Source organism: Odontesthes bonariensis, chromosome 24, assembly GCF_027942865.1.
Source record: "Odontesthes bonariensis isolate fOdoBon6 chromosome 24, fOdoBon6.hap1, whole genome shotgun sequence".
Lineage (NCBI taxonomy): Eukaryota > Metazoa > Chordata > Actinopteri > Atheriniformes > Atherinopsidae > Odontesthes > Odontesthes bonariensis.
Window position 1 is genome coordinate 7,151,486 of NC_134529.1, and position 288,358 is coordinate 7,439,843.

At 40.3% G+C, this 288,358-nt stretch overlaps 13 protein-coding genes and 2 non-coding genes across 35 annotated transcripts in view; 2 read left to right on the plus strand and 13 right to left on the minus strand.

The window, feature by feature from the left end:
- The window catches only part of LOC142375620 (protein NLRC3-like), an 18,708-nt gene extending 11,448 nt beyond the window's left edge, over positions 1-7,260 (minus strand). Inside the window, exons 1-4 of one of the 2 annotated variants that reach the window (XM_075459761.1) lie at positions 7,148-7,254; positions 4,610-4,705; positions 4,400-4,510; positions 3,825-3,935 (exon numbers count right to left, since the gene is read on the minus strand). In XM_075459761.1, coding sequence (XP_075315876.1) covers positions 3,825-3,935; positions 4,400-4,510; positions 4,610-4,698 — 311 coding nt within the window. In that variant the 5' untranslated portion in view covers positions 4,699-4,705; positions 7,148-7,254. Of the gene's footprint in view, positions 1-3,824; positions 3,936-4,399; positions 4,511-4,609; positions 4,706-7,147 lie in introns of both variants that reach the window. The other variant, XM_075459762.1, reaches the window with a different exon arrangement.
- Positions 7,261-19,533: 12,273 nt separating this feature from the next.
- Positions 19,534-19,606, minus strand: trnaa-agc (transfer RNA alanine (anticodon AGC)). The gene has a single exon. It is a non-coding gene; the product is annotated as a tRNA-Ala (tRNA).
- A 933-nt stretch (positions 19,607-20,539) lies between these two features.
- trnay-gua (transfer RNA tyrosine (anticodon GUA)) lies at positions 20,540-20,627 on the minus strand. The gene is given in 2 exon segments: positions 20,540-20,575; positions 20,591-20,627. It is a non-coding gene; the product is annotated as a tRNA-Tyr (tRNA).
- Positions 20,628-21,100: 473 nt separating this feature from the next.
- tmem214 (transmembrane protein 214) lies at positions 21,101-33,653 on the minus strand. The gene is made up of 17 exons (XM_075458979.1): positions 33,352-33,653; positions 28,898-29,091; positions 28,526-28,676; positions 28,278-28,412; positions 27,348-27,430; positions 27,118-27,223; positions 26,347-26,428; positions 26,087-26,188; positions 25,507-25,648; positions 25,186-25,277; positions 25,056-25,104; positions 24,460-24,567; positions 24,260-24,377; positions 24,090-24,186; positions 23,214-23,382; positions 22,923-23,074; positions 21,101-22,007 (listed from the first exon to the last, which is right to left on the minus strand). The coding sequence occupies exons 1-17, from the start codon at positions 33,503-33,505 to the stop codon at positions 21,878-21,880; spliced, it is 2,064 nt and encodes a 687-aa protein (XP_075315094.1). The 5' UTR covers positions 33,506-33,653; the 3' UTR covers positions 21,101-21,877.
- Positions 33,654-35,759: 2,106 nt separating this feature from the next.
- Positions 35,760-46,878, minus strand: LOC142375356 (microtubule-associated protein RP/EB family member 3-like). Of its 3 annotated transcripts, none has more exons than XM_075459355.1 (8): positions 46,776-46,878; positions 41,508-41,563; positions 40,900-41,024; positions 40,666-40,811; positions 40,379-40,538; positions 38,377-38,513; positions 37,958-38,110; positions 35,760-35,913 (listed from the first exon to the last, which is right to left on the minus strand). In XM_075459355.1, the coding sequence occupies exons 3-8, from the start codon at positions 41,018-41,020 to the stop codon at positions 35,845-35,847; spliced, it is 786 nt and encodes a 261-aa protein (XP_075315470.1). In that variant the 5' UTR covers positions 41,021-41,024; positions 41,508-41,563; positions 46,776-46,878; the 3' UTR covers positions 35,760-35,844. The 3 variants fall into 3 exon arrangements, with proteins under 3 accessions (XP_075315470.1, XP_075315469.1, XP_075315471.1); XM_075459354.1 differs by having other exon boundaries at positions 40,900-41,027; XM_075459356.1 differs by lacking the exon at positions 41,508-41,563 and having other exon boundaries at positions 40,900-41,027; positions 46,776-46,875.
- A 1,165-nt stretch (positions 46,879-48,043) lies between these two features.
- Positions 48,044-68,145, minus strand: LOC142375256 (dihydropyrimidinase-related protein 5-like). The gene is made up of 14 exons (XM_075459228.1): positions 68,044-68,145; positions 60,626-60,740; positions 59,892-60,041; positions 55,225-55,383; positions 53,817-53,996; positions 53,588-53,656; positions 53,311-53,355; positions 53,137-53,212; positions 52,882-53,038; positions 52,617-52,758; positions 52,067-52,209; positions 51,772-51,979; positions 50,471-50,648; positions 48,044-50,378 (listed from the first exon to the last, which is right to left on the minus strand). The coding sequence occupies exons 2-14, from the start codon at positions 60,722-60,724 to the stop codon at positions 50,293-50,295; spliced, it is 1,692 nt and encodes a 563-aa protein (XP_075315343.1). The 5' UTR covers positions 60,725-60,740; positions 68,044-68,145; the 3' UTR covers positions 48,044-50,292.
- Positions 68,146-72,202: 4,057 nt separating this feature from the next.
- Positions 72,203-132,355, minus strand: dnmt3aa (DNA (cytosine-5-)-methyltransferase 3 alpha a). Of its 11 annotated transcripts, none has more exons than XM_075459277.1 (24): positions 132,180-132,355; positions 128,082-128,284; positions 118,181-118,288; positions 107,093-107,216; positions 106,766-106,803; positions 106,556-106,672; positions 88,697-88,900; positions 86,542-86,700; positions 86,184-86,291; positions 85,591-85,738; positions 84,223-84,366; positions 84,035-84,079; positions 83,586-83,665; positions 82,924-83,036; positions 79,937-80,120; positions 79,352-79,436; positions 79,044-79,189; positions 78,839-78,929; positions 78,600-78,748; positions 76,889-76,974; positions 76,707-76,776; positions 76,174-76,292; positions 74,545-74,577; positions 72,203-74,333 (listed from the first exon to the last, which is right to left on the minus strand). In XM_075459277.1, exons 2-24 carry the CDS (start codon positions 128,148-128,150, stop codon positions 74,192-74,194), a joined length of 2,562 nt encoding a protein of 853 aa, XP_075315392.1. In that variant the 5' UTR covers positions 128,151-128,284; positions 132,180-132,355; the 3' UTR covers positions 72,203-74,191. The 11 variants fall into 11 exon arrangements, with proteins under 11 accessions (XP_075315392.1, XP_075315396.1, XP_075315394.1 ...); XM_075459281.1 differs by having other exon boundaries at positions 76,174-76,244; positions 106,541-106,672; XM_075459279.1 differs by having other exon boundaries at positions 76,174-76,247; positions 106,541-106,672.
- A 6,235-nt stretch (positions 132,356-138,590) lies between these two features.
- Positions 138,591-173,604, minus strand: dtnba (dystrobrevin, beta a). Of its 5 annotated transcripts, none has more exons than XM_075459754.1 (23): positions 173,342-173,604; positions 168,811-168,900; positions 166,759-166,810; positions 160,708-160,799; positions 160,432-160,512; positions 159,973-160,186; positions 159,774-159,859; positions 157,217-157,371; positions 156,912-157,011; positions 155,493-155,659; positions 153,697-153,821; positions 151,987-152,058; positions 151,083-151,160; positions 149,460-149,547; positions 149,205-149,284; positions 147,840-147,953; positions 145,209-145,305; positions 144,962-144,982; positions 144,611-144,764; positions 143,858-143,947; positions 143,695-143,742; positions 142,462-142,495; positions 138,591-140,860 (listed from the first exon to the last, which is right to left on the minus strand). In XM_075459754.1, exons 4-22 carry the CDS (start codon positions 160,796-160,798, stop codon positions 142,488-142,490), a joined length of 1,869 nt encoding a protein of 622 aa, XP_075315869.1. In that variant the 5' UTR covers position 160,799; positions 166,759-166,810; positions 168,811-168,900; positions 173,342-173,604; the 3' UTR covers positions 138,591-140,860; positions 142,462-142,487. The 5 variants fall into 5 exon arrangements, with proteins under 5 accessions (XP_075315869.1, XP_075315871.1, XP_075315868.1 ...); XM_075459756.1 differs by having other exon boundaries at positions 142,462-142,492; positions 168,721-168,900; XM_075459753.1 differs by having other exon boundaries at positions 168,721-168,900.
- Positions 173,605-178,695: 5,091 nt separating this feature from the next.
- Positions 178,696-206,456, minus strand: kif3ca (kinesin family member 3Ca). Its single transcript, XM_075459194.1, has 8 exons — positions 204,470-206,456; positions 188,070-188,171; positions 187,829-187,951; positions 185,989-186,107; positions 185,478-185,594; positions 185,160-185,268; positions 183,720-183,865; positions 178,696-182,844 (listed from the first exon to the last, which is right to left on the minus strand). The coding sequence occupies exons 1-8, from the start codon at positions 205,874-205,876 to the stop codon at positions 182,763-182,765; spliced, it is 2,205 nt and encodes a 734-aa protein (XP_075315309.1). The 5' UTR covers positions 205,877-206,456; the 3' UTR covers positions 178,696-182,762.
- Positions 206,457-210,782: 4,326 nt separating this feature from the next.
- On the plus strand, positions 210,783-225,382 carry rab10 (RAB10, member RAS oncogene family). The gene is made up of 6 exons (XM_075459863.1): positions 210,783-211,522; positions 216,603-216,663; positions 218,643-218,781; positions 221,117-221,206; positions 221,939-222,040; positions 224,263-225,382. Exons 1-6 carry the CDS (start codon positions 211,396-211,398, stop codon positions 224,347-224,349), a joined length of 606 nt encoding a protein of 201 aa, XP_075315978.1. The 5' UTR covers positions 210,783-211,395; the 3' UTR covers positions 224,350-225,382.
- A 1,691-nt stretch (positions 225,383-227,073) lies between these two features.
- lats1 (large tumor suppressor kinase 1) lies at positions 227,074-235,559 on the minus strand. Of its 2 annotated transcripts, none has more exons than XM_075458781.1 (8): positions 235,367-235,559; positions 234,343-234,787; positions 233,750-233,870; positions 232,184-233,631; positions 231,020-231,602; positions 229,967-230,149; positions 229,301-229,407; positions 227,074-229,220 (listed from the first exon to the last, which is right to left on the minus strand). In XM_075458781.1, exons 2-8 carry the CDS (start codon positions 234,697-234,699, stop codon positions 228,726-228,728), a joined length of 3,294 nt encoding a protein of 1,097 aa, XP_075314896.1. In that variant the 5' UTR covers positions 234,700-234,787; positions 235,367-235,559; the 3' UTR covers positions 227,074-228,725. The 2 variants fall into 2 exon arrangements, with proteins under 2 accessions (XP_075314896.1, XP_075314895.1); XM_075458780.1 differs by having other exon boundaries at positions 234,343-234,790.
- Positions 235,560-236,035: 476 nt separating this feature from the next.
- nup43 (nucleoporin 43) lies at positions 236,036-240,370 on the minus strand. Its single transcript, XM_075458646.1, has 8 exons — positions 239,774-240,370; positions 239,285-239,407; positions 238,576-238,653; positions 237,746-237,908; positions 237,517-237,652; positions 237,259-237,410; positions 237,034-237,150; positions 236,036-236,559 (listed from the first exon to the last, which is right to left on the minus strand). Exons 1-8 carry the CDS (start codon positions 239,891-239,893, stop codon positions 236,342-236,344), a joined length of 1,107 nt encoding a protein of 368 aa, XP_075314761.1. The 5' UTR covers positions 239,894-240,370; the 3' UTR covers positions 236,036-236,341.
- Positions 240,293-246,110, plus strand: pcmt (protein-L-isoaspartate (D-aspartate) O-methyltransferase). Of its 3 annotated transcripts, none has more exons than XM_075458649.1 (8): positions 240,293-240,434; positions 242,902-243,006; positions 243,097-243,128; positions 243,394-243,498; positions 243,678-243,798; positions 244,346-244,431; positions 244,566-244,691; positions 245,292-246,110. In XM_075458649.1, the coding sequence occupies exons 1-8, from the start codon at positions 240,380-240,382 to the stop codon at positions 245,295-245,297; spliced, it is 636 nt and encodes a 211-aa protein (XP_075314764.1). In that variant the 5' UTR covers positions 240,293-240,379; the 3' UTR covers positions 245,298-246,110. The 3 variants fall into 3 exon arrangements, with proteins under 3 accessions (XP_075314764.1, XP_075314763.1, XP_075314762.1); XM_075458648.1 differs by having other exon boundaries at positions 240,295-240,434; positions 244,566-244,792; XM_075458647.1 differs by having other exon boundaries at positions 240,296-240,434; positions 244,566-244,735.
- A 447-nt stretch (positions 246,111-246,557) lies between these two features.
- On the minus strand, positions 246,558-255,716 carry lrp11 (low density lipoprotein receptor-related protein 11). Its single transcript, XM_075458645.1, has 9 exons — positions 254,907-255,716; positions 252,914-253,071; positions 250,610-250,751; positions 250,351-250,476; positions 250,025-250,219; positions 247,832-247,999; positions 247,679-247,735; positions 247,496-247,585; positions 246,558-247,390 (listed from the first exon to the last, which is right to left on the minus strand). The coding sequence occupies exons 1-9, from the start codon at positions 255,469-255,471 to the stop codon at positions 247,236-247,238; spliced, it is 1,656 nt and encodes a 551-aa protein (XP_075314760.1). The 5' UTR covers positions 255,472-255,716; the 3' UTR covers positions 246,558-247,235.
- A 503-nt stretch (positions 255,717-256,219) lies between these two features.
- map3k5 (mitogen-activated protein kinase kinase kinase 5) overlaps positions 256,220-288,358 on the minus strand; it is a 66,043-nt gene continuing 33,904 nt past the window's right edge. Inside the window, exons 7-30 of the mRNA XM_075458644.1 lie at positions 287,050-287,220; positions 286,262-286,374; positions 283,567-283,726; positions 282,896-283,049; positions 282,693-282,800; positions 281,409-281,461; positions 279,811-279,906; positions 277,294-277,375; positions 275,408-275,541; positions 272,809-272,936; positions 272,381-272,517; positions 271,222-271,327; positions 269,841-269,998; positions 266,936-267,113; positions 266,146-266,163; positions 265,641-265,818; positions 263,969-264,137; positions 263,674-263,859; positions 262,743-262,848; positions 261,027-261,273; positions 260,765-260,877; positions 259,239-259,360; positions 258,951-259,027; positions 256,220-257,811 (exon numbers count right to left, since the gene is read on the minus strand). Coding sequence (XP_075314759.1) covers positions 257,751-257,811; positions 258,951-259,027; positions 259,239-259,360; positions 260,765-260,877; positions 261,027-261,273; positions 262,743-262,848; positions 263,674-263,859; positions 263,969-264,137; positions 265,641-265,818; positions 266,146-266,163; positions 266,936-267,113; positions 269,841-269,998; positions 271,222-271,327; positions 272,381-272,517; positions 272,809-272,936; positions 275,408-275,541; positions 277,294-277,375; positions 279,811-279,906; positions 281,409-281,461; positions 282,693-282,800; positions 282,896-283,049; positions 283,567-283,726; positions 286,262-286,374; positions 287,050-287,220 — 3,055 coding nt within the window. The 3' untranslated portion in view covers positions 256,220-257,750. The remainder of the gene's footprint in view (positions 257,812-258,950; positions 259,028-259,238; positions 259,361-260,764; positions 260,878-261,026; positions 261,274-262,742; positions 262,849-263,673; positions 263,860-263,968; positions 264,138-265,640; positions 265,819-266,145; positions 266,164-266,935; positions 267,114-269,840; positions 269,999-271,221; positions 271,328-272,380; positions 272,518-272,808; positions 272,937-275,407; positions 275,542-277,293; positions 277,376-279,810; positions 279,907-281,408; positions 281,462-282,692; positions 282,801-282,895; positions 283,050-283,566; positions 283,727-286,261; positions 286,375-287,049; positions 287,221-288,358) is intronic.

Genomic DNA, 288,358 nt, shown 5'->3' on the forward strand with positions numbered 1-288,358 from the left:
TGACCCTGCATCTGCGTGGTTGCCGAGACCGAGAGGAAAGAACGGGAATGAAGCAAATGGTTAGTCGAAAGATGGCACTCCACACTTACAGGTGCCGTCCAGACAAAGTTCGTCCTTTAAGAAGTCGGACTTGAAAAAGTTGAGTGCCTTTGTTCAACAGCCAGAGATTAACATGCAAATTGGCCACTTTTGGCTGAAAATAGTTTCAATGGGGGCTGTTATCACACAGTGAAACTAAAGGCTCGTGTATACTTCGCAGCAGTGTGTCGCAGTGAGCTTGTCGCAGACACGACGCAGTTATTTTTGATTTATGCCTTGAAGCGCTGTCTGCGCTATGTTAATCCCACGCCACAACGCAAGAGGGACAATCACGAACAAGCTAGGATTGTGGGTGTTACGGTTACGGAGGTCATTCAACAACAATGGCGACTGGACGAATGCGCACTTTGATTGAGATGCAGCTGATCGATCTAAAAATAGAAGAAATATTGCTACTACTGGAGCTGGCAGAGAGGGAAAGAATCGTCACGGTTAGCACGGTTAGCGTCAGCCTGTTAGCAAACCGGAAATACGCATAGTGTAGAGCGGATGTAGAGTTGACCAATCAGAGGCCTCCTTTCTCTCCTCCCTGCGGCGATGTCTGCGGCACTGTCTGCGGTGAGTTACAATTTTGAGGAGGTGCACCAGAGTATCTGCGTAGTGTCTGCGTAGGGGGGGGAGCATGTCTGCGTTAACTGCGACACACACGCAGACGACCTGGTTTCCAAGTATAAATCAGGCTTAAACCAGCAGTAAGCCTACTTAGCAGTAAAAGTATAGCAAAAAGCAAGAAAATGTACAAGAAAAAATTACTTACTTTTCTGGATGAATCAAGGAGTTCACAGTCCCTCCAGATGTTAAAACACACTACCTGGGCTGACTAAGGCTACGGCTACACGAAAACGAAACAAGGTTTTTTTTTAGAACGGGTACGAAAATTCCTGCGACCACACGGCAACGCTGCTGTAAAGACTCAGGTCCAGACGAAAACGGATGAAACGATGCAGTACACACGCCACTGTGTCACGCCACGCTGTGAGACAATAGAGAAGTCTCACAGCGTCAACGTTTGTCTGACGCAAAAACGTTTTCGCTGTAACAATGGAAACGAAACGACCTCGTTTTCAAATCTTCCCACTCTGGAACCCGTTCTCAAAAACTATCGTTTTGGGGTAGTGGGAACGCCGGCTCCGTGTGGCCGCGACAGCGAAACAACAAGAAAAAGTATCGTTTACAGTGAAAAACGTTTTCGTGTAGCCGCAGCCTAAAAAGAACTTGGGTCATGCAGACTACACAAGAAAAATGTACTTACTTATTCTGGATGAATCAAGGATTTCACAGTCCCACCAAAAGTTCTGGATCTATACCCTGAAAGCTACAAGCCACCCCGGTCTTAATGAGGACTTTGACCTGTTTCCTTTCTTATAAATGTTTTGGATTTTATATTGGATACCTGTTTGCCTCTGTAACACACACCCTGATGAAGGCCTTAGAGCCGATACGCGTTGGTTATTTTTAATGTACTAGCCCACTGAATAAAGATTGTTTTGGACTTTTTCAAATCAACTGAAGTGCCTGGACCAAGGATTTTTTTCCTCTCTTTTTGTTGAACATTGCACCCTCCAAGAGCACCAGTTGATTTTGAGGGATACCAGCAGCGCTCTACCTACATACTTAAGGATTAACTGGGTCATCCTTGGTAAGAGCTCCGTTCCTACACTTTTTGAACGTTTAGTACCCATCACAAAATGAGTGTTACAAGAAACAAATCTTTTTCTTACACCACGGATATGGGCAAAAGCATTATAGTGGAAGACACCCTTTTGGATTTAAACATGGATCAAGAACCTGGACAACAGACTGATTCACGTAAGCTACTCTTTGATCTTCAGAAACTTTCTGAAAAAGAACTGAAGCTAAATCTACATATGATTACTTTGTCTGACTACTGGAGGAAGGATATGATACCAAGAGGTCTGAGATTGAACAAATTTCCTTCATTTGGATATGATAATGATGACTTCAAGGATAAATGGGAAGCTATTCTCAATAAATGTTCTTTAGATTTGATTCTCTTGCTGATTGAGGAGGCTAGAAAGCAGAAAGCAGCCTTAGAATTGCAGATTGAGAAATTGAAATCAGAGTTTGCAGAGATAGAACCAGAAGACAAAAGACTGCCATTTGAGAAGAAACTGAAAGAAGATCTTGAAAGACTTAAAACATCACAATGTACACAGTGCAGCTGTCCATCCCACCTCAATGGCTAACTCTCAATTCCGCCCTAAATCTATTTTTATGCCTTGTGTCACAAACCCCACACTGGCAACATTCACTAAAAAGGTGACTTATGAGGTGGAAAAGATTTACAGCAAACAAACAAAGACAAGGCAGTACAATCTCAATCGAAAGGAATCTGAAGCCCTAAAATGGCTTTCAAATAGAGAAGACATAATAATAAAGAGTGCTGATAAAGGTGGTGCTGTCTGTGTGTGGGATAAGAAGAAATACATTAGTGAAGCATTGCGCCAATTACAGAATACTCATTACTCTACACCTTTGTTTAACCCAATGGAGACCATGAAAAGAGAACTGGAACAATTACTGAATATGGCAAAAGGACAAGATTGGATTACTAAAAATGAATATGATTTTTTGCTCTGCAAACATCCACGTTTCCCTTCTTTCTACATGTTGCCTAAAGTGCACAAGAATTTAGAAAATCCACCTGGTAATAATTAATGGGAATGAGTCTATCACAGAGCCGGCCTCTAAATTTGTTGATTATTTCCTCAAACCATTTGTGTCAACTTTGCCATCTTATATCCAGGACACTACACAAGTACTGAACAAGATTGATCAAATAAAGAATATTGGTTCCTGTGTTATGGCTACAATGGATGTTGAATCACTTTACAACAACATTGTACACGAGGAAGGTCTGGAGGCCCTAAAACACTATCTTGGAACCAGACCAGATGACCTTATGCCCCCTACTGACTTTATCGTGCAGCTGACTGAGTGGACTTTAAAGAACAATATCTTCCTCTTTCAAGACAAATTGTATGAACAAGAAAAAGGGACAGCCATGGGTGCATGTTTTGCTCCCAATTATGCAAACTTGTTTTTGGGCTTATGGGAGGAACAACACATCTTCTCAAATCAAAATGCTTTTAAAGCAAACATAGTGTGGTGGGGCCGATTTATTGATGATGTAATAAGGCTGATTTATGCTTCAGACACAAAGCCTCTGACGCTCGGACGCATAGCCTCTGCGAGCGTCAAAATCTTGACCACTCCCCCACTCAGAGGCTCTGCGCGCGTTCTCGTGAACCTCAGAAAAATCCTGACTACGCGACAGACAGGTCGCGTAGCCAGGACGAAGGAGTCTCCTGCAGGAGCACTCTCCAGTGCCTCCTCCAAGGACTCCAAAAAGGGTGGGTACTCTGAACTGCTGTTTGTGCATAAGCACAAACAACAGTCAGGACCCGTCCCCCCACGCGGAGGGAGGCTACACTCGTCCACTGGGGTAAACCCGACTGAACAGGCGCACAGCCAGGGGGCAATAAGTATGCCCACACCTTCTCTGCGCCTCTCACCACGGGCAATTTCAGAGTGAAAGAGAGTCCAACCCCTCTCAAGTAGACTGGTTCTTGAGTCCAAGCCATGCGTCGTGATTAGTCCGATCTCTCTACTCTTGTTTTCCTCGCTTCACTTCGGCATCAGAATGCCTTAACATGAGGGAACTTTCAAGACATGAATTTTGCTTCCAAATTATGTTGACTTACTCTGTTTCTGAGGGGTTTTGTCCTTTTAAATCAGGTGGTTTGAGCATGGACAGATCACTCCTCATGGACACACAGCTGGGTACAGGAGAGTCTGGCCTCTGCTTCTCTGGGCTTCAACACAACACACACAGAGAATTAATTTTATGATGATGAAAGAATTAACTGAATTTCTGAAGTCTAACATGAAGAACAGTTGCACATAATGGACAAAAAACTGTTGTAACCTCTTCAGTGCACCCAAAATAAAAGATTATTTGCAACGTGAATGATGAGGGGGAGGTGTCTAATGACAGTTGAATCATCAGCTTCACAGTAGTTCTAACTAAAGTTCACCAGTATGTTTACATCCCAACAAGAGGAAGAAATACTTTGGCTATAAATCCCTCTCACATTCCCCACTTTGGTTTGTCTGACCATTTTCCTGCTTTTACAACCAACTTCCTGTCTGTTTCTGTTTAAATACCTTCTCATGTTGACGAGGGGGTCCACATCTACTTTTTTCTAATGTAATCTTATGTTATGATGAATGAAACTTGGTGTAACAAGTTTACAAGAATAAAATTATGTTGACTTACTCTGTTTCTGAGGGGTTTTGTCCTTTTAAATCAGGTGGTTTGAACATGGACCAATCACTCATCATGGACACACAGCTGGGTACAGGAGAGTCTGGCCTCTGCTTCTCTGGGCTTCAACACATACAGAGCATTCATTGTTATGATGATAAAGTGATCTGAGTTTTGAAGTCTTTAATGAAGATCAGTCATGGACTGAGATAAAATCCTTACCTCTGAATTTTGTTCTTTCTTTTATGTTTACCACTCAGAGTTGTGTCAGAGGGAGGGAGTCCTCCTTCTGTTTCCTCAAAGCGATTCATAACAGAACTGGTAACAAAAGAAAGTAAAATAAGTTGTTAAATACCAGTAAATAAAAATCCAATCAGAAAACTATAACTGGAACTTAACCAAACAATCATCAAACTATAATATATTAAAGCTGACTTGCTACTTTTGGATGCCTTAGCGTGTCAGGCTCTTGGAAGAGAGCGTGTGTTCAGAGACAAAGGTAGATATCCTTGCGGACACAGACAAATGGCTGACATCGCGATTTAGATTGCCAAGAACTGTGCTGCTGCAAATATGCAGCTTGCTAGAGCCACAACTCCAGAGAGAAACACGCCGATCAAACCCAATTCCACCACACGTCCAGGTCCTCACCCCCCTTGGATTTTTGGCCACGGAAACGTTTCAGAGGGAGATTGGAGAAAGATCGGGCAAACATTCTGCGTTTTGCACAATATGAGTGTCTCCCACTACCTGAACCAGCCCATCAAAGAGCCATCATGATGAAGCAACAACTGATTGCACGGCTTTAGTTGCAGCCATCGAACGCCTGGCCATGGCGAGACGTTTTTTTGAGCCATATCATATCATTTCTTCAGGGCTCTCAAGTCTCATGCATTGTCACGCACTCCCGCTCACACAATGTATTTCTCACGCTGAAAAAAAAGTGATGATATAAATTTCTCAGGCGCGCCGCTATCGCTGGCAGGAAACAAGCATGTCTCCCATGAGTCTGAGCAGAGCGGTTAATAATAACAACAACACTATCCTCGTGCATGTGAACTTAAATACGCACGAATGCTTTGAATGCTTCAAAGTTTAGAAAAGTAATACGAAAATGCTCTTGAATTAGGCCCAATAACTTTACCCTCGGCTCGTATCTCCTTTGCTGCTGTTCTAATCACCCTGACTTCTATCATTGTAAGAAAACTTTCATAAACAACATATCTGCTGGGAAGAAAGGCATAAAAAACTGCACCAACAGGATATACGTGAAAGAGTATATCTGGGATCTCATCGAACACGTCAGTCAGAAGTCTGCAAAAACAACACGTGAATATAAATTATTCACATTCCTCTGAGCTGCTCCCAACACTGAGCAGCATGAAGCTGTAACAACTCAGTTTTACTAGTTATCTCCACAGCGCAGTTACAAAGTAGTCCCTCATTATTTTCATAATGAATTAATAAACATTGACATTTACGTGATTTTCAATCAGATCAGAAATGTAAACACCTTGGAAACCTTCAATAAACTAAAGTTGTACAATTCCTAAAGCTATGTATGTGCATATGTATTCACCCCGCTGTGCTCTGAAAGCCTAAAGGAAGCTCAAATCCAGCATCTTCTCACAGCTAAGCATGGTGGTGGGAGCATCATCCTCTGAGGATGTTTTCATAGTATCAAGTATATTAAATGTCAGCATACTTGAGTGTACTTGCAGTCTGACTAGTCTTTAGTAAACCTTAAGTGTGGTAATGGTTAGTTAACTTGAATTTTACTGTTTTGGAACAACTAGCTGGTATCATGGTGAGTACATTTTAGTTGTGATTAAAATGTAGAAAAAGCAGAATTTTAAGTGTATTTTTGTACTTTTGTGTGCTAACGTGGAACAACTTAAAGTATAATTATTACCCTTTTAAGTACATGGCTGTGTGTGTACTGACTTACATGCTTTATCAGTAAAATAAAGTTTACCTGCTTTGTTTTCTGAAAAGACTGAAACAAGTGCAACTAATATTGTATTTCAACCCATAAAGTAATAACAAATTATATTTGTAACTTACTATAATGGCACTATTTACTATTAGTGGCATTTTGTAAAAAGTGTACTTAAATTTGTGCTAAAATTGTATTAAAATATACTATAACTTTGGGGTATTGACATAAATATGCCTTCAGTTCACCGTTACAATCCAGATTATCTGTGATCTACGTGTTTACCGACACAGCGTCCCTAAATACTCATTAACACCGCACCACCCCTCACCGGGACAGTGGGCTGAATACTTATATTTAATATTTCGAGTTTGTTTCTCGGTTGCTCATGTTCGGCATGTTGAATTGATCAAAGCATACAAACCGCATGAAACTCCATTTTAATTACGTGTCAGAAAACCAAATGGGGAAAAAAATGCCTGAGTGGATCGATCCGTTTTTCCAACGTCCCAATTTCCTTATTAAGATAATTTACTCAACACGTTCTGGATCCTGTTTGAGAACAATTGTGAACTTTAGGAGAGAGATTTTCAAGTATTTCAGAAGTGGAAATTTACCAGCGTCCAGCTTTTGAATGTAAATTAAAGTGAAAGCAATGAAGCAGAATTTATATAAAGTTACAGAGGGCAACTTAAAAATAAAGTTTTTAAAAGTTTCTGTACCCAAAAACACAAACTGCATCTTGTTCCTCAGACTGACACATTTAGCAGACTTGGTAATAACATCATTTCAATATTAAACGACTTAAAATTGTACAAACTCACCTTGTGTTCGACAAACTTCTCTTTGCCGTCAACCTCACAGCTAGATCAGGTGCTCTGGTTTAACCTGCTTACCCAGTTGAACAGGATGAGAAATTACAACAACTTAAAGGAGAAGTCCGTAGCTTTTAAGAGGAAAAGGTCGTTAAGTAAAGTTAAAGATCACTGCTTCTGGTTTTAGATGAAGATGTGGAAATAATCCTGGAAGTCCTAAAAGCTAGAAAAAGAACATGCAAATTCTGTCAGCTGTCAGTCAAAGGCTCATTAAAAGATTAAAGGGGAAAGTGTGCTGTGTATAATGTAAATAAAAAGTAAATGCTGGGATTTATTTTTATTCACAAGAGAACACAGAAAGCATGTCAAAGGTTGAAATGTGTTGAAAATATCAGCTCATCTTGAATCCGACAGCAGCAGCACGATGTAGAATCTGGAACAGGTTTCCCACCGTTCAGCATCTCCTCTTCTTTTACAACAGCATCTGTAAACATCTGGAACTGAGGAGACCAGCTGCTGGACCTCTGGGAGAGGAATGCTGTCCCACTCCTGTCTGATAGAGGACTCTGGTTGCTCAGCAGTCCTGGGTCTTCTACTACGAAGCTCTGCTGCTGGAACAGATGCAGGATGTGGTTTAACATCGTCCTGCTGAAATATGCAAGGCCTTCCCTGAAGAAGACGTCGTCTGGATGGGAGCAGATGTTGCTCTAAAATCTGTATATACCCTTCAGCACTGATGGAGCCAGATGTGCAGGTTTCCAGTTCCATAGATTCTCCCACACGGAGGATCATTATCCTGTAAATGCTCCAAAATTTCTGGTTATTTGCAGATTGTTGTGCTTCTGAGAGACTCTGGTTCTTTAAGGTGCTATTTTTCTTTATTCCCAACCATGTTACTGACCCGTTACCACATAACCTGATCAGTTGCAAGGCGTTCCTCCAGGTGTTTCTTTACAGTTCACAACACCACAGAAATCACCACAGAAACACAAGAAGGAACGATGACTGTAACTCTGAAATGTTGCGTGTTCACTGACTCAAATGGACCGATTTATATCTACACACCATCATAATGTGCAGAGCTGTACCTTGAAAATTGGTAAGTTTTTATATCTACTTGTTTGTACCTTTAAAAGCAGCCCGAGTGACACAAATTTACCTTTAAGTTTTGGTACAGAAGTGTGTAAACTGTACAGCCATTTTAAAAACAGGTGGACCTGCATGTAAACGTGTGTTTAACAGGTAACAAGATTCACGTGCACTGTTGGCCGTCCAACTGACTGCTCAACATAGTGCTGATTTGTTTGCAGCTATACTGAGTTTTCTTTGTCTGACACGACAGAACAGCCAGAAATACTAAATACTAAATCACAATACTAACAAGTTTAAAAGGGGCGTATCAGAGTCAGACATATAAATTCATAAATTGTGGCCACACTATAACTGTAGCTCCTCTTTGCTGCGCACGTGAACGCTGGGACTGTGTCCAGAGAGAGCCTGTAACTTTTTTAGTTCCCAACCTTCACCTGCTCCTTTCAGAGCATTTAAAACAGCCAGCAGATCCCATGATGAGGAAATCTGTTGAGGCAGCCACTGCAGTTATATGAGCCAAATGGGATCTCATAATATTTACTCGTTTTAAACTATTCAACACAGAAATTAAAATGCAGTTACTCAGCATCTTACAGGGAGGTTCAGCTTTGTAAATTGAAGCCAATAAGGAGTAAGTTAGAGTGAATAAATGTGAACTGTTATTGTATTGAATTAATTAATGTGTACATAAAGTTCCTGAAATGAGTTTCTTTGGGAAGTGGCTGCAGGGATTACACATCCTCTCTGGCCTGGGAACGCCTCGGGACCCCCCAGGAGGAGCTGGAGAGTGTCTCTGGGGAGAGGGATGTCTGGTGCCCCCCCCCCCCCCCGGATGAATGGATGGATCATTTGTAGATAAGTCAAAGTTTATTTCCAATAAGCAGAAAACAATAGAAGGATGGATTTTAAATGTAAAATTAAATCTTGGACAAAGAAAATACAACGATGATCTTATAAATGCAAAATAGAACCACAAAATAACAAACCAAACTTTTCGAAGACAATCTAAAATACACATTTTTTAGAAGTATTTGGTGGCAGAGCCTGATATCTTTTGAGTGGTCCATCCATCCATCATCTTCCGCTGGTCCGGGGATCGGGTCGCGGGGGCAGCAGCTTGAGCAAAGAGACCCAGACGTCCCTGTCCCCGGCCACTTCCTCCAGCTCTTCTGGGGGGACCCCGAGGCGTTCCCAGGCCAGCCGAGAGACATAGTCTCTCCAACGTGTCCTGGGTCTTCCCCGGGGCCTCCTCCTCTTTTGAGTGGTAAACATTCAAAAAGTCCAGAAATTACTTCAACATTCATTTAACAACTTTAACAGACATTTAAACCCCCCGTAGCAACCCACCCCCACCCACCTCTACTTTCCCAGTCTCTCCTACCCTTAAGTGATACTCCGGACTAGATTCAACCTGGGGTCATTTGAACCGTGATATCCAGCCAAGTAGCCCACCTGCAGTTTTTTCGATATTGGCTGAACATCAGCTGAGTTACTGAGTTATCCCACAGCCCTTTTACAGACAGCCGTTCCACTTCCTATTCGCCCCATTATAAAAAATTTGGCTGCAGTTCAGTTGATTTTCTCTGGGGGCGCTGGCGAGCGAGTGCAGAATGACCATTTTCCATAGGGCTGGCGCTAATAACTCAAAAAATGTCCCCGCTAGCGACTGAAACCTGAAAATATTACTGTGATTTCTGACAGCGGGATGTAGATTTATATCAAAAGTACAATAACCTGGGAGTTATATCTTTCTGTTTTCTTACAGGTCTGGCATTTGCGAGTCAGTCTCCGCTAGCATCTAGCTAACGGAATCTGAAGAACGCACGGCAGATTACGACCGGCTGCTTTACGGCACTCGTCCACTGTGCCAGAGTGCTAACCTGGTGCCGCTAACAACAACCAAAGCTAAACCAGAGGCTAGTCAGAGAGTATGTAAAAGGGCTGTGCTGAAGTCTGTAACTATTTGAGCTAACACCTCTCTGCTAGCTCAGCGCTAGGACTGACCATGCCGTATTGTGATGCCACATGCGTGACGTCACTCGTGAGGCAATACTGACAATAAATGTGTATTTTAAAAAGATCTAGTGAGTCTAAAAAAATCAAACCAAGTGCCGTTTGAAAGGATAATTTATCCTTCCTTTAGGAAAATGAAAATAAAAAAATATAAAAAATTCTATCCAAAGCAATGGCTGGATCTAAGGTGGATTTCATAGTACCACCATAGAGTTCGGCGTGCTCTGCACTGCTTCGTTGGCGCCCCTAGAGTGCAGTACCACCCGGAAATAGCCGCCAGTTTTCCCTCTCCTCATAATAGAGACTCTCTGGTTATCCCGAATAGCTTCGTACAAGGGTTAATGGATCCTGGCAGTATCTCCAAAATTACCACACTAAAATCACATGCCATGACACCAAACTAGTACAAATATGGTCTGTACTCACAAAATGATGCATTTGGAAGTTTGAAAATAGTCCAGGAGTTTATTATTATCAACACAAGCCTGATAGCTTCTCTGCTGCTAAAGCTGCGTCGACGTCACTTCAGAGAGCTGGGAGCTTCAAAGTAAGATGAGGGTTGATCTACTACTGTAGACAACAAAGCAAGGCTGCTCAGTTTCTCCATTGATAAAATAACTTCACAACTCTACAACATAAAAATTCATAAAAAAAAACATGTAGAATATAGCATATACTTAGTTGTCTACAGTAGTAGATCAACCCTCATCTTACTTTGAAGCTCCCAGCTCCCAGAAGTGACGTCGACGCAGCTTTAGCTGCAGAGAAGCTATCAGGCTTGTGTTGATAATAATAAACTCCTGGACTATTTTCAAACTTCAAAATGCTTCGTTTGGTGAGTACTGCGGGCGGGCTACTTGGCTGGATATCACGGTTCAAATGACCCCAGGTTGAATCTACTCCGGAGTATCACTTTAAATGACGGGAATTCAAGAAATATTCAATTACTCAACAAACATTTTATTTCAACATTTTAACATCTTTCAACTTTTTTATTTAGGTGCGAAATGCCATGCGCCGGACTTTTGTGGTGGCAAAGTCATCAACAATGTCATTGAAGTCCAGCTTCTTTGTCAGTTTGCGCTCTATAGAAAGCATTGCCAGCCCATTGAGCCTCTCCTGCGACATGTTTGAGCGCAAGTAGTTTTTTATAAGCTTCATTTTACTGAAGGCCCGCTCACCTCCAGCCACAGTCACAGGCAGGGACAGGAAGATCCTGAGCAAGATGCAGAGGTCCCCATAAATGCTCTGTAGCCCCATTTTGTAATGGCATTAAGAAGATCCAGGAGGCCAAGATTTCCTTGGAATGTATATTTTTTAATGTGCAGGATTTGGTCCTGAAGGGACTCTGTTAGGTCACTCTTGTACTTTTCAGTGAGTTTTTTGCACGCTTCCATGATGCTCTCCTCTGACATCTCCCTGAATTGCCAGATGACACAGAACTCACTGCAGATCTGCTGCATGGATTTAAATCTTGTTTCTAAGTGGGACATTATACTGTCCATTGCAGCATTAAACACTTTGTCCCGAAATAGGTCCTCTGGGCTTTGCACCTCTGTCTCTGTCTCTTGCTCATCAAAAAAGCGCTTCCTCTTTCGGGACTTCACTTCAATCTTGGCACTGATGCCCATGTCGGTGGCAACAGCAGTGCCTCTTTCAAAAAATTGTTCCAAGAGGAACGCATGAATGCAATCTCCCCCTCCAACTCTTTAATATTAGCTGCTTGGACATCGAGGGAGATTGTTGAGGACTGACTTATAATGTTCCTGTCCTCGATGCATTGTAGCACCTTTGTCCAAAATGTGAGGAGCAAGAGCGCATTAAAGGATTGGAAGTAGGCTTTGAGACCATGTGCCTCAGCTTTTCTGTCGTTGCTCAGGTTTCGTTCTGAAATTAGTGTGTCCAGTGCCTGTATCACGCCAGGCAAATGTTTTGCCACTGGGCGCACAGCTTCAATCCGGGCACTCCATCGCGTGTCTGATAAGATGTGAAGAGAACATCCCAAAACCTTTTGGAGGATTTCCCACCGTTGAGGACTGCCACTGAACAGTTTGTACAGCTGATTTACAAAGCCAAAGAAAAGATCAACTTCTGGGCAAGCTCTGGCAGCATGGACACCAACCAAGTTTAAGGTGTGAGATGCAGATGGTGAGAATTTGGCCAAGGGGTTTTTACTTAGTATGCGTGCTTGCACCCCTTTCACTTTTCCAGCCATGTTTGCACCATTATCGTAGCACTGACCCCTGCAATCAGCTATGTCTATCCCATGTTGGCCAAGTGCTTCTTCCATCATTGTGGCTATTTCCTCCCCTGTCTTCTTTGAGAAATCTTTGAATTCAATGAACCGTTCATTTATTTCCCATTCATTTTCAGTGGAGGTTTGACTGACATACCTCAGTAACAATACATTTTGCTCCACATTTGAGATATCTGGGGTTGCATCACACATAACTGAATAAAATGATGTCTCTTGCCTTTCCTTCAAAATAGTCTTAAAGTGATACTCCGGAGTAGATTCACCCTGGGGTCATTTGAACCGTGATATCCAGCCAAGTAGCCCACCCGCAGTTTTTTCGATATTGGCTGAACATCAGCTGAGTTACTGAGTTATCCCGAATAGCTTAGTACAAGGGTTAATGGATCCTGGCAGTATCTCCAAAATTACCACACTAAAATCACATGCCATGACACCAAACTAGTACAAATATGGTCTGTACTCACAAAACGATGCATTTGGAAGTTTGAAAATAGTCCAGGAGTTTATTATTATCATCAACACAAGCCTAATAGCTTCTCTGCTGCTAAAGCTGCGTCGACGTCACTTCAGGGAGCTTCAAAGTAAGATGAGGGTTGATCTACTACTGTAGACAACAAAGCAGTGCTGCTCAATTTCTCCATTGATAAAATAATTTCACAACTCTACAACATAAAAAAAACATGTAGAATATAGCATATACTTTGTTGTGTACAGTAGTAGGGCCCAGGCCCTCATTAAGTAGCTGCTGAGAGCAGATGCCCGGCCCAACACCAACATGGCCTCGTTCAAGGCATATGTCTTGAAGAGACAGACACCTGCCTCCACTTCCTCTGCACCTCCACCTGCAGAGAAATTACTCATCATTGCAATCTAATGACATTTTATTTCATATATATTACTATTAATTTATTAGGGAGCAGTCTTCGGACCAGATGGGGTCGCTGGGTGGGACAAGGTCCAGGATCTGGCGAGTTACCTGGTGGGTCTCTGAGGTTTCTTACCTCACTGAGCTGCAGGTGACCCGGGTCATCCAGCTGTGGACAGCTCTCCCTGAAGGAGACAAAGAGCGGGTCAACTATCCGCCTCGTCATCAGCCCAGACTGACAAGTGGCCGTTTTAAGGCTCCTAAGCGGTCTGGAGCCACGCCGGGTGTGAAGCTTGTCAAGCGCTGCTTGATTGGACATCCTGGGGGGCCAGCACAGTGGCCCAGCACCAGCTGCTTGGTGGAGGCAATGTGCACACGGCTGTGAACTTTGCACAAGAACACGACCAAGAAGGCTGGAGTTTCCACCCCCGGATGGACCAAGATACTCAGCTACTACCACCACATCCGGGACCTTGTGCTCAACAGTCCGCGGGTTCTGGCTGAGACGATGATCCAGCTCTTTGAGCTAAATCAGGACACTCATTCAATGGTAGGTCAGGCACATTATTCACCTCAAATTGACTGAAGAGCTCTCTAATGAATACAACAAAAATGGTTCTCTCAGGTTTCAACAGCAGCTGGAGAGCCAGGAGACAAGTGTCCTTTCTCAGGGAATGACTGCAACAAACCCGATTCCTCTGGCACACAAACCAGCTTCCACCACCAAAGGAGAAACTGAGGCTCCTTCCCTCCACATCTGGCCCCAGGCATGAATTGGTCTTCCCTCCAAATCTGGAAGGACAGGCTCCTGTTCTGCTGCCACCGCCAGGGTGCAATCCATTTTACCTACCCCCACGGCACCAGACACTTCACAGCCCACATCACCACAGTTAAGGACTTTCATCATTAACCCAGTCAGAACTGTCACTGGTACTGACGCGCCTGGTGCCTCAGCATCCAGTGTAGGCCCCGCTCCACTTATTCTGCCCCCTGCTGCTCCTGTGTCCCGGTACACAGAGAGGAACAGGTGCCGGCGGGCTCTCCAGGAGGAGAGTGGAGTACAGAAGAGGAAGTATGTCAGAGGAGTCAGCTACAACAGCTGCAGCCAGCGTGGGAACCCCAAAACAAAAGAGTTCGGGCACATTCGTCACGGCAATAAGACATTTTGCTCTCGTGCCTCGAACGGTAAAACTCTGGAAGAGTGGCTGGCAGAACAGAGACCAGCAAAATAAATTGTAACTGTTTTGCTTGTATATAGTTTTTCTGTAATGTGTACATTTTAAATATTTGTTTGTTTTACATGTATGTTCATATACATTAAATCTGATTGTACCAACATTTAAGATTGAGCCTGTACATCCAAAAAGCTCAGTCGTCACCCCACCACCCGAGGAACACTGCCAGAATCCAAGTACACTTCAAAATGCTGCAAAGCCCAGATGAGCACAAGTGTCTCTTTTTCAATAGCAGAGTAGTTCAACTGAAACTGGTTCAACTTTTTGGAGTAGAAACTCACAGGTCGATCACCACCACAATCACTCTGAAATAACACCTGCATCACTCGCATCTACATGCAGTTGGAAAGGTCGGTCCATGAAGCTGCAAGAACAGATTTAACATTGTCAAAAGCTTGCTGACAAGAAGGTGACCAAGTGTCCTTAAGCTTTTTCCTTTAGCAAATCTGTTAGGGGAGCTACTACAGCAGGAGAGTCACACTGCTCCATGAAAGGGCCGTGTGGGTGCAGGTTTTTGTTCCAACCCTGCAGCAGCACAGCTGACTCGTTTCCTTCAAACTGAACTGGTGAGACCGTCAGTGCAGACAGTTCAGCTGATTGAATGAAACAAGTCAGCTGTCAAACAGCTTTTTAATGTTCTTTCAATGCATTACTGTAGATCACAACGTCATCAAGGTAGACGGCGCAACCCTGCAAACAGGTTGGCTCAGCTCACCTGATCGAAGCAACTCATCTTCTGTTCAAAAGTCAAACTAGAATCACAAGACAGAAACTTCCTGTAATTTACCAGGTTTGATAACCCCCGGCTCAGTCAGATTAGCCTTGATAATAGCTTCAACACTTTCCTTAGACCGGTTATCACTGATCTACAATTCAAAATGATCAGCAATCCTCAGATACTGAGGATGAGATGAGGTGCAGCGCTCCAGCCCCTCCTGGGACAGATCACACAAAAAGAAATGCTCCAAATAACTCCCATTACCTGTCCAAAAACACAGACTCCACCAACCAATGCAACCAAACCAGATGCACACCGAGCAGCCACAACGTCACAGTAGAACCGTCCCTCTAACTGCCTCACCAACATCTAGCTAAGCCCCCCCCCCCGGTCTTCGGATGTTACTTGTGGTGGGTTTTTATGCACCAACGCCCGCGAGCCCGGTAAAGCAACCAAAATATGGCGACTCACCTGCAGCTCCGGATGTGCTCCCGAGACAACTGCTCTGACCACGTTCACATCACTAAAAAATAAAGATGAAAAACCCGCCCAACGAACTCCAAAAGGGAGCTCGCTGTAAAGCCTAACAGGGACAGAACCACAGTGACTTCCTACGGCCGCGCACGGGACAAAACACACAACCTCCAAACAGACTTACAGCAGCTGCTTCACTGACCAAAACAACCAACAACAACAATCTGGCCTCCCATTAACAACAGGAGACACACCAATTGGCAAGAGAGGAGCTTTTAAACACAAGCCCCAGGTGTGGCTCAATCAGCCTGATGAGCCCTCCGCCTTTCTCCCTGCAAAAGGGAATCAAATCAAATCAAATCAAATTTATTTATATTGCACATTTCATGTACAAACAATTCAAAGTGCTTTACATAAAATAAAAGCATTGCAGCAGGGAGTGTAAGAAGCATTAAAAATACATAAAAGAATATAAAGAGAAGCAAATCAAATCATTTAAATGAATTCAAAAAACAAGCAACAGTCCAGATAAGTTAAAAGATATTTCATGCGTAGACACATGAGAACAGAAATGTTTTTAACCTGGATTTAAAAATGTCTCCATTTGGTGAAGAAACAACAACTAAAGACAGGAACATCTAGTGGAGTGGAGGGGTCGTCACAGAAGACACACTTTATTGGTATCATCATTATGCAGAAACAGAAATAAACATTACAAGTCATTTGGGGGGCATGTGATCATAAAGCCAAAGTAATGTTTTTTATAATAAACACCAAATTATATGTATGAATCAATACAATGACGTGACATTGCTATAGCAACAGTTTTTGAGGCCATACTTATTATTATTATTGCTATTGATATTATTGTTATATTATAATAACAATAAAACAGCATTACTTGTCATTGGGGGCATATAATCCTAGAGATAAAGCCTTGTTCTTGGACGATGCGGGCATCGATCCCGCTACCTCTCGCATGCACAGATACTGTGTCCCGTCAACTTCGCCAAAGTAAACCCAAAGTAAGCCCACATTAATCAATCACGTTTCCCTGTGGCTTACTGTTGACCAATCACGGTTCCTCCCTCCTCTCTGGCACACTTTTGGGCATTTTGTTGTCCGTTCCCATCTATCCACGCTAAATAAGTCGTTTTATTCTGTTATTGAACGTAAACTTGTAAGAAAGTTTTAGTATAAAATGCAAAATATAAAAAGTTAAAAATATCGCCTGATGATTATGTGTGAGCTAATCCCGCATGTTGCACCTTATCGTCACCTGGTGAGTGAGTTACTCGTTATGAAGAAATCTGCCTCAAATGAAAACATGTTGGTTGCTTTTGGAAAGAGATGATGTATGCCAGGATATTTCGACAACATAGACCAACAAGCTAATAAGTTAGCCAACTTTGGTGGTAAAATTAAAGAAGCTGTCTGACACATGATGGAGTGGTTCAAACTTTTTTATAAATTACTACCAGGCAGACACACCGCATGTTACTTTACTTCCCTTTTCCAATTTTGGACAACCGGTGGGGTCCTCTCGTCCAAATCCCATATATATATATATATATTTTTTTAATTGACATAAATTCAGTGTCTTACCTTTAAGGTATGGGCAAATTCATATCAGGCCGAACACAAACATGGAAACGTGGAGACGCAGCGTTTTTATAGCGTGTTAGTACAAATACAATGAACATCAGATATATAACCACAACAGAATCCTGTCAATATTCCTCCATGTGAAAGAGAAGAAAAGTTGCATTGGCGGAGTCGGGCATCGATCCCGCTACTTCTCGTATGCTACTGTGTCCCGTCAACTTCGCCAAACTAAGCCCAAAGTAAGCCCACATTAGCCAATCAGGTTTCCCTGTGGCTTACTGTTGACCAATCACGTTTCCCGCTGTGGGCTTACTTTGGGCTTACTTTTGACCAATCACGGTTCCTCCCTCCTCTCTGGCACACTTTCGGCATTCTGTTGTCCGTTCTCATCTTCCCATCTATCCGCGCCATCAGTCGTGTTTTATTCTGTTCAAATCAAATCAAATCAAATTTATTTGTATAGCACATTTCATGTACAAACAGTTCAAAGTGCTTTACATAAAATAAAAGCATTGCAGCAGGGAGTGCAAAAAGCATTAAAAATACATAAAAGAATATACAAAGAAACAAATAAAATCATTTAAATGAATTTAAAAACAGGCAACAGTCTAGATAAGTTAAAAGATATTTCATGCATAGACACATGAGAACAGAAATGTTTTTAACCTGGATTTAAAAATGTCTACATTTGGTGAAAGTTTAATCTCCACAGGCAGTTTGTTCCACTTGTTTGCAGCATAACAGCTAAATGCTGCTTCTCCATGTTTAGTCTGGACTCTGGACTGGACCAGCTGACCTGAGTCCTTGGATCTAAGAGCTCTGCTGGGTTTATATTCTCTGAACATATCACAGATGTATTTTGGGCCTAAATCGTCTGGGATTTGTAAACCATCAGCAGGCTTTTAAAATCTATTCTGTGACTGACTGGAAGCCAGAGTAAAGATTTTAAAACTGGTGTGATGTGTTCAGATCTCTTAGTCCGGGTTAAAACTCCAGCAGCAGCGTTCTGGATGAGCTGCAGATGTTTAATGCTCTTTTTGGGAAGTCCAGTTAAAAGAGCGTTACAGTGATGGAGTCTACTGGAGATGAATGCATGGATGAGTTTCTCCTGGTCTTTTTGGGAGAGGAAACCTTTAATTCTGTTGATATTTCTGAGGTGGTAAAAAGCTGCCTTGGTGACAGCTTTGATGTGGCTGCTGAAAGTCAGATCTGAGTCTATCAACACTCCGAGGTTACCAACTTGGTCAGTGATTATAAGGTCCCGAGTCTCAAGATATTTACCAACGCTGACCCTCTTCTCTTTGCTGCCAAACAGAATGAGGCCAGAGCCGTCTCTTTTTCCTGAGACGGCTCAGGTCCTTCAATGTCTGCAGTGATATGATGTGCATGTTTTATCACACTATCATTGAGAGTGCACTGTTCTATGCTGCTGTCTGCTGGGGGAGTTGCACTACAGACAGAAACTGTAGGCGCCTGGACAAACTGGTGAAAAAGGCTGGTTCTGTTGTAGGCAGAAGGCTGGACCCTCTCGGTGCTGTGGTGGAGCAACGGATGAGGAGGACGTTAGATTCAGTGATGGAGAATAATAAACATCCTCTCCACAGCATCCTGACAGGACAGAGGAGCAGCTGCAGTGAGAGGCTGCAGGACTGAGAGGTTCAGGAGGTCCTTTGTTCCCACAGCCATAAGACTTTATAACAGTGACTGCTGAGTTCTTCTCAAATGGATCGATTGATTTTTATTTATTTGTTTATTTTGCCATTTGGGTTAGGGTTAGGGTGCCTCTGCCAGCCACTCTTCAAGAGTTTTTCCATTTGAGGCATGAGCAGAATGTAGCATTGCCATGACGAATCTTCTTTCACCATCTCCTCCCTTCTCCACAAAATTTGACCGTCTTTATCCACAGAAAACAGTCTCTGACTAGGCAATAATGATCTTAGAGGAGGTAAAAGGAGGGCATCTCTCACAAGATGGCGCTAACGTCACAAGTTATGATCTGGCGTGACGTATCTTTGCATTACCTACGATACATATTACAAGTATAAACATTATTATTTAACAAGAAGAATATGTATATAATATATAATATGTATCAGGATGAAGTTAAAATTTATAGAAATTAAAAAAAAAGAAAATTGGAGGATGCGGGCATCGATCCCGCTACCTCTCGCATGCTAAGCGAGCGCTCTACCATCTGAGCTAATCCCCCGTAATGTACCTTTAAACTTAGTCAAGTTAAAGAATCTTTCTGAGACATGGATGTTACTTTACTTTCTTTTTCCAATTTTAGACAACCAGTGGGGTCCTCTCGTCGAAACTCCATGTTTTTAAAAATGGACATAAATTAAGTTTCCTACCTTTAAGGTACGAGGGCTCGTTCATATATTAGTTTTATAGCGTTTTAGTACAAATACAATGAACACGAGACAGATAATCGTAACAAAATCCCGTTAATATTGCTCCCTGTGAAAAGAGAAGAAAAGTTACATTGGAGGATGCCGCTTTTACTGTGTCCCGTCAATTTCGCCAAAGTAAGCCCAAAGTAAGCCCATATTAGCCAATCACGTTTCCCTGTAGCTTACTTTTGACCAATCACGGTTCCCCCTGTGGGCTTACTTTGGGCTTACTTTTGACCAATCACGGTTGCTTCCTCCGCTCTACCGTTTGAGCTAACCCACCGGTAACCATAGACACTATATTATGTCTATGCCGGTAACAGTTAGGTTTTTAACGGTCATACGATAAAATTGAACACATTCATACTAAATATAAGTTTATACTGAAAGTTATCAGGTGAACTTTTGTTTGAAAGAGTGTAAACTGTGTCACTATGATTTATGATGTCTGCCTTGTATTAAGTGTTAATTTAAGTTAAATGCAACCGCTGCGCTGAACTATTGAGTTTGAGAGAAACGTCATTTCAAGCCTGTATATGTCTGACAATAAAGCTGAGTTTGACTTTGACTTTGATGATATATTATTATGATGCGAGACCTATACGGGCGATATGCAGGTGTTCGATTAAACCAATAATATAGGTTTGTTTGTCAACTTTGAGTCAGTAAACGACCGTTTCAATTTATTTCACGATAAGGATGATAACTTTGCTGTCACTCTGTCTCACATTTGAAAAAATATTACCTCCTTCGAGCCGGATTTGAACCAGCGACCTAAGGATTACCACATAGTCTCTCTACAGTCCTCCGCTCTACCAACTGAGCTATCGAAGGGGCTAGTCGCAGATAGCTATACATCCGAACAGAATACTGCGATTGTCGATAGTGCATCTCAAATAGAATAAGAAACACTTCGTTTATTAGAGTCTGCTTTGCTCAATGGGGCAATTTAATAGATTTTGTTGTTTTATTAGATCCAACAATTAACAACACGCATGTTTTTGGACAGTGGGAGGAACCCGGAGAGAACCCACGCATACACGGGAGAACATGCAAACAGCTGTGAGGCGACGGTGCTTGGTGTTAGAACTAAATAACACGTTTTACTAAAATGTTTAAGAAAAAGCTTTAGCATATATGTCAACAAAAGTGAATGAGAAGTAAAAATAAATTCATTTTTGTTGCTTTTTTTTTTTTGAGAATAAATGAAGAAAAACATCTGTGACAACTGGATGAAATTCACGTGACATGATAAAAATCTTATAGCCAAAAGGAGACAAACTATTTAAAATAAAGAAAAGAGTAAATACGGTTGAAGTCTTTATTATAAATGATTTACATTACAAAGTAAGACATTAGTTGCGGCCATATCCGTTCGATCTCATGTACAAGAAGCGGTTAGTGAATCAGCTGGTCAGAAGAGAGGTTTTCTCATGTTTCAGTGGAAAATACACACAGACGTTGGCACAGATTTGATCATGATCCCGTTAAAGAGAATAAGTTTGCTGAGCCACACAGATCAACATCGATCAAATGAAGCGTAACGAACAGGACAAAATGAAGCGGCGGAGACGGCAGATGACCCCCGCCGTCCCTTCACTGAGAAAGAAACAGAAGAAGGCTGAGAAAGAGAGATGAAGAAAATGTGGTTTATGGTCCTTTTCCCTGCTCTTTACCAAGTTTTCTTAGAATGCTTATTTAATTATTCTTAAATAAAAATGGCTTATAAATCTACAAACCTACATTTTCTATAAATTATTTATTCTCTTTATTCAGGAGGTCAAAGCAACAGCTGAAACCTGCAGTAGAAAACTCAGGGAGAGGAAAAACACGACCTCCACATCCAGCAGTGACAAAAAAGATTGGTAGAAAAAAAACAACAACATCTATACAACAGAAAACTGATTGAATACATTTTTTGAGGGAGATTGTTTTTCCATCTGACCCCACGATGTCCAATCACGTCTTCAGAGGAGCCGACGCCCTGAAAGGCAGCCGTCGCACTGGGTGTGCGTGCACAGTGCGCCGCTGCACACACACACTGTGCGTGTATACTGTGTGTAAATCAGTCAGCATCTGATGTGTTATCCCGCTCGTGTCAGCAGCTCCTGAGCCCACGTCTTGATGGCCGAGGTGGTGTGTTGGAGCAGCTGCCATGTTGAGTTTGTGAGGGACAAAGCGTGGCCCTGCAGACACGACACCGACACCTCCCCGCTGCAACAAACGAACCAAACGTCACTCTTATGTGGAAGCGAGGACTGCGATGCAGCAACAAAGACAGCTACTTAAAGAGTTAACACAGCTGATCAGCAGCAGCATTAGACAGCAACACGGACTGTGACATTTTTAAGCTTTGACTTGTGTTAAATCGTAAAAACTGTCCCTGCTCTCAGTAGCTGTTAGCTTTGCTCCCCCATGAGGAATCCTCCCTGCTTCCTTAAACAAACGGCACCCTCTACTGCAGGAAAGGTACCAACTACTCATCAGTCCTGATGCTACTGATGCTGTGAAGTATTAATGTTGCTACTCGGATCCATTTCCAGTCAAACAAACCCGCCGATCACTCTCTTAATATATCTGTTAATCAAATTAATGACAATCTAAATATTTAGAAGATAAAAAAAATGTAGCTTGTTTTGTTCTAACAAACAACCAAATCCTAAAAAAATACAAAAATCCCTGTTAAAATACAATTAAGGGATCAAATTTATCCCAAATATATAAACATATATAGATCAATGTTTTTCAGTGTCTGTAGCTTTTAGATTATTAAGTTTAAATGATTGCATTTTGTTATTTGAGGACTTTTTTGGGATCCAGTTTCGAATAATCCCATTTTATGTAATTAAACAGTTTTGTTGATGCCTTTTTTTCCTTTCTTCAAAAAAATAAGAAAGTAACCTCAAAATGATGTCCAGCTGTTAAATAAAAGTGTTGTGCGTTACATCTGTGTTTTATTTTGTTTTTACTACATTAAATAGTTGAATTAACATCCTTCAAATGTGCCGACAAGCTTTCAACAAGGCTTTGTGGAGTTTTTATGTAGTGGATTTAAGAACATCTGGCTGTAAATGTGAATCTAATCCAGCAGAAAAAGAGGAATAACTAAAAGCTGCTTTAAATACTGACTTGCAGGAGTCCTGCAGGTTGGTCCATGCTCGTTGGAGCAGGTCAGACAAGTACGCCATCGCTGGCAGGATGTAATTCTGATGGATGAAGATGAGGAACTCCTTTATGTAGGCCAACACCTGGAATACACTGTCTGGGGTGTTTGTGTTCACCTGAACAAAGAGAGGGAGAAGAAAGCAAAGGTAAGTGTCAGTTTGCTGCTGCTGCTGCTAATAAAATGTTCACTGATTACATTAAAAATAAGACAACGGGTGAAAACTGATCACGAAGAAGAAACATGGCCCGTCTTACCCATTCTATGACCAGCGGCGTGCTTTCTTTGACCCAGTGGATAAACCGTGTGGTGTTTTCAGAGATGGAGATGGCCGCTGCTTTTGCCTTTTCTAAACCTTGCTCCATTACTGGCCCCAAAACTCGCGCACACTCAGAGTAATAATAAGGAGTGTTTTTCTCCAACCAGCTACAGAGGAAGAAGAGGAAAAAGAAGCACACGTTAAATAATTTGCTCGCATGACGAGGCCAAAGATTTTGCTTCGGGAACAGACATCTACAGCCGTTTTTTTTATGTTAATCAGTGAACACCATCTACTCCAATCAGAGTTTTCCCTGCATCTGTCTGTTAATCAGAAGAAACTTTGTTTTTTGTTTGTTTCCATAGATCAGGTTGCTTGTTTTTGTCACAAGATCTGGCAACACAGGCCACAGCAGAGGAGTATCACGTTAATCTGATTTATACTTTATTTTGTTAACCATCTATCCGCAAAAGTAGCATATCTTTAATAAGAATTAAAGGAGTAGCAGCACAACAATTTATGCAAATTCAGGCATTTTTTCCACTTCTAATGTAAAAATAATCAGTTAAAATGTTAAAAAAGTACCCAGAATTAATTTGATTCTTGTCATTAAATATTTGGGACGTGTGGTGTTGAGTTAAAGCTGAAAATTTTGCCCAACTCATACACGTACATCGCCTTTCCGCCTATAAAAACAGTTTTTTTGGCTCTTTGTTGCTGTGTATGTGCACATAGCCAGAGTCAGTGAATCAGAAGCAGCTTTCTGCTCAACATCACAAACAGGAAGTGAATCAGTCGATCGAACCGCGTCTCGACCACACAGGATGTTCGAAGCCAACAGGGTAACAAGTGAGAGGAAAAACTGAGGTGGCACCTGAAGCTCTGCTTCGAGTAGACTGTTATTTTGCTCCAAGCCTGCTGGGACACAGCTGTGACTCCTGAGGTGTGCAGATACTTGGCCGTGTTGGACTCTGAAACATAACAGCCGTTACTTAAAACCCACGAACAGCAGAGCTCCTCGTAAAGTTGAAGACTCGGTCTGACCTGCGAATGAACCGTGAGATCTGACGTCGTGGGCGATGAAGCCGGCTGCGAACACGAGCAGAACCATGAGCAGTTTGGACCAGGGGAAACCGTGACCGCGCATCTTTACCTGAAGATTCTGGACACACAAGAGAACGTTTAGCATAACATTACGCAACTTCTCTGTTGGACATAAAAAGACTTGAGGGATTTTATCTTACCTGGCAAAGGTTATTACACTCCTGCAGGTCTTGAGTCTCAATTGCGTCTCTCATCTCTTCATTGGTCACTCTGAAAGACTGGATTGTTTCTTCGAGGTTCTTCCTCAGCTATCAGTTAAAAGTAGAGCACAACAATCACGCTTGTGTAAAAATGCCTTAAAGGGATAGTTCGCCTCTTTTGACATGAAGCTGTATGACATCCTATATTAGCAATTAAAAAGCCACTTAGCGATAGCTGCACCTGTTACGGTGTTTGCTGCTCGGTCCGTTCTTCAGTTTTACATTGGACGCATTGATATCAAGGGAGGCAGAAATAGCGCCAAGCGAAGTGAGGTCTGACTTTTTCATGCAAAACGATTTTGTGATGTAAATGTATTACTCTTTTGAACGCAGCCGGACTAGCTTTGTGGAAGCCAAAACTCAGCTGGGACTCGGCTCACAGGACGCAGCGGGGGGTAAGAAAATGTTTATAAATGATGTTGCTGATATGGGATGTCATACAGCTTCATGTCAAAAGAGGCGAACTATCCCTTTAATGCTTCAATACAAACGTCTCCAGGGAGGTCCGTTTGGTTTCCGACCAACAGAAGTCGTACCTTTGGTGGGAGAATGTTCCAAGCCTTCAATAAGTGGTTCAAAAGCAGGCTGGAGAGGAAAAGGGAAGATTAAGGGTCGGTGCTATCAAAGGGGAGTATTTGTTTCTAATTGTCACACAAGTATATTTACCCGGACTGGGGCAAGTGTTTGGTGTAGAGCTGCCTCCACACTCCCAGACTCTGAACATCCACACACAAACACTCCGTCATACTGTTGAGCAGCTGGAAAAAAAAAAAAAACACAAGCAGCACAAACTGTTTTTATGTATTCATCTAGAGAAATTGCATTAGCTGAGTGATAATGATTGAAAGACTAACACGAAAGAAAGCATCGCATTTAATTACTGAGGGACACAAACGTTGAAATTTAGATACGTTTCTTAAAATTCGATTGCAGTAAAGTACAGCAGGAAATGCTGCCAGTTATCAGCAACATGAAACGGGTCCTCACCTCCCTCTTCATGTCGTCCGGACAGTGCGGCGTGGCTCTGGACAGGAACGACGGCAGGTACGTGTGCAACGTGCTCTCAGGCTTGGCTCCAAATGCGAGGACCTTCAGGCGAGGATACAAACGCCTCAACTGCTCCTGCAAACTGTGTGCGAACAATAACAAGTTTGTTATAAAAACACGAAGCACGCAGTCACTGGAAGATAAGGAAAGAGAATATACGGAGCCTGGTACTTATTCATCCGTTCATATTTTTCTTAATAGTGGTAATTTGTGAGTGATTAAACTGTTGTGGCTTAAAAAAAAATGGATGTAGGGGGAAAAGGAAAAGATAATCTTCTTAAATTCCTTCCAAAGACTTAAGAAAATCAACTGCACCCACTCTACTTCTCTGCTCTCAAAGTCACAACTTGTGGGTGTTTAATTAGATATAATTTGGAGTTAAGGATCTGGGCAAAATGCCCTCACATCTATGTTCAAAGGCAGCTCTACTTCCTGTCGTCGTGCTGTGCATAACTGTACATACAGCGAGATTATTCAGCCATAAATCTGAGTATCAGTGTTTGCATTAGTGTACGTTTACCTCGGTGACAGAGCATTCTTAGGCATGAAGGCAAAATCAAGCAGAGGAAAGAACTCCTTGGGGCCCATGATGCCAAATCCCTTTGTCAGGTTTGCATGAAGTCTGAGGAAAGAAGACGTAATCCAGTAAACTAAACAACTCAAATCCCATGTTTGAAAAGAAGCATAAAAGACGGGAAGCAAATATTTTGTAGTCACTGATAGTTTACCAAGACTTTACCAAAGATATGAAAAGGCAACATATTTCTAAGGCAGACTTACAGGAGAAGTCTCTCCAGATAGGCGATGGCATACGAGGACAACGACTTCATCCCCAGCACAGGAAGCATGATGCCCAGCCACACTGCAGCACAAATATAAAACAACACTTACTACAGTTTCTGAAATTAAACGTATCGTCGTCTCAAGCGCAGTTAAACCTAAAGCTGCATCGACAGCGACTGAATTTAAAATGAAAACAAACATCTGGCCAGTAAACCGTTATGACATCGCATAAAGACATAATGTAATTTTGTCGTTACGTTATAATTTCCACCACTTCGGTTAAATATCAGTCTGCAAATACATCAGCAAATAAGACTTGTACACGTGCCAAGTATAATCAAATCAAACTGAGGGTCAGACAGGACATTGGTGGGATTTAAGTCCACCCTGCTGAATTACTCTGAGGGTTATTTATTTATTTTTTTTTACACGTAGAGCTTTGCAGAGCGCCTCAGTTCTGACTTTCTTTGCCTTCAGGGAGCCAAAACGGTCTTCAATGACCTTATTCTGCAGATGAAGGTTGTTACATAATTTTCCAGGAATATTCATCCTCCCATACCCACACACTGCAGACTCACTGTCTCACCAAAGCCCTGGAGCAGAAGTGTGCCGTCAGTGGATGTGTTACGGCTCTAATGTGCACTGTTGCTTCACTGAACCTCAACCCAGAATTTCTGTCTGCACACATTGGGAAACTGGGAGAAAGGCTAGACCAACACGGAGCAGGCCTAACACAGTCCAGATGAAGAGTTAAAGTTTGGCTGTTACCTCTTAGTCCTTGGCTGAGATCATAAAATCCAGCTTGACCCAGAGCCCACATGATGGTCAAACATTTCACTGGACGATTCTGAACTGAGCGCAGCAACTCCAAATACTGCAGAGGAAGGAGAGAGGCTGGATTACAACATTTTACTGCAAGATTGCGGCAAAAGACAAATCCTGCTCTACATTTAATTTGGGAGCATAAAGGGGCAGCGCGGCAGGTCACACACACTCACCTCCGGTAGGTTCTGGGTGGCCATCCTGGGTTTGTCCTGCAGGATTGCCTGAATGCAAACTCTGTAGCCGTGCAGAGGTTCTCCTAAAAACAAGAAAATAATTTATATAATTATTATATAAAACCTGCTTTTTAACCCACAAACTGTGACAAGGTAAAAAAAAAAAAAAGTCTCGGTCCCACTTCTGTCTGGACTTTAAACCAACACTTTAAATATGACAGAATAACCACTTTGTTTCAGGTTCAAGTTGACAGATCAGCTTTGGAGGACGGAGACCATTTTCCTATATTTCCATTATAAATTTTAAGATCTGGCCATGTCACCAAGTGCTCTGTGACACAATCTGAAAAATAAGCTCAACATCAACAAACCTCCTTTAGATGAACAGAATGTGAAATAAGACCGAGTCTCACTTTCATCCAACCACCCACAGTCCATGACTGCTTCTCTTCATCCCACTGTGACCTTGTTTTCTTCGCTTTAGGTGTTTAAATCTCATTTCCTTCAGCCTGTTTCTTCCAGTTTGATCACAAACATTAACTCCTGTTCCTGTTTTTCCACTGCTTATGTTTCATTTCACATTTTACATTCGGCTGACGGGGAACAACCAACATCTCGTGCCCCAGAGTTGAATTTTCTTATGAAGAAGTTTCATAATCCTTTCCATCGTTTCCACTGACAGCTCTCTCGTTGGGGCCACGTTTCCTGCCAATCAGCCTGCTGCAACCGCTCATTGGGTCCTGAAAACACTCGTTTAACTGCAGACCCATTTGTATATTTAGATTTGTGCAGGTTTTTGTCGTAATTTTTTACTCTACGAGTGTGGTGATTCCATAATTTCTGACAGATTTGTGGCTCTATAGGAGTCACAAGACACAAGTGACAGCAGGAGGATCTTTTTCACCCCTCTATGTGAACTCTCGGGTTTACCTGACTGCCGGTCCAGCTCCCTGAGCATAGTGTAAACACAGTGGTCGAAGAAATCCGGCAGAATGTTGTTACAACGTCCGATGAGGCCCTTAATAACGCCCTTCAGCTCTTTTCCTGCAAGGCAGTATGGGTAGTCTGGGACAAAGACGACCAACAGAAACATTAAATCCTGAAGTCAAAGAATGTTACAGAGCACAAACACCTGGTATATTTAGAGTAAATTCAAATAAAAAGCTGCGGTAACTAACCGTGAGGATAGCTGCTGAGTGTGGGCTCATTCTCGGGTGCAGTCAGGTGGAGGTTGAGGTATCCTGCCAGGTCTTTGACCCAGACTGAAGGGTTTTCTGGGAAGAGGGTCTGACTGCGAACCAACTGCTGCTTCAGGTCCCCAACATCCAACTAAAGACAGACCAGGACAGTGAAAATATCAGAGCTGTGTTCCCAGAAACAAGACTTCTGTTTGTAAGAAGACATTTATTATGGCTACGAGAGAGTTCAAAACGATCCGCAAATAAAAAAGGAAGATAATGTGACTTTTGATCCAAAGATGATTTGGACAAAAAGCACAACAGAATCTTTTAATTTCAGTGCTTTACCCAACCTAAACTTTGATTACTTACAGTTTTGAAGGCTTCCTCCAGAGTCTTGTGAGTTGCAGGTGTGGCTATATTGCTGGGCTGAGATTTCTTGGATGGTTTACTTGAGGAGGACTTCTTGTTTTGGGGCTCAGGTGGCGGTGGAACCTGCTCCTTGTTCTGCTTCTTTCCCATTTTCTCAAAGCTGTCGTACAGAGTCTCTGACATCATAAGGGGCGCTGAGGGTAAAAAACAAGGCAGCCGCGGTTAGATAGACGCACCGTCTGCTCGGATTTCTTTGGCTTTCTGCAACACCGTCTTCTATCCACCCTTTGCCCTGAAAATCAAGTCACTGCCCTCACATTACGCCCATTTCATCTCCCTCAACCCTCCCTTCGTGGCTTGTGTAACGGGCTGTTATTATGCAAAAGAAAAGTCATGAAACCCTCCAAAGGGAGTTCACAAAACACCAACATTTTTACAAGTATTCCCCTTTGTTACGCCACTCTGCAGCTAAAATAAGTTTTTAAGTTTTGATGGCCGACACAAATACTTTTTAAGGTCTCAATTTCAGCTATTGTTGGGGTCAAATCTTTAAATGTGTTATTATCTGGTATAGTCCAGATTATACTTGTTGGATATCATGGCCTGTGAAAGGGGAGGGTTAGAGACTGCTTTAAATCTTATTATTAATGTTATTTGCAACTATATTGTGCACAGTGGTGATCGATCAAACCAATGAGAAGCTGGAGGGTGTTCCAGTCTGAAAACACACATTCGACTCCTGTCAGAAGCTCATTCTTTTACAGCTACACGCTGGACTCTTACCCCGTTTCCTGCAGCTGAGACAAAGGTATTTAACTGTGGGTCAATGCGACTGCACACAAGAATCCCAGTCAGACCAACCCACAAAGGTCACCAGTTGTTCACTGATCATTCAGCTGTACTTGTTGCTGAGATATATCTGGTGTGTGTGTCGGCTGTGACGCAAATAAAAGACTCGTTGCATCAATCACACTCCTACTTCTGCATCACCAGCTGGTCAGGACTTATTTACATATTCCTCATTTTTAATTGGTCTGCCACAATATGGAAGGAGGAACTAATGAGAGAAGTGTTCATTTCTTTCTTGCTTTAACATATTTTGTGACAAAGTGAACTCCAGTTGTGGTCTGTGAATGTCTGACAGGCATCAACACCAGACGTGCAGCAACAAAAAGGTAAGAAGGTATAAGATCCGTAGAAAGCAGAGCAGGGCTGAAGCTGATATTTCAGTAAAAATGACCAAGTGTTCATATCTTTACGGACAAAACAACACACACAAGTGTAACTTTGTTCTCCAGTATAGATATTACCCCCACAATATCTTAACTATATATGACAAGTGGTTACAGCCATAAAAATGTTCACATTTTATGCAGAAACTATAGGAATGAACTAAATATAGATGTGAAATCTAATAAGAAGGCTCACAAAATCCTCCTTAATGCTTCACATTTAAGAAGATGCAGCAAACCCTCTTTTCAGATAACTAACGAGGTTTTGAAAGCATCCATGTATGATCCAGTAATCAGTAAATAATGTCTGATTTTTGTTCAAATGAGGAAACCGTCACTTCTGCAGGAGTGAGACATAAGGAAGTGAAGACAGTATTTCCAATAAACTACCCGACAACAGTCGTGTGTTGCAGAAATGTCACCACGAGTCCTCAAACAAAAGGCAAAGAAATTAGTGTTTTAGGTCTCAGTAAGGAGGAATAGATCTAACAAATGTTGACTTACAGAATGGATTACAGGATTGTTATCGCATAAAAGAGACAGCAGTGGCTCTTAAATGTCAGAAAGTCTATTATTTTTTAAATTTTTTTGGTGGTGGTACAACTTTTGGTTAAAACTCCACCGTCTGTAACTACTTATTGCAACAGGATAACCTGCATCTTCTAGAACCGTCTTCAAACCTTTCCGAGCCCAAATAAAGCTAAAATGTCCAAGAGCAAAGCTAAAAAGAAAACTCAAAAGACAGAAAGCCACTCGAAACACCATGGTCACTTTAAGTGTTGGAGTATATGGAATAAAATTACTTAAAACTACTTGCACGATACAGATATCCAATATGTTTTTGCTTCATTTGTTGATCAAAAGGCCAGAGCTGCCATGATGTTTGGAATCCACTTTCGTCAGAGCCTCTGTCAACAGGGTATTGATGGTGTGTAATCTGAGGAGGTGCACGGTGCCCATTATGGCTCTAGGATTCTCACTGGACACTTCACAACTTTCCTCCTCTACTGTGACTGACATGAGCTTTCTGGTGTTTGACATTATTTAAGACGCAGGAGCTGTTTCATAAACAGACATTTAAGTTGTTTTACACGACATAAACAACAGAGAACTTGATGCTTTTTCACATCAGCGATTACAAAGGCAACCAAAAATGTGCAAACAGCAGTAAAAAAAAGATATTTTCCCCTCCGTTATAAGTGATTTAAGAAGGAGAAGGTTGAATAAAAGACATGTGATGAGTTTAGTTATATAACATCTGCTTTCGCAGCCACACTCCAAGACTTTTCTGACTGTCACGGATACAAAAGCCTCTGGCTGAACTAGAGGGTGGAAGATTACTTCAAAACATGCAAAAACCACAACTCAACAGTAACCGTCTCATGATCAAGAGCTTAAAGTCTCCGAATGGCACTCTAAATATGTGGATATAGCGATTATCTGACCTAAGATATGTTACCCAGGCGATAACAATCGTATTCGGTGGGATATTTATATATTCACGCTGCTTTCCAACCAACATAGCAGCGGTCAGATAGACCGTTATCAGACAGACAGACTTTGGACGGGATGATTCAGTGATAAAAGTGGTGCATAAACAAATCTCAGTCGCAGAATGAGATCATTCTTTAAGTAGCAGCAATATCCTGAGTTCCAGTATTTGAGTGTAGCTGCTTCCAGGTTTAGTGAGAGAAAAATAAGCTTAATCGATCCCAATGTAAGCTGCCAGAATAATTAAAGATAGAGCAGAAGAGTTGACCAGGCCACATCATGCACTATAAACCGCTGCAGGATTGCGGTACAGTAATTAAATAAAACCAAAATTAATTCAGGGACTTAACTTGGAAGAACTAAACAGACATAATTAAACGAGATATTAACAAAGCACTTTTCAGAAGGGCTTCTTATTCAGTTAATAAACCATATCAAACCTTTAGGCCATTTCTGTATCAGCTGATATTCCTTAGTTATGTGGTAAATCGACTTAAACCGACTGCCCCTAAAGTATTTGGGCTCTGGAATATCAGACAAGTATTATCTACAGTGTTGTGTAGCTTCCCTTTTTGTGTCCTTTCTAATAGGTGAAAAACAAACTATGAGTGGGTGAAAATCCTGTAAATTATTGGGCATTTCTTCATCTATCCAATGTTTAAATACTGCACAACTTAAAACACAATCTGAGGATAAATAGTATATTATCCCACTCTTTCACCATAAAAGATACTTTTTTACTACAGTCAAAACCTGCGAACCATCTTTCCATTTCTTAGTTCTCACAATATACAGATATTTAAAGACACTTTTTCAAGTTGAACGTAATAACAGCCTATGTTGTCGATGCATCCTCAGTTGTTTTCATCAGAAAACAAGGGGAACATGTTACATCAATCTGTGGTTACACAAGCACGCTACAAGTAACTGATCATTTAAGCTAAAATGCGTTTTTTACTTGGTCTCAAAATGTAACACAGACTAAAATAAGGCAAAAGTCGTGATGAAAGAGGATGGATGGGTAGTAATTCAAGGTGTTTACAGATCAGAATTAATCGCTGTTACTTTAAAATGCCACATAAATGTTGACACTGGGAAAGATGGGCTGAAACGTGGGATTTAAGTCGCCACGTCGTGATCACCTACACCAGTGACAGCTGACTGTAGGCTCGATGGAGATAAGCTACCGTTGCCCATTTATGTTCAACTAAAATATCCCAAAACACCTTTAAGATGCAATTCGAAGTGTAGGCGAAGCCACAAAGGTACTTCAGAGATGGGGCCGACTGTCGATGACGTTAACTTTGTTGACACATTAAACAAAAGTTGCTAATGTGCTAGCTGCACATGCTCGCCTATTAGCTTCTTAATGTCCGCGGCAGGTGAGCACGGCGGTGAGTGGGCAGTTAGTTATCGGTTTGAAATAAACGTGTGAGTAAATATACTTAAGTTTGGCCCCTTCGGAGGACTTCTAATAAAACCGCAAACAGGACAGCAGAATATTAAAACAGAAACCAAAGCGCGAATGCTAGCTATAAGAGCTAGCTTGTCATGTCAGGTGACAGTTGTGAGGAGGCGTCTTCTTTAGAGGCATTGTCAGGGAAAACTTTGTTCAAAATCGGGTACTGTACATGTACACGTGGGTCCCTCTTCATCTTTTGGTTTCAACTTTAGAGGCCAAGTAAGAGGGGACCGGGGAGAGGCAGCTAGCCGCAGGCCGTTTACACTTACGTCTGGACGGCTGCTGGTTAGATTCGCCCAAAGCTTTCCTTCCCCCGTTGCCGGATTTCTTATCAGTCGGGTTCTTCCCTCCTCCCGAGCTGCTATTTTTCTTCCCCTTCTTCACTACCTCCCACTTCCCCACGGAGCCGTTATTCGATGCCATGTCTCGAGTCCAGTTGGGCTGTTCTTAGCTGGGGGTACCGTTACTTCCTGGCTCCTTGCTGCTGTGAAACGCGACGACGGAACGTTCAGCAGCAACGGCTCCTGGTCATTTAACCGTCCGCGTGCCACGTCTCGTTGTCGGCCTGACGTCACAGTGATGCGTTCGGAGCGGTAACGTTCACATGTCTGGAGAACGTTGTTTTTTTTTAAAACCATTTAAAATCCCACCGAAGGTTTTTATGTCCGTGTATATATCAGCATGTTATTAATTAAATTAAAACCACACATTTTAACTGTATAAACCAAACGAGTCAATTATTGGTGTAAATGATCAATAGATGAATCGATCATTATTAGTTGTAGCCCTAGTTTGATCCTTGGTTCACTGAGCTATGGACATACAAGCCATCTACTCGTCAGTTTTATGGTAAAATATTCAATTTTACTGTTTTGAATATGCAAATTACACCCGAGCAATATCAAGAGGAAGGTAACGATTGAGTTTCCATTGAAATTTTTATTTATCTCATCTCTGAGAGCTCTCCATTACTGTCACCCTCACAGATAAGTGATGAAATGTGCCAGCAATAGTTTTCTGGCTTCTGACTGTGGAGCAGACGGTGAGTATTGGCTTGAAATTTGCCCAAATGGCTCATTCAGTATTTGGCACAACCCTGGATTCCCCAAGATATTTTCTATTCAACAGCAGATGAGGCTTAACCACTGACCACAGTGGATATATTGTTCCCCTCTGGGTAAATTTGCTAATCTTGCTCATTGCGATTCACAAATACAAATCATGCTTTTGCCGGCTTAACGCAGCTTTTTTTTTTTTTTTTGGTGTCTGTTTGGTTGAGTTACAGCCTGTTAGGGTGTATATGTGCGATATGAACAGTCCCTGTTATAAACTATATGCTAATAAACAACACAGCTACTAATAACATCAGCAAAGAGTGAAAACAGCATGGACTTCTGTTCATTTTCTTCAAACCTCAGAGCTTTATTTCATTCCGGCAGAAACTCCAAATGATGCAATCTTAATCACATGGCTGCCATGGCAACAATCTGATGTTTTTTTTTTCCATCTCTCAGACCGGTCCAACTAATGTCAGCCACAATAAAAACCAAACATTTATTTCTGCGGCAGCCGTGTGAAACGTGTGAAAACTCAAAAACGGCAAAGGAGAAGTAGTGATAGCAGCTAAAATGTTTCACCCAGTTAACACAGTCAAACATTAGTATTTAGTGTCCGTCTGTCGTGTTTATTTGCTTCAACATTTGTTCATTCGTAGAGTTTGTGGCCTGATATTTGTGTAATAAATAAGTTTTACACGGACGCCTTTGATTTGGCCATCGAGGAATTCAATGTAAACTTTGTACATCTTTCAAAACAAATCTATAAAATATAAAATAGCATCTTTCTATATCTTCCTGGCAGCAGCCAGTCACTGCATGTTGGCATTTTGGATCATTTCAGTCGGTTTTGTTTCGCTACATTTAGTGCAAGACCTTCAATCTCCCCAAATCCAAACTGCACGTGGAGCAGATTTAAAAAAAAGATAAATAAATAAAAACATAAATACACCAAGCTGTCGGGACACAAGTAAACCCTCTCAGGTGGAATAATTTGATGAGTGAAAACACATCTGTGATGTTTTGGCCACAGAACAATGTTTCCCTTTTTAGCAGTAACTGTACATGTGAGCAGTTTAAAGTCTGTGATATGTCTGCTGGCTAAATGTTCACATGCGTTACCGTGTGCAATACGATCAAAATATATCCATGTGCAGGCCTCTCTCCTGTAGGGCTAAACGCTTTATAATCTCACATTGTGAAATTTACAGCCAAAATATCAAAACAGCTGATTCCACTGTGTGTACAACATTGCACAGCTTCATATATATATATATATATATATATATATATATATAAAAACTCTGGAGAGAAGCCTGATGCGTGTCTGTGTCTCTGTGGGCTCAGACGGACAGATTCATGGCATCTCTGTTATCCCGCTGTTGTTACCTTCAAACCTCTGACAGACTGGCGAGCTGAACTAGTCCTGCAGTGCAGCTGTCCAGTCTGATAACAGGTTAGGATTAATCGATTAAAGCCGAGCCGGGACGCCGGGCCCTAGTCAAGACAGGTCTGAGTTAAGCGTCCTTTTGGGAGTAAAAGTTTGGGAAGCCAGGCTGTACAACAATGTCGTCATGGATACAGCCGTGGACAAGGTGGGAGAAGTCGGGGGAGGTTGTAAAAAGCAACTTAAGAGGGTGAAAACAATGACATAATGGTCTGATTAAAGGATGACAGGTGAGGGAGGGTGACGACGGGCAAGAGATTTTAAAACTCCTCCTGGTCTCCTCTTGTTCCTTCGTCAATTTCCTCATCTTCTGGTGGTGCGAATCCATCCTGCAAAAGACACTTCGTGTCAGTGTTGAAGCTGTAGGTCGTGCTGCCGTCGGGCCAATAAAAATCTCCCCTAAATCATTTCTATGACGGCCTACTTCGATGTTCCTTTCTTATATTTCTTTGTATTCAGATTTTTTTGCCACATTACATCATTCTGCAGAGTCGGGGACTAAAAAGATGAGAGACAACCAGAGGTCCGTTTCACAAAGCAGGTTTAGTGAAAACTCTGAGTTTTCCCTTTTCACAAAGGGAGGTAACTTAACCTCTTGGTCAGTTACCATAGTAACAGACTCTCTGAACCTAACCTGGTTGGGACCAGGTTTTACTCAATGAGTTTCTCTCTGTCTCCGCCCTCTTTCAGCCACACACGCCATTTGATTTCCTCATTCATTCAGTCAGCAGAGCGAGTTCTTCTACTTCTAGAAGTCCATTAGGCACAGTTGGAGATGACTTTTTTTCACCAACATGTCCTTTTGACAACGATCCCGTGGATGAAGGTGCAGCATTATTGCGCAGAGAAATATTTAAATATTTAATCGGGAGTCATAGATGTTTTAGCATTTACAGACATGTATCTTTTTGAGTGGCACCATCAGAATTTTGTTGGGACAAAAGAAAAAAAGACATAAAAGACAAATAAATATTTGTATGAATAGGCTTAAAAAAGATATATATAGGCCTATTATATGTTATAAAGACACTCGTGTCTTGGGGGTGGACTCAGAGGACGAGTCCCCTGCAGGGATTCCCTCAGCCACTGGCCTTCCAATATTGTGGTTTAGGGCCAGCTCCTCTGCCTCCGTTAGCGGTGGCGGTGCTGGGAACCAACCGATTTACGGGCATCTGCCTTCTTTCTGTTGGCTGAGTAAAAGTCTTTGTTAGTGTAAATAGGCTTAATTATTTAACAGAACATGATATAGATGAGAAGACATAGTTTATGTGTGTGAAAACAGCATTATGTTGGGGATAAAACAACAGCACAGTGAAATAGCCACTTAATATTTATTTTACAGTGTAAAACATGATCAAAATGAGCCTCCATACCGAGGTCTCACCTGTTTGAACAATGTTTTTATATTTCATATTAAACTGCTGCCAAGTGCGCTTCTCCCCTGCGGGATTGCACCTAAATGAAATAAATGAATTGGTTACCATTCAAGCAGTTTCCCTGTAATATTATTGTGATTGCAAAGGACTACATTTAAACTTACACTTTTGCTGCTGCAACAGTGTTGCACTTATTTCTAAAAACGTGTTGAAACTCGCCGTATGAGCGCATTAAGATTTCCAATTCGAGGTTGGTGAAAAACGTAGCCCCTCCCCTTTCCCATTGCCATGGTGACTCGTCGAATCGGGGCTCCATTGATGCTGGCTTGTTGCGCACACGCTAAACTCAAGGTGAAACTACTCAGAGTCGACTAAACTCCCTCAAATCAGCGTTTCTGGAACCGAAAACTCAGTTTTCTATCTCAGAGTAGATCAACTCAGAGTTCAGAGTTTGTTGAACCTGCTTTGTGAAACGGACCCCTGGTCTCTTTGTGCCTCAGAGGAGATTGAAGCTGACTTCAAAATGTTAAAAATGTTACTTATGTTAAGATAAGATGTAACAGAGTACTCTGATAAAACCTCAATATGATCACAGTGCTCAATTAACACCTCTGATGACTTCCTATAGTCACTTGATTCATCCCTAATAAACGATACGCTGTTTATAAAACTAGCTGCAGCTCTAATTGGCTTAAGTGCAAACCAACATTTTGTCTCTGGGCTAAATGCCACAAAATTAAAATTGTGCTTTTAAAATAAAACATCCGATGACACAAGTTTTTAGTAGAGCTGTGAACAGATGATAATTAGCATTATTTCCTGCATTACACAGTTTCTCTGTCAAATTACAGGTGTAGTTACAACTAATCTTCAAGCCAAACTATAAAGAAACTATGAAATAATACAATAAATAGGTAATTTCTTTCAATCTTTGATGTCATTACATCATATGAGCCAACACTGAAATGTACCCATATGTGTGGTGGACTGTATTTACCTCTGTAGCGTACAGTACGTTCAAAATTTTGCTGAGAACTGGGCTGGTATCGTTTTCACCCTCCTGGCAGATCAGCTCAATGTCTCTAAGCTTTCCGAAGTAGAAGTCCCTCTCCTTCTCCAGTCCGTCTATGGTCAGTTTCATATCCATGATCTATGACCAGTTACAGGGGAGAAAAATGACAGAAACACAGGAGAAAATAAACAATATTAATGATAGTATTTAAAGAATAAAATGAACTGGAGATCTGATTAATACTATGCCGACAGAAAGTGCAAATCTTGAGCACACACAAAAGCAGATTTCTCTTTAAATAATTGCCTGAATGAACCCACAGACTGTAACAATGTCAGAATTTGTCGGGTCGGGTCACTAAACCCTGAAGGAGTCTCTTGATCATCATAAAAAGTTAGCTTTACCTGCTGGTTGAGCTCGAGGAGCTCAGCGTCTCCTCCATTTCGGGTCACGGGGGTGGTCCTCCGAGCTGCTGGCACATTGATCGGCCTTTGTGGCGCCGGGACGATCTTCGGTGCTGTGGGAGACATTCTCATGGGGCCTATAAGACAGATGCACATGTGTTTATATATGGAAAACAGTTTGGATTGTGATTGATGCCTTTAGCCCATCAGTCTAACCTCAGATGCTGCAGCCTTTTCAGTCTTCCAGTGGTTGTCTGTGTGGGTTGTAGTTTAAATCAATGCAGCTGTCTCGTGCCTTTCCTGCATTACATGTGTATAAATGTGACCCAAGGCAAGATTTTATGCTTAACATCTTAACGTACGTGATTGTTGTGAGTTCTGTTAATTGTTTGTGAGTTCACGAAAGCACCCTGGTTGAACAGTGACCGTGCACATACTGAAAACAGACTAAAACCCACAGCTGCTGTGCTCCCGATCAGCTGATTTTGCTGTTTGGACACAAAACCTGAGTTCAAGAGAAACCAGCTAAGCCTAATTCTAACATCAACATCACCCTTCAGCCTCACGCTGAAAGAAACATTTATCTAACGAAAGCTGTTTTTAAACACCAGCAGCAGGGACTTTCTGGAGAATTAGATGCTGACTTTGTCTTGCACTTGACAGCAGGAGATTCTCTGCATGAGATGCATTTTCACAGATGGAAATATTCCCAAATGGTTCCTGTGTAGAGCACACAGGAGGCAGAGCATCTATTCTGCCACTGTCAGTGGGGTTACATGGCTGTAAAAATCAGATGAAGGGCTAAATTACAATGACACTGAGTTATTAAGTTCATTTATACACCTTAATCTGACAAGAAATTGAATCGGATCGGGTTACTGCGGTCAGATTAAGACCCCGAGATAACTCGGTTGAAAGTCAAATTAAACCTGCTTGTAGACGGTAATGCATGCTGTGAATCAGACTTTGCGTTCTGCGCATGCTCCAGATTTTTTCCCGGGGTCGTGAACCGGAAGTCAAACGAGACGATATTACTGTTGTTGTCGCCGTCAGAAAGAAAGAAACAACGCGATGGAGAATGCTCCGTTGTGCATCGTGTTTGTGCAACAAGCAGCTCATCACAGACCAAATGTAGAGGGACCTAGCTTCATCTTGCTCTGCGTTCTCCATCTTTCTCCAATGCCTGAGTTTGTTGTTGTTGTTGGTGGTGGTGAAGAGGTCAACAGGAAGTGGCTCTATTAGCAACAGTTGAAATGGGTACAGCGCCACCTATCGTATCGGAGTATGACATGCTTTGTGCCAATGATTCGATTCATTCACCGCCATATATCCAAGGACAATTACCCTTTCTCAAATAAGGAGCAAAATCCAACTATAGCTATAATCGAATTAATCTCATCATGTAACCCCACTGAGTATTCTCTTCACTGCTCACGGAGGACCTACAATTGTTGTTGTTTTTGTGTTTACATCTACATGATCTGAGTGGAAAACAACATGCAAGTCAGGAGAAAAAAGTATGGACATTTCCTTTGAGAAAACAGATGAAACCAGTAGAGCAAACACACACACAAGGTCATCCTCAATCAGATGCCTTTGTAGCGTGTCTGGAGAAGAATGCTGATATTTGGAGGGTATGACATTTAATGTAAAGGTTGTATACTTTTCATTTCTTGTAATTTTAACAAATAGCCCCCAGTTTGTGTTGCTAAGCAACTTCCTAAAGCTTTTTTTTTTAGTCTGTGTCTGCAAACAGAGGTTGACAAAGAGAAGCCAGGATAGACCAATAAACCGAGTAACTAAGTAAACACTCACACACACACACACACACACACACACACACACACATGCTAAATGCATGTTACCTGAGCGAGAGGGTGTTTTAGGTTTATGATGAATGGGTTCACCTGAGTTAGAGGTCAGGATGTGGGTTCATGAACAGGTGAGAGCAATGAAATAAAGCATTTAACTTCACACACACTCACACTTGTGTGCTTCGTACCTGGGTTAGGCGGAGGTGGCGTTCCCTCCTGGCCCTGCCTCATCAGCACGGGGTCGTATTCTTTCCCGTCATAGTTGGCGTCGAAAAACTTCTTAAACCACTGAAGGAACTCAAAGTTGTCCTGGAACTTCCCTTTCACCAACCTTTCCACAGGGATGATCTGAGGAGGACAAAGAGGAACAGGAGGACTGAAGTTATCTCTATAAGAAACCAGATCAATGACTGCTTCACCTGAATAAATACCCTGGAATAATTCCAACAAACACCACCTGTTAGCGTGCTCTCACCTTGTCAACATTCATTCTCTTGAACGAAGCCTGTAAGACCTTGAAGTTGTGGATGTACTCATGCTCCAGTTTTGCATTAAACTTGATTTTCTTCATCAATATGCACCCAGGAAATAGCATGTCCATGAAATGGCAGTAAGCGCCGCCTACATCAAAAACAGGGGACACACTTTTAAGAGCTTAACATTAATTTTTAATTAATTGGAAAGAACTGACATCAAAGTGTGTGTTTACCTGTGCAGAGCTGCTCTATCTTTGTGTAGTTGAGTTGTAGAGAGTCGTTGACCCACGCCAGCATGTCATGACGACTCAGATTCTCTACAGTCATCGAGGTGGAGTAGACATTCACCGCCATCCTCCTGCTTCACAAACACAGACACATACAGTGTGTTTTAACACTGCAATTACACCTTAACCTTGAGATTAAATGAAAACAACCACAGAATACACAAAAAAATCTGCTCTTTCCTTTTTTTTTTTTAATCTTTTAGTTTTTATCTTTAACATGTTGCATTTAGGCAAATTTGCTCAATAGTATAGAAACCAGGATACTGTGGCATACAAAATAAATGTCATCATCATAAATCTCATTCTGGATCATTAAACGACTATAAACAAACGTAATATATGAATAACTAGGTTTGAATAAAACAATGAATGTGTATGTAAACATACTCAACTTCACCTAAATATTACAGGTCATCTTTTAGTAATAAATCTTCCCATGAGGATGGTGATGTGTAGTTTAATAAACAGGATATAATATACCAACTTCTCTCTTTGTGACAGCATTTCAAATGTAATGTGCTGCCTAATACTACACACACACACACTTTACCCACCTGTGCTGGGTGTGTGTTGGTGCGTACTGTTGTGCTTTACCACTTTAGAGAAATACCTGGTGGACAGAAACCAGAACTGTGTGAGATATCAGGACCGCTAACATTCATACATCATGTCAATGTGCCACCTTGGCAGCGGTGAGGGTTCTTCTTCTGTTGTTTTATGTCCGCTAGCAAACAGTTAGGTGGATTACTGCCACTTTGTTGTGGTAGCAGCTACTTCTTCTTAGAACTGATCAAACTACTGACCATTTTACCCACTGATTATTTGGTCTATAAACTTTTAACTATAAACGTATACAAAACCCAGGCATAAAACAGATATACGACAGACAGGGAGCAACCAAATTGTTTTAAATGAGGGCTACATAATATTAGGAAAATAAGCAGTATGTCATACAACAGCTGACGAGTGCGGTAACTATGTGAGGTGAATTTATTTATGGTGCTAATCTCAGGTGTATTAATGAGGGCTGCGTTCCACTTCTGCACCTGTGCATGCTGGTTAGCTGTAAGACGGGCAGAGCTAAATGGAATGCACCCCTCATTAACACACCGGTGCTCGTCCTATTTCAGGTCAAAAATGTCTTTAGATATCAACATGGTTGATTTTACATTTTAGATGTATTAAGCGGCCCTACATGAGATGATTAATCTCTATTTAATCAATTCAAAAATACAAATTCTCTGTCAGATTACTGATCGCTCACTTGTGTGAACCTCTTGCAGATAAACCAGCAGCTTCTAGTTTACACACCAGGCCACTAATCTCTGGCTCAGTTAATCCCTTTAACTCGGGTGTTTAACACGCTCTATAACAGCTCAGCTCACATCACTAGTAGCCTCGTACAGTGGGAATAAAAACCAGTGCAGCAGCGAAATATCACACTGAAAGATGACCGAGACAAGGAAAAGTCCAACAATACTGAAGCATTTCCCGAGCTGACGCTCTCCAAAGTAAACACCGTACAGGACGTTACGCTGAACAATCACTTCCTGACCGCAGGTCCTCACAGAGATAAGCTGTGGGCGGTGAATCTGCCAATTATTCAAGTTTATTTCTAACAGTTTCACACTGTTAATAGTAACAACTACATTCTCGTCTGTGTGACCTGTTCAACAAGTTAAGACTTTTGTTTACGATCAATAATCTACTCAATTTGTCATATAGTAATTAATTCAATACATTTGGGGTTTGAACTGCAAGACAAAAAAAGGCGTTTGAGGCCATCATTTTGAAGTCTGGAAATGTGACTGATAAATTGACTTGGAGATTGAATTGCTATGATAAAATGAGCCCTAACTTTAAGAGCAGAGTCTTTACAGAAAAACAGCAGTTGTTTGCTTTGTTTTAAGCAATTTATCAGTGATCAGTCATCCACGAACAGGTGAGTCTGCTCGTTTTACATTTCTACTCCAGAGCTGAAATTTATCCACTTGATTAATCTTCTCACGGTTTAAAATCCAGACTTTAATTTGTGAGATTTCCTCCTTTTCTTTGCCTTTATTTGACAGTAAATGTTGAACATCCGATCTGAAAAAAACACCTTTAAGAGATGTTAAAATTGATAAAAAAAAAAAAACTCATTGTTTAATCTATCTCATTAAATTAATGAGATAAAAATGAATAATCTCATTAACCGATAATTTATTAATAATAAAAACATAGAAAACACACGTTTTACTATTTCTTTCAAAAATATCAGCTCTTCTAGAATTGATAGCAACAATATATTTCAAAAGAGTTGGGACAGGTTTCATGTTTCCCACTCTGAAGCATCCCCTCTTCTTTTAACAACAGTCTGTAAACATCTGGGAACTGAGGAGACCAGATGTTGGACCTTTCGGAGAGGGATTTTGTCCCATTCCAGCTGCTTAACTTTCAAGGGTCTTGGTTGGTATGGTTGAAGCCATGTTGTTGTAAAAGATTCAGGATGTGGTTTAACATTGTCCTGCTGAAATATGAAAGGCCTCCCCTGAAAAAGACCTCATCTGGATGGGAGCGTTAATGCTTAATGATTTCCAGGACAGAGTCATGTCTGTTTTTAATGCTTTGCTGCCTGAGGACCTGAAGGTCAGATTTTAGTCCAGGCAGTCAGAGGAGTCTTTTTATGATATCATGTACTGTAGATGATGAAATATTCAAAGCTTTCACAATTTTATGCTGACAAACATTATCATGAAATTGCTCCTCAATTTGTAAAAAGTTTTTGCAGTCTCAGAGAGACTCTTCCTCTCTAGTGTGCTCTTTTTTTTTTATAACAGATTGTGTTACTGACCTTTTGTTAATTAACTTAATTAGTTACAACCAATTACTTTTCCAGCCTTTTCTTGCCCATGTCCCAGCTTTTTAAATTCAAGATGAGCTCATATTTTTCATTAAAATGGTAAAATTTCTCACTTTGTTATATTTTCAAAGTTTTATTGTGAATAAACTACTGGTTTATGATATTTGCAAATCACTGTATTCTGTTTTATTTACATTTTACATAGTTTCCCAGCTTTTTTGGGAATTGACTTACAGAGATACCATATTTTAAAAACTTTATCTTTGTTCTGTGCAGAACTTAAAGGTGTTGAATTTAGAGCAGCAGCAATATTATGTTTAATCGGATTATACAATTAAATAATCACTTAGGTATCTACACATTTCTTGAGAAAAATAGCAGATGTCTCATTTTTTACTGCAGAGCTACCTCTGAAATACATATAAAAATCTGTATTTGAGTGTAATATATATAATTATAGCCGTAATTAGTTACTGTGGGAGCAACCTAACAAACAGGGGTGCTTTGCATAGTTATCAATCAGTTATTTGCACAAACAGATAGAGCAAAATGATCATTTTAAGGATAAGAAATGCATGTTACTGAGAGGACAGTAGTTTTAAAATATATTTTATATGGATTTTATTTAGTTTAGAAGCTTTTATACATGTTGATTACAAGCTGATAAATGATATAACAATGCCAGCAAACAATAATGGCAAAACCAATTAGATCGAAGTCAGAAATCACCCGTAAAATAAAATAAATTTTACAATTACCGCAGTTAAAAATAGATGAGCAACAATTAGTATAGGGTAAGCATACCTATTAAGCCCATGCAACATATAAGCCCACTTGTGACTTCTGAGTCAATTAAAAAAAAACTACATCACCATTTTTTTCATGGTTCTTCCAATGAAGCTGCTTGTTACATAAATTATACTTTTGATTGAAAGCCAATCAGATTTGTCGATCTTGAGTTACTTGACATTACTTGAGTGACGTGCCTGCTGCTCCCAGAAGAAGTTGCTGTTATCAAAATCTAAGAGATTAGTGCTTTAAATAAAACATACATCAGAATTTTACTAGAATTAGAAATATTTTTTACTTTGATGTCAAAATGTGTGTTTTAGCAAGCTAGCCAACAGCCCACATGCTGCATCAATACAGTCACTGCATAGCATTGTTCATTGCAATGACATAAAGCATGATAAGCATGTGTAGTTTACATTTTTGTAGGCAGAATATCCTATTATACTGTTAAATAGATAATACATGTGTATATTTAGCTTTATTTATTTTTTCATTAACATTTTTACCAAGTGGGCTTAAAAGGGACTCTAGCAAAAAAAAAAAAAAACATAATTTAGGGTGGATGTAAATGAGTATAGCTAATTACTTAAATGCATGATCAATTGATACTTTTCATGTTATGTTAGTGCAGAACATATAGATTCATGTCATGTAGTTGTTTTTAATGTCATGTGTCTAGAATGAAATATTCTGACTTTTAACCAGAAATTCACCGATGTTCCCTTTAAGCCCACCTTTAAATATCAATTAAAGTTATTTTTTTTTAATTGTAAATACTGAAATTGACTAATTTATTATCCTTAAAATATTAGTATTGAACCAGGAAACTGCCTTTCTTTCAGTCATTAGGTCTTCAGAAATCTAGATGAAAACATCTGCACTCTCAACCAGCTGGCTGGACCAGAAATTTTGGCCAATTGTAAATGCGAACAGTACAATGTAGGATAGAGATACAGACAAAATGACAACACATTTTGAAAGATGAAGTATTGAAGAGTAATTTCCATTCTAATTTTGATGTAGTTAATTAATAGTTTTTTGGCTACATTCCAAAGAAGACATGTTGTAAGACATGTCAGTAAGGCTGATTACGCCTATTTCAAATACCATTTACAGGCCAGAGGAAAGGAGTGGATACAAAATGAAAATAGCTATCGAGAGCTAAGACATTACATATTTTAATAGAACAACTTTGGATTGTTGAGATTCTTAATATATATGTATTTATCAACAAATCATGAAGTGGGCTTATTTGGAACAAATTAAACAATAAAAAAATAAATAAATTATTGACATTTCAAATGAGATATAGACTATCATTTTAACTAAAATGTTCTCACTTCAATTGGGACGGTATATATTAAAAATGTCTGAAAAGCAGATTTGGTGGGCTTAATAGGTACGCGTGCCCTATATGTAATATAGTCTAATTCATTTAAAGCGTTATTATGAAAAATAGTGACATTACCGTATTTCTCTTTCATATTTATAGATAGTACAATTTTTTTTGTTAGTATATATTAACAATATAGTAAATAAAATATGAATATATTTGAAATATAATAAATTATATATGGAAAATTTCTAGGATAATCTTTCCAAACTTGTGTTTTTTGACAAATCAGATCAAATAAATATGTCACTCGATGTAATTCTAACATAAACTCAGAGCTTAACGTGCCATAAAGTGTGTTAAGATAAATCGTGTAAAACCCTTGAGAGTTGCACATTAACGGGCTGAACTTTGGTACCGGCACAGGACGGTTTAACGGCTCGGACTGGCCGTTTTAACAAGTTTGACGTTACAGCCGTTGAAACGGTGCGCGAGGCACCGCTGTCACTGTGTCTAACCAGCTAGCTACCAGCTAACTACTTACACTGCAAACGCAGGTTGATCTCCGTGAACAATTGACCGACGTCGTAGAATTGAAAGGATTTCCGGCTAATTTAATTTCACTAAGGCGGGATCAGCAACTCCAAATATATCCATGTGTAACTGAAAAGGAGACTTTTTCTAGTCTAACCATAACCCCCTCTGGAGGCCTTTTCGATAATACACAAGCACATTACCAATGTAAGAATGTCAGTCTCTTACGGGACGGTTTCAGTATTTACCCGACACGTGAATCAAATCTACTTCCCCACCAAAGAGGTGCATTTTAAGTAAAGTTAAGTTGATTTTACTCACCGTGGTAAACACTGTCCCTCTCACCGACGTCCCGTTTATACTGTTGATGGGCTTTCCGTTGCTATAACCCCGACTGTCGTATCAGTAAATTGCGCGAGACTGCTTCCACCTAAGCTGCTGGTAATGCGCATGCGCAAAACAGTGGATGATTTTTACAGTAGTTTTGGTGAAACTGGTCCTGGGGAACAGCCATTATGGAGACTTTTTCCAGCATTTTCCCAGTTTTTCTTAAAAAAATTCAACAGTATCACATGATTTTAAAGGTAAATGCAGGCTAAAATGTGAACAACTCTGGGGAAATTATTTTTGAATTGATGCCATATTTCAAAAAGGTTCAACAACACTGCAAATACATATATGAAGGAGCATCTATCAGCTAATTATTACTTAATAATTTAATCATTTTAGTGGTAACAGGTCAGTAATGGATATAAAAAGCAAATACTAGAGGCTTTTTATTCCCTAATTGTGTCAGAGACAGTGTTAAGGAATAATTAGAATAATGTTTATCAGTCACAACAAAATTACCAAACAAAGCTAGCTGCTGTATGCACAAATTAAACTCCAAGATGCAAAGATAAATATATAAACTATCTTCTCTGCACCAGGGATCCTTTCATATGGACTGAGGCAAAAAATGACAAACGATAGTTTAAGATTTGGTTCAGAAATGTCTTCCAAACTATATAAAGGCCAGCATCTTGTGACGGTTTGCAGCTGGATTTCTGCCAGGCGCAGGATTATTTGCACTTCTGTGGAGGGTCAATTAGTGCCAAACAATACCCTATATACAGTAATATATTGTACGGGATTAAGAGCAACATATGCTGCAGTTTAATGGTGTCTTTTTGCAGCGAGACAATCCCAAACAGCACAATTTGCATGTATTTTGCACTGTTTCTGTAGCCAAGGTACTAAACTGGCCTGTTCAGACCTGTCAGAGAAGTCTGGAACAAAATGACACAACAATATAACAACAGGAGCCTCTGAAAACATTTAACTTTCAAAAGTACATCAACTACTCTCCTATGAGTGGTATTAAAAAATGAACATCTGTTTTGTAATATCTATTTGTAATATATGTAGTTTCATATGCAGTTTTTATGATGCATTGGACGTTTTGGATGCATATTCATTATGAAATCATAAAAATCCTTTATTGTCCATGCAGAATCTTGAGTGTCTCAGACATATCTTTCCTCCTTGAAGAAATGTAACCTGTTTTTTTCTGATCATGACCACATATATGCAAAAAAAAACGTGACAAGTCAAATCAAGAGGGTTTTTTTCCCCGTCTTTATTCATTTGCTGTTATACTTGTGGTAAGAAACAAGCAGCCACGTACAGATTCAACAGGGTTCACTGTCCAATACAACAACAATCTACAAACACACAGCCACTGAGGAATCACAGCGCCTTCAGCGAAACAGCAAAACTCGTCCAACAATAAAATAAGTAATCCTAGAAAAACAGCACCAGTTTTTATGAACCTGCGGCCTTCAGGGGAGACTCGGCTCCTCCGTCTCCATGCGGTGCTCTTCATGCATTGGTGACAGTGTGGCACAGGTGAGTCCCATTGGCACATTTATTTAAGGGAAAACAAACATCCTAGATATATAGAGTACCCGGACACGAATATGTGATCATGTATAAATATAATACTGATAGGCAGGAGTGAGACATCATCAGGAGGTGAGAGGATCTGTGGTTTTTCGTGTGCAGCTCAATCTTCCTGCAGAGAAACACGGCTCTAATAACAGTCCCGTTTCATTTTCCTACTAATATGCAGAAACATACTCTGACCTTTTCTCAGTTACTTTCTGGTCGCTGTGCACAATCTGAGGCCTCATTTATTAAATGTAAAGGCAGTTAACACTTTTATTTCTACACGCAGTCAAATTATTCAGTGAAAAAGCTGCCAGTGGTGGAAAAGTGTTGACTAAAGGTGGACTTTTTCCACCCAGAAAGAGACACAACGAGCCTTAAACATTAAACAGTCCTGTATTTCTGTATCATTTCAATTCAAATCTAGGAAATTATTTTCCTTTTCCTAAAGTTTGTTGTTTTTCTACAATAAATTCCCTAAAAAGACCAAAAACACACAGCAAATGGATTCCGTTAGGGACACAGCTCATTGCTTTGAGCATTAAAGTCACACTGCACTGTTGGACAATAACTAATATAAAGACGAATGAGTCACACATGCTCATCACACTGTAGTTTGGCACCACAGACACCTTCCTGCTGCAGGAAGGGAGCATCAAACGTGTGTCGGCCCTTGCTGAATGTAAAACAAGCTGTTTTTATTTGATCTTTTTTAAATGTACGAGCAATGAAAGCCACAGACAGAGAGACACATCAGCAAGCTGTTTGGGTCTTTTTGTGGGATTTTTGTTGTTTCTTTGACAAAAATCCTTGTTTGTATGTTTCAGGCTGCTCAGCCTGCTACAGGAAACATAACTTTAGGGATGTTTCCTTGCGATAAAAAGCCTGTTTGAGCAAAACTCAATGTTGAAAAGGCAGAATTAAATGCACGTCTGGTTTTTGTCTTTTTTTAGATTTTGATAAATGAGGCCCCAGAGTTTTCTTGTTTTAACGCAGGTGGCTCTGAGTGATCTCTCTGGCATGGAAAGACAGCATTTGTCTGCAGTTCATGGGTAGCAAATCACAGAAACTCTTACTGTCGTGTTCCGTGTGAGCAGAAAGGCAGGGATGGAAAGATATTCCTACCCCTAAAGTGTTTTTTCACTCATTTGCTACGTGTCAGGTGAGGCAGAGTGTTTCTGAGATATGTGTCTGTTTCAGTCAGAGGCAGTGAAACTACAACGATGGAAAGGGTCAAGCTGGACTCTGTTTACAGAGCGTTGCTGTAAGATCGCAGTTGGATTTCATCACCACACAGCACAGTTCGTCCATTGGAAAACAAAACAACCCCCTGTCAGTGGAACCCACGGTGCAGCAGGAAGCCGAGCGGAGTGGGCGGTTTAATCACAAAAAGAATTCACACACATCTTCATATGAGACTAAAGCTATCGTGTCTACAATGTACTGCATGTTCGCATGTGACAGGTTTGAGAGATATTTAGTTGAATCCAGTTTTACTATTTTTTTGATAATTCGGTCGACGTCACTTCAGTTCAAACCATCAAAAACTGTACTGGTTTTGATCTTTCACAGGTTAGTTTGTTTTTCTTCACAAGGTGCAAGCGGGGTGATAATGAGCTTTATCAACGTTAGGATGATTAGCTGGAATTTGATAAAACATTATTAAATTCACAGATAGCCCTTGATCAGATCACTCCAATTAAACCACAAATTAGATGTGTAACAGCTACTTTGGCTCTGATTTGCCATTGATCATCAGAGTCAGGTCATCACCAATCACAGACTCATGCTTGAATTTATATTCCCCTCTTGACTATAAATCCTGTGGCTGAAAATCAGTGCAGTTTTCCTGGTTGTTCAGAAATACACAAAACACCGAGGCTCGGACGGTTGAAGCTCCAGCACCCAGTGATTACCAGATACCACTGGAGCGGCCGCCGGGAGGGGCCAGGATCCGAGCCGAGGACCTCTTCGGGATGTGGTCATCAACCTGAGACCCTGAGAGGAAAATACGTTCGTAAACATTCTTACACTTGGAAAATTGCGACGTAAAAATCACCAAAATGTCATGTTAGTTTACTGCAGGCTACCTGAGAGGCTAAAGGAGGACTCGTGGAGGTCTCGGACTCCCTGGTGCCCCCGAGGAGAGGACTGGTTGGGTGACTCTCCATCTATGGGGCCCAAACCGAGCTCTTTCTTCATGGTGTTTGCAACCTTCGCCACATCACCAGAGTAGGGATCCCTATCAACCCCTTTATAAGCCTGAGTCTGACACAGACAGAAGAGAGATGGAGAGTAAATAACCAACTCTGCAGACATAAACACAGATCAGGGTTGATAACAGCTTTTAAATCGATTTCTTCCTAATTTTTGCGATTCTTTTAGTGAGCTGAATCCAAGAGAATCCACTAGAATACCAGAAAAAGAGTCCGCTGCCATAAAAAAAAAGCAAAACAAATGAGCAATCTGGAAATGTTTTTGATAAGTTTGGTCAATGCAATATTGTTTTGCTTCTGTAAAGGATGTTAGTCTTCTCTTTTAGATACAGTCTGGTTTATAACCCTGAGCATGAGTTGTAAATGTAGACAGCAACATATATACATGACAAGACAATTAAGGTTCTACTTTTAAAGGCAGCCTTCAGCTTCACTTACACTTAACTGTTTTGGGTTATTCTTTGCTGTCACCTGCTTCTTATTCTTCTGTGTGCTGGACAGAAACTGTAAAGTAAGTCTAATTGAGAGTTCACATGCTGGAGTAATTCAGCCCATACCTGAGTCTGGCTTTGGGAAGTTCGATTTTGTACAATTTCAGTCGGACCAACATGTTGACATGCATTTTGAAAGTCCAAATTAGGTTGGACTGAGACAATAATGTTGTCTCTAGTTTCGTGTAAATGTTGTGACTGACTTGCACTGCATTCTGTTTTTATCCTCAGAGACATTTCCTGCAGCACAGCAATGTGACTATCTTAAGCAGAGTAAACTGACAATTTTATTTGAACACGTGTTCTTGAATTATAGGTATTTAAATGGTGATTTGTGCCCTCTGAGATTTAAGTAGGTATTAGGACAGAAAAGCAAGCAAACAACACAAATTAAATGTGACTAATTCTAAATCTAGTTTTCATTAACTAGAGCAGAACCGTGCAGAGGCTGGGACGTAGGACGGTTTGCAGACAGCAGCAGCAGAAAAACAGTGTCAGAGTACAAAGAGAGCATTAGCATTAAATCCTTCATATAGACTGTCAGATCAGTGGAGCCAGACACAACGTGATGAGTGTGTTTGCAGGGTTCACAGCCAGCTGACGCAGCAGCGGGCCACATGAGCCCGGCTGGCCTGCCAGAACTACTTCTGCATGATTTGATGTAAAAAGTGAACAGTGAGTCACCTTTTCTCGCTGGACCATCTTCTTGTAGAGGTAGTCGGGGAAAGTGCGCTGCGGGTAGAACTTTCCGGACCCCTCAGCGCACATGAACACACCGTTCTCACACACCAAACGTCCCCGGCTGATGGTGACCAGAGGAACGCCGTGACAGCGCAGGCCCTCGTACAGGTTGAAGTCGCCTCCCTGCACCTGAGTGCTCACAGAGATCGTCCTGCACACGAAAACATAAAATGCATTCAGAGCAGGCTGTGCACTGAACCTCATGTCATTAATCTTTAAATGTGACTTTAAATTGAACCTTGTTGCGTCTGGGTCCCAGACCACCACGTCGGCGTCAGCTCCCGGGATGATGCGACCTTTGCGTGGGTACAGATTGTAGATCTTCGCCGCATTAGAGCTGGTCACAGCCACAAAGCGGTTCTCATCCATTTTTCCTGTAACCTGTAGATTTCATGTAAGATGAAAGCAATAAAAAAATATTTTGATACCGAAATAAAGGGAAATTTGGGCTGTGTGATTCAGGAAATATAATTCAAATGAATTATATAATAAATTGGACTCTTTTGATTCTGTGACAGAATAAAAGTAATCAGAATCAGAATCAGAATCAGACCAAGGTTTTATTTCCAAGTAATTTTTACATCACAAATAATTTGGCCTGGTCTGTTTGGTGCCATAAAAACAAAAAATATAATAATAATAAAATAAAGTAATAAATGTAAAAAATTTAAAAAATATATGTACAAAGTATTTGTAAGCTGAGGGCATATGCGTTAACATATGAACATAGTCCCTCATATTACCGTCACTGTAGTTCATGTTGAATAATTCATAATGTGTGCACGTACCACGCCCCTCTCCCAAATGACACTCATCCGGTCCTGGACTCCGGCCACTCCATGAGGGATCTTAGTGAAGTCCTCTTTGCCCAGAGCTCTCTGCTTGGTGCTGAACGGACGATGCTCTGATGCCACAACGCTCACAGTGTCACTGAAAATGGAGTAATCAGGTTCCACAACATCTGCTTAGGCCTTTACCTGCTGTGTGAATCCGTTTTAGGAGTACCGTTTGGAAACAGAAGCGGCGGTGAATAGGTCTGTACGGCACACTTACTTTCCCAGCAGGCCCATGAGGTAGCTGGGCGTGTTCGGGTCGAGGCGGAGAGGAGGGACGATGACGTGAGCGGCAGCATGAGCCCAGTCCTGGTGGTAATACTGCATCCCATTCAGCACAGCGTGAGCCACTGTGGTCTCAGCGTGGAGCACCTTACCTGGACACACAAAAATTGGTGAGAGAAGACAGTTCATCAACCTTTTAGTGATCATAACCATTGTCTTTGGCTTATTTTTCACTGGACAAGTAACCCACCCTGCATCTTAGCAGTAGCAACCATGTCTCCAGCGGACATACTGGACACATTCACAAGGTAGATGGGGCAGTGGGCCTGCGATCACAAATACATTCAGGAACTCATCCAGTTTTGTAGTTATTCATCAACAACAACAACACAAGGACAAAGTGTTAAAACAAGGTCATTTTTACCCTGTTGGCAATGGTGATGGCCCTGTGAGTCGCTTCAGACTCGAGCTGCGGTCAACAAGACAAAATGACAAGTTTAATAAGAGAAGTTTATGGTCATGTTAATTAATAGTTAGGCATCATGTGTAGAAAAAGCTCCATTTAATTTAACATAGCTGAGTTCTTACAGTATTATACATATTAATAAGATAATATGCATGCATGCATGATATGCCAGAGATTTATATTCTGTCCCTTTTTAACAGGCTAACATCTAAATAAAAATAAACTGTAAAATCACCTCCTCTGGTCGACTGATCTCTATTCCCTCCGGTCCACTGATGCCCAAATCTAGAGCCTCTTTGGCACCCTGAAAAACAGATACAAACACAGTAAAGTGTCACATACAGTAATAAAATCATCTTCAGGAGGGACTTTATATCTGCTGTATGCTGAGCATCTGCCATTAAAGAAAGGAGAGGATGGATGACGTGATTGTGCGCGCTGGTGTTTTAGAGTGTGCTGTTCACCTCGGCCACCAGCTCTCCGTTTTCAGCGTGGACTCGTGCGATGGCTCCGATATCCTTACAAGTCTGCAGCGTCTGATACAGCTCGGAATCCCGGAGCATCATCAAGTCTTTGTACGCCATGAACATCTGGAAGGAGTTCACCCCGTGCTCCCTCACAAGGGTCTCCATCTCGTTACGTACCTGTCCAAAGATCAGAGGTCAGAGGTCATGGATCGGCATGATCGTTCAAACCCAAACAGCCAAGTGCTGAAAACTTAGTTTTGGGTAAAGGAGGCTGATGGAGTGCAATAGGTCGTATGAGAGAGAAGCTTTGTGTGTGTGTGGGAGGGGGGTAGGTTTGCATATGTTAGTTATACGGAGCATGAAACGATCTTGATGAGCAGCCAGGATGAGATCACATTAACACATTCCCACATAAGACTCAGTGTCTCCACAGAGCAAGAAAAACAGAGCCCTCGCATCCTGGTTACAAAGCGTTCACCCTGCTGCCCTCTGGAAGACAGACTAACAAACAGACTCAATAACATTTTCTTTCCCTGGGTCACCAGTGACCTAAACTCCATGACATGATGCATCTCATCACTGCAAAGCTCTGCAGAGGTTGCATAAGAATTTAAAAAATTCTAGATTGACATCAAAAGTTGCTCCATTTCTGGTCAAAGTTTTTAAATACTGCAACAAACAGACTAAAGAACTTAATCTTAAGCATAACAATCAAGATAACATTCATGAAATATGTACTTTTAACTGTATTAATTCATTATCCATCTGACAGAAAATGAATATCTTACAATTTTGATTATTGATTCAACATTTCAGCTCCTCCAACATAAAGATTTGAGAGTTTTCGGTCTTTTATCACTGTAAAAAGGAATATCTTTGAATTTGGGATACTGTATTAGAAAATATCACTTTGTGTTCTAACAATGTAGAAAATAAAGACTAATAAAACTCATACAGACTGAATGATTGTTATGTAGTAACTACCAGGATTGAATTAAAGATAAGCTCCAACTACAATGTATCATGGTATTGTATAATAAAATGTATAATAAGGATATTAAGACCTGCTACATTATAGATAATCAAGCGTTATTATTACCATTAAATGTTCTACTGTGTGTGATGCGATGTGGCACATGCACACAGCCAGCAGATGATATAGTGCAGACGTTAAAGCTGAAGGCTGAATAAGACACACTGACTCATAGAATCTGCCTTTTGTGCCCACTGAGCGTGTATATTAACCCAGTTCCTGTGAGTTTAATCTAGGTCAAAACACCCTGAACTCATGAGAAGATTTGTTCTGTTTATGTTTTATTTGGCAAGAATAATACAGTGATAAGTAGAAAGTGAGAGATGAGCTTATGAGAGATAATATTCTCCTGTTCTCCTGTGTTTATGGTACCTTTGGTCCCCACCAGGTCACCCCGACATGCAGAGCGTAGTCGCAGCACGCCTTGGCGTCTGCGAGAGCTCGGCAGTTCTCATACGCGTCCAGCAGGGAGCAGTGTTGTTCAGGCAGGACCAGAGCCATCACCATGGTGGTACCACCCATCAGAGCCGCCTAGGTGAGGTGAGAGGGTGACAAGGGGCGAGGAAGGGGGAGGAAAAGCAGAATAAAGAGACACTGATTAGAAAAGAGGACAATGATTCCACTGTAAAGCAAACAGACTCCGTTTGTCTGGTGACAATGGACCTTCCTTACGAGTTCATGTCTCATCATCAAATGATCCTTTATTTACTGAATGTACAAACTGATCAGAGCCACGGTGGAGACACAATATCTGCCATTTATGTGACCATAACAATGGATATTAGCTATGTTGTAAACATCCAAGCTGGCTGTGTTCTCCATGTTTAAGCTTGTTGAACAGTCGGTGTTAAACAGAGAAACACTGTTAGAAGAGCACCTGAACCTCGGACAGATACGTTACATTGTGTTAGACAAACCAGAGGATGGAAATGCTGATATATGGTCAAGTTTCGTCTTGTTCGTTTGACTCAGGAAAAAATTACACAAAACCACGGGGGAGGAGGAATCGGACCGTGCTGTCGTTTATTGATTTAATAATGCGATCTGATGGATTTCTCCAAACAGCTGAGCATGTGTCAGATTAACCCACCGCTGGTGCGTGTATCTGTCCGTTGATGTTGGCTGCAGCCGTTCAGACTTGCGCTGCCCTGAAAGTGATTTATGTTAACACAACTGACCTGGTCAGGCGTCACACCCACATGTCACACATGACACCAGCATGTGTGAAAAGAGCTTTAGGCTTTCTAAACTTTACGCCTGTTTGTCAGAGATTCTCTGTAGAGGCAACGAATCGGAGACGGAAAAAAAATGGGAGACTAAATCAACAATGAAGTGGTGGAGAGTAAGGAAGATTAGAGAGAAGAAGAGGGAAAGAGAAGGATGGAGAGTGGTGTGTACGACTTGCCTGATGGATGACAAGTGCACTTTTTGTGTAACCATGACAACAGATATTGCTCAACCATGCCTGCCACTTGCACCCACCCTTTTCTTCCTCCTCCTCATCTCTCCATCCACAACTGCGGCAACGGACACCCTCTCAATACGCTCTACTAAGATCTAGCAGGGATATTAAAGTGAGGACCGATTGGAATAAAAGATCATTTCTAAAAGATGAAAAGAACAGATAGAGGTGGGAAAACTATTGTTCTCTTCCATCACAGACTCCAACTCATTGTCACAACAAAAGAGCATAAAAATAAAAAGAGTCACCATCACTTCTACAACCCGAAACTGAAATATTTCTGTGTCAGAGACGGGGGCGGGGCCATCTGTTTTTAAGTGAAAGCTCCACTTGCCAATGAGCTATCAGGTTTCTCATTACCATAGAAACCAGTCTGCACAACTTGCAGTGTCAGCACTGAAGATAGAGGTGTCATTGATCACTGTCAGTGTATGCAAATGTGAAAGATAGGGGGCGGTGGGATTTGGGCTGTCTGTCTGCGTGGCCTAAATTACAATCTATCGCCACTTTAGTCTCTTTCAACCGAGAACAAAGAATGTCTGATAAATGTTGACATGTCTTTATGCTCCCCGTTTGCTCTTTGTAGAAAATATCTACAAAGTCACTGGAGAAACATCCAAATTTAGACTGTTTTAGAGGAAAAATCTGCCTCAGAGATGCAAGAAATACCAAGTCATCAGGAGCTGGACATAATAGTGAGCAGAATTAAACTATCAAAAGACATCTTGGAGGATCAGGAGCAATGAGAAGCGTCTGTTCACTTTTCCGAATTTAAATCATTCAGCCAAGCTCCGTTATAACATAGTCTCTGTAAAGACATGATAAAATATCTCCGTCCAGACGAGGCTCTAACAAAAAAACATTGTTTTTGTGTGGATGAGAGGAGCAAATGCAGAAAAAAAAGTTGGTTTTGCACAATATTTGCCTTAAAATGGACAAGGCCGAGATTCCAGGTGAGACCCAGGACTAAAGTACAGAAAAGAATGGGTCATTTTGTATTCTCAGTAATGTTACAATGATTGAAAAGGTCTCAGGTTTTAATATCATGTTTTGGTGAATAATTGTAGCAGATGCAGAATTTAAAGAAAAGAACCAAAAGCAAAAGCTTTCCTGGGTAAATGACTCCTGTTTCTTTGTCGTGGGATATTGTGATTAAGGACAACAGTCATAATATTCCTCATATTCCTGGTGTATTTGCGGACTTAGACAGGAACAATTTAAATTAGGAGGACTGTATTATAACAAAACACCCTCGAGCATCTGAACCACAGACCCCCGAACCCTACTGTGAAAATAATCCCCCAAAAAGGGGAGCAGGGGGGTTGGATAAAGGAGACACACACAGCAGGAAATTACTAGGTGAGAAAAATCTTTCATACATACAGTGAATGTACTAAATGGGGAGAAGACTCAGTGTGTGGGTGAGCCATGATGTGAGGGGATGGGAAGGTCTCTGTGTGTTAAGCATGTGAAAGGCCACCGGTGTCAGACAGATTACCTCAGCAGCTCTCTGATCAGCCTCTATATCAGCACCACCGATACCTCAGCTCACCTCCTTCCATCCCCTCCTCCCTTCGTCTCTACAGCCAGCAGAGACATTAAAACCATCCCGGCAGTGTTTGCTCTGTCCCAGCAGTATCTATTTATCTATTCATGTATGAAAAGAATTGACTGAATTCTAATTCGATGGATGTTACTGATCACTGGTGCGTTGTAAAGACTGATTGTGGATAACAATGACAACAGATCAAGCTATGGTTTCATGTATTGTATCAATATTTGATTAATTTAAGGGACATAACCAGCCCTGACGTAATCTTAATATCACATTTATATGGGTGTAGTTTGTAAATGACATCCTAACTGGTAAACTGTGTAAAGCTGAGAGTATACACGCGTTCTAAACAGTTAAAAGTGTGTGGGTATTCATCTACCCGTCTGTTTAGTAAACAACTATTGGCTAATTTTTCAAAAGAAACAAGGATTCCGACCTGTGCCGCCACAGTCCTTTAGTGACGATGAGGCGTGGAATCAGTTGGCAGTTTATTCAGTAAAAATACTGCAAAGAAAGGAATGCTGTGTATTACACGGGGCGCTCTCAGGCGCCTGATCAATGGTGCAAATGCAGCTACGGCATTCCCTATTATTCAAAGAGCGGTGCAAACGCTCGCCCCGTATCTTTACACCCTGGTGTTTAAAAAACTAAAACTATAATCGTAGACTAACGTCCCAAAGAGAAGAGGAAGGAAGGAGAAAAGGAGAAAAAGAGAAAAGGGGGTCACAGTGTTGCAAAACAGTGGGGGGAAGGATGCTGTGGGAAATAGTTTTGGGGTTCATCAAGACTGCATGTGAGCTGTTCCCATGGAAACATGGTCAGCATTGGGACAACACAATGCCACTGTTAGCACATAGCCTCAGACAGGCAGACATTTCCACACTGAGAGTGGGGGTTAGTTGCCATAGCAGCGAGGGAGGTTGGTAAAGGATGGTGACCGGGGGGGGGTGGGGGTTGCTGGCACACAGATGATTCAATCTTCCTCAAATTCCTCTCTACACACATCAGCCGGCGATGAATTAAACTCAGGCTTCATTTCACTAAGCTGCCGTGCAGTTAATACAATTTGCAACAAAATGTTCCAAATGTTCTGTCAGTGTGAAGAGGATGAAAGATACTAAACACGCTTTGGTTCTTCGAAAGATAATCCATCAGCTCTTACTGAGCAGACAGAAATGCAACATCTCAGAAATAAATATGAGAAGTAGAACATTCGGGTTAAATGGTGCAGCTGATCACACTGGAGTGGATGAATATATAAGCTACTAATATTCTACTCAAGGGATTCAGTTTGTCATGGCAGTTTGAAACAAATGTGCAGTCAAAACACTTGTAAGGAAACTCCCTCACCCATCCACAAGGTGTTCAGTGTGGTGACCACACAGCAAATCATTAGATCGGTTACCAAGCAACAACCAGCAATATTGAACACTGAATAATAATGAATACTTAACTGATATGTATAAAGAGATCAAAGAGGTGACTTTGAAATGGTTGAAAAGATGGCGTCAAAAATATGGTGTCAAATTCACTGCAACGAACACCCAACTAAGCCTCCTGGGATAAAAAACGATGCCAGGCGAGATCAACACACACATACCACTGCAGGCAACAACTACAGCACCGCTTTGGGAATTTGAAAGTCTCCTAATTATTAAATCCTCTCTCTTCTGAGTCTCAGGGGTTTAGTGAAAAACGTGGAGATCGGCGATGGAAAACGATCTAACGAAGCAGATAAAATGAAATCTGAACAGCTGTGTGTGTGTGGAAAGAGAAGTCTTGCTTTCAACCATAAGCCACCAGCAGCTGTTTTCTTTCTGAAGGACCAGTGTGAAAACGTGTGTGGTCATTAGCTTCGATGAATGAAGGAATGAACTGAAAGCAGGGGTGAACATTTGACTTGAGAGAAGACAGAGAGAGTAAGAGGGAAAGTATGTCCGAGTATTACAGCTGTCTTTAATCAGTGAGTTTAATCACAGGCATGCTGACGAGCCATGCGGGTGTGTGGGCGCTGGAGCGTACCTTGGTCCCGCTGTAGAAGTCTTCCTGGATGCTGGCGTTCATGAACGTCTGCTGCAGATGCACGCTGGTGTCGATTCCGCCCGGCAACACCAGCTTCCCTGAGGCATCGATCACCTTAGCCCCGCCGGGGATCATCAGCTCCTTTCCAACCTGCAGAACAACACGAACAAACAACTTTACCAACATGTGCCACAACACATATGAGATGAACATCGGCGGGTGGGTCAGTGTTCTTTTAACGCATTAACACTTACTGAGTGGATCTAAAGCTATAGGACTGGTGTTGATGGCAAAAATATTCATTTATTCTATCAGGCAGATTTTGGGTTTCCAAGTTTCATAATTAATAAACGAAATAAATGTTTTTTGTTTTTTTTATGTTGGAATGAAGCATCTTTATAAATGATACTGTTGCTGTGATCTAAATGAATGCTGGCCAAATGTACGAGTCGGAGCACAGCTGAGCTTTCCAGGTTTCTGAGTATACATCCTCTTCAAATAAAGTGATACTTATCTCCATGGCAACACTCTGTGAGCTAATTATAGCGTTGCCTATCCTTGCCACAGAGTTCGCAGAGTGGTTAAATCCCTTCGTAATGTAGTATTGTGCAATGTGAGTCACACCAGCAGCTAAAGACGCACTGGACGGTGAATGTGTGCTACAAAAACCAAACTAAATATAGCTTGAAAATGTGCTCCTGATGTGTAAGAGTGTGCATGTAAATGTGGCGTACCTGCTGAATGATGCCGTTCTCTATGTACACATCTGCTTCCTGGGTGAAGTCATCATTGACCACCTTCCCTCCCTTGATGAGGATACGCATGGACCCCATGTTAGCAGCCACAGTCCTACGAGAGAAGAAAAATGCAAAAACGTAAGACATGAAAGATGATTTTTTTTTCACCACTTTCTTTAAACAAATGCATTTTGTTGTGATGTACGTCCCAGATAGTTAGCCAGAAAACTGTTGTTATGGGCTCAAAATCATTTGAAGATAAACAAACATAACCAAACAGTAGTTGGACAAAGAAAAGCTAAATAAAGATCGACGTAAACCAAACACCAAGTCAGTTTTCTGATCTGAAACGATTCACAGGTCACTGGTACGATGCTGCCTCTGACCGCTCGGTGGTAAAGGGGACAGATAATCCATAATTAGACATAACCAATGATCTGTGTAACGTGCACTTGTGCTGCGTCATGCATTACAGCCTCGCACACATTTTCTCTTCGTGTCAAGAGAGAAAACGTCCTCCAAGCTTTTACTGTGTGAGTTCTGTCTTATGAAATATTAAGTGGAGAATCCATAATTTACTAATCTATTTCAACTATCAGCAGGACTAAAACAGAGTCTGCACGCACTGAAGGAGAACTCAGCGTACAGCTTACATACAAACCACTCCACCTGCCGACATTATCGAATTAAAACAGAAAGAAGAACAAACAGATCGGCAGGATCGTCAATAACATCAGACGTGTGACTGAGAGCCTGTTTTCTGAAGCACGGTGAACTTTAATGACTCCACCAGCCGCTAATTAACATAAATTCAGACGTTTCTGCTGTATGAGCACACACATCATGATTAAGGTTGCATTACAATACACATACAGTACTGCATAGTTTGTGTTTTTTTGATAAACTAAAAGATTAAGATCATCGGTTCCTTTTTTAGTCGTGTGATTCTGCAAAACGTTCCAAAAAATGCAAACAAATATCCTGCTGTAGGCTTAAAAGTATCCATGTAGCTTCACCTGCACCATTAGCCTAAACCGAATGGGATCAACAAACTAAGAAGTTCCTCTACAAACATGTCTCTGTGTGTATGTGTGGATTCTGCATGGATGGCTGTGTGCAATGTGTCTGATGGCGGGAGACAATGGCCTCCCAGTCACACAGAATCAACTCAATGAGATGGTGGAGAATAGAAAGAGGAAGGAGAGGAGAGGAGAGGAGAGAAGAGGGGAGCGACAGGGGGAGGAACAGGACAGCGAACAGAATAATGAGCGGAGAAAATATCTGGAGCCTGAAATTTGTAACCAAACCAGATAAGAGATGAATAAGAGGTGGCCGTGAACACCAAGATGTTAAGCAGTGTGTCGCTTTGATTCCTGAAATACATTATCAAAGATACTAATACGCTGTGTGTTTGCTCCTAGCCATATGCTCAGCCTATTAGCAGAGCATTGAATGGAAATAATTTCAAATGAGGTCAGAATCTGACTGAGCTTCAAGAAGACTCCAGGGTTGAAAATATTAGTAAAGAATTCAAACAGCTGGAGGCAAAAGGATCGAGTGTAGCCAAGAAAGAAATGAATCTACAGTTTCTTCTAGAAGAAGAGGGCAGATGATTGTGCAGAGATGAAGCCTAAAGTGCTTCTGATAAACATGATGGTGTGCGGTATGGAAAGCAGTGCCCTAAGGGCCTGGCAGCCGCAATAAAAGACTTGGTTTCCCCGGAGATGTGAACTGGAGTGCTTTCAGTGGAGAAACACCCACCCTCACACAAACAACTTCATACAATAAAGCTTCGAGTCTAATTTGCAATCTCAACTTTGGTGGTTTCAAAAGTCATTTTCACACATGCACAGTCGTCCTTCGTGATGTTCTGGAGGGGTGGCAATGCCGCAGCCCGGATTCCTGATATTTTGCAGCATGCTAGCTCGTAAAATCTCTAGAAAACTGAAAGTATGAATGTAGCAGTTAATCCTCCGCAGCATTTACTGAGAGCGAGTAAGTAAAAGCTGCTGTTTCAAACTCTTTTCTGCTGACCTGCATGCTGCTTTCCATTCGTTTGCTATACACTCAAATACATGCTCGTCCGGCATTCCCAACATGCTGTAACGGAAACACAGATTTCCACCATCTACCTTTGCATCATGCTCACTAAACAGAAGCTAAACCTGCCAACTCGCTGCTGTTTGCGTCTGTTTTTGAGCTACCATCTCAGTGTGAGTCCATTTATCAATTAGCCACTCAACAGGGAAATAATACAAAAGCCGGAAGTAAAACAACAAGCTTCTTCAATGTTTTGGAAAATGACATACATTAGGTAAAAAACTAATATAAACAGCTGCTCATAAAGTATATTTCAGAGAAAAAAAGATCTGTCTTAACTTACTGATCGGTCACTTCCATGAGTGGCTCATAACCCACACCGGGTTCTGCTCATTATGTCCTGTTTTCATGTCCACATGTGCAAAGAAAAACCTCAAAAATATCCGTTTGCAATCTTTCCTTTTATTCATCTTGTGCAGGCTGAAGGAAATATGAGAAAATGAGTGAGCAGGAGCGTTCAAAAAGAGAGTGAACGGGACAGTGAGAGAGCGATGTCTACATCAAAGTCTGGCCTCTACAACTTATATTTAAAGGCTGAGGCTGCTGTTGTCACCATTTTCCAGTCAGCTCGGTCCAAACCCACGCTGATGATTGACTGTGCGAGTGGGAACTAAACACACTGCTGTCAGTGAACACTGCAGGCTTTGTGCGTTGGTGAGGACGGTGAAGCCAAAGGAAAATAAAGTTGACTTATATAATTGACACTTTGGGCGGTGACAGCCTTAAAACTGACACACACACACACACACACACACCGGAGCTGTCACAGAGAGCGCTAACCGGGTATCCTTCGACAATTTCAAGCAACCGTTTGACTCATTCTTATCGCTTATAGCTGCAGTCCATGCATCTGCAGCAACGTGTGGTTTTGGCACATGTGATTGTCTATAAACGAGGGTTCACACAGCCTCTTGTTAAATTTAGCCTCTATTCGGATTTCCCAGCATTTGCACAGTTGGCGCCCAGTGGCAGTCACAACAAACCGGGGGCGCACAGATGTCCACACAGCGCCTCACATACATCATCCGATGATGAAATTTACATCACCCTGACCTCGGTGCACCCTCGCATTCTCACAGACGCAGACGGTATATCAAGCAGAGGATTCCTCAATGCTGCCTTTCTGCAAGCGGCGTGCATTCCTGAACTTCAGTAAATTTAATCCACAGGGACAGAATTTCATCTCTGAATTTGAAATATATATATATATTTATACATATATATACATATATATATATATTTTTTTTTTGGGTGTTGCTGTATCAGCCTGAAAAGATCTGACAGCAGAGATGTGATGAGACAAAGCGCCACGAGGAGCTGTGATGTGACATGAAAGGTACGAGCTCACTCGCCTGTATTACCACTTTTACTTGAAGGTCGACCCGTTAACTAAGTATCTATATAATAATTTACGAAAATGGGTGTTTGAAAGGTTGTATGAGTAGTGGCACATGTTGTATGAGTAGTGGCACATGTGCAGAAACCCAAAGGCAGCCGGGACACCAGACCACAGAACCAACAGTGAGATGCAGCCAGACCGAAGTCTTGTTCTCTAAATGAATACTTTGCCTTTCATGTCCTCCTTGCTCCACCCTCCCTCTGTCGCTCCAACACCTCTGGGACAGTGAACACAGTTTCATTTTGTTATACAGTTTGTATAACAAAGAGGAAAGAGCACCATCTCGTGTGGCATCACTCTCTGTATTCGCACATTAAAATCCTCAAAGACCACCAGGTTAAAAAGAACCAGCCTACACAGAGGATATAACAGACAGAAACACACACACCAGGCAGCATTTCTCACCACCCTAACACCAGCTGCTTCAGCAAACACACACACATGGGCAAATGCCCCCTTTAGCACACACAAGTTCACTAACACACAAATACCTTATAAACACACACAATTTAACAGACACGCACACAGCGAGACACACCCTGATCATGCAGTTTGTTAATGGGGAAATGATCAATTATAAACGAGGGGCAGAAGGCAGAATTGATTCAGACTCACTATGTCACGTCATCATAATGACACACACACATTCACAACATGATCAAAGACGACAAGAATTCATTTCCAAAAAAATGCAGAAATCAGTTCCATCTTAAACGGTCCGAACGTCAGAAACAGACAATGTGGTCGGAAAACTAAAAGAAAGGAAAAAGACAGAGTGGCTGCGGACATCCTTACGTGTCTGATTCTGGGTGTGTGCAGGCTACATGTGTGCTATGGAAATAAAAGTGTGTGTGTCTGTGTGTGTGTGTGTGTGTGTGTGCGACGATAGGAGTGGACAGCTGCTGACTCCTGCTTGATCTGGACAGTAATCGCCATGGGGATGGACGGTGTGCTGTGTACGCTCATGTGTGAGAGTCAATATGTATATATATATATATATATATATATATATGTATGTATGTGTGTGTGTGTGTGTGTGTGTGTGTGTGTACAGAGGAGCTATTTTAAAAGCCAGACCAAATGTGCATCACACAAATTTACAGCCGTTGGCTGATAAGAATAGACATTAAACGCACACTCACACACACAGAGTGATGTTTTATTTGGGAGCTGCTGGAGGTTCATGGATGAAGAAGCCATCAGCGGATCACACGTGAATAAACAACGTACATTAACATGAGCAACTGCACAAACTGGGGCATCACTCTGAGGATCAGCTGCATGAATTACTACAGCTGGGTGTTTTTGTTTAGCGCAGGCAAGCTTTCATTCTGATGAACTACATTTTTTTCTGTTTTCCCAGCATTTCTTCCTCAGACTAACCTTCACCTTTCGCCTGCCGCACCCTTTGACCTGAAATCTCACGATAAATATCAACTTCTCGTGAAACGAGAGGATATCCCTGACCTTTACAAAGCGCCTCCACGATCCTCAGTGGATGAAACCTTCTGATCTTATTCACATCACGATATCTGTAAGCATGTAGTAAATATGCACAGTATACAAATGCAGCCTGTGCACCATGGGCATTTTTTCATATTGGAATATAAATTTCAAACCACCAATATTCTCTAGATTGTAAGATAATTAGACATTCAGGCTCTCACAGCTGTGGTTTGATAAGTAACAGAAGTTGTAATGGAATCTGAAGCTTCCTGTAAATTCAGACATTTACTTCTAGACACATTGTACTTAAAATTCAGTAAATGTTAAAAAACATGAGAAAAACTGAACTGTGCATTGCTTAAAAAGGGTTTTTTATGCAGTGATGTACTGCATTTCTGATCAATATGACCCCGCCCACAAAACTATGGTGCATTAGTACCCAACTAGCTATGCACCTTACATATAGTTAGCTAACTTTGCTGAGTTCTTCCCCCAAATGCATTCACCCTGGATGCTAGAGTTTGCAGAGCAACTCAGGCTCCTAAATGATATTTCCTGGGATGAGGTAGAGGAGGATTTATTTTGTGTAGGGCCAAGCTGAAGCTTGTCCTGCACAGCTTGAGGATGCACGCACAAAACTGCAGTTACTGGATTTTAAAGTCCCCCCTTTTCCCATCCTTCAACTTTCTGCTCCTTCCGCATCTGGAGCCACGTTATCAGCAAAGCACGATGAGTTTAAGCTGCACCGTGTGCTTCCTTTATGAAACCTTGTGTGGGATTTATTCTACATCTGCATGGCAACAAAACAAATGTTTTTGGTTCAGTTAAAAGAAACTTTACATTTGGGTAGTTAGTGTGAAACACGGGCACACCGCCAGCGACTCAGAGGAGAGAAAAGTGCTCATCATGACCGCTCCCATCTTTCGTTTGAATAAAACATCATGGATGGCTTTGAGAAAAGCTGACGTTTACTCCCCCTGTCAATTGTGTTCATTCGGACCAGATATAAAACACTATTTCTGAGCATTTCCAAGCCTTAATATATCCAGTCTGTTATCAGTCCACCAGGTAATAACAATTGTTGACATAATGATCAAATTCTCTTTGCTTTTCCCCCACGTCTGACTCCTGGCCAAGCTAACCTACTTCATTCTTTGTTCATTTTTCATGAAAATTAAAGCAGTCTTTCTCTGTTGCAGCTTCTTAAAACAAAAGTGTGTGGATTTGCTCCTTTAAATTCTTGGATTTAGGTCTAAAGGCGTCACCTTGAGCTTTTGGATGTTCCAACAGATATTTTATTTGCCTGAAATCGTCCATCATCAGTCAAGACAACAAATGGTACATTAATCCAATCGATACTGTAAATAATAACTCTGATCTGATTAACAGAGTTGAGACATTTACTAAAACAATGTACCTACTGTCACAATCAAATCACCTACCGCACATGTGAGGAACAACTACAGACACAAATAACCTCCCTGCTTGTTTTTGAATTGGTGCTACCAGGAGAAGAACATGCACACTCCCGTGCACACAGAAAGGGTTGCATTGTGCAAACCACTGCACCCCAAAATAACTGCCATGATGTAATTAAGTATTTTAACACTTTACAGTCAAAGATATCTTTAAAATCCTGTCTGCATCTTTAATTAAAGACACACTGTGCATGCCAACTGGTCCACGGTCTAATTAGGATTATTTCTAATGTATTCAGCTCATTATGCTACACTCCAAGGATCCCCTAAAGCTCAGATCTACATGCAAACCCCCCTAAAACAGAGATCTACAATCACCTGCTCCCATTTTGTACCCAGACAGATAAGACTATGGACTTCACACACACACTAACACACACACACACACACACACACACACACAGAGAGACCAGCCTCGTTTGTATGCATGACGGCTAGACCCTCACCATCATCACCTTGTCTCAATATATTTGGCAGAAATGAGAATAACCTACAAACATGACCAACTTACATAACAGCCGACGCACTCTGCTACAACAAACACTGCATTATTGCACTAATGGCACGCCAAATACACACACAATCACTCTTGACACACACTCACATCTCACCCATATTTCGTCGCCAACAGGCACACAATCTTGTTTCAACGAGTATTTTTTTGGCCAGATTTATGTGAAATTCATTCATATATTTCTAATTTGAATTAATTAATTCCCAATTGAATGTACATTTTAAAAAAACATAATAATATGAATGGACATTTAGAATTTAAAGTAAGCAAGAGAAATCTCACTAGCATAAACGTATTATACAGCACTAAAGGCAAATTTAACGGTTACAATCCGATCGTTATTTTTATTAAACGACGTTAAATACCTAATCTAATTCATCTTAAACCGTACACTGGAGGTTAATTCCCTATATTTGCATAACAGCTTCTAAATGGAAAAGCAAAACACAACCTGTCATCCTGATTTCTGTCTTCTTACCCTTTCTTTGCAGATTCCAACACCCTCCTCGGCAGGAGCTTCTCTCCGTTGCCCAGCACTAGCTGAGTGCGTGAGGACAGCTGGCACTGCGCTAGCAGCAGATGCTTCTTCGCCAACGGTCCGGCGGCAGCCAATCAGGAGCCGTCCGACCCAGAGCAACAGAAAAATGGACCAATGGGAGAGCAGATGCGTTTGTAGAAAGGGGTCGCCTTCACTCAGAAGACAGGGGCGTGTCTGTTGCCTCGAGAGACATGCTGCAGACAGCTGATATTCCAACAGAGGGAGTGTAATTACGGTGTATATACCATTCATTCATTAATAACGCAACAATATTTATTCATTAAATAATTGCAATGAATTAGCATATGTGTATTTTGTATGTTCAATCACAATCATGTAAACTGACTTCAAAACATAAAGTCATCAATATATCTTGTGGAAAATATTTTCAACAAATCAGAATTAGTCTGAAGCCAAAGTTCCGGTTAAATATTGTTTCTGAACCAAATCTTAAATCTCCAGTTAAAAGAGCTTGTATTAAAACCGAATTGGACCACATTCCATTTGAAAATGAACATTTATGCCATTTATGATTTAATCTATCATTAGGCTTGTATGTGTCACTGAAACCTACAGTACTGTTCAAACTCTTGAGCCACCTCTCATTTATTCATATTGTCAGGAAAACAGGTGCAGTAAAGGACACACTGCACACCATGCTGATATATGCCAAATTTTCAGGTAATAGCTCTTTGGGAATCACCTTGTTGCTGCAGAAATACTGTTTTCCGTCTGTCAAACCGGGTTACTTTTGGTGTTTTTATAGATTAAACTAAAGAAATTAGAACAAATGACGTGTCTTTGTGACAGGCTGCTAGTAACAAAGTGCTTAAAGATACAATTTTAAATGAGTTCTTTGCTAGTTGTCTGTTATGTGTTGACACAACACTGGTTCATCCCTTGAGCTAGGAGCCTTTTTTATGCCTGAATGATTCATAGGTCAGTGTTAAGTGGTTTGAACAACAAAAACAAAGTAGCATGTGATTAGGTAGAAGGACTTAACTGAAAATGAGTGAAAAAGCAGCCAATGTCAGAAGAAAAAACTTTTATAGACCTTCAGAAAGCCTGGAGAACTGTTGCTCAAGACCACTTTAAAGGGCTATTGCAAATTTTGGCTTCTTGGAAGCAAAATATAAAGAAATGAGGGGTTGCTCAGGACTTATTCACAGTTCTTTGACAGTCTTTAAAGGGAACTGGCATCAAAAACAATTAAAAAAGAGATGGGTAGATAACGCATAATCACAAGAAACAGTCCTTTTTTTTTATTCACGATTCATTTCTTACATTGTTCAAGTACAAAGTTAAAATGCCTTTTTAATTAGTTCATATTCATACAAGAGTAAAATAATAATAGTGCCTTTCATTACTACGACAAACTTAAATACAGTCATTGTAAAGACAAACTTGATTTATAGTCCTAATAATATATTTTTCTTATTTTCAGATAAAATTTTAGCACCTTTTGAAACACCACCAGGTCCCCCTTTTCCTAAGAGCTCATCTTTCATTTAATCCATGAGATGAGTGTCTGCATGCGCCACAGCATTGTATTTGTAGGTGTTGCATGTGTGTCTGCGTGTGTTCGCTCTGTGTTTCAATAACAGTGTTTTGAGCGTGTTTGTCTGAACGTGTATCAGTGTTTAAAACAGCGCATCACTCAGCCTAAAAGCTGTCGATAGGCCAACACAAACATCATCACCGTGTCGCCCGTCGTTTAGAAATGTCGACTCTTTTCCTCGTGCTTTAGTCTCTCTGCACTCTCAGGCTGATTATGTGTTGAAATAACACAGCTGGAAATAAAATAAGGTGGAAATCGCATCTTTTAGGCTGAACCTTCCTCTTGTTTGGTTCAAATCAAACCTTAAAACCCCACAGTCAATATAAAACACTAATTTTTGTTTAACAAACTTTCCTTTTTGCTCATTTTCTACGTAATAGCATTCGTATTTACTTAATTGACATGGTTTTATGTTAATAATCATTGTACCTTTAATTCATTTTTCCCAGCAGTAACACCTACTGTTTGAGGAGGAGACTGCAGTCAGTCCAATCAATCAATTTAGATTTAAATAACTCTTAAAAGGAGTGTTATTATTGTCTGAAATTAAAAAACAGTGGGAGCTTAGGCCAGTCCAGTCTTCAAGATATTTAAAAGAAGTTCAAATGTGTTGAACAATTCATTTGCAGACGCTGGAGAACAAAATGAGTACAATCAAACTATTTATCAATCAAATTTGACATTTGCCAGCTCATGACTCAGAGTTTATGCCCCCAATGTGTGATAATGGACACTTTAGAGCCGTGAAAAAACTCTGATATCCTCCTGTTCTGCCCGAGCGCAGATTTTATGGCACTACATGGCTTTATATTTCAAAAACTGATTAAATTGATCACATTTCGGTCATGTGACTAAGCTGATCTGACAGCTCAACTTCTGCTGTTTGTTAAACCTTTGTGCGTGATACTGTTTTAATTTTAAGGTTATTATGTTATTATGAGCAATTTATTCTCATTGGGCTTCATTTATTAATTAATGTGGTTGTTATGGTCTGTCATAAAGTCTATCCAATAAAGCTATAATCATTTATAAGGTTGTTTTCATAAATGCTTGTTATAAAAACCCTGATCCAGGCTGGATAAAGATCTCTCCTCCTCACTGAACTGAACTTATAGATGAAGCGGCGCCACTCCACCTCCTCCAGCCTCATCTGCACCTCCTCGCCTTAGAAAAAAAACGTTTTAATATCCTCAACACAACCAATCGCCTCTCTTTCTCCTCTTCTCTATAGAAAGGCTACAGCTCCTGGTTGTGAGAAGCAGACGCTATAAAATAAAGACAAAATCAACCATTAGCCTGCTTTTTGAGCAAATATTTCACATGATCGTAATATCATTTGTGGGTGTTTTATACATGACTGTAATATTCTAATCTTTTACATTTAGTTTTATTCCATGTTTGTGTATTTTTAGGCTTTTTAAGCTTTCTAAGTTTTAATTTTTACTCTGTAAAGTACTTGAGTTGCTCCTGTTCTCCGTTATTATTATGTTGACTTTACTATTTTTTGTGAAAGTTTATATCAAGGCAGCTCCACTAATGCATTGATTTTCAATCTTAGACAGCAAAAGAGGTTTGTTAAATCCTTTGGCCACCTCATGTAAACCTTTCTAGATCCACCCCTGCCTACATGTGCGCTTCATCATGATGTTCAATGATGAATATCAGGACCAGACCTCATGGTGGTCCAGTGGTTGCTGAGATATTTAAGTCGCTGTCTGAGAAACATCAGAAAATATGAAGCTAAACAGATTTCTTCTTTGGGGTTTCCTGCCTTTTAAAGCATCTTAAATCCCTCTGATTTACCCGTGAGTCTGAATTGGAAACCATCAGGGTCGTAAACTCCAAAAGAAATGTTGGATTTTGCTTCAGCTATGTGTTATTTCCACTCATCTCCGGTCTGAGAAGATCGTGCAGCTCATCGTTTCTACAGTTTCCTCTGGCATTCTTGGGTACAATAGAACAAGTCACTATACTAACTGTAATATATGCTTTCTCTAGCCTCTTTCTCTCCCCTCTATAGGCTGAGACTGAACTGAACTGAGCACCAACCTGAAACAGTACACACACACAATAACAGATTATTATTGTAATTATTATTACCATATTATTATTATAATTACTCCCTAATCTAACATGGAATCAGAGATTACACTGACTGACTGACATGCAGCACCTGGGGGTGGTGGTGGATGTTTGGAGGGGATTCAGCGGGGGCAAGGGGTGACAGAAGCGGGGGGGTGGGGGGGTGGGGGGGTCGGGGAGCACCAAGCGACGCAGGGTGATGATGTCACACCCAGCAGCGCCGTGGGAAGCCTGATGGCAACAGGCAGCCGGCAAAGAACACAGTGTGTATGCATGTGTGCGCCGATGGCGTGTTTCCGAAGCGGAGTAACGAGAAGCGTCAAATTCGGCACCGTGTTTCCAGCAAATGAGCGTGTGTCTGTGTGTTTGACCTGCGAGAGCGCTGTAAAAAAGAGCAGAGTGTAAAAAGCACCTGAAGGTTGGTTGTATAAACTGAGAGTAAACATGGGGGGGGGGGGGGGGGGGGGGGGACTCTGAACCTGGTGGTTTACTGTTGGCTTGAGAGAGAGTTTGTGCTGTGTGTGTTTGAGACGAAGTGTGTCAGCATAGACTGCATGTGTCCAGTTGACAGCTGGTATCTGAGGAAGGTCAGGGGGTCGGAAGGCTTCCTGGAAAGGATGGTCGTCTGAGGACCACAAGCACCAGACTGAAATGTTTTCCCAGAAGACAGCCCTGCGTAAATAAACCTATTATCAGTACATGGAATTCTCTCATAGTGTCTGAGTGTGTGATTTAAGAAAAACCGCCTCATCTGATGAGAAGCCGCTTTCTTTGCTCACTTATTGTTACTCCAAGTCAAGCAGCGGCTGAGTTTATCTCAGCACGCAGCGGGCAAAAGGCAGAAGAAACACCTGAGACAGGTTGTCAAGTTGCCCCAGTGTCACATAAGGAAGTATGTGTTATTTAAACAGGGTTATCTGTTTCAGTCGCAGGAAGTAGAAAACCAGCATAGTGTGTAGAGCACAGGTTTGCCTCTGGTTTCAGTGCACATCGCTGCAGTGTTGTAACTGAAGCATATTGCGGATCCCCAATGAAGCAAAGTGGGAGAATGACTCCAACAGGACTGGTGAGCACAACACCGGAGCTGAGGCACAAGAGAAGCTGCACCATAAGAGGAGGGGACATAAAATGCTGCTGCTGCGAGGAAGATACTGAATCCTACAAAGTCCTTCCATGTTTAAGTTGAATGTTTCTCACAAGGCGGCGCCGCCCTGCAGGCAGAAATAATCTCGCAAGATGAGATAAACCTCATAGTTTGGAGCTGAAGACCGAACTCTTTTGTTTCTGAACACTCTGTGAGGTCACGTTCTTCCAAAAGCAGGCACTGTATTTGCAGTAGATTGAAATTTACAGCTAATTGTCCTCATTTTTGCATATTAATACAGTTTAATTATAAAACTGATGTCTCATCGCCATGTTTTGAGTGGCTAAAAGATACTAATAATATACTTTTGGAGTGAATTATGTGACCCTAAAACTGCAGTGTCAGTCCCAAAGATTCACTCTATTATTTCAGATGAAGAGGTTCAAATTCTCAAAACCTTTTGTAACGACTTGGTTTAAACTCACATCCCAAGATTATTTGTAGAACCAGAGCAGCTCCTCCTTGAAGAAACATGAGATATTACAATCTGACATTGTTACACTCACTCTAAAAACACTTTTATATGAATCTATCCGAGCACTATTACCTTCACTTCTCCTTTTAGGCGTTCGCCTACACAATCAAGCGCACTGAAAACTCTGCTAGCTTGAAGAATTCACCTATTTTGGCTGTTTTCTTTTGCCTCTACCTGCTTTTAAATGTCTGGTTTAACTTAGAAAGGGAAACAATTCTGTAGTGACTGAAACAGCCATTCATTCTCAAAGAGCACCAAAACTGTAGAAGTCTCGTTGTTTAAGTGGCACCATGTGGACTCTATCACAACCTGATCAGCACCAAAAGCATTAACTGGTAGGTGTTTTGTGGTTATTCTTTTTGGATATATTTGTGTTCATTGCACTGTAGTCCGCCAGTAGCACTGTCACTAAACATGAATACGGTTAAGTGTTACGGTTCAGAAGGATTCATTGGTGTGTTGATGTATTCAGAAAGATATTAAAAACAGAAAGTCCGGGCATCTCTGTTAAGTCTTGCGCACCCTGGAGGTCTGAACTCCAGCTGTCACGACACAGTAAAGCCAGAAGACATCAATTTCAAGGTTGGACAGGAAGTGTGTGTATGAAACAGTACAGAAACCCCTGCACTTGCATGTGTGTATATACCAGCAAGGTAGCACCAAGGGACCAAGGTCAGCCAGTGGTCTACATGGGATCTAGGGAAGCAGTCTTTTACATTGTGTGTGTGTGTGTGTTTGTGTGTGCAAGTCCGGTCTATGTCCTCTTGCATCAGCCAACCTTCATGTACTAGCTGTATACTGTTTGTATTTATCAGTGTGTGGTGTGTGACTAGTTGCAGGCGAAGTACTCCTTGAGCGGGGCGAAGAGGTGCCTGATGACGGGGACGCTCCAGGAACGCCCCAGCAGCCTTTGCCTGGCCAGACGACTCATGTTGGACACATCGGTGTAGTGGACGGGGAAACCAAACACCCTGGAAAACACCAGAAAGGTCTTTAAAACATCTGCTGATTGTGGCTCTGAAAACATAGAAATCTGCTGCTTTTTGCCTTCTTTCTTCATAAAATAAAACATTTTGGTTTTTGAGCTGTTGTCAGAATTTGTGACTCTTGGGAACAATTTTAGATGATTGACTTATTGAAGACAACAATCTTCATTTTGAGTGATAATGATAATGAACAGACCTGTGCAAAGGTCCTGGGCCACTCATCATCTTTCTTTATACATGGTTAGGAAAGCAGAAAACAGTTTCAGTGAAACATGCAAACCTGAACATAAATACAATTTAAAAGTCAAAAACTGAGTTTGTACAGTTCTAAGAAGCTTTAAGGTCAATATTTGGTCTGAGCTCCTTTCTCCTCCAACTCAGCCTGAACCCTCTCAGACGAGCTTTCTGTCCTTTCTTTAAGGAGTCTTCAGGAATAGTTCTCCAGGCTTCTTGAAGGACATCCCAAAGCTCTTCTTTGGATGTGGGCTGCCTTTTGTTCCGTTCTCTGCCAACATGATCCCACACTGCTTCAGTAATGTTGAGCTCCGGGCTCTGGGGAGGATTCATCCCTCCATCAGACCTGCTGCCACTGATTTTCAGCCCACTTCTTGTGTCCTTTGGCACAGCTCAGCTCCCTGTTTCCCTTCCTTAAGAACGGCTTCTTGACAGCCACCCTTCCATGGAGCCCATTTCTGATGAGGCTTGGGCCAACAGCAGATGGATCAGCTGAAGGTCCAGATGCATCTCTCAGCTCCTGTTTCAGGTCTTTGCTGGAGTTTTTCCTCTTTCTTAAGGACATCACTTTCAGATCCTGTTCATCTGCTGGAGATAGTTCTTTAGGCCTGACACTTCTTCTTCTGTCCTCCACTTGTCCAGTTTCCTCAAATGTTTTAAGGACACACTGCACACCATGCTGAGATATGCCAAGTTTTCAGCTAACAGCTCTTTGGGAATCACCTTGTCGCTGCAGAAATCCTATTTTCTGTCTGTCAGACTGTGTTATCTTTGCTGTTTTTCATAGAAAAAACTAAAGAAATGTGAACAAATGATGTCTTTGGTAAATCTTGGCAGTAACAAAGTGCTCCAAACTAAATGAATCCTGACAGCGAGGCACTGAAGATTTATAAATACCTAATAAAGACCTATTTAACTGTTATCATGTCATTTTGCTCATGTATAAGCTGTGTTTTGGTGCAGAGAAGACACACATGTATCTATTCTGTCTCAACCCGAGCTGCTTGTCTCATACTGAGTTCTTCTCTCCTTCTTTAGGAAACAATTATCCATCATAAATATCCTCACAAACAGGATAAGACTCCATCTTTACTTACCTTTTATCACTCTAAAGGACACAGTCTTTGTGTTGTGATCAAATAATCAATTACAGTTACATTAAATGTGAGGGGTTTGGAAAAATAACCACAAAAAAACTACCCTGAAAATAAAACATCACTCACACTAAAGCTGGGGTAGACCGTGGCAAAAACTCCATAATCATCCCCCAAAATGTATGTCCAATCGCTTCTATATTCTGAGCTAAACTAACTTTATTTTCCTGTAACATCTCCATGAATTTCAGGGGTAGATTTTTATCATGAAAGCAAGTTAGAAGTAGCTCTGATTTGCGGTGAATAGCTTATCTTCTGCTGTAGCTAATTCAGCTTCCTGTTTATATAGCACTGGGAGCATGTGCACGAACAGTTCCACTATTGTCTGGTGGAAGGGGTTTAGGATGAGATTGTTTTTTCCATTCAAACAAAAGTCGATAAGTTAAAAGCAAAACAACAACACAAAATAATCTTGAAACACAGAAACACCACTGTACCTTTCCATCTCGGTACACCAGAGGATGTCCTCCTTGTTGTCCATGTAGACGGGGAAATGCTCATCTTTCCCCTGCTTCACAGAGTTGGAGCGTGTTGTTATCGTACGCAACTTCTCAAACTGGAATTAGCATCCAAAGCCAAACACACACAAACACAAACAGATACAAACAAACACAAACATCCTCTTTTTAATCCTACAGCTATTCTCCTTTGGCACAGCAGCTTCCTACACCACATTAAGTGTTAAAAGTTTACATTTTAAAGGACAGACTTAAGATACTTCTGGCCGTTAGGGTAAAAAAAGAAGGCAGGAGGCGCAGCAACGTGGCAACACTTTTGCAAATTAAGCCCACAGCAGCTACATATCAGTATATGACATGGTGCCTGCATCATTTACACAATAGTCTAACGTAAAAAAGGTAAAAAAATCCCCAAAAAGTTTTCAAGTGAAATCCAATTAGACACCACATAAAAATACACAACATTCATGCAGTCAAACACACACATGCACACACTTCAGACAGGTGCATACCTTAGCCGTGCGGCCATGCTCGAGGCACTCTTGTAGGTCCAGCTTGTCATTCACCATCGCTGACAGCGGCCTGCAGTAAAAAACCGAAGGTGGAGAGAGGAGAGTGCAGTCTCGCTTTAAAGTTCTATTTCTAAACAAATCAAGTGTGTGAAATAATCCCTGCATGTTTTTGTATATATCACCTGGACATGCCAGGCAGGTTGCCCCAGAAATAGCGAGCGCGGTGGGCAGCAGAGACCTCCTTGGCATCGATCATCACTGGGTTACACTGAGGAGGAGCAGTAGGGTTACCTCCTGTTTTACTCAGTGTGAGCATATTCAAATCTTTATGGTGTCCTTCATGATTTTTTTCTGCCTAAATTAGCTAAAAATGCCTTTTTGGGATGGGCCTGAGCAGAATTTACCACGCATTTAATTCCAATAAGCAAAAGACGACCTTTTCACTTCCATACCTTTAAGCATTAACAAAAACTGCCTTCAAAAGCCACTGAAATACGCAGCAGAATCAAACGAATCACAAATATGACTCAAGTGGCATCTTTGCTAAATGTGACACCCTCTATCTTTGGATGAAAACCTTTGGCACCGACAAAATGGGAACAACGCAGGAAGTTTACTCTTTCAGACAGTAACCAGATGCCATGCCTAGACAATAGAACTTAGGATAACAACAACATGTCTCACAAACTTCTGGCACAAAAACAGCCAGATTATTGTGTTTCCTCTCAATATGGTGACTAACTTTGCACTGTTGCACCTCCACTGTAAGAAAACACAGAGTCATACCGCAGCACAAGCTGCCTGCAGCTGGAAAATGTGACATTTAAAATGCATTATGTGTCATAAAACATGAACAAAATAACAAAACTTAGAATACACTCAAATACACAAAGACAAAGAGCTCAAACACTCATCACTCAACCCACACTCATGTGCCCCAAGAAAACAACAGACTGGAGACGAAATACACACAATCAATTCAACAAATAACTCAGTAAGTCAACAAATCAATATAGGTTGTTTTAAGATATGAATATAAAGTAAAACAACAATGGAAAGAGGTAATAAATATCAAAAACTGTCTTCTCTCCCATCAGCTGAAAACTGAAATGATAAATATTCCTTTAAAAGAATTAAGGATATCGCATGTGCCCGAGCAAATGTGATTATGTGTATATGATCAGTTAATGTTTCAAAATGAACCCAGTGAAAATGCCAGTTAAATTAAACAAAGGTGGGACACGACAAAGATGATCTCAAAACAATATTCGGTGTTTTAATGGAATCTATCTAACCTGTTTCTATCTTTAAAGGTAAACAATTAACCAACCTATACAGTGAGCTTAAACAACTATGTTGTTTTATTAATATTAATCAGCGTGGCGGTTAAAGGAAGGTTCATGGTAAAACCATCTTAGGTTGTGTGAGGTGTTCTGGATTTAACTGTGTCATCTGTATAAAGATTAATTGAACATTTTGTGAATGTATTTGGCAAATCGTCTATAAAACTGGGAAAAAGATGAGGTCCAAGAGTGGTTCACCCTTTCTAACAAGCAGAAAATTAGACTGAAAACCCTGAGAAACAAAACACTGATGTTTGCTGTGAACATACCACAGTCAGGCGTTTTGATTTAAACCACCAGCTTTTAAAGAGAAATGATCAACCTTATCGAAAGCCGGGTCAAAGAACATAGCAACCGTGAGTTGGCTTTTATAAAACGCTGCGATGGTAGAAAAACTTGGACTAAAACTAGTTTTGAAAGGAGGTCAAATATTAGAAATGTTCAGAAAATGAGGTAAAGGGGTTGAACACAGGTATTAATAGAATAAATGAATTGAACAGAAATGATTGATTTCAGCGTGAGCTTTGGTGTGTTGGCGAGCTTCTTCTACCTCTAAAAAGCGGGAGATGTCCCGTTTGTCGCTGACTCCCATGGCGACCACATTCTCAAACAGCCAGAAAAACGGCCGCCCGTCTCCTGGTTTTGGTCGAGCCTCGTGGAGCAGGCGGTAAAATTCGAAAAACAACCGGCCGGTTCCCTCTGCGGAAGGGAAGGACGGGATTGGGTTGAACCTCCATCCTATCAGATAAATCTTATCATCTCAGAAGGCGTTTGCGCCTCTCTTCTTACCGAAAAGGCCTTTCCTTGCAGGGTTCACTATTGAGAGGTCATTGCAGGGGCTTCCTCCTATCACCAGGTCAAATGGTCCCCAGTCTTCAATCTGAGGGAGATGGATTCAAAACAGAACAAGAAGATTAACACTAAACAATTCATTTGACATGTAGTAAATGCACAGAAATGACTTCTTCTGCCACGATGTGAACACTTCACTTACATGCTTGCGGGTTACATTGCGTACGTCTCCCACGTACATGATGCGGCCCTGGTGTCGAACCATGCCAACAGTGATGGAGTCTTCACACACTTCAGATGCGATGTACTTGTCGACCTGGATGCCCAGATCTTTCAGCACCAGCAGACCTGGACAGAGCCCGAACAATTACATCGTTTTAATTCCTGAAATATGATGTTCAGAACTCTTTTCTTCTGGTTTGAAGATGAGAAACGCTTTCTTTTAACTTTCCGACGAGCCCGATCCTGAGTCGATCACTACAAGCTTCATCTGTACATAAATATGTGCACCTGTGGCAATGCCGTCAAATAGGGAGAGGACTCTGATTGGTTGCCTCTTCTCTGCAGCAACTGGAGGATACAACTTGGCAGGCTCCTGAGAGACGGGAAAGAGAAAGAAGAGACACAGATGATGATAATCTGCTTTTATCTAAGAAAAAATACATATGTTGAAGTAGAAAAACATCAATAACTGATATGGATAACTACTATTCAGCAACAGGCATAAGAGAAGCTGCAGCTGGTGCAAAGTAGCAGGGATTACTGCATGTGTAGAGGACTGGGATTTCTCTAAATATCAGAGGATTCTGGATGCAAACGAACCATAAAGTACAAGAAAAACAACCTGGACGATCTGAGAGGAGATTGTATGTCAAAATAAACTCCAAATTGGCTGCAAATATTATTAGAAAACGTCAACTCAACTGTGATTCCTGACAAAAAGGAGGATTTATTCTGTATTATGTATTTATCAACTATGAAATTCCTGATGGCAGCTCCTCACCTGCCTCATAATACCTCAGTTAGAGCATAAAGTCCAATATTGATTATTATCAACGTCCTAATCTGACGTGCGCCATACTAATGCAGACTCACGAATTCCTGTTCGTGGTTGTTGGCGAAAAAGTGCTGTAGTCGGCAGGGCCAGTCGTCCCGTCGCCGCAATAATCCGTAGGTGTTCCGGGGTCCGCACATGTAGCAGTTCCAGGGGTCTTCTTTGATGGCGGTCGCTGCTGAGCCAGCTCCCACTAACAAGTCCACGCACTCCACACAGAAACACCTACACACAGGAAAATGGTTTTCACTTAAAGTTAAGTCAACAGTAATATGGAGAAGTGACAGAAATCATCAATCATTCTTTATTCATATAGCGCATTTCAGACCACAGGCAACTCAATGTGCTTTACATAAAGACATAAAAAATACAACACAGCCAAAGACACAGAAATAAAAACATTAATTGTAGCTAACAGTAAGATTGGTATGACTATAACAGGTAATTTGAGTAAACTAACAAAAGCTAACAAACATGGATAAACTTTCCTCTAAGAGGAAGCATTTAAAAAATATAGCTAATAACAGAACGGTTGGTATAATGAATGATAACAGATCTTCAATATATGAATATGACTAAGTTTGCTTCCTAGTGAAGTATTAATAAGATCTTTCCTCTAAGAGGAAGCATTTAAGAAGCTGTTCAATGGTCCATAAATTAAAGGGGACTTAAGGCTGAGTTATACTTCTTTTAACTGCCCTTGCGCTTGCGTCTTGCGCGTATGTTAATGGCTCGAGACGTTTATACTTCATTTTGCTTTGTCGGCGCTTGCGTGTGCTGCGTGGCGATTCACCGCCAGGACAGTAGGTGGAGTAGCGGGTTTTTTCAATGACAAGCCTACTGTGATGAAAGCAAATTCACCACCAGGACCTCTTCGAGTGGATTCATGCTTCTTCTTCTTGTAAATAGCCGGTATTTTGTCAGATTTTCAACACCTTGGGGGTCTAAACGACTACTTTCTCGCCTGAAAATGTTTCAAATGTTGCTAAAGTTATATATTTACAGAGTTTATAGCTTAAGGGAAATCAGCTTTTCAGGCCGGCTGATTTCGGCTCGGGCAGGAGTGAAGTGCACTGTGTGTAAACGCTCTGCATACTGTCAGATCGATGAGTATGCCGTTTTCAAGTAGTAGGCGGTTTTGACCACAGCCAGTGGCTTGTGCTTGCGTCTTGCGTAAAGTTTAGAAAATTGAGGTGACACACGCAAGCACGCAAGGGGGGGCTTGCAACCGCGCAAGGGCTTGCGTTGCGTCTTGCGTTGCGTCTTGCGTTACTGACTATAAACCAGGCTTTAGGTAACAGGTAATTTGAGTAAACTAACAAAAGCTAACAAACATGGATAAACTTTCCTCTAAGAGGAAATAGGTTTGTGTTTGAGCTGTAGTTTTTAAGAGGTGTTAAACAGTTCTGACAGTCTAATACACACTCTGAAGTTGGATTAACTACTCTCCAGGTCCTGACGGGACACTTTACAGAGAGCATAGTTTAAAAATCTTTCTTATTTAAGTGTAGCAGCCTTTTGTTTTTGCTTGTTGCAGCTCTCTAACAGGTACGAAAGCCCCTTCACTTTGAGCTGGTGTCCAAGAAGCCTGAGTCCAGGTCTTACTGGTAATTCAGAGGAACCACACTGAGGCAGAGGCGCTAGAGATGCTGGGGACGGAGATTAGAGAAATGAAGACCTCCTAAATTAAAGAAGGGTTCAGAACGAGGTCTTCGGTAATGTGTGCGGTATTCTTAGAGCAACACTATATATTTATCGGTCATGTTTTTGCTCTTTGGCTCCCCCTACAGTTGGGTTTAGTTGTCACGTTGAAGAGGCCACAAAAATGTCCAGCGACCATAAAGCAAAACATCATGTTTAGGGGCCGGAAACCAAAGTCATGAAATGCGGTGTCTCAGCCCTCAGGCACTCCAGGGCAGTTTCAGTTGTGAAAAATGTGCACAGCAAAAGTCAGTGTACCTCAAAATGAGTGAGAAGCACATAGTTTTACGGTTCACAAACTTCTCTTGTGTTGCTTTAGGATTTTGAAAAGTATAAAATCTAAAGCAACACTTGTGTTTATGTGTATTTGGAAGACTTAAATACACATAAACTCCTCCTATCACAGCGGTAATAGGAGAAAGGGTTGATATTAAAACCCTCTTCTCATACAGCCTTTGCTATTCAGACCTTTACAGAGACACATTTTACACATTTATTACAAATGAACTACCTTTTTAAAAAAAGGTTTTGTGTTATTTCGTCTCACCCAATGACAAATTGGTGAAAAAGGGTGAACGTGACTGCTTCATCAAACAAAGATTTTTCATGAATATTTACAATACAGCACAGGAAGAGTTGGATTAACTTGAAGTTATTTGCTTAAATGATGGAGTTATCAAACCGAGTCCTTACCAATAGATGAGATTTAGTAGGATTTATGGTATTGATGAGTAAAATGGGTCTTACTCAGCTGTGAATACATTACAAGGCCGCAATGCGGGTTCACATTGTGAAAGAGTGGTTCAAGGAGTTATCAAGGAGACATTTTTTTCAAACATGAAATCCAGACCTCAACAACACGCTCCACTGAGAAACTTTGGGATGTGCTGGAGACGATGTCAATACAAGATTCTGGTGAAAAAAAATGTTAATTAATTAAGCTTTTCTACTTTTTTTATGCTTCACATGTTAGCATTTCGGGGCATGAACACACCTGAATAAATAAAATGCCAACATCAGCTCCTGGTATTGGTCATCCTTTAATTCCTGCTGCTGCATGTCATGTGTTTCTGTTTTAGGCTGAAGTTTATTACTCCCACTGTTGATCTCTGCTGTGTTTGCAGTCAGTAAGATGAGAGCCCAGATGCCAAAATCAACTGTGTAGTCTGTATTCAGATAAATAAATCGGTTACAAGTGAGCCGACTGACTCAGTTCACCATAAAGAGAACCACTCATCATATTTTGAGATTTCCTGGTAAACTGTTTGTGGAGAAATACAAAACCTCGTCCTGGCCAACAGAGGAAGCTGCTGCATGCGATACTGACCTACAGCAGTTGTTGTTGCCACACATGAGCACTTCCCTGCCTCCACAGCAGATGGTGCAGTAGGACTGGTAGCCGTCGTCATCATATTGGTAGGCGCACTCCAGGAACGAGTTCTGCAAAGGAACATACACATCTGCTTTACCATGAGCAAGAATTCACCCACAGGGGAAAACCAACAATGTGATATTTGTTGGAAGAGAGCTTTTCAAATGCATGAAACTGACTCTTAGGTCCTCTTAAAGGCAAAAACTGTCTTTTTAGGTAAAAACTGCACCCATTCCTTCACTTTAACTATAACAGATTCTTTCACACATCAGTTTATTCTGTAGGATAAGTGATTAACAGCTACGTTTAGGTAGAAGAAGAACAAGAAGCTCTGAATTCAACACCACAGAGCCAGTTTCACATGAAGCAACAGAAGATACCGACTGAGACTGAACCCACAGCTGTGGTAAGCTCTCCAAGATGCTCGGAAATGGCGGTTTCAAATGCTGCTCGCAGCAAATTTCGAGGTGATACTGAATGAGTAATTAACACACAAGCATTCGCTTTGAAAGCATCCCATTTCACAGTGTAGAAAGACGACATTATACTGGACCCTTGTTACGAAAGAATGAATCCATTATCACAATGCAGGTCAATAATTAGAGTGGTTTTCTTACTTTGCAGCCCTGGCACATTGCTCCTACGAAAAGAGGATGCTCCAGAGAGACGTTGAGGCTTCCACAGGAGATGCAGATATCTGAGCAGAGACAGACAGTGAATTACTCTGCCACAAATGAAAATAACCCTTTAAGCTCCACGAATTAAACTGAAATAAGCTCAGTTCCCATTTAGATTTAAAGCAGAGATGAGCTTGACTGAGCAGCTACTGCCAGACATTGGCCCTGAGTCACTCTACTAGTCACGCTCACGTGGTAATAGACAGATTATGGTACAATAATGTCATAATGAAATAAAAATTTAAACATTTATTGGAGGAGGAAACAAACCATGCAGGGAGATTATTGCTTCACGGCGGGTAATTCATTTTAAATGAGGGTGTAAATCTCCTACTTTACACTCTGAGTCAGAGTTAATGAAGCATATTCCATATTTCAGATGTTTTTACCTTCTATATTCCTGGTTTTCTTTTTGATTTCTTGTATAAGTCTCTCTGAAAAACAGAAAAACGTTATAAAATGTATTAGTCAACACGCCGTGGGAATTTTGGGTGTAGTCTGTGAACACAGTGACAAATATCTGGCACTGAAAAAGAAGATATTATTAGATTCTGCTGAAATCTGTCTGTGTGTTTACCTCTGGTCCCCTCATCGATCACCTCTCTGATCTTTGCTTTCTCTGCCGAGTTCTTTCGCGGTTTCTTCGCAGGCGGAGGTGTGTACGCTGCCTCTGGCTCCGCCCACATCTCTGGATACACCTCCTTATATGGATTTTGTTCCTCTGTGGAGATAAAGACATAACATTTGGAAATGTTTTTTAGTTTTAAACCCTCCAAACAAAGCTTTGAGCACCCTTATGACTGCTAAATTATTTTACAATAGCTTTTGAGCACCACTTTCTCTTCTTATGATTTCAGCGACTTATTTTCCATTTTTAAAATCTTTTCAATCTGCACCAAAGCTTTGAACTAGATCGATAATGACTGGACCCAGACCTTTCAGCTTCTTCTCTCATGCTTACACTTCAGGTACAGCTGACATTTTCATCCGCCAGGACAGCTTTCAGAGCTATCAAGTCAAATATTAAACACCTTTAAGTGTTTTTTATGTATTGCTAAAATTAGCATGCTTGAAAAACAGGCTCCTAACTACATTATAAACCAATTAGTATCCTTTAGCAAAGATCTGTATTGTTAAAGTGATTGAATCTGGTTAAATCTGTTCAGACGTGTGTAATTTGTCAGTCTGGTATCACCAGAATATTTGCGAATGCAAATGAAGCTGGAACCTCAAAGATTTTGTTTGGGTGTCTTTGGAGACTCTTTGATGCAAGCGCAGAGCATCACAAAATGATCCCTTAATTTGTTGAACTGCCTGTACTATGTAAAAAGCAGCATGGAAACACTTTACAGGCCATTTCAATGAGAATCAAAGCCTTTTTTGAGAAGAAATGCAAATACACAAACCAGTATAAAACCTGACAGGGTTTCGACTTGTGCAACTAATAATCTGTGCTGATAAGAAATGTAAGGAGGAGTGCTTTCCCTGTTCTGTTTCCATCACGGGCTGCAGCAGTAGGATGAGCACCAAAAAAAGTTAAGGATTTATGTGTTTTGGTGTTCCCGCCTTGAGCGCCTTCCAATTCTTTATCCCTCAACTTTTTGCAGCTCCCTTTATGTTTTATACTGTGCTTTTTAGCCATGCTTGTGTAGGTATCTGAACGTATCTGACTGAAAGAGGCTGTCCTGGGACAGCTAAGGTAGGGATAACTAACCGTAAGACCATAGCCATGCCAAACGAAACAAGACAAGCAGCTACGCAGCATAACTCAGGCTCTATACAGTCACATCATATCAAACATATTAGATTAGAAAACCCCTGGAAGGGCCGGTTGGAAATCTGTTTGGATTGTGCTCTGAGAATCATCTGATTCTCATGATCTGACTAAATCATGCAGTTGGAGTGTGCATGAGTCATTGTGTGATTTTAAGCAGCGACCGTTTACCCTCTGGAGGGTCCAGTGATTGTGGACCAGTGGGCAGGAAGCCGGTCATAGCCCACTCTATCATCTGCCTGGTCTGAAGATCCACCCCCTCCGCATCATCACTCGCATCACAGGAAGGAACTGGCCTTCCCGCCCTCACGCTGGCCACCTCAAAACAAGATAAACAAACACGGAGGTTCAATCTTCTGTCGCGCTGATCAGAGACTTAAACTTAACCGTCCACATCAGATGTAAAACATGTCAAATAAATCCAAATTTACAAAAAGATTTGTTACTTTAGGTGAATCAATACACTCGCAACGTAGAAATAAAGCTTATTTTCACAGAAAAATACAACCCACAAATTATAGATTGCATGGAAAGACTCATATGTTACCACTAACAAAGTGTGGGCAGAGCTGGGGGAGAACACACCTCCACATATGAAAAATACCAGCCGTAATAAACTTAAATTGGCAGATCATGTTGCATAAGGTAACAACCTCTACCCTGAACATTTATATTTTGGGTTTTCTTGAGTGAATCAACAGGAAGAAAAAAGCCTCAAACCACAAACTGTCCAACGTTGAGCAGTTAAATAGTGGTTTTGTTACCTGCAGAGCCTCAAAGATGGCTTTACGGTACATGGACTGTTTGTTGTATGTTGGCTGGTGGAAGGCAGATGAGAAAGAGCTCAGAAGCATCAGCTTCTCCACACAAACCTGCGAAGGGAAACAGAGAAGCCACAAATCATCTGAGGAAAGAACAGGATTTGAAATCCTTCCTTAAGGTGACTCTTGGTGCCATAGTCTAAAAATGTCTTTGTGCAATGCATGTTTTATTCAAACAAAGTCATAAAACAAAGGAAAAAGCTCATCTTTAATCAAATCCAAGTAAAGGAACTCATTGAATCTGGCCTGCGTGCAGTTTTTACAAACTGAATAAAGCTGAGTAAGATGTTGAGATACTCACCACTGAGAACTTTCCATCACCAAACCACATCACCCAGCGAGTGCCGTCCGCAGCTCGACTCCGGCCGCTCATCCTCCAGGAGACGATCCGGCCGGGCCACCAGGAAAACCCTCGCAGCTTCCCAAACACCAGCGTCCCGATGCCAAAGCCCCGGCCATCCTGTTAGCAGGCACAGAAAACAAGGTGCCACTCAAGCCAGCGGTCCAGTCATTTCATTTAATCACAGTAACATTTATTAAAATGTTGATTTATTGAGGAATAAATCAAGTTTTTCATACAACTCAACATGAAAACAGATTGTTGCTTCTACTTTCTTACTTCTTACCTGTTATTGATTTTTGACTTCCAGTCAATCATCACCTCAGACCTCTGAGGTATTTTCCTACTCTGACCCTTCAACTTAAAACATGCTACAACAGGATCTGCAGCTGTCTAGTTTATCTCTAAACTTATCTTTAGGGTAATGGAATAAACATCCTATCTATTTCCAGTACTTCCTTCAGCTTTCTCTTGTTTAACTTTAATCAAACGTCGTACTGCAATAATAATTATGTCTATCTGCATCGAAACAGGCCTCTCTAATGAGATTACCTGTATAAATAAAGGTTAAATAAATACTATAAATACAAATTTTGTAGCTTCTTTCACACCTAAAAAGTCACTAATTTTGCACTGAATGTCTGTGTCTAAAGTTAAGTATAATTGAGTAAAAAAGGCAACAGTTGACACTTCTTCTTCTTCTTACCTATTCTTAGTATTTATTTATCAATCTTATTTCAATACGTGCTACTTTTAATGTACCTAAGGACAATGGCTTCTGATCATGACACTTTTCAGTGTCTAAATGCTAAAAAGAAATCTCTAAATTAGTAGAAGCAATCATTAACTTAGCTAATAAAGTTTTAGCAGGGTTTCCATCACTATATAATTAGATTTACGCTAATTTACACTTATTTTTAAATCATTACACATGTTAAAGAATGATAGAAAACAAACGGGTACTTAAATATTATAGAAATGTCTTGTTAATAATTCCTAATTCCTACTGAATAAGGCCATGTAATCACTTAGACTTCCATCTTAGATACAAAGAGGGCAGAAACTAACACTTCACTCATCAATACATTTATCAGCTCCTTGCTGGCCTGCAGCGACAGTGTCCAGAGGAGTCCTGGATACGTCCAAAAATGTGCTCCCAGGGTTCTCACCCACATGAAAACCTGGCAACACACAACTCATCCACCTAAACTGGCTCCCTGTAAAGACCGTCCTCCTCACCTACAAGTCCCTTCATGCTCTTGACCTTCTCTGACCTCCTTCATCTCTTCATCTCAACCTGAAACTTTCTGCCTTCAAGCTGCAGGCTGATGCAGACCGAGGCCCCTCAGGATCCGAACATGAAACTCTCCCACAGTCCACTGAAACTGCCCTCTTATACTGACATTTGTTTTGTTTTTGTGCTGTGTCTTTAGCTGCCTTGAAAGACACTTTTATGAACTCAGGTTGCCGCTATCATTTGTCCCAGAGTCAGCTTTAGTAGTGACATTGCTGCATTCACGTTTCGGATTCAGGTCGACTCTCCTCAGACTTACTAATGATTGCGATGGCTTTCACTTAAAGTCTGACTCCAAGTGTGCCAGACTTTATAAATGACTTTCAGAGTCAGACTGTCTCCAGTTTTTACTGTGTTCAGTTCCAAGAAGCATGAAAGTGACCACTCTCATTGGTGATTAGCTATGTTTTAAAGTTTGAAAAGTTTTAAAGTTTAAACTTAGAGGGACAAATCAGGTCTTCCCCAAATAATCTTCCTAAAACTAAGGATTATAGTAGTCTTTGGAGACTGAAACCTGGTTGAATAATATTAAACCTCCTGCAACAGCTGCTATTCTCTGCTCTCAAAGTCAACTTAAAAGTCTAATAACTTAAATAAAATGTCAAGAATTTGGATAACTGACAGTAAGTGATGGTAAGTGGAAGAAAAACAATTAAACAACATTAAAAATCTCATTATCAACAGGTTTATTTACTTTTTTTTGATAGAAGTTAATGATTAACTGGTCACTAATGGGACTACTCAGATAGCCTGAGCTATAAAACGTAGAGGGAACTGCTCACTTCCCCTATTTCAGCAGACCTTTGCAGCACAGTCTCTCACCTGGTACTCAATATCACCGGGCTTGGACTGGTCTCCCCTGGCAACCGGCTCCGGCGTCACAGCAACTGTCGGAGAGGCGGGGTCTGTGTGTTGTTGTAAAGGGGGAGGAGCTGGGCTGGCGGGCTGCTCCTCTTTTTGAAAGTCGGCCTCTGATAGGTCGTCCATCATGTTTATCTCGGCCTCTCTGTACGCACGTCGCTCAGCCTGCGGTGGAAGAGCAAATCATGAGCATCAATTGTTGATACTAAACTCCTTATTTCACAAACTTCTGCATCGTGTTGTAACAGAGTTCCAGCTCTGCAGGATTCATGACCTTTGGGCAAAAAACCTCCATAAACCCACACACACTGAGGCTTCCTACACCAGTGCTCATGTGATTAGATAATGAATTACTCATTCCAATCTCTTACAGCGTAGAAATAGACATTTTTTAACTGTGTAGCTTGGGAGAAATTACCTGTTTTTGTTTGCTGTTTGAATACTGATGAACACTATCAGTATTCTAATGATAATTTTACAATTTTAAAGTAAAAATGACATGAAATTATGAGAATAAACAAATAAGAGATCAAAAAAGCATTTTTTTCCCTTTCATCACAGCAAATAAATGAACCAGCACTGAAGAAGAAATGTAGACTTAGAAGAAAAACAACACCATAACAGTCAGCTGTTTGTGAAGTAATAATAATAATAATAATAATAATAATAATCAATTTAATTTGTACCGCACTTTTCATAGCAAGTAATGATATATTATTAGTAGAAAATGTACTTTAATCAGAACTTATGATTTCCATTTAGTAGAAAATGAAGATATAGACAAGAGATTTTGGTTTGTTAAGATGACACCCCAATTCTTCACAATACAGATAAGAAATGATACAATAAAGGTCTAAATCATCATCAGTCTAACTTTATTTTAGGTTAAGCAGATATCTGTCCAGTCATCTATCATATCAGCTCCTCTCTGCTCGGTATACTGCTGCCTGTGATCATGTTTGATTCGTCCTCTCCTCATCTTTCGTAACTTTATTGTCTTACTCCTGCTGGTCTACATGCAAACAGTCTGCTCATAAATGATGCTTTATGTGCGTCTTTCCAGCTGATCCGGTGCCTGCTCCAGACCAAGCCCTTAGTGATCCGTGCAGTAGGAACAATCCTTTAATTGTTCCTCTAAACAGGAAGTGACTGTGGCAGGGAGGCAGTTCAACGGGTTCATGTCAGGAAGGAGAGACAGGGAAGGAAGACACGTGAATAGGATTAAAATATAAGCCTGGATAATAAACCACAGGCAGCAGAGCAGCATCAGAAGGGGACAGCACGCTAGAAGATACCTGGACTCAGATATTTAAGTTAAAGTCAGCTTCTGTACTTCATTAAAACACAATATTTTTAAATACAATACCATGAAAACACATTATTACCAGAGGGAGCGGTTAAACACCTTGGGCGTGTAGAGAGTTTCATGAAAACATAAAACTTAAGAAGCTGATGTCCCGTTACTGCTTTATTATTGCTGCTTAAATGTATATAAATCAAGAATTTTAAAGTTAATTAAAGAGGTTGTCTTGGACTTAATCTAATATATTCAGTCTAATTTATTCTATATACAGCACAATACAGCAGTGGTGCATATTAGCCTGTAATATCTGAAAAGCTACAGCAAAAGGGGCATCACCGTCCTTTTAATGGTAAAATAAAACTATATGGTCATTATTTATATGCAGCTTTCCAAGTTTGTAGTCTGCACAATGTTAAAGGCTACACAATTACACACATATTTCAGTTCAATTCAAATCCTAAATCAAAATTCATTGACATTTTCGGGTCATATGACACACAAATGGACACATCTGAGCCAAGGATACTTCGACATGTGGTCTGGGGAAGCCATGAATCATCCCACCAACAGTCCGATTGGGAAAACCGCTCTTTCTCCTGAACTATGAGTTGAACAAGTCATATTAGCAACAAGCTCTCAGACTGAGTCAATTTCTCCCTAATCTACAGTGTCACGCAATGCATTTGTTGCATGTTCATCAGCAACATATTGGTGAAATAAGCATTAGAAATGCCCTCGCTGCAAGTCGGATTTCTGACTCCAAAAGTGTCTGGAGCCTCTCCAGCCAGCTGAATAACCAACATAGCTGCCTCAAATATATAAGAAGTGGAGCAATAAACAGCTTAATAGCACTTCTGTCAACTTGTTACACTTCATTAAGCAAGGTTTTGTCCTAAGTTTATCGGCAAAATACAGCGCAATGTGTTGTCGCCAACTGGAATTGCTGATTTTAGCAACAAATCAGAGATCAGACACAAGCAGCAACATGTATCAACATGTCTGCTGAGGATCAAAAATGTGTAAAAGAGCAAGAATTAAGACCTGATGTGATATGATAAAGAAAAGTAGCTCCTATGGACCAAAGTGTGTTCTGACAAGGGTTCATGACCTTTCTTGTGTTATAACATCAAACACTTAAGAAAATAAGTCTCCATTAATATTTTTCACCATTTATAAGTGAGGGAAAAGGACAAAACAAAAAAGAAAACCTTGAAAAATGACTCATGAACACCTTCTTTTTCTCTCAGAGCATTTAAAGAAACGTACCTGCACGAGCACATTAAACCTCTTGGCTCAAGGGTATAACTGGACATTTATGACTACTTTTGATTTTATCTTTACATTTCACCCCTAAAATGAGATTAAAAACTTAAAACTTTGCCTTGTTTGGTGTAATGTTTTTCAGCACAACCTCACATGTGTGTGTATTTTTTCATTTTTATATACTGTATGAACACATTGGACCTAAAATCACATAAAAAACATGAAATCTGAGGAGGAAAAGAGGAAAAAAACCACAGCGAGCACCGTTTTTACCGTTTCTTCCTGCTCCAAACGTGACTACAATATTCAGGAAAAAGCATGACTTATTTATCATAAGTCTGGTTTTACTTGGCCTGTCAACACAATTTAAAAACTGCTATTTAGTTTGACGTCCGCACTTTCAACACAAGTTGAAACGGAGACTCAGCGAGGCTGCGTCTTGCTGCTACCTCATCGTAAATCGGTCATGTGATCCATCAACTCCAGAGGGTTAACGGCTTGGTGATAGCCACCCACAGAAGATCAAAACTTGTCAATGGATCAAACTCAAAAGATGAAAGAGTAACAAAGCAGGAAGTGTAGCTCTCGCATTTGAAATAAGGAGCCGGCATTAAACACAATCATGAACTCATTAGTTACTACACCGCAAGAATCCCACTGCAGCCCAGATGTAAGACCCCACGACTCAACTGGAGCATTTCAGGGACCTAAAGATGTTCTTTATGTCACTGAAGAAAGACACGTGGATTTTATTCCAGCTGAGCGGGAAGTTTTAATGTAAGAGCAAATGTGTGAAACAAGGTAACGGACTAAGAGGAGGAGGTCTGATGGTACGAATTCGACTGGAAGAAACCGTAAAAGTGAGAGTTTGGGGTCACGACAGGGCTCTCCTCAGTTTGACTCCGAGGTGAGAAGGTCACTCCTCTTCACTCCTGTTGATCCCTGACCTCATAAAATCCTGATCGCCTGTTACATGGATCGTAGACAACCCTCCCACGTACACACATACACTTCCACGCTGTGAAGGAGTCTCCATATGTGGTCACTATGTGCTGAAAGCTCTGTTTTCATTCTGATGGAGGACTTTCTACGAAAGATTAAAGCACTAATTGTCTTGGTTTTTAAAGCTTTAAACTGCTTCTTGGTGGATTTAATCTGAATTAGTTACAAGCAGCTGAGTCAAGCTACGGTTACAAGAAAGGAGATCGAGTTACAGACCGAACTTGAAATCTAGTCAATTGGGAATTCAGCTGTATCAATATACTCTTAAACCTTTTACAAAAATATGAAAAAGATTAAACTTCATGGAGCAGCCAAGCCCATTCGAGTCCAGCTGATTCAAACTCTAACTGCATTATGTTGCTGTGTTAACCCGGTTCAGTTTCGTATCATTTCAGTCAGACTAACAGGTTTACATGTATCTCAAAAGTCAGGTTTCTGTCGTGTAAACATACTTTGTGTCTTTACGTAAGCCGAGACTGACTGGGATCTGTGGGTGTCTCACCATCTGTTGCAGGACCTCGTGTTCTTTGTGTGGCTGAAGTTTTTTACAACTCTAGCTGAGTGTTTTGAGTCTTTGCCAGAGTGAGGACAAAATCAGATGCCTCCCTGATGGTATTTATGATAGTTCATAGAGTGCTTACAACTCCTGCACTGGCTGTATACATTTATACTACATGCTCTGTGTTTTGGCTTTTATTAAATACTTGCTTCTTGCAAATATTTACATTTTCAGAGCATTCTTGTCATTTTATCCTGATAGTGTGATGTTTATGGCTTCAGGGACAGATGTGTTAAATAAGTGGTTCTGAAATGTTATCCAGATATCCTTCTAGAGTTTGGGTCTTCCCTTTTCTTTGCAGTGCACGCAGCTTTTTGTGCACGTTAAAGGTCTGCAAAGTCCAAATCAGAGGGAGTTACTCTCTCCCACACCAAACTCTGCTTCCAAACTGCCTGAAAAGTCCAGGTTTTTCCTCCTCGGTGTACAACATTACACAATGTGCTGCAGCAATGTGTAGCATGAGGACAATATTTATGTCTTTTTAACAATACAGCATATAAACCTGTTATTTAGTCATTAAGAATACTCTGTTAAAAGGAGTAATGAACATGATAGAAGTGATTAAAAACATCATACATGCTATAAATCTGCATGTTAATGGGGTGATTGCAAATAAGCTGGTGTTAATAGACTGTTTCATCAATTTAGTGGATGTTTAGGCAACAGAAATGCTGACAAATTTGTCTTTTTGAGCCTTAATAAGTTGTATATTTTATGTTTTTAAACTATTTTGAGTGTTATTTTGATGTAATAAGTGATATATTTGGGTAGTTTCTATAAAGAATGTGTCACCCATTCAACAAGAAGTTCTTAAGCTCGCAGGTTTTTAGTAATTCTTAAAATAAAGACCCATTACTACACTTTGACACCTTTTTTTTCCATAACTTTTTGCGGTCTTTTGAGTTTCATCTCACCCTAAACTTTTTTTCTTGAGAAACAAACTTGATCATTTCAATCAGCTTTCAGAGCAACAGGACCTGACTTTTGTTGCGTTAAAAAAAAAAAAGGGTCCTGCTTTCTGGATGAAACGGTGTTGCCTGGCAACGTCAGCTGGATGAACGCTCCGCCGGGAAGTTGTTTTCTGCTTTCAGGGATGAAGATGAGTCACAGGTGACAGATGGACGTGCACTCAGCAGCTTCGCTTTCTGTGAGCGAGTCTCATTCAATGAAAAGTCCCCGAAAAGAGACACATGGACGTATGAGCGAGTATATTAATACGGAGGTGACAAATGCACAAAATGTTTTTTTTACTGAGCATTCAAAGCCATAAACTATGACCATTTCTCCCCATCTTGTTTTTATGAGGGTTTTCTTTGACAATGTCATGAAAAGAAAGCTGAGTACTTATATGCTTTTCTGTTTAAAGACCTTTAAAATCATTGATAATCACATCTGTGCAAATTTGTACCAACAGGATAATATGACAGGCGTTCATGGACCTTCAAATCAGGCTTCGAAACACTGGATTTTCATTGGAAATACTATTAAGTGCAATTAAGATGTTCAACATCTAAGGTACAGATGCTTCAAGGAGTAAAAGTGAGTAATTTGGCCAATTTAAAAGGCATTTTTCACTTTGATGGGCCTTGTTCAAGGCTTCTGCTGTCAGGTTACGCAGCTTTCTTTACAATTTCTTGAGATTTTCTGTAAAAAAGTCATATTTTTGAGGGATTTTCCTATGTTGTTAAAGCATTATTGAACTGAAATGAATCATCTTTTCTAAATCAGTCAGAGAGTTCAAACTACAGCCATGTACCCAAAAGAATCCCTCAAATCCATTCACTACATATGACGACAATGAGAAAAAGTAAGGAATATTAACTACAGAAACACTGAGAATCTACAAACACTGAGACTCGACACAAGTTGAACGCATTAAAAACTTTTTATGATTCACAGGTTCGAGAAAAAGAGTCAAGGGGCAGAAATGAGAGGAAACACTGGAAGATGTTGGAGAAAGAAACAAGATGGAGAGACTTTTCTCACACTTTAAAGTTTTAAATCTGTTTGTATTTTACTTCCACTTTATTTCCTGTCCAAATCTTACGTATTTGTGTGTCTTTGGGTGGCAGCAGCTGCTTGGGTTTCTTATTTCTGTATAAAAATGTGACTGAACATCAGAGTGAATAGATGCATGTTGATGTCTCACTGGGTTATAAAAGCAGCTATAATGAATCACCAACTATAAGTTGATTTTAACACCGTGGCTCAGTGTGAGATCTTCACCCAACCCATTTAATACTAAATGAAGCTTCAAATTTTTTCACAATATGTCGCGTTTGATGCGTTTAAATTAGGATTTTACAGAGAAAATTTATTTCAGTCGTCCTTCAGCCCACAAAACATGACATTCATTGATAATTCATGACTTTAAATGATACATTTTGGCAAAAAATGTTCTCACTGAAAGTATTTAAAGACTTTTTGAAAATCACAGCAGCAAAAAGTGGTAAAATTGAAAAGAAACGTCTCATCTCACTTCCTCAATTCAGCTAAAACCTTCTTATTTAATTAATAAAACATCTGCCTGTTTGTTTCAATATTAAATTAGTTTTTATCTAATTTATTTCTGAGACAGACAAAATATGAAGCTCAAATCAAGGATGAATGTGAAAAATTCAGTGATGGAATAAAACAAAATGATTAAATGATTAAATTAATATCACTTTTAACCTTGAACACAGAAGGAGGGTCCAAACGCAGGACAAACAGGGTGTCCGAACTAAAACAGTTTATTCTAAACAGTGTGAAAGTGCCACTATGGTAGGAAACCGAACAAATTTAATCATAAAAACAAGAACCAGCTCTCAGAGGAACCCACAGGAGTGGTTGATGGGAGGCGTCACAACACGGATCAGGGAGAAAACAATGCAAAGGAGCAAAGTAGATGAGTAGATGCAGGTGAGTTACAAGTACAGGATACAGGTGGAAATATGGACAAAGGAAACTGAGGACGTCTCAGTATAATGACCAGAACCAGAGACGAAGAACTAAACACAATCAACATGAACTTTACATGAACAGTAAATGCACAACAGGAGCTGAACGAAGGCAAAGAACAACAGCAAACAAAGAAAAACTAAAACCCAAGAAAGACCCGATTATTGATGACATCCTGATTTTTTCGATCAGTGGAAAGCTAGAATCCATCTTTGATTTTACCAGAAAGAACCAGAAAATTCAACATTTGACCGTAAAATTGGTTCAACAGTTAAATTTCTCAGGTTTTTTGTGCCTTAAACTTTGATCTATGATGTTTTATGGTAAATCTACACGTATGTATTATTTAGTGTTCAGTGTTTGTGTATCAGTGCGTTTAAAGCCGGGACACTCTTTGAAAAAGAGATTTAAAATTTCCAGAGTTTTCATTTCAATAAGTGAAAGTCCAAGGATGGATTTGGACATTAGTTGACAGTATACCTGCTCCCATTTACAGAAGGCGCCTCGTGTATTAAAACACATGAAAACGTCGCTGTAAAGAGCTGTTTTGTGTATTTAGATCCAAAGTAATCGTACTCTATAATCGGTCAGTGGGTATACTGTGCCGTTATGTTAAAAAGGTGATTTATGGTTATTTCTCTGCATCCTAAACACAAATAAAGGCGTACAGATGCTATTGGGGGATGGCTGCTTCAATCTGGGGGACAAATAAAAGCAGGAAGGGACAGAAAGAGGGAGAGTGGCCGTAATGTTGTGAGTTACAACTTTAAACTCTGACAAACCCCTTGGCCTGGTCAGCGCTTTCACTCTCAGTGCCAACCCCTTGACCTCTGACCCCTCCCCCTGTGACCTAACCAATGAGCCATCTCTTTAACCCCGCCCCCTTTATGAGCGTGACTGACCCTGACCGCGAGATGAACCCGACATTGCCCAAGAAAACACACAGAGCCACACACTACAATCTAAGGAGCGCCGATGACCCTTTCTCACGTTGTCAATAGGCCGCACACCGAGCCGTCCGCCGTTTATTGGCATCGATTGCAGCCGTTGGACATGTTAAAGAAAAGCAACCTCTTCTGAGGTCTCTTATAATGAAACAGACAAAACATGCGGTGCAATTACTTGGTGACTTGGTTCTACTTATCAATCATTTGCTCGCCTTTCTGGCCAACTTGATATAAATTTAACTGTTAATTCAACAAGAAATCAATCAAATTAACAGCATTTATGATACTCTATGTTTTGTACTCGCTCCTCATTGGCAGAAAGGAGTAAATAAAACATTTATTTAAATATTAAGCTGCAGAGTTGACTTCTTTCTTGCTTTGGAAGACTCTGACTTGCCTTCTTACCTGAACACACGTGTGAACATAAACCACGTGGTGTTGTTTTCTAGTGTTAAGAGTATGCGTAACTATTTGAATAAAACAAAATAAGCAGAAAAATAACTTCTTCTAACTTGGTGTTACTGAGTCATTTGAGTTTTCTGAGCGTCAGCTGGTAGAATAAACTTGTAATTTTCTCCACGCAGCAAAACAAACAAATGAAATTGAACAAAAACATCTGTCTGCTGCTGTTAGGCCTAACCCAAAGTGCAAAACCCTGAAATCTCTGCAGAGATACTTTCGTATCAGACCCAAAAAAACTATGCAAAACAGTTACAGAAGAGATGGAAGTCTATGTGACGTCCAACCAGATATCAGTTTTCTGATTTTACCTCTGTATTTTACATCAGTTGTTTGCAACTGAGGGTCTAGACCCCAGAGAGGTCTAAAAAGTAGACACTAAAGAGAAGGAGGAGACTAAAACTGTGTTCTGCTTAGATGGATTGTCCACAAAATGAAATAACCATAAACGTACCCTTCACAGGTTCAACATGAAACAAATTTAGAAACACCAAAGGCCTAGTAGTGGAGGGTTAACATAGTAGGGAGACATTTAAATATCATTCAAGCCAGTAAAAAACTGCTTTTTTTTAACTGTTCACAAGACAAAGATATGAATAAAACATCTTTAAATATTTTACTTCCTCAGTTTCCCATTTGCTCAAACATCTGACATAATGCAGTGAAAAGTGATCTGAAATGATGAGTTAGCATCATTTTACTTGAGGCAGCAGGTATGAAAACAAACTCATGCTACATTTCTCTACACACTCTATAACACGTGCACGTATGGAAAAGAAAGAAAGATGAAACCACTTACAGGCCGGACATGGCAGCTCTGCAGCTGTAACCCTTCCTCCCTGGCTCTCTTCCTCTCTGTCATTTTCTTCATCTCTGTCTCACCTCCTCCTCTTCCTCCTACTCTTTCCTTTCTGCGAGTCTCCTCGGCTACACTCGCCCTCAAGCCTTCGTTACTCTCTCTGCTGATTGGCCAGCAGTCAAGTGTGTGATTTACTGGCTCCTTCACCTAACAGATGTTTACGTGAACGACGCACACATGCACATAGGGTTGTGTCTGGTAGCCCCGAGGCTTTAAGGGTGTCGACACGCACACACAAATACAGGTTAGTGTTTATGTGAGTGCTTAAAGTCAAAGGTTAGGTAATCTTTAGAGGTGACAGGGCGGTGGGACATGTTTGGGCAGGACATGAACACACACTTATGACCACATGAATGTGAAATGCAAAAATAAAGTGAAACATGGACCAATTTAGAGTTACAGAAGGACAGTGAAGTTAAGCTGACACAATGTCTACAAACTCAAAGTTGGGACTCGATGCGATAATGTCACATGTTAAACAGCTCTAAGCTTCTTTCTTCGCCTCTAAGGGGCAGAAACACTCTGCAACAAGCATACAAATGTGTTTTTCTGACATATAATACACTAAAGTGATTAAAATTAAGCAACACCAGAGAAGTTTTGAAGCCTACAGCTACTTATTTTCAAGCAAACTTTGTGATGTACATTCCCGGGCTCGAAACTGCTCCAGGAAACTTCAGAAATGTGGTTTTCTGCCCGGCGTGACACACATTTCGCTTCACGCTACGATGTCACTCAGCAGCAACTAGATAAAAACACACTGTTGCCATTACAAATAAAGTCGGGGGCAAAACAAGGACACTCGTTGTAACAAATGAAAAAGAAACCTCCGTGGCCGATGCAGCAATGAGACAACGCAACAAGAGGAAGTGAGAAAGAAGAGATAAAGTCTGCGAGCACGACGCGGGACAAGAACAAAGATCAGATTTTACTGCCGGAGAGAGCTCAGAGAAACGAACAGGGCGACAGACGGATGCAGAGTTAGCTTCATTGTTGCTATCAGTCAGTATTTATTTTAGTTCTTTAAAAAAGGTATTACAGATAAACTAGAACATTACATTATAAATCTTGTTAAATCCTGTAACTTCACCCCACTTTGTCTAATTTTTTTGGGTCTCCTTTCACAACAAAATGAACGTGTATGGCTGTACACGTACAGGGTTCAGATGGAGTTTACGGTCACGACAGCGGCGTTACGTCCCGCAACTGTAGGGGGAGCCAAAGAGAAAAATTGGCTTAACTCTCCTGTGATGCTTTAACATTAATATTTAATATTTGTATTTATTTAATATTTTATCTATTCATATTAGCAAGCGTGTGTGCATAAATTCATCCGCTTGTTTATAAAGATTAAAAGTTTGAAAGCGAAAGAAGCATAAGAAACTACTAATGCTCTTTCTGGCTATCTGATGATATAAATGGCACTATAGAGGCTAATACTTATTCGCACCTCTTTTGAAAATTCACAAAGCTAAATTAGAGGTCCACAATCCCGAGCAGGTTCAATCTAATGGTTTTTATCTTCTCCAAGCTTTTGTAATCATGTTATCAGTGAGCAGTTCAATGTTTGGGGGTTTTCTTAAGGGGCATTTCAAGCAAAATCGCCAACTACTTAAAAAGCTCAGGCTTTTTAAGGGTCATTTTGTGTCATTTTTGTGTGGTGAGATTAGAAGATTAAGTCAGCTGAAGTGTTTCGCTTCTCCTGGACAATCCTTGGTCGAATGTCGCATCAGTCAGAGTCGAACAAGTGCACTTTCTGTGTTTTTTTAATTTTTTATTTCTGCCTCAGAGCATAACCATTGTGAAAGGACCAGAGACTAATGTTTCATTGCTCTGATTTCACACCTGTGCTACATTTCCTCAATCATTCAGCTGATTGAAGCTACGCGAACGGCCAGCCTTGAATTTCGTGTTTCCAAGCAGCAACAGCTAGTGCTGTGGTACAACTTAAAGTTTAAGTTAGGTTATGGTGGAGATTAAAGCTGGGATGAATGTAGCAGAAAGGTGGAAATAATACTCAACCAATCAGATATGTTTGTTGAACAAACCCCACACAGAGGGTCAAGGTTAAAAGCTACCACCTCCCTGCCAGGGGCTTTTCTGTCAGTTATTACTGAAGAGGAATGTACCCCCTAAACAAAAGACCCCCTGATTACCGCCCGCAGTGGAGATGCAGTTTTAAGTGCTAAATGTGAATTAAATGAGCAAAGCGTGAGGTTAAAGGACTGTCTACGAAAACTGTCTACTGTCTAAGAAAAAGTAGACACGCTCCAGTATACATCTAAAGTTACTATTCATCCAAAAAATGGAGACAACTTTGCAGAGTTACCAAGAGTTCCTTCACACAGCAGAGAGTTTGGATACTGATGGAGTTTTTACCAGCTGGCTGCAGTTCAACTGACTGACAGAGCAATTTCACACACTCACACACATGCAAGCAGAAACCTGGAATAGGTTAACCTCTGTCTCCGTCACTGATTTCACCCCCTTTCTCTTGATCTGTTAAACACACACATTCGGTCTGTCTTTCTCTTGTCTTTCACCCCCAGACTTTGTCAATAAGGCTTTCTTTGCTTTTACTTCTTAGTTCAGGGTCTGGCATGATCTCCGTCTCTTTTCTCTCATTCAGTACCTTTTATTTCTTCCTCTACTTCTTTTCTTCTCCTACTACTTCTGCTTCCCTTCTCTTTTATTTCTTCTTTATGCTCTTCCTTCAAATTTCATTCATAAACATTACATCACACACAAAAGTAGAGGCAGATTTAAATCAGAGGAAACACAAAAAACAGACATATCTGACATTTTTTGGGGTACTTTGATGTTATTTTATGATTCATCTTCTGCTCACTGCTACATTTATCTTAATTGTAATAAATACTTTTTACATTCACATACAAACTCACAATGAGCTTATAATCACATGTACAAAAAGAGTAATTTCACCTCAACACACATTAGAATATAATCAAAGTTAAACCCTCCAACCCTCCAAAGTTGAGACAGAATTTCTCTTAGATAAAGATTGTGACCTTTTGACAAAGTCCAAGCTAGAACCAGGCAAAGAAAAATATATTTTGGTGCTTTAGATAGAATAGCAATGCATGATATAATGTATATTTAAGTTTTTTCTACATTTATTTACTCTGAAGTCATCATTTCAAGCTTTGATATGTGACGCCTTTGTGAGTTAAAGAAGAAGACAGAAATGAGAAAGACTAAATCTGTATTTCTTTTAAATCTATAATCAAGTCTTTCAATAGGACGTCTGGTTCGTGTGTCCTGCAGGTTCTGTGTGTTCAGCTGAAGGAGAGGGGCTTATTTCAGGGCCACGTTTACTACAAGACATCGGCTTAAATGCCTAACTATAAGCACCAAGGCCAGTTTGCCATTCGTAAGGACGAAACATTAGTGGTCAGGACAGGACTCGATCAGTAGCTGAGTGTGTAGCACCATCCTCTAAACCCCTCTGGCCCTCAATTGTGGACTTTGTTGCCTAATCAACGTGATGGAGCAGTCAATAAGTGACTATTTCACAAAATGCTGTGATGCTGCGTTAAGTTAAGTTTCTGGGGTTATTTTGGTGTTCAAAAGCACAAATCAACAGATTAAATTGATGTGACTGGTTTTCAGTTATAGTTACACTAACAAAAGTGTTATGTAGACTCATAAGAAGGGCAAGGTTTATATGTGGCAACAGCTTAACTGTGTCACTTGACGATTTTGGAAGTGTTTGCATGCAAAATAACCAAGAAAGTTAGTTTCAACGTGCAGCTCAGAGCGCCGGTAGCAGAATATATGAGGAAGGAAAGGGAGTGCTTGCACAGTTCTGGAGACCTGCTCTTAAAAGAAAGGTAACTACTGGTTTCCAGCTGCTGTTAGCTGACACGGAAACTAAACTGTAAGCGAGTCTCTAATTCATGGTGTTGCTCACAAACAAAGGAGGAAAGAGAAGGTGTTGCTGTGTAGTCAGACTACATGCACTGACACAACTTTACAGGAGAAACAGGTTGCTTAGTACAAATATAAAATGCTTTGGTTTGATTTTATAGAGAATGTGAATGTATGCTGTATGCTGACCTCTGTTTTTTGGCTAATCAATGAAATTAAACCAATGAAAATACTACCAAACAGATTCAGAAAGTGTTTATTGTATGAAGTCATGCATAGTGGATTTCACGAGTCACTATGTTGATAATAAAAACGTGTTTAAATGCTCAGATGGATTAGAAATGAGTGGAGACATGATTTTAGAGCCTGATCCAACAGTCTTAGCGTAAAAACACTATCCTGAACTCTCTGTATATACAATCGTAAGCCTCAGAGTAGGCAAAGATACAATATTGTGTATTAGCTAATCAAGGCGGGATGTCAAATTCGCATCTCTATTCCATATTTTAAAGATATAGCTTAACTGTAAATTAAAATGTTAGTACATATGTTGTGGTTTTACCTCTACAGATTTACTAATATTTTCACATCAGTACATTTCTATGGTTCATAGCTGTGGACCATTGCTCCTTTTGTTGTTTCTGTCCATTTTCCTTTCTTTTGAACTCTTATTCTATTCTATAAATGAACTGAAGCTAAGAGGAGATCCTACCTTTCATCTCAATTTGCAAAGCACCCGAAAGTTGGTGACGCGTGAGACCACAGTGTAGACAGGAAGTCACACGTGTCCCACCTTTCTATAACTTTCTTTCTCCCCCTCCAACAATCACACATACACGCAACACTCTGCAATCTGGGGACCAGCTGGTATCAGTCCGACCAACTAAACTGAAAGTGTGTGTACTTACATATGCTTTAATTAAGTTTCAGCCGTCAACTTTGTTCTTTATTTACAATTTTAACAACATATTCAAAGCTTTCTGTTATCTTACGTCTCAGATTTTTAGGTGTGATGCAGAACAACTTGCAACCAGAGACAGAGGAAACAGCAGCCACTTGTGGTTTCTGCCTGAGCTGTCAGTCAATCAGCCTTTTGTTCCTCTCACACACTCTTGTTTTTCTTTCTAACGTGCTCCAACATCTGTATATCAGTCGAGCTGAATGGCTTTCTCTGTACCCCTCATGACCACTTCCTCTTTCAGTCGTTTTCTCTTTCTGGTTTGAAGTCGTCCTGATATACAGCCACACAACCTCTTTCAATTCTAAGGGTTTCCATAATCAGAGTGTCATTATTCGTTTAACAAAAACTAAGCCAATAAGCAGAAGTAGTGTGTGAAAAACTAAGTCCACCCACACTGCTTCCATGGAAATTAAGTCTAAATTAAGTTAAGGAGAACCCTAATGCCACCAATTAAAATGTACTTCATTAACTGATAATCAGTGAGTGTGAGCACCTCTATAAAAGCAGAAGTTTTGTCAGTTTGCTGGTCTGGAGCATTCAGACATCAGCAATGATCTCAGAGAAGCAATTGTTGCTGCATCAATCTGGGAAGGGTTATAAGGCCATTTCCAAACTATCTGGAGTCCATCGTTCTACAGAGAGAAAGCTTATTCACAAGTGGAAAACATTCAGGACAGCTGTCAATCTTCCCAGGAGTGGACGTCCCAGCAAGGTCACCCCAAGGTCAGAAACCCAAAGAGCTACATCTCAGACTCTGCAGGCCTCAGTTAGCATGATAAAGGTTAAAGTTCATGACAGCACAGTTAGAAACAGACTGAACAGGTATGGCTTGTGTGGAAGGGCTGCAGGAGAAAGCCTCTTCTCTCTAAAAAGAACATGGCAGCACAGCTTAGGTTTGCAAAGCTGCATCTGAACAAACCACAAGACTTCTGGAACAATGTCCTTTGGACAGACCAGACCAAAGTGGAGAGGTTTGCTCATAATGCACAGCAGCACGTTTGGAGGAAACCAAACACAGCATATCAGCACAAACACCTCACACCAGCTGTCAAGCACGGTGGTGGAGGACTGATGATCTGGGCTGGTTCTGCAGCCACAGGACCTGGGCACCTTGCAGTCACTGAGTCCACCATGAACTCCTCTGGATACCAAAGTGTTCTAGAGTTCAGATGTGAGGCCGTCTGTCCGACAGCTGAAGCTGGGCTGAAACTGGCTCATCAACAGGACAAAGATCCCAAACACAGCAGCAGATCTACAGCAGAATGTGTGAAGAAGAGAAGAATCAAGGTGTTCAACGGTCCAGTCAGTCTTATATCTACCCACACAGACTACATCTCTTATAACACAGCAGCACTGTGTTTCCTCTAATTATAAATCATGTCCTGAACACAGTGGTGACACATTCGGACACTCCTTTTGTGGCTTCATTGGTGGCTATGACCACGTTTGACACATCAGCAGAAAAGCTGGAACATGTAACTAAAAGTAATGACCAAATGCTTCTTCCACTCCATGTGAAATGTGTTAACTTCACCAAAACTACAACAATAAAACTGCACACTCGAAGATTTCCCAGACAGTATGTCTACAACTTCAGATTTTCACGAGTTTGCAGCTATTTTATTTATTTTCTCCAGTAGAAAGATGTCAAACTTTTTCATGACAGGCTGTCAGACAAGATTCAACCAGGTAAAATCTCTCTGATGAGCAAATAGTGCAGCAGAAACATTTGCAGCTAGAGAAAGGGAGAGCACGGCTTTGACTTACGATGTGAGTGCAGAATAAATGTCACAACAGAAAAGCTAATAAACTGAGAGAATACAGTTCATCCAACACAAGCACATTTGTGAAGGGGAAGTCCACTCCCCTCCAGTGTAAACAAACAAACTATTCAGTGTAAAGAAGGGCAGGGCAGGAAGACTCAAAACAAAGTGTGTGTGATGATGGCTGGACACAAATTAAAGTTAAATTCAGAGTTAAATTACACAGACACAGGCTTAACATTACCAAATAATTTCACCCTAAACAGAGATTTGTTAATACAACCTTAAGGATGGTGTCCAACAAATACCAGAGAAATGAACAAGAAAAGGCTCTGAAGCAAAGTTCTGCCATTTCAGTTAGTTACTGAATAAATTCACCATTTTAATACTGCTCAGGTGGCAATTAAGAACCAATTCCACATCAGAGAGTGGACAATTATTTGTTAATATACTCCTTATCGTGTTTATTATTTACATTTCCACAACATGGAGGAAAAAGATTGATGTTTTCCTGAAGTTAACATAAAATATATTAACACAATGAGCTTCTTAGGTCTGGGAGACCTCTGCAACCTGGTCCCAGATAAGCAACAGAACATGCATGTTTGGATGGGTTTTTAATATCTAGTAGAAACGTCTTTCTCATTAAGAAGAAAGTTTAGAAAGTTTTACATTATAAGTAGGACTAAAGATGAGTTAACACACGTAATCTTTCTGTGAACATAACTCCTTCTAAGAAGATTGTTGTTATTTTATTACCTTTGTGTTTTATTGTGATATTAGTTATAATATAGTTATATTTAGTTTATTTAGTTTCTAGCCCCATACATACAGTATTTACCTGCAAGTATATTAATATAAAGAGACCTGTCAAATGATTCTGTAAGCACTGCCAAGCTGTTTAATAAACTGTTGAACCTTGAGACATCTCTGGGTTACTGACCCTGACCCCCTCAGATGTCTTGGTCAGAGGCTTGAAATTAGTTTAAACATTAACTAAAAAGTAGAAGAATATATATAGGTCCTCTATAAGAGCAGACAGGCTCATTATCTCACCTTTCACTTATCAGGCAGGAGGAAATACTTACATTTCAGCGAAAATGTCAAACTTTTCAATACATATAAAGAAAAAAAAAGGCTTTAAATGACTTCATGACCCTCGGATACACTGAGTGTTTTTTTATATCTCTGGTTATACAGGGAACACACATGGAATAGATTATGTGTAAGCAGAATTTGTGCATCATTTATGTTTTGAATCCTTGTTGCTCCGCAGGGAGAGATGGGAGTGATGATAATAATTTCCCTCGTGGGAAAACAAAGGTGGAGCTGTTTAACTGCTGTAAGAACGGCAACAGCAAGTGATGGCGTGCTTTCAGACGGGTGGAGCGGGAAAGTAAGTGATGCAATGGGGCCCAAGACAGTCGCATCAATTTTTATAAAGCACAAAAAAAATAAATCGTAGGATTTTAGGACGGTTCTCTTATTTTATTTGAGTAAAATAAACATTAAACACAAACAGCAGATATCTGAGATAATATCCCCGACATATGAAGTGAAACTGTGAATCGTGATAACAATCATTGTGACTACCCAGCATGCAGTTCAGCGCCTTGCTGAGGGGTTTCCCCCTCACTCGACTGCTCGGCACTGCACACAGCAAACCACAGCTAATTTCTACTGTAACTTTGCAGCTTTAGAAGGCAAATAATCCATCTATAAAACAGCTCAAAGCCAGTTAAAGCTTTTACAAGACATTTCAACTTGAGGGAATTTCTTTCCTAAATAGTCAATTTTAGCCTGATAGGTCACCTAAATGAGGTAAATTGTCCTGTAGAAATATATCAACACAGACAGAGACCTGTTTGTCTCCCACCTCCATCTTCCAGCGGCTGAGCCATTCTTCTTTCTGCCTCCTGCTGATGTAGTATGGATCTCCAGCCTGGAAAGTCACTCTGGGGACCGGCCTCCGCCGCAGCCTCCCAGTCTCGCCCTGCACACAAAACAAACACAAACGTTACGGCGGTTAGCTTCATTTCTAGACGTACAAAGCACGCAGAAATGTCACACGCAGCCGTTTTCTCACCTCTCTGGGAGAGTCGCAATTTCTGTCGTCTGGCTCGTCTGCAGGAGAGGAAAAGTTATGGGAAATGGGTCATTTGTACAGATTTAACAAGACGTTTAATGAGGAGGGAAAGTCATGGTTTTCATCACTCTGCCCCAGCCTCCATATTTGACGTTAAAATGCCCTCAAACACAGCAATCTGGAAGTTATTTGGCTGTTAAAATTGCAGATAACTTAGCGCTCACAGTGAAATAAATGTGTGATGAAGTTAATAGTTAAACAGCATTATATCAAAATCACACAAGCACTGTATACATGAGCTTGGATGACTCTGCTTTAGATTCATACCTTTATTTTTCTCGGTTTGCTCCAGTTTCCTGCGCCCACGTTTCTTGCGAGGGGAAGGTGAGGGCTCCGGCTCCTCGGGTGGAGTTGGTGGGGCGTTTGCACAGGGATCAGAGGTCACCATCTCCTGAGAAACAGACAGAGCAAAGTCTAGGTCTGAGAAAATTGCTGCTCGCCTTCGTCTAGACCATTCAAAGTAATCATACACACACATGTGTGCGGTTTATATACACACATAAAACGCTTGCAGTCAAAGAGCTGCTGCAGTACCTGCACATGCCTATTAGTCTACCCTTGTTAGTGCAATACACAGCTGGTGTGTCCAGTAGAGTGTGTCTGCATAGGATCAGTGTAATAAACACCCCCAGCTCCCATTAACACACACAAAAACACACACACACACCTATATGATAAGAAGTGGGGGGGTAGCACTGAAGTCATTAACAGCATTAATGATTAACAAGCACATGTGATGGGGAACTTGAGTTAAATGATGTTAACTGCTCATATCTTTACATCTAAATGTTTTTTTACGTGATGTAAAATAAGCTCAGAATTAGTTGCATCAGACACCACAGCTTGTTCAATTTCGTTTATCTGTTAGCAGACCAGCACCAGTGATGCTAAATGCTCTCTGCTGTCAAAGACCGGCAGGTTTCATATACGTGCAGCTAACAGATTTTATAGATGGGTAGTTAAAAAGTGAAGCGCGGGGCTGAATGTCAAGCTCAAAGGCTACACTAACACTAGCTTGCGCTAACAAGCCCACAAAGGCTGTAATGAGCAGCTGAGGAGGCCTATAAAAGGCCAAGGACAGAAAAGGAGACTAAAAGGGCCTGAGGACAGACTGAGCACTTTTCACACTGATAGACAGACACACAATTTAATATTAAGGCGCATTTGTGGTGGTTTAAAGCCTTATAGTGCCAAAACATCCCACATTAAGGCAAAAATATTTAGCTTTACTGTATGCTGTCTCCATTTAGTGAATAATTCCAAACATGGACATAGTAGGTTATACGAGGCCACTTGTATCCTGATGCATCAACCAGGCTTTGAAAGTTAATGCAGGATCGAGTAGCACTAAAAGCCAGCTGCTTTTTTATGTCTTCAGTCTGTATGTATATGATAATAAAGAGCTCAGAGCCCTGGCTTTGATAACGCTGAAACGACTTGTTTTTAAGTGAAAAGAATAATAGCTTTGCATCCACTCAAATTAAAATGACCTCGTTAGAAGCAGCAAGAAAGCTGCTGTTGTAAAAAACATAAGGAGATAAACTAACAAAAGGAAACTCTACAGGACAACAAAAACATAAAACAAAATCATGTGAAAAATAGTTCCGATTGTAGCATTTGATATAAAAACACAAAATATTCAAACTAGATAAATCAAAGCAACCAATTAGTTCAAACACTTGGGTCAAGTGCTTGAAATCGGTGCAAAACTTGCTATGTAAAACTCAAGCATGTGCTTTTAAAAATGTACATCTAATAATAAATTAGCTCACATGAATTTTTCTGCACAAAACAATCACGGGATGAATAACCCAGATAGCGGTCTCTATCTTGTGTGCATGCAGTACCACCACGTGGCCTTGGCATGAGCACATGGCCTTAACTTTAATCATTTTAATCCCAACATAACAATAAAGCTGCATTAAGCAATTGAAGACAACACTACATCAGCTCCTACAGCTAATTTTTAAGCAAACAACTGACTACTTACACATTCAGCAGAAACAGAGGAATCTGGATTTGCAGTCATCTTTTTGGCCACATGTTGAATGTAAATTCATTTCAGCCCTGGTTTGGTCCACAGACTCCTGAGAAAAATATCTGGATTTCTTTGAATTGCTATGAGTTCGACGCTCTTCGGCCACTTCGCCTCTCCGCCACTCAGCGCTAAACAGGAAGTGTACAGCCGGCTTGATTGAGCTGGTTGTACACTTCCTTTTGTGAGAGCAGGTGCATAGGTTGAGTTTGCCTGAATGCAGCTGCCGGCTGCAGACTACAGTGTTGATTCACATTATAGGGAGTCATTTAATTCAGTAAAACTACACAGGATATTGCTTAATGCAGCTTTTAGGTTAGTAGGTAGAGACAGAGATGACCAAACCCTCAGTACAAAGATGCCTGATGTGCAAGAAAGTATAAAACATTTTGTTTAGGCACAGATTAAAAAAGTGACCGTAATCATCACACAAAAACACAGACAGTAACATCACTTTTTAACAAGTCCTTACTGATAAGCACTTCCTCTTTTCTCAGTCTGCTGCTGCATTGATCTTGCATGGCAGACAGTGTGGAAAGTACCTGACTTTATTCTTCATCTAAAAGACATGAGTTGTGTGTGTGCAATATTTTCATCCAGTGAAGGGCAGTATTTAGCTGGATGGAACTTTGATGATACCCAAGGGGAAGCTGAGCAGAGAACAGGATGTAGCAAACAATAAAACAATAGTTCACCAAAAACAATAATCAGTTACACCAACCAACAATTAAATAAATAAATCCAAGCCTGTTGTGTTGTGATATCTGTGGTCTGCAACTGTTTATCGAATTACAAACACAACACATGAGCTGTGGGCTAAAATGTGTTGTATCTGGTCCCATCGTCTGTGCAACAAACAGATATAACATATGTGAAGACGTGTGTGCACAGACTGCACTTCTTCATTTCATTGGTCTGATTCCGAGTATTTGCCAATGCTGACACAGATATACAACCTCAATTCCAAAAATACGAGTAAAATATGAAATAAAAAAAACAAAATGCAATGATTTGCAAATATAAAACAAGATTTCATTCACAAAAGAACATAGAAAACATATGAGAGTGAGACAATTTACTATTTTGTTAAACAACATTAGTCAAACATGAATACGACTGCAGCAAGTTGGGACAGGTCCATGTTTACCGCTGTGAAGCATCATCGCTACCTCTTTTTCAGCTGCTGGACCTTTGGGAAAGGAATGTTTTCTTGTCTGGTTCTAGCTGCTCAACAGTCCTGGGTCTTCGTTGTTGTATTTTACATTTCACGTGGCACCAAATGTGTTCACTTTGAATGCAGGCCGCTCAGTCGAGCACCTGGACTCTTCTGCTATGAAGCCATGCTGTTGTAATAGATTCAGGCTGTGGTTTAATATTGTCCTGCTGAAATATGAAAGGCCTTCCATGAAGAAGACCACATCTGGGTGGGAGCGTTAATGCTCTAAAACCTGTGTATACCTTTCAGTATTGATGGAGCCTTTCTATATGTGCAAGTTGCCAGTTTCATAGGCACTAATGCCCCCCCCCAACAATTTTATGTTGTGGAACATTATTCCCTATTATCCATCTTCATTTCTGAGAGACTCTGCCTCTCTAAGATGCTCTTTTTGTAAAAAAAAAAAACCCATCATGCTCCTGACCTGTTGTTAACATTTTCCTCCACCAGTTTCTTTTTGTTACCACTTACTTTTCCCGTTGTTGCTGCTGTCTAATTCAATATGAGCTGATCATTTCCATCACACACTAAAATGTCTCACTTTCAACATGGTTATGGTAATGCTTTCTTTGTTCTATTGTAAATAAAATGCAATTTCTACTATTTAAATTGTGACCCAGGTGGCCTAAATGTAGTCACTGGAAAAAAAGACTATTTCATTTTATATCCAGAACGTGAGCTAAACTTCATCCTTCTTTAAGAAGCTTGGATGATCCTCTCTCAGAGACAAAATTTAATTTATCTGCATGTCTGTGTTGATTTTTGGTTGGTATCTTTCATTTTAAAGCCTTTTTTTGGCCAATACCGACAAAAGCCAATATAATTGTACATCCTTATCATTCATTATTAATCCCTCCAATGCTTCTAATGATTGAGAAACTATTCAAACTGTATGTTAACTTATGTAAAAAGCTCTAATTATGACTCTTCATCCACAAGATCAGTACATTTTATGATGTTTTCATTGTGTATTTAACACTTATTGTAACTAGTAACAATTACTGAGTTTAAAACTGTTTGCCATGAAAGCAAAAGAGGCTTTTATGGATAGATGATTATTATGTCATGTGGAGTTTCCCAGTCTCACAGTTTTTATTCTTTTTTATGTATTGATTAATTGATTGTTACAGTTCCAGTCTATATTTTTATGTTTTTACATCAAAGACACTGCAAAAACAATAGTATGTAGCCATCAGATCTGAAACAGCGTCAAATTTTCTCGAAGGAGCACTAAGTCAAGACATTTTGTCCACAAGTAATTAATCCGTCAACAGGTTAATCAACTTCTTTTGAAAATAGCTATTAAACAATAACCAATAAACAACTATTGGGCTTAAAAAAGGTGAATGTTTTCCCAATCAAGCTTCCAGCTCCACCTTCCTGTCTACATATGATCACTTCTGGTTCCAAAAAAGGCAAAATGGCGACGGCCCAACACTTCAACGCAGCAGTCCGCAGACCAATAGCTCTCGTCGGTCGCAGTGTGATAGACTAAACAAACATCTGTTTCAATGTTAAAACCACAACAACAGTTACATTTAAGGCTGCACAATAATAACACATTTAATTACAGAGCTGTTGCTTTGGACCATATAAATAATAAACCACTGTAGATACACACAATAAACCAGCAACGTCGTAAACCGAGGGGGAAACAAGAACAAACTACCACTACGGTACTTTGGTACTGCTGTGTACTGCTGTCTGGCTGTTTAAGTAAGTCTCTTTTAATTAGAACAATTAATTCAAGGTATTTATAAAACTAAAGAGTAAAAGAGAAATATTTTGCTTCTGTTGAAAACAATCACTCTAATTAGTCCGCTTCAGCAGACAGCATGTTGTACAGCTTTCAAGCCCACCTGCCTTAAATTAAACCACTAATTAAGTGTCCATTTAGGGTCTGGTTTCTGCAAACTTTTACATGCAAAAAGCTAATAATAAATGAAAGGCTACCAAACACTTCTGTCAAAGCTGCTTCATATTAAATCACATTTTAACTGCTTCCCACTGTAACTCGAATACACAGATTTGGAGGATGATTTATCAAAGCTTTGGACTGTTTTAAAGTCATCTGACTTCCTCAATAACATGTGGGGACAGAGTGCATTTAAACCAGTCGAGATCTTTATACAAGCAGTTTCATTGTAGGCTGCCAAAAGAGAAAGTTACTGAAACCCCGGTTTCTCCACAATGTCTTTGACCTTTGTGGTTTTGGTACAAAACGGAAAACACCAGAAGAAACCAGACCGAGTTGCATTTGTATGAAAAGCAAATCGAATACTCTTACTACTAAGTCCAACTTAAACTGAGTTAAACCCAGGAAGTCTCAATAATTACAGCTTAGCCTCAGTCTGGATTAAACCTAGTTATTATTGTGCCTTTGTTTATATGACTTTTCATCACAGCTAACTTTGAGGTTTTTCGTGTGAAAGCATTGCATAAAAGTTTAGCACTACTACTGCATTTTAAACTCCTCTGACGTGTTCGAATAGAAGCTTCAACCCATACTGAAGCGAAACCCACCAGCTGCTCCACACATGCTTCCAGCAGCAAAGACAAATGGAGGAGAAACTAGCTGAGAATTAGAGAGAAGCCAAAAACATAACATTAAATTAAAACTACAACTGAACAGCAGCCAGAGAAACTAATCAATCGAAAAAGAGAAAAAACTGTCCATAAAACCATCATCAATACTGGAATAATGTGGTCGTGTGAAATATAAAGCACACTCTCTTTATGTTCTAAGGTTTTTAAATGTCAGCTCACAATAAAAATCTTTTGGTCCTTGCCAGATGTTGAAATTTGCAAAATTCAATCTGAAATCAAGCCATTGCTTATTTATTTTAAAACTACGCCAACAAAGAGAAGCAGTGTGTGAGAAACTAAGCAACTTCATGATCCAACAGCTTGTATCATCATGTTTAGCAGCAATAATGTGAGGTAATTGTTTTCTGTAAGATGTTATTAGTATTTGACGTCGTTGCGGAGGATTTTTGGCCCAGCATTGGTTTCTGCACAGCTCTCTGAAGGTCCCACCACAGCATTTCAGTCAGGTTGAGGTCTGGACTTTGACTGGACCACTGCAACACCTTGATTCTTCTCTTCTTCACACATTCACACACAGGCTTTCTCCTGCAGCCCTTCCAAACAAGCCATACTTGTTCAGTCTTTTTCTAACTGTGCTGTCATGATCTTTAACATTTAACATGCTAACTGAGGCCTGCAGAGTCTGAGATGGAGCTCTTGGTTGTTTGTTTTTTTAGTTTCTCTGAGCATTGCACGGTGAACATGCTGCTTCTGCATTTTGTCTTTGTTTTTGTGAAATAAATAATGACACAGGGTACTTTGTCCTGTCTTTTTCTTTATCTGAGGTTGTACTTTTTAACGATATACATACATAAAACCTTAGAATTCAACAAGTGTGGACATCGTTTTTTAAATGACTCTCTCTGTTCTCTATGTTAGTAGTGTCAGAGTCACTTACAGCTCCACGTTGAAGCTCAACACAATGGCTCTATATTCCTGGATAAACTCCTCTGTAGGTGCTTGTGTACAGTATGTGGGTGAGGGAGTTAATCTATAACATCTGTTCTAGTACACTAGAAAAACTCCTGCTATAGTGTGCAAATACTTCACTTAGTACCACAGAATGTAATTTCACTGCCATGAGTGCTACTGACACTTGAGTATTACTATGACTGATAGTGCTTTTACATCTAATTCAGGTAAAAAATAAGTACCCTTAAAGACTGTCAGACCTGTTTCTTACACATGTTTGAATGCCAGCTCTATGGGTCTGTTACATGTGTGCGTGTATGTGACAGAACTCACATTAATCCTGCCTGCTTTTGTCAGAGCTCAGACATCAAAGCATGATCAGACATGCAAACATGAATGCACACACACCCATAGACAGAAAACACACACTCTCAGTGTAGTTTGCTCGGTATTCCTTCTGTCAGGGACTGTTTGATCAGCTATATTGACTCGCTGCTTCTGCCGCAGAGTTCAGTCAGCACAAAGACCCACAAACACAAAGTGAGCCGGCAAAAAGATGAATGGCGAAAGAAATTTGGATGAGAGGAACTTCCAAAGACCCAGCGTGTGAGAAAGAAAGAACACACCACAGAGGGTTATTACAGTAATAATGCTGGTCTGAAACACAACTGACAGATTATTACTCGTGGATAAAAGGTGACACAGAGGTGGAAGTGGGTAGACGGGATGGGGTGAGTAAGAAAAGCAACGAACCAATTCACAGCAACTGAACAGGGAACAATAGGCCACCGTAGCTCAATTTTTCTTATAATACATGCATATTTTCACCATAATCACGCATAAGAGAACAAATTTCACAGAGTACCAATTATGGCCCCTCTGTAGTTTTTACAGTACTTTGCAAAAGTCTTGAGCCACCTCTAATTTCTTTACATATTGTCAGGAAAACAAGAAATAGGAGCAGTGATTAATTAAAACATGAACAAACATGAATGGAAACATAGTATATAAGATAAGTTTGTACAGTTCTAACAAGCTTAAGGTCAATATTTGGTCTGAGCTCCTTTATTCTCCAACACAGCCTGAACCCTCTCAGACAGCTTACTGTCCTTTCTTTAAGGAGTCTTCAGGAATAGTTCTCCAGGCTTCTTGAAGGACATCCCAAAGCTCTTCTTTGGATGTGGGCTGCCTTTTGTTCCGTTCTCTGCCAACATGATCCCACACTGCTTCGGTAATGTTGAGCTCCGGGCTCTGGGGAGGATTCATCCCTCCATCAGACCTGCTGCCACTGATTTTCAGCCCACTTCTTGTGTCCTTTGGCACAGCTCAGCCTTTTCTCCCTGTTTCCCTTCCTTAAAGGGGAACTCCGGGGCATTTGAAGCGCGTTTCCATTGCTAGAGGTTGTCAAATACTGATAGTAGGACACAGACAGGTGCAAATCTGCGCTCCTTGTGTGGAGATCGCGCTGTTCGCACAGCGTGTCATGCGAGGCTAATACGTGGTGGCTAAGGGGCAACCGCTAACCCTTCCACGTAAAACAACAACTTGCACACAGCAGAAACGTCACACCACTTTATAAACCATCCGACAATAAAGTCACAAGCCTTACCATCAAAACCATATGCATGGTTCTCACATTACTGGCATGGGGACGTTACAAAACAACTTTATAAACAGCATGTCACTCACCGGCTGGTTGTAGGCTCGCGCATGTGAAAGCCCAAAAGAGTCGATGGACGATAATCCCATATACAAAACAATTATTTTCTCTAGAAAAACTGCGTTCAAGTATTTAAAACATTACAACAATACATGCCCAGTAATATTGTTGTAATGTTTTAAATACTTGAACGCAGTTTTTCTAGAGAATATAATTGTTTTGTATATGGGATTATTCTCCATCGACTCTTTTGGGCTTTCACATGCGCGAGCGTACAACTAACCGATGAGTTACATGCTGTTTATAAAGTTGTTTTGTAACGTCCCCATGCCAGTAATGTGAGAACCATGCATATGGTTTTGATGGTAAGGCTTGTGACTTTATTGTCGGATGGTTTATAAAGTGGTGTGACGTTTCTGCTGTGTGCAAGTTGTTGTTTTACGTGGAAGGGTTAGCAGTTGCCCCTTAGCCACCACGTATTAGCCTTGCATGACACGCTGTGCGAACAGCGCGATCTCCACACAGGGAGCGCAGATTTGCACCTCTCTGTGTCCTACTATCAGTATTTGACAACCTCTAGCAATGGAAACGCGCTTCAAATGCCCCGGAGTTCCCCTTTAAGAACGGCTTCTTGACAGCCACCCTTCCATGGAGCCCATTTCTGATGAGGCTTGGGCCAACAGCAGATGGATCAGCTGAAGGTCCAGATGCATCTCTCAGCTCCTGTGTCAGGTCTTTGCTGGATTTTTTCCTCTTTCTTAAGGACATCACTTTCAGATCCTGTTCATCTGCTGTAGATAGTTCTTTAGGCCTGACACTTCTTCTTCTGTCCTCCACTTGTCCAGTTTCCTCAAATGTTTTAAGGACACACTGCACACCATGCTGAGATATGCCAAGTTTTCAGCTAACAGCTCTCTGGGAATCACCTTGTTGCTGCAGAAATCCTGTTTTCTGTCTGTCACACTGTGTTATTTTTGCTGTTTTTCATAGAAATGGGAACAAAAGTTGTTTGTTATGTGTAGACACAATGCTGGTTCATTCCTTGAGTTAGGTGCCTTGAATGATTCATTCATCATCAGTGTTGAATGGATTTAACAAACAAAGAAACACATTCCTCCGTAAAAGGTCAGGTACAAGGACTGGGTTGAAAATGAGTGAAAAAAGCAGCCATTGTTTAAAGTAAAACGTTGAAAGACCTTCAGAAAGCCTGGAGAACTTTAAAAAATTTTAAAGTAAACATGGCTGTTTGAAGCAAATTGCATGGTTCTGTATAATTGCATTCATATGTGCTCTATTCTACAGTTATTACATGTTATTGTTTTAATCCTTTACACTTGTGCATTTTTTTGTACCAAGAACAAACTCCATCTGTTAATAAAATGCAACCAATCTTCATTTAATATGCTGCGTTGTACTAACGTGACTACGACAGATGCAGAATTGTTGTTCCTTACTTCTGTTACATTAAATTCAGTTGAGTACAATCTGTGTTTTTTGGTAACTTGTCGTTAAAAGAATGTTAGTTACAGTTTTGATTAGGTGGAAGTAAAAAATGTCTCTCTGCCCTGGGTTATTTTCACTGGTGTCCCTTCTCCATACAGCCTCAGGTTGTTTATATTTGCCTTACAGTTTCAGAGCTGTTACCGACTGAATTGGAGGTTATTTTTTCAAGTGAGTATAAGAGAAGAAAAAACAGCCTTGAGCCTAAAGGCTTCAAAGACTTACAATTATGTGTTCAGCGGTGTCCGATACTCAATGAAAACTTTCGCTGTTATTAGAAACGTGCAACATGAGCCAAATATTTTAAGGTTTCTCATTGGTAAGCTGTCATGTCACTGTTTGGATGACAGCTGTGCTCTGGATTTTGTTTATTTTTGTGTGTAAGAATGTAAATGGCCACATAATGAGAAACTCCTGTGTGTGCTGTGTGAGCTCAGGTTCCTTGTGCGAGAGATCATGTTGTCACGGAGATTTTATGCAGAAATAACAAGTGGCAAGCGAAGGAGATACGTTTCCAATCAACAAACATGTATTTGAATAAAGATAGAAAATAAAAAAAAGCCTAAATCTAATTTGAAGATGTGAAAGGATCTCATTTTGACCTTATCACTCAGTTACCTCAATACCAAGCATCACTCATCTTAAACCAAGGGTGCATCTATAAATGATGCGGGCATTATCTAAGTTATAAAACCACCGTTTAGACTAAATTCAGGCTAATTCATTGTAGGAAGTGTGTTTGTAGCTATGCTAACTAACACTGTGATTAAGACTCTTGTTGTTACTCGTCTTTCTTCTCGCCACAGCTCAGAATCGGTCCGTTTTTACAAAGTCATGCCAGCTATGGAGAAATCTACTCATACCTGAAGCCTCATATTCCACTTCAAGTGAAAATTATTCACATGACAGATCGAGAAGACTTTTTTCAATCCCCGGTCTCACTCTGACTTTAAGTTGCAAGTGGAAAATATGGGGGTGAGGGCCATGCTGATGATGAGGGCATGAAGTTATCAGTAAATGTGGGGGAAGAGATTGTGCATTGAAAGCATATGCAACGGGGGAATCCCCGTTCTTAGACAAGCTACAAGTAAAGAAAAACATCTTAACACATAAAAGCGAAAGAAAAGCAACCGACACAAGCTCCTGCGAGGAGGCAAGTACTCACTCACGCATCTGTCAAACACACTCAAATGTGACAGTTAATTAAAGCAGAAAGTGTGCCACCAGATTCTCGTGTGTGCTGCTGTATTGAGTGGAAAAAACTGAGTGGATTGTGGTTGACACTCAGCAGCTCGCAGGTGTAAACGCATATATAAGCAAATTAAGTACTCTTGGAAGCAGTGCATGCATGTTTAACAGGGTTTTTTTTTTTAAAAGGATAATAAATCACTTTTCTTCAGTTTAAAGCAGAAAATGTTGACAGCGGGTTCTAATTATAGTACTCACAGGAAGCAGCTGTTTGCGTTTCCTGCCGGGACGTCCAACTCTGCGCTTGGTACGGGGGCTCGCTGCCGTCTCCTCCTGTGGACTGTCCTGGTCTGCTCCATCTTCACCCTGGGCAGACATACAGAGCCCACATCAAACACCAAGCAGTGACTGTATGAATAAATAACCGCTGTCAGCGGCGAGACCGCATTAAGGCTACAAAGATTCAAGCCAATACGTTTCCTCAGCCAAGTCCTGATTGAACAAAGTACTTCTAAAGCTATAAATGGGTGGAATAGAGGAAAACAGTAAATTATGTCTGTGGACTTGATTTCCAGTTGTGTTTACTAAAGCAGAAAGGATGCACATTGTGTTACTAGAACTGAGATTTTAAACCGAGATATAAAGAAACACTGAAATCTAAATCAGCTCCTTCAGGTCTTTTGTAAACCTTTGGAAATGTGTGTTTCATCTGAAGCTCTGAGTAAATTAGAATCAGCAGTTTGTTACGCTTCCTCTGCTCACAGCAGAGGATGGGTAGTCTGGGATGTTATTGCACAATGATATATGGGATAAAAAAAACTCTGTGGTGCACCTGTGTCGACTGGGTAGTGAGTGCAATGCCAGCTCAGATGAGTAGAAATAAAAAGTGCTCCTCATGCTTCCTTTGCGGCGCAGCCCTGGAGGCAGACACACTGATTACCAAAACATTTCTCTGTGCTTGTTTGGATGCTGTGCTGCTGGAGGGACGTCTGCCCGTAACTCCAACTATCTTTTTACATCTGTTATGATACATAACCATGGCAACAGGAAAGTTGCTAACCTGTTGGAGGAGCTAACTGAGCTTGGAAGCCTGGAATTGGACCCCCAAAATCAAGATGAGTTAAAATGGAGACGTCTGCGATTGCAGTGAGAACCAAATGAAGAAAAAGGTAAAGTAATTTCTTTCCCCGACTGTCATGGGAAATGTGAGCTCACTGGCAGATAGAATGGACAAGCTTGGACACCTGATGAGGACACAGCAGGAATATCAGGGAGGCAATATTATTTTTTTCTAGACCCGGCTGCAGGAACAACTCCAACATCTCTCTGCTCAGCTTTCAGATTATACGGGCAGACAGAGAGGAAACAGTAAAGGAGGATGATTACAGCTTGTTAACACTTGGAAGGAGCATCTCTGCACTAATTGAGTTTTAGCTCTGAATGTGATATAATATGTTTTTTTAAAGTGCCCTTATTACAGAATTGTTGGCCGCTCACTGAGTAAAACCCAGAGTCAGTTTCTTTTTAACATTAAGCATAAGAAAGAATGGGGGGGGGGGTTCCTTATGTCTCAGAGAGTTTGGTGAGTAGGCAATTGCTTTATAAAGTCTGTTTTAGCTTGATTATAGACCGAGGACCCATTCAAAATGGTTGAATTAACTGGTTGTTGTGTTGCTTTGTGATGCAGCAGTATTTCCATCTGTTTCAAAAGTGTTTCCAGACAACTGAACTAATCCTCACTTTATCAACCAACGGCCGCCTTTCTGCAACTCTGCTACGTGTTAAAACCTTCACAAACAACCCCAGCGTGCCATTGAGCCTTCCTCTCAACACAAGCAGCTAAAATACCGTCTGAACGAATAATCATTTTTAGTCAATTGTACTGTTTTCCTAATGACTGATGACTGATAACTCAGCCCTAACAGGCCATATGAGGCCCGCTCGTGTTGCTCATGATGGTCTAGAAGGAGATTATGGCACTGAAACAACAGACCAAAGAAGAAGCCGCAGATTAGAGATGAAGAGACTCAGTCATGGTCATCTAAAAACATTCAGATACACCTCAAGTCAAGTCAAAGGTTATTCCTATAGCGCATAAAACAACCCCAGTGGACCAAAGTGCTGTAGAAGATGAACAAATATAAGCTATAGTCTCTGAGACAGTAATAAATATGGGCGGGATCCAGTGGACTCTTGAACATTAATTTTTAAAGACGTTAGGACTACGCCCACCTCTGCTCATTTGCCTGCTGACAGCTTGTTTTTTTTAGGGTCATAATGACAAACAAAGCTCAGATAAAATGCCAAATAAATATCTTCTAAAGCATAACAAATACGCGCTCATTCACATTGAGAATAAACAGCTATCCCAATGTTATCCTAATCTGGAGGCAATCCTTTTTCCAAAAAATACTGAGGATCCAACCAAAATCGAATCAGGTCCACATGTTCTATTTTTACTTCAGCTCTGGGCAGTTTGACTTGCTGAAGAGCTCGAGTGTGAGCAATGTTTTTATTAGGCCCGAGAGGACACGGGAAGAAGCCAAATAAAACAAGCAGCACCTGCTACATCTTAAGTTCAACAGTTTTAACAGTTTAATGGGTCGTCATGATGTAAGAGATTATAGGTGTTATTTAAAGAGTGTTTTAGTGAGGCTAGAAGGTTGGAGTTTAGTGGCTGCAGAGGTTTTTTTCTTATTCATATTTGAGTGCTCGATATACACATCACTGCCTCAGGTAGAAATTAAATAAATGTCACTGATACCTGAGAGAGCTATAAGGCTCTTTGGTTACTGAAGTGGAGCAGGCAGCTTTAAATGTGAGCATTAGGAGCAAATATAGGTTTAATCAGACGTTTGGTCAACTTGGAGGTCAAAGCTTGTTGAAGACAACTCGGGGAAGAGATCGTTGCCGGACTTTTTTTAGGAGTAACATTGCCTTAGAGTCAGTTTTAACTGATCAAGCTGAGGAAAAAATGATGGAATCAACAAAAAAAATCCAGTACTTTGTGCTTTAGTCACAGCTTGAATTCTTCGAGGTCTAAAACATATCATTCAGTTTCCAAGTTTCTTGGACATCAGTTTACAGATCTGTGGGATGGAGCCTTTAGTTTTCATAGATAAATTTTTCCAATTCCCACCACAAATTTTCAGTCAGATTAAGATCCAGACTGTTTGCTGGTTATGTCATGTGGGGATTGTCACTTTGAGAAATGACTGCATCATCATTCAGTGTCCAGCTGTGCACTTACTGTAGAGGTAATGGCTGCCATCTCCCCTGGTCCCTTCCCTGACCTCAGTGACTCAATGACTTCTCATCAATGATGGTGGAAATGTGTTTGTTTTCTTCAGGAAGTCATCTTTATGTGTTTCATTGGAGCTGCACCAAACTAAAGCTCCAGCATCATCTCCTTGTCGAACGCAGATTGGAGATTCATCTCTAAATATCACTTTCATCCTATTATCATCCCACTCTAACCTTATTTTCTTCTCTTTATATTTGGCGTTTCTGGATGGAAATCCCATTTTCTTCGGCTGGTTTTTTACAGTTCAGACACAAACATCGACTTCTAACTTCTGAATTTCTTTTATTGTAAATTTTCTATTTTAAGACTTTGAGTTTCCTGTCCTGACACTGGGATGATTTGCCCCACTCCGAGCTGAATTAACTTCTATAAGGAGTTTAATAAACCTTTTCCCTGTATCCAGTGGCAGCTCTCTGATAAGGGTCATGTTTCCTGTTAATTAGCCAGGTGGGACAGCTCGTTAAGCTCTTTTTTTTATAGACTTGTGAAGATATTTGTTTTAGAAATGCAAATTACATGACATTTTATTATTCTCTGTATATGATGAAGTGATTCCTTTAATTTTAACCAACAAAAATGACAGATTTTTTTTTCCCAGGTGTTTAACAAAGCCAGACTGTTTAGCTTTTAAATGAAATACTTTTATGTCAAATGTTTGATTTGTGGTTCAGACAACTGAATGAACATCCTCCAAGAGTGCTCATTCCATCATTTCTGACAGGGTTTATACCTGGATTTCCTTTTTTAATCCAATAAATAAAGAGATACTGTATCCAGTTTAGCAAAAATAATGTTGAACTTCTTATTTTCAATACTACAGGGTGTAATTTTGTAATTTATTCATTGTGGAGGTCCATTCTCCTGCTTTAGTAGAGATAGTAAGCTATTCTCCGTCCAATAACAAGAACATCTGCTGTTTCTGAAACCTCTATGCAGCTATAATCTGTGCAACTGGTTGGTGTGCACATGCTGTAAGGCTTGTGTTTCCATTAAAGTCTCTCTCCCTTCGCTGCTGGACCCAAATTACGATGACAACGGAGTGGTTGCTAAGGTGCAGAAACTGCTTAGCAACTGTCTCCGGTGGGGTTGCGGTGATGTCTGAACATTCTGATGTCACTTCCCTAGCAGGCAGCTTAGCAACCAGCTACAGGGAATGACGGCTTTGTGCCTGACCGCCTGGTGGGCAGTGCATACGCCCGTGTCCCGATGCACACTCACAGACGCATAAACACACATGTACAGTTGTGTACGACAACACCGAGGCGTGAGCTGAAAATGTGATGAATTCATTTTTATTCATCTAAAATAAACCTCCTGAGCAAGCAAACCGCCCGACCAGACCCCTTAGAAATGTGTCAAAACACCCACAGTGACCATTCTGTCCGTATATCTTTGGTCTATTTCTGTCTCCCGGCAGGTTATTTTAGGGTGCTGCAGTTGCTAAGCAACCAGACTGCAAACCAGGCAACCAGAGGAGGATCCCATCAGCAGCAGACAGCTTGTCCTCTTTCTTTTCTCCACATCCCCACGTCCTCCTCTCGATCCCTCCCCTCTTTTCTTTCCCGTGAGCTCGTTTTCCACATCTCACCTGCCTTCTCTCTGCACTTCACTTTGAGTCTGCTACTCGCCTCGTAATGTCTTGATAAAGCAGTCGACGTGATGGGACTGGACTGTATTCATGTAGACTTACTACATTTACACACAGCACAGAAAGCATTGAGATCTATATCTACTGGTTTTATATGAAAAATGAATGTGTCAAATGATCTAAACCCACTTATTTACAACCTCAGCATCACAAACCAATATTTCTTTATATATTTTGCTATTTATATCTTGAATTAAATGGGAGCAACATCTCTTTTAAAAAACGTTGGGATGGAGCTGTGTAGCATCCCCTCTTGTTTTAGCAACAGTCTGTAAATGGCGGCGCAGTGAACCGTGATGATTTCTGGAAGTGTTCCTGAGCCCATGCAGTGTTTTCCAGGACCGAATCATGTCTGTTTTTAATGTTGTGCTGCCTGAGGGATCCGAAGAACATCCATTTTAGTCTCTTGCACACAGAGATTATCTCCGGATTCCCCAAATCTTTAGATAATTACATTATAGGTAACGGACTATTCAGCCTTTACAAATTTACGTTGAGGAACATTGTGCTGAAATTTCTCCACAATTTAGCCCTGCCCATCTGTGCTTCTGAGAAACTCCGCCTCTCTAAGGTGCTCTTTTTATACCCAATCATAGTCCTGACCTCTTGCTAATTAACCGAATCAGTTGCAACACGTTCCTCTGGCTGTTAATACTTAGCACTATTTACTTTTCCCGTCTTTTGTTGCTCCTGTCCCAACATTTCTTAAACATGTTGCTGCCTTATATTCAACATAAGCTGATATCTTTATATTACTTATATTTTGGGATTGGGGTTTTATCTTTATTATAATGTTGTCCAGCTATGTTAGACCACTGATGGTCAACACATCTGGAATAAACGAAACTCTCCACTGTCAGAATATGAAGCTTTTTCAGATCCATCAGCACATCTTTGCCCCAAAATTATAGTTTGTAGCATGTTTTTTAGGCAATAAATTAATTACTTGTCATATGGTGACAATCACTGAATCTCATAATCATGGACAGCTGGAAACTGATTTAAATAGACTGAATTTAAACTTCTGACCCCTGTTAACGACGCTGTTAACACAATATCTGAACATGTTTCCACACTTTACTGTTGGAGTTGGTAACATATAACATTTGAGAGACTTCTTTTGAAGCATATTGTAGCCTTAAGTGGCCTTTTTTTTCACATGATTATACTGTTACATACAGCTGTTACACCTAAGGCAACTCTTCTGACAGCATCAAACTGTCTTTGTGGCATTTAAGTTTGATAAATAATGACAGCGAAAGCATTTAAGCCATTATAACCTAGGGTGATACATCAAATGTCATTTTAGTTGTTTCAGTTATAAAATTTACAATAAAAGCTGACGTTTTAATCTCTAAAAGTGTCTATTTCTTGTTGCTAATTGCTTCGCAGGCTGAGAAATGAAAGGTTTTAGTACGCAGTTTTAAGTTTTTCAGAAAATCCTCATGTTTTAGAGAAGCTCTATTAAATCAAGCCGTAGGTCTGGATGGGTTAACACAAAATGTGGCTTGAACTGTCAGTGACAGAGTTTACTCTCAGACTTTTGAAAATACAAAAAACTGATTGTTTGTGAAGTGTAAAAAGTCAATAATAGTAAATAAACTAACTCATTACAGTAGAAAACTACCAAAACGAGCACAGAAATGAACATTTAGAGCATTTTTACCTGTATTGTCCTGCTTAACTGTTTGATAAACCATATTTTAGTCAATATATCTTATCAAATATTCATGGAAGTAAACCTGATTGAGCGATTTTTGTATAAATAAATCAAATTTACCCAAAGAAACTCATATTCAAACACTTATTCAAAATAAAGTATTTTTCATCACTCTTTTCTCTGTGCAGACATTGAGACAACTTTTAAACTCTTAATTCTTTTTCTAGGTTTAAAAAAAAGTAGAAATAAAATAAAAAATCCTTTCAAAAGATCAGAAAAAAATGGCCTCTGTTTAATCCCACAGTGGTGTATTTCTATGCAAAGCATTTGAATTGCGGCTCCCGTCATACAGAACGGATTATGAATGGCATCAAACTCCCACACTTCTATCTCATCGTCTTTCTCTCCGTGTTGAAACTTTGCGACTTCCTCCGATTTCTCTCAGGGCTTCTCTGGACTCGTTGTGGGAGTAAGATCTCAGGAAGTTAAAAAGAAACAGCTCTATGAAGGAAACTTTGTTTTGGCTGCGTGCCCGCGTGTGAGACGGGCCTTTATATAGCAGCGCTATAGAATGAACTTCCAACTTCTCACAGATTTACGAGGACCGCCCAGAGCTCTGGGGGCGCAAATGAAAGGAGTCATTTTTCACCTGTCTGACTGCAGGCTAATGTGTGTGGGTGCTTATTTGAGAAGCAAAAAAGACAGTTTGATACTCCTGCACACGGCTGAGTGAACGAGTGGAGCGCAGCCTGGTCTGTAGTGAATGTAAACAAATAACAGTAAGTTTAATTACTGCAAACAGAGTCTGACCTGCCAGGTTCTTTGTGTGTGTTGGCTGAAAGAAACCTAACTGTGAGCTGAGAAGCCAAGTAGTGGTCTTAACGACAGCTGTAGTAAAAGAGGCGGTGGCTGTAATAATGACTCAGGCTGCAAAAATAACAGCAGCGCTCCTATGTCAGTGTCTACAATAATGATAGTGATAATACATGTTATGGATTATGCAGCTGGTCGATGGATCTGTGTTGGTGTTGAGTCTTTTTTAAGGGCAGTTTTGAAGTATTGCAACATTGTTCACACTCAAAAAAAGTCAGCATTTCACCTCAGAAACATTAATCTGCTAACTGCAGCAGAAGTTAATGCATGCAGAACGATTTGTGTAAAATTGATTTAGTGCCACAACTTAAATTACTCAAGAACAGACTAATTAGTTTGTGCCACATGGTATAAATGTTTAAATATTGCTCTATAAATGCCTGTAATTTAATAATAACACTAAGATAAACCTGACATCACAATGAGCACTTTTTACATCTTTATGCCACTGGAATATTAATAAAAGCATAAGATGCTTTCAGAGTTCAGTCATACTAAATTAAAAACTACTCAATTAGCTTGTTTGATTAAAAAATGTGCAAATGCATTGCTAACATGTGCAATAAAGTATTAAAGCTGCATTAAAACAAAAAGCTTGGACATTCCAATTAACAAATTCTATTTCCTTACATTTAATTATTTAAAAGATTAATTCATAATTGAATCTCTAAATGGAGTCATGAAAAGTAAATTCTAAAAAGGCCTTAAAATAATTTTAGATAGATTAAAAAAATTGACAAATTAAATCAATATATGAGGCTAATATATGGTGATAAATACTCTACTCTACGTGTAAACCTCCCCTTACCGTGTTATTATGAAATTTATTCAATATTTTTAACTAATTCTTATTCATAATTGATCACCTGACCCTGTGTAGTTAACTGAAATTAAATAAAAAATCATTTTATGTAGCATTCTGCTGGAATCTTACTCAAATGACTAATTTTTAAATGCAAATACGCCGGCCGAGCTTTTCCCTTTAAGAGCCGTCTTTTTTGGTAACATGGTTGTAACATTGTTGCCGTTGGAGGTGAAAAAGTGAGCAATGGTTGGAGGGATGCAGCAGAGCAGAGTCTGGCTGCAGCTAAGAAATACAAGCTGACAGAGGTGATGACCTATATCTAACCACTGGGTTTTCAAATGGACAGCTCAGGCTCCCTAAAAAACGTATTTGTACACGAGTAGAAAATGTATTAAGATCACTGTCCAAGGTTTAAAGAAATTTGTGAGATTTGTTTTGTATCCGCCAGTATCAGCATAAATAATGCGCGTGAGCTGCAAATATTTGCACTTTTCCTAACATGGACCATGTGGTGTAATTCCTAACTGTGGCTGCACTGATTGTGAAATTCTGAGTTTATACAGACACCGATGTTAAATTTAATAATTTAGCTGATGGCTGATAGCCGATAGAGATTGTTTTAGTTGTTTAATTTCACTTTAATGCCAGCGAAACGATAAGATATGCATTACGAAAGGATTTTAGCCCCTCATCACACTATCTTTGAATGAGTAATCTTTATCATTATTTCCTTTAACATAAAAAGATAAACTGTTTTGTGCCCTTCTTGTCAGTTTCAGATTGATGTCAATGCAAAACAACCAGGACACACCAGCTGAATACCAGCGAACGTGATCGGTTGATGTTACCCTATTTGCGGTGAGGCCAGAAGCAGCAAGCGAGCTGAATATCAGCATAAACCAACGAAAAGTAAAGTAGTAAAGTAATGAATCACAAGTGGGAAAGGAAGTTGAACGGCGAAAGGACTGCGGAAATCATTGCTCTGAACAGGAGTCAAACTACCAATCTGTCATATGAAAGCAGATTGATATCCATCTGCCAAAGCCCCCTCCTACCACCTTGAATGTCTTCTTCTGGAAGTCATGAGAATCAACATCACTAAGTCATCACGTCAACATCATCACCAGTCGATATGTGATCACTAGAGCAACAACGCGTGCATTACAGAGGGGAAACAAGCCGATAAAAGGAAGCGATTGTAGGAGTTTTTTGGTCTTTAAATGCCGGAGAAACTGCTTTCAGAAGCACCGATGTAGATATTAGACACTTTGTCATGAAATAAACGTTCCAGGATCAACGCTGTCTAAATGTCACACAGCTTGTTCAGAGTTTAAGGAGCATCTGTGACCTTTTCTGACCCTCCTGCTCATTGTAGAGTTTGTCAACAGGTTATCAGCTACAAACCAGGCAATAGTGCTGAAACCGTACCACAGTGAGGAGCTGCAGCACTTAACATGATCAAGGAAACTGGAACACAACCATAAATCTACTGCAGGTCGATGAGTGGTTTAATAGAGAAGTGCAGAGTCTAGTCTAGTCTGTCATATATTACCAAGAATAACGCTGTAATCTCGACTGATTTCTTCTTCCTGACTGTGTATATATTTAAACATTCATCCAACAATGTAGTTGGCACAGCATAGATCCTCATTTAGTAGCATTTCCCACAACTTAGATGTGAAAAGACAGCATTCATTTGGAGCATCTGTCTAGAATCTTTCTGCTTGTCTAATTTAATCTGAGGACAGATATAATTATCGAGATGAAAGCAGGAGGTATGTTACATGTCTCCCGAGTATTACGAGCAAACAAAGTGTCAAAGTACATCCGTTTTTAAGGTGATAAGTAACAGTAACATCTTCCTCTCACCACATCATTGGAGGTGTCGTTTTCTGGCGTCTGAGGCGGCTCGGCGGCAGCGGGACTGTTGGACGGCATGGCAGGGAGCGGCTCTTTGAAAGCAAGTTTAGGAAGCAACAAAAAAGAAAATGGAGCGAATCAAAACATGGGAAGAGCCCTAGGAAGCACCAGGTGCTGCTCCATTCAATCAGTCGGTTGGTCCTCACCCTCTCCTGGAAGATGAAACACAGACACCGTGACGTGAGCAAACAGAGTAGAGTAACAGCAATCTGTCTGGTGTGAGTACAAAAATCATCTTTTCTTTCCAGCTATTCTCATGTTTCTCATGACTCAATCGTCGTCTTGCTGACAGTTTCCCACAAAGCAGGCAATCATAAACACTACACTGCATCAAGGCTGTGCAACAGGTGTGTGTGTCTCTGTGAATTATGCTTGATAGATGGAATTCCTGCACGTGCAGAGCAGAAAATATTCAAACTTTGAGCCTTAACAGGCTATAACACGCACACAGTTGTCCTCTGAGGAGTCTCGTCTGATAAAATGGCTGCATTGAGTGGAACAAAATCTAATTTTTCTCCCAAACATGACACAAATTTCATTTTTTTTAAACGGCTCTGGAAAAGTCAAACCAGCTCTCGTGCTCCTAAATCATTTAGTGACAGTAGAATGTTTGGGCTACTTTCATTCTCCCTGTAATTCATCCTTAAATAAACATACAGAAAAGCCTCCAAAATTTTAGGATGGCTCCCCCTCTTCCTCACGTTTAAGAAGCTGTAATAAGCAGCTGAATTTGGCTTTTCGTGTGATAACTCATGAAGCCGATTCCAGCATGCTGCGAGTTTTATTGGAGCTCCTGTAGACGAGTGGAGGGCAGCTCCGAGGACGCCGCTCAGCAGAGAGTCAACGATGTGCGACCTTGTAAGTACTTGAGCTCATATTGGCTCTCATTTCATCATCCTCTCATCTCGTCGCTCTCATTACCGTTTTCTGTTACAGTTTATTAATGACAAAAATTAGAGAGGGGGCACAACGGGAAGAGTGCACGGGGGATGGATTTATCACCAAAGAACAGGTTTTACAGGTAAAAGCCTAATTTTATAGACTCAAACTCTTTGTTTTCGGTTGTTTTGACAGGTTGTTGGCACTTAAGAATATCAAAGCTGTGGTCATCAGCAGTTTCCGTCGAGTAACTGTCAATTAGGTACGTGTCGGTTTACAATCACGCGCACTTCTCTGTGTCTAACCTAGCTGTAACACAAAAACACACCTTAGCCGCCCTAATCCAAACCTGCAGAGTTTGTGACACCTGAACAAAGGAGCTTGTTCCACTCAGGTTACAGAAAATAGAGAAACACCTGCCTGCTTATCTCACATCATGATTTGGTGGTTGATAAGGACGCCCCCGACCCGGATTTTCTGTATCACGGTATTGAAAAGTGCATCATCACACTTATAAAACAATCAAAACACACAAAAAGATCATCTGCTGGGTCGTTTTTCCAAAGTTAAGCAGAGATATTGTATTTATGCAAGGCCGGATCAAGCTGCTCTGAGGCCTTGGGGCAAAAATTCACTGAGGTGCTCTTTAAAGCCTGGTTCTCATTAGGTATAAAACACACTCTAAACTACACAAAGCTGCTGCTGAATTCCTTTATTCTGATATACTTTCCCACTATGGACTTGCTGTGCGTCAAACAATCTTTAATATTTTATTCAAACATTTAATCTCAGTGAGACACGGAGTCTTATTCTCAAGGGAGACCTGTTTTGAAACAGATTTGCAAAATATGAGTGAAGAATCCACGACATTAGCTAAAAAAAATTCAAATAAAGAACATTGATTTCGACAATATGTCACAAATAATCTGCGTTAAAGTCCTTAAATTCTATATTTTTTCCCGCAATACTTAAAAATAAGCCACAAAAATAAGTTTAACTGGAGCCAGAGCTCAGCTGAACATAAGAATCCAAGGCTTATATCGCTCATGATGACAGATGTTGGTCACAATCTGAACTAAAACAACTTAAAATGTAACACTTGCACGTGCCCAAAAGAAAAGTGGTAAGAGACTGCAGCCAATACGTCTGGCCGTGCTCACATTGTATTGTACAGTATGTCACTCCTCATCCTGTGGCCTTACATCACCTACTGTAAAGACAAAAGGACAGGCGTGGAAACTTTGCAGAAATGGGTGTACAGTATCCACCCCACCACTCCTGGGGCTCCCCACACAGGCTCCAGTTTAAATAACTCCTCCAAGTTCTGAGTATTAGGTCACAGATACACACCTCACGCTCCTATAGCAAGTTACTATACACTGATTTAAATTGTTCCAGCATTCATGCCAGCAGTGGTTTAATTTAGACCATAGTCAGAGGCCCTGGCAGAAGCCTGTACTGGTGGGAGGAGAAATAGTTGCGCAGAGAAAAACCTTCCAAGGTATGTAAAGGTCGTGAGAGTTAGGCAGTGACCAGACAGGAAGGTAGGTGACTTCTCTTCACAATAAAAGCAGCAAATACAACAGTCACGTTTTCACACTTTCCTCCACTGCAACATAAACACTAATCTGGGATCTTTTGGTTTTTACAAGCATAGAAAGACTTGTATATGTTGTCTTAAATTAAGTTGGAATTACAAAATATCACAAGTCTCTTTCCGTTTAAATAAAGAAGAATAAATTCCTGAAATCGTGTCAAGCTGAGCCCTGTCTGCAAAAATAAACTTCCAAATCACAGTAGCTATGAGCAGGAGTCAATATTTTAGAAATAATGAGTTAACATCCACTGAAACACCAATAAATCTTTGAAGAGATACCAAAAATGAGGCATCTACAACGCAAAAAAAATAAAAACTGTGGTTTAAACACTGAAAATTAAATGAAAATGTGTTAGTTTGTAACTCTGATTCTGAGTTTAGAGGTAAAAACATCCATTGTTTGTTAGTTTAAACAATTTCAAGTTGCAGAGGATTAAATTAACATCTTAACATCTGGTAACTGATTCGATGCTCGTGTCTTTTGTTTTGTTCTTTTTTTCTTCTTTGGGGTTTTGGATATCACTTTGGATTCTGGAGAAACATTACGGCTATTTATTGTATCACTTTATAAATTAATCATTTGAATATTCAGTCAATCAATCAATTCAAATCGTATGAATATCGCATTTACTAATCACTTTTCACTTTATTTTAATATGATAAAACAAGACAAAGTAAGGCCAATATAAAAACATAATGCTGATAAAACATATCATTAAGAACCAATTAAACAATTAAAATGTATATTAGTTAGAGAATAATGAATTAAAACAGTAATTATTGATCACTTGTCACAATATCTTAAAATCAGACTGTTATTAAATTTATTACTATTATTATTATTATTATAAATCCACAAACGTTTTTAATCTCGATGTTTTTGTTTGAGGCTTTTATTTTAAAAGTCTACATCGGAAGTGAATAAGTAGTTTCCGCTAGCTTAACGGCCGCCAGTTTTATGACAATTAATATTGGGAGCGACCTCAAGCGGCCTTTACCGGACAGCCTTTTATAAACAGATATAATCCCGGCGGGGGTGTGTGCGGGGCGGGCAGCGGGTGTGAGGCACGTGTCTGAGTGTGTTGCGACGATTAGCTTTACTGGGTCAGGTAAAAAACACTCACGGGGGCGCGTTTCAGACCGAATGCACTCGTTAACCCCGGTAGGCGCGCCTCCGCGGAGCGCGTCCGCGCGCTGATGTGTCTGCATCTGGTGAGTGAAGAGGACGGTGCGCTCCGGTTTAACGTTACCTGCAAGTGTCGGGGCGGGGGGGGGGGGCTGTTGGAGGAGCGGGAGGAGTGCACGCTGCACCGGACAGCGTTTAGCACACAACGTTTTTACGTAACGGTTGTCCGGTAGCTGTGATTTTCCGTCCAACGTACAAAAGAAATAACCCAAGTTCACTCGCCCTGTGTACAAACCTCTCCGTCTTCACGCGCACATCATCTGCCGAAACGGAACCAACGGTTTGGCTCCCGAGCGCGCGAGCGCTGACTTCAGGAAATGACTGTAGCGAACTTAACGGGTGCTGGTGGAACGCTCACGAGCCGAAATGAAATGTTTATATTTACCGTGTAGTGCGTCCCTCAGGCACCCGGACCCCCGACGGTCGTCACTCTCCCTCTCTCTCTCTCCCTCTCTCTCCCCTCTCGCGCTTTACCGGGAGTCTCTGTCCGCTGCTGCTGCCGGCGCGCGCACTCACAAGCTCTCTCTCCGGTGACGGTCCTGTTCGCTCTCTCACGAGCCGCAGAGGTGTATGGAACGCCAACTGTACCATAAATCGCTCCGAATTTAACGGGATTCACATTTTTTTTTAAAAAGAGCTTTTTACTCTTTTAACTACAAAAAGCGGAATATACTTCAGTTTTTTGTTTTTTTACAGCCCTCGGATAATTCTGATTTAAACAGCGCAAAATACATAAAATGGTTGCAGTACTCCAATAATTTTAATATAAAATTCACACTACAAAATGTGTAAAATAAGCCTGCTTTTTTATGGTATTTTTATGTGAAACACGCTGTTTATGCTGCAAAATGTGTAAACTACATAAAATTTTACGACACTCCATTAATTTAAATTTTTGGCACTGCATGTCATTCCAATTATTTTTTATTTAATGTTGCCTTTTTTGCCATAAAATACTAAATATACAAGCCTTTTTTTTTACAGCTTTACAGTCATTTTGATTTAAAAAGAACTTTGTACATAGTAAAATGCTGAAATACGCCCACTTTTATCGAACTCCAATAATTTTGGTTGAAAATGTTTTTTTTACGCAGTATAATGCTAATGTACGCCCAATTTTATGACACTCCAATAATTTTGAATTAATTATTCGAAATGTGAAATATACACCCCTTTTTTATAGCATTACTATAATTAAAATTAATACGGAGCATTTTACGCAGTAAAAAATGCCTAAATACACCCACTTTTATCGCATTCCAAAAATTTTTGGTCTATACAGCACCTTTCACAACGCAAAATATGTCAAATTTGCGTGTTTTTAATGGCACTCCAATGACTTTGATGCCACAAAATATGTAAAACAGGCACATTTTCATTCAATATTCCTACTTTTTTGTTAATAATATGAATCACCTTACATCTTTAGAGGGACGTTGGCCCAGATTACACCTGGCATTACAGTCCAGCAAAGTTTGAAATAGTCATGAAAATATAAGAATTCTTGTCCACAGAAACAATTTAGCTATTTTTGTCCATGCAGCTGGAAATGAAAATAACAGAGTGCGACAGGATTTTGTGAAACAGTCATGACAATAGGCGACAAAGTCAGTTTTTGGAGGTCAGAGGGTTTTGGGTGATGGAGCTACTCACCCAGCTTCGAAATCAAAGAACAAACCACAGATGTTTTCATGCAAACAAGTCATTTCTTTTTCATGGATTACTAGCTTCTAAGTCCCGTCCCGTCAACTAAACAATTAAAACACTTTGAACTCATGAACCACCACTTTGAATGTTGTGATTCAACAGTATACAGTCATACAGCCTTTATTTGTGTTTTGAAAGTGGGCTCTAACACATTCATATCTCTCTCTGATGCTAAATGCTAAGCTCTGCTACATTAAAACACCATTTCTGAGGATTAAAAACTATACACACACCACAAACACACAGACACAGCTCTGATCTACGTATTTAGGGCACAAACTAGAGAAAAGACCCAAAGCACTCACAGGTGATTTATTTTTCTGTAGCTGCAGATATGAACAAAATAAGAAGCAGGAGATTTTCAGTGAATAATGGACTCTCTTACACAGAATAAAACAGTTTTCAGACTCTACTGGTAAGACAAAACCTACACAGAAACACAAACTACCATAAGAACTTGACCAAATACAACCTCCAAATATGGTCTGCATCTATTAAGATCTATTTAAGATCTCATATGTTTAGTTTATAGTGAGCTGTGTTTGTAAAGTAGTGTTTATTATCTATAAGATATTCCATCTGCTGCAGAGTGGAAACATGGGCTGCCATGTCTGCTTTGATTCATAAAGAAGACTCGAAAAACATGTTAAATATCCTTTTTATTCTCCTTTGTGCCCTGTATGTTCCTTGATGTTTGCAGTGTTCACAGATGAATCATTTTTTTTAATTGTTCAATTTATAGTTGTTTTTTAAACAAACTTTACTTATGGAAGAGACTAAATTAGGAAACACGTCTTGCATGTTATCAGTATGGGTTCACAAATTAATCACTTCTTAATCAAACACGTTTACAAGCTGATGCAGTGTACCGATTTCCACCTTTTAATGATTCCTTAGAGACGATTATGGCTGTTCTCTGCGACTATCATGTACCCACACAGAGCACAAACTGGTCAACAACTCCTTTATCATCTCATCTTTAAGGATGCCCAAAATGTTGCAAATAACTCCACGAGAAGAGGAACAAATTCCTCTAAAATCAACACTATTTGTTGAAAATAGAAGAGTTTCTAAATGGTTATGTGCTGTTTTTCTGTGCTGTATGTTATGGGTTAATAATAATCACTTTAATATTTGTTTTTTTATATGTTGTTGTTGACAATTTTCTATTAAATTGGAGGGAATTAATCATTGATTACTTGTTTTTATTTCCCTAAGGTTAAGAAAGTGGCATTTACGAGCACAGTAAGAATAAAACCTTTACAACAGAGCATTATAATGCAATTGCAGGCTCTCCAAGTGTGTGTTTATTAGTTTATAGTATCTGTTAACAATTGCAGCTCCCCTCATAAAGACATACTTGACTACATTTTTGGATTCAACTCGTCATCTGTTTTTTACAACGACGCTCATTTATGGGCCGTAACAAGATAAGATTTTAAAACTCTTTGATTGAAGCTGCACGTTCTCCCTCATTTTGCGTCCAATCAAAACACCCATAAATCCACCGGAGAGCATGTTTGAAAAAGATCTGCTCATGGCAGCCGCTGCAGGAATGAATAAGCAGACAATGAGCCTGTGGATGTGTGTCCCGTGCAGGTGTGCGGTGCACAATGCACTCTGTGGGATGAAAAAGAGTCCCACCTGCTCACCTCGGAGCCAGGTTAATGTTTGGCTATGCTGACAATCACTAAAAAGGTAAGATAAGCTCCTTCGGGGGCAGCCTGAAGCCACACAGGTTGAATTATTACCTAAATCTTACATGATGTCCATCTTAACAATCACAGGTTTAAAAGTTGCACATAGTTTCTATTTTAGCTTTTCAGAGGCTTGAGAAGGTATGACTTTCTAGTTTTGATAAACATTTGGCTCACTTCTTGTAAATGTCCGCCCTACACTTGTGTAGAACACAGTTATTTGTCTCTCAGCACACTGACCTGTTTTCTTGTTTGGCTGGTTCTATTGTTGCTCCTTTCCCCTCAAGTTGTTCAACAGGTGACGTCTACAACAAGTTGATACCTGCTCCCTAACGGTTGCAGACACCTTATATTAGATCATTTAGAAAAAAACAGTAAATTAAGCATCAGTACACCAGGGAAACTTTAGGAAAATCCTTACTCACCCCGTGCATTCGTACTGTCTCACGCAGGCTTTATAAACATGGACAACCTGGTGAAAATTTTTTACTTGAAAAATGGGACAAAATACTGATATGACACGACTTTATTTAACAGCTGGACACTCTGGCATTGCTAAACATGGCATTTATATATCTATATATATATATAGATAGATATATCCATCCCTTTGAAAGTATGCCACAAAGAATTAATGCAAAACCTTTTACTAGCAGGGTGTACGTAATAAAGTGGCCGATGGGTGTATATTAAATGAGTCTGCAGTCAAAAGAGAGCTCTTGCTGTTCAGGAAACACGACCCAAACAAGAAAGAGTCAGTGGAAAACAGATGAAAACTCCATCAAACAAGGTAATCCAGAGGTGTGGCAGAAGATGTTGGTGGTTCCCAGTCAGCCATGTAGCAATCTAGTAAATCTAAATGTTATTTTAAATTTGCAACAAAAAGGCTAAAGTAAAAAGAAAAAATATGTATTAATGCATGTGTTTGTTAGCATATGTCATCAGAAAAGAAAAACCTTAACAAAGACTGCAAAGTCAGCAATTATTTTGATTATTGACTAATAATCTGATTGTTTATTAGACTCGACTTACCTAAAAAATAGAAAGTATAACACATTAAGAGTTGTAATGAGGTGCTGATCACTGGATAAAACTGTGTTGGTTTGGGTGTGTGACTCTTTTCTAAAAGTTTCACTAAGTTCAACCCACAAATACTCATGATTCACACTGACGGATGAATTAAATCTGTAAAATGACTGAATGAACCGCTCCTTCGGCTCTCGGATCGTGTAAACGTTTGATTCCTCGAGTGGATTTCCTCTCCAGAGGAGAAGTTTGACCTCTGAGAAGAGAAAGGTGCGCTGATCTTCACTCCACAGGGTCATAACTGCCCTGGTTATGGGTGTGGGACATGGCGAGTGGGGTGGGGGTTTATTTATAGCAGCCACTGAGGTCACCAACAACAGACCGCCTCCATGAATTTTGTTCAGACAATAGCTCACACCCCCTCGTTATGTGACATGTGACCTCTGAAGGAAACTCATGGGAAACACGAGATCTGCTCATCCATATTAATGAAGACGTTAAATCAGGCTGAAAGTTTAAGTCTCTTTCCAAACTCTTCTGATCATTTCGCATGAAAATGTGGGACTTCTCATGTTTAGATGCTTTAATGGTTGGATTTTTAAGGCTGCACTGGGAGAATATAAATACAGTTATGTATAACCTTAATTAAACCTATGTACTGTGTATAAGTGCAACTTTGAGGTACTTTTCGATTGGTTTTGTACTTTTATCGGCACCGTGTTCGTGTTCGTCTCTTCTGCAAAGACTAGTCACACAAACCAGGTTAAAGTTGACTTTCTAACAAATGTGAAGTGTTTAAAACAAGATGAACATGTCTCCCACAAGTTTCCAGCATTAGTCCTTCAGTAGTATTTAGTTTCTTTGGATACAGCAGCAACAAAAACAAGGCTTTAAAGTCAACAGATCTTAAACCTGACTACCTACTTTCTGCGTTTGATCTTAGGTCCAATGTAAGAAATGATAGAAATGCACCGTATGTAAGATATAAGCTGATTTAGCTCCACCTTAACAATAAAACACTATTTGAGGATTTTAAATCAGCAATTGTACCACAAGCCTGATAAAAAAATAACATTTCAGGGTCAATTTTCATAAGGATTACCCTTTTCTTGCCTTAAGGCTCTGTATTTGGACCCCTCCTTTTTTAAAATCATCTATAAGCTCCTCCTTGGTCAGATCATCTGATACCATGGGCTTGATTTCAGCTCTACTTCAGCCCCAAACCATCCACTAAACTCCCCAAACCCCCACGGTTAACCTCCTATGTGACAACAAAGTCTGGCCGGTCCATTAACGAACCTGCAAACTCAACAGCAACAAAAGACAAACTCTCTTTTGAGTCTCACATTTTTTTTTAAATCTCAAAAACATGTCCAGACAACAGCCGTAAGCCCACCCCCAGAGTCTATTATCCATGTCTTCATAACCACATCTCTCCAAATCTTTTTCACCCTCACATTTAGCACAGAATCATCCTTCTCACCAGCACCAATTTGACCTCCTTCACCTTTAACACCTCGTCCAAGAACCCCGACCGTCTGACACTGGCTTGCTTTCCAATCCCCACACCGGTCTACTAACCTGTGGACACTTATATTGTTGCAGCCCCAACTCTGTGGCATGTTTACCCAGCAAATATTTCCCTGTGCCTCACCCCTGGAAAGCTTCAAAACCTAGCTCTGCTTTCCCAACACTCTTTATAGCCATTTGTGGTTTTTTTCACTCTTTTGTATCAAGCATCTTTAGGTCTTGACCTTTAGGCCATAGTCACATTTATTATCATCGGTCTGATTCAACTTGTCTTGATACTTTCTTAGCACTTTACAGCATTTTTCTTTTAACCCGTTGGGAGGGGATTTAGTTCTTCAGCTGTTTATTTGCTCCGTTTTAAAAACCTCAAACTAAGTTGAAGAAACGATTTGGTGAAAGATCAGATTTCTTTCCCCCCAAAACACAACTGGGTTTACTAAAATGGTTGATTTTTCTTTTTAGGCCACTGGGTCATGTTGTCCAAAAAAAGATAGTGTTTTCTTAGGATGAGCTTCCTTTCCACAACTGACCCAGAACTTTATTTAATCACAGAAAAATCAAACTCTCCCACTCTGCCACAACCTCACTGGATTCAGGAAAGCTGTACCCCAGATAAGGGATATCCAGGAATTTTACAAATGGATCCCTTTCCAGGAATAAAGGCTGGAGTGTGGTTTCCACAGATTTCTTACATTAAATGCGTTTGTTTTGCCAAACTGCGGAGTCGAACAGATCAGAAGGGAATAAAGAACTGAGGTCATGGAAGAGATGTTTATATGTTGCTGTGCAGCCATGAATCAGAAAGCAAAGGTCGCAGAGACACATGAAACTCATAGTTTGACGATAAATATCATTTATTACAGATGAAGCACAGATCCACACTTTTCACTCACAACGTCAGCTCGAGCAGGTTCAGAGCTGGAGGAGTTTACAGTTTCATGTCAGGATTCATCTGTCTAGTCTGACTCGATTCCTCTCACTTGCCATCACACATACGCACCGAAACATTAGCTCATTCATTTATTAAATCACTCATACAGTCAGTCATTCTATGCAGAGTGGAAATGCGATAATCCCACTTGCAGGCAGTCGCGTCTCTGGCAGTGAAAACAGAAGGAAAACCAATGCATAGAAGTCTAAAACCGCAGAGAGCAGCTTCTGGACTCAAACCTACAGTTTACCTCACAGCTGTTGAATGCGATTACACAAAATAAAACTTTGGGTTATGCTGGATTTGCATGCTAATGCTTTGGGTTGCTGGGTTTGGTTCCACAGAAAACTACAGAACTTCAACTCCCAAATTGCCCTGCATTTCACAGAAAGCTTGAACAAGAAAAACACAAAAAAGAAGCAGGAACGAGTGTGGAGTTGGCTTTGCCAAGCAGTGCTCAGACACTGGAAGAAAATAAATTACAACGACAATACTAGATTTAGACGTCCTTCAATAAGCTGATTTAATAATTTAGTTATTTTATAAAAGGAGAAAAGTGAGAAACTACAACTAGCGAAAAGCACTTTGTTTTGCTGTATATAGTTATATACTTACTTCAGCTCAATTCTGAGCACCTAAAAATGCTTTTCACCACTGAAACAGTCACTAGGACTGATTACTTTAAACTTTGGTAGAAAAAGACAAATTTCTAGAGGAAACGGCATCGAAAGGAGTTATAGTTCACATCAAACCCATGTTTCAGGGTTTATTTCTTTGATTCAAAGACACCACCTTCAGCTCATCTGTGTGGATGTAAAATGAGCACGAGCAGGTTTTAATATCTCAAAACATGGAGACTTACACTTAAAGAGACAGCTTCCAAACTTTCAGCTTAAAACTAAACCCATGTAACCGTTCACAGAGGCTCGATCCTGACCTAAAGAGGCCAAATGTTTCTCAAGCAAAAGCAAAAATTAGAGAAAATCAGATTTAAAAAAAAAAAAGTTGATTCTTTGTGGTATCAGAGGTTTATCTTGGGATCCAGGGCAAGTCAAGGCAAGAACACATATGCATTGTTGGGAGGATTGAAATTTAATTCTTCAACTGGCGGAGGAAAGCGTTTTGCAAAAACTGACCCTGTTGATGCCAAACACACACACACACACAAACACACACACACACACAGCAGTAATCAGATATCTCCTCTTTGACTTCAGTACCGAGATACGCAGAGAGGTCTGGACAACCTGAGCTGCCATACCAGCACCCATGGCTCCGTTCTCATCTTGGCATGATGGTGGACGACATGACAACTCCTCTGAAGTGAGGCCAAAATACAATTCAAGATGAAAGAAAGAGACATCTCTGGGTATTTTACTTGGGCAGAAACGATAATCTGAATGAGGAAACCTCCAGCAGAATTAGGCTTGGTTTATGCTCATATTTGGGTAAAAGCAGCACCCACTTCCACAATATTTTGGCTCCACTTCTGGAGGAACTGGCACATAGACAGGTCTCGACTCTGCATCGCCTCAGCCAGACGGGGCAGCTTGGTGGGGAACACCCCATTAAAGCTTAATGTCTCAGCAGGATCTGACCACACTCATATACACAAGAACACTAAATCAAATGAGTACATGGCGAAAAACAAATCAAATCAAAGCAATAAATAGTAAGCACACAGTGCCAAAACGTAAAACTTTACAGCTCGTCGCTCTTTCTTTTGGCTTTCTTTACTTTTTCCTCCGATTTTTCTCTCCTATGTGGTTACATACAACATCTCCACCCTGATCCTGAAACTTTCCTGCAGGTTTATCCTTCACGAACATCTTTCTTTCTCCTCACGACGTCCCTCTCACTTACTCAACCCCGACACACTTCAACAAAGCAGAGCACACACGCATGCTACAGTACAAATCAGTAGGTTTAGATTCCTCATTTAGCTATGCATGTTCAAATCAAAACAACAGAAAAACAAAAACAACAACACAGTGACAAGACACACAGAATCACAGCTATACATCAGTAGGGACCCAGCGGCCATTTGGTGTCCAGCATTGTGATTGGTTGATTGGCAGAGGAGCTCTAATCCCCCCGCTGTCTAACGATGAATATTAGAAGATACACTGCAGTCCCAGCAGGGTCAGTTGTCTTTGGCTGTGATGAAACATCGCTCTGAGAAGACAGGAAGCATTCAGTCAGGCAACTATTTTAGCAAATAACCCCCACCAAAGTGCATTTTGGGGTGTTACACTCTTTTAAATACAGCATCAGCAAACAAGAACGTGCGTGAGAACTACTTGAGCTTTAGCTTTGCATCTTCATAAAATATAAAGTACTGTGCAAAAGACTTTAGCCACGCCTCGTTTCTTTATATGTTGTCAGAAAAACAGGAAATAGTAAAATGCAGTATATAAGAAAACTGCACAATTCTGTACAAGGAGCTTTAAAGTGAATATCTGCTCTGAGCTCCTTTATCCTCCAACACAGCCTGAACCCTCTCAGACGAGCTTTCTGTCCTTTCTTTAAGAAGTCTTCAGGAATAGTTCTCCAGGCTTCTTGAAGGACATCCCAAAGCTCTTCTTTGGATGTGGGCTGCCTTTTGTTGCGTTCTCTGCCAACATGATCCCACACTGCTTCAGTAATGTTGAGCTCCGGGCTCTGGGGAGGATTCATCCCTCCATCAGACCTGCTGCCACTGATTTTCAGTCCACTTCTTGTGTCCTTTGGCACAGCTCAGCTCCCTGTTTCCCTTCCTTAAGAACGGCTTCCTGACAGCCACCCTTCCATGGAGCCCATTTCTGATGAGGCTTGGGCCAACAGCAGATGGATCAGCTGAAGGTCCAGATGCATCTCTCAGCTCCTGTGTCAGGTCTTTGCTGGATGTTTTCCTCTTTCTTAAGGACATCACTTTCAGATCCTGTTCATCTGCTGTAGATAGTTCTTTAGGCCTGACACTTCTTCTTTTGTCCTCCACTTGTCCAGTTTCCTCAAATGTTTTAAGGACACACTGCACACCATGCTGAGATATGCCAAGTTTTCAGCTAACAGCTCTTTGGGAATCACCTTGTTGCTGCAGAAATCCTGTTTTCTGTCTGTCACACTGTGTTATCTTTGCTGTTTTTCATAGATGTAACTAAAGAAATGGAACAGATGATGTGTCTCTGTGACAGGCTGCTGGGAACAAAGTGCCTAAAAGAAACAATTTAAAATGAGTTGCTTGCCAAGTTAGGAGTTTTTTTATGCTTGAATGATTCATTCATCATCAGTGTTGACTGACTTAATTCAAAGAACCGAGGGGTGAATCAAGACTTTTGCACAGAACTTTATCAATAAAATCATTCCTTAAAAAAGGTAAATAGTTTTAATGTGTAAAGAATAGGTAAAAAGACCTTATAACAGCTGTAACATTTGTGATCCCCGTCCTAAATGTATCGAACTACTTTAACTGGCTGTCGCTGCAGCCTTTGGTTTACTACTGGACTTAAATTCAAAATAAAGCAAATCTGATCTGATCTGAGGGACGCAGAATAACTGCCTGGGAGGCCTGTGCAAACAAGTTAAAAGATGAATAAACAAGTTGTTGAGTCATCTAGTTTTTTCCATAAAGTTTTTTTGAAAGATCTGAGAATAGGCCGAGTTCGTCTCATCCTGTTATTGTACAAAGTACTAAAAAAGGCTTTAAACATTTACAAAATAACTGACTTAGGTTGTTTTTTATGTATTTTTTGATCCCATTATGCGTTTAAAACAAGAGATAACATGAGATTACTTACTTTTTCATTCATGACTTGCCAGCATTTTACCCTGCTAACAGGAAAGGAAAGTTTAACTGGCAGTTAACACAGAACAGTTCAGGCTGAAACTAAAACAAGGGAAGCAGGTTTCATTAAAAACAAGACCAGTTCTTAGGATAGAAATGTAAAACAAGACTGAACGTGGCAGGTGCTATTCAGTCTTCTTCAGACTTAACTGTGCTGAACCCGTATTCTTTGTATTCTAATGAGCGTTAACGCTGAGCCAAGGGAGCAGACCAGGAAGTGGTTTCACCACTTCTCCTCTGCAGGCAGTCCTCTCGTAAAGAGGAGGGGCTCCATAAAGCTCAGCTAATGAGATGGCATGTTAATGAAGCTAACTACACAGGAGAGCACCTGGAGAAGGAGTTGCATGCAGGAACGGCCAGTGGACGCACGTTTAAAGTCTTAAAGAGGTGACGATGTTCTCTAAAGGGAATCTTTCACGTGCAAAAAGCCGAAGAGGAATCAGAATACTTGGAGTCAGATGTGAGTAGTATGTTTAACTACATGTTCACAAGATTCAAACGGAAATGTTCCACTTTCTGTTGAGCAATCGCTGATTTATTGTTTCCCACTGACCCTGTAAAATCTGTTAATACAGATTAAAGGTGCTTCCTAACCCGCACAGGTGTTTGTAATCATGGTGGCTTTTTAACTAGCTATGCAAATTGCTGCAGTGAGATTTTATCAATATGATTAATAATAACTTTTTTCCCTTTCTTAATATCATGTTTCAGGATATCGATACACTAAAAATAGCCGCTCTGCAAAACGAGAATCTTCAATTTGGACACTTTAAGTGCACGTTGCATTCAATACAGTTAAATGTGTATTTTATTACCTTTTTATTTGGGTAAAGTACATCCCTGCAGCACTCTCTTTTAAAAGAGAGAGCTGAAAAACTTAAGTTTTAATATGATTTTTCAGGATTGACAGAGACTCCAAAATGGATCTGAAGTTGCTTTCAGCTGTGAAAACATCAGTAGTTGTTGTTGACACCTTTGGACTCAACTCTAACTTTCAGTTTAACAAGCAGCTTTATTTAGAAGTTCATCTCGTTGTTTTATGTATGCTCTGCATTATATATTAAAAGGTAAACGATTATGAATGTATTCACTGACATCATCTCAATAAATATGTTTCATGTTAGTTTTTGTATCTGCTTTGTTGAAGATAAGAAAATAATTAAGTGGGGAAAAGAGATTGATTTACCTCTGTCCTTCCCATTCAGCAATCTCTCCTCATCCTCCCGACTTTCATCTGATCAGAATCAGAGTAAAGTCAACGTGTAGTTAAATTTTCATTGTTTTCTAAAAAGCATGATTTGGTTTTAAAGTATAAATGCTCAGAGAACACGTGTGGGATGCAGACGTACCAGAGTGCAGCTCTTTGACCAGTGAGGAGACGGTGTTGGTGATGGAGTCAGCTGCCACCAGAAGATCATTCCTCAGGTTTCTTCTCGGGCCTAAAAAGGAAAAGGCTTATAATAAGTGCCAGACTGGCACAACATTAAAAAACAAACAAAAAACATACATCCACTGATGTGAAGCTTTTTTTTTTTTCCACCCTTAATGCCACAGATGAGCCAAACCCTGATGTGTTATAAAAGTCAGAATAAATAATATCAAGAGATGTAATTGTGACCCAGAAATATCTTCTTCATGTCAGAGTGAAGATTTTCCAGTGCACCAAGAACTGGTAAATAGGCTGGATTTGTTGAAAGTCGATACGCTGTGTGACAGATAAACGTCACAATTGGAAATATTTAGCTGTAAAAGTGTGACCTTTTGTCTGAAAAACATCGACAGGTGTTTATTCTTTTTAGTCTGTGTCTTAGTTTCTGTCTCAAACTGTTGAAAAGGAGGGTTTTTGGCCGATGGGACTAGAGAAAAGTTAATTAATCAAATAAATTCACTCACTGCCTAAACGTCCTCCAAACACAGACATTAAGATGGAAGAACAGCAAGAAAGAAGCGGTTTTTTTTGTTTTTTTTTCAGCAAGTCAAGAAGACATTTCTAAAATCAAAGATCACGTAAAAGTGTGTTTTTCATCATTCTTTTTTCCATTAAACGGAAAGCAGAAACATATTCACACAGTCATAGATGTGCATCTCGTCTCTGGTCCTACCTTGAGCAAACGCCTCTTGTACATCCCCTCCCACCCCGGCGAGGGAGTCTTGAGGCGGGTACATGTGCGCTTGTGGCGATGCGGCCCCGACAGAGCGGACGGTTGATGGGCTCGGCCAAGAGGGAGAGGCGTGAGAAGAGCCAGCTGCCTGCGCCTGCGACATCAATTCAGGATGGTTGTTACATTTAGTTAGTAACATTCAACTCAACCGATTTCATATTTGTCGTTTTTATTGTAACAGGAAGCCAGTGTGACAAATAAAGTCACAGCCGGTTTCATTCGAAACAGACTTATTTGGGGCTGAATCCCACTTTTACTCCAGTGTGTCCAACAAAAGGAGCAGAAACTTACTGCCTGTCGCTGTTCCTCATCCTACACGGGCAGCCGGAAACAAAGAGGAAGGAAAAGGATGGAAAGGAGGATGTCAGAAACGGTCAGAGCCAGAAAAAGGGAAATCATAAAGGAGGAAAAAGCAGTGAGGAAAGTGTTACTGCAAGGACAGAAGCAGGGAGATGCAGGAACAAGGGAAACTTTGCCCTCTAGTGTGTGACCACACAAACATACTGAGGACGATATTCAGGGTGTGTGAGTGTGTCACCTTGAGCAGCTTCATCAGTCCCTCCAGCTGTACCATCAGCTCCCTCCTGCTCTCTTGTAGAGATGACATCCTCTGCTCCAGTTCATCTTTCCTCTGTCTGCAACACACACAAACCAACATTACTGTCACATGAATAAAATAACCGAAGCACAAAGAGTCACTGAGGGCCGACGCTGGAGAGCAGAGAATATCAGAAAATCCACTCAGCTACCAGAGAGAACCATAGCTCCGAGATTAGATTCATACTCTTCATGTCATGAATCTTCACAGCCAATTTAATTCATAATAATTCACACTCAGCCGCATCTCTATGGCCGTCTTCATTCTGATGAGGTTAACTGATTCTATTAAGCACAAAATGAGAGACTGACGTTACTAAAAAGGTTTCTGAGATCACAATCAGCCTTGAATGACTTAAAATGAGAGCCGTTCTAAAGGGAAAATGAAATCCTGAATGTATTTGATGTAGAAAGTGATTACTTCAAAGAAAAGGGGAACATTTGGCCTGAAATCCTTGACAAGCGAGCATTTGTTTCTGGGCTAAATGGTTAGGGAACAAACAAGAGATCATCAGTCTGGAGCAAGCACCAAAACACTGAAACCAGATAAGACGAATCTACATAAAACTGCCAGCTTCTTACACTCAGTGCTGATATGATACTTTCTGTTGGCAGGGTTTTTCGATCTATTTTAAGAAACAAAGAGGTCAGAATATATATACAAAGAAACACAGAGGTGTTTACAGTAGATTTTTCCCTAAACAGTATGCGGTCTGAAGGGAACATTAAAGCAAGAGCACAGCTCTTGTCTTTCATTCCTGGCTTCTCTTCACACGGTAATAATACAAATGAACAAATAAACAATTAAAATAATAGTCTGACTCATGCAGTAAAAAGAGCTCCATGTTAATTTGATTCCAGAGCAACGCTTCCGCAGGAGGGTTGCCAGAAGTATCCACTTTATCAATATTACTTGAGATTTATTGTGCAGGGTTTTCTCCAACAACAAACTCTTGAAAAACAGATTCCCATTTGTAATACAACTAGCAACGTAGCTCCCAAGCTGGCTAAATAGAAACAGTAAACACTCTTAAGATGGGCAGTATTGTATTGAATTTGGGTATAATCCAGTTAACACAATAAAAATAGAATTTAGCCCCAATCAGAGAGCGTAGAACCGTTTTTAAACCTGAAGTATTGTGTCTAAATGCAGGTACAAAAAAGGCGAGGAAAGCCTGTAAGCTACAGTAACCTGAGAGGAATCCTGCAGGCTGTGCTGGACCACAGTTTCCGATAAGCACAACATTCTGAGATAATTAGACTAGTTAATTATTTTTTGACAGGACCACAGATGTCAATCTCGTCTTTTGCCGTCTACGAGTTTGTTGCTGCCTGTTTCGGAGCCTCCGTGTGAGACGTTACAGTCTGTAAACGCGTTTCTGTAAAGGAAAGTGAGCTGTGCCGTAAACTGTAGCCCCAAGTGCAGCTCCCTCATTAAAAATCAATTGGAGCTGAAGCCACAAAAAACCCCACAAATACTATAGAGTCATTTGACTAAATGGGACTAGAAGAACACAAAAGAGATATTATAGCAAGTGTTAGTAGGGTTGTTGACTGGTGTAAAAGGAGATATTCAAACTGTACTCAGTATATTTCATATAACTAACAAACTAAGGATGAAAAACTTGGACTCATGAACTCTGAGGCACATTGCCTGTAAAATCATCAAGTGCATACAGCCCATAATGCAGCACTTTCAACACAGTTAACACAAGAGTTCATTGTAAAAATGGTGGCAAATGAAATGCCACATAAATCAAGTTTGAAAGGTGTAGGGAAGACATCAAGGAGAGGTGTTTGCAGAGATTATTCTATGTTCAATTGTCTACAGAAGAATGTTGTTTTTATGGCTTTTGGTGTGTGGTTAAAATGGATTAAAGTCACAATAAGGGATCAGGTGTGGCTTATGACTTTCTTTGAGGTATCAAAGTGCGTCCCGATTCTTTTTTTTAGGACCATTTCAAGCCCTCAAACTTAAAACTCAAACGTCTCAGTCGAGTCTGTGAAGATTTAATAGTTAGGCTTAGAGTGGAGGTGGGGACCGTGTCACTCCATTTTGCACAATTTAAAGCCAGTATGAGTTGAATTAGAAAACGTTTGACTTCGGCATCCCCCCGAGTGGTTCAATTAAAGCCGACAAATCTGAGAAAGAAGCTAAAAAGATAAACATGGCCTCGAAGGAGCTCCGTTTAACCCTTTAATAACAGTAGCCGCTACGCCTGTTGATTATTCCTGAGACCACACATTTCGAAGTCCCACTCTTTATTCTTTGAGTTTTGGTTTTTAGCGGACAGCATAAATATGTTATGTTTCCGTTGAGGCTTTTTTGGATAAACTGACCATCTGTTACTGCCATCTGCCATTAAGAAGTCTCCCTCTGAGCTGAAAAACACAGCAAATTTCCCGCCAACTGCAACCTACAGCGTGGCACAACGCAGAAAACATGCTGCAGGGACTGAAAACTTTGTTTTCGGTCATCTATCTTATGGGAATGACTCACAAACCTGCAAATAAAACAGAAAAACACATATTCCTCATAGTTTTAGGCAGGCTAATTGCAGCTGGAGTTTACCTGAGCAGGCGAAGCTCGGCCAGCAGCGTTGGGTTGGTGCTTCCCTTCTCCGGGCTGGGCTGGCATGCTGCGTCATGCTCTGCACGAAGATGTTTGATCTCTGCCAAGATCTCTCTAGGAAATAATAAAAAATAAAAAAAACACATTAGTCAGCAAAGGCTGGGCAGCATTATCAACAGAGTGAAAAGACAGGGCAAGAACACACCCCACTGCAGATTCTTCCTTTCATCATAAGAATGGACATGTTTCAGCCACAGAGGATATGAATACTGATATGCATCCACGAATAACACAGACTCAGGTGGGTTTAAAGCTTGTTTGAGCACTCTTTTGGACAATAGAAATGCATAAAACATAACATCAGGCAAAATAGTAAAGTCTCAGACATAAGACACATTACTAAATTGCTTAACTTCTCCCCTTTGTGTGACCACTGATCTCTCAAACATGGGTTAAAACTGGATCATGCTGTAGTGGAGGACGTGTCGGCACACGTTTTCTTTACTCTGAATAGTTAAAGGATCACCAAATGGTTTAAATTACAGATAAAACACTCCTTTTCGTATTTCAAGCAAGATTACAGTCGTATCTTTATTTTGTAAAACATTAGGTTTAGCAACAGGAAATGAGCCCTCGTGACTTTAGATAAAATAACTGCAAAAGCCTTTCACACCTAAGACCTAACCCAGCCAGGGGGGTTCCTCTGAGCATCAGCTTGACATTCCACAGATTAAAATACTTGATAAATATAAAGCAGGAAAGAAACAGTGAAGGTTAAGGTCAGATCTTGAAGACTAAGAAAGCTTTGACTTGTTGTATAGTTAGAGAGGCAAATAAAACAGCAATCAGAAGAAAAGTTTCCTCTATTCTCACCACAAAAATCAGCCTTAAAAGATTGCAAACCTGATGCATTTTGAATAATGAGTGTGCAAAGATGTGTTTGGAGCTCTTAGGCTCAGGGTGGACTGAACATGCTTTGGGCCTGAGCTGTGTCAGAAGGTAAAGCTATGATTGAACTGGAATAGAAAAGAGTAGATTCATTGATATGCCAGCATAGGCTTCTATTGCATAATCCTAGAAACATCCCAAAATGTATGATAGACAACTTCAAGAGGTTCAAGAGCCTCATCATCTCCTTACCTAAAAACAACCTGACACCAAAATCTGGAAGAATGAGCAAAAAACTGCTGATAAACGAGTGTTCAGAAGCCGTGATACTCGCCAAAACCCGTTTAAATAACAGCTAACAATGTCGGGAGCGCAAAGATTCACTCTGATAAAATCTAAAGGAGGTAAATATTATTTTAAAACCATACGGTGAAGTGTTGATGAGGGGTGTACCCATAGTTTTGCATGTGAACGTACCTGTTTTTGCACTCCAGCTGGGCAATAAGCTCCCGCTTCTGTTTGTTCACATCAAAGTTGATGCTCCTCGTTGGAATCACCTGAAAGAGGCTCACATTAGCAGCTCTACCTGGTTTGTTTTGCTTCATGTAACGACCAAAAGAAGATCTTAGTTTAGAAACAGAAACTCTTCCTACATCTTTCGCATCTCTGTGCTAATTTAACCAACAAGAATCAGATAATTATCTTCATTTTTTTATTTATTTCTACACTCACTCCTGTGCTGTCGGTCTCTGCCAGTCGGGAGGTGTAGCGAGCGATCAGTTTGTGCTCCTCATCCTGCAGACTGGGACTGTCCAAAGCACTGAAACACACAAACAATAAGCAACTTAGGTCTCAAAACTAGGGGTTTGCAGGGGACTGCAGTTTTCTGGCTGATCACCGATTAAAAAGCCTGACCTGCTGATTATAACCCGTGTTATAAGGTCAGTCTGACAGCATACACCTTCAATGTTCCAATCTTATTTTATTGAAAAACATTGAACAATACCCGTCAGTCAGCCCTCTCTCACGGCAGAGACAAAAGGGACAGTGGCTGATTTTCAATTTGCGGAGGTGGATAAGATCGGTTTCACATGCAAGTTTCGGCCGATCGCCAATCACCCAAAATTAAGGAAACACATCTAGAAAAAATACAATATCTATACACATTAACCTGTGTTGGCAAACTGTGAGCGAGTGTAGAACACGACGTCATCATACTGCAACACTTTTTTGTTAATTCTATCACAACAACAACAACAACTAACGTTGCAACATTTCCTTTGTCAAAAGCCAAAATGAGACAAAGTGGGAAGAAACCTTCCTTCTACAAACTGTTCAATTAAACAGTAGCTTATGTTAGCTCGATTCTTTCATTGGAAGCCCAAGAACAAGCCGGAGGAATCTTAAAGCAAACAAAGTATTTATTAGTGGCCACAGGTCCGTCAGCCCGAGCCCCGATATCCAGACATATTTCCTATTTATCTCACAGAGGTTGAACTCACACGCGACTGAGTATAATTGGCCAGTTATTAGTGACATGAACAGGCCAACCACCGTCCACGTCATGTTCTGGGGATGTGATAAACAACGTGTGTGTGTGTGTGTTTTGTTTTAAAGCCGTCTGACAAGAGAAGCTTCATCTGACCCAGTTATTTAGTCCAGTTATGCCATCCTAGAGTCTTGGACCATACATTGTGTAGTATGAGCTGAGTATTTAAGAAAAATACAGAATATGAATACATTCTGTCTAAGAACAAAGCAAATTCTAATACTTCTTTGAGCATCCTGCCAGGGTGAGCATCTTATTGGAGGATTGAAGGAGTGTACAAAGCACAGTACATGAATGAATGTGCCAACAGATTAAAAGTAATATTTTAAACATAAATGTATTAAATGTGACACAAATTGATAATTCTGTTTAATTATCTGGTTTTGAATCCCATTTACTTTTCTATTTAACTGAATCATTTCTTTCATTCTTTTTTTTATATATATATATATATATATATCTTTGTTTTACTTCATTAACGAATATATTCATCTGTGCTTTTTCCACCAGTCGTATTTATTTAGGTCTCCTTTTTATGTACTTCTTAATAAAATGTTTAATTGGTACGGGTCTTGCTTCCTCACTTGTGGCTTTAACTGTTTATCCATAAATTATACTGCTGAGAGTAAATTAACCTTTTTCATACTTTAGACAACAAGAAATAATCTCTGCTGGAAAGACTCTGTTACAAGTGAGTGATTTAGAGTAAATGATGCCTTCCGACTGTACTGCACCTTTCCCCCACTCCATACAGCCTCCCTGATCCCCTTATGTAACCCCCCCTGCTGTGTCTGAGCTGCTCTCACCGTGGGCTGCTCTGCAGGCGGTTCACATACGCTGCGATTAGAGCGTGCTCCTCGTTCATTCGCTGAGCCGCTGCCAAACTGCATAGACAGAGAGACAAGAAAAGTGCTTCTCACAAACTGATAGCGATGCCTTTTGTGCTTCGACCTTCCTTCTCCAAGTCTGCAGGAGTAAGACCCCGTTGATGGATGTGCACGTCTGTGCGACCTGATACGACTGCATCCTTTCTTTAAGTGTATGTCATCATTTCATATATGTCCCAGATATCTTATCATTTCCTAACACTGCTATAATTTAAGGTTTATAAAATACAATAACTCAAACTCAAACCATTTTCTTTGCATCTTCTGTCCCTGAATGTTTCCCAGAGTTGGGAATGGCCTTCACTGCCTGACTTTATATAATATACAATCAGGAAAAGCTTAAAAATTCAAACTATTATGCTATAAAAAGATAGTAAACACCTCTGCTGATAGTTCATAAGGCCACACTTAATTCACCATTTCATATTTTGCAATTAGTAACAGTAATTTTCATTATTAAAAAGTTGTTTTACTATTAAGAAATAAATTGTTTCACCCATAAAATGTAAGAGAAAAAAAAAAAACAGCATTTCTTTAGTTTTCCGTGTGCATGACAGCAGATTAAAAAAAAGTACCAATCCGATTTTTCTGTAGCCCAAAAAAATATTCAATATACTCAATATTCGACCTGTTATGACACAAAACTAGACTTCAGTCAAAATATTTTCTGCTTATGAATACTTTCACAAATGTAAACAAATTAAATAAGCAGCTGAACTGCTGTCAAGTCATAATAGATGAATAGATGATAGTGAAGCAGTCTCAACAATCATGTTAAATGAAAATGTTAAACATCTAATCCAATAGAAAATACACCTTTTACCTCTTGGAGGATTCGGGCGCTGGTGAAGACAGCAACATGGCCTCGCTGGTGTTCCCAGTCGATCTGGAGGGGCTGCAGGCACAAACATGTCATGCATGAGAACCTTATTATCAGCAGTGTAAACACAGAGCACGGTTACCAACAATAAATCATTAAAACACAAAGGCCTGCCTATCAGAAAACACACATTCTAACACTCACACACCCACACGCTGTCACGTGCTTTTGAGTGCATTCATGCAATGGCGAATTGAAACGGTCTGAGCAAACACAGACGGGCCAAAGATCGACAGAGCCAGAGAAAAAAGGAGGGCGAAGAAGACAAAGAATGCAGATCGAGAGGGAAATAAACTACACAGAAACTCGTGAACCTGTTGGTTTGAAGGAGAAATGGGCTGACGCAGCACTGGTACAAGCATACTCACATCTGTGCAAAGTTGTGACCTGGATATAAGGTTAATGCCTGCAGGTCTGCAATGACCCCGTCTGCTGCAGTTTGGACAACCAAACACTACAGATTCACCACGAAGGGCGGAGCAAGCCAAAGCATTTCGCCACAGAGGTGGGACTCTCATTTCATTCAAAGTACCTGAATTTTCCATCTATACATAACTGCAGTGTTTCAAACATTTAAAAAAAAAAAAAAAAAGAAACCTGCAACTTGGGAGTCAATAGCAAGTAAAATATTTCACTTTTAAACAATAAACTGACAAATGCAACATTTTCAGCCTACGTTTTCTATGCTTTTGATGACTTAAGTAACAAAAAAAAGTGACCACATTGTGCTCTGATGCAAGCAAATTCGGTGCAAACACATTAAATCTGTTAGGAAACATCTTGCTGATATTTTAATCTATTTTCACAGAACGTCAACGATAATGAAACAGAGAAAGAGGTATTTCTTAAAAAGATCTAAACAAGACTTTCTAAACCCAAGCAAGTCAGCAACATGTAATCTGATTAGTATGAGGATCATTTTTAATATTCATTGAAATATAGTTCAAGTGTATTTCTTTTCAGTCCTGTCTGTTACGTACACACATAGCAATACCCTAGCTAGCCAACGAGCTTGTTAATAATAAAATAGAGAATATTCTATTCATATTCCCTATTTCATGCCACAGAGCATAGTCTTATTATTGATTCACAACCACACTACACCGCCCTATGCAACCCAGAAGTTTACACTCATCAATATCCCTCAAAACACGGGGCATAACTTTGATTTATCGCCCCAAATATAGTGCCGTATATTACTGTTGGCTTCCTATTCGGCACTGAACTCAACCGGAGAGGATGTTGCCAAATCTTGTACGAGAAGTAAGAAACCCGATCGCTGAAAACAAGCCCAAAACAGGCAACGGTGTTCTTAAAAATCAAGCCAAAAGTCACTCGTAATAAGCTGCCAACTGTCGACAAAAAGCTGCATAGTGAGGCAGCAGCATGTGTCACAAGATGCTGTGAAATACATCTTTAGATGTACCTGTAAGATCAACATAGATTCATTTTTTGCTTATTGTTGAATATGACCATTTTTGGATTAAGGTGGTTAGAAAATGCTGCTTACATGGCAGCAATATGAGATTAATGCTGTGAGTGTAAACATAGCCATCGTTTAGTGCCTGATCTGATGTAAATGGCTTTAATAAACTTTAAGTTGCATTAAGAATCCACTATGTGAAGGTGTGTGTGTTTGCTGTGTGGTCGTACACCAAGTTGGCGAGGTTCAGGGTCCTCTCAGGCTCCTCGGGGTAAATTGGGCGGGGGGCCTCCCGGGACGACACACAGCCCAGAGTCCTGCTCAGGGCCCGGCCAAGCTTCGTCGCCGACGACTTCTACGATCACACAAACACAGAAATGTTACGTTCGTTTGCATTTGTAATCCCGGTGCTTTGAAAAATGTCTTTTCTGATTAAAATGACATCAATATTGATCCACACAAACAGTATCACAGCACAAGTTGTCCTGTCAGTGTCACATCTCCAATTTACTCGGTCTGGATTCTCACTTTTCTTTCATTAAACCTCGACTAATATGAGCTGAATGTCTCATACGTCGATATTAGAGCTTTTTTCGGTCCACTTTAAAGGATACTATTGGCAGCTTGTTTAAGCGGGACTAAAACCTGGCAGAAGTAATATCATGACAGACAGATAGATCCACATAACAATCATAGACTTATCATATGACAGCTAGTTACATCCAAGAGCTCTTTCCTGTCATCACTGGCTGACAGAAAAGATATCAAATGGATTAGAGAAGACGTGATGAGAGCATAACCGTCGTCCGTTATCCAGGAGAGCTGTAAAGACTTGCTTTACTTCCCTGTTTGCCTTTCAACTGTAAACTAAGACAAAAGGCAACGAAACGATGACTTTCCAGCAGGGTGCAACAACAAAAAAATGGCAGCTGTCGAGCCATCCAACTGGAATAATAATGGTGGGCATTGTAACTGAAAACATGTGATAACCTCTGAGGATCTTCATATGGTTCTGATACCATATTAAAACCATATGGAGATATTTAGAACATATGTTGGTCTACAAGTCTTGTCAGTCAGGGGTTCTTTTAAGCTGGATTTTGAAAGTATCTTGTGGTATTTCCTTCAGATCTGTTAGTAAAATGGAAAAACTTTCTAGGACAGGTACCTGCTACATCTGAGTCTCAGCTGCTTTCAGTGATTATAGGCTGATTATTGCTGAGTTTCATCAAGGCAAAGTCGATTTTCTGTGTTTTTTCAGAGATGTACGAGTTACAGCTGAGCTGTAAAGGGTTAACGGCTGCAAAACATCCATATGTAACAAACATCTAAGTTTAATTTCTATGGAATATTTCCATTTGTCTTCCTGAAGGCTTTTGCCTCTAATTGTTTGCTGTAATGCATATTTGCTGTATGCAGCATGTCTCATCCTAAAGATGCCAGTAAGAAGCATCTACACCGAGCGTAAAATGAAGCAGAAAAACGCTGCCAGGTTTGAAATTATGTGTAAAATCTGCAGAGGATTATTACAATGAGTTGCTTGTGATATGAAGCAGGCAGCTCCACAAGTTGGAGGTTTATCCCTGAAACTGAAACATTGATAAGACAAGTTATGCCAAGACTTATAGATGAATTATTCAACAGCCATGTCTCCATCCATTAATTATTTTTTAATTGAAAAAACATTCTTCCCTTAGAGCTAGTTAAGCTTTATAGCAACTATAGCCACTGCCAATCAGGGTTTTAGAGCTAAATATATTAAAATTAGTAAGCTACTTTCCCAAAGTTCTAACTTAGAAGGATATTTGGAAGATTTTCATACACTGAGATGAAGAAACATCAAGTTTAAAACCAGCTTTTAATTCCACCTTTAACACTGAAACAAAGTCTTGACCTCAAAACAGTTCTCTGAGGCAGTGAGGACCAAACAAAATGTCTTATACTTTCAAAGTTCAAACGAGTTCACACAAACGAACAAGGTGAGTGCCCCCTGGTGTGATAAATGAGTAACCACACAGTGGCTCACCCAGGACGAGTGCTCCTTCATCTGGTGCTGGCTGCTATGAGAGCCGCTGACATTGCCGCGCCAGAAGCAGTTCTGGCAAAGCTGGTAACCACGGCAGCGGAGGCAGCGATAGCGAAAGCCAGTCATACCGTTTCCACGGCAGTATGAGCATGACACGGGATGATAGACTGAGGAAAAGACAATCAGTCAAACAGGTGAGATAAGGTGATAAAGAGACGGCACTGCACAGTTAGAGATGTGAAAAATACTAAAATCCACATTTGGTATCAGTTTTCTGACTCAGCTTTTATTACAGTTAATTTGACACATATCTTTGACATTTTATTGACCAAAACCAAAGTTTCTTCTGCTGTTTTAGAAGGTTTTCACATTACATTCACATTCTTGATTGCACATCCTAACTGGCTGAAAACATCGAATGCAGCTCTAATTTCGGTCTATAAAGCAGAGTCTTTAATGAGCTTTAATTTCACAGCTGAGGCTTTGGCTGTTTGTTTCAGTTACCTGACAAAATGAGAGTTAATCCCAACAAAGCCAGAGGTAATCGGATATGCTGCAGCACTGTGTACCAATAACAGGGGGAGGATTGTCTAAAGAAAAGAAAGCAACTACTCCCCGTGGGAATTCTTATCCACTGGAAGGCTAGAGAGACTTTTAGCTCCAGAAAAAAATGCCTAAAGTTTAATGTTTGCCATCGTAAACAGCTGGCACACAGGGTACGTCATCCCTCATCGATGGGAGGAGCTGGGTTTACACAAAACCTTCTTAGTATGATCTGATTTTACTTTATTGTGTGATGTAACAATGGCCACCGCCTCTTAAAAGCTCGTTTTCGAGGTGAGAATTCAAAACCATGGGTCATTCTTAAAGAAAAATGCCAGAAAGTTGTAGTTGTGCAGCATAGAAGGGAAACTTTTCATCAATTAGAAAGATACTAACTTTTCAAGCACATTTCTGCCACAATTAGCTGAAATGAATCACATAAATCAAACAATGTTTCTTTTGTTTCACAACAACGCACTAAAAATGACCCCCAAATACAACGGATTGGAATATACAGTTTCCTTTTTTGCATAATTTTTGTCATTCGAAAAGCTTTTTTTCAGGGTTTCTGTGTACAGTTAGAGGAGAAAAAAATCTCAATAATTAAGTTCCATCCCATTTCTATAATCAGTTTACCCTGTTCGGGGTCATCGGGAAGTAACAAGAACAGGTTATAACAGATTTTGAGTCACTGGAAATAAAAGTGACCTAAAAAAAAGCATAAAAAAAAAAAAAAAAAAGAGAGAAGAAATGTCATGTTAAACATGTGAAAAGGATAAAAAAAAGCAGCAAATTGAAAATCAGGCACCCACAAGGTTGATTTCCTGTGATAAACTTTGGAGTGTATCTGCAGTGTGTGTGTTTGTGTGTGCTTACCATGCTCCACATTGGCCAGGCGGTGCATGAGAGGCAGCCAGATGAGACATTGAGGAGTGTCGGCTACAATGTCAAGGAACATGTTGAGCATCACCCTCTTCTACACATTAACGACAGAAAAGGCTGTTCAGAAACACAGAGCTAATGCTAAAAAACAACAGACAGTTGATTTATTCATTTTCAATCTGCTGCACGGTAGAAAAATGATAAGTGGCAAAACAAATAGTTTACAATAATCTAAAGTTCAGATAAAGGAAAGGTGTGTGTGTGTGTGTGTGTGCGTGTGTGTGTGTGTGTGCGTGCACCTGTTGTGGGAAACAGGAGCGTGCCACAGTTTGTGTGTAGCCAAAGGACGGTCCTTCATGCACAGCAGTGGGCAGCTTGAGAGCCTCCCGCAGAAAACTGTCAAACTTTGACAGCCCCAACACACCGTTGGAGTCAGATACCTGAGAAAACACATCTACACACAAACACAAATACAGTTAGAAAGGCGTGGCGTTACATGACACAAACATTTAAACACTACGTCTCTCAGCCTCCAACTTTAACTTTGAACTAAAGCCACGTAATAACTCCAGCTTACATTGCAAGAACCCGCTTTTATCTACTGAATGGAGGTGAATCTCTATCATGAGGTGGATTTTTGTCAACACAGCAAACCTGATTAAAGTGATGCATGTGCAGGGAAGTCAAGCATGAAGAAACAGCAGCACTGACGTGTATTTTCCACAAGGTGGCACATATGAAACAACAGGCTGAGACTGCAACCAAACCGTTTAAGATTATTCAAAAATAAGCACAGCAAGAACGCATCTAAGCTTGTAGATGAATGAAAGCTGAATATGATGAGCTCACATGTAAACCTGACCTCTGGAACAAATTATAACAAGGTGTGACAGCCTTTTTTAGTCGTTTTAAGAGTGCAAAAAGGTCAAACTGGCTGTCCATACAGCAGTTTAATTCTTTTAAGAAACCCAGAGTTACATAGGTCGCCTTGAGGAAAAACAAGGATAAAAATAGGATTATCAATTTTGGCAAATGACCACGTCTTATTTGTGCAACTTCTCATTCAGGTAACCAATTATATCGTGGAAATTTTCAACCTGGCAACCACTCAAAAGGACTTAAAGCAGTTATGTTCATTACACAGAATAAAACTCAATGTACGCTGTGAATTTTGGCTGTCTGAGATAAAAGATGGTAAAACAGGTGACGCCAGAGGCAAAATTAGAACGATCCTGCAGCGTGACTGCTGACCTGCGTCTACTAACCAACAAATACAAAAGTATCGTGCGCATCAGTGTGACACCAGCGCCAAAACAGACCTGAACAGCGTAGATGGAGGCCAAATGTGATCTACGCAAAATGCTGAACTAAAAACAGGACGAATATCTGGTTGAGCTGTGGCAGCGGTGGCCTCACGGCGCCAAGAAAGACGCGGCATGGGAACAAATAGCGGCAGAATTGCAGCTCGTGGGTGAGGAAGAAACCTCAAAAATCATGAATTTACCATCTAGATTCATTCTAATTCATGGCGATTTAGTGGCATGCATATGTTCCTGCGTTCAGACTGTGGCGTTCCCACACGCTCACCCTTTAGATTTAGATTAGCGAATGATTCAGTCATACAACTTGATCACTTCTGTCGTCTCGCTTCCTCATTTTCTACAGTCGCTCACGTGACCACAACAAGGAGGAAGAGCTAATTAGTGTTAAGGTCCCTAAATAAATAAATAAATAAATAAATAAATAAATAAAAAATGGAGCCCATATCCCCAACAGGAACTTTTCCAGCTTCAAATCTGATGACGATACACAAGGCGTTATCATCTGTAAGCGGTAACGCCTCCAATCTGTGCAACCACGTCAAATAATGCTGCAAAATACAATACAAGACAGCAATTAAGGACCATCTGAAAACACCAGCAAACATCCACAACTCAAGGTGTCACACAGTGCATCATCACTATCACTTCAAGACACGATCCTAATCAACACAGCTGAAAACGAGGGATGATAAAGACTATAAACTTTATCTTTTAACTGCTGGATTGCCTGGTCTATCATTTTTAACATTATGCTACTTATGTTCAACAGCTTTTGACTCATTCACTTTAAGGGGTCCATTCAAGGAACATGGCTGAACTGAAATCAAGGCTGGATTATTGTAGCTGCTTTTATCTGGGCTGGTTCAGCCCTCGGACTCCTGGCTGGTTCCCTAAGAAGACAACAGCTCGTGCATCCCAACACTGGCTCCTGATTAAATTCTGAACAGATTTTAAAATTATTCTGTATGTTTTAAAGCTTTCAGCTGCCTCCTATCGAAGATCCCTGTTTTATTAGGTTTTACTTGGTGTTTTTGTATGTTTTTAATCTGCTTATATGTCTCAGTTTTCTTGTCTTATTCATGTCATGTTCTGTTCAGGACTTTGGTCAACTGTGTTTGTTTTATTGTGCTTTATGAATAAATTTGATTTGACTTTTGATTGGATTAAACTAAGGAAGAAAGTATTTTTGTTAAGAGTCATTTTAAAGTATTAAAATTCCTCTACAGACAGCGGTTTTTTATAGAACATTTTTATAGAAAGTGCTTTACATTAGGGGCAATGTGGGTTAAATTCATTGTCCAAGGACACTCTGACATTCCAAAATAAAAAGGTAACGATGGCTGAAATTACAGTATTTAGCCACATTTAAGAGGATTCCCTAATGTTAAACATTACAGGTTTGACAGGAGGAGTAATTTATCTACCAACAGCGCTAATTCCATCTGTCGGGATGTTTAAAGTATTAGACCAAACCTAAAAGAACTGATCTGTGACAGATACCAGGTTAGTAATGATGGTGTCAGCTGGTACTCACAGCGAAGTTTATCCACCAGTTTCCCTCCACACAGAGTAGCCAGCATCGCCTTCACAGAGAGGACCGTCAGACGGCTATCTGGCTCACTGCGGCAGACACACACACACACACACAGCATTTTCACATTAAACCTCATGTGAGACGAGCTCATGCGGGCAAACAGAACCTGTCGGCTCCTCGTGACTCATTTTGAAGTTACCATTCAATGGCAGCCAGTATGAATTGGACCAGGAGGACGGTGCTCTCCTGTGGGTTGATGGTGTGAGTGGTGGGCAGGCGTTTGCTGAGCTGGTTGAACAGGGAGGACACCAGGTTCTCCAGTCTGGTTACAGAGATGCCGGCATTGAGCTCTACTGCATTCAGCCCCGCGTCCCGTACCGCCTCGATCACATTGTATATGTCAATCAGATGCACTGAAGGGAGAGAATTTGGTCTTTTCTTATACTGTAAATAAAGTCATTGGACATATTTTTAAAGCTTTGTATTATCCCTAAAACGTAAACACAAACCAACACTAACAGACATTTTCTCCACTTATGTATGAGGCAGTTTGCATGTTTCTGTGTCAAAAACATGTCAAAGTGGTGATAAAATTAGGCAAATGATCAATGATGATACTTTAACTCAACTCTAACTAATACAATGTTCCGTGACTCACAGTTGCATCTCTTCTGGATAAATCTGAGCTTGCAGGCAGTCCGATATGTAGAGAGACAGATGCCATCGAAGTTCTGCTCCCCTGTTGAAGAAAAAAGACACTGGTGACGCTCTGCTGGTTCATTTAAATGAAGCATAAGTGAGTAAGAAATCCCAAAACTAAAATAAGAGAGCCAATTCTACTTAAACCACAGACACGAACATTCAAAGCTGAGTTTTAGAAAGCATTGTGATGTGACAATGAGAGGCCGTTTAACTCGGGGTAAAGGTTACTCACCAAGCTCCACAAAGATCCGCCTCCCCTCAGCTGGCGCCGCCACCGGGGCCCCCGTACCTCGTCCTCTCTGGCCCTCCTCCTCCATCACCATCCTGCAGGAAACGCAGCACAGCAGGAAAAATCTAAAATTATTTGTCCTTTTTCATGATAACGATTAAATAAAAACATCAATGCACCTGTAATGATACTAATCTTAATGTTTTAGGAGCATAATCCAGCCTCCCACACCATACATCACTGGATTCACACTCCTAACCATTATCTTAAGGATTTTTTATTAGATTTATTGTCATGGGACCATGCAAAGATTTAACTAGTTACTCTGAAAACGAGATTTTTTTCTCTGGTATGGCAGTCTTTTGTTTTCTCCAGATCACGGCGCACAGTTGCCAGTAATCTTTACAAAACAAGCCTTGGTTTCATGAGATCACAAGGTGAGCGTCTCCTGTGTTAACAACTGATTCAAGCTTTCATTTTCACTACCTTGACATTTGTGGAGGATCTATGACATTAAGTCGAGCGCTTGAGAACAGAAAGTAACATCTGGGGGCAAAGATGAGTGTTTAACCAACAAGATCGAACTAAAACGCACATTAACCCCTTATCTCAGGAACAGTAGCCATGTTACCTTGAGATAACAACATGAATTTATCCACTATCGTGACAAAACAATTCTTATCATGTCAAAATGACATAATTAACCCACTATCAGTGCAAAACGAGCTCCGTTATCTCGAGATAATGAAATAATTAACTTGTAATCTGGCAATAATATTTAAAAAAAGTTCAAGCATGGCCTCTCCCAGCTTCCATATATCAATTATTGAATGTTCATAACTTTACTAACAACTTAGAAAAAACAGTTAACAGCTAAATAGAAGTAATTTTACTGCCGTCACAGTTTATTTCATGGATTACTTTTGAGCTAAAGATACTTAATTTTTCACTGGATTGTTCTTAAATTTCTTCTAAACACACATTAAAACCTGAGAAAAATCTAAATAACAACAATAAATAACTCAAACAAAAAAATTGTTTGATTGTGCCTAAAAACTAGCTGCCTTTCTAAAATAAATCCTCTTTTAGGTATTTAAACTGTATTCGTTTCAACAGATTAACACTTCCAGAGCAGAATTAGTGAGCAGTTAGAAAATAGAGGAATTATAAAAGAGCAAACTTTAGCAACAAGATCTAAACCTACTGAAAAATAATAATAATTGAAGCATTATTTGACTTCAAGATCTTTGAAGATCTCGTAAACTTAAAAGAAGTTCTTTCATGAAAGTCTATAAAATCTTGACATAAATATTTCTAAAAAAAAAAATACTATAAAAAACTAAACTAAACTATAAATGCGTCTGAATTTTTGCTCGTAGACTCGTGGTCACGCCAAGCAGACCGGAGGATTTGCTGAGAGCTGGATAAATGAACAGATTAATGAGAGCAGCTGATGAAATCTGAGCTGCAGGCTGGCATTTGAACAATTCAGAGGTAAAGACGAAGAGACAAAGCAAGAAAAAGCCAGAGGTAACCAAGTCACCATGGTAACGGTTACACTACACCACATAACTGAAACGCACACACACACACACACACATACACACAAATATTTGCATTCCTTGTATGAATGTGGTGACAAGCCAACACATTCCAGAGAGGATTTGAGAGCTTCCCAGGAGACTTCACGCTTCATCCAGACAAAAGAAGGATTCCTCCTTTCAGTCACTCTCTCAGAAACACAGTCGCTCCCAAACCTTCCCTGAAATAACCCTTTCATTACTGCTCCTCTCCCGCCGCGCAGACTCCAGAGGCTGCTGATAACACTTGGTCCAGTATAGTTTCTTTTCTTGTAAAACATCTGGTCAGATAACAGGCTAGTGATTCAACTCTGAGACAAAAATAAACCCAGATTAACTATCAGCAAACTCGATAATTATCGCCACTGCAATGGTTCACGGTCAAGATTTGAGTCCCAGCAACAAAACTCTGGACCCAGAAGTTAGTGGAAAGTGATGTGGTGTGTGTTTTTTATGCGACTTTCAGTAAACTTTTTACTGAACTGTTGTTCATATGTTAAATATGAGTGAATCTAACTCACACTGAGTTCTGTGCACAGATCTTTGACATGCTTCAGTAAGTTTGTGGCGTTTCCTCCATTTATTCTAAATGTTCCATGACAGTGCTCACGTACAGGCTTTGGGATGCATGTTTTGGAAGATTTACATTCAAATAAAGTCATGCCACAACTTTTTTTTGCTGTGTCTCACGAATGGAAAACACGCAGAACCTGAGTGGCGGAACAAAAGAAGAATATCTGGTTGCACAAAGAAACACAAAGAGGGGTCATTTAATTCATGCGATCAATGGAGGAGCTTCCTATTGAACAGCTCCCACAGTTGGCTGGTGTGTTACAGCCCCTCTGCTGGGGTAACTTCCTCCCACCCTGCAGGGACTGGAGTGCGTGGGCTCATCCTTGAAGTGCCAGTTTCTCCACACTGATCGCAATGATTGAGTCTGTGTTGGTTTGTTTGGAGTTTGTGACCTCCTGCTCAAGTTTTAATGCACTTTTAATGTAATAATGCACACTTTCTTCCTGAACATTGCTGGGAGAGCAAGCACTGTAAGAGCCTCACTTTGAGGGGTCGATCTTTAGTAAAATAAGAACGTACAATTTAACTAGTGCACATGCAAATTGCTATTCTGATTAGCTATAAGGATCTGTTGTCAGTATGGATTGCAACTAGTGAACGATGTTACTAATGCGCCTCTTACGCTCACTGTTCTCAACCTCTCAAATTTGAGAAAAACTTCAGATAAGCTGAAGCTGTGTAGCTACGTCTGTGGAGGAATGATAGACTTTGCTGAGCCACTTCTTCTTGTGCTGTTCCTGCTATGCAGCGGTGTCATTTTCTAAGTAGCGACGCCTACTGTTTGGAGGATGCAGCGCGTGGAGTCTCAGCTTGGTAGTAGCCTTTTATTCAGCGTTTCTTTTAGTAGGGCGCCCCTGTAGATGCATACTGGATAAGAAACGTACAAAAACATGTCCTCTTACTCGACAGCAAAGATAAGCCGAGCACACGTCCTCTGCTCTAATCTGTTTTACTCTCCAAGCCTTTATGCCAACACTGCTATTAACTTCCTCACTTCTTCCCTGTGTGTACATTTCTGTGGATATTTATGGCTCCAGAGCTACATTTCTGATGTGTGTTTACTAGCTTCACCAATTTGTCCATCTGTTTGTTGTTTCCTCTTCTTTCTCGGGTCACTTTCTTCTCATCCAGTCGAGGCAGATGGCTGTCCTCTCTGGGTTTCTCTCTGTGATGTAAAGTCGTGTTTCCTGACAACGTAAAGTGCCCTGAGATGACCCATGTTGTGATTTCCCTCGATGCAAATCAAACTGAACATTAGCTTTCTACACACTACAAAAAGAGATGTTTGCAGGAATGTCACAGATTACATCAACAGCTTTCGACAAGCAAAATGCTTCAGATGTTTGGATAAACAACTGTCTCGTGCCTTTAACTTCAGTACAATCCTACATACAATACGCAGCTCTGATAAGGAAGAGACTTTTTATGTAGCTTATCAGCCCTTTTCTTTTGTACAGCACATAACAATTCACTTTTAGATTATTATACCAATTAATCATTTATCATCAGATGTGAACAAAAGATTTTCAGCTTAAAAACCTGAAAACCAACTGACTTAATAACAGGTGGATGTATGAGTCAGTTAAAGGTTCACTGCCGAGGTTTTACAACTTCTACTGGAGACGAAAATGAGCCAAAATAAGTGTCGTGACCGCTTCCCCGAGTCTCCACAGCAGGACTCTCGTGGTGAGTAAGTTGTTATTTCCAGCCTGGCCTTGGTGATAACTACACCCTGTCTGTCTGTCCACGTCTGTCTGAGTGAGTAAAGCTGACATGGGAGAACGTTTGGCCCGTGAGATTTGTTTCCTTTTTTAAACTATGAAAGCTTTAAATCACCATAGATACAATTACGCTTTCCACAATTATCCCAAACTATGTCAGAGGGCTGGAAACAGCTTGGCAGTCATTTTTACCGCCCCAATCTCTGGGTCAAAGTTGGTCACAGGAAGTGGATCCAAATAGCATAAAGGTGCCGCAGCTCCATCTAACACAGCAGAATCAAACACTGCTTGGATGACAGGTTTTACATCCATGAAATCTCTTCTTTGCACTCGATTAAATAAAATAATTAGTCCACGTAGCAGTGCTTTGGGACCGCAATGTGCCACAGTTCGAGGTGTATTTTTAGATTACCAGCTGTCTCTTCGCTTACAAATGTAAACCACGATGAACAGCAACGATGACACGAAACAGCCATGATCTCAACTTTGAAAAATCAATTTTTAAACCTATCTGGGCAAAACTGACTCCCATCGAGTCGGTAGCTGTCAAAGTTAACTCTTAGTTCCACTGATATGAAGCAGCAAGAATTTCAAGCCAGTCTCATCTTCGGTCAAGCCGTGTTTGGGCGTAATAGCTGGACTCCTTTCATTCCCTGAAAGCTGATTCAACATACATCTACATTTAACTTTCAAGTCTGATGCTCGTGTCATTTCAACCCATTTAAAACACACAGACACAACAAAAACATTGCTTTTATTCTCATTGTTCTAGGAAACACTTAACAATTAATCATTTTTAAAGGATGGAGTTGATTTAGCTAAAAGCTGAAGGTTTAACCTCTCAAATGATTCTTTTATTTCATTTTTCTAGTTTCTCCAGAGGCTGAAAAACGTAAAGTTTTTTTTTTTTTTTGTGGATCGTGTTCAGTTTTCCAGAAAAAAAAGCTTTAACCCCAGATGGATTAATATGAGAATGCATTTTCCTCATCCTTCAGGCTCATCTCTGCTTTCTACGCACACATCAGACATGAATAGAATCTGAAATTAGCGCTCTTTTGCACTGAATCGAGAATACGTTTTGTGAGAATCATCATTCCAAGAATAAGAACTGAATCGAATACGTGACACCTAAAGATTCACATTCCCCGTATGTCCGATGGCCCCGTCTTTGTTTTAGTTATTTTACAGGTAGAAGTCGCAGTGGATATAAATACCATAAAGATGGATAAGCCAAATTTTAAACAGAAGTTTCTAATTGTTTAGCCTAACTTGCTGATTCCAATTCTGGGTTATAAACATTATTTCAGCATTTCTTTCAAGGACAGATCATTCATACTCAATATATTTGAAATCTGGCTCTTAAAAAACTTTCCATGTATGTATCAGGTTATTTTCTTCTACTCCTAGTCAGACTAATATTAGTATAATTGGAGTATATTACTCTTTATCTAACATTAAAGCTGAATTTGATAGACGGTCCCTGAACACTCATCTCACAGTGAGCTGCGTCGATGGCTCCTTTAGATGAAGACTAAATTAAAGCAATGTTTTTGTTTAAAAGTGACTGATCCTGGAATTTAAAACATGTGACTATCAAGAAGGAGAACGCTTTGTGTGTACACCTCCTTTATGAGCACTTTTTAGCCCATCAAAACAGAATAAAAAGCTCTTTAACTCACAGCGAACAACTTCCACACCAGAGACATGTTACATGTTGCTGCTTCTGACTCAGCCAGAATGAGATTCAGTAAATCTGAGTTACTTTACGGTAAATCAATCTCACTGTAGATAAAATGTTATTAGTCCTGAGATTAGACGAAATACCGAATAACAAGCAGTGAAAATAAACGGACGTGACTTAGAGAAGTTCTGCGTTTGCAGCTCTGCTGACTTGCTTTTCTGAGTTTGTGCGGGTGGAGATGCACATTTGTGTTGCACCATGGTGTTTTATTATGGCCGACATTTGCTGAGCTTTACGGAAACAAACACACGAAAAAGACTGAATAAACACCAACTAAACCAGAGGGGACACTCCCAGTTTTCCACTAAACTCTGGCTCGAGATAAAGTTTGGAAAAGGTAGCCAAATGCTTGAATTACAGGAGCTTTATTCATGCAAAGCGTCTCTGCATCCCTGTATACATACTGCGTATATGAGGGTGTGCATGTGTGTGGTCATACCTCTCTGTGTCAGGGGGGTCACACAGGACAGAGGAGCTTCAACAAAGGACGTCTAACAGAGAGACAGAAAAAGAAGAAAAAGGCCTTTAAGAAGTCTTTTCAACATTTAAACAATAACAGCAAAGGCCTATGGAGATGCACTCTAATAGAGACACAACCCACAGACACACAGTTGTAGAATGGTTAGAGCAGCACATGTATCTGTAGATAGTAAAAAAAAAAAAAGGATAATCGCATTTAGGTCATTTCTTCCATAATCACAGATTTCCTTTTGCTTTAAAGACCCTTACTGTTATATTTTACAACAGCTTTGACCAGACAGGCTTAATCTCAGTTTGGATTTAAAGTCTTTCAAACAATAACTCAATGGCATATGCAATTTAAATAATCCGAAAGTTTAAAACCAGCATGTAAGCAACACCGTCCACTTCTTTGTTAAAAAAAGAGTGTTTCTCTTCTAGTTTAATGAGGTGTTTTGAAGGCAAATATCCCCAAAAAAGTGGGATGTTTCTGCAGGTTAATTTCTTCACTGAACTTGAAGGATGTTTGAACAGCTCAGAGGAAAAAAGAGACTCTAAAAAGGTTTAATATTTAACATCCTGTATGCAGGAGGCGTGGCAAGCAGAACAGAGATCACACAGGTATCCAACACAAACATACTGTATTTGCTGTCTATTAAAGTTGATTAAATGCCAAAGCATGTGGTTACCAACCTCAGTGTTACTAACCTCAGACTGTAAACATCGGTCTGTGTTCTCAGCTGTTAAATATGTCTATCACACTTGTTGAGTAAGAGTGGTTTATGACAGCATGACGAATAAAAATTCAGTAGTGTGTGCAACTGTGTGAACGGCTTTCTGTTACGTCACAGAAAAGGAAACCAGGATACGAGACTGGATGTTTGTAATTGTCATTTTTCTCAATCTTGTTAAAAAGCATCGAAAACAAGGAGCAAAATTCTTACTTTCGTCTGCTTCAACATACGTTTTGTTTACTAAGATCAACCAGGCTTAGAGTGCGTTTCATATAAACTGAGCTTTTCATCATCACCTGAATAACTCATATTATGTGCCCTACAATCCGTAATCTTTAAGGTTTAATTGTGAATTTAATTAAATTAAAACCTATATTCATCCCAGAGGGGGCAGTTTGTAAGGCAATCGTTATGATTAAAGTAAAACTGTACTCGTTATAGTAGGATTTGGTGGAGTAAGCTGCCATAAATAAACATTGCGGCTGTCAGTTTAACAACGTGAGCTCGGTTCGGTAAGGCAGCCAACTCTGAGCGCCACAATCCTCATGAAATCTAACAGATTTTTCTATGGAAAACAGCCTCATTGTGACAATTCAATCAGAAAACCTTCATCACTATCCAGATCCTCCAGCTATAAGTGACACACTAGTTCTGGTTTGCACTGTTCTTTTTCATTTCACTCTGTCTATGCACTATTTATATTTAATTATCTAATTTATTAATCTTCAGTTACTTATTTACATAGTATATATAGTGTATATATTTAGTCTGTATATATTATGTACATATTATTTATTCTGTATATATAAAATGCACTCCTTTGCACTTCTGGTTGGATGCCAACTGCATTTCATTGGCTTGTACCTTTACTTGCTCTTTGACAATGAAGTTGAATCTAATCCAATCTAAAAAAAATAACCTAAGGTTTATCTACGTCTTTAGTGTCCAAAAAGCCTCCTTTCACTTCGGAAATAAATTACAACCATGCTAAAGTTCCCCAAATTGTGGTAGATTTGATTATTAGAAAAGCAAGTCCTGCCTCGGTGCAGACCACCCAACCAGTGCACCTGTTTGATAACACTAAACCACACACACACTTTCCTCAACGCCAGATCAAAACAGTGGTTACAAATGCAGGCCCGCACCTGAGCAAGACATATGGGCCTGAAAACACACATCATCTCACTTTTACCACAACCATCACACACCTGTTCTTAAACACCAGCTCCTCTCAATCTGAAGCAAACACACTACAGGCCTGAATCTGTCGGCAAAAATCCCCCCCGAGCTGGACTCACCGCTGCGCTCGGGAGCCGAATCCCACTGGATGGAAGACGCTGACACGAAGACGCAGATACAGAAATGGGTGTCCAGCAGACGAGGGCGTACTAAAGAAGGGAAAGAGGGTGTTTACTACCCACACCTCACAGATACACAACATGCACGCCACATGACCAAATTACCACCCGCAGCTGTCCACCACTCTCATCGCCAGCACTGACAGGACCTGACCAGTTCGTGTGTGTGTGTGTGTGTGTGTGTGTGTGTGTGTGTTAAATTTACAGTACTGTGCTCTGCAACTTTAGACACTGACATTGCTGAAATACCCAGAGTGCTATTTATCCTCCAAACGACCCTTTACTGTAACACACAAGCCTCTTGAGGCTCCTCGGCCGGACCCACAAATCCTTCAGAAAGCGCTGAAGTCATTTTCCAAATCTTAAGATTTCAGGAAATTGGGCATACTTGGCAATTTGCATGGTTTACTGCATTACCGGTGGTTTGGCTCTACCTCAGGGATCCTCAAATATTTAGACATCATGGAGACCAAATTAAAAAATAATCTCTCTGTATTTGACAAGTGGAAACAGTTTAACTGAGGTTTCGGTCAGCTGTCATGCAACCATAATGTTTGTTGGACTTTTCTAACATGCCGTTGGAGGAATAAATACATATTAGTGGTGCATGGCATGGTTTTCCATCACATCCCGTAGCACAGTTTACAAATTAAATCTTTATTTACGCACAAACACAACCAGAAACAGAAAAGCTTAAAAGGAGAGTCCATACTTGAGAGTACAATCCATACTTGCCTCATTATTTTCCAAACTAAAGGCTTTTGCGGTCTCCCCTCGCCTCCTAAATAGTTCACTGAGCAACTTTTCTGACAGAACTGACAGGTAATCTGCATTATTCTACAACAACAACCACTTAATTCTCAAAGTTGTCACACTAACTAGAGGTCTGATCGGGTCTCGTCCAAATCCGGGCCCATTGGAGGCTTTTTCTGTGTTGGATTGTGTTGCAGACGCTTTTGTTCCTCAGTACAGTTGGTGAATGACTGTACATTTATGTGTAAAAATGACACAATGATCTCCCATTGCCATGTAAGCAAAGGTGCGACGAACAACACAACTCCAAATTTCCAGTCCTCACATAAACACCACAGTTCATTAACATCCTCATCCTGGAAAGTGTCGTCTTAAAAATGTTTTTTGTATAAAAACTGGAAGGATTCGTACCTGAAAGGCAGCTGCAACTTATTATGTTCCTAAAACGTGCTGGACACACTACAGTCAACGAAATGAGAGGAAAAACATACAAATAGAACTCCAACAAACTGATTGTTTAACACTTATATTAGAAATAAACGTATCAATTCTTTGTTAAATGACAAACGAAATGTTTAAGCACAAAATAGTGGTCCAAACAGAATCTTTACTCCTTGATGATGAAGTAAATAACCACAATAATCCCAGAAGCGCCCCCGACACCACCGACTACAAGCAGCCTGAGCTGAAAGCAAAACTCGTGACCTCTGATCCCAAAGAGACAACCCGGCTGACCTGCCAGGACCCCGAGGTTGCCATCGAGCAGGTAAAAACAGAAGCAAGAGATCTCCGGTTACGCATTTAAAATGGAAGGCTTGCATGCCGAGGGTGTCTGGAGGACTGGTGCAGAACTGTGGACGTGGTGGAGTTTGTTGTAAGGCCAATATGAACTCAACTCCTCTATGCTGGAAATGTGGATTTGGCCAAAACATAGAAAAAACAAGAGCTGTGGTAAGATGAGGCATTGTCAAACTTAATAATTACAAGCTAATATTCTGGTTAGCTTGACAGCATTTATACTACCACTATGTATCTGGCAACTGTCACAAAAAACTGTAACAACCTCAGACAATGCAACTACTTTACAGATGCTATTGTCAGATTTAATCCACTTTAAAGTGATGGGTTGCCTGAAAAGCTTTCAAGTGTGTCCATGGATCATATTTCATTGCTCTTGCTTTTACTTGAAGCAACACGCCCACGCCAACAGAGGTCCTTGCATTGTTCGGCACATTGGTTTCCAGTTAAGATACCCAGCCATGTACTAGAGAGTGTCCTCCTATCAGACTCCTCTCTGCCGGTTTCTATTTACAGAGGTCAAAGTTTGAGGCTAAAACCGCAGCTCTGACTTGTAATAAGGCTTTTTGATGCTTCTCAGAGAGAAAAACATAAATGCAGAAGCTGAGCGAGAGAAAAACAGCAGGATGAAGACGTGAGGATTGATAGAAATCGAGATGCATCAAAGAAGCCGGAAGGAAGCAAAGAGCGAGAAACTGAGATGGTGAAAGCAACAGGATGAGCGTGCAAGACGAAAACAAAGCATGAGAGAAAGGAAGTGAAAGTTGCATTTAATGCTGTGAACAAACCACCACGGTTGATCCTAAATGCTGCAGCTCTGAGTGTGTCTACAATGAGCTCTGGCAAATAAATATTCTACCGTATGTGAGCGTTTAAATTAAATACTTGAAGGGTTGGCGAAGAAAACTCTACAGCTCTTTATCATCATCTTTAACCTAAGATCTAACCTGCTTTGCAGCTGCTTCAGGAGATAGAGACCGTGCGGTATTTGATGTGGATTCCTGTAAATGTAGTCAGAGTCAATGACCTCCAAGTAAGCTGCTGTACAAGTACTTACAAATGAGGGCAAAAAGACAGAAATGCCATGAATTTTCTACTGTCTTCAATGCTGTAAACCAGCTGCGGATTAACTCACAAGCACCAAACATGTAACACAAAAAAGCTCAGAGGTTCCTGTTCATGTTACATCAAAGTATCCCTGCATGACGAGTAAAGAATGCTTTAATTTCACTATAATTTGATTCCAGGGAAATTGCATAAACCAGAGTAATCATGGGGTTCATCTTCTCTGCTATTATCTCCCCACCCACATTGAGGACAGCAACACATTTCAGTACTACTGCAAAGCAACATAAAACTAAAGTCTTTCCATATGTAGAGGCATTGAAATTACATTTTATGGAGGCAGAAGCCGGTGTGAAGACACTACAAAGAGTTCTCTGCAGGTATACCCAGTTATTATGTGCAGGGTGAGGAATGACAGGAAAAGTAGGATAGATAATCCTTGTTTCCTCTTTCATTTCACTCTGTTTTAAGTGTAAACAAACGGCCGGCTGCTCAGATAAAGAAGACAATATGTATCCGGCAGGGTAGAAGTAGAGGTTCTTCTTATCAGTCTAATCTCTCCCTTTCACCGTCATCCTTCTCCTCTGAGCTTCCTTCATGGGGAGAAAGAGTTTGGTGAAGTCTTTAAACTGCCTGGCTTTGTGATTCTGCTGTAGGATTTGAATTTTAACACTAAATGACACCTTTATCACAGCTTATATATACTGATTGATACTTAACTTGACTGTTTATTTGCTTTGCAAAGCAAAGAAATAAAGACCTGTTAGATAAATCTTGCTTTTAATGAGATAGGCACTTAAAATGCAATTGTCATTGATCATCAGACATACTGTAAATTTAGAAATGTATGGGATAAAACCCTTAAAACTAATTTGTAATCAGATATTTCAACTTGTGATAGTTTTAACACAATGGTTAAATCCTTAAATTGCACGGCATATGTTTGTGAATTTGGATTTTAAAAGTAATCACAAATCATGGATCATAGGTGGACAAAAGAAAGAAGTTAGATTGATTTTTCAGCAACTGTAACATCTGCCAAGTACTTCTAAGGGAAAACTACCTGAAAACTGTCCTATTCCACCCAAAACCTTCGATAATACCATGGCTGTGGAGATGTAAGCCTGCTCATCTGACCTCACAACACTTATATCGTATGATTCATCAAAGATAAACCATTTCTATTCAACAAGCTGATCAGACACAAATGAATCATTCATCCTAACACTGGAGTTTCAGCATTCTGACAGCTGTCTGCACTCATTTCTGTTGTTCTGTACAGTGAATGTTTTTATCATAGCCTTCAAATAATGTGCTGAATTTCATAATGAACACTTCGGATTTGAAGAAAGCATTAAGTTTTGCCACAAAAAGCTTTAATGTTTGGCGACACGCCAGGTAACACATAAATTGCCAATTTTTTTTGAATGGAATAACGTTCCTCCCACCAGCACGAACACCAATAGCAGTTTTGATTTAAAAAAGTGGGCATGACTTCAATGTGCTCTACTACAACACGAAGGACAGGGAAAGACACCCCATCCGACACATATTTACATATATTTTCTGTCTAACTGTTTTTATTATACCCCACCGGCTCCTTTAATTAAAATAAAAGCCTTGAGTCGAAGCTCCCTTTACTTCTGCCAAACTTCGGGGAAGCTTGGTGACATCTGAGCGGCCATGTTGCAGAAAAGTTTAACTCCCTGTTCACCTTGTTCCCCCGAATGAATGTGGTCTTGAAACCTCTCCCTGCCCAAACTGTTCTAAATGTAAGTAATAAAAGTAAAAAAAACACTCTTAACACACCACGTTATATCCTTTCAACAGGCTATGGGAGCCGAGCTCTACTCACCGGGACTATTTTTGTCAGGTATTCGTGGCCAAATACATCAACACTGAAACGTGTGGCACTGACTTTGAGCTGTAACCACGGTTCTTCGCTTCCTCTTCTCTCCTTTTTCGCCGTGTTTTGTGGCCTGCTCTTCGGTTTAGATGATTTCGTCCCCCTGTCCCGTTATTTATTTCCGTAATAAGCCATGTTTCACACCCTCCGCGCCCGCCCGCCGCTGCTTCTGCGCCGGTTGCCGCTGCTGCTGTGATGAAGTGAACTATTTTGAAGGAAAGTCACTCCTCTCGGGTCCGTGCTGCTCCCTCCCCTCTGACAAAGCTGCTCATTCAAAACCAGCCCACTTCACATGTATCAGAAAGGCTTTATATTCCTATTAAAATATATATATTGACATGTAACCATCAGCATAGCCGGATGCACCTGTTAAAAAGGATTTATTGTTGTCCAACATTAACCCCTCTTATGAAGGTCTTCATCACTCACAAAAGAAGCACTTTTTGGGGGGATTGGAAGCATTTTATTGTTGTTTTTCTCCCTCAGTTGGCACTTGTGCCTGTCCCGTGAGGGAAGTAAACATTGGCTTGGTTATGCCAATAAGAATGACTCTTAAAAAGGGCTAAATGAAAGATTGTTGTTTGAATATATTTGCAATAGTGTTCAAGTTTCTTACCTCTATCCCTTTTCCCAGGGTGTTCTGGCTAAAAAGAGTCCTCACGGCCTAAATTTGAAGGTGTCTTAATTAAGAAGTGGAACAAGGACTCGATTGCTAAGTTGAAATACTAGATGTGAGTGAGTGAAAGTGCTTTTGATAGTGTTGTGTTTGAATAAAATATGTTTGATTTGATTTTTGTTAGGTTTTGCTGAGTCAGCCTACCCTGTTATATTGTAGAACTTGGTAGTTAATACCAGAGTCAGCTGCTGCTAAGACGCCATACTGCCTGTGAAACAGGGCTCTTTGATTATGATATGAGCCTCTTCTTTAAACCTTCGTTCTTTCCCCTGGTTCTACTTTGAATATTAGACCGGTTTATTAGTCGATTAGCTGATAGAAATTGTTAGTTTGGAGGCTATACCACCTCACTACAGGAAAAAAAAGCCCCACTGTGTTGTATTTTGGGTAATTTAAGGCTCAATGTGTATTGATGAAATATATTTTATTTGAGTGCAATGGAAAGTGTTTATTTGCACAATTACAATAACTAGGTTTTCCTGTCTTCATTGTGTACAGAGATGCAGCTTAAGCTTTGAGTCCTACATCTCCACACGTGTTCCTACACGAAGGTGTCCGCTTTCCACATTTTTCCAGTTTTTATTTGAACACAAATGCTTATATGGACATCAAAGAGGATGGTGGAAGGTGCTAATCACCAATCTATATGGGTTAGCATGTATGAGATGCTGGTTTGATACTGCTCAGTGATTCCAGGGATCATCCTATTTTTCTATGTCCCTCCCACTTTTTTTCTCACTTTTAAACTTCACTCTTGTTTCAAGGACATTCGTGCTATCCAGGTATGCCGAGCATGTACGCAACTTCTGTAGTCAGATCAATGCTGCTGGTCAAGGATGACAAACCAATCAGGACAGAAATCTATATAAAAAGAGGAGCTGTAAAATAATGAATACGTTGTTTAAAGCGTTACAAACCTGCTGCTCAGGAGGTGGTCATTCTTCAGTCAGAGAGTTCTGGATGGATCCCCAATTTATCCTGTTCATAGTGATTCTATTAAGTTAGAAAAAATTTAGATGAAAATTAAACTTTGATCATATTTCATCAACTTCTTAATTCAAGCATAATTGGCTCACATATTAAAATGAAATAGTAATTACACATCCTGCACTAATTGTTCAGTTAAAATTATTGTAATTGTTATTTGAATACATTTTTCACTATATTCTGTGGCACATATTGACTTTTTATGAAGCTTCAAAAACAGAACAGCTTCTTGAATTTATGAATACAGCCCTCTATACCTCCACCAAGCACACTGAATTATGTATGGAGCAGAAAAATGAAAGATGATTCAATATATGATGACAAAATGAGGAACCGCTTGTGTCTAAAGAGGAACTGCCATTTAAGGAAATGGTCAAAATGTGCTCAACTCATTGAAACAATGTACAAACTAATCAGAATTACTATAAGTCTGACAGCAATTTTCTCTTAAATCCTTATATAAACATATATACACGGATTTTACATAAAGAGGCTACATTAGGGCCAAAATGCTGCAGGTTACATTATATGATAACAAACAATTTACAGGAATGCAACCGTGTATCTTATTATTATTATTATTATTATTAGTAGTAGTAGTAGTAGTAGTAGTAGTAGTATTAATATTTTTGTTGTTGTTGTCCAATCATTGTAAATAGTTATAATTTTTCATAATTTTTTGAGCTACTTGACTAATTTAAATTTCCCCCACTGGGGGATGAATAAAGTATTTTTCTATTCTATTCTATTCTTCTATATGAGTTTTGTGTCCCCTTATTGAAACATTAGTATGATTCTTTTCTAGAACAAGATACACAACTCAACATCAGACCAACCACACTGTGTTCATCAGTACTATTAGACATCAATCATCCTCAATATTTTTTAATCTGGATGCATTTAACCATAAGTTTAACAGTAAATTAGAGCAATAAGGCTTTGAGCTGGAACAGAAATCAGCTGTTTTCTTCTTTTCTTACAGCAGAGGGCAGCCTCGGCTCATCAGTAAGCTCTGACCTCCGTTCTGCTTTGTAGTTCAGACTACGGCTCAATGTCTGAGTGTTCACAGGAAAAGAATCCTACATATCAGCATAGCTAAATCATGAGGTGAATTTGCAAATTAATCCAGTGTAGCAACTTCCTTTATTGGGAATGTATTGCTTAACCCTGTAAACCCTGCAGGGTCTGACTGTGGCTGTTATAAAACAACAGCATAAAGGTAGAACATTTTCAATGGTAATTTGTTCTGTAATTTTCCATTTTGATTTGGAAAACTAAATTCTTACTCTAATCTTGTGGCAAATAGACTTGGTTAGAGCCTGAGGTTTGCTCAGTTAGCCCTTAAAGCTGTGGGGCTTGTTTTCAGGAGGATATTTCAAATATAAAACAAGAGTTAAATGGGGATTTTTTTAAATTGATATAATCATTTAACCCTTTGCGACTTCATAATACATATCTGAACGCTAAAAAAGAGCAATATGTTCTTTGAAGTGGCACAGAAATCAAACGTTGACCTGTTTCCTTCTCCTCTCACAGCAGAGGGCAGCCTCAGCTCATCAGTAAGCAGCTCCATGGGCTGCTCTTCAGTACAGTCTGTAAAACAATACAAAGCACTATTTTCCCTGCTAGAATTTGTACATAATAAGGTACATAATCTCGCCTCATTCAGACAATAACAAACCTGTCTAAAATGATAACTCCAGGAGTTCCTGCAATTGGGATTCACATTTACTGGGAAACTGAGTAAATAAGGAGCCATAAAATAAGTGTTTTCAGTCAGAGTTTAATACCTAAGTCAAGATTAAATGTTTCACAGTTCCCTCTCCAGTGAGTCTCAGAGAATGTGACTTGTCTTCAATTAAATGTTTTAAAATATCATCATCGAGTTGCAACCAACACGATTGTTGAGTCAAATGTTCTCCTGGTGTCCAGATGAAGCAGCTTCAGGTTCACGAAACATTAGATGTTGAAAAGGAGACCTCTGTTATCTGACTCAGTTTGCATGAACCAGTTTATGGACTCATGTGTGTGAGTCTGTTATTCCTAAGTCATCCCCACACATGATCATCTGATATGGCTGCGTTGATGCTGCTCATAAATCACAAACTCGACATTGTGGATCCATAATTCACTGCCAGTGAAGGCTGCTTGACTCGCAGATCTGAGTGTCGCAGCCATTAAAGCCGCCATATTTAAGGTTCTGTGAGATGAATGGACTGAAAGCAAACTAGCTTTCTACTAAGAGTGAAAATGAACTAAAAAAAATTTAGTGAAATGAACAAGGTTCCCTCAAACGTGAACATGTGTTTATTAAAACCCTTAAATTGGTTTTAAATAAGATAATTTATCAAATAAACTATCAAAAAAATGCTAAAATGTTTCAGATATGTATATTTAAGGTGTAGCTTAATTTTCCTTATGTGAAATAGACCTATGAAGAGTGTCATTTCAGTCTAAACTGCATCCGTTATTGTAAATGATTACATGCTTTAGGATTAAAAGATGTCAGTTTTGATCTTGAATTTAAAGGTGAGGACGCTATAAGAATGAATAAAATCTATTATTTGCATGAGAAATGCGGTGTGAGCAGAAGAATCGCCTTTATTCACCCTCCTTTGTGATTTTTAAACAGCGAAAAACTAAAAATTCTGTTTCAAAACAACAACTTTGAGAGATTAACATTTAAATCCTCTACTGACAAAATCATGCTGAATATTTTCTGTTTATTGTACAAGTTTTGCATGTCAGTGCTCTATCATTTACATTATTCTAGATGACTTGTAGCTGTGGGATGATGAGGACTTTACTACAGTTGAAGTTAAGCATTGCCACAGTTATGCTTGGTTGGGGCTTTCATCAACACATCTTAATGTATTCAGGGTCAATCTTATGATAAATTCAAATGACATGGATATTATTCAGGTCAAGTCATCTTACTCGTCCCACAGTGTCAATCATGGGGGTCACTCCTAACTCCACAGTCCATTTAAGGTCGACCACAGCACTTTGTTGATGAAGACATTGATTGGAACATGAATGGAAACAATATAACAAAGGAAGAAAATGTCAAATATCAAAATACAAGCATGAATGTTAAACATATACTAAAAACTAAAAGAAGAAGCAATCAGAGAGATCAGTTGTATAAGTAAAAGGTGAGGTGTAAGTTTAATCCTAAAGGCAGAGACAGTTTCTCAGTTTTGTACCCAAACTCAAAGCTGGTCCCACTGGAGAAGAGCCTGAAAACGAAAGGCTCTGTTTCCCAATATAATCCTGGAAAATCGGGAACTTCCAGCAGGAATGACAGCAGGAAAGAGTAACCCAGTGAGTCTTCCTCTTGTGAGTATCATGGCATTATTTGACTCACAATCCACTGAATCTAACTTAAGAAACAGTATCATTGAGCAGAGACCTCGTGCTTCTCTGCATTTTGTTGTGTTTCTATAGTTGTGAGCTGGTTCTGCTCAAAGCCCAGAAATAACATCCTCTGCTTTAATGAGACAAACAGGATCCTAATGAACTCATTAAAATGAGGTGATATTGCTCACTCAGGTCCACACAATAACCTAAAAATAAACAATCGCCTCAGTTATTGATCAGAGAGAATAAAACATGATTGATTACAGTATCTTTGTTGGATTTTTTATTTTTTTTCAAGCCGGACGTGAGCTCAGAGTCTGGACTACATCACATACATATTGACACACAAACCCCCATCAGCCCCATACAACACCCTCCATTGGCAGGTTACCATGGAAACAGGCTCAGTATCCACCTCCTCCATGGTTATTTTTCACTTCCTGATTGTCTTTGGATCCCTGCATCTGTCCATCCCCCCGCTTCTTCCATCAGCATCCGACCTCCTCCCCACCCCCACAGCCCACATTTGTACAATATTTTACAACCCTGACACAGATGTAGAACACACAAGTGAGGTTTTAATGTGACCAAATAGATAACAAATCAGCAGATTTTATGGGAATTCGCTTAAAACAGTAGCTCCTTTACTCAGAAATGAGTTCCCATATCATGCAACCCAAATATGTTCCTGTCTGTGCTGCCGTCCACCTTTAATTTTAGATCATAATTCATGAATATGTTCAGGCAGCGGAGATGGGTGAAGCTGCATCGCACAGCAAGCTACAAGAAATCTTTAAATGATCTGTTATTACCATCGTAGATTAGGTTTTCCGTAATATTTTGCATGAATTTCTATATTTTTCTCTGGTCACCCTCAAATGTTGCCTGATATGTACAATATCTTTTCCACTGTTCCAGATATCAACGCACAGTAATAGAATTTCACAGGTAGTAAGTTTTCTTTAAATTAAAGGGATATTTGCATTTATTGCAATATTAACAACACAAAACTGAACACGTGGATGACGCCTGAGAGCATTTCATGTCTAATTTCTTCTGTATGATTACTCACACAGATACTGTGCGAGTAAACACGCAAAGTCCAGACAGAGGAACAAGGGGGTTCACACAGATTTCAAATGAACTAGAAACAGCATCTAATGGTAATTTGAATGATGCAAAATGTTTTATTTCCTTTGTTTGTTTCTGGTGGATAACCTTAGTCGGCTGCTGTGTTTGCTAAGCGTTAGCATGAGAAAAAGCCTTTGCTGAAACATTTAAAGCCCAAATATAGAAAAATTTTGCTTTATTTGTGGTAGATGTGAGGATCTAGTGCCTTTTGATATTTTCTAAAGACTGACATCTTTGTCTGAACTTGTGCACAGATTTCTGGCATTACCGAATAAAGTTTCCCATAAAAAAAGGCACAGATCTGCCTTACATTGGTAAGATATACTGTAATATATCTTTCATATTGGTGAAAGACTGTCTTGCACCTCGTGGGGGTTTGAGCTGGAATTGGATCTGCTGCATCAATAATACAATGATGATTAGTCAGCCTGACCTCCCACTGTGTCCCCTCTTTACCCTCCAGGGGGTGAAGAACCCGGTGACACTTAACTGCACACACCTGACTGCACACCGAACAACAGTCTGGTGCACTTCAGCTCGCAGGTTTGATTCTCCAAACCTTTAAAACCACAGAAGGCCCGTCTGAATTTAATTTGTTTCAATTTCACAGTGATGTTTTCACTTACAGAAACCACCTGGTAAGAACGAAAGAAATAGGCCGAGGGGACACGACTCCATCTGCTAAGCTGACATTAACTCACTCCAGGGTGGGTTACCGATGGGAGTGGATATCTGCCCGAGTAGCCCTGAAACTGCCCCCATTTCAGTCTAATTTTAACTACAACTGCTCCTCATTACATCCTTTTCTTCTAAAGAATCTGTTTCATGGTGAGCTTATTGGTTTGGACACAACCAGGCTCAGACCGTGTCTGCTTTGACTTCCCCGATGAGAAACATTTCCAGGGGAAGGAGCCTGGTACTTCTCTGATAAATGGACACCAGATTTGTTGTGCTTATTCTTCAGATGCATACAATTTGGCAGAGCGGTAGCTGAGAAGTTACTCAGTGTGAACAACTTCAAAAGGATCGGTGTACAATAATTTACATTTAGATGAGGTTTTTCACATCTCACTTGACTTAACGACAGGGACGTGAAAATGTATCGTCTTTAATGAGCTCTTAACTCATTAAGATCTCATTAAACATACACATGCATCTCCCTCTCACACCTGGAGGAATGCTTGCATGTTTCTCATGGAAATCATCAGGGCAAAGGCAATAACTCATCAATAAGGTGATTATTTCCCTTCTCTACGTTTGTCAGAGGCTGACAGGTAAAGGTCTCAGATGACGGATAGATTTTAGGGTAACGTCATTGAGCAAATTTGGGGATGTTTTATGTTTAAAATAAAAGTAGCTTAGGACTTCAGGGGGCATCTTTTCAGGTGCATCTATGATAGAAGTACCGAGAGGCTGAAACAAGCAGTTTTTTCCGTCGTCAGGATATCTAAGAGTATCTTCACTGAGAACAATAGTTGTTTGTTCAGGTCTGACCAACTTTCAAACCCCTGAAATATTGAACCCACTCAGAATCTGTTATATTACACTGACCAGCAAATATCCACATCCATTTTCAAATATTTCAGGCATTAGTCATTGTAAAACTGACTTAAATGCATTGGCTCCTTTCATTTTCTGGATGCTTGCACATTTATTGTGTACTGATCCAACAACATGAATTATGTCGAAGAATTGTTTGTGTAGGAGCGATCCTAAAGTCAGCATCTTACCAGGTGCTCTTTGGATTGCATTCAACATAGGTTATGTATTAAAAGCTGCTCCTCATTTAGTTTTTCTGAACAAAGTGACTGTGGGTTTGAAGCTCTCGTCATAAGCATCATTATCAACAGCGACTGGCAGCAGATGAATGGATGAATCATTGGACAGAAGCATAAACCTGCCCTGGTGACCTTATCGGTTTGAACACTTGATGTAAAAGAAACGTAGACAGGTTCCCGTGTTTAGAGGATGATTTCTAACTAAAATATGGAGCCAGAGTTTGATCCACCAGAAGGAAACTTAATGATTTTGAGTATGAAACTCAGTGTTGGGGCCCTTCTCTAACGATGGAGGTTAAAATCATCATAAAGATGAGGGTTTACTTTAATGCACAAACACCTAAGAAGACTATAGCCTCAGTTTAAATTGACATATTTCTTGCCAATCGAGCTTAAAGTTAAGTCAGATTCACAGCTAAGTTAACTGGAAACACTGGCTTAAAACATCAGTGATGCTTCAACCCCAGAAAGTTGTACTTATTAGCTTTTTTTCTGAGCTTTCAAACATCAGTATTGTTTTTATAGGGAAGAATAAACCAAAGTTGAGTTATTTTTTGAGTCAAGCTGAATTTCAAGTGTTATGATTGAGGATTCCAGTGTCCAAATATGTTTCAAATTGCCACAGTACGAATGAAAATCCCAGTAAATGAGGTTTGAAGTGTGACATGCCTGAACATTCATCATTTTAATGAGATTATTTAAAGACATTTCAGTTAAATTAGACACTGGGGGAAGGACAGAAGACTGATGGGAGACAAGACAACAGGTCATCATTCAGGTTTCAGAGTACCTCATCTGACCAACAACAGCAAACATCATTTAATATTTTTCTTTTTTTTTTTCTTACCGCGCTCATTTCCAAAAGCCAACACAGACAGGAACTCCTGGACTCTAAAGTCCTGCTTTTACACAGAAAACAGACCAAACCTGTCCCGAAAAACCCTGAATACATGAAATATTTACACAGATATCTTACAGAGTTTTCAAGCAAGCTGTATTGGTCACGACTATAAACACAAACAGGCTTGTCTACGCTTGCACGCACACACACACACACACACACACATACACACACGCACGCACACACACACACATACACACGCGCACGCGCGCAGTCTTTTAAAAGGACGATCCGAAGCTCTCGGTCTCAAACATGCAGGAGAAGAAAGAAAGGGGGTCAGGTTGGTCTTTTCATCCAAAGAACAAGAGAAAATGATGTTTTATAGTTTCTGAGGTTCATTAGGTCATTTAGTTTCCTGTGAGAAGATCATTTCCATGTAGTCCATGACCTCTCAGGACTCAGCAGAGGTGGTGGTGTGTGTTTGTGTCCCTGCTGTCGGCTTCACTTAAAGGTTTTTAAGAGGATCACTGGCCAAAACAATAAGAGGAAGTTAAGAATAAAATAAATAACAATAAAAAAAAGATCTTCACTAAAGCTTTACTGTGCCGCTGTGGCAGCGTGACATGCCGTCAAGGAACTATTAGAAGACGAGGAAGTGATGGATTTTTGGCTCTGACACCTGCAAAAAGAACAAAAAAAAAGTGATAAATCAGATTAAAACATTTGAAATATCCATTTTTACATAAAAAGCAGACACACATTAATAAGATTATCAACAGCACTGAGAATACAGGCAGATGAGAGATAAACCATCAGATTAGAGCGGTTGAGGGAGGGTGTGGCTAATCCTGAATAATCCCATTTAGAGATGTATTGACTCTAAACCGTTTACAGCTCACTCACTGGGCGCAGGCTGAACACAGAAAGCCAGTTTCCTGTTTAAAGAATGAATTTGAACAGTGATTGTTCTACAGTGACATCAATGCAAAATCGAGATCACAAATATTGTCTTTGATGACAAAGTAATCCATATATATGTACAAAAAAAATACATTTAGGTCGATTTTACTATTACTATTTCAATAAACAGAATATAATCTCTTAAATTATTATCTTTAAGACTTGCCACCACAATGATGGTTAATCAATATGTTAATTCATTGTTTGTCTAAAAACATACATCCTAAATTAGTGAAAATGAACAAAATGTGTGTTTATTAAAGCCCTTGAATTGGTTTTAAATAAGATAATTGATCAAATAAACCTGGGCAAAAACATGAGTCGCCACACTTAAATCATGGAAATCTATTGAATGAACTCACATTGTTTGGGGCATAAAATGTTGAAAAAATGCTAAAATGTTTCAGATATTTTAAAGGTGTAGCTTAATTTTCCTCGTGTGGCATTGACCTATGAAGGGTGGCATTTCAGTCTAAACTCCACCCGTTATTGTAAATGATTACATGCTTTAGGATTAAAAGATGTCAGTTTTGATCTTGAATTTAAAGGTGAGGACAAACATTTTCGTTGTGTGATAAGCCAGTTCAGACTCACCAGGAGCGAGACTTGCGGATGCCCTTTTCCTTGGTGGGAGAGTTGTCCAGAGACGAACTTTGGTTCGGGTCTGTTTCAGACGAGCCATCCGGCGAGGAGGTGTTTGGAGGAGTCATGTCCAGCTCCAGAAACATGATGTTCTCAGCCTGCACATGGAGGCAAACATAAGTGAGCTACAGTCAGAGTCACTATCACACATTTGCATCATTACAGATGCTTTTATGGGGCATGGATTCACATTTTTCATTGAGTGTTACTCAAAGTAACTCATTCGTTTTGTGAGTTTTATTGACATAAACACATCGCATAAGGACCACAAGATCACAAAAACTGCAGCTATTGATTTCATATCCTACTTCAGACTGATCTTATAAATAATTAATCAGCTCTTAGTGTCCATAATTGATCTTTTCATTCCTAAAACAACACCAGAACTGGTTCCAGTATCCTCTACAGTAGATTCTAACCTTTGAGGATATATTTTAAGGTCTGTAACTATATCTTCTGCTTTTAATAGCATCCTTTTGAGTTTATTCAGACATAAAAAGAACAGGAGATGCTTTAATTTTTGTATAAAAAATAAAAAAAATTAATTAAATGAATGTTGGATGAGGGATTGTCCTCAAAGTAATTGATTTTTGTGAGATAAAACTCTCATTCAGTTTACAATCCCAGAGGACGAGTTAAGCAAGAATTCTCACAATGAAGGAGCTCGATAAAAAAATCTGTTTAATTATTTTGGATTGCCAGAAGAGTCGAGTTCAGGTCAACAAACACGGCCGAGTTTCCATCAGCGTTACAACTTTGTTAATTTTATGCAAATTAGTGTGCCAGTGCCAAGCTCCGATTGGCTAAGACTTCAAGAGGCCGTATATGATTGGCTTCCGGGGAGTGGACTTCTTAATAAAGACCTGGGATGATGATTACAGGTGGAACACCTCACTCTCCTCCCAACCAGCAGCGCTGTTGCAACAAGTCATGTTGAGTTGCAAACAAAATGGTATCTTGGAGTTTGTAGGGTGGGCTGCCATATTATTTTCTTCAGTTTTCCTGTTTTATTAGTCTAGGGAGGTAAGTGGTTCTTTTGTTTTGAACTTGCTTTGTTTAGGTCAGCTTCCCTCTTGAAAATAGTTTTGATTGTTTGTTGTTTTGGCCTTGGCCCATCCTGAAGCCTATTAGTTTATCTCCAAGTGGACATTTTATTTCTGATATGAATTATAAATAAACTAATTTCTAAATAATTTTCTCTGTGGCTGCTAGAGGAAAATGGGTCACATTTGTTGTGCCTTGGTTACCCCAGATAACAATCACTTAAAAGGAAAATGAATCTAATTCCATCAATTTTCCAGAAACTCACTCTGACTTTAAACCAAAGCTTCACATCAAAATTTAATGACCCATATGAGTTATATACACATACAAAGACACACATATACTCACCCTGTATCTGGAATGAGCTCCCATTGTTATGGCAACCCTGGCGTACTGGCTGATGGGTCGTTTGTACCCGACCGCAGAGGTGGGCCTTTTCTTCATTTGTGAGGATTTACTGTACAGATGCACAGAGTGAAGATCAATGAGAGGCAAAAGATAATCAATAATCAATAATCAATGCTCGAAAATACATTTGAACGCAGTGAAGCTGCAGAATGGAAAGAAGGAGCAGTTCGATTTCTCTCCCGCCCTGAACGACTTCTGAGAGGAGAGACGAAGAGCGAAGGCAGTGGGAATGTTCTTACACCTAAAACCATCCCTGACCTTTCAGCAGGAACAATGGGCTGGTACTTCCACTGATCCTCCTCTGGGTCAAAGGTCAGTCTGTTCATGATCTTATTCTTTTCTTCCGGAGGGATGAAGTTCTCTATGATCAGATACCTGTGTACACAGCAAGGCACAGCAAGGCAGAGGTTTAAAACCCGTCTCTCACGTCACATGACCTCAGAATTATGGCTAAAACTGAATATATACAGATATATTTCTGCACCAGGGGAGCCTTTTTTCTGATCAATACACTCTGGACACCCATGGTGAAAGTGTAGTTAGGTGGGATTAGGGTTAATGCATTTGATTGCATTCGATTGGGCTTGTGATAATAGATTAGAGATAATTCTGTTAAACATAAAACATAAAGTCAGTGTTTCTGGAAATATAATTTAAATAAAAAGCTAAATGGTCCCACTTTTAGGCTATATCTGTTACTTCAGTGCCTCTTAGCATTTGGAGAATAAAGTCCGTATGTCATGCTTTTGGGGATGCTTGTGAGGCTCACTTGAACTTGAGCTCTCTGGTGAGCTCGTTCTGAGTTTGCTCCAGCTCCTGTCGGTTCTTCACGTGCTCGTCATTCACGTCCTTAATCTCCGCTTTGATGGTCTGCAGCTTGTTGTACAGCTGGGAGAGACACAGACACAAACACAGAGGGTGAGACAGGCTGAGGAGTCGCTGACAAACTGGTCTCCAGCTTGCTGCAGCTTGGTTACCCATGGCAACGGCACTGGAGGCACTGGTGTCTGGAGAACCGGCCAGCCAATGGGAGCACACCAACCTTCAGCAGCCCCCCACCACCTCTCTCTGGTTCATTTCTTTGCTTTCCTCCTGCTCTCCTGAGCGTTTACCCTGTTTAGTCCTTGAAAACGGAGGCTCATCCTGACTTTAAACCTCAATCATGACGCTGCAGCTCAAGTTTGGAGCAGCTTCAACAAAGTAAGCAAAGCTGTGAAAGAAAATGTGATCAACAAGAAGCAGACGTTTAACTTATAAACCAGAACTACAGCTACATAATGAATATGACCTTAAACTGAAGACTCAGCTGGAATATGAGTGCATTCACATTTAAATGGGAGAAAAGGTTCAGAAATTAAATCTATTTAATATCTATAACCCTATTTTTCACGTGCTCAAATCTAATGAACATATCACCACATCAAATTTGGTTATTTGTCATGAATCCTTTGCCTTGACTCGTTTGAGTCTTTTTGTCTTCTGTGAATAAAATGCAGCAGATATCAGGTGATTGACTATCAGGTGACAAACTCCTGGAGTGTGTTTAAGGTCATTCTCCATCAGCGGCAGACAGGATGTCACTATTCAACATTCAGGATAATGATACGAAAGCCCCTCTATGGACGTACCGCTATTTTTAAGTTGCAGAGCTTAACTTTTTCTTTTCTTCTTTTTCAGAATGCATCAAATTATAGATTTCTGATGTTCTCGCCAACTTTCTGATGGATTTTTACTGTTTTGGAGGCCTAATTTACTCGCCCTGGGAGGTCCTGCATGATGTGGGTTTAGAGCAATAACTTCAAAATAAAACAACCAGACACAGAATTCCATAACCTGATCGAGAAAAATAAAAACCCATTAATTGATTGTTAAATTATATTTGAGAGTTTTACTTTGTCTCGTGGCTACAACCATGGAAGCACAAATTTGACTGGTTATCGAAAGCGATTTTTCTTAGTAAACAGATTTACAGTCCATATAAATAGCTGTTCACATTATTGCCGTCACTGAGCTTCACAGGCTACCCTCTGAAAAAAGTGTATTCTCCCTCTTTTCTTGAGAATGATGGCATCATGCGGTGAGAAAGGATGGCACGCATTTTGCAATCAGGGAAGCAGAGGTCAGTACAGGATCATTAGTCACACTGCTCACACGTCATCTGCACGCTCAGAAATGGGCTGTGTTGATTCTGCTCGTTGGATCTGTGAAGCATTGCAAAGCATAAAAAAAGAAAAATGCTGGAGAGGAGGGGGAAAACAGGTTAGTGTGGAGAAAGCCGTGAGCACAAGTAACGGATGGAAGGAGGAAAAGAACCGGGAGAGAGAGGGGGACGGCAGGACAAACCTTGAGGTACTGATATCAGGCGTCCGAGGCATTGGGTGTCATTAGGATCCAGGTCAAGATCAGGGTCAGAGGGGAACAAGGTGTAAAGAGGGATATTCTCAAATTAGGAACAAAAAAGGAGTGCGTGTTTGTGAGAACATGTAAAAATATATCCATGTGGCTTTATTTTTGCCCATCACAAAAGCGTGCGCTCATGCACGAATGAGCATCTGCGTACAGTTGAATTCTTTTTCAGCATAAACGCGCTTTATCTGCAAATGTTTCACCTTTTTCAGCTTCTTGGTCTTGGCTTCGACCTCCTGCTGCAGAGAAGTGAAAGTCTCTCTCAGCTCCAGCGTCTCTTCGTCTTGGACCAACATCTGCTGCTGCATCTCCCTCTCGTTACACGTCTAAAAGCACCAAGCAGAAACGTCACCTTTCTGTCCAACTCTTTTATGCTTTATGCAGCAGAAATACAATGATAAGGACAAAGGACAGTAAAACATAAAAAACAACACGCTGTTTTACCTGCTCAGCAATCTCCTGCCTTTTCATCTCGAGCATCTTCTGCTGCTCGTTGGTGTGATCCATGATGTTCTTTCCTCCAACCAGCAGCTTGCTCTCCATCGCCTGAAGAAAACAAACATTAACTGGATTTATATTTATGAAGCCACTGTATCCTGTTCTTAAAGGTCAGATGTCGTGGAGAGAATTCAATGACCTTCAGTTTATTTACTAATCTAAAGGAACAGGCAACACAAAACTTGGTTTATTTCTATTGGACTTAGCAATAAAGACACATGTAATGTACAAAATATGTGTTGTATTAAAACACAGTTGGCCTGAATATTCCCATTTTTGTGTGCCAAAGTTAAATCTATGGTTTTGTTGATGGTATGGGGACATAAAAGTGAAATATTGAGAAAAAAAGTTAAATGTTTTCGGGGAAAAAATCGTAATATTAAGAGAACAATTATAACATTTTGAGAAATAGGATAAAACAACACTTTTTGTGTTAGAGCTGCTGATAAAGACTCTACACAAATATACAGAGAATAGGTCACAAAGGTTGATGTGGGCATTAAACAGTCGTGTCTTTGTGCAGTCGGTGTAGATGTTGTGCTGACGAGGCAGACGGAGGCTGCGAGCTGGAGGTCGGGATGACACCACACCACAACAAGCTGAGCCCTGCTAACAGTTGAAGAGCTTCAGGCATGAATCAGGCTCTGAAGTAGGCCAGGACCTAACAGCACAGTGTGTTTTCTTTTTTAGTAAAATATAGTTTCAACCTTTGTTGACTGGAGACACATCTAATACAACCGATTTCTCTGAATATTTTCGAGTTTGCATTTCTTCAGGCATCTCTGGCTACCATAGAGATTAAAGACCTTGGCTCTCAGTGATGCAATGTTCAAGTCTTGAAAGTAATTCAAACACACTTTCACACGCTTTTTTGTATCTTGACTCCTGTCCTGGGGGGCAAGAAATCTAACTCAACAACAGGATAGGCAGTGAGAAGAAACACTGAGGGGGGAAAAGGGAAAAAAGCAGGACAGAGGAGGCCAAAAGATGACAAACGAGGCCCACTGACGGTCTGTGATGGCTGCATTCCAGGACTTGATATAAAAAGACAGTGTGTGTCTGTCAATTGTGTGCAGCATATACATTCTTCAGCATTTAAGGGCAAACACAAAAACATACATTTAAACTGCTGCGGAGTACAGTGGAGTCCTTCAGGGGGGATGCGTCTGCAGCACAGAAAGCCTCTTTGTTTGACGCTGTCTTTGTGTTCAGTGTGTAGATGTGACTCCCTGTTTTGCTGATCTTTGAGTTCTGCCATATTCTTTCAGCCTCATTAAAGGGCTGATTCATGTCAGGGATTTTCCCTCGTGTGCAGCTCATGTCCCCTCTCCCCGACATGCCGGTTACTTTACTTACACGCAGGTTTTTATGATGCACGATGTGAATGGACATTCACATTTAACTCAGGGCCTGAGGAGATACAGACCCATAACTGTATTTAAGGATAAAAAGATCTACTGTGAGCCTCTGAGGGGTCACAAATCTGACAAGACCCCATTTGTAATTGTTTTCCCAAATACAGCAACACCCAATTAAACCCTAACAATGGTGGAGTTTACTGTAAATGTCCTTTGTTGTCCTAAAAACAAAGAGGTTGCAAACAAGCTCACTTCTACTCCTGTATTAAATCTAAGCCTAACACAATGAAACCACATTTTCATCCACTAAAAAGACATTTTTGCTTTGGTTTAAAAGTAAAAATTCAGTTGCCATCTGGTTCGAACCGAAGACATTGATTAAATCTTTGTGTTTACCTCAGATTTCCCCAGAATTGGCAAAATAAACAGAAACAGCCTATGAAGGCATTATGTTCTGGGCAAAACATCCACACAGAAAAGACTCGTCGTGGGGATGATTCGGTTCATGGTCGAGACAAAGCCGTTCTCCTACATCATACTAGATGTTTCCCCCCTTTTTTTTTACATCATTACATTATTCAACTGCGCCCTCGATGAGTGAGAGAAGCTCACTATCAATATGCACTTACATGTCACTGTTTTTTGAAAATAATTTGCATAAAGACAGAACTTTGGAGCATGTACTGAGTGTATACATGCAGGAGTGATTCCATCTCCACAGCCCGATCTGGGTGTGTTACCCTGGTTTTGAAGCTTCAGTTTAATCTAATTTTGGTCTGACTATCGTGTTGTGTCTCTTTCCTTCTACATTCTAAAACAACCATTTGGCTCTCAATGGCCTGATTTGTCAAAAGACAGCCACTCATCTTTGTTTTAGGTGAGCCAAAGCAGCCACGAGGCAGGTGTTATGCAGCTTGTCCAGTCCAATTCGAAATGCCTGAACTCCCTCCAGTGTGGACGACTTTTTACATACGTGAAAAGCTATGCAAGACGACCCAAAATGTATAATATGGTATTTTTAAGGTGAACACATTAATGGAATAGTTCAACATATAACAGTAAGCTAATTAAACAACGAGGATCAATACAACATTCATGTCTGTGTTTTAAAAGTGATAGTGATTAGCTTAGCTTAGCATACAGATTCGAAGGGGAAACAGCTTGTCTGGTTTTCTGCAGAATTAAAAGTTACAAACCCACCAGAATCTGATAAACACGCTCATTTAAACATTTCGCATCTCATGCGTTTCATCTGTGCACAAACAGCTCCCTGCAGTGACTTCAGACAGTACGACTGGTCTCACTAAATGCTCAGACAGAGATATTAATGCGTATATTTCCCAAATCCCTCACTAATCTTTTTAGGTCTTGCAAAAACGCAGCGAGTCGATTCTCAAATCTCATAATTAAACAGTCATTTTTGTTCAAAACCTCAAATCCTCTCATCAATTCCCGTATTTAAATCATCCATTAGTCCACTAATTTAATCCAATTCACTCAAATTCAAACAACCATCTTTTAAAATGTGAAACAACGCTTCTCGCTTCTAGGCTCAGAAAGGAACAATTAAAACAAGGATGGAAAGGATAAAGAGACTCTAAATGACCTTCAACTCACTTGTCACTGGAGTCATTATTCTGTTTCCAGACAGCCAGGCTTCAGCCACGTGTGCACAGTCACATTTCCATCAACTCAGATGACATCATACTGACTTATGGCGAGCACTTAAAGCTAAACCTACCATTATACTCAACTAAAAGGGAACAGTGTCCCAACAGCACAACACATCCACACAAACACAGCTGCAGTCAGCAATAAAGTCTACTGTTCTCCAAAACTACAGAAGGGACAGATTTGTCCCTCATGATTTTGTACTTTAAAGGCCTCCTTCAAAAGTTAAAGCCAGACCAGGAAACTAACAGCTCAAGACTGTGTTAGCTGAATCCAACATAATTTAGATTACACATTAATTCAATTATTTTGGAAGTGTTGAGGAAATCTTGACCTCAAGTGTATACGCAAGAATGAAAACCACACTGTTGGGATCTTTTAGTTTACAGCGGATTTACAACAGTATCTTACTGTCATCAACATCATATATTACAAATAAATATGTATCCACTGCATTTAAATGAACAATGGATTGAATTAGCCATTATTGAAATAATCCCTGAATAAAAGTACATTTTATTTATTTTCTTTGTTATCTTTTTGTTGGCAATTACATAAATTCAATGCAAACGTAGCAAATTTTACAACCATATGTGATTGTATAAATATATAACATGCTGGTAGATACTGTAAAATGACAAAAAAAAAAAACTATAAACCTACAGTTCTACTTTCAATACTGTATTATCATAAAGGTATGGCTGGGCAACGATTACAATTTTTAATCGAATTAATCATATGATTTCCCTGATTAATCGCATTTGTACGCAAAATCCAAAAATGAATCCAAAAGTAGCGTATAGCTTTCAGCATTTAGTTTTTATTTTAAATGTGCTGCCATATGAATGAAAGTGCCATAACATTTGTTGTGCAAACACACTTTTAACATCAGCATCTTTCTGTAGTTTTTATGTAGAAGCCTCGCTCCACTGTCTGTTTCCTTGAATGACTTGCTGCTATCAGTTGTGTGTTTTGCCTTTAAGTGATATTTTAGACTGGAACTACTACGCTGAGAAGACAATTCAACTTGGCAGTGTTTACAGATGACTTTGGTTCTGTCGACTCCGCCGTCTGGAAGAACTTTAAAATGAAAATGGCCGAGTAAAAGTTTCGTACCCTTCTCCATGTTTGGTGGATCCGCCGATTACTTTCTTTTCCGGTTCTGCAGCAGACAGCAACAGACTTTTACAAATTAAAAGCCTGTGAGCAACAGACTTTTACAATAATAAAATAACTAATAAAACAGGGGTGGTCCGTGGCGTAGTGGGTTGAGCAGGCGCCCCATGTACAAGAGGCTATAGTCCTCGCTGCGGCTGGCCCTCGTTCAAGTCCCGTATCGGACGGCCCTGTGCTGCGTGTCGTTCCCCCTCTCTCTGCCCCCTGCTTCCTGTCTCTCTGAACTGTCCTATCCGTGAAAGGCACAAAAGCCCCCCTCAAAAAAATAAATAAATAAAACCTGCGTTAATGCGCGATAAAATATTTATCGGCGTTAAATAATTAACGAGTTAACGCGATAATAACGAGTTAACTTGCCCAGCCCTACATAAAAGATAAAGTAATATAATGTTAAAAGAAAACCTCAGCAGGAAAACAATCCAAGAGACAGATTTATATCCAAGCATATCAGATGTGTTTTATGTGTCTGGCAGCTTGTTTTAGGAGGTGCAAAACATAGTAATGCCAAAAGAAAAGGCATAGAAATGATAAGATGGCAACATTTTCCTCTGTTTTGTACAGGACAGGCTGTTAGTGTGTGTTTGATCAATATTTAAGCCAAACTATGTTTTTATGACTAACTCTAACCAACTGATTCTCAAACTGTGGTCTCAGAATTACATTGTGAGTAATGTAGATTTTAACAAGAAACATCCACTTCCAGGATAAAAAAGGACAGTATACCTTGTCCTGCTCATCTACAATGATAATTTTTTTTAAAAACTGAGTAAATTTTTTTCATTAGAATGATTTTATAATGAAATAATTGCCAATTAACCTGCTTTTTCATGCACAAACCTCCTTGCAAATTAAGTTTTGTTTCCTTTCTGTCACATTTTATGACAATTTACATCTTTACTATAAAAAGGCCTTTTTCTATGAACTCTAGCGTGTTTTAATGAGAAAAACTACTTTGAAACACCATAGATAAAATGATCTTTTAACCTAAAAGCCTTTTAGAGCTTTTTATTTTTTCGTTGAAAGCAAGTTGCAACCACTTCCAGTGTTAGGTGTGTTTAGATTTTATAATTTGAACCACTTCTGTGAGGAGTTACAGCGCGTTTTCTTTAAATAAAATCTCTGCTCTCAGTCAGTAGACTGAATAACACCTCAGACTGCAGTAGGCCTGTTCCTTTGGCTGGATTTGAGTTATTTACTGAATATAACATGATACCAGGTCAGATGTAGTGATGTATATTTTTGTGCTTCTGTAGAATCTGACTGAGGATGCTAAAAGGAAAAGAACACATAAGCATTAGAGTGTAAGCCTGCATAGCGTTTCTGGGAGCATAATCTGCCCATAAGTGCATGCTCAAATTCTTTTGGCTGTAAATGATCCATTTCCTGATGGGAAAGTGAAGAGAATGGGAAGTGTTGCATATTGAGCTGGCTCATCCGCACCAGCCAGCCAATTACAACGAGGCCAGTCCCTGCTGGGAGCAACAGCGCTATAAATATCATCTGACGACAACAGGTTATGTGTACGCTGCACAGGGACAGAGAGCTTACTGGGAAGAGACACGGAAGAAGACGGGGAGAAGAAAAATACATGAGACGCTGAGCACGAAAGACAAAGAAAGAAGGAAAGAGGAATAAATAAAGGTCAGGACATCTTGAAGAGTCAGTTTCACATTTGTCCCAATCGATGCAGAAACCACTTAAGCGGCCACATCTTGGAGCCTCAAATCTCATCACTATCACTCAGTGTCAGTCATCTGCTGACTAAGGATCACATGGAGATCAAGTAACTGACATGCAATCAGCAGAAAATAAGTGCTTTTATTCTACCTGATCATGGATACAAAAACAAATCTGTTTTTTCTACGTGACTTATTCATTTAGTCATACATTCAGATGAGTTTATATCATGATAAAATGGATGGATGATGACTCAGACCTAACCCTAACCAGTTGCGTCAAGCTACTACAGCCTTTATACGCCCCAATAACATTTTTTTTTTAAACAAAGAAGATAAACTTAACCTTTTTTGGCACTTTCTCGGTGAACGCTGCAGAAAATTTTTGTTTTGTGACAAATTCAAAGCAACAGTCCAATCATTTTAGGAAATTTGACTAATTTGGGGTCTTGATCCAAACAACTAAAGTAAAGATATGTAACATTAATGGCTTTATCACCACTTTATGATGGTGTTATGAAATGTTGGGAGAAAATGAGTCACTGACTGCCTTTTTAAATCACACATTCATTTTTAAAATGGCTTCATATTCAAACATCTGGTCAAGAAATCTACAGACATCGATGCATGTTTTGTTAGCTCATTCGAAAATGGTATAAATCCAAACAAAATTATATATTACGATCTCTAATAGAACAAAGATGTCTTTAAGATGACAATAATCTCGGATGTTTTTTAAATTTTCCATTATTTTCTGGTCACAAGTCTTTGAACAGCTTGTGTAAAAATGGTGACAATCATCATTCACATGATATAAGGCCTAAGAGGACTTCAGTAAAAGATCCATCTCCTGTAAAATAAACCTATACCTAATATCGTATGTCTATGAGCAAACATGCACGTGTTTCTATATGTTCAGACCGATTAAAAAATGTTTTTTTTAAGATATGAACCCATGACATGAAGTAAACACACGTGGAAACCCACAGAGTGGATTCATCAATATTTTAGTGATGCAGCCTCTATGCTGAAAGATGGAGAGCAGCAATGAGCTCAGTCTGTTATCAGCCTCCTACACACACACACACACTGGCTTTTATTTCTCTGTCCGGGCTTTTTCCTGCTCTAATTAGACAGGAAGGCAGCCATACAAACAGGAAACCCCATTATTCTGTCCATACAGCTACGCACGTGAGTGAGTAAATGTGCAAGTCTTTGTGTGTAAAAATATTTTTTCATGCAGATGGAGAGCTGATATGTACAGTGCTGTGCAAAGGTCTTGAGCCACTCCTCATATCTTTATACATTGGCAAGAAAACAGGAAATAAGTGCAGTGATTTATTGAAACATGCAAACAGAGAAATATAAGGCAAAAACAAGTTTGTACAAGCTTGAAGGGGAATGTTCTGTATGGCCATCTTTATTTTTCAACACTCTCTTAACCCTCTAAGGTAAGTTTCTTGTCCTTTCTTTAAGGAGTCTTCAGGAATAGTTCTCCAGGCTTCTTGAAGGACATCCCAAAGCTCTTCTTTGGATGTGGGCTGCCTTTTGTTCCGTTCTCTGCCAACATGATCCCACACTGCTTCAGTAATGTTGAGCTCCGGGCTCTGGGGAGGATTCATCCCTCCATCAGACCTGCTGCCACTGATTTTCAGCCCACTTCTTGTGTCCTTTGGCACAGCTCAGCCTTTTCTCCCTGTTTCCCTTCCTTAAGAACGGCTTCTTGACAGCCACCCTTCCATGGAGCCCATTTCTGATGAGGCTTGGGCCAACAGCAGATGGATCAGCTGAAGGTCCAGATGCATCTCTCAGCTCCTGTGTCAGGTCTTTGCTGGATGTTTTCCTCTTTCTTAAGGACATCACTTTCAGATCCTGTTCATCTGCTGTAGATAGTTCTTTAGGCCTGACACTTCTTCTTTTGTCCAGTTTCCTGCACATTTTTCAGGATACTTCAGTTTCGGCTAATAGCTCTTTAAGAATCACCTTGTTGGAACAAAAAATGATGCGTCTTTGTGACAGGCTGTTAGTAACAAAGAGCCTGAAGATACAATTTAAACGGGGCTCTTTGTTAACTTCTCTGTTATTTGTGGACACAAGACTGGTTCATTCCTTGAGTTAGGAGCATTTTTTATGCCTGAATGATTCATAGGTCAGTGTTAAGTGGCTTAACAAAGAAAAGAACACATTCCTCTGGAAATGGTCAGGTACAAGGACTGAAAATGAGTGGAAAAGGCAGCCAAAGTCCAAAGAAAAGCTTAGAAAGATTACAAGAAAGCCTCAACAGTTATTGATCGAGGACACTTTAAAAGACCACAAGGATGGTTGCTTGGAAGCAAAATGTAAAGAAATAAAGAGTTGCTCAAGAGTTTTGCACAGGACTAAACATACAATGCATCTATGTGCATGTAAGTGTGTGTTTATGCGTGTATGTCCCATTAGGTAATGCTCATTGTTGTGGATCCCATGTTGTGATTGGTTGAATTCAACTGGCAGGATGTGGGAAAAACCTAATCCAGTGTCAACACTGAGCCCATCTGGTAACAAAAGACGGACTGGAATATCTATCCACGGCAAGAAATAGTTCACATTAGTAACTAACTGATGACTCAGATAACATGGATGACATGAAATGTGTGTTTCATCTTAAAGTTTCAGTTGCTTCAGGACAAGTCCCCCCCTCCTACAAAATGAATGAAAAGATCAGAAACATTGGCAGGAAAGAGCAACCTTAATCTGGCCAATGTACCACAGAAGAGTTTTATTCTAAGAAGTCGCATATTAGATTCCCTGACTGTACTAACGTTTTCTGTTACAACAAACTGAATAAAAATTTCCACAGTCTTCTCCTAATTTGCAAGTAGAGGCGGTGATATTTTTGAACCGTAGCCTGACACATTTACTTTGAAAGTGTGTTTTCTGTCCTGATTTTCAGACCAAAATCAGTATATCAGCAGCTGAAGAGCAGACAGACAGACTGAAGGAAAGCACTTTATATTTCAAAGGCAACACAAACAAGATAAACTGATTCATTTAAGTGGAACGAGACTTAGATTTGTGTTGTCACGAAGTTTACTGACGCTCGTGGTTCACTCTTGACTTCAGAAACTGTCAACAGAACAGCCTTTAGTTGACTTTGACGAACTTTACACCAATTGTACCCTGTGATCTTCATCATCTTGCTAGCTCTCACAAAACAGCTCATTGTTGTTCATTCTGAACAAGAAGTCCTTTAAGTACTGAAAGAAATGGGAATTTAGATAACACATTTCCACTGCACATCATTAAGCTCATGTGATAAAAGAAAAGCTAGTAAAGGTAAGACTTTCAGAGTCTTAAGCCAGATTGATTTAAAGCATTTTCAGACTTACAGGAACATGAAATAAGTAGGGGTAGAAAGATGAGGAGGTCTCTGATGAGAGACACAGTGAGAAGCAGAGAGATGTTAGAGAGTTTTGACCCAGAAAAGTGGATCTAAGAATAGTCCACTGGAGGGTCAGACCGAGCAGGCTCTTGATGAGAAGCTGCAGCTCGACATGAAGCTCTGAACAGCAGCTGTACCCACACATGACTTTATCTCAACACTATGATATAAAGCCTTTAAATCTGTTGATGTAAGTTAGAAATATTACATGGTTTGTTAACTGTCCACAAAGTGAATTGGGAAATGAGTGCAGTTTATGGTGCAACGGGATGTTAATGACTAATGGCACAGAGGTAATTTGATATGAACGGAAAATGTCATTCCTGATTTTTAGTAACATAACACACATATGATTGTTTGATATTAGCATCCATTGAGCCAGTAAAGCTTATTAATGCCCTTTTTCTTAATTACATCCTGGATCTTTTCATGAGTCATTGTATAATCAACATTCATGGCGTCCGATGTGCACGTCTGTTGCCACGAGTAGCAGAGAAACTGTGATTTTGTGTGGCTCAGTTGCTGCTGGCGGCTAAAAGTTCTCTTCATTTAAAAGTCTTTTGTACAAAATGAAATATGACAACATAAATAGTAAACGATAACAGGACATGACGGATCTGCTAAAACAGTTTTACCAACAGTCAAAACAGCTCTGGAAGTGAAGACACCGGCAATAAATCGACCAATAAGATAAGAAAGTTATGGGATAACTTCAACTGTAAAAAATAAATGCCACAAAAATGGCAAAAAGCAACAATGAAGTGGTCATCTGTGGTGCTATGAAGCAAAGGGAAGGTCCATCTTTTCATCCTGGTAAAATTTCATCCCATTCATACCATTCTTATGGTAATAGGGACCAGAGGACCACAGGAACATTTTCATGATGCCGTCTGAAAGCTGAAAGTTTGCTGGATGATGTGACATCAGCCAAAAGAATGCCACCATACTACCTATCATGAGACAGGGGGCTAAGATAATCATAAGAAATGAGTCAATGTACCATTAAAGGTAGAAAGAATGAAAAAAGACGGACGCTTAATAAAATTTGATAAGTATTTCTGAATCTTTCAGAAGTTACTCCAAGTTAGACTCCTAAGATTTGCATAACTGCACAAACCAGTTGTAAAAACACTTGTTTGAAACTGATGAACACCATTTGGGAAAGAGGAGGTGCACATGCGTAAGACTATAAGCAACACCCATAAAATAACCATATACGCTGCTTGCTTGTCACTTATTACAAATGTCAATTAAAAGTAAAATCTTTTAAGGTTTATTTTCAGCTGTGCGGTTGCCCGTCCGGGATTGGCTGGTCCTTTGCTACCTTTGAACAGGTCCCCTGTTTGCGGCACCATTTGGAAAGCCAGTTAATCATATTTAAACCATTGGTTTCCTGTGTTTCAGGGGGCAGCTGATAGGCTTTGTGTAAGCAGCTGGGCCCTTGTGTCTCACTTGGTTTGTATCTGTCTGTACACACTTTGGCTTAGAAATTGAATTGTATTTACTTGTTTGGGGCACTTAGAGAAAACATTATCATTGGCCTTTGTTTGTTAGACTTAAGTCTGGTTGAAAATTACTGTACATTGTGGGTTTAACCTACAATAGTTTCCTTTACTTTTTCCATCTGACTTCCTATGTGGAGTAGCATCCTTTAGCTCAACTGCTGAAATGTAGAAACTGCTGTGAAAAAAATGGTAAAAATATGTTGGAAAGCCATATTTAATGAGTGTGTTTCGTGCGTTTCTTTGAGTAAATGAGGCATTTATGATACATTCTGTCATCAGTATGTATGGAAACTTCAAAAGGAAGCTATGACTATGTTGCTCCATTCATTACTTCTGATAACACTAAAAGGATTTTCACACGTCTGTTGATGTGCAGAACCTTTCTGTCAGTCCAGTTACGCTCTACTCACCCTCAGCTTTTCACACATTATCACAAGAAAAACGTTGAAAACAAGCGAGCGATGCGGACAAGAGGTCTCACCACCAAACCTGCGATGTTGTGAATTCACGCGCTCGTGTCGTGACCCGCAGAGATCACATGATGTCACACCTTACATTTGCCTTGACGGCACCTCCAGCAATGAAGACAACAGTTGCACCAACACAGCGCACAGATGGAGCGCTGCACCTCGGAGCCCAGTTAGAGTTCAGCGCCCCACAGAAACGACAGCTGACCCAACACAGCCTCACCAGACCTTTGCAGTGTGTGAATCTAAGTTGACAGAGAGGGACTCAGTTGTATTATCATCTATTCCACTATGATTGGTTGGAAGAGATGAGAGAAAAAAAACATTTAACCTATAGGCAGCGTTCTATGGTTGGTGGGTTAAAATGGAAGCTGGGCTGGGGAGCTGGAGCTGGGAGAAAGCAAGATGGTCACATAATAAAGTCCATATAAGGCACATAAACAACATTATTTTCTTCATTTTATTGCTTTTGTACTCCGCTGTGAGATTGCAAACAAAGACAGTATTGAAGAACTTTGAGCAATTTCTGATTTGTCGTCTGAAATTAGTCACTATTTTAGTTTTTAAGGATCTCTGGAGCCCTTAAACGGATAAAACTTTGAAAGATTCCCTTTAAACTTACAGTATGCACTATTATTCAGACATTCGATAAGATATCACTCTACAGAAAGTACAGCAGTCAATCCTACTAATGGAAAAGCTGGAATTAGGAAACTCTTCTCATTTAGACACTATAGGTTGTTTGTGTAAATTTTTATATGATCTATGTGTATGTTTTAAAAAGAAGTGAACTGTTGTGGCCAATCTGGAGGTGAACACAAAATCTCAGGTGGACCCAAAACATTGAGGTTTCAAATATCCAGTAAATCAAAAAAGTCCCAGGGGTTTGCCACGAAGTGTCCTGCTTTCAGGTTCTACACTATCCAAAAGTCTGGCGACCTCTTTACACATAGAAATTTTGCAAGAGTCCTGTGTTTAAAAGAGTTTTCTAAATGCAGATACATCCACTAAAACATGTGTTTAAATCGTTTCCCATTGCCAGTAGTAGCCCTTTGAGGGCTACAAAGTACACACAGAGCCACCACCTCCCAGGTAGTGGTGCCTGCTGAAGACAAACAGCAGGACTGACAATGAGCAGCTGGTTAAATCAGTCAATCTCGCCTTTTTTTTCTCCATACTTTTTGCCATCGGTTTCAGGGCTTCAATGTGAGGCATTACAGCAAAAGCAAACCAAGAAAAACTGAGCTGTGCCAATTCTTGTGGCCCTGAGTAAAGCGCCCTCAGCCCAAATTAACAGGTGCACTGATCAATCCCGATCAGAGCTGGAGCCAATGAGTAGCTGCTATCACAGCAGACTTTTGATGCAATATTGGCATAGATGGCAACACAACAATCAGGTACACACACAAATTTTTCATGAGAGTTATACGCTTGTGGCTGCATGAGTGAAAACAGTTCACTTTTTCTTTTATCAACACGTTTGTCGCAGGTATTTTTTCGACTCCAGCTCCAAACTGCAGTAATACAAAATTACCACCATGTCGGCACACTAATTTTAGCTGCCTGTGCTGCAAACAGGGTTGCAGGAGTAAGTGCAGCCCCAAAAAAAGTTCTGCAAACCCATATTTACCAACAGCGGGCTCCGAAAACTGACAAGCTCACCATTACGTGTCCAAAACACAAAGAGTGGAGCTATATCATCAGTCTGCATGATGGCTGTACTCGCAGCAGTTTACAAGGTTATCAACCAACAGACCAACAGTGAGGTCAACAGATGTATTTTAAACTAATTTAGACAATAATTTAGACCTCTGTAGCACAAGCTGTAGCCATCGCCACACTTAAATTCAAGATTTGCGTGACCAACGTAGTTCTGGCATCTTAAACCAACAGAAAGGGACTGATGCATCAAAGGCAGGAAATACTTCTTCCCCTTAATCATCTTTCAGCTCGGGGGCAGTTGCTGATTCACATCGCTCAGCAGCCTCCCTGTGAAACATTCAGACGGAGCCAAAGAGACTCTGAAGATGTTATACAGATTAACACTAAAATGTATTAACCCCATGATCCTTTGGGGAAAAAACGTGACAGGAAGTAATATGAGCAGCTTTACACAGAAATGTATATGAACGCACAAGATTAGGATTAGCGCCGTCTCGGGGGACTTTTCCACACCTGAGACACACAAAGCGCCATATCATAGAAATAAGGCAACAGTGATTGTGTTTACACTGCAGAACCATCCACAAATTCAGTCAACAGCTTCACAACTGGGAGTCCGAAATGAACAGCCTTGGTATCTTTTGGATTAAAGACATTTGAGAGAACTGTTAAATACAATCTCTGAAGTGTCCTTGTCACATCATCAGGAAAAAGTGAAAGAACCAGCTGGTCGGGAACAGGGACCTCAGGGGTGGAAGGATACTGATCGTTATATATATTGTTATATAAAAGAGATGTATAGAGAGATAAATAATAGAGATAAATAACTGCTTGTTTAATAGGTAGGATGAGTCATGATCACTGTTTATTCTCAAATTTATTGTATAAAATGATGTTACGCTGGATATAAAATTAGTTTTTTTAATTCTATGTAAGTTACTAAAAAACGTTTCATTTAGTTTTTAAATATTAGAAACTTCACTTTCAAAACTCCTCACAAATAGTGTTGTTTTGCCATGAAAAGTTTGTTATTGCACCAAACATCACCTCATATGTCATCTTAAACGTATCTGCAATTCTTAAAGTCATGAAATTAACAGAGAAATGAAAAGTCATATCCTGTTTTTGATTTTAGCCGTTATGCACGGCTTTACAAAATATAACGATGTAAAATACAAACATTGATGTTAGCAGCTTCTAGTGATCATTAACATTTTGTAAATGGATAAATGGGGATAGCTGTAACCTTTTAAAAGCAGTAAAAATGCTTCTGTATGCCGTTATTTAATTTTTCCTGTTGCGACCACACTCACCACAAACATCCAGTGTTTTTACCCAAAGCTTAATGCATTAAAAATTGTTAACGGCTCTCCAGTGATTTAATAGAGAGATTAGAAGCAGCAAAAATGAAAATAAAACCATTTAATTTCTGTGAAAATACACACAACATCACACAGCGACAGCAGCAAAGAGACGGTTTGTCCTGCAAAAACAAACCCACATCATCTTGCCCGTCTATTGCCCCCATAGTTCCTCACTGAAGATATCTTTTCCCTTCTCTCATCTCTTCACATCGGGGCCCCGGGCTGCTCAGTAAACTGATCCAGCAGTGTCTCATGTTGGACGATCCCGGCTGCAGCTACAGTATTAAAGAGTGCAGTCACTCACTCATTCTGCACGAGTGACTTATTGACTGGATATGCCCATGAATCAGGGCAAGTAATTAACGCAGCGCTGATTCAGGCCTTGATTGCTGGCTGTGTGATGGTGAGCAGGAATATGGCAAAGAGAGAACATAATAACATAATGTCACATGGATGTTGCCCTACACAAAACAACATCTTATACATAATACATCCCCGTCTCTGAACTGTGATGATACGATTTAGACACGTGGATGAATATACCCATTTCATATTTTCTTAGGTGACTGGGATGCTGAGAATGGGGAGTTTTAAACATTTTCAAAAAAGGATTAAAACGTGGTTTTAAGATTCAGGATTGGGATTTTGACACTTGAGCCCTGTTAATAAGAAGTATTCAGACCGGTTTTAGGATTCTCTGAGGGTTATGGGAACTGGGGAGCTCCACAAAGGAGAACACCATTAAGGGATTTTCCCTTGAGCTGCATTCACATCCCATACATATAGAAACACTGAAGTGGTAGACAACTCAAAATAATGTCGCATATAGGCTTAATAAGACCTGGGCTTCACTGTTGGTTCATTCCTTTAGGTATTTAGAGGCTAGTGCTAAGAACTGTGGTTTAATTTGGCAATATTTATTTGGAAAAGTGGGTTCTTGGGTGGCATTCGAACATTCGGCCAATCGCCTTACGGTCACCATCATGTTAGGAAAGCTCCTACTCTGGACTAGGTGCTAAAAAAGACCCCATAAAAGGACTTTTGGTAACTACAGTCAGCCCAGTTCAAGATTTGGCAGTGTGTTAAAAAAAAGAAGACAGAACTGCCTCCAGTAGTTATAAGTACCATGAAAATATTACCGGGGTCCAAAAACACCTTCATCGTCAATTTAAAGACATGTGTAAGCACTGCCAGTGCCACTCCTGCAATAAAGTCCTCACTTGCCATGTCCTTGAACTACAATAAAGCTTCTTTGATGAACAACAATTATGATAAACAAGCACTGCTTTGTTAACGTTTCTTAATCTATGCAGTCTTCTAGTTTCCCTTGTTGAATTTCACAAATAGACAAGTGACCCTTCTGGACTGAGGGATTATGCACACTTGTGCAGAAGTAGATGGTACACCCTAGCTGACAGCTGGATGTGGTCTTTGGGGTGTGTTTGAGTGCTATTATTTGTGGAGAAGGACCCCCAGCAGGGGTCGCGGTTGGTTCTCAACATCGGTTCGGTGCATGAGGGTTCTCATGGAGCGCCAAACAAGCAGCGCTAACACCAACCCTGCTGCTACTCAGTCAAAAGGGTCCATAAATGTTTGGGACAACAGTCGAAGTGCTTAAAAGCTCATAAAACTTGGAACATGTGGGCATGAGCTGCTGAAGAAGTTCATGTGATACAGTTAAAATCAACTAAACATCTACGGATTGTACTAGTTCTCTATTTCCATGTATTTCTTATTAATCCTATGAGAGTGCAGCTTCCCAGATCTTATAAATGTATGTTCTGATCTCCAAGTTGAATTATTGGAGTTATGTTTTACACTACAATACCCATTGCCTGTACAGAAACTGAATGGGTCTGTTATTTGGCAGCTTTTGTGTTGTTTGTTTGAAGACTTACTCTTTGATCTTATGAACTCTTTGTGTACTTTTATAGCGTGTCGTTTTTGAATGGCATGAATGGAGAAACAGTCATGGAAAAGAACAAATGCAGCTTAAAAGAAAGCCAACACACCAACACTTTGCTCCAGCTTCCTGACAGGACTCACCTTGTACTTGGCGGTCAGTTGCTCTGCAGCTTGCTGCTCCATCCTCAGAACCCCCATCATTTTTTCCTTTTCTCCCAGCAGCCTTTGCTTCTCTTCAGCCAAAAGGAATTGATCATCTCTGATGGCCTCTTTCTCCCTTTCCAGCCGCTGTTCCTCCAGTTTCACATACTCCTCTGCCTCCTTCTCCACCCCGTCCCCCTCGCCGTCCGTCTCTTCATACCCGTCTCTCTCCCAGCCCTCGCCGTCCACCTGCTCTTTCTTCTGTTTGCTCCTCCACTTCCTGTGGTTGAGCTGGGCCCTGAGGCGAGCGATCTCCATCTGGAACTCACGCAACAGAGCATCTTTGGGGTCCTCGTTGACTCTGGGTTGGTTCTGGATGTTCTTAGCGCGGTTGGCGTACCGCAGGGTGGTGAGAGTCTCGTCGTAGTGCTGGAAGGCTGGGCCAAGCGTGGCAACCATAACGGTCTTAGCATTCCCGCCCAAAGAGTCCTGCAACAGCCTGGTCAGTTTGGAGTCCCGGTATGGCACATGGCCACTGCGTCCATCTGCTAACGCTGAGATCACATTCCCCAAGGCTGAGAGAGAAAGGTTAATCTTGGCGGCTTCTTTCAGGCGCTCTCCCTGGACCCCAGTCTTGGTTTGGCGCTCACTGCCTGCCAGGTCAACCAGATTAAGGCGTCCTACTCGAATGTGCTTCCTCCCATCTGGTCCAGGCTGGCTGCACTCCACTGTGATCAGAAACAAAGCGTGGGACCTGGACGAATGTTCGTTCATGTCGGTTGCTCCGACCGCCCTCGCCTGATTGCCGACATTCATCACCTCCTCAATCTCTTTGATGCTCTTGCAAACACACGACGTGAGATCCTGAACGTACACCCCAGTCTCTGGACTCTCTCTGAGCTCAAGGCCTCTGGCATTTCCGTGGTTGGGATCGAGGAGATCACGAACCTCTTCTAAATAGATCTCGAGGTAGGACGCCCGCACCAAGTACTGCTTGTCAGACTGGGAGCGGGAGATGTGTGTGAAGACATGGTCGAAAGCGTTGGGAATCACCCCTCGTTTCTCTGGGTCCCGCCATGCTCCCTGCATGGTGTAGGTCTTTCCGGTTCCGGTCTGCCCGTAAGCAAAGATGGTGCCATTGAACCCGGCGAGCACCGAATCTATCAGCGGCCGCACGCTTTCATCATACAGGTCTCGCTGTTTGGAGTTTGCATCATAGACTGCATCGAATGTGAATGTTTTCTGAGGCTCGCTGGGCAGTGCACGAGGGTTTCTAAGGATCACCTGTCCCAGCCGCAGATCCATCTGCACAATCACCCCTGCAGGCCCATTGGACTCCTCTTTCCGGTTCAAAGGACGGCATCGAACTACCACTTTCACTGACTCACGGCTCTTATTCTTTGACATGATTGGCTGCTGTTTCTTGAAACAAACAACTGAATAACTGTTTATATCACAAATCAAAAATATATTAGAAACCCTTAATGAAGACTTTAATCAGACAATATTTAATTTGTCCGTGATCTGTGATTTTCATAAATCATTCAGGCTCCTTGATCATATCACAATGGAAAATAGATACAGTGCCTAAAATTACAGACACGGTGCTTTAACAATACAAATGATGAGACGTCAGTGTTTCTAATGGCTGTTTTCCTTTGCTTATTGTCTGTGATAAAAGCCCATAAACAGACAGTCAGCACCTCTCACGCTCTGGATCGACGCTCCATTGCAGTCCCCCCTACACACGTCCAGATTCACTCGGTGAAAAAATAAAATCCAATAATGCCGGTAATGACACATCAATTCACAAGCCATTCTCCCCTGGTCCTGTCTGAACACGTCCAGCAGCCACGCTGCACACCGCTGTCCGCATCTTCTGTTCCTCCGCTCAAAGATGCTCCGCGGTGGATCTGCGGCTGCCCTCCTGTACGCAAAACACACACAAACACACACCCAGAGATACGCTCCCACACACGGTCATACAACCGCCACACCCCACATCACTGCGGAGTCGGACAAAGGATCATGGGAAATTGAGTTTTGTTTAACAGAAGAGTTGATTCTTGTCCAAGGCTGCCACCAGCGTGTCAAATGGCCTCACTGTTAGGTCATTAGGGAAGCTAAACCGGAAAATTGCATTTTTAAATACTATCGATGGCGCTAAAAACACTTAGAAACACGTTATCCCTCAAATTATTCACTTTTGCATAATTTGGATTAGAAGCTTTTTAAAGCGTCTAAAATTTTGCATTAATATGAGAATGACCTTTTTAGCTGATTATGATTATATGATAATACATACTAAGTTTTAGAGGGAAACATTGTTCTTCATACTTTAATATGTCTGAAAGCTTTAGTTTCTTTGCGAAGTAAGATTTTTACTCAAGCAGAATTTATTTTTCTTTTTACTTTCAGTGCAAACATCATCTAAACATAGTTTAATTCATAGTTTAACAGTCACAGAGGATATATTTCCTTCACTGCGTACCTCATCTTTTGATACTTGTACATTTTCATACTGTTGTTGTGCTATTTTTTTTTACAGAAATAATGAATACAATTACTGACCCTAGCACATAAGAGCATAAAACATGCAGTAAGAATAGTGATGGTGAATAATGTAGAGATAATAGACTCAAAGAAAATAAAAAGAGATAAAAGAACACAAAACCAAATATTTCAATCGATTTCCTTTTGGGGGGCAGATTTAATGTGATTTTAGAACATATCGCCTAGCTCAGGGTGAATAGTAGAATGAAAAGACAAATGTTTTAGCCCAATAATGACCCAAATCAAGAAGAGAAATAACAAGATCCAAGTATGACAGGAATGACCTGCTGGAATCTGCAAAAGTACAGTGACCCAGTTCATAGTGCTGAAACCTAATCGGCCACAGTCCAAAACGAAAACCGAATCTGAAAACCTCTATTGGACTGGAGCTGGCATATCTGAGCATTGACATTTAGCCACAATCCATCTAGTTTCACTTGGCTGCTCAGTAGCTGTAGCTGGAGGAGAGTCAAAGACGTCACAATCAATAAATTCTTGTATTCTGCGCTGTAATGACCCAACCCATCACAAATTATCTAAACTTAATAGCAATTTTTCTGTCATTCATGATTTATTGCTTCAACAAAATCTAATAAAGTGATTCGGGATGATGTACCACTATGACCTCATGTGTAATCATAACTCAGCTTATCAGTGTCTACCACAAAACCACTGTTGTTTGATGGATTGTGTAGCATAATAATGATCACTCTCGATTTCTAAATGAAGCTGGGCTGCTTAAGTCACATTTATGTTTTGATTTTCTTAAAAAAGAGGAATTTCCCATATTTGCCACTCTATATTTGAGCCTCGTAGTTCTTACACAACTGTTCTTTCAAAGCAGTACAAACTGAGTACACAAGGGGAAAATACAAAATTAATCATTACACCACTTATTTAACCACTTTGCTCATTCAAATGTGACGCAACAGCACCTCCTGGCGAAATAAGTCTGGTACACACTTACTTATTATTGTTTGACCTACAGTGGAACAATGTCACCTACTGTATGTAGGTCAAGAAATTCTGGGGGCAAATTTAAGTATTTCCAGGTGTAATGGGGGATAAGACTGTGGGGGGTTTCTGAGTTATTCCCTGTAACTGTGTTGAAATGCACTTTTAACCTCTTCCCATATTGAATAAGGGAAAGTTTCGTATTAGTGCTGATGTGTGCTTGACTAGAAAGGGGAACATTTTCACCACGTGGGGAATTCAGCACAAGTCAGTTTGTCTGTTAAGGGACAGCTTATAGATGCAAAACACTTTGTTCTTAATAACGTGTCACCACACAGAGATGTGTGTCCTGGAATGTGTAAGCTTGGGTGGTGTTTGGGGAAGTTTGTGTTTAATGTAGAATCTTCCCACCATAGGTGTTCCTGATGTCACCTTTTGTGACTCAGCCTCAGAGTTGGGCACATTGTATTATACAGTAGCTGCAAATATGTGACTAAAGTGGCTGTGAGAGTTCTTTTAATCACATTTTAACTACTGATTTTATCTATTGTTCTTCTTTCTTTCTTTTTTGTTTAAAATTTAAATCATCCTTTTTATTTCTACTGTTTTAATGTATCTGTAAAGCACTTTGAATCACCTTGTTGTTGAATTGTGCTGTACAAATAAACTTGCCTTGCCTTTTAAAAATAAAAAAATATATAAATGTCTGATGAAGAAAATCTGAAATAATTCATCTGCTGTGAGAAATTGCTAGTTTATCCATTTTGACAGAAAGAACATTAACTATTGCTGTGATTCTTGCTCATAAACATATTCTTTTCTTGAAAACAGTACAATATTTTATGTTTAGATTAATTAGAAGCATGAAAACCAAATGTTTTTCAGGTTTGAATGCTTAACTCTAAAATCTGTGGAAAAAGTGGAAAAAAAGGGATTTTTTTTAAAGAAGTATTCAAGTTTTCATGATGATACAAATGCTCAAAGATGGAATTGGTGCTCCATTTGGCTTATTCTAAAAATCCAGTACTTGTTTCAGCTCCAACAGAACGTAAAAAAAAGTTGAGAACAGCTTTTCCTCTGAGCTTAACATAAAGTTCGGGAGTGTGTCCATTTATATGCATACCACATACTGCTACTCAGTAACATCCCCTTACCCACTGACCCCCCTCTCCTCCCGTTTCCTATCACCTCCCAGCAGTCAAATGAAGACCAATTGCTTCCTTCACACTTTTTAAAAAACATAACATTTGCTTGTCAGACATACATGTAAGGACAGAGTTCCCTACTTATCACTGCCAGAGCAGTAACGAAATGTGAGAGGTGGTCGCTGTCTGGCTGTGTGAGAGTCAGATGAACCCCGGGGGCCCCTTGCAGCAAAATTCAGGAATGCGTCCTGATCTGGAAAAACTTCTGTGCTAATGTGTGATTTATTAGTGTAACAAAGATTGCTCAACTATGGAGGAACAGTGCAGTCATATCAAGTAAAAGGAGTGAAAACTGTGCCTCCAGTGTTGCTGGAACAGTGCGGTCCTCATTCCGTCGGTGCCACCAAAAAGAAAATCCCTTTTTTTTATCCCTTTTCCCTCATTTGTTTCAGTCTTTACGTCTTTTTCTTTTTTTGGTGTTCTGCTTTGGCTATCAGTGTGGAGCCATGGGGTGTTGGTGAATTTGGTCCATACTAAAAAAATATTTGCTGCATGCCTCATCATGTATTATGAACCCATTGAGTGAAAGTTTTTATTTTTCCAAGATTGAACTTGAGTCTTGTATGCCTATGAATGTTAACATCCTTTATTTTTCTTGTATTTCAGGAGTATTATGTTTTTCTTTTTGCATTATATCCCCCATTTCCTTCCTGTGGGTGTTTGCACGAGGGAGACCTTTGGTTTTTGAAACACTGCCAGTAAAATCAAAGGGAACTGTGAGCTTTCACAGGATGAAGACTTGATGCCCGAGTTTTTCCTCCATGGACAGCTATCAATAAAACATGCAGTTTAGCACATAACTAGTGATTCCTAACCACAATGTCAGATTTCAATTGTTTGAAACTGTTGCTTTTTACGTGTTGCTCGGTTTTCTTTATAGTGAGATGCTCTCTAATCACGTTCAGCCTTTCAATTTTTTTATATATATCTTTCTTCATCTTCCTGTCTTCCACAGTTTGTGTCAAGTCTGTACTTGGCAGAAGAAAGCAGGGCATACTCAGCATTCCTAAGGAGTGTCTGAGAGTCAAACTACTTTGACAGGCGGAAGGAAAGTCTCTTTCTCACACACACACGTTCACATATACACACACAGACAACTCGAAAAGTACTCAGTGTAATAATTTGTGTACACAGAGATCAACTCTCACTGTGTACAGTTATTAAAAGACTAAAGACGATAAATGATCTTGCAGTTCACAGAGCAGAGGATGTGGGAAACGCCCGTAACAAGCACAGAAGTACTCATATGACATCACTTTGCCTGACTCACAGCTGGGATAGTCACCGCACCAAGTGCCAGCTTGCCATGAAAAACTATAAGAAACCCCGGCTGCCAGAGTTCCATAAGAAACTGGCCGCCATATTGGATCAAAAGGTGCACATCATAGTGAGAGGCAAAGGGACATCTGCCCCTAAATGTACGAGCAACCCACGCAGTAACATTTACCCTCTCTTTCACTCTGAAGCACGCCCCTTCATATCCTTAGCGGTTTCCAGTTTAGCCAATAAGATTAAGACTATTAATAGAATGGCAGCCAAAGTGACCAATCAGAGGGGTTTACTTTGACAGAAGGGGCGGGAGAAGGCATGCCAATGATACTAGGGTGTCGCCGTGGTGGCTCCCATTCGAAGGCGACGGCGGTCGTCTATATTTCGGTTCTAATCTCCCCAGAAAAAGCGAATTTACGCCGACCAGACAGGGCTTTTTAACACACTTTCATGTTCGGTTTATTACCCATTCTTGTCGGTCGAGCTCCTGGCAGGGCTCTGGAATGACGGGGTGTGCGGAGAATTTGAATTAGCTCGCCGTTAGTTTGAAGAAAGAGTGAGTCGGGGTAGAGACAGAGAGGAGCCATTTTGTCCCGACTGTGTGGGAGAAAAGAAAGAGTGGAAAAGAGGAATCACACGGGAGGAGATTCTTTTTTTGCTTTCTGTGCTCATGTTGTAGGAGAGGAAAGACTCGGGCTTGGAAATTTGCACTTCTTGGACACGTCTACGGGCACGTTATTTGGGTGGTATTTAGCCAACTAGCTTGCCAAGCTAATCAACAGATCCCAGATTGTTAACTGTTAACAGTCAGGTGGACTGGAGCAAGTTGGTCAGGTTGGCCAAGGAGCTGGCTTTAGACTTCACACAGGCGTGCTAGTTTATCGATTTATTTTATTTTTTTTTGTTTGTTTGTTTGTTTCTGGGTGAACACATACTGTTTTTTCAATGGCGAAGAAGACGTACGACTTGCTGTTCAAGCTGCTTCTGATCGGCGACTCAGGCGTGGGGAAGACCTGTGTGCTGTTCCGCTTCTCTGACGACGCCTTCAACACAACCTTCATCTCTACCATAGGTAAGAGGGCCAGAGACATAAGCATGGCTGGGTCCATTGTTATAAGTGTGTTGATTGTGTTGACTCCCTATCGGAGGAAGTCTGACAGCTGGGAGACTCACCAGACCCTACCCCACAGCTGGAAATGGTAGGCAGGACATATTTGGTTAGCTCGTGTGCTATCAGTATGCATCGTCTCTCTTAGGCCTGAGCAGGCTTACTTGGAAGCTAGTTGTGCAGCTTTGTACCCTCCCCCTGACACTCCTGTTTCAAATCACTGCCACTTTTAGTAAATTAAAACACTACTGCTGTGTCAGTTTAAGCTTGGTACAAACTGCAAAGTTAATCCGGTGTCATGTCAGTGGCTAACAAGCTAACTACGTGTTGGTAGCTGTACAGGGCCGTGACACTGTGACACTACCACTAAAACTCATTTCTCAGTGCAAGTGCGGTTTTTAGTTTGCTTTTTAGAAGCAATGAGTCCACATTTGTTTTGGACAAGAATTACACCTTAAAGCTAGTGCACGTCTGAACCTGTCAAAACTGAGAGATGGCACACAAGTGAAAGCGCAATAGGCTTTTACTTGTGGTGGATCATGTACTTAAGTCCACTACTAAACTGGCTCAACCACAAAACAAAACGGTACAAGCAAGAGCAGCCACCAGAAATATGTTAACTTGAAATAATCACGACTCTCAAACACATCAAATGACTTTAGATTGATTGCAAAAGCAATCTCCTGAGATGAGAAGCTATCCTGGTGATTAGCCTCACCTGGTGAAATCTCTTCTGTCTTGACAGGAGATCACATGTTTTCCATATAAAGGTTGAGGCTGCATTTTAACTCTCAGGTGACTGTAGTTGAGTAAAAAGTGCAGCTTTCCTTCTTCGCAGCACTGCTGTGGACAGCTGCACAATAAATGAGGCTAGCACACATGCAAAGCCAAATAAGGGACAACCTCCTGTGGCTTTTTTTGTTTGATACCAGTTTACACCATCAATTAAAAAAAAAAAGGCATTTTGTAGGCTTTTGCACAATTATGACCACGTTCTGTTTTGCACATTTGAGATGAATATACTTTTACATAAGAAATAAGAAAATGTAAACAGTTTTTATTTGCTAACCTTATGATAAAAGACTTAGATTTAGGGATTCTTGTGTACTCAGATTTAGTTTTTCCACTCTTGTTCACAAAACACAATATGATGCCAATAAGTAATATCTAGGTTTTGAGTTGGCTCAGCGGTGGAGTTAAGAAGAGGGGGAAAAAAACAGAAAAGATGGACTTTGTTGCAAAAAAACACAACACCACATCAGTTATAAGAAGATGTTATGCCTACGGAAAAGATGATGTAAACCAAAAACACGCACCTTGTCTACAGTGCCTTACTGTTGTTGCCACAACAAGAAGCAACATGACTAATTTGATGATTTATATCAAGACCACAGAGTTGCATGTGAACGGTGCCGAGCCAGATCTGAACGCAGTCAGGTCATGACAAAACTGTCATGACACGTTGGATCATTGACTGGAATTATATAAGAGTATTATAAGAATGGTATTCAACTAATTTCTCAGTGGAGTTGTGACATTGCCTTAAATGCTCCATTGAGAACCCTAAACAATCCTTCACGCTGGCATCATCAACCCTTTTTCTCTCGGTCCTTTACGCGTGCGCTTAATGTCACGCATACATGAGTCAAGTGTCAAGCTATGTCAAATCCCTGCACGGCCCAAGTGAGGTCTCCATTTACTCCTGTGGCTCAAGGCCGGTGCTGAGTAATATTGAAACCTTAGATGTGTTTATCTGAACTACACGAATCTTACTGTTTGCTGTGCACTGGCAGTATGGCCCTGATCCTTGGACCGAGCTTTCAATTCAAGCCCAGCTTTTTTTTTTTTTTTTTTTGTCCTGACCGTATGCCCCAAAACACTCAGACATAATGGGCAACAGTGTTCCCAGTGGCATCCAGGCTAGATTTGATTTGTTGAGGTACAGACATGAACTGCGTTCTGCTGCAGAGCTTGCTGTCACGTGCAGACTCAAGTATTTATGTTTTTAGCTTTGCTTTGCCTCGCAGTAGTGTTTGTTTTATTATGCTCGGTCCTGTTTCTTAAGTTGTAGTCAGTCAACTAGAAACAGGAGTGAGCTGACTAACGCTGGCATATCAGATCTCTGCCGTTTCAGGGAAAAGATGCGTGGTGGTGTTGTTTAGATGCAGAGGGGGCAGCAGTCCTGACTAACAGGTTCCTCAGCAAAGACCAAAAGTAACCTTTGCTCCTTGCAGGGGGGGGCTTTCCCTGTCAGGTTGAGTAGTGAGTCACAACCTGGAAGTATTGGCACCAACAACATGTTTTGTATTTTATTTTCATTTTGAGATGTGAAAACGTAGTCCAGATATTTTACGTCTACTCTCAACAAAACAGGCTTCAATAGCACGTGTTTTACATCGAGAATAATGAGTGTGACCCAACAAAAAGGATTGTTGGGATGTCCCTGTTTTGTTTACATTACATATTCAGGTAGATGCAGTGTTATTTATAGTATGAATATGACTGCAATGCTTTAGCAGAAACTGCCCACCATCACTGTGGTCACTTACCTTTAGGAACTGCTAATTTAGCTTTTTCTTAACTGTATTTTGTCCAAATTTGTGGCAACATCTGTGCTCTTGAATTAATGGATATTATCTCAGTGTAGATGTTAAGAAGACGTCAAAGCACAGTTATAATTTAAAGTTCCTGCCTCTTTTCTCTTTCTTACACATCTGTATTTAAAACAAAGTATCATGTCGCGTGATAACAACTTGCCTTTTAGTTAAATTGGTAAATATTTTAAATTACTCCTGATTTGATACCCTACATTGAGGGTGGAGATTTATTTTGCAGGATAAACATGTCAGAAACACCAAAGAACAGCAGGTTGTAAAGAAGAATAAGTTTTTATCTGAACTTTAGAGACCGTCGGCTGTGTTGTGATCTCAGGTAATGGTTACAGAATATGAAATAAGTTTGAAGACCTGTGATAAAAGCTTTTTTTCTCTGACTTAGCAGAGATGCCATTAAACTGATTTTTCTTTAACTTTTAAGAATGCTTCCACATTGAAGGGAGAACTTACACATACCTGAACTGAAACTCTGAAAGGAACAAAACTGAGTGGTAACAGCAGAACCAGGACGCCAAACAGCAGTGTGTTCTTTCTGTGGCACAGTACTCATACCTTTGAAGACACGGATGCACAGCTGCTTCTCAAAATACCCCCACTGGAAACCCCCCCTCCGTCATTATCCTTTCCAATCCTCAGTGTCCTTCTCTCAGCTCTCCCCCCCCTTGCTCAAAGGATATTGAGCGTCCTTCCTATGAATGATGTTGCAGTTTTAAATCTGTTTTCAACAAATTAAGTCAATTTTGTATGGAAACTGGCAAATGGCTCAAGTGGAAAGAATAGGTCCTTAGGGATATAAAGGAAAGGCAGCCATAAACCACATACTTTTGCGCTGAAGATGCTCAGTTGTTATGGAAAGTGTCGCCCTGTGAAATATGCCCATTTTCCATCGATTGGGCAAATGACCTGCGGTTGCTCAAGACGCATATTTTGTTGACAACTTCCCAGTGAACCTCAAAAAAATAGTTTTCCCTCCTCAGGAGGAGCACATTTCCTACGTCATCGGCTTGATTTTAGAATGCTTGACTTTTAGAAGTTGACAGTAAAACTCATCCACTTTTACCCATACATCTGCTCGTTTATCAATTCCTCTTCTTCCTGCCGCGTCTTCTATCCAACAAAATCTTTCTTTCCCTCTCCTCCTCTCCCTGGGGTGTGCATAATATTTAGTGACTCACATTTGGCAGCCAGTTCCCTCATTATTCAATGGCCCTGCCCCACCTAAAACACAGCTGTTTCTTGGACTTTTTAACCAACCGCAGTTTCTTAACAAAGCAGAACTGACAGCGCAGTATTAAACAGGAAAATACCACTTGTTGGTCAGAAGTGAAACAGCAGTGAATCATCCGTTTTAAACCGGGCCTTCACCCTTTATGACGAGTACCAAAACCCTCGGTTACTGCTGATAACTGTGTATTCGAGCTTAAATGGTTAAGTATACCAAAGCAGTGATAAATGCCACATCAGTCACAAATTTACCAAGGCCAACAGTGATATATTAGTGACCTATTTTGTTCGACCAAACACAAAATCCTCATAATAGTCGCAGTCAGCTGTCTTCTGATCATTAAAACATTCAGCTCCTTTCGCTTTAAGTATGTTAAAGATTCATTCTAAATGTCCGCTCCAGCCTCAGATATCTTAGTTTGTTGGTTCAGTTGAATAAACTCAATTCAGAGAGACTTTTAAAGCCTGAAAAAGTAGAGAAAATAATCCAGTGGAGAAGCTGGAACCCAAAAGATACTCGTTCGTGTTTGTCTCTGTAGGACGTGTCCATGCTGGATTTGTTCTGTATGTTTGTTGCTTGTTTGGCGAATTAGTTTTGCTGTGCTAGAAATTATAAGGTGCCAAAGTAAGAAGGTAGGTTTTGTCAAGAACTGCTTTTCAGTTTGAGGTAATTATGATTTAGTTTTTTTATAATTACAGATCTAAATGTATGTATAAAGTAGGGCAACATACAAGAGGGAAAACCTGATGGCTGTCAGGCCTCTGGAGAAACCTTCTGTTGCTCTGAAAGTCAATTTGTTGTAGCCTGATGGATTTTTGGCCTCATATTCCAGAGCCTGTCCAGTTTTCCAGTCAGAATTTTCCTTCCTTTAAATTGATTTTACCCTGTAAGCTGGTTCATATGTGCCCATTGTTAGCCAGCTGCTTTATAGCAGCTGTCTGCTGATAGACTCAAGGCCTGGGCATGACACTGCAGAATCAGGAAGAGATATTATTATTATTATTAGTGTCTCTAATGGAAACGCTTGTCACTCATTTTCCATTTCCTCCTTCTACATGTCTTTCTTTGGCTGTGTATGACTCTTTTTGTTAATGATCGCTCTGTCTTTGTTTGTAAGCGTCAACTTATCCATTCATCTTTTCCTTTCGATTGTGCCACATGCACACACATGGTTTTTGTTAATATTGTACGTTTTGCTTTGCAGGAATAGACTTCAAGATCAAAACTGTTGAACTACAAGGAAAGAAGATCAAACTACAGATCTGGTGAGTCGGTTCCCATTTGTAGCTTTTTTTTCTGCCTTTCTCAGGAAGCAGAAGTGGACGGCGCTGAAAATTACATGACATTGTGAGAATTAAGAGGAGCGTTTTTAGTTTGTTCCTCGTTATATCATAGTGAAACATCTGTTTGACATACCTCCCTCAAGTACTGAAGTATGCAAGAACAGGAAATGGTCATCAGTCCATGAGGAGTTCTGCTGGAGGGTTATCATTGTAGTCCACAAGTGCTGATTTTCCCCAGCTGGATCCGACAGTAATACGGCTTGTTGACCAAATGTAGAGGACAAACATTTAATCACTTGAATAATGAACTTTGGTTGTATTTGGGCTCACTGAAATGTCTAAGTCTTCATGTTTGTTGTACTGATAAGTTGCTTAAAACTAATTCTGTTACTTCTGAACACTTCTTCACAGCATAGTTTCTACAATTCAACAGTTCTACTTTCTCTTTCTTATCCATAAATGATCACCGAGGCTAAAGTACCTTCTTACATAACACACCACAATTGTTTAGGGGTCAGTGTACAAAACCGTAATGGATACAGGCCCATTTTTTAAATCTTTATCAGAGTCTATTCATTCAAGTCTTATCTGTCACTGTTATCTAGAAGATGGACACCTGCACACCCACACCCACTGTTACATAGAGACACACATAATAGATATTTTACCTGCTTCTCAGAGTCAAAGCACTTCATCCCCTTAAGATCTGTGAGATTATAAGGAGTCACAAGCAATTAATTGGGAAACTTCAGCAATACAGCTGTAGCAGCCTCTGATTTAGGCCCGTTGAGGACAAAGTCAAGGGCACTATATTGTTATTCGGCGACTGTCTTGGTATGTTTTCATTTCCTGTACGAGCGCTTGGCCCAGAGAATCTAGAGGATGCTCTTTTCTGTGGTTCAAATAAATATGTTGATATGAATCGAAGGAAGCGGCTTGAATGGTACTGTATTTGCAGGATGAGTTGCGAAGGAAAAATGGAAATGGGATAGGAAAAATGTCATTGTTGCAGTGCATGCTAGTGCAGACATGTAAGAACTGTGGTTAGCCTGCAGTGGGCTTGAATGTGTTTGCTCCTGATTCAACTCGTAACGGATAAGCCGATTTCTCTTAGTGGAATACAAGTTTAAAATCTAATTAACTTAAATTAATGTTTACAACTTTTCAGCCTTCTTATGACGAAATGCCTGCAGAACACCATGAAAAATGAGGAAGTTATAGTTTAAGGTTTGGTTTTATTTTGTCTGAATGTTTTGATCTGCGTCAGTCTCGAGGAATCTTATAATCTTATGAGGTCGTGTTTGGGCTCTTGGTATGCGACCGTCTCTCGGCCACTGACTGAAGTCAGTTTTCAGCTCCATCAGCTATCACTACTGACTCACATCATGTGCACAGTGCCATCACAAATGCTGACATAAATATGCATTAATTGAGGTGAGAATAAATACAGGGTACAGAGAGAAATGTTGGTTTTCTGCACAACAGAGCTGCGTCTCTCCCTGAAGTATTAGGTATACTGCACCTGCTCAACGGTATTCACACATTCAACCTTCCTATATCAGTAATGCATAAGCAAAACAATAAACAATGTCTCTTTCCAAGCTTAACTAGACATTGTTTATTACAAGTTTTGATCTAAATGAGACATTCACGACAAAAGAAAGAGCAGAAGTGTAAAAGTGGAATATACTGCAGTTAATTTTAGATGGGACCTCGTTTAAGTACTACAGCAACCTTGAATGTTGTATTGTTGTCTGAGTGAGTAAGATAAGATCCTATGCTATGTTTGGTTTTGAACAAAAAGGCATATTGTGTGTGCTGTCGCTCATACAGATCCTCACATGTCAAACTAAAGCTTTAGAATCTTAAGTTGCCCCACTATTTATTGTTTGGGTCTATAGCTTTGGATTAATCCAGGAAAAAATGTGAGTACTTACAAATAAAACATCTTTTGTTTGTAGGGACACAGCGGGCCAGGAACGGTTCCACACCATCACCACCTCCTACTACAGAGGAGCTATGGGCATCATGCTGGTCTACGACATCACCAACGCCAAGAGCTTTGAAAACATCAGCAAATGGCTGCGTAACATCGATGAGGTGAGGCGCACGCGTGCTGAACACTGTGTGGGTTAGTGCTGCGTGGCAAGTGTGAGAGAGATTTTATTTCCATCTTCTGTTTTACCTTTGGCATTGTGACACACGGTGATAAATATTTAATCAGTCAAACGAACTAAGAAGTCGTATTAATTGTGTGCAATGATTTGTAAAAAGGGGAATAAATCACATTAGAATGAGCCAGATGTCTGTGTGCATCTCCCGGTGTTTGTGCTGTTTCACCCCTTTAATATGACGAGAAGCTGTTGTTCCGTCCTGAATTCTCCAGTTTTGGACTTTCAACTTTATGAAAGCCCGAACCACAGCTAATACACTTCAGGTGTGAAAGGTTGTTGCCCCATGAGAGTAATTATATTGTTGTTCTAGGAGGCCATAACACTGTTTATCTGGCTTTACCTTCTCAGGTCTTTACGAGCTTATTACTGATAACTTGGAAGGAATTCTTGTTTCTACAGACCAGTTAATACTGGTATTATGTTCAATGGTATATATGATGTCAAACACTTACTTCGTAGAGCAGTTTGGTGATGTTGACCCGTGTGTTTTATCTGAGATTGATGCTAAAAAGACTTTGCTTGAGCATCTGTTTGGTAGTATCTCAGTATTTCCCATTTGGTGAGCCAAACCTCCACCGGACTGCCTGTCAGTGACATACGTTTGTTTTCTTTGCTCCGCCTCGGTGAATCTGCGCAGGCAATAACTTTTTCAGCCTCACACTGTGCTGAATGTCTGTGCCAGTATGCATAACACTTTCCATTGTGTTTCATACTGCTATTTTACTTTATCTGGGGAATGAATGTGCTATAATAATTGTGATATTAACTGCTCATCATTCCTCGATTAATGCCTGGAACATTGCAACACTGAATATAAAAGTGATAGACTGGCTCTGGGCTGGTTTGGAAACCTTTCTCACCCTCAATGTTAAAGAGAGGAAAGTGAACACAATGAATTTCCTGATAAATAAGAGCTCGGCCTCGCTTATGTTGCACCTTTTGTCTGCCAAAGCTTATCGAGTCCACAGAAGCCTGCAGGGAATTTTCCCACCACGACAGCATGTTTAATTCGCATATTTCAGAGTTTTTAAGATGCACCTGCTAAAACGGGCAGATTAAATCATTTCCCAGTCCCACAGTCAGTGTTCGGGGGGCTACAAAGTACTCAGAACTGGTCAAACACGAAAGGACGGCATTACTCTGAATCCTACAACAGCAAATTCCTGATGAGCACCACCCTCTGAGACAATTACAGTACTTTATTAATATTAATGGCCCACAAAAGGCAGCCGTGCACAGTGAGTTTGAGGGCGTCGGCTGGTAAAATCGACCGGTCTCGGTTTGTTTGTGACTTGTTGCTGTCAGTTTCAGGGCCTGTTGAAAGGCTACTTTTGTTAAGAAAAAGTTGGCTGTGCCCCCTCTGGCAGCCTCAACTTCATCACACTCATTAAATATTAAATCAGCATGTGCACCCAGGTGTTGTGGTGCCATCAGTGCCGATATCACAAAGTCATTTACTTAGTTCTCGTGTGCGTCTGCTCTTCCTTCATCATTGAATTAAATAAAAATTTGGGGGTGTGTATATCCAAATATTTTTATTTTCAAAAAGGAAATTGTTGGAGGCAACTTGTATCCAACACTTCATGCAGAGATCCATTCTCGGTGTGAGTGGACTGGAGTCTTCAGAAATATTGGTCACATGTTAAAAGATGCTTATTGGACTGATATTTGCTCTAAACTAGTTGCTGCCAGATATTCTACAGATACAAGCACATGTTTGGGTTAAAGGAGACGAAAGAGGACATTTTACCCCTCAAACACTTGATTTTTTATTTTTTTTTTACTCTAAGTCAAAGGCCACACCTTTAAGTTAAGTTGCAGTAACTGATATGTTTTAATAATGTATATATTTTTAAAGTTAATGTAGTGAAGTATTTGCTTTTTAAGATCTGGATTGAATGTGATTTTTATATATGAAATCTCAGATTTTTGGGCTCATAAGAAGACATTTAGACTTAATGATAGTTTTTTTTTTTTTTTTTTGTTTGTTTGTTATATAAATGCATTTTTTTCTTTAAAATCCAGAATCGGACAGATTCCAGGCTTCAGTCTGCCCCCTTGTGGCGTGTGTAGACTTAGAGATCTCAATAAATAAATAAATTAATACAATAATGAAATAAACTGGTGTTTCGTTGGATCCATTGCTGGACTTTGAGGACTTTGTCAAAGTCTGAGCTAAAGCTTGAGTGTCGAATGTTGCCCACATGAGAAAACTATTCTAACAATCTCCTCTCTTTTATGCTTTTTTTTTTCTTTTTCAGCATGCAAATGAGGATGTTGAGAGAATGCTGCTAGGCAACAAGTGTGACATGGAGGACAAGAGGGTTGTACCAAAAGCCAGAGGAGAGCAGGTGAGATGGTCCAGCCTCGTCACGATAAGAGCGAATTGTATAAAAAACCAAGATGTCCTCACATCACATTTCAGTGGTTCTGACAGCACAAAACACAAACTTAAATACTTATTTCAGCTCAAATGATGCTGTAACACATTGCTGCTGTATAGCCTGTGTAGTAATCTGTTTTTCCATTATGGTTTATACTCTATTCTAAAGACATTTTAGAAATAAATAGTCCTCTAATTATGCAATTTTGTCCCTTTTTGAAAGTGGTTCAGGTTTTCACACCTTCACATTTCCTCAGTGTCCCAACTTAATTACTTAAAAAATCCAAACTTTGGCTTGTGTGTTGAAATATGATCACTTACGGTTTGCTTTAGTTCCTCTTTTCTCTGAGTTTACTTCTTTAGTTTTATGCAGCCAGCTGCACATTTCTCAGTATGCGCAGTATTTTTTCCACCATTTAAATGATTCGTAGCAGGTGGGAAGTGTGACTTATACATTTTTTATGTCACTTATTGTATACACTCTTCATTAGAATATAAGAACTCAGTCTGATTCAGAGTGCAGATGAAGCAACATCAGACACAGATCTGCTTACTCGTATACGAGCCTACCTGACTTGAATGGCGTGCAATGAAAGGGTGATACCTGATCCCTGTCCTGCATGGGAGATCAGCAACTTTATTTTTGGACTGGAACTTCATCAGACCACGCGTTCAAACTCATTTTGTTTCCTCTCCACAGATTGCGAGGGAGCATGGCATTAGGTTTTTTGAGACGAGTGCTAAGGCCAACATCAGCATCGAGAAGGCTTTCCTCACGTTAGCAGAAGACATCCTCAGAAAGGTGTGTGCACCGAGTTTATGATCCTGTGTTTTTCTTGGTGCTTTTTCCAGATGATGAGAACTTTTTGCTGATAACTTTAGAGTTTATCTGTCTGGTCTTTGTGGTAAAATGATGATGAAGCAACCACACAATGGTTTCTTTATTGGGATCCAAAGAGGAAACCGTCCAACTTTTATAAAAACAACAAAGAAACAAACCTGTCGGAGTTATCAGTTAATCATAGAATTGCATTTGTTGGAGATAGTTGTCTTTACTCTCTTGTTTAACTGGGTTAATTGATGGAGCTGACACCCTTTTAATCGCATCATCCTGTTTCATGCATGTCCTCTGCTAATGAAACGGCCTATAAGGCTGACGGATGTTTTCTTATTTATGTTTTTGTATTCATTCCCAACAAATGGACGGCATTTATTATAAGGGTTAGGTTATTTATTGAACTGCTCGTAGGATTAAGCTATAACGGTGGCATTAAAAACAGAGATAATTACATTAATTGACAACTAAAATGATGTGACAGCCCTTTTTCCTGTTAAACAGATTAAATAATTAATTAAACATCATTTATTCTACCTGATAGTTGGAAGCATTGACTTGTTGATTTCCACATTCCTTCATGTTGCGTCTCTGCCTAAACTTGGTCAGATGAGTTGCGCATGACTCAATCAATCACAGCTGCACAGCGTACCACTGTTAAGAGAAATAAAATAACACAAGTCCGAACTTGCGCTTCTTCCTTTAGACGGATTTATTTCTTCGACTTGTTAAATGCAAGAATTGATAATAAAAGTTCATAAATCTCCACTTCCTTGTTTAGTGACTCCTGTCACCTGAGGCAAAGTTCTGGGCTTGCTTACATCGGTTACGTCAGGGCCGTGCAGTATCACCGATGACCACTAGAGGTTCCACAGTCCGCCCGACGTGGTGCGTTAGATCAGTGTTTCCCAAACTTTTTTGGCCTGAGTACCCCCTCACACATACAAAACACGTGCGATGATTCTCCAAAAGTAGAGCAACACAGTGGTTATTACATGAAAATCATTTTATTTAATATCCTTAATGACAACAAAGGCGATTCTGATTCTGACTTGAACATAAAATTCTCAGGCTTTCTCTTTTTTTTTTTTTTTTTTTTCAAAACCTCAGTTGAATTCATAAGAATAAAACCATTTTCTTGAAATATAGATAATTAACCAAAATAGTATAAATACTTAATCAAAATGATCTTCCTTTGTTTAAAAAAAAACACTGGTGCGCCGTGTACCCTCTGCAGTACCTCCGTGTACCACTAGAGGTACGCGTACCCCCGGTTGGGAAACACTGCGTTAGAGGGCAATCGTAAAGGAAGATAAAAACATAACTGTCCACATTTCTCACCAGATAAACGTGCCACAAACAGTTGAGTGACACTCTGTTAAGGTCAGAGAAGAAATCCTGCCTAAGCAACATCTAACAGACCACGTCACCAAGACAACACGTTTAATCGTTAACCTTAAACCAGCAGCAGAGAAACTGCCTCATCGTGGAAGATGAAACCGCCTACTACATACTACATACTTGCATACTACATACTGATCGATCAGACAGTATGCAGAGCGTTTACCCACAATGCATTTCGCTCCTGCCCGAGCCGAAATCAGCCGGCCTGAAGCTGATTTCTCTTAAGCTCTAAACTCTGTAAACTTTAGCAACATTCGAAACATTTTCAGGCGAGAAAGTAGTCGTTTAGATCCCCAACGTGTTGAAAACCTGACAAAATACCGGCTATTTACAATTTTAGTTCCGACGAATTCGGCGCTACTAAAGCCGCAGTGAGCAACGCACTTCCGGTTATTTTCACAAAATAAAATACCCGTTGCCTTTTATCAGAGGGAAAGCCATTACCATACAATTGGTGCTTTTGTTTTGAAAACAGGAAGTGAACCTACCCTCGTTGTAGCTAGCTTGAAACTGCCGTTTTGACAGGAAATGACGATCGGCGACGTCACGTCACGTTGCATCTTGGGTAGTTTGAATAGGAGTAGTAACCTCATGATGTATGCTCAACATTTCGGCAAATCTAGTATGCATCCGGGAAAAAAGTCAGTATGAGTAGTAGGAGAAGTACGCGGTTTCCAACACAGCCGATGTTTTGTGTAATCTCTTTTGTTACCGTTGGACACAGATTAGGCGGCAAAGTGTGTTGTGCTTCTCTTTTAATTGTTTTTCTGTGTTTTGTGTGACAGACGCCCGTAAAAGAGCCAAACAGTGAAAACGTCGACATCAGCAGCGGCGGTGGAGTCACGGGCTGGAAGAGCAAGTGCTGCAGTTGAACAACTCCTCAGTTTCACCCACACTAACGCACACAAAGACACACACGTTCTTTCTCTTTAACTGCTAACTCTAACTCTCGCCCTCTAACCTGTCTCATGAGTTTTCTTGCACACTGACACTCGTTATCAGAATAAAACAATAAACCACTCATCTAACCCCACCCACCCACCCCCTCCCTCCACCCAACCATATTCCTTCACTCTGCATCTGATGATCATTTTTATTTCTGATAAAAAGAGAAATCCAGTCACGTTTCTTGTCATTTGTTTTAAAGGTTGTTAAGAAAAAAAACAAACAAAAAAAAAAAAAAAACGTGTGAAAAGTTCATATTTTTTAATATTTCCTTTGCCTGAGCTCACCTGGTTGGACAACCTCACCTCCCCCCCTGAAACCCCACCCACCCACAGCACTCACTTTCAGTCAGAGGAGATCCAAGTAAAGAGAAAATCAAACAAAAAAGACAAATGTAGGATTAACATTTTGTACACTTAGTGAGGTTTCTGTTGTCTAACCGTATTTGGTCATTTACTATTTGTTACCAAGTGACAGAGGCGTGGCTAGCTCCTTTTGTATGTGGGGGTTTATTTTGTCCTGTGCCTTATATGGAAGACAGGGGCGGGGCTGTGTGGTGGGCGGAGCCACATCCACCCAATGAAATTACAGTTTAATATTCAGTCGGTTCAGGCCTTCGTCACGAAGAAGCTGAACTGAATCTAAAGAGTTTGAATATCTTCTTCAGCCAAGAGAACGGCATTATACAGTATGTCCTGTTTATTGATGTTTTAATTTTATCTGTATGGTTTACTTTACTTTGAGTTTTTTTTTTTTCCTTTTTATTTCTTTTTTTTTTCTTTTTTTCTTCTCCTGCATGCTTTTTTTTTTTTTTTTCTTTTTTTTTTTTTGGGTTGGAAACGTTTCTGTAACATTGTATAACGTTTGCCACTGGGTAACTGTGGGCGGGAGGTACACAAGTTCTCTTTGGAAATTCAAACAATTTTGCAGATCCATTAAAAATAAGCTTGTTTAAGTTAACTTGTTTGTCCTCAATCATGTGCAGTGTGTAGTTTGATGTGTCGGCCATTATCTGATATTATACGTTAGTGACATTTCAGAGTCCAGAAGAGAAAAGGTGTGATCCTGTAACAGTTGTTGCTTTATCGCTTCAATAACTCGCCTGAGTTTCCATCTTCCCCCAGATTAGTCCTCTTGTGAGTCATTAAGGTAAGCTTTGAGTCACAGTTGATCTGGCAAATATTTGCTCATTTACTCGATCAACGTCGCAGTGGGTTGATGAAATGGAAGAGCCCGCTGGCTTCTGGTTTACAGTTTTCTGAATCTCTAACTGGCCGAAGTAGACTTAAATATCCAGTGAATAGCCGGTCTTTATCTGTGCGTCCCTCTGGGGAAACAACAGGTGGAACTAATGGCTGTAATGAGTGAGCAAGAATGCAGGATTCAAGAGCCTTGGAAGTGGCTGACGGGAATGGAAAGCAGGCTATTCTTTCGGTGTTCATGCACCAGAAAAGGTTAAATAAAAACAAATGTGATATACTTTTAGGTTTAAAAGATATAATATATCCTCATGAGTTGTAAACACAGAGTATCACAAAGTTGCACGAGGGAAAAAAATTGTCATCTGTCATGGATTCCTATTAAACACAACCACAAAAGCAAAGTCCAATGAACTATATTTAGAAATATCAGCATTCAGACCATTTTAAATTACATGATCACATTCTTTTATTAGGTTTTTGTGTCAGGGCTCTCATTATGGGGTAATGTGTATATTAATACATGCACGATATATTTCTGGTGTTTCTATGAGGTGTAACTTGAGTAGTGACGCTGATCATTGGCGCTGTTTGTGTGGCGCCCCCTGGTGGCAGCCGACAGGAACAGCCTTCAAATAGCCACATCCGGTTTATAGTTTTACTTTTGGTTGATAAATTGTTACAGATCAGTTATAAACTAAAGGGAACTTATGAGTTGTTAGTTTTTCAGTAAAACAGTTAACTCCTATGTCTGAAGAAACAGAAACTTTTTCAAAATGGCTCATTAGCATGTGGAGAGTTGTTTATTATAGTGTACTTAAAGCGGTTTCTATTCATATTTACAGCTGATAACCAAGTTATGAATTATAAGTAAACTACATTGGCTATTGATCCCTGTGTAAATGGTGTTAATTTATTTGTATATGAGTGATAACTGTAGGGTTTTAATGTTTTAACATTCAAGATGAAAACACAATATCGAGCTCTTTCCTTATAGCTACTTTAGCTGCTGTTGAGTAAGATTGAGCTGTGATAAAGGTTGAAAAATCAGAATTTTACACACATTTTGATGGCTGAAATTGATTAAATATGTAAATATCTTTGCTTAAACAAAAATAAGGTTAAATAGGATTTTTTAAAGTAACTAAAACTAAATATTAATGGTTTAAGCACAAGAAAATCTGTATTTTCCATTGTGCACAATTCTTTTTACACTTATAGGTTTAAATAATTAAATCAGAAGTAAAAACAGACCCTTTTCCAGATTAAAACAATTACATTTAAGTCCCTGTTGCAGGTTTTTGGTTGAATAATGTGACGGAAAGTAAATCAACGTAATTTTTTCATCTTATAGACCATCAGTTAAAATGAGAAACGAAGCAAAAACACCTCAAAGACCAGTTCATGAGTCTGGTTCTATTCTCCACCAATAACAATAAATCATTGTTTTTTTTTATACATCCTTTATTTATCACCCTCTTCCCAAACCTCCCAGAGCAACAATGTACACAAAAATAAAATTCTCTCACAATGAAATAATTATTAAAAAAAAAAAAAATACAGTGCAGAATGACAGTGGTCACCATAAAGTCCACAATAACTACATTCAGAGTTTTTTCCTACAAACACAGAAAAGTACAGCGGGTAACAAAACCATCACGATATGTGTCAAAGAGTCCAGTTTCTCCTGCTCTCAGAACAGCGGCCGTGGCGTTTATCAGAGACGCAACGTTGAGTCGAGGCATCTCTGGTCGATAAGTGTCATAACGCCACAGAATCTACTCCCATAGTGTTGCCATAATTACCTTCTAAATGTGGGTTATTAGGAGGAAAAAAAGAGTCAAAACCCTCCTATTTAGTGCTTTGGTTGAGAGAGGAGTATGAAGTCTGAGTGGCAGAGAGCATAGATTCAACAATATACATCAAATTTAACCAGAGTTTTGTGAATTAGTGTCATAGTACAGACGAGGGCCTGCCCAGGGGGGGAAAAACAAAGAAAAATATTTACATCCACTGTATACAACTTAATTTATAAATACATTTTAGGTATAAATTAGAAAAATAAAACAATAAACCTACTGTAGTACCATCAACTACTGCTACTCTCGTTTTAAAATGCCAGTCTGATTATTAACCCTCTTAATATTTGGTGAAACACAAATCAAAAAGGCACAGCAATTAATCAGATCAATTTATCCCTGCAAACGTCTACGAGCCACAACACTAAAACCCCCATTGCAAAAGACATTAAAGTATAAATTAAGACTGTTTATTTATTTTTTTACCAATAAATGCAATAAAAATAAAAAATTCCCACGCTCAAGCAGCATCTACACTAGCAACACAAGTTTATTTAAATAAATTAAGGCTTTACAGGGGTTTGCAACTACCTGGAGAGAACCCTGATTTTCTTTCTGAAATCTCAGTTTCTGCTCCTCCTGCGTCAGTTTCCCCCATTGGGGGATGAATAAAGTATTTTCTATTTTCTACAGAGCATCTGTAGCAGATTTAAGATCCAAAGTTTCTGGAAAGGAGAGTTGGAAGAAGAGACAGAAAGAGGCAGCAGCTGATAAGCTTAGCATGAAGACGGGAAAGAGCTGGTCTGGTTCAGCTGAAGTTAAAGAGCCACACTTGCATGATTTGCTGTTTTCTCAGATTATTTAATTATGCTTCACTCAGAAAACAAGCGGCTGTGCTCTAAAGACGCTTTGAGCTTTTAAACGAAGAAGGTTAAATTGCAGCTTCTTATCAATTATTGGAAAAACCTGCAGCAGTTTTTTTTTAAATAATTATTTCCACCCTTTAAGGTGTCAATTTGGTGTTTTTCTTTGACATTTATGACAACAACCGTAACAGATTTGGGGTTTTGGGCTAACTTTAGTGGTGTTGGAGGGCTCCAGGCCAGTTTCATATTTAGGGTTATATTGTTAATCTGCTTGGCTAACTCTTGGCAAGAAGGCAAATGAGCACATCTGCCATCACATTGAATTATTCCTTTAACTCGAAGAGCGAATTGTGTGCTGCAGTGTTCTAACTGCTCCTACAAATATACTCTCCTATGTTCAAGGTTTTAAATGCTGTACAGTTGCAACCCGCTTCACCAGCTACACGTAGACCAGGTCTTGTCCCTGCGTCGCTGCCTCCTGCGTCGTGCTCTCCGCCTCCGCCTCGTCCTCGTCGTAACCCTCGTACTCGATGGGTTTGGGGCAGCTGTAAGGGTGCCCGTTGTCGTCGAAGAAGCGCCGGAAGGTGAACTCGTAGAAGGCGTGCTCGGGGTGCTTCCCATTGCGGAACCAACAGTTCAGGGTGTCGTTGTGGTTGTTCTCGCCGTCGCTGCTCCGCAGTTTATCCGGGTCCACTGGGTCAAAGTTGGAGGTGTCTGTGGAGTGAGCGATGGTGGGGATGTAGGGCGCCACCTGCTGCCTGAGGTCGCTGGAGAAGTCGATGCTCTTAAAGAAAGGGTGGGCTTTGATTTCATCCGCTACGTTCTTACCGAGGCGGTCCTCAGGGCCGCGGCACAGTTTGACAATGAGATCCGACGCCTCTGGGCTGAGCTTGGCTTGCGGGGGGATGTGCAGCGTGCTCTTCCAGTTTATCACCTGATTTCAACAGAGAAACAACGTTGAGATGCACAGAACTACGTGGATGCAAAACGGTTCGTTGCAGGCGCCTCACGTACCTTCAGCTGCGTCTCCAGCGGCGTGTTCGCTAAGAAAGGCGGCTGTCCAACGACCATTTCATACAGGATGACACCGACGCTCCACCAATCACAGAGCTGGGTGTACCCTGCAGAAGTTAAAATGCTTAAAAACAACTTCTCTGAAGCGGGTTTGGATGTCTGCGAGCTTCTCTTGCTCAGTTTTTATTTTAAAAGTAATTCATTCTAATCAAGGTAGCTTATATGTAAAATATATAAAAAATTTAGCTTTTTTTTTTTACTAGAATTGGTATTATTATTGTTAGTATACAATCATTGTAAATATTTATAATTTTTTGAGCTAGTTGACTAATTTGAATAAAGTATTTTTCTATTTTCTATTCTATTATAAAAGCTAAATTAATTTCCCCTTAAAATTTAGTAAATAGCAAAACAATTGGAGTAAAACAACTACTTCCTTCGCTTCTCACGTTTCTTTGACAGCATATTGGCTAAACTGCTTTTTGATGACAATAATTCGGCACATCATCGATGAAACAATTAATTAATTGGGGTCATAATCTGCAGATTCTGAGCTTCTACTGTGAAAAGTCAATTCTTTAGCAATTCCCACTGATTGAGCTTCTTGCTCCTCCTTGGTTACAGAAAATGGACAAACAGTAAGTGTCAAACTCTGGTCTACTGCACCTGTTCTGAGCAGCACTTCTGGTGCGATATAGTTGGGCGTCCCCACCAGTGAGTGAGCCAAGCAGCGCTGGTGTTGCCGGGCTTTTCTCCTCTCCAGCGGCTTCAGGCGGTCCGTGCAGCGGCAGTTAGCTGCGTCCTCCCATTCCTTACTGAAGTCCATGCTGTCCTGCCTCACATGGTCTCCTGCACAGAACAAAAATGATCACTTTATCCCAAACTTTTTAACTTCACACATTATATAGTCATATAATTATGGGTGAGCTGCTGTTTACACCGAGTAACTGGACAGATATCCATAATTAATAGAAACATTCTCTTTGATTTACACCTGAAGTTCACATTAAGAGATAAGATCATTCCCACCAGCATCATTACAGTCATACAAACTTGCTCATGTCGTATCTATAAAATCCTATCTGTAACGTGTAAATCTGCATCATTTCCTGGGAGCCAAAAGATCAGCGAACACAAAGAAGTAATTCATCTAAATACTATATACCTTAACAACTGAGTTTCAATGTCTTCAATGGTGGTGGCTATTTCTAAGAAGACTACAATAGAAAATCATATTCTTTTTACCAACACTGCCAAGTTATTCCACACTTTGCTCAAAAACACCGTATCAAAAATGATTTTACCTTCATAACTCGTTTATTTAAGAGTAGCTTTTAGTGCTCAAAGGGCTACATCCCAAAGCTTTTTCTTTAAGATAAAACAACAGCCGTGTCTGTAACTGCCTTTCAGACCTGGAGCAACATTCGTGTGCTCCTAATTTTCCAGGCAGGTGGGATGTGAGTGTTGCTCATTCATTTTCAAGACACAAAAACAATACGTTAAACATTTATTGTTCCTTTAAAGGCTTAAAGATAAGGGTTTTAAGTATTTTAAGAAAGCCCTGATGCTTCCAAGTTACACTTGGGAGTAATATTCATCAGTCCATTATATAAACGAGGCCCCAGACCTCATATAAACGGCACCTCAACTTATGCAAAGAGCCATAGTCTTCGATCTTAAACTAATTTAACATGACAGCTAATCAAAGTTGACACTCACCACTCTGGTAATACTTGGAGTCGTGGGTCCAGCGGAAACCAGTGCAGAGCCCAAAGTCGGTTAGCTTTATGTGCCCATCTCGATCTATGAGGATGTTGTCTGGCTTGATGTCTCTGTGGATGAAGCCCATCTTGTGGACGCTCTCCACCGCGCAGGTGAGCTCCGCGATGTAAAACTGGGCCAGCTCTTCTTTGAAGATGCCGAGTCGGATGAGAAGGCTCATCATGTCCCCTCCAGGAATGTACTCCATGACAAAGTACAGGTTGTCCTTGTCTTGGAAGGAGTAGTAGAGCCGCACCACCCACTCGTTGTCCGCCTCGGCCAGTATGTCCCTCTCGGCCTTCACGTGAGCCACCTGGTTTCTCAGCAGCACGTCCTTCTTGCGTAGCGTCTTCATGGCGTACAGCGATCCCGTGTCCTCCTTCCTTGCTAAGCACACCTCACCAAAGGCTCCAATTCCGAGTGTCTTGATCCGCTTGAACATGGACTTATCCATCTTGGCACGCTTTAGCCGGATGTAGTTGGATTCCTTCTGATAGAGCATCATACGCATCTGCTCCTGGGCTTCTGAAGACAAACCCACCTGAGAACAAAGACAAAGCCAAGAATCAACAGTCAAATACAACACAGCCGTCAAGAAAAACTTCTCACATGTAGATCTTGGTTAGAATCAATAGAAACCAATGACAACGCTGATGGAAATTAAACAAACCACTGCAAAATGGATTAAAAATGATTTACGTGACATCTTCCCTAAGCCTTCACCATCATTTTAATCACAAAACAAACATGTGCAAACAGTCACAGCAGTGAGATGGAGGTCATGGGGTGGCATGCGTTTTCCTCAGCCACAGAGGGTCACGTGCTTTAATGCGATGCAGGACATTTAAAATACAAATATCAGCCTCAGGCCTTACTTGACTAACTGATGTGTGTGGACTGTTCTGTGCCACAGGACAGCAGAGATACTATTACCTTTCAGATCAGCTGTTAGTGACAGCCAGGAGAGAAAGAGAAAGAAAGAACAGTGAAGAAAAAATACAAGAGCACGAAAAAGGTCAGAGATAATCCAGTGATGACAAGAAAAGACAGAAACAAAGGTCAGAAAGAAGCAAAAAAGTCCATTTTGAGCTGGTTAGAAAAGTCTTTGAGTGCTGTTCTCACCCTCTGCATCTCACTCTCCAGCTGCTTTCTCCTCCGAATTCTCTGCTGATGGTTCTTCAGGACATTCTCTACATGCTGCTCCATAAAGAACTTGAAGGCCTGTGGAGAGTACAAAGGAACTCTTCCAGACTCCCCTCTACGCTCTTCGTCTTTCTTTTTTCGGCGGACAGGAACGGGCGATGTTGTGATTTGCTTCCTCTCCTTCTCTGCGGTGCTTTCGGGGGTTTCTGACGCCTTCTCTCTGGAGTTGTCCCCACTGCTACCCTCTTCCTCTGCAGGCTCCTCTCTGCCAGCGCCAAGCTTATTGGCCCCCGCGTCGTACGCCAGAGGGCAGGGTGCGGCCTGCTGCTGGAGGAGGTGCTTAGGATAGGGTGGAGGGGGGCCCTGATAGCTGGGTGCTTCTGCTCCAGCAGGGATCTGAGGGACTGGAGGTGAGGGCTCTGAGTAGGCGGGTGCAGCTGGGGCTGGTGTGACCTGCTGCATCCACGGAGGGTGTGTGGGAGCAACGGCAGTGTGTAGCTCAGGCTTCTGAACGCGCATGCTCTTCACGGGCTGCAGGATGGGGGCCTGTGTGATGGCAGTGACAGTGGTGGCAGAGGGCTGGGAGCTGGAAGGGTGAGAGGGTCTGCCATTGAGCTGGTGGTTGTTGAAAGAGTTGGAGCGGACCGGCATGTTGTGCTGCCAGGATGGAGACAAGTCCTGGTTGCTGCTGGTGCCAGAGGAAGACTGGGGCTGATTAGAGGTCAGAGGAGCCTGGGCCCAGGACTGAGGAGGACCCAAGTTATACAAGTCAAGGTTGTGGCTGTTCCGGTTAGAAACCATCATGGACTGAGGCATGTTTCCACCATTGAGATAAGAAGGAGAGGATGCAAGTCCTCCTGCCTGCTGGTCTGTGGGACTGTGCCGACTGCTCTGATTGATAGGATAAGGGGGAGGGGGCTGTCTGCTGCCCCCGGGCATGTAGTCCGTCTGAGGGTTACCATTCTGAGTCCTGCTGGAAGGGAAGGTGAATTTATTCCCTCCAGAGCTTTGCATTATGATGGGCTGGTGGCCCACAGGCCCAGGGCTGATCCCACGCTGATTCTGAGCTGCTTGAGTCGGATAGCCATCGGGCCAGGCTCCCTGGGGCACTGGAGATATGCGGGGTGCAAGATAATCCATATTTCCAGAGTAGCGCTTGGTTGATGGGTTGCTGTCCCAGGATGACGCAGGAGGCATGGCACCACGGTTCGGTGGAGGTGTGACGCTTCGCATCTGAGGTGGCAGCGGAGGGTTGACTCTCTGGCTGTTGGCAGGGTGGCCCTGGGAGAAGGCAGGAGGGGGTCCAGGGCTGTCTGAGCAGTACATCATTCCATCTACCATGAGGGGACCAAGTCGAGGAGCCAGGGACTCCTTAGAGCCTTTCCAGCTCGATCTTCTGAGCACAGGCTGCTGCATATGAGAGGGCCCTAAACACAAACACAAAGGATTAAGAGCAAGACAAGCAGAAGTCCCAGATCCTTAAAATAATATCAAAGCTGAATGAAAAAACAAAACAGCAATTATATCAGTGGACCATGTATCTACCTGGAGCTTTCAGGCCTGTAGAGTTTGGGTTGGCAACAGCCATCTGCTCCCTTCCAGAGTCATGGTAGTTCACCTTTACCATGTAGTCTGAAGAAACCCCGACACGGCGGCTGCTGCTTGGCTTGAGAGACAAAAACAGAACAACTAAGTTTGAAAAAGGAATGAGATGCTGTAAATATGTTCAATAAATGATAAATTATTTTGATAGACAATCACGTAAATGGTCTAGAAGCTGAGGTGACAACTTGATAACAATTATCTATGATAGAAATGTGTACCAAATCCTCACATTTAAAAAGAAGAGGGGGATTTAGATTGAAAAATATTATTTTTCTATAGCTCTCAATTTTTTTCTCCATCAAGTTTGGGCACATCTGCACTGCATACCGTGCAACTTCATACAAAGCTAACTTTGTTAACTGTAGAAGCTCGCCACTTTCCTCTGCATACCTGAAATTTTCCAAATAATTCCACTCTAAACAAAGTGAACCATGTGATTATACTCAATCACAGAAGTATGAAGAGAATGAGAGCCTGTCACAATTGTTCTTAACAAAGAGACGAGAGAAACGCAAAAAACCCACTTCTCTTACCTCCTCAAACCCAACACATGGGGCTTCCAGCAACATTTGCTTGTTAATGTCAGGGCCTGAAGGCTCATTATTTGATGGAGGGTTCACTTCATAAGGTACCAGAGACTTGCGGATCTGCTGTAAGGCCCTATGGTAGGGATGTTTAGGGTTACTGCTGCGTCCTTGTTGCCTCGGATCGTCGGGGATTTTTCCTTGTGCACCACTGTCCACTTTAGGAGGGTCTGAGGGTTTGGGCAAGTTGCGCAGGCTGTTCCGTATTTCCTGCAGCATTTGTTGACTGTTGCCGCTGTAGTTGCTGGCAGGGAACGTTTTGGGTCTCATCTGTCTGTGCCCCTCGGGTTTCTCCCCTCTCCTCATGTATGATGACAATGAGGGGGGACGTTGCCAGTCCAGGGTTGCAATGATAGTGAGGATGTCTGATTTCTGACCTTACATCTGCATTCTGCTGCTGGAGGTATTCAAAGACAATATGAGATAAATAGACAGCCAGAGTACATGTCATGTTACCAAACAGGTTGAGCAAATTGGACAGAGAGGAGTAATTAGCAGCATTCTAGATAAACACTTGCCAAGTGGAAAATATTGTCGTGACATAAGGGAATTAAGAAGGTTGATTCACTGCTTTACTGCTTACCTTAGAGCGAAACACTAAGAACATTTACTTAAAAGAATAATACTCTTTAAAAGACTAAGTCTATTTGTGTTTTGTACACTTGCTAGCTTCGTTAGCACCGTATGCTAACAGAGCGCTAGTTTTAAGGCTAATTCTCCGGCGTCAGGTACAGTAACCTTTAAAGCTAAATATGTTGGTTACAAACATCTGAATATAACAGTTCATTAGCAACAAACGGGTGAGTGACTGTAGTTATTATAGTTTCAGTCTGTGCCAAATCAAACGGCACAGTAGTGCTTACGCGGCCTGTGTGTTAAAGGCATCCATTTGCTGCTATTCAACAACAGATTACGATTTAGCCAGCTAGCTTGGATCATAACTGGTAACAGTTAGCTTGATTGGACAACTTACCGCTGTCTTTAACTGCCGCTTTTCTCCACAATTTTCCTATTTCTACAAAAAAAAAGGGGTAGCTTAACCTTCCTCAGCGTGAAGGATGCGATTAAACTTAAAATGTCCTTGTTGTGCCGTGCTGACTGGTTCCTAGTCGTGTTGAATTCCTGGGATGTCTGAATGACAAGTTTAACATCGATAAGCTACACTCAAACCTAACGGCTCTCACTTCCGGGCGTTGGGATTTCACAATAAAGTTCCGTTGACAGAATTTTTTTTACACTGTAAGGAAAAATGTTTACAAAATCAGCAGCCTGAAATAAACTTATTAAATTAAAACTATCAGCACTCAAGTAAAACCACGTTTTAACGCTTTTTCTGAATCCCATTCCCTTGAAGAAATGGTGTGAACACAAAAGGGGATATCTATGCGTTGTTCACATATGAAGGCACTTTATTTTTAAATGAAATACCGGAAGTGCCCCTTGAGATTGTGTTATGCGAAAAATGGGAAACTTTATTTCCCATGTTTCGTACCAGATGAAGCTTGTTTTTGAGATAATTACACATTTTAATCACAGCAGCGGTTGCATCTCAACTCAACTATAATCATGGCTAAATTAGCAAAAATGCTGGTGTTTGAAAAGGTGGAAAAAAAAGTCAAACAAGAAATCGAGAAATTTGCATGAATTTTTTTTTTCATTTAATACTCTTTTAAATGTGTTCTGTACAAAATATATTGTTGAAGTGAGCAATTCTGCTTGGAATGAGTTACAAAATTCTTCACTCATAATAATACATCTCTGCAATAGCTACCCAGGAAGCAAACACTGTATCGGACATACATGAGTAATACCAAATGTTTTATCACACAGTATTTTTGGGGCACTTTGTATGATCAAAACATGACAATAATGACTTCTATTGTGTCTGAAATGAACAGCAAATACACATGTTCACCCACATCTTGTAGTGCATGCACCAATGGCGCTTTTACACCGGGACCTGTCTGTTGACAAAAATAGCCTCTCCGTCAGTCCCACAGATGAGGCACTGGCCGAGCACATCCAAGCTGTTAACGGACAGCGTCTGGCTGGGCAGCATGTGTGTTGTCTCCAGACGGCCTCCGCTGAGCCAGGCGCTGATGAGGGACTGGTTTCCTCCAGCTGGAGCCATCGCACTGCGATACATCATGCTGCTATTCTTGTCACCTGGCAACACAACAGTAACACTTGTTGCACCGCGTCTTCAAAAAGAGTATCATCATAACTAGCCTCTGAGAATTTATGAAGATAATTCATTTGGTTGTGTCGTCTCGTGTGATTTTCAGCTCTTCATGCAGCAATTTATTCAGAAAATTTGGTGGCTGGTTTTAATTTTGTGAAGGCAAGAGATGACAACCAACTTAATAATAAAAAATACACACACCTATTTGCTGTTTCTGCACCTTTCCTACTAGCTTTAAACTGTCAAATGAAGACAGAATAATTCTCAGTGATCACCACAGTACACCTGCGTCATCTTCACATAATCCTATAATACATGCATCACGCAGCCCGTTTTTTCCCAGCATTAAGATGCTGTTTCTTTACAGTCCGTAGTAGCTTTTTTCAGTCTCCAACAGAATAACAAGGGTAGAGAAATCTCTAATAAAACATAATACTTCCATCCCAAATTTGACTTGCCTTGCAGGAAGGAGGGCATGTCTGAATGAGAGGAAGTCTCCCAGTGCAGCAAAGAGCCATCCTCTGAGCATGTGAACAGATGATCTGGGTTGGTTGGGTGGAAATGGACCTCCCACACTGTCCGAAAAACAAAAGAGAAACTTACAACAGATTCTTCCCATACAGGATGCTCTAAAGTTAGGTGTTCATTTTTGATCGGGTAAATTATTTGACAACAAATCTCACTTTCAGCTGAGTGGGCCTCCATAAGCGATAATGGCGCGTTGCCTTGTCTCTCGTCCCAGACGCAGAGCATGCCGTCTTGGCCTCCCGTGGCTACAATGTGCTGTTGGTTTGGATGTCTGTCCACACAGTGCAAAGGAACTCTATCTCCTGACCTGGTCCAAAAACAAATATATATATAAAAAAAAAAAAAAAAATACAAAAAATAAAATAAAAATACACTTAAAGAAAGTATATAAACAGATTTTTGAGAGATCTCACAGGGATAGAATCTGGGATGGCGAGTTGCTTTTTTGTCTTAAATCCCACTTTTTCAGCTGACCGATTGAGTTCACAGTCAAAATCTCTGTGGTCCTCAGGTAAGTCACAGCATGAATCGTGCTGCTGTCTGCATTCTCTAGGAGAAGTTAAACATTACAATAAACTTGTTAACTTCACGTGAAGTGAGATACACGGCAGTCTGGATAGAGCGGTTTAATCTTCACCTTACCTATGGTTCGAATCACTCCCTCTTGGTCGGCTCTGAAGATGATGATCCTGCCGTCCTCACCAACTGTGACGATCTCAGGACTGCTGCACACGACTCCAGTGCAGGGAGCATTGTCACAGGGGTAACAGTGTGCTCCTGCCCAGTGCTGAGAAACTGAGATTGTCTGTATTTGGGATAAAGAGTCAATATGAAATTAAACAGCAACGATATTTCATATCACATGTAGCAGGTTGGCCAACATTTCGATGCTTTAACTGCCCCATATTTGTATCCTAGACTGTCATAGATGAGATGCAGTCAAGTTCATTAAAACCCTGACAACAGAATAGAATTAGTGATTATTTCTCAGTCTTTCAAACTGAGCAAACAGTCCCACAAGTAAAAGACAAAGCTCAGGCTAGTTAGCAGGATGTTTCAGATGAGTTCAGATGGGGCCTATTCTTAAATCTGCACCCTGCACTGCAATAGTCATGCTCAGTTTATGGCCCCGTTCTTAGTAGCTACATTGTGGTGGACACTAGAGAAAGTCTTGCTCTGTTAAGCATCAGTGCATTGTGCTTTGGAGTGTGATTGTGCATTCAGATGTCAAGGCTTCTATTGTTCGCTGGTTGAATTCAGCTGGGTCCGAGGCTGATAAAATTAGCTTTTCTTGATTTTACAGCTTCAGACCAGAGAGCATTCCACTCACAAAAGGTTGGCAGGATGGTTCAAGCAGAAGACCAAATGCTTATCCAAATAGCTTGTATTTTGAGTAGGGAAAAACACCTCACAATGACTCCCATTGTTAAAAGGCTCGTCATGTAACTCCAGTATGTAAAACCTGACTGTACCTGATTGTTTTGGTGGTGGCGGAAGATGGTGACTGCTCCGGTTGACGACGCTGTGACAATTCTGTCTTGGTCCAAAAACTATAGGAGATGAACAACCATGTTTATAACTGAAGCAAAGGAGTCCTGTTGGTTGCAACTTACTCTGTACATGTTTATGCAAACATACCATTTACAGACTTCAGTAAATTCAGAATCAAGCTGCCAGACTCCTCACCAATTGCAACAGAAGGGAACACATAATCCCAATTCTAGCTTCTCTTCACACGTTTCCTGTGTGTTTTAGAATTGATTTTAATATGTTGGTTGTTACTTTTAAGGCACATCTAGAACTGGCCCTTTTAAATTAGGGCCAGTTCTTGTCACTCTGGAACAATCTGCCCGAAGAGATCAAACACTTTTTTAAAAAAATGTGCTTTTACTGTAAACCTGGAAGGTTGTCTTTTAATTTGTTTGTTTTGAGGTGTACAATACAAATATTTCTAAACTATTATCATCAGTGTCATATTAATCAATGACAAATTCAGGCAATTGTTTTTAGAGCAACATTATCCTAACCCTTCCGGCAGGACAAACAATAAATGCTTTCAAGTACTAACTGTAGGTCACAGTGAATAAATCAATAATGGATGCAGTGTTGTGATAACAAATTCACAACACTGCATCCTTTATAGGCCAATCAGTTCATTTAATATTTAACTGAGTGTCTTACTTGAAGGTCAAGAACGTCTCCATCGTGCTTGTGCTCACATAAAAGCTGCGGGTCTCCTTCAAATCCATCTTCCATACCAGAAGTGCCATCACTCCCGATTGACCAAATGGAAATCTTGTTGTCCTGTTAGAAAAACACGTTGCGGCTTAAATCATATTTGAAGAAATGTTCGTGTCTTGCCAAATACCTTTGTCAAATATCAGTAACTATTATGCTTTTTCCTCGAGATATATAGGAATTGTGGCTGTAATCTACATCAGATGCATTTATGCTAGCCATAAAAGTTTTTAAGTCACTGGAAACACCTGCTCATGCTTTGAATGCATTCCCAAAGAACACACAACGCTTCATAAAACGTCTCGAGTCAATTTTTCGACTGTTACAATGTGTGCAGATGAACCCAAACAGCGAAACAGGCAAAACTGCATTATTTTCGTATTGGTTCTGGGTCCACTCCAATGGATTTAATTTGCCTGCCAACTTGCCAACCTCGTTGTCCCACGATCCGGTCACAAAGATGTCTGGTTGTTGTAAATTGGAATACGATACTGGGCGCCATCTAGTCTTGCTGATTTTCTGGGACACGTATTTAGCATTTATACTCTCCATGGGAACAGAAAGAAACTGCTTCTCCCACTGAGAATGTATAAACTATTATCTATGTTAGCTTAGCATTCATTGACAAGGCTGAAATATACGCGCCTGCTTCTTCGTACGTAACTACGGTAGCTCAGTAGGACCAAACAACTAAATCAGCTTTTTGTCACCAATAACGAGTGTCTCGCGCCACCTGGCGGCCGCCGTTTATGCTACTGCGGCAAATCTGATAAAGCACTGAGTGACTGAGGAATGTAGCTTCCCCCTTTCAACAAACATTGGCCTCGACTCATATCTGATGAGATTAATTATTAAATAAAATTACGCTATTTTATGTTAGGGCGTGTGTCTGAATTGCGGCCCTGCAGTAAAATCATTTGGATGTCTGGTGACGTATCAGCCACTCCGCCGTCTGCTCTGGAGGTTGTCAGCTTCATCGGTAAAACAGTTGGCGCAGGCGCGGCACTGACAGCTGCTGTCTACTTACTCCGCTTAATAATGGCCTGGAAATCTGGAGGAGCCAGCCATGCAGAGCTTGTTAACAACCTCCGCAGTAAGTTTAAATGTATTTTAAAGCGGCAGCACCGACGCCTTCATCGACGCATCGCCGGAAAACTGGTTTGGCGGTTTGGGTTAGCACATGAGCGGGAGTTAGCTGGTTGCTAAGCTAGTTGCTAAGCTAGTTGCTATGTTGTTGACCTAGCGATACCTTTCTCCACCCCTTTTCCCAAACAACGTTTACTTCGTGAAACAGATGCAGGGTACCGTCGTTGCAGAAAACGAAATTAATCATAGAGCATAATTACATCTTCGTTGCGTCTAGTCACAAAATAAGTACACAACTGCAGTCTAGTGTTAAGTTAGCTTAGCCTGCTAGCTGTATGTGCGTCATTTGAGTCGTTGTAGTAGCAGCGTAGCTAGCTGAGTGCCCTGCCCACATCCATTGACGGCTGTCTGTATCATTCCTCGAAGTTTCAGGTGAATGACAATGGTAGCTGTAAATGTCAGGCCAGTTTATGGAGGGCCTTTGTTGGTGGATGAAGGGAAAAATGACAAACTGCTGTGTCACAGCTGCACTCGGTTCGCCAGTTGCAATAAAAGAGGAGTGCCACCCTGATGGACAGTTGTTAACGTGGTGCTAACTCAACCATGATCAATGCCACATGGTTTAGTGTCGTTTTAAATTCAGATGATGTCAGTCATTGACAGCTTCTGTAAAAACTCGCACTTTGAGATATTACTCGCATGCATATTGCAGATTATATTCAGTAGGGATGATATCTGCACAGAGCCAAAGTCCACTTTCACTATTAAGTATCTACCAGTCTATTTATATTCTGCGCAGTCCGGTATACCATTGCAAACTGTAATCATTTTGCCAAAAGCTGAATCGCTTGACGGGTATGTTGCATTTGTACATTTGGAAATAAACTATCATTACATAAAGTTCAAGTTTAAACAAGTTCACTGGTATTCAAAGCTCAATAGAAGTAATCAAATTTACTGCTGGAAACAAGCAAAACCAAATAAATTAGTCTTAATGACTTTTAAGACAATTTCCCCCTCAGTTTCTGTCTGTAATGTAATTTATTTCTCACTTTAGAACAGTAACACAGTTAAAGAAAGCCTTGTATGTTTCTTTTATGTGCTGTATGTGGTTTTATTGGACACACAAATGGCTGAAATGTAACCCTGAGTTTTTATAATCTTCATTTAAAGCAGGTCACATGCAGATTGCATGCTGATTCATACCATTTTATTGTCTCTGTCCTCCTGGTCAGAGCTCAGGATTGGAGGAGCCAGGCAGTAATAGTTGTTTTCAATCTTAAAAATCATTCGTTTCTCTAAGTCCAGCACACAATTATCTGCTGCAGGACATATAAGGCTTCAAGTTATACAAGAAACGTTTTTTTTTTGTATAAATTCTGAGATTGATAAAGGGAAGTAAGAAAACACCTTAAAATGTTAATTTATTGGTTATTTTTATTCCAGAATTTAGTTGTCGGTATCCATCTGGCAGCTTCTGTGGTTTATTTGCAATGTTTCCTAAAGTGGCACATGGCTCAGAGGGTGAGGGGAGTGAGTAATGAGAGCCGGCTGTCATTGGCTTTTCCTGCTATTGGCACAAGATGCTGCAGGAACTCCTGAGTAGGGATTATAATCTGAAGACACCAGCACTTCATGGGGGATCTTTTCTTGGTTTCTCCCATGATCACAAGCTTCGCTAACATCCACTATTTCTGCTTAGAGCAAGTGTAGCATAGCATGTTTTTATGCTGCAGCCTTTATTTCGCCTAGTCTTTTTTTCTGGAATATTCTCATGTTTTCATTATCAGGTTGTGATAAGACATTTCATTTTCACCCTGCTCAAATTTTCATACTTTTCTTTCCTTTTTGTCAATGTTTTCCAGTTTTCACTCCATATATTCGCATGTTCATACATGTATTTTGCTTGCGTGTAACATTGCACAGCCTGTCACATACCATGATAAAAGTATAATCCTTTCTGTATGATAGTTTATATGCAATATTGTATAATTATCACAAGATGTGTAGTATGTGCAGCTTTCTGTGGACAATTTCATACGTGTAACACACACACACAGCTCTGTATGCATCTTATTTCCAGCTCTCATTTTCACAGTTAGTATTATTGTTACTTCCAGCTCCGTTTTCATCCCTCATAAATGTTAGCCTAATAGCAATAATTCCACTCTGCCCCAGTAAGTTTCTTAGTAAACTAATTCTGTTACGTTTCTTTAATTTAAATGTATGACACATCACCACAGTGATGCAATAATATAGAAATCCAATTAGCTTTTGAGCAGTCATGCCCATTGAGTTGGGAAAATTTCCCAAATGGTGTAGTAAACAGAAGGTTAAACAGGGATAGATACCAGCTCTGATGTTTGTTACATTGCACACCACTAATAGCTGTATTAGTTTGTTTTAAAAATGTTTAATCTTCCCATATGTGTTCTTACTGGTGTGTCATTCTGCCTGTGTTTCTATAATCCCAGAAAATGGCATTATCAAATCTGACAACGTGTATGAAGTCATGCTGTCCACAGACCGAGCGCATTTCTCTAGGTGTAACCCTTACATGGACTCGCCACAGACGATAGGTACGTTCGCCCACTTTATTATTCATGCGCTACAGACTTAGCTGTGAGGCATGAACTAACTAAAACTATGTTTTTCTTTTCAACCTAAAGGCTATCAAGCGACCATCAGCGCCCCACATATGGTATGAACTTCTAGACATTTCTACACCCTGAAAATCACCATTTTGAACAGATTTTGCAAGCTTGTTCCCACTAAGTCATTGAAAATCTCTTATTTTTAAGTGGATAACTATGAATTTTAGCCAAACCTATTAGATTGTTAATGTCAGAGGTCAAATGTTTCAGCAAATAAGGGGACAAAAATGTGAAGATGCATACATGATGATGGTTAGGTAATGACAGATGCAGGGCTGACTGATGGGTTATAATGCGGTTATCTCCACCCAGCATGCCTATGCACTGGAGCTTCTACACGATCAGCTGTATGAGGGGGCCAAAGCTCTGGACGTGGGCTCCGGCAGTGGAATCCTGTCCGCTTGCTTCGCACGAATGGTGAGCCACACACATGACGGGTAAACGTATACAATTTTTCTTTGGTAGAATTGTGATGTAGTACCACACTGATTTAATTCAGTAATACGCCAACCAATCAGTGTAGAATCAGATAAATGGTGTTTAATGGTGGGGAATTTCCGGTTGAACTGAACACGATCCTCACGTGTGCTTTCCAGGTAGGTCCTAAAGGGAAAGTTATAGGAATCGATCACATCAAAGAGCTGGTAGACGATTCTATTAACAACGTGAAGAAAGATGACCCCAGTTTGATAACATCAGGCCGAGTCACGCTATTAGGTAAGCTATCACGGATGAAGCGTGGCATTTATCTTTTGTCTCTTCTTCAGACTCTTTTGAACGCTGCACCCAGTCTGCAGGAGGGTTAAAGTACACCTGAAGTGCTCATGTATATGTTTTTCTTGTGCATTTGGTCTCCATTCCAGGTTTATAAATCATTGATTCTGGTTTATCTGGCTTAAGCCTGCAGAATTAGGTTGCGTTCAGCTTTAAACATATTTTAAATAAAAAGTAACTTCTGTTTCTTTGGTGTTTTTCCGCTGATATCATCAAATCAAATCAAATTTATTTATATAGCACATTTCATGTACAAACAATTCAAAGTGCTTTACATAAAATAAAAGCATTGCAGCAGGGAGTGTAAGAAGCATTAAAAATACATATCAGACAAAGCAAACAGTATTAAATCTGTGACAAGAAACTAGATGCCATTTTAAGGTTTGAGCTTTATTTTAGTCGTTATCACGCAGCTATGTTTTTATTTGTGACACCCGTCAGCGTTGTGTTGAGTCTGGCAGGCTGTAAGTGATCTCCTGCTGTGTTTCAGTGGGAGACGGGCGAATGGGCTTCCCAGAGGAGGCACCGTATGACGCCATCCATGTTGGTGCAGCAGCACCCACTGTCCCCCAAGCTGTGAGTCTCTCTGAATACTTTAAAGTCTTTTAAATTCAGGGCCCCATTGTTTCAGTTCACATTGAACAAAGAATGGATGAATGTGCCCGTTGTTGCCGTCCTTTTCATCGTCGTTTACCTTGTGGCTCTTCCAGCTTTTGGACCAGTTGAAACCTGGCGGTCGGCTGATTCTACCCGTGGGCCCAGCGGGGGGAAATCAGATGCTGGAGCAGTATGACAAGATGGAGGATGGCAGCACCAAAATGAAGCCCTTGATGGGGGTGATTTATGTGCCTTTAACAGACAGAGACAAGCAGTGGTCCAGGTGGAAGTGACTTCCTTCTCTCCCTCCTCCCCCTCTCTCCTTCTCACAGTGGCAAAGGTGAAATGGTGTGGCTTGGAGCAGGCAATGGATCACAAGAGGCTGATTTTTGCTGCTTGTTGACATTTTTTGCTTCTTCCATACCATACCAGCAAGCTGCACGTTTCCTCCATCTTTTTTTAACACCTAGTTCTAAATTGGTTCGATGAGAACTGCCCGACTACTGCAATTTTAATTTTTAAAAATTGAATCTTTTGGGAGCCTAAAATAAAAAGAATGCATTGACAGAGGCCCAGTGTGGTGGTTTATGCTTGGTTTTTGGAAGCATGACTGCTATATCAATTTAGATGTTAAGTAGACTCTAAAACAAAACTTCTCACCCCTTTTGTTTGATCTTCTCTGTGAGATGTAGAAAAACCAGCTACTGTGTGACTTGTATGTTGACAGTGTATCTAAATGATCTGCATGTTATTCTAACTTCTCACTGTTTGCATGACAGGAGGGTGTTTGTGCTTCTCGCACGTTCCCTTTACTCACATTCATATTTTCTCTTTCACAGGGATGAACTTTGAAGAGGAAGGCAGACCATAATCCACCTTTAAGTTTGAACCTGGAGGAAATCTGGATGGGATCAGAGAGCCCTTGACATTTTGTTTAAAGCATATTAAAACATGCTCTTTTTTGTTTAAGTCTAATGAGGGACTAGAGTATCACAGTGATGACAGCCCTGAGGGGCTGTGAAGAAAGACTGATTGAAGCTCAACACAGAAATGTTCGAGATGGGCTTTTTGTTTTTCTTTTCAGGCCTGCATCTTTTTGGTTATATACACTTTAACTGCTGGATTTTAGGTTTGTTTTTCTTTTGTGGTTTCACCGTTTGAATTGCAGTCAGACATTTTTACAGCATTACATTTCAGCAGGATCAAAGCTGAATGCAGGAGGATCGCAGGGCAGCGATGGAGATTACTGGAGCCTCTTAGATAATTCACCTAGCTACAGTGTGCGTGTGTGTGGATCATCTAACTGTAGACTTCTCTGCTAAAGTATGAGCTTTTCTTCCCCCTGCCAGCAGTATTAGGAAAACACACACAGGGCAACACCATGGCTGATGTAACCCACACAACCTGTTTGATGTGCTGCACATTAAGGCCACACATTAAGCACGCTACACATTGGATCCACACTGACCATACTCCAAAGACAGCAGAGCACTTATACCACCGACGCTCGTGCACGTACAGTGCTGCGCTTTCCACCTGGTGATGTGTTGCTTTCCGCAGCTGGTTTCCATTTACAACTTGTGCAGGCTCCTCTGGTGACTTGACACTAAATGGGACAGTCACTGCTTTGCCAAAATAAACTAACCATGTAAAGCGAACGAATGTCTGATTTCTTGAAAAACAAGCACACAAAATGACAAAGCTCACTGTATTTTTGAGTGATCGAGGTAATGATGTTTGGCTTTAACAATATTGGCATAAGAAAATAAAGGGATTCTTATGCTTTTTGTCTGCCTGTTATTATTGGATTCAGGCTACAAATTCAATTTTTTAAATATCTTAACAGGCAGAAATTATGGGTTTTCATAAATGGGTTTGAGAAACTTATGATTTAGATTTATTCCTCTGTATTCAGTGGTTTGAATATACCACTACCACACAATATTTTCCCTATAAGGAAAGTAAAAAATGATAAATAACTATAAAAACATGTGTATCAGCTCTGAATGAAAACATGTAATTAGTATGTGACATTCACACAAATTGATAATCACCTCAAAGCCTCGTAGTTTAAAATATGGGGAAAGAAAAGAATAAATCCTCTGTCATCATACTCAATATTTAATAAACTAATATCACAAAAAAGAACACTTTGAGGGAATACAGCCACACAAATCTACATAGTTTGTATACCACATTTGTTTGCTTAGTAAAAGAAAGATAATTCAAATTTAGACAGAAATAAATTAATATCGTTTTTGTATGGCTTTTATGATTCTGATTAACTTTAAGAAGAATTCTTTTTTGGTTACTGTGGTTGGCTGCTTTAACAGGCACCTCAACACTTGATGTGTCTGCTCTTCCAGCAGGAAACAGAAATAAAACATGCAACACAAATATGGCACATTAGTGCCACACGGTGGCAGAAACGGCACATTTTCAGCAGCACACAAATTTCTGATCTATCAAAGTAAGCGGGGAGTTTTGAATGATAATAAAAGGGTCCAAAGTCTTTTTCTTACAGAATGTATTAGCATCAGTTAAGGAATGATGATATTTCTTCATTAGATTTTCTAAAGACAACATGTGTCAGTGACTCTGAGGGAAGCAGAGTGCAGGTGTAAGTGAGGCGTTTATGACAGCAGAGTGTTGGAGGTTTCCAACCTTAAATGAGGACAAGTTCGAGTTGCTGGGCTGGAAGAGACAGAGTGCAAATTCAAAGCATCTGGATCAGGCTCTGGTGATGACAGCGTTGTTTCTCGCTTCACTGCACGGCTGATTGGCTACAGGTACATGCCGTTGATTAGGTAATCTGACTCCTCTGTGGTGAGGGGTCGTGCTTTCTTCAGTTTGTGGCGAACAAGTCTGAGACGGCAGCCGATCATGAGCAGCAGCAGAGCGGTGATGAGGAGGCCGAGCGCCAGAGGAAGGATTGCACCTGGTGGAGGAGACAGGGGCTTTACAGAGAGCCAGGAGCATGCTCACTACAGTAAAACCACAAATAAACAAGAGCTACAAAAGGTCAGAAACCCATAGGTCTAACCTGACTCTGGGACTGGATGTCCCCCCGTGACTGGAAAAGGTTTGGAGATGGGGATGTTGCTCTCGGCTTGGCTTTGGGAGACTTTAGGATCTGTTTCAATAGCAATTCAAACGCATCTTAAGTCAGGAAACACTTTCAGTGATGAAGTATTTTTCACTTCTGTTTTTTTTAGATTGGATTTACCTATTTTCATCTGTTCGGTGACTGAAGGAGCTACACTTGCTGGTCTGAAAGCTGGACCTAAAAGATGTCAACGAAATAAGAAAATATCTGCAGCTTTAAGTTATGATGACAAAATGTGGCGGAAAAACACATGAAAATGAAGCAGGTTCTTACTGTTTTGTATACATTCACTGACACAGTCAGATTCTTGGAGGAAGTTGTTATGGTTTCCCTGGCAACCACCATACAGGAAGTGTTTGCATACTCCTGCCTGCTGATCAAAGTACCACCTCGGGAAGGTGCCTTTACACGGCCCCACGACTGGAGCCGACGCACATGGAGCTACAGAAACAAAGACAAAACACATGTTGTACATTCGACTTTCAGCAGCCACATCAAAGCTGTCACCAAGGCAGCTTTTTACCACCTCAGAAACATCAACAGAATTAAAGGTTTCCTCTCCCAAAAAGACCAGGAGAAACTCATCCATGCATTCATCTCCAGTAGACTCCATTACTGTAATGCTCTTTCAACTGGACTTCCCAAAAAGAGCATTAAACATCTGCAGCTCATCCAGAACGCTGCTGCTGGAGTTTTAACCCGGACTAAGAGATCTGAACACATCACAGCAGTTTTAAAATCTTTACACTGGCTTCCAGTCAGTCACAGAATAGATTTTAAAAGCCTGCTGATGGTTTAAAAATCCCAGAACAGTTTAGGCCCAAAATACATCTGTGATATGTTCAGAGAATATAAACCCAGCAGAGCTCTTAGATCCAAGGACTCAGGTCAGCTGGTCCAGTCCAGAGTCCAGACTAAACATGGAGAAGCAGCATTTAGCTGTTCTGCTGCAAACAAGTGGAACAAACTGCCTGTGGAGATTAAACTTTCACCAAATGTAGACATTTTTAAATCCAGGTTAAAGACATTTCTGTTCTCATGTGCATGAAATCTGCACGATATCTTTTAATTTATCTAGACTGTTGCTTGTTTTTAATCATTTTAATTTAATTTAAATTATTTTCTTTCTTTCTTTTTATATCATTTTATGTATTTTTAATGCTTCTTCCACTCCCCGCTGCAATGCTTTTCTTTTATGTAAAGCACTTTGAATTGTTTTGCACATGAAATGTGCTATACAAATAAATTTGACTTGACGTGACATGTTGAATTACTCTTGTGCAGTGAGCAGGACACATTCAACTGTCATGTCTCCAGTTAAACCTATAGTGTAAACAATAAGGAAACTAGTACTACTATCGGATATTCTGTGGAGTCAAAACCAGATTATACAACTAAATGCCTTCTTGGTTGTTGGACTTTGATATGAATCAACAGGAGAGATCATGAAATGTTTTAATAATTTCAGAAACTGTGTCGGTGATGTATTATCTTTTAAAAACTTCTCTTCAGTAGTATTTGTGAAATGAAGCACAGACTCCTGAGAGTGCTGCTCTGCCACATAAAACCTAAGTACATAGCAATGGGTGAAGAAGCAGTTTTGGCCAGCCTCCGTCCGATTCAAGGATCAGATGACGGAGGGGACAGAGGAGCTTTGTTGCAGCATTCAGAGGAAATGCAGGCAAAGAGCTGCTTTCCCTGAGAATGCAGAGTGGCTCTGTGGCTTTGCCAGCATTTTGAGCTCAGTGCCATGACTCAGTGGCTGCCCACAGGCTCCATCTGCCTCTAAGTCCACACACACGCCAAAACACCTTGTACCTTCTCACAAAGAGAAACTGCAGCAATAACACACAAACATGAGGTCATATCGTGAAGCAAACATTTATAACAAAATAAATGCTTTTTTCAGATTTATACTGCACTGTTATTTTGAAACTCTAAGAGAGAGCAATGGTCTTCTGTGTTATTTGATGCCCTCTTACTTTACACTATACGTCACTGCCCAAACAGAGACAATATGTCCTCCAAAGTGTGAATAAAGGGCTTTTTCTTTGTGAACATTGTTCAGTTGATGGTTCACAATCCTGGATACCTTGTTTTTTGCATAATTTGTATCAACATTTGTGAGACCACATGGGAGATTTTTTTCCGTCACAGGAAAATTGGTGGAGGACATTTAATTCTAGAGGGTGACAGACATCAGTCTTGCTATTTGAGCCAAGATTGAGAGGGAAAAGAAAATTTAGACAGCTATGTTTTGCTGTTATATAGACTATTCGTAGTGAAAGTCTGGCTTTAGGTGTCCTCACTCATGTATCCAGCCTTGGACAACACACAGTAACACAATTCAGATTTGAAAATCATAATTGTGGAAGAAAAAAAAAAGAGAAAGTCATGGAAAAAAAATTGGATTTGAGCCACTTGAGCCTGGTAAAATGTAATCTTTGAGCACGAACACCTCCCTACCTTGACTGGCTGAAGCCTCCTGCTCATTGAGGCTGTGTGGGGGAGCAGCCTGGCTCCTGTCCTGTGATGGTATGATGGTCTTTCTGGGTCCAGCTGGGATGATGGAGGTATCCTCAAACTGCTCCGTCTGGGCTCCAGGCCTCTGAGGACTGGGCGTGTCCACGGGATGGTTCACTGACTTTCGGCCGCTATCAACTAGAAAAACACACAAAGCGATCAGTCGTGGGGGAAATCTAGAAGATTCAGATCATGTTTTCAGGATGAAATATGCATCACGCTTTACACTGGAAGATGTCATGACTCAATGCAGAATGAATGTTTCCTACAGTTTGTGCAGAAGTCTTCATCGGAGCGGTCTGGACAGTGTTGCTTCCCATCGCAGGCGTAAGAGATGTCAATACAGCAGCCATCATCACACTTGAACTGGTAGTTGGAGCAGTGACCGGTGCACACTGTGGACACACATGTATAACCTTCTGTTACAGCTAATAAAGGATAAATCAGTGTCAAAGACAGGCCAGAAAGAAAAAGTGGCAATGCATTAAACCTTAACTGAAATCAGTCACAACAAAGTGGAGTCATCACCTTCTGCTTGGTGTTTTGGTGGCAGAACAGTGACGGAGACGTTGTCTGAGCTCCTCTGTCCTGCTGTGTCAGTGATGGACATCTGAAATGTGTAGACGCCCTCCTGAAGACCACTGACCTTCAGCAGCCCCGGGTGAGTCGCCTTCACCACACCAACAGAAATCATGTCCGTGAGCAGAAACAAATGTGCAGAATCAGAATCTCATTTAAAAAAATGTATTGATCAGTTTGAAGTATCAACATCATGCAACTCTGCACTGTGGGAAAGTCTTGAGCAACCCATCATTTCTTTATATATACTATACCAGGAAAATGTTAGCCAGGTGCAGCAATTTAATATAATATCTGCTCTGAGCTCCTTTATCCTCCAACTCAGCCTGAACCCTCTCAGACGAGCTTTCTGTCCTTTCTTTAAGGAGTCTTCAGGAATAGTTCTCCAGGCTTCTTGAAGGACATCCCAAAGCTCTTCTTTGGATGTGGGCTGCCTTTTGTTGCGTTCTCTGCCAACATGATCCCACACTGCTTCAGTAATGTTGAGCTCCGGGCTCTGGGGAGGATTCATCCCTCCATCAGACCTGCTGCCACTGATTTTCAGTCCACTTCTTGTGTCCTTTGGCACAGCTCAGCCTTTTCTCCCTGTTTCCCTTCCTTAAGAACGGCTTCTTGACAGCCACCCTTCCATGGAGCCCATTTCTGATGAGGCTTGGGCCAACAGCAGATGGATCAGCTGAAGGTCCAGATGCATCTCTCAGCTCCTGTGTCAGGTCTTTGCTGGATTTTTTCCTCTTTCTTAAGGACATCACTTTCAGATCCTGTTCATCTGCTGTAGATAGTTCTTTAGGCCTGACACTTCTTCTTTTGTCCTCCACTTGTCCAGTTTCCTCAAATGTTTTAAGGACACACTGCACACCATGCTGAGATATGCCAAGTTTTCAGCCAACAGCTCTTTGGGAATCACCTTGTTGCTGCAGAAATCCTGTTTTCTGTCTGTCAGACTGTGTTATCTTTGCTGTTTTTCATAGATGTAACTAAAGAAATGGGAACAAAAGTTGTTGTCCAGATGCATCTCTCAGGTCAGATACTGTTAATCTGCTGTAGTTTTTTGAGCTGCCACTTCTTCTTTTTTCCTCTACCAGTTTCCACACGCTGCACAGAATGCTGAGATAATAGCTAATAACTCTATGAGAATTACCTCGTTTGTGTAACAGTTCTATTTCATGAATGTCAAACAGTGTTATCAACAACACAAACAAAGTTTGTAGAACTATTTCTCAAGACTACGTTAAAAGATCACAAAAACTTCTGGCGACTTGGAAGCAAAATATAAAGAATGAGGGGTAGATTAAGACTTTTGCACAGTAATGCATTTAATTTCAGTTTTAAATACTGTATACAATACATTTTCTAGAGAACAACTGAGTATTTGTTACATGATAATGGCAGATATTTGCTAATCCTGTAATTAATAACTGAAAAAAATGAGTCCTTGATCATTTAAACACATTAATGCAACAGTCTTTATGGTTGTTTTGCAAAATTACTCAATTACCTCACGCCTATTGTGGCATTAAAAGGATAGTTATAGCAAAATAAAATATTGACAGTGTAAACTGAGGTAACATTTCAAATAATAGATAATTTACAGGTGTTTAATTAATGAATTTCAACTGAGCTATTTTCTGTTGAAATATATTTTTATAAAAAGCAGGACATGTTCAGGAAGACTCTAAGCTTGTGAACAGAGAGCAGGTTCACACCGCTGCTGTCTATTGGGCCATGTGGACATAATAAACTCAAATCTCTGTTAATAAAGCAAATTATTATGGAGCTCTGCACAAAAGCCACCCTGTTGACTCAACTAATGCAGTTATCCTAATGCATTTTGCTCACTGTTGTCTGCGAGGACGATGACCGACTATTCACCGTGTAAGAGCAAATGTTTGCATCAATCTGACTCCATGGGGGGAGATCAATAGAAGCTGAGCATTTGTGTTATCTCAGTTCTCTCATGTAGTGTTTGTTTTTAGCGCAGCTCAGTGGGATAGACTCGTGCAAGCAGCTGGTGCTGCAGGAGTTACAGACTTTCATTCCCACCCGGATCACCAAAGAGAAAACTGGATGCTGTTTTACTTGCTCTACGTAGAAGACGTTGCCATGTTGTTGCCTCATTAGTTAACTCAAAACAGCATCACACATCTTTTTTGTATGATTCTGCTGCGTGTCATGTGTGTTTATTTGTCATTTTCAGTGACTGTTAAAACTGTTTCCCTTCAGGAATTACTTAAACCTAAAGCAAACACTGACCTTCATGTTGATAGCTGTATCCCCTTTAACGAGAGTCCATTCATAGTGGAGGATCCCCTGGTCGTCCACACTGTCCCGGCCATCCAGCACGGCCCAGTCAGTGGGCAGCTGGATCACCACATCCTGTCCAGCGTCGCTGCGAGGAGGTTCATCCACCTCTAAAACACATTGAAGCACGGTAAAACTGCTGATGGAAAATAGATTATTTTGTTGCTTTTAGGAGCGCTCACGATTATGAAATTTAAGTTGACAAATACATTTCACAGGATGACTTAACCATCATTTAATATCAATTTTCTTCTACTTTTACTTTCAGTAAATGATATTAATGTCGTTTACATCAACCTTTCTGCTGCAAACCCAACAAACATTTTCATCTCACTTCAAACCAAATATGCCCACCATCAGTCTGTGGTGTTATGCTTTGCAGCTAAAAAGCAGTCAGTTAAATCTAAGAAATTACGCTTCAGGAAATAAACAGTTGCCAACACAACAACTAAAAGCAACGAGCAAAAAATGATGAAAAACGACATTTTTGCTCGTTAAATCCGGCTGGTTTTATAAAAAAGATGAATGCAAATAACTCAAATAACTGCAATCAGGTGATGTGTAATTGCTGTGGTAGGCCTACCTGCAACTAAATGACTGTTTTTATCATGAATTCAGTTGCTCATAATCTTGATTGATTGTTTTCTCAACAAGTCTTGAGAAAATAGTGAAAAATGTTTCTTACTGTATCTTAGAGACTTTATTTTCTGCCCAGCAGTCAAAACATAAACTAATATAGCTTAAAATGACACAGAAAGATCACCAGCTCTTCACTTTGTAGAAGCTGAAACAGGGGAGTAAAACACATTTTCTTATTTTTTACATCCTTTTAAAAAGGGGTTATAAGCGACAGCATATGTCATAGAAACACATGCTCCTGCTCTCAATGTCCCCATGTAATTTTACACCACTCGAACCTAAAGGCAAATCATTAACCCAACCTTCCTGCCTTATCAAAGACCAAAAAGAGACTTTGTCATTCCCACGTTCCTTTATGTAGTTTATATGTATACGTGCTTTCGGTACCATCTCCCATGGAGCACTGAGGTTTATCGCATCTTGAAGCCTAAACTCATAATTGCACAGTGCATGCTCAGGTTGAATTGCCTGCTTTGTCCTCCTGTAGACTAAAACATTGGCTTCATGGTCTTTCTGACCTACACTGCTCACAAAACTCGCTCCTTTCAACCACCTTTAAAGCCTGTAGTGAAAAAAGGCATTGTTTAACTTTACTATTCTCTCTGCTTGGAATCAGCTGCAAAAATCAGCTAAATATGAAGCAGCTGGTTTCATTTGAACAAAATTAGATCAGTTGTTCATAATTTGGAGGCAGGAACATCAGTCTACAAATGTTATGGTTGACAATAACTGCCCCGGATTGACCTGGAAAGACTGATGATGACCCCTTCTGATATTTATGCGCTTTAGTTTTGATTTATACGTTTGCTGATATCTCTGTAGTTTATCCATAATAAACACGTACTGTATTGTATTGTAAAGGTTTGCATACAACATAATAAATGCATATTTGTGGCTTACCCATGCATTGAGGTCCTCTATCGCTACCTTTAGCATTTCAATAGATAAAAACGTGGTTATGAATACCTAACTTGCCTGTAACCTACATGAGGTAGAGCACACACTATTTATTCCTCCAATGTGATCTGTTTTGTCTACTCAAGAATCAACCATCAAAAAGAAATGTTGGATATTTGCAAATTCTGTTCCTAGCTGAACTTTACATTGAGCTGCAGTGCTTTACCTGACACTTAAACACCATTATTTAACCTTAAATGTTTCCAACAAGGTTAACAGTATTGATTAGTTGCCAATAACTTAAAAACTGGCATGTTGTTTAAAACTTGATCTTTAATCAACTTGATTAGTTTTGTAGGGATGCAAGCACACAGGTACTGATCAGGCTTTAAGTGATTTTTTCTCCCACCTTGTTTGTCATCCCCATCGGGAAGCCCCTCTCCAGGCCTCCAGGGTGACCCGCTGGATGACACAGCCATGTATCCCTGCGTGTTGTTGGGTGTCCGGCTGTATGTGGTGAAGCCTTGCTGCGGCGCGAAGGAGCAGATGTTTTTATTCCTGTAGGTGCAGTTGAACAGGTAGCAGCCGAGACTGTCTCCGGGCTGCCTCGGGTCCTCCTGCACCACAGCCACGGTGCAGTGAGTCTGCGAGCAGCAGGCGTGCACACAGTCCTGCCAGGTGTACACCCTGCCTGGAGCCAGCAGGAAGGTGGCCCCCTGCTCGATGGAGGCCTTGGTCCGGATGATGCGCTCCCCGGCGGCGCTGAAGTCGCCCACGCAGGAGTCGATAACATCACCTGCCCTGTACGACTGGTCCTGCTGGAGCTGCTTGCGGAATTCCTCCAAGAGCTCCTCTACCCCTGATATTTTGGATTTCAAGTCTGATATCGGAGAGGTGCGACCATGGACGCTGTCCGCGACGAGCAGCAGCACAACACAGGCGAGCAGCAGCCGGGGATGCTGGAGCTGAGCCATGTTGTTCACGCAGTCTAACGGCGTCTCCCTCTGCCTCCGGCTGGCCTCACACTCATGAGGGTCCCTCTCAGCGCTGGAAGGCGTCTCTACATGAAATATATATCCCCCGTACTTATCTTAAAACTAATAATTTAAGTTAAAACCCGTCTACATCAAGAGCGGCGAAGGTAGTGACTGTCTTCTGACGATGCTAGAAATCCGTCGTTGTCATGGAGAGGGAGAGGCGGCCGCGAGACCAGGAAAAGCTGACGTCACAGTGATGAACAAATATGGCGAACTGCAGCTCACCTGTAACCGTTCTCATCCTCGAGTTTTCTGTTTTTTCTCTTTTCGGCTTGTTGGAAGAAGCAGAGCCCTGAAACGGAATTAAAATATGTTGTATTTGACTGCAAAATAATGAATTAAAATCAGCTCTTCAACAGTTCATTAAGATTTATTTAAGATAAGTGGTTTAATGCCTTTGGCAGCCAGCTTATTGCCGAGAACCCGATAAACTCTGTTCTTTTTATTTTGATTTGACATAACACTTGAAATCTAATTTAATTACTTCACCAATAATACCTGAAACCTATCAATGATAGGTGGCCCCCAAGAACCGGAGTCCTTGAACACTTGCCAACAATTTCACATTTGTCATTTTCTTATAAAAAAAATATCTCGGCTTTCAATGAATATACACTTTTCAAAATCATCAATGAGTGTTACATCTTCCCCCAAACTTTGTAAAACAACACTCTTGTCACACTAATTTCACAGCTTCAAGATGAAATTTATTATTTCAACAATATGACACAAAATCTTGAATAATTTCAGATATGAAACAAAATGTACACACTGCTTACGATTAGTTTCCTCATTTCTGACAACACGGTTAAAAAAGATGTTCTTCCACTTGAAATTTGTTTGCATTTCAGATTTTTCAGTACAACATACATCAGACTGAAGGATCACAAGTGAGATTAACACGATTCTGTCAGTGTACAACAGTAAAACAAATTATATGATGATGCAATATCAACCACTAACTAAATATTGTCTCCTATGATTTGTGAGACTAGAAAATACAATAATGTACAGTTCATTTTTCACATGTGTTCATTATAGACTTGGTCCAATCCACTTGGAGATATAACTATGTGTAGCAATGTCTTATTGAAAGTACAATCAGTCACGTGAAAAAGACAGTAAAACCTCTGTCACTTCTAAAGTTTGAGGTATTAGGACATAATAAAATGATCTGGCACTTATCACATCTTAAAATGAGGTAAATACAACCTCAGATGAACAACATATGACATTTATTAAACAAAAACTAAATGCAGTAGTACACATCATGATTCAACAGCTTGTAGAAGCACATTTTGAAGCAACAACTTGCAGACATTATTTAGTTTTTAGTCTTTTTTTGGAGGAGTTTCATTCTTATGGAAACAGTAAGGGTAAACTTAGGTTTTTACACACCGCCTCTGCATTTTGGCTTTGTTTTTGTTAAATAAATAATGACACAAATATAATTTGAGGCTGTTTTTATTCTTAAAACCACATAAAACCTTAGAAGTGAGGAGGGCGTTCTCCCTTTTTTCACATGACTGTAAATATCATTCACGTAGGATTTTATAACACAATATTTACATTAAAATATTCTTAGCAACAAAACTGCCGATTCATAAAGTAAAAGAAAATGTGGAAAAAGCAATATTTAAATAAGTCTCAGTTTAGATGGAAAAAAAACCCCAAAATAAAACAAAACAAGGGCATGCACTGACATCCTTCAGATTACAATAACTATTAACTTAAAATACATTTAAATAAAGTAGTGATAAGATCCTATGATAAAAATATGAGTACAGATGATGTCAAATGTAGTATTTTGTATCTCAGGCTTGTATTAGAAAACGGTCAGTCTTCAGTTTTGTAAACATTACATTTTGTAAAGACAGGAGAAAGTTTTTTGAAAGTTTTCAAGATTTTCACGGCAGATTATCCCCTTATATGTTATTCTAAACACACATGTAACAAAAGCCGAGTTGTGTGCCTCAGGCATAACAAAACTAGTGGCACTTCTTAGTAATCGTTGCTTTGAAAATGACCTATAATCTAAAACCCTTGTTTTGAAATTATAAAATACTCCAGGAGATTATTTTTGTGGTCGAAAAGCTGCCCTGCACTCACAGTGAGCGCAGGATCTTCTCCTAAAAGTCTTGTTCCTATAAATACTGAGGTAAAGAGGAGAATGCTGAGTTGTTGGCTTCTCTGAGTGGTTGTTTCCACTTAAGGCCTCAGGCTGGCTTCTGCCTGTAGTCTGTGATGGCCTTCCATAGTTTACACAAGACTCCACCTCTGAGAAGACCGACAGAGACAAAAGACCGTTAGCTTAAACTATACAGTGGTTAATATGTCACCATTCGTAAGATACTGTTTGGAACTACCCTGCATGCCCTGTAATAAGTCATTCTTATATATGCATAGTATCATTATCATCATAAATACTATTTTAATTAAGATTTTTTTGTAAATATAGATAGCAGAGGCTGACATTTAAGACATTTCTTACAAGATATAATCATAACAAATCAGGCCATGACTGCATAATTACATCAATGTAAACCCGGATAAGCAACAAAAAACAGTTGTATCAAAATAAATCTGGCAGTCAAAGAAAACCTTTAGGATATTTAACTTTAATTCAGTGCTTTTTAAGAATGTTCTGTGTGTGAGCTGTAGGCTTTTTGTCTGCATGCAAAATATGGAAATATTTATGCTCTGCTTACACAGGACTTTAGAAGAGAATTTAGCAGGAAATAGTTACATGCAAGGTGTGATGAAATGTGTCAGTCATAAACAGTTCTGTTCTTTAGACCTCAGATTTAGGCCCAATCCTGATTCCTTCCCTTGACACTTAAACTCAGCCTTCTCCAACCATTTTGCTGAGGTGAGGTGCCCCTTCTCTTTTGAAGATCAGGAGCAGTCATCATCTAGTCCCTCAACTGTGACCTTGGGGGCCATTTGGATGGCTGCATGACCACTACTCCTGATCCCCAAAATAAAACAGTGGAGCAGGGCCAAGTATCTGAACTGGGATTGGACCTTGGTATCACCTCCAGAGCGGGGCAAAATTTTAGGTTTGAAGAATTACTTCCTAAAGAAAGAGCTTGTGAGCATAGTTTTAACAAAACTTATGAAGCTCTGACTAAGTAAATTCTACTGTTAAAAGGATTTATGATAAATCAAGTTCTTCTGAAATAAGCTTTTGCTGACACCGAGAAGCACTGCAATGTAAAGTTGCCTTGTGCAAACACAAGAATGAAACCAGTATAACGCGACAATGCAAAGTCTGCCAGGCAACGGTTGCAGCTTCACTTCTGTATTCTGGTTCAGAGTGCTGCAGAAGTGTCATCATGTATTTCTTTTAAACTTTAAACTGAAAACAGAAGTCAAACTGCGACATGTATATTGAAAATACCTAAAAAGAGTACTACCTCAGTCTTAGACTCTTCAGATCATCTCTTGTTACATCATGGAGGATGTCGTTCAATGTGTAGTCCTCATTCAGTATCTAGAGACCAAAAGTGAAGGAAATGAAGACTACGTGTTCTTTCACTTTAATTAAATATACATTTATATGGATTTTTATCCAGTTACAAAACACCTACCAGTCCAGTTATATGAAATGTGAGCTTTTAAAAAACTCCTTTCTCTTTATGGTCTCGTCAAACTCTGAAATCTCAAAGATTCAAGCCTGTTTTGGTTTAGAAGCAGACACTCACCCTCTCTATTGAGTCTTGGTCAGCACCGTAAAGCCTCAGCCAGTTGCTCAGCTCTGGGTCTTCATGTCTCTCTGCAGGCTGACTCCTCTGTCCCTGCAGGACATCTGATGATGTCAGAGGGTCTAACAGGAGATATTGAGGAGGCTCTTTTAGCACATCAGGTCCATTTATCAAAAGTTTGCAGTTTATTTATACAGTGTGCTCAGTTCAATCCAAGTGGACTTCTACGCTAAAACTGTCGATTCTGCAGCATAAAGTATGTTTACAGCCTGGTGCGACAACAATTTCTGCATGTAAAGCGAATTTTCTCATTCACAACAACAGCTTGGGGAATACATTTTTGTCAAACTCACCTGGTAATTGTGTTATGGGGCCAAAATTTTGCATGATTTGAGGTGTAACTACTCTAAATCATTAGCACCTAATTTCTGAGCCTCTGAAGTAAAAAGAAGCACGAGATAAAAACACAAGATGTTAAACCTTTAACTTTTATTTGAATTCGCTCCAAGCTCATCTTCTCTTAATCATTCCTGTATCAGGTCTGAATGGATTAGGTAACAGGCTGCATATGTTTTAAATAATGACACATAATCGCCGGTAATTCTAAGTAATTTTGCCAATCAACATTTTTTTGTTTCTCTTCCACAGACAATTTTCTGATTCTACTTCTATAAAAAACCTTCTGAGATGATCTGTGGCATAAACTGAATACAAGCACTTTATAAGTGCCCATTAAATCAAATTGAGTATCTAAGCGTTTATAATGCAAGTCTAGTGCTATATCCATCATCTACAGTATACACCTTTGTCTGGCCTTTCTACTGTAATTTCATGGAAAACGATAAAAGTGTTGATGAATTATCCTGAACGCAGCTGCTTAAACCTATTTAGATTTAAACGAAACAGTTTGTTTCCCTAAAACAACCGTTTATTCATACAAATTTGATGGTCGACCTGATGTTGAGCGGTGTCAGCTTCTGCATGCTTGCTCAAGGTCCCCAGTTTCTATTTTTACAGGAAAAACTCCAGTTGGTGCTAGATTTAAATCATCAGTGGTGGCAAATCAAACTTAACACCAAAAACACAGTACACCATCCTTTCCACTGAACATCCAATCTAGGATTGCTTAAAAATGGTTGTTAAAGGTTTGTACAGGGAAAAAATAAAGATCTCTTCAGCAAGTGAAGATCCATAAAATACTGGAATCCCTGAAGTCACCCAGTCTGCCACCCCAATAAGCGATAAAAAAAGCTTATATCATTTGCTTTGTTCATGTCATGATTTGTATTAATCGCTCAGTGAGCTTCTTCTGATGTCCGATGCATCACTGGACATTTTTCTTCTCTTTTTAATCACTCTGTGTTGATGTAATACACTGTATTGACTCGTGGCACAGCTCAGCAGAGTCTCAGTGAATCACAATTTTGTTTGTAAAATTGCAAACTGGAAGCAACAGGAGCAGCAGAGGTGTGGCTGGTTTTACAGAAAGGAAAGTGTGAAAAGCTAAGTTTTACGAAGGTACAGACCTAAAGGCTCAGATCGCATCCTCAGTAGTCGGATTTCTTGTTCTCTCTCCTCCAGTACTTGGTGCAAGATGGCCTGATACTCTCTTTCCTTCTCCAGCAGCTCCTCCAGCAGCCTGGAGTCAAACAAGGAGAAAAATAATAGAAAAGGAGCATTGATTTCGGACATGATGAGCTGAAATAAATGAATTCATCTGGCTGCTAAATTAGGATGGAGATGCTCCACTGCAGTTAATGTGTGACCCCGAGAGACGTCCGTGTCTACCTATTGGTCTCCAGCTTCATCCTGCCCAGCTCCATGGTCACAGAGCGCTGTGCATTGTGCGATTCGTGGGAGACGGTGGAGCTGAGCGTGCTGACTCCGGAGGTGGCCACCGTGTCGTCGTGGGCGACAACAGCAGGCGCCCGACTCTGGTGGGTGGAGTTTCTGCCCGGCTCAGCGTCATCGTCGTCAACATCCTGATGATCGGCCGGGTCACTTTCTGAGGCCAGACTGAAGTGAGGCCTCAGCTCTGGATACAGACACAATGTCACATGGGTTAGAAACACTGTGATCTGAGCTCACAGAAACCAGCGACTTAATGGATATGGTGCAGATTGTCCGACTCTGATGACAGAACTGCACATAAATGAGTGAATGAATGAATGAATGAATGAATGAACATACTTTTGATGGTCTCAGAGGTCCTAACTTGAGATTTATAAACTGCCATTAAACAATATGATGTTTAGTCTACAAGCTTTTAAATTTTTTCTCATTTTATAACACGTTACAAACTAAATGACTGATTTATGGTGTAAAAGCACGTCAAGTTAATGAATAATGAAAATAGCTTTTATTTATGGTCTTAACTGGTTTATGGTCTTATTATTTATTATGGTCTTAACTAGTTGGAACAACATATGCTGCCATTTAGATGCAATCCATTTAGAGAGAAGGCCTAGCTTACAAAAACAAGACAATGCTAAACCACATTCTGCATGCACAACAACAAGATGGCTCTGTGTTAAAAGAATCTGGGCACTGAACTGGCCTGCGAGAGGTCCAGAGCCACTGGAAACAATTACGAAACAAAGAAATACGACACAAGGAGGCTCTGAAATGTCGAACAGCTTAGATCATATATCAAGCAAGATTGGTAGAAGACTCAGCTCATACACTGCAGAAGTTTGCTGTAAAACTGTCCCTGGCATCAAACTCTACATATGAATATATACTTTGATAACAGAATAACATTAGTCAGTTTTAATGTTTGATGTGTTGTTTTTTAAATATGTTAAATTGACTAATTATTGTCTTCCGTCTTTAATTTAAATGTAACTCCAGAGTTGCACCTTTTCTGAAATCTGCTGCACTTGCATGCGTTTGCTTCAAAAATGCTGAAATGTAGTAACGTATGAACACTAAACCCTTTGGTGTAAATCCCAGAGTAAAAGCGATATCAGTAACTGATGCAGTAACTGTTGTTTTGGCTGAACTTCAAACAGGACGCTGATGCAAGTCATGTAGTCATAACTATGGGCAGTATGTCTGTAGCACACGACAACATCTTCACTGGAATGTGCTTTTCCAGATTAAAAACTTGATAACAAAGCAAACATTTCCCCCGCTGTCTGAAACGAACGCCGTGTTACAAAACTCCAAAGGAGGAAGCTCATTATAGCTAAATATAAGATTATTCTATTGTCTTGCGATGTTTTAATAGATTAATCTAGCAAACCTCCTCACTCACCTCAACTACAAGTTCATCTTGTTTTGCTGTGTGAATGTAGTGCCTGGACAAACGATAAGCACACATCTATCTTGCATTTTGGCTGTCATCCCTCCATATCTCTACTTAAAATCTCAGCTCTGTGGAAATCAAACAGGCTCCCAGAGAAAACTCCCTTGTTTTCTCCTCTATTTGTCGGTCAGTCGTGCCCCGAGGGACCAGTCATAACCTATTCAGAGGTGCTCTGCTCGACACACTGATGATTCTACCTGGCACCAGGATCGTGATGGCAGTCTGCACAGCTTTGCGAATGATGTTGTCCAGAGCGAACATCCAGTGAGGCTTGATGTTGTGGTTTCGCAGCACTTTGTTCACCTGGAGAAGGGAAGATTTGCATACTTAGAAGATTCGGTGCCTTTATATCTGTTTATACACTCTGATATTCTTTCTCTTTTTATATTTTCTGCTAATCAGCATTTATAAAACTCCTTCAGCTAATATTTTCAAACATTAATGATATCTGCGATCATGCACCACAAATCAGAGTCATCCGCGCTGTGTGCACAGACGACCAACAGGGGGCATCAGTGCTTCATCTTTCTTTAAGATTACGCAACAGCCCATGAAAAATGAAAACAACCGCTTGCTCTTGTGTCATTTCATCTGCATTACTGAAGGAGAGAGCAGATGAGCTTTTCTACAGAAGGTGCAATTACTCATGACATGTTCCCTCTTTCATTGCCCTGCTTAGAGGTTATAAGTATTTCACAGTTATGTCTGATCTCTGTGGAGAAGGAGCAGTAATGAGGCAGCTTGCTGCTGTCTGCAGCCCCTGTAAAATGACACTATTTACACTGAAGTGTTCAGGTGGGTTTTATGGAGGCTAAAGGCACCTCTGCTTCCAGATAGAAATGGATAATAGACAGGAAGTCACATGACTCAGGCATACAAGAGGAGAAAATGAGAAGCCTGTGAGGTGACTGTTTTTTTTTTACCCTGAAATATAAAATGCAACCACTGAGAGACAGTTATCAACGAACTGAACAGTTTTCTGTGATGATATGAATCGTATTTTGAGGTGTTTTGGTTTTTCAGGTCATATTTCATTATGTAATTGATGTTAGCTGTAATTAATCACTTCTTGACCCTTTTGCAATAGTTTTTCTATAATGTCTCAAATGTTAGGTGGTTAACACTTACAGCATCTTGGAAGCTGAACAGCATGACCTGCAGCTGACTGATGGCGGTGCTGTCAAAATCCAGTTCCAGCTTGAGTTGGGACAGGGTGTTAGCGATGATTTTTCTGTTGGCCATGCGCACGAAATCGGCCAGACTCACAACCAGGGTGGAGATGTGCTGAGGTTTCAGTTTCATCACCTCAGAGCCCTGCGGGTCAGAGAATGAGAAAAAAAGTGGTCATTCAAAAGTGTGTGTTGACAGCTAAGTCTGACTAAATCCAAGCCTTTCAGTCGTGACGGTGTCTTCCTTTGCTTACCTGTGAGAGGGCCTCCATCAGGTTTCCCACCACTTTGTCCTGATCCTCAGTCATGATGCGGTGCAGAGTGGCTCTCCTTTCGCTGTCTTTCCGAAGCATAAAGAAGCCGGAGTCCTTCTCATCCGGAGACGGAGGGGCACTGTGGTCCTCGAAGTTCTCCACCGGAATGCTGAGAGTAAAACAATTATTGAGACATTTTATATTTAAGTTTGAGTTTGTTGTGTCTGTGTCCAGAGTGCAGTTTGGATCTAATCTGTGTCTCTCTGTGGCTCTTTTCTTTTTTTTTTCACCTGCCACAAAGGAATGGTTTGTGAACAAAAACAGAAATTAAAGCTCAGGGTATGTGTAAAATAGCCTGGCGACGCCATCCTACGTACTTCCGCCCAAAGATTTTGGCTCCGCACATAGTCTGGTCAAATCCCCCTACCTCGGTTCGCTCAGTGTTTTGCCAATCAGCAAACAGTTGCGAGTGGTGACGCAGAACTCACGCGCGGAGTTCATTGTAGTCCATATAATTGTAGTTCAACCGCAGCGGAAATAAACATGGCGACGGAAGAACGCTAGAAGCTATCCATGAAGTTGTCTCAACCCTGGAGAGCATTACACAATTAAAACGAGAGCAAGAGGAATGCGGGAAGCGTGATTCGCGAGCTAGAGCCTCGCGAGAGTAAGCATGAACCTCGGCGCATAACCAACGTCATTTCTAAACATTATGATTGGTTAAGGGAACTCCGTTACTCCAATGAATTTAAGTTGCTGGGTAAGGTCCCGCCCTCCATGGAAACGGATTCCTCTTGGGTTTTCCCAGACTGTTTGACAAAGTCAACAGTCGGCTTTCGCCCAGGCTATGTGTAAAAGGCTTTTGAAAACATTAACTGCTAATGCTGAGGTTTCAAGCTCTGGTGGGCGGCACAAACATGACTGTGGTCGATGCAGTTTAGAGTTGCTTTAATCATTTTCATTCATGATCTTATGCAGTTAGTTCGAAAACTGGTAAAGCTAGAGTCCTCAGGACCCTATGATTGTGAAACAGTTCTGATAAGTTACAAACACAACTACTGGCATGGCCCTTAAATAGCCAAAACAAACTAAGTAAATGAAACGCATATTGCGCCAACGTCAACCCATCTTTTGTCTGCACAGTTGTTGATATACATAAAGGATTGTGGGTGCTTTGAGGACGCAGAGGATACGCTGAAGCATCCTTCACATTTCCCGAAAACAAAGCTCTAAGTCCTTCAAAGAGTCATTGACGTCAGAACAGTGATTCAGAGAGTATCTTTCTTTCTGCCAATTCTGTGGGTGATTTTAAATGTTTGATAAACTTCTAACCATAAATATAGCAAATATTATCTCACTGAGGTCAACAAAAGCTAAAGGTTCAAATGCTGGCAATCTCCTTGGTCTCCCAATTGCTGTTGCTGCACTTTTGCATTGTTTTGATATTACAATTGTTTACATGTAAACCATTGTGGAATACAAAAACTCTGTAAGACAGTTAAATGGAGTTTGGATTCATATAGACAACTGGCCTTATACAAATCAACCCTTCAGTCATAAGGTTATGAGTCAAACTGTATAATATCACTCGAACGCGAGGAAAAGTGACTCATTTCCAATAAAAGGCAGCTGTGACCCCATTCACTTCCACAAAAGGTTCCACTTGTTCTACCTGAGAAAGAGGGACCTCGGCCCCTTGACATCCTTCTCACTGTAGCACTTGACGCTGGGCTTAAAGATGAAGGGGTTGGTGTTGAGGTCGTTGTCAGGGGAGACGGAGCCGTACTCGCTGCTACTGCTGGTGTCCTCCACCACCACCGGCACTGGCAGGGAGATACTGCGGAGGTACTCTGAAGGACACAACAAACACAAAATGAAACAAAGCCCGAGAGCACAACAGCATATTTACACAAATGATCTGATGTATTATGATGTAGCACAGAGACAAGCTGCATCTACAGTAACTGTGTTTATAGCTTTCGAGGAACTGCAAACATCTTTCTGTGAAACTCTGTTTTGAGTTCTTGGAAAGGGGAGGGTCATACGTAGCAGGAAGCCATGAAAAGCAAGGAAAAATGTAAACTGTGGCCCATATACTAGTTAGAGAAGCAGGCAGATGTCTCATGAAACTGACATGCAGTTTATAAAGTCAAGAAACAAAGAATAACATTACTCACCTGACCCAGGGGACAGAGCTGCAGGGGAAAAACAGAAAATATGGGTCAGCCGTTAAACAAGAACAGGATTTACATGTAAGACTGGCGCAATAATATTTCCAAGCAGGCAGCTGTTGGAAGGGAACAGGCTTTAAAGCTGTTTACTAATCTTTGGCGTTGGTGACAGAGCACATGACTGCATTGCTGTTATGGGGTGGAAGATTGATGAGAAATGAGACCGTTGTGAAATCCAGATGATGAAAAAGATAAGAGTGCATGTAATCACACGGAAAAAAAACTTTGTGGCAAAACCTTTGTCTGCAAGGATCACAGAAAACCAAAAAATTGTATTGTGGTGCATCTCATGACATATATTGATGTTTTAGGATCTAAGTAACTCAGCTGCCCATGTACCATCAAACACCAGCTCAGTGTCTTTGTAAGTGAATGACCAACATATGTTTTAATGTAAAATATCTCTAAGGTGCCAACTTCTTAGATGCCAAGCAGAAGCTTGTGTGTCCACACGATCTCAATCAATTTACACGCGAGGTAGTGGAAACCATGAAACTGCCATAAAAAACAACAACTTACTGTTTTGAAACCGGTTTAAATGTGGGAACGCTTCCACAGTTTACACTGTAGCTTTATATTTACTGCAAATTATACTTTAGACTTCTATTTTCCAACTTTCCAGGTCAAAACTCTACTTGCTTAACAGGTACCAAAAGATTTTAAATGGCAGTTTATCTTTCTATTCTAATTTTCCTACCTGGACCCGCAGCTACAAACTTAGCCACACGGAACCCACCTGTGAAGCTGCTCTTGCTCTTCTTCTTGCGGCTGGTGACGGTGAGGAACTCGTCGGTGAGCAGGTCGAGGGCAGTGGCGCGCCGATCTGGGTCGGGCTCAAAGCAGCGCAGGATGAAGATTTTGGCCTCTGGTGACATGGACTCAGGAATCTCTGGATGGATCTTAAACATGCCAACCTGCAAACAAAAGACAGGTTGGTCCAAATAAGCCAAGATACACGCTTAGGTTTTAAACTAAAAGTCTCTTTGTTTTACTCTTGGGGTAAATCAAATGATGACATCATCAAATGAAGTTTGACTGCCAGGCTCTAACTTAGTGCTGCAGTTCAAGTCCAAGTGTAACATTCTTATGGATATAAGAAATATCAGTAATTCCAGTCACTGAGGCTGAGGAATGTTGACTTAAGATCAACAGGAGATGCCCCTCCCTTGAGACATTCCACACGGATGAGTGAAGTGTATTTTCAAGCACACGAGAACTGTACATGCAGAACCTACACGAAATCCTTTTACAGATGGTGACACAGTTGTTCTCTGCAGATTCTGTGAACTTTGCCAAAAATGAGAAATCCAAGTTGCCTGTTTCATGCTTTCTTTAATGAAATCATATCATATGGAAAAGTGACACAATTAGGAGCTTGGACAGGAGAGCCATGATGTTTACCAGACTTCCATTAACCCTCCTCGTGGTGCTTAATGGGATGCACGTGTTTAAGAATTCGCTGGTGTGGAGCACTTAAAATTTCCATCCAAAACACAAATGCAGTGTAGACTGAGTGGGTAAATATTTCAAGCATGTGCAGATGGAAACTCGTGAGGATTCCTCTCCAGGGGTCACACATGTTTGTTTGTGTTCAAACAAATGTTCGTGCATGGCTGGTATTTATAGTTGCTACTAGGCTCGATCATGTTGCAGCCCACAGGTGGCAACACAATGCAGGGGCACAAAAGCTGATTCACTGGTTTTGTTTTCAGAAAATAGGGAACTAACAATTGCAGATGTGAGACTTGCTGATTATTTCATTTTATGAGCTCTTGAGTCGAGCACAATAAATATTTTAACTGCAGTAGATTTTAAAGGTTAAGGTGGGCGGGGGGCACCTTGCGTACTATACTGTTTATACAAGAAGTCGACATGTGCAGAAAGTTTCAGTAAACGGCTACGGGTCTGTCTAAAGGTTTGTTGGGACCGACATAATCCTGTCTAGTACCATCATGGAGGTTAATCAATTAATACTTAAATCAGGCAATAAAAGAAAGAGTTGTTGCTCATATCCTTTTATAAAGAAGTGCAATAAACCAAATAGTAAAACGTGTTATATTCTTGGCTTTATCCACTGAAATGTAACTTGATTAATGTCATTATCATGTCTCCTCTCAAAGAAAAACGTATCATCAGCTTCATATTTATGACACATGATAAAACCTGGGCTGTTTCCATAAACTAACAATGAATTTGCGCTATGGATGAAAGCTCCAAAGTATCTTTTCTGTTAGATAAACATTCAGTATTACTGAATATGTAGATGATAGACATGATGGCTATAAAACCTTTATAAAGAAAAAGAAAATTGCAGTAATAAAGATATAAATAATAAAGAATAAAGATGTTGACCTTTATCAGTTTTTAAGTTTAAATAAACCGATATCTAATCGAATGCCGGTGATTATCAGCTGCCTTTATATACAACTGCTGTCAATTTTTTTAATAGTACATTGTGGGTGGTATTCTTTAAACATTTCAGAAAAATAGCTTTCAGTCCTTAGCCATGTGGCAGAACAAGTTATGAGCCATTTCAGTTTCAGTGCAATTAATTTCACAAGGGATAGTTTATTAAAACAAGACTAACAGGATGATCAGGCTTCTTGAGCTAATGCGTACATCTAATACAGCAATAGGAAGAAGGTGGTAAACTCTTTGCCAACCGTTGTGAAACAGTACTTCAAAGTTTGTGAACCCTTTAAAATGATCCACAAAACCTTAAGTCCTCAGATTTTATATTAGTAACCTAACAGAAAATGTATTTATTTAAAACACTGGTCATTTATTCAAAAGGTCAATTTAGGGCAGGTATTTTCAATCAATGACAAAGTCATATGTTATATCATGCCACAAAGTGGAGATTTCTGAGCACCATCGAGCTGGAAAAGTAAAAAAAAAACACCTCCAAAATGTTTGAACTCCACTAATCTACAGTCAGACAGACTGTGTACAAATAAAGGACACCTTCCCCTGGAGTAGTCGACTAACACTGAGATAAAGGAACCTAAGGTAACTTCTAAAAGTTCCCTCTGTAGCATCAGGAGAACACTAAAAAAAACAAATGTGTCTCTGGCAGGGCTGCAAGAAGAAAGACACGAGAAAGGAAAACGTCACATGCCAGCACAAAAACCCAAACCTCACGTGTTTGGGTTCGGATCTTTTGCTGCATCTGGGCCAGGATGTCTGGCTATCATTGGTGGAACAACAAATTCTGAATCTTACAAGTTAAATATAATAGGAAAATATCAGGGTTTCTGAACTGAATCTCAAGAAAAAGATGCCCCAAGCAGATGTGCAGGACTGATCAAGTTACTGGAAATGTTTAGCTGCACTTACAACTGCAGAAGGAAGTCCTGCCAGATACTGAAAGCAACAGTTCACATATCAGAAACACTAACAGACATATAATACTGGATCATTTTCCACCAAAGTAATTCTATTTATTTCTCTTCAATTACTTTTAGTACTTGAGAGAACATTGATAATATTTTATGCTTCACAATATTGCAACTGTCTTATTAAATGTCTTATTATTGATAATATCAGTTGTAGCTTTTCCTTAGTGCTGCTGACCTCTGACCTGCTTTCTAAAATAAAACCTATAACCTGGAGTAGAGGGACAACGGGATCCTGTCTCTCACCTTGAACATGGCAGCTTGCGGTTCACCAAGTTCATAGAAGGGTGGTTTACCAGTTGCCATCTCTATGATGGTGCAGCCCAGGGACCAGATGTCTGCTGGTTTGCCGTATCCCCGAGGACCCTTGTCAATAATTTCAGGAGCCATGTATTGCAATGTGCCTGACAAACAATACACAAAAACATCAGTAACACTGGAAGAAAACTCTATCAAACACCAACAAGTCAATCTTTCTTTGTGTGAAGCTACACGGGGTGTAACTTTATTCTAATCCTCCCAATGAGGTGACTGATTGCTTTAAAAACCTTGATAACACAAAACTCTGAGTTTGAACTAAATAATAAACCAACAAAGTATCTGATTCTTTTCATGAATGAATAACTAAACTTCATTCATTTGAATTACATGCAGCTTAAACTGCCTTGTAAGGTCTGCTTTGTGTTACAGTTACTTTAGTTTTTGATTTTTTTGCTGTAGTTAACTTTGTGAGAAGCACTCTCTTCAGTGAGTCTCCGGAACAACAAATAATAACCTTGAATAGCATCTGCGGTTTCTAAAATGTGCTTGAATGTTCAAAAACAAAGGCACAAGGTGTGCCACATCAGGTTAAAAAAAAAAAAAAAAAAAAAAGTGTCAAAGGTGAATGAAAGAAGTGATGTAAATGCCTGAAATAGCTTTAATTAGGAATAATCAAGAGTTGACTCAGAACTAAAGTGATGACACAATTCGTGCAAATAACCAATCAGGGTAGAAAGGGGTAATGGCTTTGAGTGACGAACAGCTAAGAGTCTCAGTGTCGTGAGCTAATCCCAGCTGCGTCCAAAATAACATTTTCAGATCCCTGTGAGAGGACTCTTGTTCTAATAATAACCTGCCGGCTGCTTATTTGCTGCATATAGAAGCTTGTGTGTTGAGCTAAAAACAGGCACTGACGTATTTTTAGCAGGAGTTGGCTATAACAGGGAGTAGCCTGGTTTCCTGAAAGAGCCCTACCTTTCAGGGTAAGTCCCTGTCTGCTCCACTTAGCTGTCCGATGGTCTAATTCATGAGTTCAAAGCTGAGCCATGCTTGACGGCTGAGGTGTTGATATCAGAGTGCCACAAACCTGCCTGATGTGACCATAAACTCATGCTAAAGCCCACACCTCTGAAAAACAACATTCAGCTGCTTATTAGCAGGAACTGAGACTGGATCAGTACTCTACTGCAGCACTAATATGTGCTGTGGTTTCTGTTTGGGGTTACCTTGATCCTCTGCTTTATTTATGGCCACTACTGAGCAAAGTTAAGTCTTGAGTCGGTCTATTTTGGGGAGTGTTAGGAATTCCTCCAACTTTTTAAGGTGTTTTTTTGTAGGAACAGGAAGAGGGGAAAGTGGGCGGTACCTGTGAAAGTTTCTGTGCAGGGGTTGATTCCAGCCAACCTTTTCGATGTTCCAAAATCTGATATCTTCAGGACACCGCTGTAAGTGTTGATGAGGACGTTATCACCCTGAGGATGGAAAACACATCTGTGAGAGCAGGTACAAACAGAAATTCCAAGATGGTGTTGAGATAATGTGAGGTGCTTGCAAATCCGTGAAAAAGTGACAAATAGCCAGTTACAACACCTTGAGTGGGAGGAGGGTGAGAAGCTCCCAACCAAAACAAGGTGATTAACATTTACGTGGTGCTAATGATGCTTATATGACCGAGCTGTTAAACCAGACAAATATATGGGAGGGAGGGTGGAGACCCTAATGACAGTGTGTGATGGGAATGTTATCAGAGCGGGGATAAAACAGAAAGAGCTTTTTACTCATGAGTGATGTTAAAAAGCTTTAAACCGCTGTGAGAGAATTCATAACAAATCCAATTTACTCTGCAAAGAGACACGGTGATGACATTTTCAGGGTGAAAAAAAAGTTAAATTCCTCCAATCATTTATCCCTAAAATCTTTAATTCAAATCATATCGAAGATTTGTTTACCTTTTTGCAATTATCTAACGAGGCTCTTCATCACGTCTTAAAACAACAGTTAGATATCCAGATACGCCTAATAAATACTAAAAATAAACATTTCTGGTGGGAAATTTCCTCTTTGTATTACAGCACATGTTATGCAGCTCAGTATGGAAAATGTCTCTGCAGAGAAATGCTGAGAGGAAATTCTTTACAGTAAATACAGTAAACATCAGCCCAGCTGATCAAATGTAATTCAATTTCCAGGGGCTCATTTTTATCTTTTGTGTTTTTAGAACAAGGACTACAGAGTTTGTCCATCATCATTTATATTGGAAGCTCCTGTAGAAGGCATCTCCTGAAGGTCTCAGAACAAGAAAAGCCTGTTTCATGCTCTTTAACAGAACATCTGCAACAGGCACAGCTGGAAATATACTTTCATTTCCAATTTGATAATGCATCATTTCTATCATTCAGTGGATAAGTTGATGGACAAATCACGCTCGGCCCACTTGGTCAATCCCCATAATTTTTTCATGCACTATTTCAATAGCTTGAACATCTCCCAGAATACTAATTGTCCAATAAGGCCTGCTGATTCACCTTGATGTCTCTGTGTGCTATCTGGTTGTCGTGCAGGTATTTGAGCCCCTCCAGGATCTGTCGCGTGTAGAAGCCGATGGTGGGCTCGTTGTTTTTCAGAGGGCCCCACTTGGACCTCAGCAGTGCAGACAGACTTCCTGGACACGACAGGATAAAGTACAATAATCAAATAATTCACTCTGGCCTGAGATTAGCATCAGATTTGTCTGCACATTCGGAGTCTGTCGGTCCACAAAGGCAATCTGCTTCATGAAAACAAATAAAAACCCCAAACAATAGGTTTCTCCCTCATTGGGACCATAACAGGACAAAATTACAAGCTTATTAGCAACAACAGACAGATACAGCATTTATAAGCATTGTAGTGGGGACCCTGTAGTTAAAATATTTCATTTTATTCTGTAAAAGCATCACAGGAGGCGTCTCACCTCCAGGCACCTGCTCCATGAAGATCTTGATGAAGCCGTTCTCGCTGATAGAGCCCAGGTACTGGACGATGTTCTTGTGCTTTAAGTGCTTGTGGAGTGCGATCTCCTCGTGAAGCGGCTGAGAGTATCTGAAAGGAAAGAATAGCACATAATAATACTGAAAAACTGAACACTGAAATCACTAGATAATTGGTTGGATATTGTTTGTAGAGGATGGTGGAAAAGTACCTGTGATGGGTATAATTACACTGAATAAGGTTATGCACTTACTATCATATTTTCTTTTTTATTCCTTTCATAATCATACCTTCAAATGCAAAATGTTACAGTTATTTATTGCACTTTCATGAGGTTTTGAAGTTGGGAACTTAAAAGTCACATTTATCAATTGTCCAGAAACTCATCTGTTTCTTAAAATCATGTATTTTGGAGTATTTGCCATGAAATAGAAAACTCTCATGGTCTAAAACTGGCTGAGATATAACTTATCTTTCTCCTCATTCATTGCAGGGGGATCTATGAATATTTAAATATGCCCCTAACCATTACATGACATTGCCTGCCCCAACATTTGGTCTTATACGCGGTAATACAGCTGTACATATTAGAACCAGTGTGAATGTCACAAAGACGAAGTTAAATTATTAAAACTTGCATGAATCAACCAAGGTCGCTCATTTTTTTTAGAGCTAAATTTAAAAAAGCTAAAGACTGCATGGCTCTGTTATTTTGGATTGGACACATCAGTGTCTCCAAATAAAGGGAATCCACTCTCTTGGTTAAATTTCTTTGAGTATTACACAAAGGCTTACAGGGGAGCCTGCCATTTTTACTGCATGAGCAAAAGGCATCAGGACACCAAAACACACCTCTTTGTATCTTTTATCTTCTTTACCAACATGTGCTAACTTCTCCTGTAGCTTGAGTAATTTCTAATCTCATTGGTTCCTCACAGAGCATGCAAATTAGATGTGTAATCCTACTCAGCTAGTCGTCTCCAATGTTCTCCGTAAAACCTTTGCATTGTATGACTGTAGGTGGTGCTCTCCAGATTCAAAGCAGAAATCCTGAGCCACAGCTCTGTTGCCAGATTTTGCGCATAACATGTCTGGCAACACATAAAAACATCTAATGAACATGTTGAACAAGGTTAAAACTTGATTATTGGAGGAGGACTTTAAGTTTTCTATAGAGCAACTAATAATGATTCCTTTCTAGAATCTCAAGGGGCTTAACTTCTCTCTGAATACATGCTGCCAAATGAAATCAAATTAAATTAGATTTCCTCCTCTGACACTTGTGGTAGAACACTAAACTTAATGCTTGTCATTGCTCTTCTGCAGAATAGCAAGCAAACAAAGTCCTTCCTTTATTAACTGATTGGCCATTTAGTTTACAAAATGTTAGCAAATGGTAAAAAAAAGCCCGCCTGGTACAAGTTGCCTGAGCCTGAGAGGAAGTCCCAAAGTGTCTCATTTTGTTCAGGCCAAAACCCAAAGATATTCAGCTCAGTATGATAGAAAAGGAAAGGGTTTACATTTAGGAAGCGTGGGTGACTAAACTGAAAATTAGGCGGTGGAGCGTTTTGGTTCTGGTGCAGAAATAAATAATCGTCATATTAGAAACAGACTCTTGGTGTGTACTCTTCAGTACAGCAGGCACGTCTGCAGAGATGTCACATCACTGCCTTTTCCTTATCGTGACAAGAGTAGACAAGAGTAGACAAGATAGATCCAGGCACCAAAAAACAACTAAAGGGAGTCTGAACAGAGGCTGACTCCTGAAATCTGAGCAGAACAAAAGGTCCCTGTAGGTTAAAAAAAATGTCTGCCAGCAATTTCCCTTCACGTCCAGCTCCCGGAAAGAATCACACCCGGTCTCTGTCTTGAGAATTCACTCCACTAATAAATTATTCACACAGAATTCTCCACATTCCTCGCAGTCGAGCGCCCTGCTGACTTTCTGATGTGATTAGTGGAGCAAAGTGTGGCAGTGGAATCATCTCGTCTGGGAGAAGAGTCTTGCAGTCTGAGATGAGTAGGTGGAACTATGAGGAGACGAGTCTTTCGAGCAGAGACGGTGATGGGGATAGAAGGCAGAGGGTGGGCGGGGGATTCGCTCTCACACATCTCCACTAACCAGTCACTCAACAGGAGACCAGTGAGCGGAAACCACTCGGGACACAGATAACCTGTGTTTTTCATTCTCAGTTGGAGAAAAACAGCATGTTTCAGCAGGCCTGAATGAGATCAGGCATTAACAGCTCAGACACTTGTTAACATTCAGTTTGCAATTCAGTCTTTGCACAGCGCAATACATAGTTAAGTAAGAACTGCTAAAAATGTCAAATATGTCCTGAGGGTGGCTTCAAATCAGCATTTTATACCCCTTTTAAAATGAATATACTGAGATCATTTACAACAGTCTGCCCTTTATATTATTAGACATTTTGTAAGTAAATATGACATTTTGCTCCGATGTTGACACTACAGAAAAGGTCAGAGGGTCCTGAAAGAAATTAAGGTTCATCTTCTGCAAAAAAAAAGACATTATTTAGAGAAATTTGTAATAAATAAAACACTGTGATCCTTTTTCTGACCTGCTGTCTCGCTCTGGTATTTCTTTGATGGCCAGTCGGACCTGGTTGCTGAGGTCTCGGCCCGCGTACACCACCCCAAATGTGCCCTTTCCCAGAATCACCCTCTCTCCATGCTCATCGTACTCGTAGTCATACTGTGGAGGAAGAGAAGCATACACACAGTGGTTTAAAACTGATCTGCAGTGCGCACTATCACAAGCTATAGTATTTGACTATAGATCGACTGTAACCGCATTCTCTAGAATCACCAATGTAAACGCTATAATCTCATATAATCTAACAAAAAAATCAAAAGCAACCAGGTGTGACTGGCTGCCCACAGGCCTGATCAGAATTACACAGAATATCTTCAGAATAAATGAAAATGAGCCAATTTTGTAAAACCTGAATGTTTTGATAATCCTAGTAGCACAGAATCTTGCATAATCATGAATTATACAAAGGCAAAATGCACTCTGGACACATCTATTGACGCACTTTATAATTTAGCTGTTGAATCTTTCGACACAAAGACATCTCCTTAATGTTTCTTGTAGCATTTACAAGCCTTTTGGAGGTTTTCTGGTACTTTCTGCCACTCTCACACTCATTTACAAGCTCTAAAGCTCTTTTGCACTGGTAAACGAACCAAAACACTGCATTCCCAAAGGGTCACACCTTGATCTCCTCTGTCCATAATATATTATTCCAGTAAGACTGCAGCTGATCTCTTTTTCACCTTCACACTTAAAGCCCTTCTTGGTGCAGCGTGCAGCATAGGAACTCGTGATTAAACCCCCCCAACATGACTGTTTCAGGTTGAACTGAGACTGTTTACATGTCTTGGATGCTGCTTTTTTTAACCCTCAACCCACACCAACTTTTGCAATCTTCTCACCGAGTTTCCTATTAGCAACATTCTGCAGAAGCAACTTTACAGTTTTATGACAAATAGTCAAATAGCTGCCAAGTGACATATCATATCCAAACATACTTCTTTTGGACATATATCAATAGATAGAAATGAGTTTTGTATTACTGTACAACACATGTGCTTTCCCCTACCAAAACTTGTCTCTCTATAAAGCAAGAGATGTCTTAGTTAATTGTTTTTTACACCTTCAAATCAGTATTGAAGTAAATCTGGAAAGATTTAACATACGTTTGTGTGTTTTTGTACTTTACCATTTGCATTTTACAGCTCTTTGCAGGATTAATGTTCTCTTGTTAGTGACTCCATTACAGTTTCGTAGTTGCACATTTACAGTAAAACAAATCAGCTCGTCTTTTTAAACCAGAAAAAACTGAATAGTGTTTCAATCAACAACACACAATATGTTTTCCTCAAACCTATTTCACTTTGAACAGGTTACACTGACACCTTGACCCTGACAAAACCTCAATAAGTGAGGCCAGACAGATTAAAACTTCCTTTGTGAAACATGTAATACATTTGTACAGACAGGGTAAGACCCAGTTGTACTGAGACAGAGGAAGCTGGAGACTAGATGTCCTTCAGTTCAGCCTGATTTGAGCTGCACACACACAAAAATCTCGCTGAGAGAAACCTGTTAGTTATTTGATCTGTGCCATGCTGAGTCAAAAAGGGTGCGCCAGCATTTTTCGTAATTAGCTTTTCTTCTCTCTCAGGTGAGTGTGACAGCAGGTGTCCGTTCTGTACTGTCAAAACATACAAAGCCCACAAGAAAAATCCAGGTCTTATCCCAGCAGGTTTCTGTTCATGCCTGACTGTTTGAAGCCGAGTTTAGATCTAGTCGTTATAATGTTAACCGTCGTGAACTGAATTTGAAAAGCTCGATGGAATCTTTACTGAAACAAACAAAAACCTTTTTTAGCCATTTGTAAATGCAGGTATGAACAGGTATGTGAGTCTTTAATCATCTCACCTCTAAGGCATCTGTGTCACAATCTCCTTCCTCTGGACCTTTCCAGGCTTCCTCTGTTATACTGTTGACCAAATCACAGAATCTGCCAAAGAAAAGTAGAGTTATAGTCCAAATACATGCACAAAATACAATCATTTATAGCATGATTTATGAGGTTAAAATATACAGTATATTGTTACTTCAATATGTAGTCTAACTTTCAAAACTGACAATTTACATGTGAAATAGAAACAAATAACCATTGAAATTATAATAATAAAAGTAGTTGATCGTCACTAGCAGAATAATTGTAATGTTTTATAGCATAATAAAACCTCTATTTTGATAAAAATAAATTTATATAGAGGCTAACAGTTTCTGATTCAGAGGAATGTATTCAGATTCATTTAAAGGTTTCAGCACATTCGATTTGGAACAAAACAAAAAGTTAAAGTAACTCTCAGCTCTTAGCACATTTAGGTTGTAGTTAGAGAACGTTCACACAGGCACAAGAGTCCTGAAATATTCCAGAGATGTTCCAGAGCAGAGGCATGTGAGAACAAAGATGTCTGGAATATTCAAACTGAACCTCTGGCAGAGATTTTCTACCCAGCCTGCCAAACCCCCAGAACATCAGTGGGTAAGACAATGTGTGAATGTGTCAGCAAATATTCTGCATGTGTGTTTGTCCTTTCTGCTGACCTATATGCTGCTTTCACCGCTATTGTGGATATGTACGCAAACATACAGTACTCATATAAACGCAATAAGGAGCCTCATCTGCTATTCTCAACATGTTGTAAAGCAAACATAGTGTAATTTCTGCATCACATACGGCCTCCTGCCTGCTCCAGACTGCCACCCCCCACACCTCCCTTGCATTTATAGCTGGGAGAGCACATCTGCAGCTGAAAACCTCCTGCTGTCATGTGCTTGTGTGAACAGCAAATGTGGAAAAAGCCTGGATTTCAAATTGTTTGAATATTCTTCTGAACATCTCCAGTGTTCGTGTGTGAAAACGGCTTTTGACTGCATCCATATTTGGTAAAAAAGGATACAATTCATGGCTGTAACAAGGGGCTTAAATTCCTTCCCCGCTCAACAACAACTGCCTCAAATTAAAAAGGGGGTCACAGTATGTTTACACGAACACCTCCCACACATTACATACATATATACAGTGACCTTTACTACTTGCACAGCACACAAGATGTGAATTAGCACGTCTCATCATGCTGTCACACACTGCATGCCTGCAAGTCGTCAGCGAAACAAGTGGTCTTTTGCACAAATGCCAGTCATGCTATATCCATGAACAAGCACAATAACTATGGGTCTCTTGTTTTTCTACCACCTTTTATCAGTTCCTTTCTTCCTTCCATTTAGCCTCTTCTTACCCATCTTTTCCCAATGTCACTGCTGACAAAATGAGAGCAGCATAATAGCAACAGCAGGCATGACTCACTGACTCTCACACTCCACATAATGGCACTGGAGGCCTCAGATGTGAGAGTCGCAAGTCTGAAAGCACTGCTTCAAAGAGCAGCCGGCAAAGAACATGATGGTGCCAAAATGAAACAAGGTGTGCTCGTGATGGTGGAAAAGGGAGAATTTTCCCACCAGTGTACAGAGCTGACAAGAGTGCTTGAACCGTTAAAAGGATGGACAAAACCAGAGGAAAGATGCACTCACTCCAGCCATTTTCACACATGAACTCCGGACAGAGAATAAAGTCTGTAGCTGCCTCTTCACACCTGTACAACATAACCTGAGAGTGACACATTGTTACCACTGGAGAGGCACCTGTGAAGAGCAAACGGGTGGTGGGACATGATACAAAGACTGTGCTCAAGAAATCTTGTTCTTTAAAGAACATCATGGTTGATTGCACAGATGAAGGTTTTTATTTCATGTGCAGTTCTGTGCGAAAGTCTCGATCCACCCATTTCTTTATATCGTGCTTCCAAGCAGCTAAATATTCTCGTAATTAAGTGTAAGCGGTCTTGAGAAATAGCTCTCTGGGGCTTTCTGAAGATCTTTCAAAGTTTTTTTTTGAACCCTGGTATCTTTTTCACTCGTTTTCAAATCATTCAAGGACAAAAAAGGCACTTTGCTGGAGAAATGAACCGGTGGTGTGTTCGCTCATAACAGACAACTTGGCAAAGAAACCATTATCATATATCTTTAGGCACTTTTATTACAATTCTTGTAAAGTTTGCACAAATCTTGTATCTAAGGAAACTGATTCAGACATTTTCCTTCTCACACACAGCTGCAGGTTTTCAGATCTTTTTTGTTGCTGATATGTTTAATATAACCTCGTAAGAAACCCCCCCACGACACTTTTCAATCCCTTTAAGTAAATACATTTGACAAATGTCCTCAGATTTTAAATCTAACTTTTTATTGCTGACTATTAAGTTTGGATATGTTTGTTTTAATGTGGTAGGAGATGGCTGCTGAGCAAGTGTAATCACATTCAGAGAGGGTTTATTATTTCAGCCGGCTGTGGCTGGGAGTGTAAAGAAACAGACCAACCTTTTACAGTGCATCTCTGTGCAGAAATAGATCTGGAAATCTTCTGCATTGTGAAGGACGTAGAGAAAGGCACTGCGCTCATCAAACTTGGAGATGCTGGGGAAGAAAAAGTCCACAGTTAAATTAATTCTAAAAATACATCTCAAAATGCAGAAAACATATACAGCTGGGATATATTATTTATTACTACTTGCTGATATATACTGTATACAGAGCTATGAACACAGTGTGTAGTAAGACTCAAGTTTTTCTAACATTAAACAATGCAGAACTGCTGCACAAAAGATGGTCAATTTCAACTTTTATCCAGCAAGATGAGCACTTGTCCATTTTATTAGCGAGAGAAAGCCAAATCTGCTGAGCCCGGCTGCCTGTATGTGTGGTCGTATTGTAGCTTGCAGAGCTGCCATTGTGTCCTGCTGACTGTCTGCAGGCTGAGTGGGCACAGAGAATGAGTCGTTCCCTAGCAACATGCGAGCACAGCCCTGCACTTCTCTCCGATCTGACACTGAATTCCTTTGAGGACCGTGGAAAAATAAGCGCAGAGCAAAACATCATGAACGCTGTCCATGCTGCACTGTGATGGTAACAGGAAGGACATCATTTGAAAGCTGTGTGTTCTGATATGCTGTTTAAAAGTGTGCAAGCTTAGACACATGTGCATATAAAAGACGTTCACCCTTACTGTAACTTCTTGCATAAAGTATATACAGCGAGCTGGAGATCTATTTATATTGTCCTGGAATATTTCTATGCCTTAGAAAAAAATCACACTCAAATAAACTTGATCTATTTGGATTTCTGAACACTGAAGTTCCTTCGTGTGCATCTGAACCTGATCAGTATCTGGTGCAGTGTTCCCCAGCCTGCTCAAATATAATTCTGTCTCTTTTGAAATAGACTGGCATGTAGACGCTTGCAGTAAAAAGAAGACAGCAGAACATGGGACAGGGATAATGCTGTGATACCGGGACTCTGGGGTTGTGTTGTGCACTAGTCTGACATTTAGTGAAATGCGACTGCTTGCCTAGAGCTCAGTGACTCCCAAGAGTCTGGTGATGGATAGGCAAAATCATGGTCACAACAGGAAACTAGAAGGGCCCCCCAAGTCTTATAATGTGAACAATAAATTCCCAAAATTAGAGACTGTTGTTGTTTTCTGTTCCTCTATAAATGAATTATTACCCATGTGACATGCACAAGAATAGTAATTCAAACAAAAGTTATGATAATAACTAATGCTTCCATTATCTCTTTCCATGCTCAATGAATCAAACTATATGCAAAAAGTTGTGAAAATGACACTAAAAAATTAATAAAGCTATAATTCTTTTAATCCTAAATGGACCTGAGCTTAAAATGAGTTCATCTAAATATACTGAAGTGTTAAGACTAATATAGATCCTTCATTAAGCATGTTGCAGAGAACGTACCAGGAGCACTGATGGAGATAAACACAACAAGTTCTGACAGAAACTCATCAAAGGGCTTTTGGCACATCTTGAAAACACTATAAAAAATTAGAGAATTGAGGCATGACTCAGACTAAGAGGCCTGAGAAATGAACTATCCTTAAAATAAAAGTAGCAGACACTTACCTGACACCTCGAACAGATGTGGCACTGAAGTTCCACTCATGTATCCCCTTGTTCTGCAGGAGATCAAAACAAATTACGTCATTCACGGTTTCTGGGAGAGGTTTGAAGGCTTGGAAGGCTGATTGAAGCATCACAGCATTATTGCCTTGGGAGCATTATCCAAAATGTGGTGACTTCAGTAATTACACCTCATCAGAGGCTTCATTTAATTGGTTATAGCCCAAGAAATAAAGGAACACGTTAAGTCCTTGGAGTTTGTTTAGCATCTTCATAAGGATCAATTTAAGTTGAGGAGCCTCTTTACTCACATCTTGTGTAGGTAAACAGTGATATGCAACAAGATAATCAATAATACGACAGAGGAAAAAAATGTATTAAAGGGAGTTTAGTGTATTATCACAACTTTTTTTTATATAAAAGAATTAGATATAGTAGACAAAGTGTTGAAAATACACATTTGATATCATGATTTGATCCCGGCTAATAAAATCAAAACATGATTGAACATAATTGAATTTTGTTCAACTTTTATAATTCCTTCCATAGAACATTAATCATTACGTATCATCTTTTATATTGGCTTGAATTATTTAATTGATGTTTCTGTTTTAACCTACTGTTTCACAATTTTAATCTAATATCTTTAAATTCTTAAGCTGCTCAAATTGGCTCTTATCTATATCAGATTTGATCTATTTCAGTGCCCTCAAAAAGAGGCATTTTGGATTAACTTCTGCTGTAAAATGTGCTATATAAATAGAGTTGATGTGACTTATATGAGTGAGTGTAATTCAAGTGCCAAAATGATGAATTAGTCTGATAGCAATGTATATTTTTAAGGTTTCTATCCATATTGCAATAAAATTGTTACAATGAATGCTTTTGGCCAGTAATTGTGTAGTTAAAATCAGATACTGTGATAGTCAAGATAACAACAAAAACCATCACAAAACTATTTTTTAAAGTGCTAATGTGCGATTTATTCACCTGCAAGCAAACCACAGATAAGCATCTCGTGTGGCTAAGATCTTATTATATTTCTACGAAACAACGTCTCATCCCGTCACCCGTTTACCTTCCCTTTCAGATAAAAAAAAAAACACAACCGGTTGACTCAAAGCAGTTCATGCTAAAACATCTGCATGGGGAACATTATCTGTCTACATGCAGAATACAGAAAGCAGTGAGGAACTCTATGGGAGGAATCTGAAAAGTAAATATATCAAAAGAAAGATGCTGAAAAAAAAGGTAAATATTGAGATGTTACTGTAGACATACGCCCACCTTGTCATCAGGAGCAACATGCCAGATAGACACAGTGTTGTCATCCACGTCTTTGTTTATGGACAAATATGAAGGCTGGTACACCTTAGTAGGCTCCAATATCAACACCTGCAGAAGTAATTAATGTATTTCAAACACTTAATGAATCAGCAACAGTTTTCTTTTGTTTCCACATAAAGATTTGGGGCTCAAATGTCACTTACAGGAAAACGAACGGAGGAGACGTCTTTTTTGGTCGCCTCCACTAAGAAGTCCATCCAAAAGTCTACCAGCTCTTGTTTTGGGGCCGGCGGCTCCATGCTGGGCTTTTTGAAGTGCTGGTAGATCAAGATGGTTTCCACCAGCAAGCGCAGATACCTGGAAACAATCACAAAAACAAAAAAAAAATAAAGTCATACGGCAAATGTCTATATTACCACAAATTTAAACCCATGAGCAGAATTAAAGACGATTCACATTACAAACAATTGTTTTTTTTTACATTTCCTATTGTTAGCATCATCCAGTTAAATACACTCAAATTTACAGCTCAGTTTAGGTGACAAAAGATGCTTAAATACGTACATAATTCAACATCCAAACCATTGTAATGGACAGAAAATAAATAGTAATCAGTTCCTACTCATGACTCCTGTTGTGCAGAATAAATTGCTTCCAGTCCATGTATCAGAGAGGTGCTGTTAAAGTGAGCAACCACAGTCCCATGGGATTTTTTCCCTTCTCGATGTGAAATACAAGTGCTCACTCAATGTATGCAATTACAACAGAGCACACTTCAGATCACAATGACACAGCTTAGAGCAGTGGAGACCAAGCTGGACTAAAATGTGTTTTTCAGCACGCTAATCTGAGAACATCTCATCTGTGCTCTCACCAGATTGGGGCTTTGAGCTTGAAGAGTTTCTCAGAAGCCTGGATGACCCTGGTGTTGTCACAGGCCAGTATGCTGGCTCCCAGGAAGAAGCCCACGTCCCAGTAACTCTGAAGTTTGTCCAGGCTGCCTTTCTTACCCAGCAGGCTGCTCAGCTTAACTCCTAGAAAACAAAAACAGAAAGTGTTTTTTTACAACTGGAAAAAGATCTCTTTTGTTTGGCCTGTAGGATAGTCTGGCCATAGCTGAGCAAATACTGCAGCAAGAAGGAGCTAAACAAATATTCCCATACTTGACTTGCAACAAAGTGATCTAGCTTTGTGATTTGCTGTAAGGGGAACCGCTGAGGTAAGCGTCACGTATATGTTTTGCAAAGTCTGCAGCAGAATTCTGCCATTTGGCAAGACAGGGAGGGCCATATGGACAAGTGTAGTAGTGAGCTGTATATAGAGGGATGGAGGGTGGGATTAATTTAGGAAGCTGCAGGCAGCTGCTTTCAGCCACAAAAGCTCTAACAACCCAATCTATGATACTGCACCTGCTCAGCACCAGGAGGCAGATAGACGCAGGTACTATCTGGTGAACATTTAGCACCTATAAAGGCAGATATTTCCCATCCTGAATTGTTGAAGACTAATATAGAGGCAAAATTAATTAGTTTTAGCCATACAATCTGTCATCAACAGCTGTTGTTAGTAGAGATAACTTTTTACAGCAGAACATGGCAGCAAACTGTTGCCCATTTACACATTTGCTATTAGGTGCTCCACAATATTCACCAGTCATTCAGATCATATGTAGCTTTTCACTAACAGCAGCTTGATAAACTGGATGATGTACACCTTATATGATGTAATGCAAAGCAGGATTTGTACAAACAGACCAATAAATTGTCTTTAAAAACTTAGGGCGATGGATAGTGAGAGAGTCTATTCTTATTCCAGAGTCTGATACTAAAGTATTTAGCTTTCTATTACAAGATATGGAAGACATAAAATCCCAGCAGGGGAAACAGTGACTCATTAAAGCATTAAAGCTTGTTACTGTTTAAAAATAAAGATTTGCACATTCTTTCAATTAAAATCACTGGACTATAGAAAGATTCCTTTGCTTGGCAGCGTTTTCTGTTTGTCTTCTCCAAATTGCTTCATTTAAAAGTTATCAAATGGTTATATTCATCAGTGAGTTACATTAATTTGATGACATTTTATAATCTAGATGCCCTATAAAATCATTTTTTAACAAAGCCTCACAGCAGTTTGGATTGTATTTATGTTTGCTTATAGTTAAACACCAAAACACTGTAGTTACAACAGGAAGAATAAGGCAAGAGCTGTCTCACGCTCCCATAAAATGAATAAAGGTGTGCTGTTTAGTTCTGCATATTTAAACATTTCTTGGGAAAACAGAAGTTAGAGAGGCTGCCATTTCCCCCCCAAAAAATAATTTATGCCAAGACACGCTTTAGACCCGAGGGAAGTATTATTCATTTAAGGAGACATATTATGCCATTGTTTTACAGGCTGACACAATTTCCTGAGAAATGTCTGTGCTTTGATCAAACTAACACTAAGAGACACAAGAACAGCTCCTTTTTCTTCCATTAATTTACACCTCTATTCAAGGGAATCATTTCAGGGCGTGGTGGACTCCACTCCGCCCCACTCTTCCTCAGGCTGTGCCTTTTTTGAGATCTGTAGTACTTAGTAACCTTTGGAGCACATTATTATGTTATGACAGCAGATAATAAATAGCCTTAGAGCTCAGGCCACACACCAAACTGATATAAGAATACTTGATTAGCAGTTTTATTCTCAAATACTTACATTAACCTCATGTGCAGTTGGACCACAGACAGCTGGTAGGATACCAAACCCTCTTTCAGGTACAAATCACATGTCAAACTAGCTCAAGTTATTAAAACATGCACCACAGAAGGTGGCGGATGCTGGCCAGTTAATAACACCACCGAAAACATTGAAATTCCTCTGTCACACATCAATGTTGCTCTATTCTTCAGATTAGGAACTGGTGCCAGAATGGGCAATAATTCACCAGTGTTTTCAGAATCAGAATTACCCAGAAACTCCCAGTTGGTTAAAAATCAAAGAACACCTTTCAGAAGTCAGACTTCCTTGTCAGGATATAATTTATTAAACAAAGTACTGGTAGAGAATTATTAGCCAATTCATTCTTAAATTAAATCAATTAAATAACTAATGATAAGATTTGATCTCAATAACAAAACAAAAAGATTGAACTTCCCACTTCCTAGGTAGAGTGAAACAGCATTTTCTGTAGATGAAGTAAGGTGGAGATACAGAGGAAGGAGGCCACAGTGACAATTGTTTCCCTTTAAATCTGAACAGCTCACTGAATGACACATTTTAAATAGGAACCAAAACAAAATGCCAGGGTTGTGTTTTTATCTGGTAGTGACCTCAGACACCCAAATGTATGCCCTCAAGCACAGTGGGTGTTCCATTATATGTTCATTTTATCTTATACGTCCTTCAAAAAATATACACATTGATTAACTTTCACCACTGAAGATTTCCCTATATGGATGCCAACAGTCTAGTTCTATCTCTGTTTAAAAAAAAAAAAAATGAAGAAATTCTTGTTCTGGATGATGATGATCGTGAAGAACTTTCAGTGACGGATTAGAGTTCAATAACCCACAAGTTCGTCTACTCACCCACTTTGCGAAGTTCAAAAGATGTGTCAAACTGGTGTCCAGCTGCCAGCAACAGAACAGCATAGTTGATACCAGAATGTAGTGTTGGCTCTGACTCAAACCCCTTTTTAAACCTGAGAGGAGAAGAAAATTATGAGTTCAATAAACACCGTTCTTCCAAGAAATGCGTCACAGCAAATCTCTCGCACCTCTGAGATAACAGATGGCCTCACAGGGCTCCCCCGGCTTTCAAAGACACTTCAAGATGGAAAAAACAATTACAGCCATATTGAGCTGGGGCCACAGATCCCCCAAATAAGCATCCTTCGGATGCTATTTAGATCCGCATATATCCATATAAAGGGGCATGGGCCGATGGATATACGTGGAAGACGTCGACTTTCACCAAACTGTTATCGGTGAGTAGATGAACGTATTTTATGCCAGAAATAAGTTCCAGGTTAAAAAAAAACCGAACTTCTCCAAGAAGATGAGATAAATTCTGCAGTCTACAGAGGGTTGTCAGAACAGACAGTCTGTTTTCATCCATCTATTCATTGGAATTCTCTTTATCAACAAATAGTTTGCATTTATGACAATCGCTATTATAGAATTTTGTATTAAGGTAACGATTTTTGGCTATCTCTTGGTACTGTGGTGCCACGATCCAGTGAGTCACCATGTCTATTATTCATCTCGTCTTTCGAAGCATTTTTTCCAACAATATTTTTCGTGACTCAGTGTCTGGAAGGCCAACTGAGGAGAAATGTAACACACACACGCACTGACATCCTCCCAGGCGCTCTCACCAAAGTGTGCTGCTGTCTCTGCTCTGTTTGTCAGTGAAGTGAGACTCCAGGAACATGTCCTTATAGATCCGTCCCACCAGGCAGTAGATGTCCGATGCTACCTGCTGCTCCCCCTCCACCAGGGGCAGCATTATGTCCAGGGCTTTCTGTCTGTCACCCGGCAGGTTCCTCCTACACTCACACACAAAAACAAACAGCAGCATGTCAGAAAGGAATAAAACTCACCGAGACATATGAGCTTTGAGCAAAGATCCAGGCATGTAAACATTTTATGGGTATTAGTGATTATCACACATCGTCTTAATCTCCAAGGAACCTTAAACCTCTTTTAGAGGCAAATGTTTGTATTCATACTGAGCCTGTAAAAATGAAATGTTTAGCTTATTCTGGGGTTTTGAAGGGAGATGCTCATGTAGTTGTAATAAAAAGTGCAGCATGTAATTATATATGCCATATGCAGTCTTAGTGAGTTAAAAAGTAATATAACAATGTTTTACCAACAATGGACAAGAAACCATATGGAACCAATGGAAAGATACCAATAATGCTACAATAAGCGGCAGTGAATTCAACTACAAGGCTCATGTGGGGATGAAGGCAGCGAGCGCAGTGGTCTGCTAAGAAATGTAGTTTTCAAACTTGCAACCCTCAGACTCAGCAAACACTGACTGACATGATATCACATGTTGCCATTTAAGAATGATATCTGAATTCTACACATTCTTAAAACAAGAAAAAAGTCACTACAGGTGATAACGTATTTGCCGAGCATTTCGTATAACAATTGACGTGCATATTGACGGTAAAAATCCTATTTACAGAACATAATTAATCATTTTAGTATAATTCTGAGGAGTCACGAGTTAAACAAATCTGCAGATGAGTCAGATAAGATGATGGTGATAAAAAGACCTAATTGAAATAAGTTTATGTGTACGTGATGCATGCACAATACCACAAAGAGACAACTCCATTATGAACCAAATTTATATTGCAGAGACTATTACGTTCATGAAAAGAATTACTGCTTTTTTTCTTTAACAATGTGAGGCTCCACTGCAGGCATCATTAAGGTGCTACAGGGTCTGATAGAACTCACAGTGAGGAAATAATGATTAGAGTCTCTATAATGAGTAACCCATTAGAAAATAACAATGAGACAAGAAGGACTCTTGTACTATAAAATGAGCTGCAACATCTTGAAAGATTAACTATTTAAACTGCATAGATCTCCGTCACTGAGAGGCTTTGTATCTCCTGTTCACTGTTAAAATGGGTGCAAAGTATGGACAATTTAATATGGACAATA

Bases quoted from the DNA above. Each gene is read 5' to 3' on its own strand.
- tmem214 (XM_075458979.1), bottom strand. From the start codon at position 33,505: ATGGCATCGAATAACGGCTCCGTGGGGAAGTGGGAGGTAGTGAAGAAG. The intron at 24,568-25,055 runs GTACGACTTCTG...TTTAACTGATAG, and splicing joins GGAACATTCTCCCACCAAAG to CTGAGGAAGAACCTCGAAGA. The intron at 24,378-24,459 runs GTAAGATAAAAT...TTGTGTGTCCAG, and splicing joins AGTGTAATAACCTTTGCCAG to AATCTTCAGGTAAAGATGCG.
- LOC142375356 (XM_075459355.1), bottom strand. From the start codon at position 41,020: ATGGCGGTGAATGTCTACTCCACCTCGATGACTGTAGAGAATCTGAGT. The intron at 38,111-38,376 runs GTAAAGCTAACT...AACTGGTCATAG, and splicing joins TCCTCGAGCTCAACCAGCAG to ATCATGGATATGAAACTGAC. The intron at 35,914-37,957 runs GTAAATACAGTC...TGTCTTTTGCAG, and splicing joins ACGTACTGTACGCTACAGAG to GATGGATTCGCACCACCAGA.
- LOC142375256 (XM_075459228.1), bottom strand. From the start codon at position 60,724: ATGGGGTCCATGCGTATCCTCATCAAGGGAGGGAAGGTGGTCAATGAT. The intron at 52,210-52,616 runs GTACGTGCACAC...TGAAATCTACAG, and splicing joins TCATTTGGGAGAGGGGCGTG to GTTACAGGAAAAATGGATGA. The intron at 50,379-50,470 runs GTAGCCTGCAGT...TTTTCCTCTCAG, and splicing joins GTCCTCCTTTAGCCTCTCAG to GGTCTCAGGTTGATGACCAC.
- dnmt3aa (XM_075459276.1), bottom strand. From the start codon at position 128,150: ATGCCGTCCAACAGTCCCGCTGCCGCCGAGCCGCCTCAGACGCCAGAA. The intron at 84,367-85,590 runs GTAAACGGTCGC...TTATCTCCACAG, and splicing joins ATCACTGGACCCTCCAGAGG to AGGAACAAAATCCATATAAG. The intron at 79,437-79,936 runs GTGAGTCTGCAT...CCCGTCTCTCAG, and splicing joins ACAACCACGAACAGGAATTC to GAGCCTGCCAAGTTGTATCC.
- dtnba (XM_075459755.1), bottom strand. From the start codon at position 160,798: ATGGTGATGGAGGAGGAGGGCCAGAGAGGACGAGGTACGGGGGCCCCG. The intron at 149,548-151,082 runs GTGAGAGCAGCT...TGTGTGTTTCAG, and splicing joins CGCCTGCAGAGCAGCCCACG to TGCTTTGGACAGTCCCAGTC. The intron at 143,948-144,610 runs GTAGGACCAGAG...TTTCCTTTTTAG, and splicing joins ACAAGAGGCGTTTGCTCAAG to GCCCGAGAAGAAACCTGAGG.
- kif3ca (XM_075459194.1), bottom strand. From the start codon at position 205,876: ATGTCAAAGAATAAGAGCCGTGAGTCAGTGAAAGTGGTAGTTCGATGC. The intron at 188,172-204,469 runs GTGAGTCCTGTC...TGTTTTCTTCAG, and splicing joins AACTGACCGCCAAGTACAAG to GCGATGGAGAGCAAGCTGCT. The intron at 183,866-185,159 runs GTGAGTATATGT...CTCCATGTGCAG, and splicing joins GAGCTCATTCCAGATACAGG to GCTGAGAACATCATGTTTCT.
- rab10 (XM_075459863.1), top strand. From the start codon at position 211,396: ATGGCGAAGAAGACGTACGACTTGCTGTTCAAGCTGCTTCTGATCGGC. The intron at 211,523-216,602 runs GTAAGAGGGCCA...TTTGCTTTGCAG, and splicing joins AACCTTCATCTCTACCATAG to GAATAGACTTCAAGATCAAA. The intron at 216,664-218,642 runs GTGAGTCGGTTC...TTTTGTTTGTAG, and splicing joins AAGATCAAACTACAGATCTG to GGACACAGCGGGCCAGGAAC.
- lats1 (XM_075458781.1), bottom strand. From the start codon at position 234,699: ATGAGGAGAGGGGAGAAACCCGAGGGGCACAGACAGATGAGACCCAAA. The intron at 231,603-232,183 runs GTGAGAACAGCA...CTTTGTTCTCAG, and splicing joins TGGAGAGTGAGATGCAGAGG to GTGGGTTTGTCTTCAGAAGC. The intron at 229,408-229,966 runs GTGCAGTAGACC...TAACTTCTGCAG, and splicing joins AGAAGTGCTGCTCAGAACAG to GGTACACCCAGCTCTGTGAT.
- nup43 (XM_075458646.1), bottom strand. From the start codon at position 239,893: ATGGAGAGTATAAATGCTAAATACGTGTCCCAGAAAATCAGCAAGACT. The intron at 239,408-239,773 runs GTTGGCAAGTTG...TTTTTCTAACAG, and splicing joins CCGGATCGTGGGACAACGAG to GACAACAAGATTTCCATTTG. The intron at 237,909-238,575 runs GTACAGTCAGGT...TCCCAAATACAG, and splicing joins GCCACCACCAAAACAATCAG to ACAATCTCAGTTTCTCAGCA.
- pcmt (XM_075458647.1), top strand. From the start codon at position 240,380: ATGGCCTGGAAATCTGGAGGAGCCAGCCATGCAGAGCTTGTTAACAAC. The intron at 243,129-243,393 runs GTATGAACTTCT...ATCTCCACCCAG, and splicing joins CCATCAGCGCCCCACATATG to CATGCCTATGCACTGGAGCT. The intron at 243,499-243,677 runs GTGAGCCACACA...TGTGCTTTCCAG, and splicing joins CCGCTTGCTTCGCACGAATG to GTAGGTCCTAAAGGGAAAGT.
- lrp11 (XM_075458645.1), bottom strand. From the start codon at position 255,471: ATGGCTCAGCTCCAGCATCCCCGGCTGCTGCTCGCCTGTGTTGTGCTG. The intron at 253,072-254,906 runs GTGGGAGAAAAA...AATGTGTTTTAG, and splicing joins CGATGGGGATGACAAACAAG to AGGTGGATGAACCTCCTCGC. The intron at 247,391-247,495 runs GTTAGACCTATG...CTCCTCCACCAG, and splicing joins ACATCCAGTCCCAGAGTCAG to GTGCAATCCTTCCTCTGGCG.